The 243793-nt window shown below is 39.8% G+C and overlaps 1 protein-coding gene and 2 long non-coding RNA genes across 16 annotated transcripts; 2 read left to right on the forward strand and 1 right to left on the reverse strand.

The window, feature by feature from the left end:
* The first annotated feature begins 8407 nt into the window (after positions 1-8407).
* Positions 8408-17908, forward strand: LOC147648507 (uncharacterized). Its single transcript, XR_015280126.1, has 2 exons — positions 8408-12656; positions 15796-17908. It is a non-coding gene; the product is annotated as an uncharacterized LOC147648507 (long non-coding RNA).
* A 69674-nt stretch (positions 17909-87582) lies between these two features.
* On the reverse strand, positions 87583-218771 carry ZSWIM6 (zinc finger SWIM-type containing 6). 10 transcript variants are annotated; one of them, XR_015280130.1, is made up of 18 exons: positions 217901-218687; positions 158172-158528; positions 148265-148413; positions 147601-147751; positions 132141-132320; positions 130418-130594; positions 129978-130124; positions 127037-127183; positions 124594-124854; positions 120612-120747; positions 115861-116018; positions 115179-115342; positions 113357-113438; positions 110908-111504; positions 108140-108248; positions 97530-97740; positions 89995-90059; positions 87583-89156 (listed from the first exon to the last, which is right to left on the reverse strand). XR_015280130.1 is itself a non-coding variant. In XM_086867106.1 (14 exons), exons 1-14 carry the CDS (start codon positions 218769-218771, stop codon positions 110642-110644), a joined length of 3843 nt encoding a protein of 1280 aa, XP_086723232.1. In that variant the 3' UTR covers positions 108901-110641. The 10 variants fall into 10 exon arrangements, 4 of the variants coding, with proteins under 4 accessions (XP_086723232.1, XP_086723233.1, XP_086723235.1 ...); XR_015280128.1 differs by having other exon boundaries at positions 108107-108248; XR_015280129.1 differs by lacking the exons at positions 87583-89156; positions 89995-90059 and having other exon boundaries at positions 97427-97740.
* Positions 218772-218850: 79 nt separating this feature from the next.
* Positions 218851-233538, forward strand: LOC111941509 (uncharacterized). 5 transcript variants are annotated; one of them, XR_015280135.1, is made up of 7 exons: positions 219124-219249; positions 227948-228051; positions 229497-229564; positions 230325-230396; positions 231180-231278; positions 231730-231787; positions 231941-233538. It is a non-coding gene; the product is annotated as an uncharacterized LOC111941509 (long non-coding RNA). The 5 variants fall into 5 exon arrangements; XR_015280136.1 differs by lacking the exons at positions 219124-219249; positions 231180-231278 and adding an exon at positions 218851-218990 and having other exon boundaries at positions 233379-233538; XR_015280134.1 differs by lacking the exon at positions 231180-231278.
* Positions 233539-243793: the final 10255 nt, after the last annotated feature.

The following is a 243793-nucleotide window of genomic DNA, read 5'->3' on the forward strand; positions in this document are numbered from 1 at the left end:
TTTATCAGGTGAGGGCACATCCTTCCTCTGCAGCAACACTGCCCAGGCAACCCACCACTGACTCCTGTGTGGCTTGGACAGGGCAGCTCTGCAGTAAAAGACCTCACTGGAGGGTTTATGGCATGCAAGTGCTTGGATGCCAGGGTTTAGGATAATGGGTGATATCACCCCACCTCTGCAGCCCCATGGCATGTAGCACCTGTCCTGCATCACAAGCATGTGGTCACTTCCTGTGAGGCACTGAGCAGAAACGCAGCAGCAATTGTGCATTACACCCTGCAGTAAAACACAGTCAGCAATAAAACTACACATAGGTGGGAGAGGCTTTAACTGGATGGTGAAAGACAGAAAGTGTGTAGCTGTTATGCTACACTTTGGACATTAAAATTAAGTCAGCTTCTGACTATGAGAGCTGTTTCATGTCATGACTGATAAAAGAAATCATATTAGTAATAAACAGAAAGAGAGAAATGGGCCCACGAGAAAGAAATTAGAAGACTCAAAAGTCTGTCTTTCATACATTTCATCAGTATAGACAAACATGCAATTTTCATGCCCTGCCCTATAGGGGGAAAATTGTTTTGAGAGATAAGTCATTACTGTTACTGAGGGCCTGCCTAGTATGTATGATGCTTCACCTGAGGGACATGTAAAAACTTCTGAGATAAATACAGCGAGATCTTTAAAAATTTCTAATAAAACTTTAAAAGCCATTTAAATATTAAGTTAAAGGATACCATTTTCCTTTCAGTTGTGAAGGTTTGCATCAATGGCATCTCATAGACGTGGAGAGAAATCATCTGAGCAGGGTGTAGTTATAATGGTATGGAAGCAAAATTAGTTAAATCACAAAATCATAGGAAAGCAAGCTGCATTGTAAATAAGTAGGTCAGTTCTAAATTAAAGCTAATGATAGTTTTTTACATCTATCCAGCAGGTGTCTTGCCTAAATGATTGCTGTCCTTTACCACATCAGAAAAACTCCTGACTTATATCTGCTCTGATTCTTAATCTCATATATATGCTTTAATTGCTGGCTTAATAATTCATAAATAATTGCTATTATGTACCTATTTGATCCAACACTTAAAAATGTTCCAACGTGTACAAATTTTGTACAAATCAATTCACTCACTGCACAGAGAAAATAGAAGCTCAGTGACTATAATACCCCAAGGGAATCTGTGGCCATAAGAAGTTCCTAAATTTGTTCTTGGATGGTGTAATCCAAAACAACTAAATTGTGAGGGTACATTATTGCATTGACTGTGAAATGACAATTAGAAATTTCCATTACTTGTAAATAAAATTTTGAAATGGTTTTCTAAAAGCTATTTACATGGCCAAAGAAATACAGCCCCAAATTTCTCCAGTCTGGTATCTGTAATTTAGCAGTAAAATCACAGAAATTTCCTTCTTGTAATAATGTCTTGAGAGTATAGAAAATAAGCATATTTTCACAGAGTGAATGCAGTAATTTGAAAAATAATAGTAAGTTACTTGAACTACAGGAAAAAAATACATTTTCTTAACAAATATTTAATTTCAGATAAAAAGCTGATTTATCATTTATGTTTAATAATATTTTTCCTCTATGTTTAAAATGTGTGAGAATTCTAATTTTTGTTCTTTGAATTTTCTATCTATGTCTAGTAAAAAAAAAAAAAAGAACATTTCAATAAACATACCTGAAGTAGTATTATTTACAAATAAATATAATGTAAATGTCATTGTAGTATGTAAATATAAATGATTAATCATACAGTATATGCATACCCATACTGTCTGACTCCAAGCGGACCAGAAACAAGGGTTACCATCACACTATTAATGAAATACAGCAGTGATGTGGCTCCAAGAAACATGGAAGAAGCGCAGAAGAAATTAGGGCAAAATCATGTTGTGCTCACCTTTTTGCCTGCTGGGATTTCTGTGGTGCAGATAAGTTGTGAGAGCCTAGAGTGACAAGTACAGAATGGAATTTGTAACAACACAGTTGGCTAAGGGACACATTTGGAATAACTTATGTACAAAATGCTTCTTACTCAGGTGTGCAGAGCCACATTAGAGCAGGAAACACTGAGGAGCTGTATGGGGTGCATGAGAACATCTAGGACCTGCAGTAAACTGGGCCAGAGCTCCTTTTTTCTCTTTCCTCTCATCTTCATGTCAGTTGTATAGGACTTGCTTCAGTAGTTCTGGATCTTTTTTGAAGCAAAAGCCAAGAAAGTTCCAGGAAGGATCCCACTGAAATTAACTTCTAAATCATACACACTTTGGTATGAGTCAAGGTAGACCTAAATGCAAAGAAGCAGGAAAACACATAGCAATGATTTCTCCTGTTGCTACAAAGCTTGGGGAACTCAGGGCTGAGCTGAGCACTCTCAATTCCCACTCCCACTTTGGAGCTGGTAGGAATCTCTCCTGAGCTGGTCTTCTCTCCCTGGACAATTACAGCCTGGTCAAAACTTCAGTGTAAGGCCTGTGAAAAGGTGTTCAGGGTCTGTATAAAAAGAAGTATGTTTTACTCTTCCTGTGTAGAAATGTGAAATGAAAATTACATTAGTTTGGGTAAAAGCAGCCACTGCACTGAAAATGTGTTGTAGGTTCCTATAAAAGACACAAAGCTAATGGAGAAAGCCCAGACCCATTACAGGAGATGACATTTTCCACAAAGGAAATGTCTTACACCACTATTATGGAAGTGATACTTGTTCACTTTTAGGAATTTTCTTTCATTCTTGGAACTGTTTCCAAGAATCTTTTGTATTCATGCACCAAATATTGCTAAAAAACAAGTATGGTCGTCTACTTAGTGTGTAAGAAGAATTTTAAGGAATATTTATTGTTTTATACAATTGACCTGTGTGAATATAAGAACATGGCTCTGGCTATGGCCTTTTTCATAAATAAGTGTCAATGTTTTTGAAAAAGTTCAATATGTTTTTGAAAAAGATTTACTCTTGCTAAACTTTATGCTAGTTAAGAGAAATACTACTCAAGAATAAAAACCTTCCATATAGCATAACTGATCTTTAAAGGGCTGTTGCTGACCATAAATTAGAATATTTAACAGTGGTGTTGTATCTCAGTATTCTGAGCAAAATTCTGGGATTCTTTATCTTCTGTAGCAAGAATCTTTTCATGGTTCTTGATTATAGTTACCCCAAAAATCCTTAGGCCCTTCAGTACAGCTGTGCTGCATCTGTTTAAAATGGGCCACATTTTACCCTGGGTAGCACATTTAGAGGAAAACGTGTATTTTATTTTTGTAAGTGGCCCTCCACTTAGTCAGCAGACGGGTCTGACATGCATGTCAACAATCTGATTTCAAAATCTGGTGCAAGAGAGGCAGTAGAAATACATGTGAGAGTCAGAGAAGGCAACAGGGACCACCTCCTTCTCTTATTGTGTGCTTTTAGAACACCAGAACACTTTAAAGGTATTCTAATCTCCTGCTTCTAGGCTTGCCACATTTGTTGGGAGGAGTAAATAATAATAAGTAAGGAGTAATAAAAATAGCTTTATTCAGCTGTGCAAAAGTCATGCTTACTCAAATTCATGTAAAATTAAAACAAAATATTTTAGTTCCGATTTCTAAAACAGTGAGCATGAGTTAAAAAAAGGCAATGCTGGGGAAATGAAATAAAACTACCCCTGGTTTGCATACTGCCGAGGTCAAAGTTCAGAGATCTCCCTATCTCCCTTGATCTGACTATATGGGATACAGTGGATGATCCTCTTGTTGACAGTTCTTAGTGAGCCTTGGAAGACTAGAAAAATGTGATTTACCCTCTGCATGTTACTATTGGCTATCCTTATCCTTTAATTCAGTATCTGTTTGTAGGTTAGCAGCATGACACAAACTCAATTGAGTGAGCTCCTCCCACTCATTATTGGTTTTGTATTGAAGCTGGCTATGATGCTAGTCCATGGTTTAGTACATTAAAAAGTTGGGGGTGATTGAGTTACAGCAGAAGAGAAATGTCAGATCTGGGGCAGCTCTGGGTCTGTCAGACTCTGTGGATAACAAGACATGACTCTTTTAACAAGGCAGACTTGTTCTCTTCAGGTCATCTGCACACTGATGTGGGCAAGGTGAAGTGAAGGGCTGGTGAAGTTTGGGAAGCTGACTCAGATGTCCTGTATGCCTAGACACCAGTTTGTGCTAATCCGTCCCTCTAGGTGACAGCAACTAAGTAGTGATGCTGCTAAAAGTCTCTGCGTGAGGCCTGCAAAAGCCCAGCCCCTGGAGCCATATCCTCCCAGCATCATCATTGGCACCATCTCTGTTTCCAGGGGCTCTCACTTCACCCCTCCGTAGAAAGGTAAGAGCTGATGCTCAGTAACAACATCTGACCAGAAATATGGAACACCTGAACTTCACTGAAGCTGTTTTATAGAAACCAATGAGGCAGGTAAACAGTCTGTCACCCCAAAACCTCCTCATGGTCTGTGTGTGAGATTTACTGCTCCATAACTAATACCACACCATGAAGCAAGTTGTATTTAATGATATTAATTCTGTAAGGAGGTCCCAAATCCAGGAAATGACAATCTCATCTCAGTGAGATGGTGGGCTGTTTTTGTTTTTTTTTGCATTTTATTTAGTACAGTGCAAGTCCTTAATTCATGGGGAGTTATATGTCACAGCTCTTCCTGTGCCTGTTGCAGATCAGGAAAATGTGAGAAGAAAATTTCCCTGTTTAAGGTACCCTGTAACCAGAGGAAAGAAGTATTGGGCCAAAAGCCAGAATTTCTAAGAGTACCTCTTCCAAAGAGTGTTGCTAATATTTCCACAAGGCACCATGGTCATTACTAAGCTAGGCTTTTCATTCTCCTGCCAGGGAAGAGAACTCCAGTCTCCAAAGTGACATATCTAAGTCAGTTCCCTCTGCATGCCAAATTGAAATTCCCGATTACACAATCTGCAACTCTAAATCTAATCACCAGACTGAGAATAACCAAGGTATCCTGACACCCAGCACTATTCTTGGCTCCCCTACAGCTGATTACCTCCAGTATGCAGCATATGTTCTCTGTGTCTCTCAGGACTGCTCTGTGCGCAGCATAAACACCTAGGTGCTCCTCCATGTGGTATCTAGGGTGCTCCTGGAAGCTCTGAGACCATTACTCTCATTGGATGGGCTTTGGAAATTAAACTATTGCTATTTTTCTCCAGAGGAGCAGTCCCTAACTTGAAGTAAAACCTGATCATGTCTGCGTTTTAGACTAAGAACTTCATTCAGCTGGGCTGTTACACCAGCATTTTGCACTCAAACCTCTGCATCCTGTCACATCTGCGCAGTCTGTCAGCACTCACTGGATGCTCACCAACTTCCTCTACAGCTTCTGAGGGTAAGAGATACCAAGCCAGGAGCAGTGCCAAGCCCGTCTGCTGACACTGGGGTCACAGAAGTTCACATCTCACTGTCCTTTATCGGACACCAACGTGTCCTTAAAGATAAAATTTACAGCAGCTGTAACTGTGGTACAAAGTTTTACGAATACATGAGTAAGCTTTTCGAGTCATTGCATCAGACACAACAATATGGAGCTGCAGAGAGATTAGCAGACCTCTCTTCAGATCAGGAAACGTAGCAGGCAGCTGCTTGTTTGAGCGTGAGCACCACTAATGCACTAACAGAAGGTACTGAAATTACCTGTCTCCAAACTCTCAGTGGCAGAGCAGTCCAGTTTAAGTAGAGAGTTGAGATGCTCAGATTTGACAAGAAATTTCTTCACTTTCATGGGCCTAAAATAAACACAACTTTACAAAGTAGACCTAAATCTAACTTTAATGAAGCTTTTGTGCATTAATTCCCTTCATATACAGTCCTTGTCATTAGTATCTTCCATTGGCTAACAAAGAATGTATTAGAAGAGAACTTTTCCAGCTGAAGAAAGTATTTGGCTTGTCTTGGCATTGCCAAGCAGTTTCATTTGTAATTTTCAAGGACACTTGAACAAAAAAGGAGCAGATCTTTGCAAGTTAAATTTAGTTTTATAGTCAGTGTCCCTGCTTGCAGTCTAATACTGCACTCAATCTGTGCTGGTAACTTCAGTATCTGTGATAAAAAATTGCAGGGAATATGCACAGAATATTCCTAGCTTTCATTGATGAGTTCTGAACACTGATCAGTTAAGGGTTCACAGAATTGGCTGTCCCTGTGCTTTGTTTTGCCTAATATCAGACTTCGTCTGAAAACCCTTTTTTAGCTTAGCACATACAGCTATAACAGCTTAACAGCTATACTGGCAAGGAAAAGATATATAGGTAGCATTTCACAGTCCTGTGTCTCTACCCTGAGAGTTCAGTGTTGCTTCAGGGTCAATCTTCTTGTGTCCAGCAGAAACAGCAGAGCTCAGAGGAGGCATGTGAATGAGACAGACTTGAGTGTTCAGAGCTGGGTACAAAGAGGCTGAAGGTGGGTGGTGGAGGAGGTGAACAGACAAAGAGGCAGACATTGCCAACAGAGGCTCTTCAACACACATTGACCAATAATCAGGCATGTGCTGGGGTATGCCACATTTGTCTCTTGGTTTGAACGATTTCTGTTACTCTTGGACAAACAACTTCTGTAACTGTGAGATGTCCCAGATGGATGGGGTGGCAGGTGTGATTCAGGTTCAGCTGTGGCAGCCGGGCTTTAACTGCTCCTGGAACAAGGTGCAAGAGCAGGGGCATGGGCCACATTAAACTCTTCTCTCCTTGGGTAACTCAACCATCATGCTCCTAGGAAAGGGCCCTGCTATGGTAGATTGCATCCCTATTCTAAGGTTTAAGCAGGTGAGTGAAAAAGTGGTAAAAGAAGCCTCCAACTGCCTGACTCATGAAGTATTGCATATGGTGCCACACTGATGAACTGACTGAGCACCTCTGACAAACAGCAAACAAAGAAACCAAAGGTGACTGGACACTGGACCTGGGAGAAAGGAGCTTGGTTTGCATGTTTAATCAATTATCTCCCTATGTCATTCCACTGGCAGTAAGCTATGTGAGAGAAATCCTGTCAGGGTCCTCAGATTGACTGCTGAGGCAAAGGGCCCATGTGTGAAAAGCTTCAGCAGCTGAGGGAGATGTTAATCTCCATGCTCACAGGCAAACTGCTCAGAGCATAGGAAACTTTTCCAGTCCTGACACAAAGCACATGCTGCCGCACTGGGGGTTCTGCCTGTGGCTGTAGGCCCAGGGTATGCACACACCCACATGCATACACAGACCAAACACAGTTAATGGAAAATAACAGCAAAGATTAATGAGCTTTCTGCATCTTCTCTTGAAAGCACCTGCATTTTTTAAAAGAAATTCCCATTTCTTTATGGAAAAATTTCTGAAGGTTTCTTGTGTTAAGCTCTAGGTTTCCATGTAAGTTAATGATATTTGCCAGCTGTAGTTGCAGTATCTACAGAGGAACATTGAAGATCTGTGTTAGTTTGGGACTCACAAGAAGTAATTCATTATGCATAATGGTGATGTTGGCAGTGCATGCCAAATGGTTAAATCTAATGTAGCATACAGTTTCATTAAGACACAACAAAATTAATCTATCCCTTCCCATCAGGAGGTTTAAACAAAAGCAATGGGGAAGGAGATACATGGAAAAAACACCAATTCATTAATGAAATGAAGACATGTAAAATAATTAGGCTTATAACAATAGATTAGAGGACTAAATTAACCCTTTTATTTTCTGTCCAATATGCACAAGTCAGAACCCTAGCACTGCATGTTATGTAAATGAAACTTTAAGTGTCTTCCAGTTTTCTTCCAGGGAGAAGATGAACAAGAAGATCAAAACAAAGCCACTAGTTCCTTTGAATAACTTTATTCTGGTTTGCAAAAACTGCCCATGGTGACAATTTGCATTCAAAGTCACACTTTGGATCTCCAGTGGGAAATTTCAAATGAATTAGTTAACTCAAAGAATAAAAGAGAAACAGTTGCCACTAAACTGGTGTACAATAATTTGTGCAATTAATAATATTGAAACTAAGGGACCAACCTAAATTAATGGAGGTATAGAGCTTTCTCTTGCTTTCTCAGATATGCTAGATGGAAGGCACAATTTTCTTTCCTATATGTCCTGTTTCCCCAGTAACACAGGTGTATATTTTACACCTGTGCCTTAACAGATGCTGCTTACTTTAAGGTGTAAATGAAAGACAAATGTCTGAAAATACACTACATTCATTCAGGACAAGAAAAAACCCAGATGCACAGATCTTTGAATAAAACAAGTAATCAATAAATTTCCTGGCCTTCTGTACTTAAATTATTTTTTTTTTAAATTTAGCTGAACACAACAGGAACTCTATTTTCTGCTTACAGATCTCAGCTCTGTTCTGGAGGAAAGAAACTCTAAGCACCCAGCAGTGCTTAGGGGATGAGGTGAATTTAAGGCACAGGAGAGTTCTGGGAGAAGCTCCCTGCAACCCTGAGGAGCACAGGACTCCCATCCCTAGGCCTCACTCCAACTCCACCTCTGTGGACCAGGAGTGCAGCCTGCCTACAGCATTGCCTGGATGTGAGCAATGAGCCGTGGATGTCACCTGCTAGCCTTTTGTTCCACTGAGCACCCAAAGCTGGAGCACTGGAATGTTGTGAAACTCGTGTGAGAATCTGTGGCAGCCCGGCCTGCTCCTCTGACAGACCGGCCTGCTGCCACCTCAGGACTGCGTCAGTCGAGAGTGACGTGGTGATGGAACAAAAAATGACAGGCTCAATGGAGTAACCCGAAACAAAAACACCTCTAATAAGGGTAAAACAACAAACAAGGTAATACAAACAGAGGTATGGGGATACTCCTAAAAGCCAGGGCCAGGGTGAATACAAAGTGTATGAAGGGTAGGCTGGGGGTGGAATCTGATGGTGAGGGTCCAATGAGGAACAAGGGTTAAGAATATTTAAATCACTGAAGCAATTCTTAACCAATAATAAGAAGGGGAACAGAGAACTTTCCAGCACCAATCCTTATAAAGAGAAAACTATTTACATACTGATTCCCAGGTGGCAACACTGGTGGAGTTATGCTCACCCTAACTTAAGTGAAGGTTTACAGAGTGGGCTCCCATGGTTTTAAGTTGATGCCTGTGGTCTGATTGACTCCAAGAATCCACAGTGCTATCAAGCATATAATACAACATCAAAAGTCTCAATGCATATGGCGAGAACCTGACAGTTCCCTTTCCAAAATGACTCTACCAGCATCTAAAATGGGAGACAAAGTTGGCAGACAGCAGGAACATCACAAGAGATCGTCTTGCAAACACCACGAATCTATGACCCCAAGGGAAACGTTATCATACCAAACTTGGCAGCAAGTCCGTATCCCAAACTGGAATCAGGATTTCTAAGGCCTAAGGCAAGTAGCTGCAACAGCAGAACACTCAGCATCCCACCACAGCAGAACAAATGCAGTAGTGCATGGCATAACAGAATTCAGGTGGACAGAGCTGGTAAGTACTTAAAATGAAGCATCACCAATTTCTTTTTTTAAATATTACTGCTAGTGATAGCTGAAGAAGGAGGCTGCGGGGAGCTGTTTCAGCAGCTTTGGTCTGAGCTAGCTGAAGCTCATTATCTTGTTCAGGAGATCCTCATGCTCTGTTCTGATCATGCCTGTTTACTAAGTTCAACGTGTTGCTTCAAAGACATTCTGCACAGGGAAATGGCACAAAGACAGGGAAAGGCAATGGTCTTGGTCCAGACTGAAATCTTGTCTTTGAATTGCTTGTTTCACTCTAGGATTTCCCTTCTGTTTTCTACAACCACAAACACTTTATGGCACTAAATTCTCACTGATTCTCCTCAATCTAGAGTCCATGTACCTTCATTGACTTCAAAGGAAACAAAACTTTACATGCCTAGACTCTGATGTCTGAGGTAGGATGCAAGGTCATACTGATTTTGTTATGGCAATGTTATCTTGGAAGGCAGTGACACACCTCCTCTGCGTGCAGTACAACAGGTATTGTAATTATTGAATGCATCTCACTTAGTCAAAGTGAAGCACCTCTCTCCCTGTCCTGTCCATCCTCTTATCAAGCTGCCTAAGTGGGGAATACCCATACAGTTGATGAATTGGCTTTGGTGATATTGCTTCAGAGTTGGCTGACAAGAGTTAAAATGAATGGACTCCAACGTAATTCCTCAGGTACTCACTTTGTTCATTGTAATAGATTAAGCAGATATTTTAAAGATAAATGTGAAAACAATATTTTTATTTTATATAAATTGAGAGATGGTTGCAGTCACTAAACTGGATCTGTGCCCCCTGCATAACTAATTAATCTCATGGGCACTCCAAAGCCAGTGACTGGAAAATTCAAGAATCTAGAGGTAAATATTGCTGGATCATAGACAGCAGCCAGAAGTCCTCTTCATCTGGAAAACTATCTATTTGACCATTTCTCTTTTTAAGGTACAGCTCATCTTAACCTCTTAATTGCAAAGATTTGCCAAGATGTATGTGATGTATCATAGATAACAGTGACACTTCTGTAAAGGTACCCTATTTTAGAAGAAAATAATAGTCTTACGGAGATGACCCAAGGGCTCCTGAGGTAATAGAAACCTACAGAGGAACACTGGTGGAAAATGTGAGGAAAATTAAAGAGCATTCCTCTAAAAAGGCTACATAGTTAACAGCTCAGCTGAATTGCCTCTACACCAATGGATGCAATTCTGGGTAACACACAGGAGGAGCTGGAAGCCACTGCGCTGTTGGAAGGATATGAACTAGTTGTCGTCTCTGAAAGCTGGTGGGATGAGTCCCATGATGGGTGTGGCTAGAGATGGCTACAGGCTGTTCAGAAGGGACAGGCAGAGCCCTCTGTGGGTTGCCCCCCACATCAAGAAATTAATGGAATATGAAGGGCTCTCTCTGAAGAACAGCTGCAAACAGGTTTGCAGAGAATTTTTGGGTGAGAATCAGAAAATAATGTAACAGAAGGAACTTTTTGGATTGTGCCTATACAGGCCCTTGATCACAGAGAGTGTATTGACTATAAAATCTTGCTCCAGCCATGGGAGGAATCATGCTCACAGGCCCTTGTTCTGCTGGGACACTTCAAGCCCCAGCATCTGCTGGAGAAGAAGCAGAGTGAGCTGTAGGCAATCCAGGGGACTGCTGGAATGCATGGAGAATAACTTCCTAAGCCAGGTAATGGACAGCCCTGACAGAGTGGATCTGTTGGTCACTGGTGCAAGTGAGCTCATGGGTGACATCAAGGATGGAGGCATCCAGGGCTGCAGTGAACATCACTGGTGGAATGCCTGCATGAGTGAGCTATGGATGATGTTTATCTGCATTTTTGTAATGTCTTTGACATGGTCCCCCCCAACATCCTTAACTCCAAACTGGATGGATACAGATTACGTGGGTGGATTTTTTGGTGTGTAAGGAATTGGATTGATGGACAGCACCAGAGAGTTGTGAAAAATAGGCACTCAAATGAAGATTAGTGACAAGTAGTATCCCTCAGGAATCTATGCTGGGACCGGGATTAATATTTTCATCAGTGACACAGTGGCACAGTGAGTGCCACTCACTGTGGAGTGAACAGTGAGAAACACTTGCAGAACACTTGCAGATGACTGCAAGCTGAGTTGTGCTGTTGGCAGACCTGAAGGATGGGATGCCAGTCAGAGGGACCTGGACAAGCTCGAGAAGTGGCCCATGGGAATCTCATAAGTTTTAACAGGGCCAAGAACAAGGTCCTGCACCTAGACAGGAGCAACCCCAGAATCAATATAGCTGGGGGTTGAAGGGATTAAGAGCAGCCCTGACAAGAAGGACTTGGGGGTGCTGTTGGATGAAAAGCTGGACATGACCTGGAACATATGCTCACAGCCAAGAGAGCCAGCTACATCCTGGGCCGAATCCAAAGACTGAGTAGGTTGAGGGAGAGGATTCTGCCCCTCCACTCTGCTCTGGTGAGATCCCACCAGGAGTGTTGCATCCCGCTCTGTGCTCCAGCAGCACAGAAAGGACATCAGCTTGCTGGAGCAAGTCCAAAGGAGGCCATAAAAATGGACCACCTCTCCTATGCAGAAGGACTGAGAGAGTTGGGGCTGTTTAACCTGAAGAGAAAACATTCCAGGGAGAGCTTAATTCCCCAGTACTTAAAGAGACTTTGTAAGAAAGATGGTTACATAATTTTAGTTGGATCAATTGCAACAGGAAAATAAGTAATGGTTTTAAACCAGGGTAGATTCAGATTAGATATAAAGAATAAATTTCTTACAGTGAGTGTGGTGAAACATTGGAACAGGCTGACCAGAGAGGTGGTAGATGCCCCATTCCTGGGGCTCTTTCAAAGCCATATTGGAAGGGACTCTGAACCACCTTAACTATCTGAAGATATCCCATAATAGAAGATGTCCATTTTGGGGCAACTGGACTAGACAACCTTTAAAGATACCTTCCAAACTAAAGTGTTCTATGATTCTATGATTTTAAGGTTTCACATAACTTTGTGTGTCCACTTTCTCCTCTACAGTCATGACCCTGTCCTTCTCTGCTGCATTTGCTGCTTCATGTCCCATGTCCTGGCATTGGTGTCTGTTAACCTCAGCTCCCCATCACAGCTGTTCCGTTCTCCTCTCAGTGCTGGTCCTAGCATGGCAGTGGTTTGATTATTGAGTTCATCAGGTGTCGCTCCGATTGGGAACGGCTTGAAGGAACGACCATGGACTCTCAAGGGAGTCACGACAGGAGAATTCCTTAGTTTATTGCTTCAGCTCTGTCTTATAGACAGATACGTGGAAAAGTACAGAAAGGAAACTCTTATTGGTTAACAAAGTACTACATTACCATCATTGGTCAGGGGCACTCTGCCCCCCTTGACTGTCTCTTGCAAGGAGAAACAACAGGTTGCAAAACAACACCTGCAAGGCTGTTTAGTATCTCTGAGAATTGTTTTAATTCCTTCTCATGAATTTCCCAGGCTAGGCTTCAGTCAGGCCTGAGAGCTATGTGGCCTGCAATAACTACAGGCACTCTGGTTCAGATTTAGCATCCACAATTCACCTTTTTCGCTTAGGAAAAAAAAAATAAAAATGTACTGTGTTTGTAATTTTCTGTTGGGCCCTTCAGAAAAGGAACAAACACAGCACAAGAGGTTTCTTTTACTAGAAATTGGAATGGATGCTGATTTAGAATTAATTTAGAATTTTGGTTTATGTTTTGGTATTTAGGATTTGTTCTCCTTGCAAGGATTTGATGGTTGAGTCTAATATTTCTAATTCAGTGAATTAATACACACACTATACAAAACTATATACAACATTGTTAGTCTGTTTGAATTGACAGTCTAACATGTCAATAGAGTAGTTTGAAAGAACACTAAAGTGATAAAAACAATGCACAATGCAATTTCTATGCAATTTGATCCCCTCTTCTTATCCCGCTTTTTTTTTTTTTTTTTTTTTTTTTTTTTTTTTTTAAATACAATTGAGGGATTTTTGAGGGATTTATAAAGTTTTCATGGTTGCTGTTATTGTTCATCGGGTTTGAACAGTAGTTCATGAATTTCAGGAAGGTTTAGGGAATTTGAAGTTACTATCTCTTCACGGCTGTTTGTCAGCTCTGTAAACACAAAATTTAAAAAATACAAATGAGTTAGTTTTGGGTCCCGCAGGGACTGCAGGACTTTGGCACGGCTCAGGCTGCTGGAGTTGACAGACTTCGTCGAGGTATTTCTTTGGGTTGGTGTAGCAGGTCCTGGTGGAGGGCCTGCCGCTGTCTTTCTCTCCCCCCGCCACCTTTATGGGTGCGGGGGGGCTGCTGCTAGAGCTCAGATCGGGAGCTGAGCACGGCAAGCGCTCTCTTTCCCTCCCGCGCCTCCCTGCTGGAGTGCGGGGGGACCGTGAGGGCGAGCCGTCCCGCGCACGCGCGGGGAGAGCGAGGTCGCCGCCCCCCCCCGCCTGCGCTTTCTCGCCGGTGTTTCGGACGCGCGGGGGGGGCGATCCTTGCCACGGGCCTGGCCCCGGCCCCAGATTTGGGTTTGAGTTCGGGTTTTTCGGGGTTTTCGCGGCCGGCGGCGGCGGGCAGGCACAGGGGGAAAGCAAAGCTGCTGCTTTTCTTCTCCCCGCCGCTCCTCCGCCCGCGGTCGGCCGGCGGCCGGCCGGACTCCGGCTGGTGGCGGCGGGCAGGCGCAGGGGGAACGCGGTTGCTGTTTCCCTTCCCCCCGCCGCTCCTCTGCCGGGGGGAGCCGCGTGCCCCGCCGCGTTGGTACACGGGGGGTTTGCGTGGGCGGGCCCGTCCCCTCCCTCGGTGGTGGCGGCCCGCTGTGTTTCGGAGCTGCGCTCGGACTCCTCGGTGGCGGTGGCCCGCGCGCTGGGCGCGGGGGAGCCGAGCGCCGACTCTCTCCCCCTCCCCCGCCGCGCCGACGGGCTGCAGCGGGGATGTCTGCGCTTTTGTTCGCGGCACAGAAGGAAGAAGCTCGGAGAGCACGGAGGCGCTGGAGAAAGCAGGTTCTGCGGCGGCCGGCGGTAGCGCTTTTGGCGCCGGCGGAGGCTCTGCGGGTGGCACGGGCGGAGGCGGGCAGTCTCCCGTTGGCAAAGCCCGCGCGCCCAGCTCCGCGGATGGCGGCCGCTCAAACCTCTCTGGAGAGGGAGATCTCTGGGCTGCGGGTTGCTCTCGCTCGCCGCTAAAGTCCTCCGAGGGTCTGGGCAGAGCTAAAAGAGCACTATGCAGCTCATCCACGGTTTCACCTCCCGGTCCCTTATCTTGTACAAAGGAGGCACTCCCGGCATCTAAGTTTTTCCTCCCGGTTTCACTGTCCTCAGACTGGCTCCGTTTCAGCGCTTTAAAAAGCACTCCCCAGGTGGCTGCTAGGCTACACACGCTGATATCTCCGTTCATGAATTTTGACCGTAAATGGTGCTCTATCGACAGCCAAAGTTCGAGATTAAAGGCATTGTCCATAGTTATATCAAAACCTTGCTCTTTCACTCACTGAAATAAAGCACGCATGGCATCTTCAGAAACACTGAGTCTCATGCGGGGCAGGGCATCCTGCCATGCAAGGTAGGCAAGCTGTTCATCAGCTGAAGTACAGTCCTTCATTATGAGGACTTTATCTTGGCGGCTCCGCGAATGCAATTATGCACACGCTATCGGCTCAGACCCGGGAATTTTGAGCTCTGCTTCACCAAGATATGCCGTTCCAAACCCGCTCACTGGCAGGGCTCCACTATCCCGTTGGTTTCTAGAACCAGCTTCCTCTTGGAAAGCCCGGGAGAATTCCACTTACCCCTCTAGGAGGAAGGGCTGGCTTTTCCCCGCTCGCTGCTTACCCTCAGGGGATTAGCAGATCACGTCGGTTGCTCTCTGACCTCGGGGGTCGGCTGCAGTTTATCTTGGGTTACCGGACCTCAGGGGTCGGTTCCACATCACGTCGGGGTCACCAGATGTCGCTCCGATTGGGAACGGCTTGAAGGAACGACCATGGACTCTCAAGGGAGTCACGACAGGAGAATTCCTTAGTTTATTGCTTCAGCTCTGTCTTATAGACAGATACGTGGAAAAGTACAGAAAGGAAACTCTTATTGGTTAACAAAGTACTACATTACCATCATTGGTCAGGGGCACTCTGCCCCCCTTGACTGTCTCTTGCAAGGAGAAACAACAGGTTGCAAAACAACACCTGCAAGGCTGTTTAGTATCTCTGAGAATTGTTTTAATTCCTTCTCATGAATTTCCCAGGCTAGGCTTCAGTCAGGCCTGAGAGCTATGTGGCCTGCAATAACTACAGGCACTCTGGTTCAGATTTAGCATCCACAATCAGGAGTAGGACTGCATGCATTACCAACCACAGCTCTGTCCTCCCTTGTTCATGCATCAACAAAGTCCTGGTCCTTGGTGCTGGTGACTTCGAGAGTACAGCCAACTTCTCACTAAACTCCAATGTTTGGCTATGTCTCTAAATAAAGAAGAAAAGTGAAGTATGGAAAGCAGCATTTCTGTGAAAACTTCTGAATTTTCACTTTCACATATCATTAGCAAAGAAAAGAAAAAAACCAACCCAGACTGGCAGTCAAATTCACTTGAGTTTTCAAGGTCAGGACTTAGGGAAGACAGTTTTATTTGTACATTGAGCGAATCATATCTAGAACCCAATGGGATGAGACAAATTTGGCAGCCAGCAATGTTGTTCTCAGAGTGCCACTTTGGAAGAAATCCTTGTGAGATGGTGTCCCCAGCTAAATAAAGGTGTTATTCTGGCAGCTGAACAGACACCAACAAACTGGGAAGAGCTTGTTGACCTCCTTCCCCAGGACTGGCCTTTCCTGGAGCCAAAACAGTGTGATGTCGTTTACAGCATATTATGGACTTTCCTGAAAGACATTTTGTCATGCTAATCCCAAGCTGGAGTATCAGCCTGAGAAATCTGGTGTGCCCTTTTCATTGCAAGGCTAGGAAACAAGTGGAAAATTGGTGGAGAACCAGTTTTGGAGAATTTAGAGAAAGAGGATTGGAGAATCCAACCTGATATGTCTGAGAGTCTTTGGAGGCTGCTGTAGACTCTCTGCTTGCTCTGCGAAGTGAAGAAGCCAGAGGCTGAGACTGTGGTCCTAAACCTACTTAAAATTATCACCAGTTGGCAGATGATTACAGTGTACAGCCTTTCTTCTATCAAACTAATGGAACTTTTGAAATTAATTAATAGAACCCTGAAAAATTCCCAATTTTTAATCTAACACAATTTTCAATGAGATGGTGGATATAGGCCTAAGTATTGCCATCAGTTATGCACATAAATTCCTACTGCGCAAAAATGATTGCATTGCTAAATGATGCCTGATATACAAAGATCTGCATGTTCTCTTTTTGCAAGACCGAAAAAAATGGACATTTTTTTATCTCTTCATATAAAAGATTAGTGTGAGTCATTTGATTCCATTTCAAACTTTTCTATATTTATTGTTTTATATAGTTATTCTAGGCATTTGCACCCTCAACAGCTACTTAAAAGCTGCACTTGCCAAAACCTGTCAATTATTGCTTCAGTCACAACTTGCACAGTCAGAGACAGAAGCAGAGAAAGAAATTTTAAACTCATTTGGATGTCAGAATTTCACAGTAGAAACCTCTCTCTGTGGATATCAGTGTCATCTTTTCAAGGAATACTGTGTGAGCTGGTTTGAAAGAAGCTGCTCCTGAGTGAGCAGCTCATTGGACAAGAGAGAGCAGTGATAGGTAGGTTTCAGTGTAGTGGCAGGGAGGGGACATTGCAGAAAAATAGGACTGGCACTAAGGAAAATGAGATAGGAAAATACATCTCAAGTGAGTGTCTTGGTATGTGGGTGGCTAGATCAGTAAACTCCCAAAAGAGTCTCGTGCTACTTTACTTTCAGCCTATGGTGTGAAGATACTTATGCTGTTGGCCAACACCAAGAAAACCACACAAGAAGTGAAGTTCCTGGTCTTTAAACACTTTGAGAAGTGGTGGATCAGGGAAAACCATTGTTCCAGAAAGCAACACACAGCCAGAAATGGGGGGTGAAGGCTGATCTGCATGCAAAAGGTACATGGGACCCTCTCTGGTCCAGTTATAAAATGCTGGGCCAGGAGCAGACCACTGCCACTCCATCAGCTGCTCAGCACATGAGTGGAAGGGTAAATTCTCCTGGAAATGGTACAAATCTCACAAAGCTGATGCCAGAGATGAGATGCCAATGGTGTAAACAAGGCCATAAAGGGATCTATAGGTGATGAGTTCTTTCTACATAGATATTTTTAGTGTGTTTAAGTAACCTGTAGTCCCAAAATTATAGGAAATCTCTTTCACATCATCATGATTAGTTTATCTCTGCACTCTCCTGTCATTTCAACTTCATGGTCTTTTTGGACTGCAGTATCAATTCAGAAAGTAAACACTAACACAAAAGAAAAAAAAATTATGATTATACCCATGTTGCTTAAAATGATTAATTCTTCAAAGTAAAACACAGGGATAGGCTGCCTCAGCTTAGATCTAGAGCTAATGGGAAATTGAGAGTGGTGTGGGCACAGCAAGGAGGTCCCATGACTCCAGAACTGGAGGCAGAGCATCTCTCCAGCAGGCTGCAAGGTCTCCCAGTCAGTAGAGCCCTGCTTGGGTTGCCTGTTGGACATACTTCCCCTCTTTACTCCCATCCTGGAAACACCATACAGACCAGAACCCCCGCCCCTCTCTATTTTGCTTTGTTTTCTAGCAGAAGTGTGCGTCTGAAAGCTATCACTAATAGTATTTTGGTATAGGTAAGGGGCCATGCTGGGCCAGAACAGCTAAGTGAAAGGAATCTATGAACGACCTTAGGTGATAATCATAGATCACATTGTATAGATATACATCTCTATGCTTACTAAGATGCTTATATATTTAAAAGTGGAAACAATACTCAAAGTTTTAAAACAACTATTTTAGAAAGAAGAAAAGATTTTCTAGAAACACCTCCAGCTAGCAACAAGGACCCAAACAATACACACAAAGAAAATAGGAGCCAGGCACTATTTGGGTAACAGCATGAAGTAATAGAACTTAACCAGGTAAAATGTTTCTTTGTCCTCAAGGACACAGTGCTGTGGAAGTGGACCAGGGGAGTGGTCTATTTACCACTACAAATAAACAAAATTTACAAACCTAACGGTTGTAAAGCTATGCTTCCTTTTACTTATTTTAGCACATCTGTTATTGCTTTCCAATTTTTACTCGCTGAAATGCTCCCACAAAGAGAAGAAAATGCTGGTTGGAGAAAGAAAAGTAGTGTTCATACTTTTCTCCAGTGTAAAATAAAAATGTCCATCTCCTCAATACAATTTCCTACATGGTCAACATCTGCTTATTTTTTAAATTTGAAAAGAAGCCAGAAGCATGCACGCAGTGCAAATCACCATCTAGCTCTGTGGCTGGTGCTGTAAGGAAGGTTTGGCTTTTATGTCAGTAGATAGTGCTTTAATGATTGTAGCCTGATAGAGGAGGATGGGATCATCCCATCTAAAAAGGGCAGGAGATTCTTTGGCAGCAGGCTAGTCAGTTTGGTGAGACAGGTTTTAAAATGAAGGACTTAGAGGTCCAAAGTGGCAATGCTTGTGCCATTGCTTCCTCAGGGGCAGTAGGTCATTTCAACCAGTCCAGTCACTGATGTTCCTCTGACTGCTTCTCAAGATGAGAATCATAGGGCTAACCACATCAAGGGTGTGTATGGTTAGGATGAGTCTTAAACCCTTTTCTGGGGAAGCTGGATGCTTGATTACCTCTCTGAAGTGCCTGTACATAAAAATGCATGGGGAATAAATAGCAGGAACTAGAAATCTCTGTGTGTGGTATGATGATCAGTGCCCTGATCTCATTGCAATTGCGAGACATGGTGGGATAGCTCATATGATTAGAATGTTTTCATGAGTGGCTTTTTAGAAAGGACAGGTCAGTGAGGTGTGGTTCTGGAATTAATCTTGGTGTGAGAAAGCAACTGGAATGTATCAAGCTCTACTCAAGCATAGATGAATGAGTTTATGGGTAAGAATTAAGGGACAGGATAATACAGGTACACTATAGTGCTTACTACAGGCCACCTGATCAGGATAAAGCTGATGGGGCTTTCTGTAAAAAGCTAGAAATAACCTCCCAATCACAGGCCCTGGTTCTCTTGGAGAACTTCAACAGCCCTGATATTTATTAGAGACAGCACCACGCAGCACACACAGTCCAAGCTTCTGCACATCACTGAGGATAACTTCCTGATCCAAGTGTTGGAAGAGCCAACAAGGAAAGGTGTGTTGCTGGACCTTGAACTAACAAACCAGGAGGGACTGGCTGAAGATATGAACTGGGGACAGCCTTGGCTGCAGTGACCATGAGATGGTGGAACTTGGGACCCCGTGTGGAGGAAGCAAAGCAGTAAGTAGGACTGAACCCTGAACTCCCAGAGAACTTCAAACTCCTCAAAGGCCTGCTTAGAGGAATTCCATCACTTAGGACTCTAGAAGATTAGGAAGTCCAAGAGAGCTGGTCAATATTCAAGCATCACTTCCTCCAAGGTCAAGACCAGTGTATTCTCATGAACCAGAAATGGTTCATGGGCAAGAGACCTATACGGATGAGAAGGGAGTTTCTAGTTAATCCTGTATGGAAGAAAGAAATTTATGGGATATGGAAAAAGGAGCAGGTTGCATGGGAGGGCTATAGAAACATCACTGATGTGAAGGGATGTGAAAAGGAAGGACCAGGCTTGCTTGGAATTGAGTCTGACAAGGGCTGTCAAGGACAAGAAGGGCTTCTAAAAGTACATCAGCAGCAAAAGATGGATGGAAAACATGGTGCCACTGCTGAATCAGATGGGTGTTGTGGTGAGGGGAGACACGGAGAAAGCAGAATTGCTGAATGCCTTCTTTGCCCCAGTCTTTACTGCAGAGATCAGTCCTCAGGAAACCTAGATCTTGGAGATAAGAGAGAGGGACTTGAGAAAGGAAGATTTCTTCTTCATTGTAAAGGGTTGGGTGAAGTACCAGCTGAGCAGACTTAACACCCATAAATCCATGGGCACTAATAGGATACACCTACAGGTACACAGGGGACTGGCAGATGTTGTTGTTAAGCCACTCTCCATCACCTTTGAAAAATCATAGGGAACTGAAGAGGTGCCAGTGATTGGAGGAAAGCTACCATTCAGCAGGACCTTGATAGGCTGAAAAGCTGAGAAGAAAAAATCCTACTGAGGTTCAACAAGGGCAAATGCAGGGTCCTTCCTACATCTGGGGAGGAATAACCCCAAGTACCAGCACAGGCTGGGGCTGCCCCACTAAAGAGCAGCTCTGCGGAGAAGGACCTGGGAGTCTTGGTGGATCACCAGGTGACAATGAGCCAGCAGTGTGCCCTTGTGGCCAGAGGACCCAGTGGGATCCTGGGCTGCTTTGGGAAGAGCGTGGCCAGCAGGTCAAGGGAGCTGACCTCCCCCTCTACTGGGCCCCAGTGAGGCCACACCTGGAGTGCTGTGTGCAGCTGTGGGCTCCTCAGTACCAGAGAGACAAGGAGCTCCTGGAGCAGCTCCAGCAAAGGGTCACAAAGATCATGAGGGGCTTGGAGCATCTCTCTTACAAGGAGAGACTGAGAGAGCTGGGCCTGTTTAGTCTAGAGAAGAGAAAACTGAGAGGGGATCTCCTCAATGCATACAAATATCTCCAAAGTGACTGTCAAGAAGATGGTGCTGGACTGTTTTCAGTGGTGCCAAACACTGGATGAGGAGCAGTGGTCATAAATTAAACACAAGAAATTCCACCTCAGCTTGAGGAAGAACTTTATGTTAAGGGTAGCAGAGCACTGGATCAAGCTGCCCTGAGAAGTCATGGAGTCTCCCTCTCTGGAGACACTCAAAACCCAACTGGACATGTTCCTTTGTAACCTGCTCTGGGCGATGCTCCCTTAGTAGTGGGGTTGAACAAGATGATCTCCAGGCATCCTTTCCGACCCTAATTATTCTGATCCCTGATTCTGGGATTCAGGGATTCAGGATTAAGGCTCAAGTCTTATGACCAGCACTCGAATAGTACAAGTGTTCAATTAGATATGAGGCATCTTGTAACAGAGGTCAGCATTGCAGATTTTTGAGGAAAAAATTAAGAAAGAGGACACCTGCATAAGAAAAGACGATTTCCCTCTCCCGCTACTTCTGACAGACTGGCAAGCAGCAAGTAGTAAATGGGTAATAGGCAAGCCTTACCTCCCTCCAAGGAATTTAGAACCCTTAAATATTATTTACAATGATACTGTACCTTTATTTTACAAATATGGCACTTCAGAAATTAACTCAATTTAAACTCCCTGTTTGGAGTTTGGTTGCTGCATAATTATAGTGTGAGGTTATGGTTACTGTTGCTGCAAGGTATGTAAATAAATGCAGACTTGCTCAAAAACTTTGCTGCTAGCAGAAATGGGCAGGCCCTACTCAGGAGAGAGTTCCCACTCCTGCACTATCATTACTCTACAGGGTAAGAATCTTGTAAGAAAAAGGAAATTACGCAGGTTTTTTGACACCACTGACAGTGGTGGCAGCAAGAGAAGATGGACTGACACAGTCATCTTGTTAAAGCATCTTTCCTTTGATTTGGTGGCAGATAATTCCCCATGATTTCAGTGGATATAGTTCTTTGCTAGAACTCATTTGAGTGAAGAGTGTTTTTTTAAAATCGTTTCAAAGACTGCTGTTTCATTTAGCTAGCCCACTTCAATAACTCTTATAGCTACTGTTGAAATTACTGCAATTTTCTGATAAATTCAATAAGGAATCCTGGGACTAAGAGCTGCAAATGACAAAGGAGTGCTCCTGGGGTCATCATGACTTGTAGCCAAACACAGAGCTTCACTTATGAACCTATCTATTGGCGCACCACCCGACAGGGCTCTCTGCCCCACTCTTCCTCCTGGAGCTTGCTGACCATTCATGGTGGGAGACCTTCAGGACACCAAATAGAATGAGCTGGTAGGCAGAGGATTTTTCTTATCACAGCCTCAAGCATGCTGACCACAAAATTCTGGATGAGTAAAAGCAGCTACACAAAGTAACATCAGTCATAACTCCCTTTCATCAAATCTTTCACTGAAGCCTAGGGGAGGACAGAGAGGGTGTAGACCCATCAACACCCTGAGCAGAGGGTTATCCCATGGTAGCATGGCTTTCTCAGGCTTCCCAGCAGAAGAAGAAGGTTCTGCACAGAGAGCAGAACCATGGTTCAGGGCAAGGTTGGGGTTGCTCTTGCAATACAACTGCAAGTCTGTATAGACATGCTCTGCAAACTGGGGCCCTCTTCATCACAGTTTTCTCCACAATTATTGAGGAACAAGACAAAATTAATTCATTTGTGTCATTAAAATTGACCATGTTGTTGGATGGATGCTGTTACAAGGATAGTGTCCAACAGCAATAAAAAAAAGGACACTACCACCCCATATTCTTTTCTTTTCTGAAGGGCAGTGCTACTAGCTGCTGCACAGAGATTTACTCTGGGTAGCACCTTAGTGTCTTCACTGCTGAAACATTTCTAAGCCCATGGGAATTCCTGTTTGTTGCTAGAAGACATTGCAGCAACAGTCAAGCAGTAGACAGACTGAAAAAGAACTGAGTCAGTCACGAATGATTGAAAATCTGTGCTTTTTTTCCATATAACAATCACCACAGCCAACTAAGAACAAAGATAAGAATAGAATCAGCTGGGAATTGAATCATAGCAATTTACTAGAGTCTACTCTGTGAGGAGCATGAAGGACCAAGACATCAGAGAAATGGGTTTATCTAAAGTTAATACAAAGTGGCAGCTCCCCACACATTTTAAAATTAAGCTGGAAAGGGTTCATTGCTTTTTTCCCTTGTTCTATCATCACTACCTTTTTTCGCCTGCTTTTTTTTTTTTCATTTGGACACCCTTTCTCTAGGCTCTACAAAGAAATCCAGAAGTGATCCCTACTGCTTTCCTTGCACTACATCCTAATCAGATCTGCTACCTGGAAATTCAGACCTGAGACCATCCCTACAGGATGTTAATGTCATTCTCAGGATCACACTTTTTTCAGTTAGGAAGGGCACCCTGGAACAGCACCTGCTTCATTCCCACATCCTGTCTAAGAAGCACCCACAGCAGCACTTCCACCACCATTCTCCTGCTCTCCTGAGCTCAATTTTGGTACACACTGCCCACACCAAGCCAAGTTGCTCTCAAATTCACTGATGGCCTTTCAAAGTGAGAAGGGAAAATGTGAAATTCTCTGTGAAAATCAGGGAAAGTCTCAGCTGTGTGTAGCTTATATGAAATCCGTTGCGCTTACAATTTTGGTTCAGTTTGTAGATTTCCACTTTTATAAATCTGCAATGTGAAATGAAGCTCAGCCCTCTGAGAACATACCACACAGGCTCCAATGAAGAGATAGTTCATACAAAACTTGGCTGCACTAGAAAAATACATGTTCCTTGCCAATAGTGTGGAATTGAAAGGGCTTTACAGAGGAGAGATCTGAATCTTCTCTTCCCAAAATCACTGAGGTGTGAGATCCAAAGGCTTGTTTCTTTAGAAGAATTAAACCCACATACAAATTAGGTATTTAGCCTTAGATTACCTCTCAGCTCTGGTGGGCTACTGATTTAGCAGGCTTTTTCACTCCTAACATATATCATCATGAACTGTCTTCTGTTTCTACCTAGGTGTTTACTGTATTACATTTAAGCTGTAAGAGCATAATTACTATCAGCATTGCCTTATATACATACACAGAAATATGTAGTTCAAACCACATCTAAGAGGCAGAAAAGAAGAAGAATTGTGTCGTTCATCCAAACAAAAGCTGGTTGCAGTGACCTACTCAATTTCTAGAAATCTGAACCTAATAAATGAAAAATTACAATAGAAAACTGAAAAAGCAGGTAAAGGATTTTGACATGTATAGAGCCAAATGCAGAGGTTGGTGTTTAAATTTGACAATGCATCTGACATTTACAGACAGATGCTCTCCACAAGATGTATATCTATGAAGCTGTAAGGGGAGCTTTTAATCAGGATTTTTAATATTTCAGGTGTGTGTATAGTCATTGGTGCCAGCCTCAGCTCTGGCCTTAACAGCAACAGGACACTTCAAACATGCCAGAAAGGAAGCAAAGAAAACCAAACTTCATTTCAAATGCTTTGGGCACAAAATATTGCTTCACCACTGGCAAACTGGCATACCTTGTTCCCAAACTTGTGTTTGACATCTTGGCTTGATAAAGAAGCAAAAAATTGTTAAGTGATACCTGCAGGGCACAATTTTGAAAACCTCTTTCCTCTAATTTTATTATGTTTTAAATTACATTCTCAAGCTCTCCTGTCTTGCTTGAAGAAGGAAAGAGTGTATTTTTTGACTGCCATTATACAAAACACTCTGAGTTCATTTCTACGGAGACTATATCTTAAAATCATTTAATCACAAATTACTTATATGAGTGCAGCATTTGTCTGCCATGTTTACAAGCAGAATATCTGAAAGCTAGAAACATATGTTTAAAACTATGTCTGTTTTTCACTCTCAAATGGTAGATGTGTGCTCTGTCACCGTCATGGACAAGCAGTTGATTGACAACCAAAATGGAGGAAAATGAGTATCTGCTGTAAGCACTCATGTCTCTGAGCTCTCAGCTTGGATGTCTAACTCCTAGAAAATTAGGTGGTGCCTGTCTGGTTTTTGAGAAAGTCTCTCTTGTGCAAATATGGAATATTGATTAGAAAAAGAGGCTTTATGGAAGTATTTCCAAATGACGCAGACTATACTTCCAGAAGTAGCTGTATTCCTCTGGTTTTTACAAGGATTTGCTGTAATGTCTAGCTAATCTCTTGTGAAGATTCAGAAGATTTGTGAGGTGCCATTGTTGGTTTGTCTGTGCTCACCAAAGGCCACGGCCTCTAAAGCTCACTTGTCTAACACTTTGGCACTGTGCATTTCTGAAATCCTGTTTGTTAAGAATACTGTAGCATAACAGAAACTGAAATAACACCAGGAGACATTGCTCTTGCCTAACCTCAGAGAACCACATGCTCTAATTCTGCTAAAGGAAAACTAATCATGTTCAGCATATGAGAGAAAGAGCTGCGTGCAGTTGGAAATAACATGATCATTTGCATCCAAGATAAAAAATGAAGGGCCATTAATTTTATAGCATTAAATGAAGAGAAATATTAGACCTGTATAATTAACTTCAATGAATACATTTCAATGACATTTTCACAAATGTATGTTGGAAGTGCATATCTATATCTATATATCTATATATCTATATATCTATATATCTATATATCTATATATCTATATATCTATATATCTATATATCTATATATCTATATATCTATATATCTATATATCTATATATCTATATATCTATCTATCTATCTATCTATCTATCTATCTATATATCTATCTATCTATCTATCTATCTATCTATCTATATATCTATATATCTATATATATATATATATATACTGTTGAGAAAAAATAGTTATATTCAATCTAAACTTACAGACTCTATCTGCAAATATAAATATATATACATACTTTGACAGACTTCTTCTTCTTTGAAATTTTTGATTGCTCTGGCCCACTAATGGATGTCATTTCAAAATGGCAATATAAAGATTCCATGCAATTATTGATCTGTAGTCATCTCTGGTCCCCTGAATATAAGTAGTGATTTAATACTGATGTGAATTTTACTGTATTGGTCGTACTGTCCAGCTTTATAACATCTTATCAGCTATTTTAAATGTACTTAACAATTTTATTTTAACATTATAGGCTTGGTTTTAATTTTCAGAGTTTGAGGGGTGAGAGGGAAAGGATATTATTATTTTGTATTTCTTTTATACTGGGAAAAATTTACTTTGATTGTGAATAGGCACTACCAGCAACTAGTTGGTGGAGAGCTGCTCCAGAGAAAGCAAGTGAGGTAGGCAAATACAAAAAAAAACCCTAAACTAAAAATAATAGAAAAATAATGTGATGCTTCAACCAGCTCTAACATTGGGAGGGTATGACAAATCCTTGGTGTGGATGTCAGAGATGCCACTGAGGTTTCTTCTGGCATGTGTTGTACACTCAAGGTGGTACCTTGCAGAGGCACTTGGTGTGCATCCTCTGCCTGATCTTCCTCCACCATAGCAAACCTTCCTCTCCCCATCTCCTCTACAAAGACAGTGACCTTGACCCTGTCTCTGCTGCAGTCATCCCTCTTTATTTTAAAGCAAACATCCAGTTATTTATTGTCATTTTGTCCCTGGTGCTGGTGGAAGAAACTCCCCTTAAATATCCATTTTTCTCCTTGGAGTCTTGCCTCCCTCCACTCCTTTGCCCTGACTTATACTTGAAGGTCACACTGAGAAGGTCTGTGTAGACACGTCAGCTGGTCAGTTGTGAAGGTACAGGTGAGGGTATGGAGCTGAAACTTTCCTTGTGCTGCTGACCTTGGTTCTGTGCATACCCAGTGCCTGTGAGACAGCTCAGGCTACTGTGTTCCCTGCTCTCTCTAGTGTGGATCTGGGCTTGGCCTGCCCTCAGTTGTGGTTCCTATTTCCTATTTCCTTACCTGCCCATTGTGCACCATCAGTGCCTGGTTTTATGCTGGGCTGCCAGAGCCACAAATGCCCCTCAGTGCACTGGCACATGGTGGCCTCATGTGAGGGAAAGGATGAACCTATCATTTTTCTTATTCTTTTATTTTGAGGAAAACAATATCCAGAAATATCTGAGTCTGTAACTAAATGACCAGAAATACTAAACAAAAATAATGCCGATCAAATGTGTACTACCAAATGCATCTACCAGCCACAAGATGAAAAGTGGCACACGATTAGGAATGTACAATATTACAGAGTTTTTATACAAAATATTTACATGCCAGAACTGTATTAAAACAAAAGGAAAAAAAAAAGGGAATGCTATTTAAAAAAAAAATAAAAATAGGGAGCTCAGCAACATGAAAGGACAGATTTGGGCACAGTTAACTAGTTTAAAATTGGTCATGACTATTTCCATATCTGGATGTAAAACAAGGGGCTCCAAAGAGCCTGACCTCATAAGAACAAGATGCAGAAAAAGGACAGAAGAAGAATTCTTTTGACATGGTCTCAACAACTCAGCATAACATAGTCACACCTGATCTGAATAAAGCCCCCTTTTGCAGCCCTGTCTCCCTCTGACTGTGCTGTGCCTCACTGCTTCCATGAGGGTCAATTACTAAAGGCTTTATTTTGCTCCAGTGTGTTTCTATTGAGCACCTAAAAAAAAAAAACAAAACAAAACCAATTTTGTCAGCTTTTCCATTATATTCCATATCACATATATTCCTCAGTTCTACACAGGTCTTTTTGTTGTGCACTCAGAAGAAACTAAGTACATTTTTTTTCCTCTTCACAAAATTTCACATAGATTGCTGGCTAGAGGGAGGTGAGGATTTTGAGAGAGCAGTAGATGTCTAGTAGTATAGAGTTTCCAAGGCTCAGAGATCCTTTGCTTTCATGGAGACATTTTATCAGAAATATCTTATTGGTTGGGTGACATTTAGGTTTTTTTTCACAGCAGAGGTGTCAGCTATGTCTATGAGGAAATGCTGTATATCACTTGACCTTTTTTTAAAAAAATATGCTAGATTTGTGTCCAGACCATATGGCTCTTTCTATGTTAAGCCAAAACACATGGCAAGGGACTTCTCTAGTGCTAACAGCGATGTTGCAAGGTTGTTGGCATGCGCAGTACCATACTAAAGCCCAATCAACAGTCTCCACCAATACAAATGAAACTGACTTTCCAAATACTTAATTGACTTCCTAACTCTAAGCATTAACTCAGATGGCTTTTGAATCAAAATGAATAAATCCTCCCACATGATTTATTTATTGTATCTTTCCCTATTACATCTCAGAGATGCTGCAAAGCATTTATTTCTAGCCAGGCTTCCCAGGAAGGAATGTTTCTCAAGTCCTCCTCAAATGCCAGTGCACTGAGACTGCACAAGGAGCTGCTGTTTGCTGTCAAAGTGCTGATGCATCCCTTTGCATTTTTAGGTTCTGCTCTAAATAGGTAACTGTGAAGAGAATACATCTCAGAAGATGGGGAGGTAGAGGCAGGCAGAACAAAGAGTTCTTTGGTTTGACCTATAAGTCTGATTCACCATGAAAGCTGGGCAAGGTAGCAATGCTTAGGGGGACTGATGGAGCAAGTCAGTGATGTGTCTTCTGGAGCAGGTGTTCACTTCAGCTTGGTGTGTTTAGGAGGTGCTGCAGTGCAAGACACAGGTCTTGGCTGGGCTGCCTTTTGTACTTTGTGATAAAATGAACTGTCAGGGTGCCTGCTCTTAACTGCTTGCTCCATACACTCAGAAAGCCAAAGCTCCAGCTATGAAATAAGTCCAGGAGCGTAAAGGTGTGGACAGAGGGTTTGTTAAGACACTTTCCCCAGTGAGTGGGATGATCTGTCAGTGTATGAACACAGATATTTATGTCTCATCTAGGGAGAGGACTGCACATTGGTGCCTGGCAGCAATATTGATTCATATTCAGCATATGAGAGCATTCAGCCACATCAGGGAAGCAGTGGCTCCCCAGGTGTTCGCCTGCAGTCCCTGATGGGACCACTGGTGCACCCCTACTCCTCATGCACTTCCAGCTTTCAAATGGGGCCCTGTTTCTCTGGCTGATGAGTGTCAGGAGTGTCTTTGGACAGTTGATTAATGTTTTAAAAATGTTTGTAAATATTTTAAATTAATTATCAAGTTGTTGGGATGAATGAGCTTTTCACAGGCGAACATTTAGTGTGTATTTGTGTGTGTGTGTTCTTGTCTGGAGACTCCTTGAAGTAAATTGTGTTGATGTAGCCTTGGAGGTAGTTTTAAAGTATGTTTCAAGTTTTCTCACTATGTTCCCTGTATGAGAGAATATTTTTCAAGTGTGGGATTCATCTGCATGCAGAAACCTAGGTGCAAAATCTGGATCAAAGTCTAGACATAGTATATTTTTTAGTGTTTCTTGAGAATTTTCTGCCCAATGGCTTCTGATTTCTTTGGTAAATGACTGATTCCATGCATATGAAAAAATGCATGTCTAAAAGAGCAATGATTGGAATAATAAAAACTGAAATACATTGATACATATGTTCATTGTTACAACACCCCACATACATACAAATTACTGAGGTAGAAATACAAAAGGAACCCCACCCCTGCAATCCCACCTAAAGACACCTCCCTCATTATAGTCATCTTTTTCTATCAAGTCTTTTCTTACCATTTCTTGGAATTAGTAACTTGCAATATTTTACAGCATTTAGTAATAATTATAAATTCTACTATAGCTCATGCATATTTTCCTTAGATTGGGAAATTCTTATATTTTACCCCTCCAAAAGCAAGCCAACACTCTGCTTTTTGCTGATGAAATCTTTCTTTTAATGATTGTATTCTATGAGACATATGTTTAATCAAGTAATTTTTGTTTGTTTTTCCAATTATTTAATTTTCACATTCCCAGGGCTGCAATTTCTGAGTGTGAAGAAACAGGTCATTACAAAAACATAATCTCTTTGGTTAATTGTGAGACCAGAAGTTGTGCATGCTTTTGGACAGATGTGGACTTAGTATTACCAGGGTGTTCTGAGTACCCTAGCTGACTCTGGTCCTTGGTGCTGATTTTAACCTCCAGAGGGATATTAGCCATTTATACCTTTGTTGGAAGTACCAGATCTGCCAGGAAACTCAGGTTTTTTCACTGCAATATTTAGATATTCACTAATTGCTCAGCATCAAGAGCCTGACCAAGCCTATCCACTGCCAATCTAAGCCCTAGCACATCAAGTCTGTGCAACACAAATATCTCTGTCCCCTCTCTCAACCAGGTGCTGTTGGAGCCTTTCAAGATTCAAGTCTTATTTACCCCTTCCAATGAAAGATGTAATCATTAATAGCCAACAATTATTCTGATGCAATGTTTCAAATGCTTATAACCCATGTATTAACTAAAAAAACTAACTTCTGCATAGTAATAACTCTCTGCTCATGTCCAAACCCTTCTGTTTTCAGTTGCTTCATGTAAGAATGATTGAAGCTTGTGTAATACCTTTCCTTGACAAATCACTTTATTCTGTACCCCATCACTATGTGATGTCTGGGATAGGGACAATAGATCACCTACTGTTGATCGCTTGTGTCCATTTTAGGAGATGGCCTCACACAATAAGAACTCTGTATTCTATTTTTCAGGGGTTGTTTTGGGGTGTTTTTTCAGATTTTTGTTTGTTAAAATGGCAATGAGGGACAGCTTTTCCTTTCTGCATGACACTCTATAATAGAAGCAGTGAATAGTCATGGTAAACAAAACTAAGTTTACTATTTTGGTGCCATTTTCCACCAAACCACATGAAATATAGCAGGACTATATTGTCTAAACATGGTTTCCTTTCTTGAAAGTCTTGCTCAACAAACATATGTTTTTTCAGACAACAAAATGCCAAGGTTCCTCCATCTGGTAATAGCTGCAATATGCATGATCACATTTTTGGTTTTGCCTTTTGTGTTGGAAACAATCATCTGTGACATGACTACATTACTTGGCTTTATCCAAGAGTATAAACACATCTACAGTGATTCCACTTTCCATGTCACACCAGGAGCCTGATCTCATTTCACAGAATCATAGACTGATTTGGGTTGGAAGGGATCTCCAAAATCATCCTGTTCCAGCCCCCCTGCCATGGGCAGGGTCACCTTCCACTAGAACAAATAGCTCAGAGCCCCATCCAAGCTAGCCTTGAACACTGTCAGGGATGTGGCATCCACAACTTTCTGGGCAGCCTGTTCCAGTGCATCACCACCCACACAGTAAAGAATTTCTTCCTAATACCTAATCCAGATGTGCCCTCTTTTAATTTAATTTCTTTTTTATTTCCAGCTATGTCAATGACATGGCAATCAGAATCTGTTTTTCATTTGAGATATTTTCTGAGCCCATTGATAAATATATTAAATCTTCTCCTGGATTTCATTTTACTGCTATTGTTGTGTGCTCTACCAAATGCTTTTGCAACGGCCAGATCCTTCCCACTATTACATTCAAGAAGTAAATTATAAACCTTAACAGAAAATTAAATCCCTTTAGTCTTGAATAACATTCACCTTAGTCATCATGATGAATGTTATATATTCATACATCATTTACTCTGCACTGACACTGACCTCTCAGAAATAAAGTTCTGAAAGCTTTTACATGCAAAGACTAAGCATCCTGGCCTATGTAAGAGTACCAATTTCCAGTTTTTACTGATACCTATGGCATATACATTGAAACTCTCCAAAAAAGACCTGTCAGTTGTATGAGCGCAGCAACAGTATGATCTTTGGGACACCTGTGAGTAAGACATATTTTTCTCAGAGTGAGACCCCAATAGTTATTTCAGTATTTAATGTTTGCCTTCATGTGTCTTTGATATCCTTGATCAAAAATTCTTTTTTTCAAGAACCGATTACCCTAAATTAAAGTTTTCCGTTTCATTAGTCACCTCTTCTACATCTTCCCTTGCCATGCTCACATCAGTTTCTAGCATTGGGTGCATATTCCTGTCTTGTTACTGAATGGCCATTGGAGAGCAGCTTCTCATGGTGGGCAGCATAGTCCTGAGGTGGGTTACTGAGAGTCACTTGTGAATCCTCAGCCTTGCATGTTTTCCAGACTGGAAAGGAAAAAGCCGTGTCAGACTGATGTGGTGCTGGTCACAGTGCTGCTTTGAGCAGAAGGCTAGACTTGTTGTCACCTCCCAACCTGTATTCTCTTATGTCCAGCATAAGTTAATTGTCCATTCACCCTGTGCCATAATTCTTGTGGATGCTTTGCAAAGGGTTTCCTTTGAGCTAATGATGGTGCTGTCATCCTGTCTAAGTTGAGCACCATGCAAATCCTTGGAAGTTTTTTGAAACTATGTTACCCTTTGTAATTAATCCTTTTTTAAATGCTTAACAATGTCTGGACTTGTATATTTTGCCGTAGTATATTCTTATCAGTGCTAGTTTTTATCAGTTCTAGCTTTGATCCTTGTGACTCTTCTTGGCACTTGACTATTTTTGTGCTGTTTCAGATCCCTCAGTGCACAAACTATACAGTATTCTCTGCTTCCCCTCAGCTTCAGGCAGAAGTAGCCTACTACATTTACCTGGCAAATTCTGACTGTTGTGTCAAAAGTTATTTCTGGGTCTTCTGTTTGTTCCCCAGATTGTCTGGCACAAGGGCCTCATGCCCAGTCAAGGATGTAGTTAACCACCCCAGCCTGACAGCAAGATTGATCCCTTTGGAGTTCAATCATTCAGAGGACTCCTGTTTTCCCCCTTTCTTCATCTTGTCTTTATCTAAAAACATATAAACTATATGCTGAAAAGTCTTATGAAAGCAAATACACTTTCACAGGGTTCAGGATTTCTCAAATTTATGTATGACATCTTCATAGTTTGCCCTCTCTGCATGAATTAAGTGAAACCTGCTAACATCAACTGTATGAGAACCACTTACTGCCATAAATAAAGCTTCTTTCTGTTAATTTACCTCCTTGTTGGTAATTAGAGCTTGCAGAGGCAGGGGAAAGTCCTGGTTAAACCAACTCCAGTTGTTCTTGCCACATTTTGCAATTTCATGATGCAGTTTTTAACTGATCCCTTTTGACACTCAGGAATTTTTCTGAGTTTTGCATTATAGGTAGTGGCAGGTATTGTTCAGGAGCTGGCTAGAATCAAGGTTTCTACAAGCTTCTGCTTCATTTGGCCCGGTGAATGATGCAGGAGATGGTCCCACTGCTGCATTTCAGAGTCCCCCAGAGGTACTTCTTACCACTGAAAATACCCTTGCCAGTCAGATGGTAGCTGACCTTGCCCTTTTGCCAACACTGTAATGCCTGTTTGTAAGTTAAAGAGTGATTAATAAGCTGGGAACTGGAAAGGTCCCCTGACAGCCAAGTTTCTGCTTCAGGGATGAGACTTGTGTATCCAGCCTCTATGTTTCAGAAGGTTCCCTTATGAAACTTGGTTTCAACTACCTTTGCTTTGCCCTTATGCTTAGTTACCCATCTGAATACTGAGTATCAATGGCTTACAGTGAGCCCTTACAATGGCTGCAGAAATACTGTGTAAGGTCATGTTTTATGATTGGGGTAATTTAAACCTTTTTTTTTTATTATTCCCTGAAGGTATTGATATTTTTTTCCTTTTTTTCTTTCATTTAGATGTTGAGTTATGTTGTGAAATTTGGGCTGAAAATAATCTCATGACCTTGTTTGACTTCTCTGATAGAACAATTTCTTCATAATAAAGTTTTGCTTACTTCATGCATCCTTAGTTGAATCAAGTATTTTTTTAAATACTTCTGGCCACTGAATTTACTTTTCAGGTCTGGTCTGGATGCATCTCAATTCCTAGATTTTACCTTACTCAAATCACCCTCATTGGTTTTTCCTGGCCAAAGAACTGCAAGATATTTCTTCTGATGGGTTACTCCTCAGCTGAATGCCAGGAGTGTCCCTGTAAGTGGCTTAGAGTGCATGTTAATAAGAGAGTGTACACTAATGGCAGCATTAGTGTATGCTGTCCTGAGGCCTCTGATGGCAGCTGGGCTTCATAAAAACTGCATTACTGCTCAGTAAAATGTGTCACCAAGAAAAGGAAATGGGCTTACAACCAGTGAGACTGCAAAGGCTGTAGTTCCTCTCCTCTTTTTTGTTTACATAGCACAAGGATTCATTTTGCCTAGTGCTACACTTAGATCCAGGCCAGCCTGCTACATTGTTGAACAAGCACACTTTTATTATTTAGTCATCCATTTCTCTTTCAAAGACATTTTTAAAGAATTTAAGGAATAAAGTATCAAACTGTTGGGATTCTCTCAAACTATAAAACACATGGGTGTGATTCATGACTGGTGTCACTTAAATGATCTCTATGGAATTACATCAGAGATCATCTCAGGTCCTTATGTCGTTATGGTGATTACATACTAGTTTTACCAGAACCAAAATAAACTTGGAAGCTTAAATTATGATTTTATAAAACATAACTGATTTACATGTTTTTTATTATATGTGTCCTCTAGCTTGCAGTATACTACAGGTGAACAACATCTTCCACCTAAACCTGGGTGTGTGCTATGTTAACATTCTTTTACAAGATTTAGTTAGCTATTTTTCTTAATAATGATCAACATGTTTTCTGCTGTACCTAAGGTTCTTCATTATAATAGGAAAAGGTGCTCTATAAATCAGTCAATGAAATAACTATTTCAGGCTTTCTTTTCTTCCATTTTTTAAGGCATACTTTAACTAGCAATGTGCTAGCAAACACATATGGAAAAGCATATTAGGACAGTACTTTACCCAGATTATTTTAAGGAGTATCAGTACTCAAAGAGCCAAAATGGAATATATGTATTATTATACATACACCACAGTGTCTTTTTATGCGTTTATAACTAAAACTACTTATTTAAAGAAATTGCAGAAATCAATTTATTATACCAATGGTAATTTTACTTGATGGTAGTTTAAAACAGAATAATGCCCCTAAGGAATTCAATTTTAAAAATAAAACACCTAATCATTGAAAAAAAATATTCCCAAATAATTTTATTTTTCAGTTTTTAAGGATTAAATAACAAAGTCTGTATTCTTTATTGCTGATTTCTACCATTAAACCAGCTACATGCAAGCAGTGCTGATTGCAATATAAAGAATTATACTCCTGGGTCCCACTTGTATTCATTCTCCTTCTACACTTTAAAAACCCATCCATCAATGGCTCTGCACTGGCACCAGAGCCTAGCATGCACACGCTATTTTTTGCTCGTATTGCAGTGCAGCCTTCTGGAGGCGAGGGGAGACGCTGCGAGTGTGCAGAGCGTGTGTGACTCCCTGCCCCGCACACACAGATCTGTGCGCACATTCACAGCGCGCCCGACGTAATCGCAGAGAAGCCCTTTGCAGGGTGTGGATATGACACCCTTCAGTCTCTGCTCCCCAGCACCTCTTGTAATGCTTGGAGCCTTAAACCCGTCTTGTAAACAGCTACGTGAGTGTCAGCACCAGGAGCTTTTTGATATGCAGCATAAGCAAAATGCTGCACAATATAAAATGATGGCACTGTTAATCCTATAGCACTGGTGATTCCCAGCCCCCTCTGCTACTGATACCAAACACCATTGTCTCTGGCTTTAAACTTCATCAGTATGCAAACCGAGTGTCACTATGATGGGTGGTAACTTGGTTGGATGCACTTTCTACATTTCTGGCAAATGAGTATAATTATTTTCAGAGCTGCGGGCAACTCATGCATGTTTTATCCTCCATCTGGACCTGCGTGGTACACAATAGTGATAAAAGATGATTTCTCCCCTTGGATGTTCATAGGCCATCATCGACACCATCCTGATGAAATGGTCATGTATCCCCTAGCACTTCTATATCTGCCACAGCTTGACAACAAAATTATTTCCCTATAGTACTAAAACACTTCCAATATTCTAGCCCTCTATGCATATATTTGTGTTTCGAAGCATTCAGTGTTAACGTAATGTGGTAATTTATAAACTGACGAATTAACTATGCAGAAATCTGAGCAAGGCCTTATGAGAGCTGGAAAGAAATAGAAAAGAAAGCAAAAGCTTTTTTCTCTCTCTAATGATAATAACAACAGCAACAATAATAATAATCTTACCAAGTATCAGAGGTAGGTTTTACTCTCTCATTATCAATGCTTTTCAATCCTCAACTTAGTTACTGCACACTGAAGCTGGGATGCTTTGAATCGAGCTATTGTCACAACTGCAGGTCATGACAAACTGTACCATTGTTGCTCAAGCAAAAACTGGAAATATGATCTTCTGTCACTGACCATTTAAAAGGGAAAAAGATGAAGGCAAAAATGCTAGAATAGAATTTACTAAAAATAAATATTCATCTCCATTACAGAACATAAATGTAGTCCATCCGAGGAAGAAGAACCAATATCTGCAAAGCTGAGATTGCTCACAAGAGAAGGAGAATGAAAGAGAGATCAGCTTTATTTGTTTCTTTGTTATAAAATCATTTTAATGATTAAAATCCATCACTATGATTGCCCTTTTTAGCAAGCTCAGGCTGTCCTTACAGGCTCACCTCCAAGAGCCAGACACCAGGATTCACATCACCTGTACCAAACGAAGGACACCCCTCTCACCTGTACCAAAGGAGTTTGATTTCCCCCAGAATAAAGTAAGGGCTAGTTTTGGCAAGGGGGAACTTGGCATCTTCTGATGCTCTTCCCTGTCCAAGGGGCAGCCTGGAAGGATGCAGGCAAGGTGGGTGCACAGGCACTGTACCCCTCATGGTGTGACCATGCCAGACTGAGCTGCCTGTGTCACCACCCTGAGCAGGGCCAACAGCATCAGCACTCCTCATCATGGCTTTGCCAGGGTCACCATAGCAACAGTGTAATAGACTTGCCCTTTTTCAATCCCAGAGGCCACATTGAAGTACAATGAAAAATTTGCTGGAGTCTGAATTCCTTTCAAGTCATGGCTCATGTGTCAGGAAACAAGTCAATGTGCAGTGGTAAACACAGGGACAGGAAGAAACCTTTACTCCCCTGTGCCATGCACTTCTGATGACATTCAAATGTCAAGACCCTTCCATTCCCCATTTCTTTCTCATTTTCTGGTTATTAATTCACTTTTTGGATGGAGACAGCAGTGGGGCCAGAGAACAGTGGTGGGCAGAGAACCGCTTGGCAGCGCTGAGGTGACCACACTCCTGCGAAACCACTGTGTTCCTGAGGGAAGAAACCCCATCCTGGGACATAGAGCACACCTGGAGGGGCCAGGGCTGCATCAGCAGTGCCATAGAGCAATGGGAAGAGCAGCTTGTAAGTGAAGTCATCTTCTTGTCTCAGTTGTTAGCCAAAGCAAAACTGGCTGGCTGACAGATTGCTTGACTGTGGTAACAAGAATGAAACATCTCACAATCCTGACATCTGCAAACCCTGGCCAGGCAAGGGGCTTGTCTGTATCACTAGTACAGCTGTTCTTTTATTTCAAAGTTATGCTAATGCACTTGGTCTTCCTTTAAGAAAATTAACTCTGTCCCAGATGAAAAAAGTACATGCTTCTACAGCTTTGGTCATTATTTTTTTTACCCCCACAGTTGCTCCAGAGCTGGGGAAGCCTCCATATGTTGGAAGAGGCCAGCCAATCCTGCCTTGGAGCAGCAGAGAGAAAGGCATCCTGGGAAAAGTGTGGACACTGTTACATTTTAGTCCCAAATAAGCAAGAATCTTTCCAGGCCTCGTCCAGAGGGCACATTTCCTTCCATACAGGGACCCAAGGCACCTCATGCACCCACCCCTCACTCATGTTCTGCACCCCAACAGAGACCTGCCCAGAAGGAAGGCTGAAGGCTAACATGGTAGCAGAGCATCCCGTGTTAGAACACCATGCTGTGTCCTCTGTAAACCAACAAGTACCCCAAACACAGACTCACAGCTCTTCTTAGCTGACTTCCATGGAGACTGGACTGCTTGAAGCAGGCAAACTGTAACCCAGGCTCTCTGCACTGACATAGCAGAACTGCCAGGGAAAACCAGCACCTTCCTTGTACTTCTTCCCTGACTAGCTGCAGGTTTTTTCTCATTTTTCTGAGCTCCTGGTATGCATGGCTATTCTGGGACCACCACTACTTGCAGGGTAGTGCATCCTTCTCTCTGGAGAAGGATAGCAGTGTCAGGCTCATGGGCTGTGGCTGTTCTGCAGGCTGCCATGCATTTGCTGCCACAGCCCACCCTGACCCTCCTCACTCCACTCTGCCATGACCAGTGTCCCTAGTGCAGCAGACTGCTCCTTACTGATGCTTCCCAGCAGGGCTGGCATGGAGCACAGAGAGACAGCAAGGGTTTCTGCAATGTTATTAATTTTAAAAGTGTTTTTGTTTCTTTGACTGGTAGGATGGTTCCTCTTCTGTTTTATTTTTTGCTTGTCTTCCCTAGCTTGTATGCTGAAATTGGCACTTCATTTTCATTTCAATCCCGGTCTAATATTAATGCAAGTGCTTATGCAAGAATGTGAAAAAATCAAATTCTTATGCTCCATGAATCCACTGGTGATGGATTAAATTTTTCCTTATATATCACGGAAATAATTCTTGCAAGTCTAAAGACACATAATGTTATCTAAAGCACCCTATTCAGACATGCAAGCTAAGTTGCCTCTGCTGCACTCTGAGCAAACAGGATTGGGCTAATGGTGTTTTGTGTAAATGAGGCACAAGTTAGATAGAGTGCATTCAGATTCTGCTTACCTAGTTACAATTTTTCTTTGCAAGAACCTTTCAGTCTCCAGTTTCCTTGTAAAATTGTCCCTTGCAGGAGGTATCTGGGTGATGGGGAAAGATCTGAGGAAGTTCAAGATTTTACAGCCGAATAGAATAGTGAGGAAAATACCAAGGTCAAGCTAAGAGAAAAGAAATTGATTCCAAGGGCAGCAGCACAACTGAAGAGGCCTAGTCTCCAGCAAAACATTTTCATTATCATTGTTCTGCTGAATCAGTTGTAACAGAAGGTAAGAACAGAGAGAAAATGTTATGGAAACTGAACATAGCAAATTTTACTGGTGATTTTTACATATGTATTATAATTGCTCCAATCCCACTGTTCAGCTTCTCTGCACAAAACTGTGTTGTGGCAGACCCTGGTGATGGATTCCTTCCAGCAGACCCCTGCCAATTCAGGTCATTGATCCAGACATATATGCTGGTTCAGAAGCAAGAGGCTGCACCTACATCCTGCCACAAACATTTTCAAGAGTAAGCTATTTCACACTTTAGTGTTACTATCATTTTGAATATGGGTATAATGCAGTACTGTATATCAAACAAACACCTACATAATACTGCAGGTGTGACCCATTCTAGCAGGGAGGAATGGGAGAATAGCAGCACAGAGTTAACAGGTTTTTTGTTGTGGCTTCCCACTAATGATGACAGTATTTTCAGGACACTATCACAGAATGCTACAGGGAATGTATATATATTAAGATATATTTCATATTGAATTAAAAATAATCAGCTTCACTTAAATCACACAGATTTCTACCATGTGCTAAAAAAGGTTCTGCATGTAGCAATGCAGAAAAAATCACTTTTCTTCTGTTCACACAGAAAGGCTGTGAAGTTTTTCTAATTCATTAGAAAAAACCTGAAATATTGAAACAGTGGTTTTAGACATCTATGGGCCAGAAAAGAGCCTAAATTTGCACAAGACATACAGAGTAACTTCCAAAATAACTGATTTTACCTAAACAAGCATGGGAACACTTTCTATTAGATATAAGGATACTCATATAGCGGGTTTTTTTGAAAGAGATAGAGCTGTGCAGACATTAAGTCAAAGATTAATCTAAAATCAATGTTACCAAATAGGACAAGGAGCCTTCTCAGTTCTGTGAGCCTTATTTTGCCATAGCTCCTTTACACATGACTTTGAACTGGTCAGTTTAGTTGCATAAAATCACTGTGGTTTTGGTGGTTGTTTCAAGTCACACAGGAGATTTTTTTTTAAAAAAAACAAGATAATGTGGTTATCAGGGGTGGAAAAGCTCATCCCAAAAAGCCAGAGAATGAGGTTTCAGGGATACAAACCTGAGCAAACAGGAGGGAGAAGCCTTGCCTCCTGCCAGGCATGGGCTGGACTTGGGCATGGCCTCTTCTCCTCCCCAGAGTCACCCAGAGATTCACGCCTCCAGGGCTGCTGCTTGGGCACTGTTCCCTCACATTTCTGCAGGGAAAATGCAAAACCCCAAGGCCTCAGGAGCCCTTCCTGACAGGGTGTGAGAGATCTACACTCGTGATGAGGACCTCACCTACAGGAACTGTGAATGGATAAAGCCCTGCCCATGTTTAAAACAGCTAAATTAATTTAGCTGATTTCAGAGAGCATCTATTGATCTTTATTCTTACCCATTCAGAAAACACTGGGTTCAAATGACAAAAAAATGTAACTTTGTTATACCATTTAAAATCTGTTTGCAGAACCCTTTTGAAGTTATCATTCTGTCAAGGGCAATCACTAAGTTAATTTAACAGTGAGATATTTGTATAAGCTAGATGTTTTCCACCATCTCCAGAATTACCCAAAGTCCAAAGACTTTCAGTATTACATAAAAAACCAAAAAATCTGTCGTAAAGACTCCTAACTGACATTATTTTTGTTTTTGAACTCCATTACAGAAAGGCTATACCTGAATGCAAGACCATTTGTGATTGAAGAGCACTGCTTAAAATTGTTTACCACTGAATTTTCCTGCGCTTTACTCTGGCTCTTAATTTTGTTCTAAGTTCTGCTGAACCTGTCTAAAGACATGTACATTCTTTGCACAGGCCCAAGCTTACACACACCAATGCTCACTCAGGGAACAGAACTTAGCACCTTATCGACCTTTGGGTGCTCCTTTCAGAGCAAAACACAGAGCTAAACAGAACAGGAGTGCTGCTGGTCTTTTCCACACTTCATGGCATGAGAGCTTTTCCAGCCCTCTAAGCCCTTCTTGTGTTTGAAGGTGTCCCTGAGTTTTTAACATTTCTGTCACACCTGTGGGATGGAGAGGTGAAAACTGAATACAGCCCTCCAGGTGAGAACATACTCTTATTGATATAATTGAATTGTGGTCTCTTGGAGCTGTTTGTGATGGATCCTTACACCCTGGCAGGGCTGCTGACACTCACCGCTGCTGCTGAGCTAAGGTTTGTTTGTCCACAGTGGTGGCTCCCACAGACTTCTAATTATTAATTCTAATTCTAATTCTAATTCTAATTCTAATTCTAGACACTGATGTGAGACTTATTGCTAGTCAACTTCTTCCTTGATTTCTACAAGTCCATTGAGGAATACTGGTTCTAGAGAGTGACTTGGTCCATGTTTTTTTATTATTAAATGAAAAAAACAATATCCTAAATAAAATGTTAATGGTTTGAACACTTGAGATTTTTTGTTTGTTTCTTGTTCTTGTCCAGTACCAAAATTTCAATTTCATGCAGAACAAAAAGTTGGGGGAAAAAATGGTTTTAGGATGATTTGGATTTCATCTGAAGTTATCATGAGTTTGTCCAAATATCCTCCCTTTAGAAACTTTACTTTTATAGTAAATTGAAAATGTGATAGAATAGCAACCTTAAATGTTCATGTCATGGAATTAAATTGCAGTTATAAAGAAATGTTGCTGCATAATTAAAACTGCAATGTGATGATTACTCAATTTGACCCTTTTCATAGCAAATTTCATTGAAATTAACAAGTTCATATGAAAAAATGTGATTTAAATAATTTTACCTTATTGTCTCTAAAGCAGAAACCTGTTGTGTGAAAAACAATACTTTTAAGAGTTTCTGCTTTGTTATGTCAGCAGTTTACCTCCTCTTCTTCTGTAGTTTCCTTTAGCCAGTGTCCCTTCCAAAACTGAAGAGTTTTTCATGTGTGTATTTGGCCTCTTTGTTTCTTTTGCAGCTTATCCTGGTAGGACTTTATTAAAAGTTATCAACAGTCCACATAATTTTTTATCTCATAGGAATTTATTAGGACATTCTAGAAAATTAGAGAGCCACCACTTCCTTTTGAACAAAAGTGCTAATTTGAGTCCATTTTGTTTCTTAATGGTCTTTTTTTTTGTTTTAGTTTGGGTTTGTTTGTTTGTTTGTTTGTTTGTTTTAATTATAATTATAAAATTCAGAAGCTATTATGCCAGATTTTCTAAGCTGTTCACATTTAGAGGTAAATATAGCATAATTCAGTGCCTGCACTGTGGAAATCAGAAAACTTCTCACAAAATTTAGGGCTCCCTACACACACTGACTCCTGAATCACCAGAGTCTCTGAAATAAGGCTCCAAGACCTAGATTTTGCAGAGATGTATGAGCCAGCCACCACTCCTATCAGCAGCAACTGAGTTAAAGAGAATTTGCATTAATCAAACATCTGCTTTCAAACATGGCACACAAAGCTGTGATTTGAAGGGAGGGAAAGACTTGAAACCTGAAAGCAGATGTAGCAAAGACTGTGTAGGTAAGCAGGAAAAGGCATCACTGATATGTCTAATAGTCATATTGCTAGAACACTCATAAGGGCTTCAGAGATAAGATGAAACCCCAGTAAAGAGCTCAGTGCAGATGGAAACCAATTACAAAGTATACTGAGTTTTGGCAATATCCTACCAATGAACTTTGCCTCTGGCTGATGAGGAGTTGAAATTTGAAGAGCAGTCCTGTCTTCTATGAGAATAGAAAAATAACATCTTCTGTCACTCTGACTTATTTATCTTCCCACCTCCTAGAAAAGCCTTTTTACCCTCATTCTGTTCCCCGTCCATGTTGCTTGCTGCAGATCACAAATAATACTGAAAGTAATTGAGAGATATTCTTGGGTCTCACTCATTTTTGTGATAGGTCTTTCTGCCTTTCTGTGAGGTAGATTTTTTTTGACACTTGCTACATCACAGGGTAATTGTGTTGGTGGAAGAATAGATGTGTATCAAGGAGCCTGGCAGGAATTGTGATCTGCATGCTTTCACCTTGAGGATTTGTTTTGTCCACCCGCCAGATCCATAGACTGAGAGGACAGTGAGAGGAGAGGAGTGACTGTAGAGTTGCATCCCTTGAATGATGACAATTACTTCATACATATATAGACTTACCAGGCTTATCAGGAAAGGCTGTAAATGGCAACACCTGAGAATATTGAAAAAATGTGTACATAGTATATATATATATATATATATATATATAGATAGATAGATAGATAAATAAATAAATAAATAAATATATATATATATATATATAAAAAAAAAAATATATATATATATATAAAAAAATATATATATATATATATATATCTCTGAGATATCTGAGGTTTCACCTGCCTGTCATCCAGACCAAATCCTCTGGCTCTACTGGCTCTAATGCAGTCACTGATGAAGCCATTCCTTCTCAGTAAAATCATCACCCACCTTGGCAGGGCATTTGACGTGCCATGATCGGGCAGCTGACCACAAGACAAGCTGTTTGACCACACCAAGTCCACATATGATGAGAAAGGATCCAGCAGAAAACAAAGAAATTAAAAGCCAGTTCTCTGACAAAATGCTCATTATTGGAATCAGGTCTACTGCCTCTGTAGCCATAGGATATTATTTGATTTTATTTCAGTGTAACAAGATTACTGGAATTACTTATTATTCCATTACTCAAATTATTCTTGAAAATAATCATAATAGAATAATTTACTAGTAGCAACAGCTATTATAATACATAATTAATAAATGTTATTATATGTATTATTTTATAGTATGTGATGGGTATTATTAACAATATATAATATACAACAATAAAATATTAATGTTTATTAAAATAATAAAATATTACATACTGAGTGTTTATCATTCTGTTATTCTATTATAATTATCCTACATAACTTGAAATTATTCTGATTTTTGATTAGTGTTAGAGAAAACATAAAATGTAAACAATTAGGAGATATGCATTCAATCCAAACATGGACAGTTTTCACCTATATAGTTTTAATTTATGTGAGAGATCACAAGGACAGTTTCCAGTCTTTTTTCCATGTTAGTGGTGAGCCATCCCTTTAGAAGTAACTGAGCAGCTGCCCAGTGACATACATTTATATGCTTTTACACATGTATCTTCAGTCAATATCTACCATTTCAATGGTGTTCTAAAACATATATATATATGAAAAAATAGATTTTGAGAATGTTATTTTTCCATCAAATTTCAATGTTAGGATGATTTTTTCTTCTAAATTAATTTTCTTCACGTTCTTACATGGTGGTGTCAGTCATAGTTTACAATATAAGGTAAAAGAAAAAAATCTCAAGCTCAGAAATTTGAAAGTGGGAAAAGAAAAAGTAAGGAAGAAGAGAAACTTTTTTCACTTTCAGCAATACATTTGACTAATAACCCCCAAGACAATTAGGATCTGATGTTCTGGGGTGTTTTTGTTGGGCCTACTGAAGCTGCCAGAAAGAGTTCTATTCCCTCAGCTCCCTCGCTGCTGCTTATGGGAACGGGGAGGCACCAGCCAGAGAAGCTGCCCTCATCCTCTGTTCCCATCTTTCCTGTTCTTTGCCAATTGATGCAGACAGCTGGGAGAAAACTTGTTGTCTTTTATTACCCTGGGGAAACACAGAAGACAGTTGTCCCTCTGTACTTTAGGATGAATATGGGCACAAGCATCTTTTCACAGTGCAGTAAGAGAAACTCTCCTCCTTCTCTTCCATTTTCCCCACTCCACCATTCTGTCCTCCTAACAGTGCAACAGACAAAAGAGCAAGCTCCCAAACTCCCAGAAAAAAGAGTGCAACTCCCTCTTTGTTCCTTCCTCAACCACTTGCTACTGCAACTGTCTAATAAGCGGATTTGTGTGGCGTTCTTTAGGTGTGCTGCACTGCTCTGCCACAAAAGAGAGATTTTATTATATGGAGGGAAATATTAATTTTCATGCTTTGTGTGTTTAATGGTGACAAGGATTATGATCTTATATTTTCAAGGTGTTTCTCTATCCAAAGCTATAGACCAACACTTCAACTCTATGCAGGGCTGGGCTTCTTTCCTGTTCAAGTGTGGTCACTTTGGAGTGAGTCCAGCAATGATGCAAAGCATTGCAGAGCATTGCACTAGGACAGAAAGCATAGCCTGCCTAATTCAACTGGAAACAGCAGCTGGGAAGCAGGAGATGGGGAAGGTGGCCATGAAGAAGAGCATTTTTTGCTGTCAAAAGGAGCCAGGTTTGCTTTCACATGAAGGAGTATAACTTTGCAATAATAAATAATAAATAAATTCTGTGTGAGTCATCTCTAGAAAGGGACAGGGCATTTGCCTCCCTCCACAGCTTAAGGACTTGCTTCTGGGCCTCCCACCATGGGGAGTATGTTTAAGGTACATTACTAGAAACTGCTGGATTCACTCTGAGCTTCAGTAGGGGAGGGAGCAACAATGATCAAATAAACTGTTCACCTACAAATATTTGCACTCCTTTGATTAGGAAAGAAGAGCAGTGGTTTAGTGTGAGTTGACACCCAAAACTGAAGAATTTTCGCCTCAATTTTCAGGGAAGAAGTGAGCTTTTCCTGATGGAAAATTGCAGATTTCTAGATGCCTGATGGAGCTAATACCAGGCCAGCTGTCACTGCCTTGTCTGAACATCAGCTGAGGGAGCACAAGGAGAAAAAGCTGATAACTGAATTTGGCAGAACCCCCACTCCCAGATGGAGCACCTTTTTGGGAGGGGGTTGTAGTCTTGGGGATCCTTCAATAAACATGTAAACCCTTGGACCCTGTGGGAAAATAAGGTGGTTAAGGGCTAGAAGGAAATGACCATAGTAGTAAACTAATTTTAGTTAATTTTAGTTAATTTTTTTGTTAATTTTCTTTGGTTGTGCCTCTATATTTTTAAAGATAAGTATGCCTATGCTGTAGCTACACCAGGGGCTGAGCCTGTTGTGTTGGTCAGGCACATCCAAGCTGGCTGCTGGGGAAGCTGAGATGGGACAACAAGAAGTTCAGAATACCAAGCTGGTCTGGGCAGCAGGTCAAATATCTGGACAGTTAGCAGGCACTGCGCTTTGTGATGATGAGACTTGGCTTCTGTCAGGCACACAGCTGGGGCACAACAGTGTGGCATTGTAGTATAGGTGACACATAACAGTAGGAAGGTGCACAGTCGTACAGGGAACCGGAATGTGATAAAAGGGCAAGAGGGACTTGGAAATGGGATGTAACACCCAGGGAAGTGTGATTCTGGTGTTGAAGATAACACTATATACCCCTTCAAATAGCCTTTCATCATTTTCCTCCCTAGAGAGCTTCGCAGCTGGGCTGGTGAGGATTGGTGCAGCCACACAAAGTGACAAAAAAAGGCTAAATGTACAATGTATTGCAACATCCTGGAGGCTGCACACCACACAGTTCCTATGTCCTGCACCGTATTTAACACCACTGTCCTTCTACACTCACAGGATGGAACCTTGCATCCTCTGTGGAGCAGCCCAGCTGCACTGCATAAGCTATAAGAAGCAAGATAACAAACAGTGAGATCATTCAAACCCCACCCGCAGCTGCTGAGCTGACTGTGGATATGTGGCTATGTCCTCTCCCACACACAGGGAGTGCAGAATGTGGCTGTGCAACACAGAGTCCTAGGTCCCTGGGGTCTGTGCCACCACCCACTCTCTGCCTCTCCAGGAACCAGATCCCAGCTGGGGAGCAGGGGGAGATGCCCCAGGCATTGCATTTAAAGCATAGTTGCTGTGGAAAACAAAATACTGATCTGATTCTGTAGTGCTTGAAGTGAGGTAAGCCTCCCTCTCTCTTGGTGGAAAGAATGAGGTGACCCCACAGAGGAGGGGAAAAATCACTTCTGGCATGTTGGAAGTGGTCCTCTGAAGGGCTCATGCAGTTGTATGTTGTGCCATACAACATACATGGATTCCCCAACTGCAATCTAGGGGTCAAGATTAATGAAAAGGTCTGCCTAGAAAAAGACAACATCTTTATAAATATTGCCCTTCACCTGCTGAAACCTGAGCACAATAAGGCATCCTAAATGTCTTCACCTATGAGAGGCTGAAAAGTGGTACCTTGGCTAGGAAGTGTTAATCCACCTCAGCTGTGTTTCAGCTCTCAGGGTGATATTAGACTTAGGCACAGCTGTAAACATTTCCTGGTTCACTTTTTTCCTCAGTAAGCTCTGAAATCTGGCTGTTATTTGCAAGATCCAGAGCTGAAAGGTTAGGCAGAAACTTGCTTCATTGATAGATTTATGTTTGGAGTTTCAGCTTCTTCACTCAGATAAAACAAGTAGTGTACATGACAGCAGGTCCTGTCATGAAGTGAAGGAATCTAAAGCCCAGGACAAAAAAGGCACACAGTCCCTATGTTATTTTTTCCCCCTTCAAAGTTCTATATTGATTTTATCAAGCTTTGCCAAGACAGAAAGTTGTGACAAGGACAGAGGTGCACTCAGATACACATGTATTTTAGAGGAACATCAACACCTGACTTTTTTTCTATTTTTATGGGTTTTTTCCCACTTGCTCTCTCTCCCCCTGTGTTGTCTGACATTTTACAGGTTTCAATGTTGCTGTTTTGTTTGGCAATGGGGAGTAGAAATTGGGGGTGTGCTTGATGAGATAAGTCACTCCAAAACTGACACAGGTGATTGAACTGTGTAACTGGGTTGGCAGGGAAACCGCTCTTACCTAACACAAACTGAGTAGACATTCATATTAAACTGAGTAGACATTCATATTTTAAAATTAGTTGAGCAGTGATATAAGAAAAAAAAAATTATTACATGAGATTTCCACAGGTTTTACAAAGGACTAGGAAACTCAACAGCTGGCTATCTTGCATCTTAAATTTAAAATTATTTACATTTAAAATTAAAAATACAGTATCAAAATATGCCCTGACATTAGTGACCACTGTTTGCTCAGCAGTTTATCATTTGAAATGCAATAAAAGAGGATCAGATATAAACAGGCATAAATTCTGCCACAACTGATAATGTAAAACATCCCTTGTATCATTTGCCTTTCCTCTTGGCAGTATACAAAAGACACAGAAATGAACAATACGTGCCTAAACAAAGAGAATCTTGAAAGCAGTGCATGTCATATGTTTACTCTAGGTCATTATTAGGGGCTGAATGGGTTTGCTGATAAACACAAGTTACTTTGTGGGTAGGGAAATATGAGAGAGAAAACGTTTTCAGGAATCAGACATCTCTTTTAAAGGCACAATGTTGCTTTTTCTGGCATGCACAGTAAGTTTCAGATAATGCTTTTTTATGGGATATTAAATGCTCTCTCCTGAGCACTGAAAATCATAATGTGCTGTGGAAACAATGCTTTTTCCCTTCACTTTGTTCAAATACCTTTTTTTCATTACACAATGAATCTGGGCTTCCCTGAGATCAGAAGAGTACCTGTAGAGTTTGGATATGCAAATGTCTGATGTGCTGAAGAAAGATCTACTTGAGACAATTGGAAGGTGTTCCTTCAGCAGCTTCCACTTCAATCTAAGTTTGAAACGTGGAATCTTTCAAGAAGATTATGGTACGTCAAGAATTTTGTCTTACCTATTTTAACCATTATTATTCATTGCTGAGTTTACACCCAGTCCACCAAGAGACGACAGAAGAAAAAGCACCTAAACAAACAGAAAGAGCCTCAGGGATTCAGGAATGGGTACAGAACATGAAGGCTGTAGTCATTCTTTTGATTTGTGCTCAGATATGTTTTCTATTGCCTGTCAAAGAATGCATGCTTTCTCTTTGAGTTGCAAATAATTTGGATAAAATCATTACAAAATGCCCTTCAAAACACTGAGCCTGGATTTGAAATGAACGTGCAATGGACAAGTTCAAGATGAGGATTAAAAACTTAATCTGGCAGAGGAGCCAGATCATAGTAGACATCCTGTTGTGGATCTTCTTTGCTCCCTTTCCTGGCTTCTCAGCCCTGCTTTTCCAGTGAGTCACCACCACCTACAAGCACGAAGAATCAGTACCTACCTAACCGAACAAAGCCAACATAATCCCTCCAGAGAGGAAACCTGCTTCCTGGAAGTGCCTGCTGTCTGCTCTCAGGGGTCACAGCACACTGTCCTTCCTACACTGCAGCACTTCACAGCTACTCCCAAGAGGTTTTTCTGTTCTCCCTGTGGCTCCTGCCACATTTTGCATAAATGCTAAGTGAGGCACGTCATGCAATAATGTAAGTATACAAGAATACTGAAATGAGCTGATTAAAATGGTGGCTCCACAAATATTCATTACTCCTTGACAGGTATTCTCAGTTACTGATCTTAGAGTGAATGTAATCATTCCAGTTAAAGGTACAGAATGTTAAAAACAGGAGCAGCATAGGTGGGTTCAACACCCCTGAGTGTTGCATCTTGTCTCCCTCTCCAGATTGCATGGGCAAACCTTCAACAGCAGCTTCTGAGGAGGAATTTGAAGTGTCACATAACAAGCACTAAACAACAAACCATTCTTTTGCTTGTCAAATATATGCATTATGTCTATAAACCAACATCACAACACTGCTTGCTCTGATCACACCTGAGGGGAGGGAGGGACTAAGCATCATGCTTGGAACAGTCACCTCAGCATTAAGGTGCTGCAGGACACCCTTCCTCTTTTCAGCTTTCCAGTGCAATCAGCAGCACCCAAGCCATGCTAGCCATCAAGGGGGACCATGGACTGCTCTAGCAGCGAGTGGCACAGTTACCTCCTGGGCGTGGCATAATTGCCTTCATCCTAAGAGCACCCCAGCCTCTAAAGCTGGCTGCAAAGGATCATCTCAAGCATCCCCTTTGCAAATGCTGTTGGCACAAAGTCCCGGGCTGAGGAGGGCTGGAAGTGTTACTGAGCACATGGGAGGGAAGCAAAAGGTCAATGACACAGCCCAACTGAGAAATAAAAATGAATGTGCAATACACTGCACATAGGGTTTAATTCGTAGAGCTCCCTACCAGCTGCATGGAAAAAGTACAAGTTTTGAGTCTGCATCAAGCTCTGAGATTTTTATCTCAAAGACTCCTAAGGAAACCAATTAATACAATTTAAAGGGTTAGAAAACATCTTGTCCTGGCAAAACTGATCACATGTTTAAAATGTATGATTTATTTGCAGGCCTGTTTCTATTGGTTTTGTGATTAGGTAGTTATTTAGTTTGGAATAGCAGCTTTCTTCCTGTGTTCATACTCCAGTAAAGTCACTGTCTTGTATCTACAATACTCAGTCTACTAAATAGTCATGTCCCAAATTCAGCTTTACTCTTTTGCAACAGGATGTGAACAACAGAGGAAATGTTTTCTTTAAAATGTTTTCTGTCAAACCTTCTCATACCTTTTGATTTTCATGCCTGATGATAATGTCTCCAGCCTTCCCTGGCCTGGGACTTCTTGACTCCTCTCCTTGACTTCTGCAAAAGGCTGTACAGTTTCTTCCTCTATTTATCTCTTGCTGTCCCTCAAGAGCTCACCCTTCAGATATTTATTTCTGTGTTTGTAGTCATTCCTATCTTACCAATAGATGTGCTTGTCTTTGGATCAGGTTATACCTATGTCGGTCATAATTCTTGATCAAAGACCTAAATGTATCTGCTGGATGTTCTATTTCTTCCAGGTCCATTCTCACTCACAGTGACTTCCATTGTCCATCCTGTGGAAATCTCATTTGTGCCTTCCAAATGCAATCATCGCCTTCCTCAAAATAAATCTATCACTGCAGCAGAAATACACATAAAATTGTCTTGGTTTGGCTCAGACACAGGTCTCTGAAGCAATCAGGCAGAGGTCAGTGGGAGTGGCAGTGTCCTGAGGGAACAGACAGCACAGGACATGGTTCTGGCAGAGCTGTGCCACAGTGGGGACTCATGGTGTGCCAGATAAAATCTTCAGGCTTTGGTGTCTCATCCAGTTCTCATTAACATGTACTGGGAGTCCTGTCACTAGCTCAGAGAGAAACTGGGCCAAGTCTTACACCCTTTCAAAGTTATTTAAAATCTTGTTGCCATCAGCATCCATTTGCCATGCTTCTAAATGTCAGGATTTAAAGTTGTTTTCATCAGATGTTAGTCACTAGCTTTCTATGATACATTCCATTTTATACCAATTCTAATTGTGTTGTTCTATAAGGACATATGTTCTACAGGATCCATTGTCATATCCCCTTCTAATGGAATTGAGCACAAAATTCAACAAGATTTTAAAATTCTTTCTGCTAAAAATACAAATTAAATTCCTCCCACGTACTCCCACTCTAATGTTTCTCTAAAATCTATTTATCTTAGTCACGACCTTACAAGCATGAACAGAATGTGGCAAATATTTCACAGTGTAAGAATGTGTCTAAACTTTGGAAAAAAGTTGATATATCTGAAAAGGTATAATTTCCACAGAGCATTCTGGTTTTATACAGTGATAAAATAATAAAGATGCCAGAAAAGGTATTACTTTGTATTTTACATTTTACTTGAAATGATTTCTCTCTGCTAATTTTGACTAAGTACTGCAACTTACTAAAGTCCCTCAGCCCCTCAGTGGAAGCTGAACATCATCAGTTCTTGCTTGTCAACATTCAATAATTTACATAACTAAACCCTTTAAAAAATAAATAATTTCCAATTGACAAAACCATCCACTTAGGGTAATTTTCAACTCATATTCAAGCCAAGTTTTTCAGTATCTTCAAGCATAATGGGACAGTGTATTCAGGAAATGGTAATAAACTGGGAACACAGAAAAGGAGTGTTCCTAACTGTGTTTCACCATTTTATGAAAAATCTGAGTCATAATAAATAGAAAAGACAAAGAAGTATCCAAAACAAATACGGTGGTTTAACATCGTCTGACTCTAATAGAATTGATTGGAGTTTTCTAGAACATTCTTTACTTTTTCCTCAGAGATGAACAGTAAACAATAAACACTCTTAGATGATGATTAAGTTTGCATTCAAAACAAAAGTTGAATTACCCAAGGAAAATAAAAAGACTGTCAACATTGGACCTTCCCTGTGTATGTTTTGGGATAGATCCAAGAACAGTATGTTCTGGAAAAAACGATGATGTGCCAGAGAAGTTCAGTCCTAGTCACACATTCTCTAAACTCTAGAAATGTGTAATCCGAGATATCAAAAATATGTCATAGGCATCTTCATGATTTATTGATGCCATTTAGGAAGGATGAGGTCAGAGGCAATAAACTTGCTACATAATGTTGTTCCATGTTACTGCATATGGCAAAAAGAACTGACTTTTTTCTACACTAAATGGCTGTGTTTATTACACCATATACCAGTGCTGAACCAAGTAATGATGCCTATTTTGTTTACATTTCTGGTATTAGTCTAGAAGGTGAGCCAGGTTACCATGCTTCAGAACAAGAAACTTATTTTTAAATGCACTCCTTTTTCATTTATAATTGTCTCATTGAAGGGCTTTCTCTACAGGCAGCCGTACAGAAAGTAACGTAATTCACACTCCATTCAGGGGAACGATAGACCATCAGCACATTAATACCTTTTTTGTTGACATGAGTCAGAGAAAAATGCAAGCCACACACCTCTCATTCACCCAAAGTCTGTAGTGGCATGATTCTGCTGAGTTCATTCTAAAACATCTGTCTCGATAAAGAGTGTTTGTTATACATGAGCTGTGAAAGAGTATCTTGAGAGAGTTTAGAAAGACCCCTTCCAGAACGTGGATATCCCTCTAGACTGAAAAAACTTCCACTCTGAAATTTGTTTCTGCAAGAGTATTCTCTCCTGAACATCTCAAAGTTTAGTTTTATTTCAGCCATCCTTCATGCAGTAACTGTCATCCTTATATCAATGTTTTTCTCAGAAAAAAAACAACAAACAAAAAACAACTACAACAACAACAACAACATAACTCACCAACAAATTAAAAACCAAAACAACTTCTACAATCAAATAAATTTTGGTCCCAGATATTAAGTCACAGCTCAAGAAGTCCAGAATGTTTAATCCAGTAAAAGCTTTAGCTTTTCTCTAGGTACGTCTTTCAATAAAATCTACTTTTTTAAGGAAAATTCAGTTCAGGATATTGTGTCTGATTTTTCACAGATTATGTAGATAGGCTAGACCTGACTTTAGAAAAAAATCAAGGCTGACAGTAAAGTAAATCAGTAAGGCTAGAGTAAGAATTCTGTGGTTTTTGGGGTTTTTTTTTTTGGTTTTTTTTTAATGAAGCAGCTGCTGGCACTATTTGACATCCTCCTCTCTCAAAGTACACAACTCCACCAGCCAGAAGCCCATGGAAACATGTGCAGGATGCACAGGTATGCATCCTCTTCTGGGTCAACCTTCCTTATAACTCAGTCTTTCTGAGTCTCTTTTCATGAAGATATTGAAGAGCACAGAGCCCTGAGGAACCCCCCTAGCGACAGGTCCCCACTCTGATGTCACCCCATTCACTGTAACCCCTTGTGGCTCACCCACTGATGATCTCCCATCAAATGATGTGTTTATCCAGCTGAGTGCTGGACACTCTGTTCAGAAGGAGTTGGTGAAGCCTTCCAAAGAATAGTACCTTGCATTTTACATTGACATTCCACTTTTTCAAAGCATCTTCCCCAGCTGCCAGAATAACACTCAATTTTAGCTCCATTTTCCAAGTTATCTGTTGAAGTGTTTTCAGAAAATCAATTACACTTTCATTTTCCCCCCTGTAGTTTGGTATTGAAAATATTGAAGAGAACTGGACCAAGGACTGATTGCTGCAGAGCCTTATCACCTAATATTTGTTTTAGTAGTACCTCCTGGCTCTTTCTTGTCACCCAGATAGTATTGTCCCCATTTTAAGGACTGCATAACCTTCCTCATTCTTTCTTAGTCATTCTAGAAAAGAGTCATACAAACTGTCATGAAAATCTCCTTAACATAAAAATATTGAATTATTCCTGTTTCTCTGAAAACACTTCACCAAGTAGTCTAAGACTAACAGACACTGTTTACTCTTGACAAATCTACGCTTCCTCCTATGCACCAATACTTTAAAACCTGTGTTAATTTTTTCAGCAGTTTCCAAGAACTAACAACAACCTGGGAGCTCCATCGTTCTGAACTCTTTATTTTACCCCAGTTCATAGAGATAGATACCTTGCTCTTGCCTGGTCTCTGACTTTGCTTTTTCCTGCTCACTCACATTTTCCAGGGCAGGCTGTTTAACAATTCTACCAATACCACAGAGATTACAGCCAATCGCTCTTTTATTTCTCTCTGAGTGAAGGTCACTGAGCCCAGAAAGTGTGAAAACATCTGATTTGCCTGAAAAAACCCAATCTTGTTTACCTTCAAATTCATTGTTCATAAGCATTGCCTCCTGTCAATTCTTTATGGGGTGAAACCTGTTAGAATTATTTTGGCTGAGGAAAATAATGTCCAGTGACAGTCAGTATCAGCTTGCTTTGGTGATTGACAATTTGTGTTACACAGGAGCTCTCTAATACTAATGCTATCTGTAGTTTGATTATAATCAATAGATATCGTGATCTGCCTGTGAAAAACGCTGTTTGATTACTTTTACATGAAGGCAGTACAAAAATATCTCTTAATGTAAAGTATCAAAATGTGAACCAAGAAGCTGGCAGAAAAATAATTAGAATTGAGTCTTTGTACTGATAAACTTTTGAACTCTCATTGAACTTGTATATTAAGAACAGGCAGTTTTTCCAAGAAGAGAACTCACTAGACAACCTACAATTTTTCTCTCATATATTTAAGAAAGGTGTTCAATCTGGTAAGAAAATAATAGTAATTTATGCCTTTGATAAGGATTGTAGTTCTGTAGTCACAGAGAAGCAGCCATCATCATCAGCTGCTCTCTGAGTCACAGTCCTATTAAAAAGGTAGATACCATCTTAGCTGGATGAAACCCCAATATTTTGGGTTAGGTGACCAAGAAGTTTCCACCTCCCTGTGAAAAGAAAACATTACTATCAGCCCCTTGCTAAATCATTCCTGCCTGAAGACTTGGCACAAAACTATCAAATCCTCCTTCCCCTTCCTTTTCCTCCTCATATGTCTTAAAATGAGAGTCATATCCCCTCATGCATGAGTAAACATGCTCTAGGTACAGCTGTCCTAATAGTTGCAAACCCACCTTCCGCAGGCTGGGAAAATTTGAGATCCAGCATCCTGCTCTAAATAATAACCTGATATAAACTAACAATTTGTATATAATTCATGATGCAGATGATTTTTACTACTAACCCTGCTGTGAAGGAAGACTGAACCCATTAAAAAGTATCATCTGTCAGTGCACAGGACACAAACTGAAAGATTTCCTGATGCTCCTTGTTACATCCCACTTAAAGCACAACACAAGGAAATGAATCAAGGAGGAGGCCATATGTGAAGAAATGATGTGCAGAAAAGCTATCTCATCTGGCCATTTGGGGTATGAAGTCATGTCTTTTTAACTCTCATGGAGCAAGTCCATCCCTTAAAATCCTGTAAGCCATGAGATCTACAGTTGGGCAGCAATGCTCAGGTGAAGGTGTCACACGTAGAGGGTATGAGCATAGACTATGGTTCATTCTGTGAAAACCAGCTGATTCTGGAACAACAGGCTACCAGGAGTTCTGTCTTCCCCACCTCCTCTCCGTCCAGCTCACTACCACAATTCAATGAGGTTAGAGGGAATTTGGGGGAATATGAAAAGGACTGACTGCTAATCACAGCCCTTTGTCAGTCTCGTTGTCCCTTTTAGGAAAAGGAGGTGATGAATGATTCCAGGCTGGGTACAGCAAAACTTTCCTATCTCCACTGAAGCACCATAACTGAGCTCTGTTTCTGCAGCTACTCCACTCCATTCCCTCTGTTGCTTCTCATGCTTTGAACATGAGAATCCTATTCTGAATGCTCTGGTGCTTTGAAGCAGACTTCCATTGCATCTCTCTCTTCAGGAATATATCCTTTTCCATCCTCATATTTCTTTCATTACAGTTATTCGGTAATTCCACCTGTGACCTCAAACTGAACTTTTTCAAAATTAAAATCTCCCACGAGCTTAAACAACCCTTGATTCAGTTCTATGTTAAGAACTTTTAAGGTGCTGAAGGTTGCCCCACTTAAAGAAGTCTTCTGCAACTGAAAAAAGTGCTCTGCAACAAGCTCTGCACAGACTGCTTTCTTCTGTAATTAGAAATGAAATCTCATAATGATTTTCATTCCTCTTTTTTTTTTTAGCTTTTAGAAAGCAGTGTTGCATAAATTTCTGCGAGGTCAGAGGTGTGAGATGGTATCAATCTGGCAAAACAGCATTCCATGTGGGTGGATTAGCCACTCTAAGAACGCTTAGCACAGAAAGAGAAAGCAATGCTGCCAACACGGGAGCATGTGTGTTCTGAAACAAATGTGTGGCTGATGAACTTAAAACTTTTGAGATGAAACATGCTTCTGATGAAGGGACTTCCAGGGTGATGGTCTTCCAAAGACCCTTATCCTCTTCTCCCACAATGATTTCTCTTTGCTCTGATCTGTCTCTTACCTGCCTTATCTGTGCACTGCAGAAGGAGTTCACAGCTCTGCTGCTTTTGTGAGTTCCTTGAAAGGGCTCCTGTCAGGGATGAGCCCTGGCAAGGAGGCCAAGGGGCTCACCACAGCTCACATCTGAGCAAACACTGGACCACCAAAAGTGGGTGGATGCCTGCAAATCACCTGCAGGTCATGGTCCCTCAAAAGCCCTGAACACCACCTGCCCTGCGCGGGGCCCGTAGCCAGAACTCTGCTGTGCACAGGGTCCCTTCCCAGCACCTAGAAACACTCTCAGGCACAGCTGGTTTTACCCTCCAGTAATGTTTTCCCTCTTTCTCACAGCTTTATGCTCAATTACTGACTACTGCTCCACTCTGGATCTCCCCAAAAGTGACATCTTTAATATCTTACTGTTAAACCTGATCACTGCTGGTCAAAAAAAAAAAATTACAAACTGTACAGAACATTCCCAAAAAAATCATTTCCCCAGTGTTAGCTCCGTGGGTAGGAGACAGGCTGACAATACCTTTTATGTTGTTTTTCTTGCCAACCATGTTGCTCTAACAGTCTCGTGGCAAGGTTAAAGGCTAAAGACACTCACACAAACTGAAGTTCTCCTGCTATGGTTAGAAACTGGCACAGAGAGCATCTTCCTTCTTCATTCAATCATGAGCTTAAACTTTACTGTCTAGCACCATTTGTCCAAAATGTTCCTGTAGGACAGTTTTTCACTGGAAAATAAGAAGCAGTTGGAATCCAAGCCTTCAGCAAGGCTGTGAGTGGGTGTGCCATGTGAAAGACAATGCAAGGGAAAAGTCAAACTCAGAGGGAAATCTCCCTTCTCAAAAATGAAGGAATTTTTGCCTTATCTAAGTAAAATTATACAGAATGAAGTTGAAATAAAATGTTCTTTCAATTTTTTCTTAAATTTTACTTTTGAAGCCAAGTCAAACAAAAATATTAGACATGGCATCTTTTTTTTTTCCTGGCTGCAGTTCTGTTACAGAGCTCCTTCCACTTGCACAGTGGAGAATGAAAATTTGACAACTCCTTGCATGGCAGCTGATGTGCAGAGATGCTCAGGAACAGCAGCCTGAAAGTATCCTGGGCACAAGTGTGAAGCATTTTTTACCATTTTATCTGTATAGAGTTTGAAGTGAAGCAAGTCTATTAGGCTTTATTTTCCAGAAGGAAACATGTTAGTATAAAAAAGTTACTCACATATGACATCTGCCTCATGGAACATCTCTACCAAAGACAGACTTTGGCCGTCCTCTCCTATTCCACTCATTTTACTAGGAAGTCCTTTTCTCCATTCTCCTTCTTTCAACACTTTTCCCTGAGGAAGTCAGGATTCAGACATTTCTTTCCGTCTTTCTCAAAGTATCCCCAAACTCCAAATCCAAAAGTCTTTTCCCTTTAACAATATTGAGTACTCTAATTGCAATATGTACTATACATGCAAATCTTAGTGATTAGGTTGAAATTAGTTTCTCCTTGAAAGTAAGCAGCAGTGTCCCTTGAAGCAAAAACCAATTTCTTTGAAGCAGATCAATAGCAAATGGGAAAGCATTGTTAAATTGAGTACTTACTTTATTGTGTATGTTGGCAAACTTAAATACAGAAGCGTCTAGACAAAGGTATACTGGAGAGTGATAATAATGTGGTAAAACCTTCATCTGAGACTGTTGACAGCAACTTGTTTTAATCAGATTGTGTGGAAAATCAGTTTAAATACTAAAAAAAATAGAGCTCAAAGCATTTGGTTCTCACTCAAACTGTGTAGTCATCAGCAGGTTTAGCTCATAGCAGAGACTATCTCTAGCTTTTAGAAGTCAGCAAAAGAGAAGTGAGAGTAAAGAAGATACTAAAAGAAAAAAAAAAAATCATTGCCTTTTTTTTTCCCTCGGAAGATCGTTCTAGTTTGCTTTTGCAAATCCATATGCTGAGGCCAAAAACACAGGAATTTCTGTGCTACCCCAAATGAGATCAGTGCAGCCTGGAGCCACAGAATGCTAACTAAGGCACCAACAGCTCACTTGGCTTCCTTACATAACACCAGACCAAAGTGGGTGAATCAGACACCAAGTCAGGAGGCTCTTTTCTATTCTCAGCTCTTTTCATAACCATCCTCATGGCTTTTGGCAGATTCTTCATCTGAACTGAAGAGTGGCTAGGACCAATGTTTTTAAGCAGAGGGGCTAACAGTTATACATGTAATTCTGAATTTTGAATATCTTTGTGGCACCAAAGATACAGTGTATCTCTGAACATTATTTGTTTACTTGGAAGTTTAAATATGGGTTTATACATCAAGCTTACACTCCCAACCGTGGAAGTGTGTACCTCTGCCTTCTTATCCACAAATCAGGGGGAATGTATGAAATAGCCACAGCCATGTAGCACACACTGTGGGAGCAAATATCACACCTAATCCTCCTACAGGACTACAAACAAGTTTACAGTATCATTGCATGGAATAACTGGAATTGCTGGCCTGGGAGTCTTTCCCAGACTGACATTCTTCATCCAGTCTGAACAGTCTAATGATGCTCACTAGAAAAATCACTCCTGCATCCTCTGGTTTGGGCAAGTCCTCATCCTCTCAGGGTGCAATGAAACAAGATGAGCACACACATCGAACCCAGACAAACATGTCCTATTTCACATGTTCCACTGTAGCATGAAGTACTACAACCCACAAGATGTAGGAAAAATTCTCCAAAATCTCAGGAAGAAAAATATCTTGAGACTGAATCATCCTGAAGTTGAGAAACCCAATGACAGCAAGGATTTCTGAAAAATTTCCCTTGCTTGCCATATGATTTACTATTACAGACATATGCAGACATACATTTAGCTTAACTTTTGTAATATTATCCTGTCCAATGCCCGTTATCTGTTCTGTGTTAATGCAACATGGTTTTCCCCTCTTTCAGGCAGAATGACAGTGAAAGAGGTATGGTGCTGTCCAGAAGCCTCTCTGTAGAAAGAGAAGTACATAGTATGCAAAATAGATCAGGAATGTTCAACAAAAATTATTTTCATCAGAATCTAGGAAAGACACAATGACCTGCTGATTTACACAGTCTCTAGCTGTTTGCCAAGTTCCTGCCTTGTTCAAAGACCTGTCCTGGTAAACATTTTTCTTATTTATAGGAGTGGAACAGATGTAGCATGAGAAACTAAGAGAACAGTATTTGTGATACAGCTTCAGAGATCTGGGAAAACTTTACAAAAATTGTAGTTTTTAGCAGGTACATAGCACAGATGATATTAGCATGAAAAAGGAGAAAAATATTTGCCTTGGATAAGCTTAGAGAATTTGAGGAAAGTTAAATAACTTTACATGTCATGATGAAGTCCAGCTTAAGATACTCAGGGGACAGGCTGAGTTATTATCACTATTTCTGCAGACTCCCCAGCTATGGTGAGGAACCAGAAGTTCCAAAAGGACTTTTGAGGAAGGAGGAAGGGTAAGGAGAGACAGGTCTGCTTGGTTTCAGCACCTGTGCAAAACACTGTAACGCAACATTTTTAGAGGAGGCATGAGTGTGATTTGAGCTGAGTTTACCTTGAATCATCAAAGATTTTTTAAATTTCCATAAAGAACCAGAACAGAGTCTGACAGAGCACTACATGTGTCCTCAGCTTGTACAACAAGGAAGGCTTTAATAATTCTGCTGTGACATGGTCATGTTTCCATCCCCTCTGTGTATATTGAGTGCATTCAGGACAGCTGCTGAACTCTGCAGATGGCAAGCTGGAAGGAAATCCTCCAGGAAGCTCCCTGAGCCCATTGCCATCAGCATTCTTTCTGCAGACCTCTGTGCTGGGTGTGGGGTCATGCACGGGCATGACAGAGCTGCGCCACATGGCATATGTGTTCAATCAAAACAACTCACATTTTTGAGTACTAAATATTTAAAACAAGTAACATAAGAACAAGTTGTACCTCGTGAATTATTCACAGTAGTTTGGTGTTTCTAAAAGAGAATATTTGATAAAATGGGTCTTGTTTACGGACAATTTGTAATCAGAACGAGAAGAAAATCATCAGTACTATTCATTTCAAATTATTTTTTCACTTCTAATATCAGGTTATCTGAGCTGCTTCCTCACACTTAGCACTTCTCCCCAGAGATCTCCCCAGTGCAGTTCCAGAGAGTCCTGTGCACCCAGGGAAGCCCAGGCCCCCTCTCTCAGGCAAGGTCCCTGGCTCAGAGGCACGGAGCCATTCCCCACTGTGTGGGCAGTGCTGTGGCACTGGCTGCTCCCTCTGCAGACAGGGTGTCCCCAGGGGGATGGAGGTTGGGAGCTGGGGAAGCCAGGCACAACAGCATGGCACAACTCCAGAAGGAGGGAACACGAGAGCAACTCGCTTTCCCACCCTTCCCTGCTCCTCCACTGTCAGAAAGCAGCCCCAGCCCACTTCCAGGCTAGAAGGCAGTTCCAGGCAGCTCTCAGGGTCAGGCTCCCCTGCACCCTGGGGTTTGACCAGTGGTAATACATGATGGGCTGGAGAGTCTTAGCCCTGCTCTTAGCAGGAGAGGAGGGAATCAGATCAGCAGGGCAGTGAAGGGGTCTGTTCCTTCCCCCACTTGGTTATTATCTATGATTTTTACATGCAGAACCTGCTGATTTGGGTTTTTTTTAAATAACTTTTGATTGGAAATAGATCTTTTTTTCTTCATCCATTTTCAGTGGCAAAATGAAAAAGGATAGAACTGTGAAGGAAGAGAGATATTGGAAGAAATAAAATCTGACATCCAAGTTCACCTTTCTACCTCTACCCCAATTTTTACAAAGATAGACTTTCACCAAATACTGTAATTATTAAAAACAAACAAACAAACTACAAAAAAACAACCAAACAAAAGGACCCTTCAGCATATCAGTGGAAATCAACTCAGTAGTTTTCTGTAAAAATATCCGAGAACACTTTGATCAATCAACATTTTATCTCTGCCAAGGGAGGGCTCAAAATCATTCTTACTGTATGTAGAAGAAAACCCAAAAAGTCATGTTGCAATACCAGTCATAGTATCATCATCTTTCCACTTCTTTCATGTGGGAAATGACTCTATCTTTATTCATCTCTATCTCTGACAATTTCCAAACTATGGCAGAACATTGTCTTTTCGTGTGCAAGGATTTAGACTTCCTAATATGCTCTTGCAATGGGTGGTAGCAAGCTTTTCTGGAAAGCCAAAAGCATTCTATTTACTAGTTGTGTATCTGACCTCATCCCTCTACAAAGTTGTTCTGTTGTGACTAAAGATAAAGGTATCATTTTATGTTGCATAGAGATGAAATAGGTTAACATAGCTGGTATATATATATACCATTCATCTTTCATGAACCTGAGGACACTGAATCAGTAGAAAACTTACTCATCCTCATCCATCTTGCACTGCTGAATTTACAGGTACAAGTTAAATTCATGTAACACATTTGAGGACTTCCTCAACAAAATAAACATACAGAGGTTTTATCAGTTCCATCAAAAACATATTCTGTATGGTGCTGCATCCAAGCCTTCAGGGATGGGTAGTATTGTTTCTCCTTACAAAAGCTGTAAGGACTACTGATCTTGCAGAGGGAAATAGTAATTATAAAACATTTTAAAATTCCAACTCCCCAAACCGTAGCTGTTCTTAATGTTTTGTCTCAGGAAGTATTTTATGGATATTCTTCTTTCTAATCTCATTAGAGCAAGCAGAGACTGAGAGAAGAGGCTGAGAAGGTGATACCCATCAGACCTAGAAAAAGTTGGCTGCTAGCAAAACCTCTCTGGAAATCTGGAAGAGGATCCCAGCCCTTGGTCTTTTATATAAACCATTGTAGGGACAGTCAGCTCTGTATCTTTTTTCCTTCAACCTGCTGGTCTGTATGTCCTGGTGCCATGTCTTACCTGCTGTGTGACAAGTAGTGGCTTGCAGGAACTTCATCAGTTAAGGGTCCCAAACACATAATTTAAAGCTTAAGTTAGGTTCAATTAAAACTCTTTAAATTAAGTGTGTTGATTTCTGGAGTTCTTGGAGGCTCAATGCCCGTATAAGGCATTACTTATGTACTTCTTTCTATAAGACATTACTTATGTGTACTTCTCCACATGCACACCTCCGTCTTGTGTGTCTGTGGAAGAAGAAACTTCACTGCAGCACGAGGAGGTAACACCAAATTAGGATGGGAGCCAGGTCATCAGCATGGCTATGAAAAGAGTAAAGAGAGGTTTTACTGCAGACTGCCTAGTAAACTTTCCTCCCTCATCTGCTGAGCCCCTCCAAGGGGAATGCAACAGGGGTTCATTCAGGGTCTCTGAGCTGCAGGCATGGAGGAGCAGTCAATCAGCCACCCACAGGCTGTCTCCCACCTCCCAGGCTGACCACAGCATGACCACCAGATTACCTCTGCCTTTGTTTACATTTGGGAAGTGCTTACATTTCTCTTTATGAATAAAAGGATGGAGATGCCTAACCTACACAACACAACATTACAACGTACACCAACATTACAAATGAAATAATTTGTTCCTGGCTCAAGCTGCAACCATGACATAATATTTCATCCTCCATTCATGGAGGTATGCAAGGTGGGAAAGCAGCCCTCTTGCCTCCTCTCAGGCTATGTTTCCAGCTCACCCAGCTTTGCCTTTTGGAGGCTCTCATGGACTCCACATATCCTGCACACTCTCAGTTCCAAGGACATTCTTGGAGATTCCCTGGGCCATGGATTTATTTTAAAACAACAGGCATTACATATAAAGATGCTTTTAGCAGCAATCTAGAATAGTTAAGCAGGGTATGTAATACCTGTGACATAATGATAAACTGGTAGCTGCCAGAAGATTAATTAAAATAGCCTAATAAATGCTGAGAAGTTTATAAGCCCTTCCCATGTTGAGAAGTTTATGAGTGCTTCAGTTCCTGAGATGGATAGGAGAGAAAAGTATCCACTCAGAAATAAAATCTCAGTAGCTGTTCCCCTTCTGAATTAATATTCTCTGTCAGAAGCTATGCAGAGGCTGTTCCACTGCTCTTTGGTACCCACAAATGTGCCAAGAGAATGTGGTTGGTGATAAATAGTATTTATTCCTGATAAAGGATAGATAGAGAAAGGGAGGTGAGACAGGATATATTCAGGGGATGATGACTGTGAAATTTTAGGACTGAATGTTAGAAAATGTTTTTTTATGGGCAAAAAAAGGCAGCCATCTTAGATTTGGCAGGTATGTAGGCATTTCTTTCCATAATATTTTCTAGAACAATAGGAGGATATATTTAAGAGTCGTCTCTGTCTCTCCCAGGCCTCTGTGGTTTCTATTTCTATCTCTTAGGTTGTACAGACCAAAGAATAGCTTTGTCTGCTCAGCCCTCTGTTGTTATCAAACAAATTGTATGAGTACAGTACCAAAAATACTTGGAAAGACTTTTCATCTTAATGGGATCAGACATGAAATTAAACTGCTCACAATAAAATACCACCTGTCTTTGAAATAAAAAAAAATAAAATAAAATAAAAATCTACAGGTTTGCATATTGCATATGTTTCCAGACTTCCACATTTCGAGTCCTTGCCTAGCACCTATGAGTGTTGGGGTTTTTGTATGGGCACTCAGCTGACAACTGCAGCACCTAATGATGTTACGAGTTCATCAGCTCATTATCATTCTTTTGCCACTTTGATGACAGTATTTTTTAATGTGGTGTGTTATTATGGTAACTACTTGTTTTATATAACCTGTTTTGTAGCCCAGAAAAGCTGTCTTTTCTGGAGTAGACTAGAGCCAGCATTTTGCATAAGCATCTTAGACAGAAATAATATAATCTGCCTAATGTTGTCTAATTATAACCACTTTTGACATCTTTTTTTTGTATTATTATAGTATTGTATTATTATAGTATTTATATATGTATATATATATATATATTTGTATTATTACACTATTGTGATTGTATGACGTTTAAGCAAGGAAAAAGACTGTAAGAATAAAATGAGTCTTACTTTACTGAGCACACAGTGACTTCTATGATGTGGTATCAGGAGCAATTACTGTGCTATCTGTTTATTTCTTTATTTATACAGCATCTCCCTGAAGAGTCTATTGGATGTTCTGTCAGGTAACTCATCATGCCTGCTTTAAAAGGCTTAGAATGAAGAAGAGTCAGGAGAAAAACAATCTCATGTTTGGGTCCTGATAAACAAGTATTAGAAAATCAAGTTCAAAAAAAGGTGGCAATAGGCCAAAACCCCTCAATGTGTGGGTAGTCTGGAGAAAGGAAGTACACAAGTACATGGGTCAGAGAGGCTTTATTGTCTGGAACAGGACTGAATTTGTCTGAACCATTGGATGAGGACATTGAGAACTGAGCAGCTTGTGATAATTTGATTTAAATTGAAGAATCAGGTTCCACACTTCTGGATCAGTATTTTTGTCAGCTATCAGGTGGGATGTCATAAATGGATGAATATCTACACATTTTCTAGAGAGATAAGCTCCACCAAGGATGTATCACTTTTGAGTAATTGACATCCCAAATGTAGATTAAGAAGTAAATGAAACAACTAATGGCACATCTTAGTTACTCTAGTATATGATGGATGATAGATATCTTGCCAAATAAACACCAGACCTGCTAGAGATAACACTGTGTCAGATGTGCATTTGATAGGTACTCAGGAAATTATAGTACTGTTGGTCATGTAAGATAAACTTGGATCAACTGAAAAGGAGAAGATGTAGTTTAAATAAAATTGAGAGTTATATAAAAATATGTCTAGAACATTGTCAATTTAAAAAGGAAATCAGCAAAATAAACTTAACAAGTTCTTGATAAAGTGTGCAATAGTGAAGAAATTAAACATGAGAAATCCAGAAATATTCTTGAGTAAAAAATACAAAAGGTATTGAAAATGAGAAAAGAGAATATTCTGGAAAGACTTTTGAAATGGACAGAGAAGTTGTCATTTTCAAAAATCTATTAGAAGTCAGCAAAGAGGGAAAAAAAATGAAGGAAAAAACTAATAGGCACATTTTGGGCCACAAAATTCAGGTTTAGCTATACTTTACAGTAAAAATTAGGAATAAACTATGAAAAGTGAAGTAATCATATAAATAATAAGGAAAAAGGAGTAGTTGGTTTGCTTTGTAGTTACATAAGGCAGAGACCAGAGAAATTAGGCTTCAAATTTAGATAGTTTGCTCTGATTTTAATAGATAGAAAAGCTTGAGCAATGAGGTAAGAATGGGATGGAATGTAAATGAAGATTTGGGAACAGAGCTCATCACAGCTGGGATTAAACTAAAATTTTTATCACATAATGCATCCAAAACAAGGAGAAGAGTTGTCTCTCAACAAGTGGGGCATGGTTGATCACCACCATTGAAGCAAAAGACCTGTCATGTGAAACTGCAGGTCCAGAAACAAGGACTTTTCATGAATCTTTCCAGTAAAAGTAGTGCTACATGACTGCAGAACAGCATCTTTGATCTGACATCAAGGACCAAAGAAAAGGGGCTTGAACAACAGGACTCTTAGAATCATTTCAATATTAAAAAAAGCTTTGAACAGAAGACCATGCAACAGATACTTTGGGAAAGTGAATCATGATAGAACAACTTATTATCCTGTTTAAATGAAATAGTATATTTGTTTAAATAAACTTGATTAAATCTTTAGTAAAACAGTAAAATGTGATAATTACATATTATTTAATAATGCACCACATGGGAAGCCATTAGAATGGTGAAAATAGAACTGAGTAAAATTTCAAAACATGCTTTAAATCAGCCAGGAGGGATACAAAACAATGGATCTCTAAAAAGAAAGCTACAGACACATAGATTTGCCAGTACAGCCTCTCATCAGTACATTTCAGAGGAGATTTTAATTCATTCTCTTACCACAGCACAGAAGACAGGACTGTGGAATGAATGTCAATCAGAGCATCAAAGAGGAAAAATTCTGAAAATAAGTGAGATTGATACTACAAAAGACAATTAAAATTAACCATCCCAATGTGAGATCAGGAACCTGGAAATGGTGCAAATTTCTACTGAAAACAGAGACCTTATCAGTTGGAAATAGTGTAAGAGGAGAAGAATTTAGATACCCTGATCTTTCTGAGGATGCCAACGTGCTGTTACTGCTGCTGTGTGGGTCCTTGGAAGAGAACAGTAAATGTAAACCAAGGTTGTGTAAGGAGTGGTGACAAGGCCCTGGGGAGCCACACACAGTTGCTGTTTTGCAAGGAATTAAAAAGCAGAAACAGGGTGTGAGGAAGACAACTGGAAGCACTGTACTATTTGGGGAGTGGAAACAACTATGTTCTTAGTGGAGGTACAGAGCATAATACCAGGGCTGACTGTCAGTAATGTGAAGTTTTTATGATTTCTACCTTCTCACGGCTCCTGATCATCCTCTGTGCCTGTGTTTACACACCTGTGCATGCTGACACACAAATCTACAGTTTTCCTCACTGGAAAAATAAAACTCATTCAATGAAATTAGAGTTTGGTGTGAATGTAAAGGCTAAAGCAATAGATAGTGGTCTCTCGATGTTCCCCGTTTTCAAGCCCAGGACATCCTGACATGACCCCCACCTCTAATGTATTCCCTTTCTCAGCACGGCTCTGCTGTGATTGCACTGCAGCTCTGCTGTACAGCCCTGGCATGAGCTTGTGTGTTTCTTCCAGCCCAAGATGGGCAAGGTGATGGCTCATAAAATGGGTAATGTCTCTTTCACAGCTGAAGCACAGCTGGAGCTGGGTGTGATGCCTGCACATGGTGATGACCAACACAGCAGTCCACCTGCATTGATGAAAATGATCAGCTATCTCACCTTTGGTGACACATTAGCTGAGCTGGAAGGTTAAGTGCATCTGGAGATTGAACAACCGAAAGTGTCCCAGTGCAGCTGGAGCTGCACTTGCAGAGGTCACCTTGTACATCCTCTGATGCAAAGAGAGGTATCTACGTCTATATATTCAGCTTCTTTCCTCAATTCACTGAAATAATTAAACGCTGTGTTAGTGCACACAGCCTGCATCCAGAACAATTCCACCACCCCCTTTCCACATGCACAGAACTTTCATTCCTCACCTGACAGGGAAGTAAGTCTCTTGTCATTGGATTTGATGTTAAATTGACATATATTGTTCTATCTTACATGGTAGCTGACATTCAATTGGAATGTACTAAAGAGAAAATGGCTAGCAATGTTGTTTCCTCAATTTGCACAATGACTTATTTTAAAACAGAATAAATATTAACTGTTTCTGAAAACCTGCAACTTTCAATTGCCTGAGCATTTCTATACTTTAATTCTTCACAGAATAATTGTCACTTGTGTGTTTCTGAGAAGAGGAAAAATACAGTTTCAATTTTCATATGTTGTAGCATTGTAGAGAATGATCTCATTTCGTGTAATGTTGTATCCTGTCCCCAAACCAATAAATATTTTAAGCATTTAATGCATTTATCAACTCTCCTGTAAAAAAGCACAGAAGAACCTATGCACTTGTGTCAAAGATATCTCACACATTGAGGGAGTCTGAGCAACATCTTGGGTGATTCTCCACCTTGAAATTTAACTTTACATCTTATCCAACAACAAAGCAAGAAGTGAATCAATTCCCTGCTCTCCCAAGAAACCATATGCTGGTTTTGCTTGTAGAAATGCAATTCTTCTAGCAGATAGATGCTGCACGTTTTTGCACCATGTGAAATTTCACAGGTTACTCTTATCAAGAAAAGATGAGAAGATTATTAAGAATGCAATATGTGATTTAATGGCATAAAAATGACAAAATGACAGAAACACACCTTTAGTTAAATTGGTCCAGAGAAATTGGTCCAGGCAGATTTATTTCTTTCCTTATAAGTAATGGCTTGCACTAGTAAATATAAAATAAATTGCTCCACTCCTTTTCTTTAAGATATTTAAGGGAGAGTAAGGAGGTCAGATACCTCAGTATGAAATATCATAGGACTAAGCTATTTGATTTATGTACCCCACTGAAAAATGCCATCCACTCTGGATTCTTACACTTGTATTTAAAATTAAAAATTCTTGTATTTAAAATTAAAAATAATAAAAAAAAAAAGTTCTTGCAATGTTTACAGACAGTCAGGCATTCACACTTCCTCACAGGCATGCAGGCACACAGACAGACATGATGCAAATCTCTAGTATTGTGTTAATCAAATTCAGCAATACCAGTTGGATTTCAGGCATCATCAATACAGATAAGGATCACAAGACCATTTTAGTAGCACCTTATGGTGTTGGGGATAACTGCAATAAAATTAGCATTGAATGTATGGTCAGAATGAAGATCAGCTGCTGAGACATCACAGACAGGAACTTTGGCCAGAACACATAATATTACATTGAACTGGAACAACCAGATCACCAGCAAATAAAAAGGAATTTGGTATCAGAAAAGCAGGCGTTGAATCTGAACCATCAGCAAGGTCCACATCTCTGTGAAATGTGGCAGAAAGGAGCTCAATGCCTTTAGCAGAGAAAATGAAGACTGAAGGAGATATTTTATCAACAGGGGGATAAAGAAATGCTATTTAAGGTAAGGGACAATGCAGGGGCAGGAACTAATGTATGTAAGATTGACAGGCATAAATATAAGATAGTAATATAATGGAATCTTCCCCAGGGGAGCAAGGTAGCTAAACAGCCCTTTCATATGAGTTCTGAGGACAAGAAATTAAATATTTCTATATGGAAAGATCAAGACTCTAAAATTCAGCAAAAAAATTGTGCATCCTTGACAACTGATATTCCAGAGAGAACTGAAACAAGTATAATAAAGTAATTGTACATGAGAAAAGAAGCTGTAAAGATCTGTGAGTAAATAATAAAACTGATTGTTGTTTTAACCTGAGGAAGGTTACTTAGAGGTTTATTCTTAATTTGAAAAATATTGTTGGAACTTACTTGTTAGTATTCCCTCTTCTACTGAGCATCATGTGTAATGTCTACCGGTGTCTTTTAGGGGCTGATTTATTAATAACAGTATTTTATTTTTCTGCCTTCCAGTCAGATTTCTGTACAGAATGAACAGGAGCTCTAGAAAATGGAAATCAGAATCTGATTCTTTATTATTTTTAGTTATTAAGATCAACTATTAAAGAGCTTTTGTATGAGCTATGTATCAGATTTTTTAAAATAGATATCATTAAATCTAGTTCTCCATTTCTCCTAGTAGCATATATAATGGCATTTCCAGTATTAGGACCTAATTCCATGGTTCTTTATGACCTAATTGACTCAGATCTCTTTTGTCATTTTTCTTCTGGATATTTTTTTCCTTTTGAAGCTAGCATAAGTTCTTTGTTACTTACAGCAATCAATCCCTTGCATCAGGCTGTCTAATTCAAAAAGGTGTTCAAAATCCTTGAACTCTTCCATATCCAAGTTTTTGGCACTGAAGTTCAAGGTTTTGAAAGGGACTACAGATTGTTGGAGGTTCTTTGAGCTACCCTTGCTGCCATAGCAACCCACAAACTTCATGGAGGGACCAAGTGTGATGTGAAAGGTCTCTGCAGAGCTCCCATGAGCTGGGTGGAGAGAATGGAAATCTCCCACTCTGGTATGCAGAAGGTGAAGCTGACTGCCGTGTCTGATTTGCATAGCCACCACCGAGGTGCCCTCTCCGTAGCTGGGGGGTATGGCAAGCATTCATTACAGTATGACAGTGCTGTAAAGGACTCCTGGCTTTTTCTGTGCTTTTTTCTTCTCTGAAGAATAAGGTGCTTTTGTTTATTTAACAGCAGAAATCAAGACATTTATTTAATCTAGGTTTAACCTGGCTCTACACTCATTACTAAACTCTTAAATGAAGCCAGGAAAGGCCTATGGGTGCTGTGTCCTGTCCAGTTTGACCTCTACCTGCACAGCAGTCTGTCATCACCCATTTTCAGCTTTCACAAAATAAAAACTCAGTAGGAGATAGTGGAAAGAGGCAAGAGAAAAATGAGAAGGCTCTAAATGAGCATATGGCAAATGTGACTTACTTCATAAGAACTAAGAATGCAATAGTGATACAGACTGTTGAACAGTTTCTAAAAAGACAGCTGTCATCAGCTTTTAATTGAAACCTGTCACATTCTTATACTTTTTATGTCCTAAACCTCTGTATCTGCAAAGTGGCATATTGCTGCAAGTATTTATCAGATGTTGGTGCAATAACCGCAGTAATAATTAGCTTTACTGGATCATGTTACACAGTAAAACATAGGTCACTGGGGACAAAAAGCCCTGGAAGGTAACCTTTATTTATCTAAATAGGGATTAATCTAGGTGGTAGTGATTATTATCTGTTTAGGTGTGCAACTGCTCTTTTGATACAGTCACTGGGGACTTGCTATAACATACTTCAGTTTATCAGGCCATAGTGGGACATTTTCCCACAAAGTATCACTTGATTTATTTCTTAGACACTGAACAATGAACACTGAGCCTCTTCTCTACATCCCCTGTGCTCAGAAGTATATCTTCCCTTTTGTGCCCCTATTCTCATTGCCACCTGAGGCTGCTCCCTCACATCCGTGTTGGAGAGTGTATGAGAACAGAGGGAAGCTGAGTGCTAAGGAGGGGTGCCTCTGCTTCCCCAATCATATAAATGCATTCCTGTTATTTTTATATGGTCTATATATGTTGTTCAAGGTACATGTAAGTAGAATGATGGGAAGTTCCTTGTAAGAGGAAATTGGAATGAATAATAAGTACATCTTCATGGATATGGCCCAGGGGAAGATGGGAGCTCTAGGAAGAAATGCAGTGAACTGCTGCCTGCCAGCCAGTTTCAACCCTTCCTGCCCCTGAAAATCAAGTAGCAGTAGGGCTGCAGCTCAGAAATTCCCAGGTCCTCTGGGAGCCCTCCAGACTGGGTGTTGCCAGTCTCCCACATCCCTCGCAGCCTGACAGCAGCACCAGCACAGCTACGTTACAAATATCCTCATTACCCACAAACCTGGCCTTTCCCTCCTCCATGGCACGGGTGTTTCCTTGTGGGATGAGAGCTCTCATCTCTGCTTCCCTCTCAGCAGGGATGGGAGGCGAGAGAATGGGATTTGTGATCCCTGGGGAGAGACCAGCCCTGCTGGTACAGGGGAATCAGTTTTGTGGTGCTGCACCCCTCACCACTGGGCAGAGCACCACAGCCCCCCAGAATTGTACCAGACAGCTCCAGAATTGTCAAACTACTTCAGGCAAAGTCATCATAATCCCCAGGTAAACTCTGATTTCCTCTTCATCAGGTTTAGCTGGAAAACAAAACAAATAACTAAAAAAGTAAAACGCAAGACTTAACATTATCTATGCCCTTAATTATCTCATTCTAGTGAGTGTTTTATTTCCTGTCCGGTCAGAACATGAATTATTTTCATAAACAGAGCAAAAGTTAAATCCTAAGCACCCATGACTACAGAAACAGTACAGTGATCAAGCTTAAATGAACATATAAATTTTATTAATGGATGCTTTATACAACTCCATATAATACAAATCAAACAAAAAACTTTTTTCCATATTTTAAGGCTGCAATGAAAAAGCTTTAACTTTATTGAGGATAATTTTTGTTAAGTTTAAAACTTCTTTTTGAAGTAATGAGACTGCTATGGGAATAATATCATCTAGTTTGTCATGAAGCACCTCACCTTGTTAAATAAGTTAATAAATGACTATGCATTAATCACGGTGACAAACTTATGAAGAGCTGAGGATGTGAGACAATTCTGGTGATAATATTAATTAGTATTTAATTAGAAACTTAGAGCCATAAATAAAAAAGCATGGAAGAGACATTTATGCAAATTGCTTTGAGTTGTATTTGCTTTACAAAAAAACCCTTCTTTTCTTTCACCATTCTCTCCTTTCTCCTTTTAAACTCCTTCCACACTGTACACAACAGAGTTTCAGGGACATCATGCAGATATAAATAAGCCCATGTTTGGTTTAATTTTTCCCAGTTAGGGAGATCTACATTGGAATTGTGTTTTTTCCTCCCTTGTTTGAATGGCAGATAACGTTTTTCAAATTCTAATTTTTAGACAAGTAGAAAGAACACAAAAACCCCCTGATAACTGCAAAGGGATGGGATTTCTATTTCTGCTATTTTACTCAAGGTATGTGTCACCCTTCTTACAGAGCAGATTTCATTATTTGTTACACTTACACAAGGACATTATCTCCAGTAAATTTACTTTTTCTATTCACCAGTCTGTTTCTGTCATGGTTCATTTATGTGTGAACATGACTGACTGAAGCCAGTGTTATCCACAACTGACAAGTGCCAGACCTAGAGTTCAGTCAGCCCCTTCTTTGAGATAATATCAAGGGTTTGAAGTAATGGGACAATAAAATGGAAAGAGAGACAATCAGGGTCAAATTGATCCAATTGTTTGCATATAAAAGGGATTCTGCCTAATAACACCCAGCTTTTTTTTTGCTCTTCACACACAACACAGCCTAAACAGGTCTAAACCTGGCCATCAAGGAAATGTGTGACTGACCTGAAAATGCTGAAGTTTTAATTGGTTTCTTCAAGCATTTCCTTCCAAAGTGTTTCATTGCACTGTAGTGCAAACCCAAGATAAAAAGCACCTGGTACCCAGGTTTTTTTGGTTGTTTTTAGTGAGATGTTTGGACTGAAGCATCCAGTGATGACACAAAATTCATTCTTCTTTTAATTTTATTTTATATTTGTTTAACAAATAATTTACATCTGTTAATAACATTAAACCTGATAAATGAATGAGGCAAATCCTATCAGTGAGGCTCCCAATTCCCATTTCCAATATAGCAAACTGAGTTCCTGAATGTATTTCTTTATATTAAGTCTCCACAGAACACTGCAGTTAACACAACTATTCCTTCAAAATTACCAGTTTTTTGTCTTCAGGAATACATATCAGTTCTGGAATTTAATAACATATTTTACTGAACTTATAGAAGATAAAGAGCTGAGCAGGAGTCACTAAAGACTCAAAAGAAATTGTGGTATCTTTAAACATTAAGACAACAAACCTTACCATTATGTATTTCCTCCATGTCCTAGTTATTAAGCCCCAGGGTTGCATGTAAACACCTATATATCCCTATTTTTTGTTGGGCTTTTTGTGGGTTTTTTTGGTTTGTCTTTGTTTTTGTGGATTGAGACAGATCTACATATTTCAGTACTCAGAAAAGTTTTGGGTTTTTTACCTCTGTCTCATATTTCCCAGCCACTATTTACTTTACATATGGAATGACTAAAAAAACAGATTTATCACCTTCCTTCTCTCAAACCTCCCTACAAACTCAAAAGCAGGAGGCCAAACTTTCTCTGCGGACCATGAGTTGCATGTTGGCTGGTTCTGTGGTAATTTTAGTATTTTCTAACGTTTCTGTGAACCCAGTAAAAAGGATAACATGTTCAGTAGTGTATTTTGTGCTTGCAGGCTCTCGTCTGCTTGGGGGTCTGGCAGCCCTAGCTGCAGCATAGCCACAGAGCTCAAAGATCTGAAAGTCCCACCACAATTCTTATCTGCACCTTTTCCCATGAATGAATATAGGGTCCAGAGTGCTCTGCAGAAGGAAAAAGCAATAGGGAAGATGAAAAGTACTGGAGTACATAGCTGTCCTTTGAGGTCAGCCTTGGCACCCTTCCACATACTCCTGGTAAAATCCTGGTTTGTCTGCAATGTGGTCATACACAGGTAAATGCACTATAGGCATCGGAAATGGATGAAAAGAGGATTTGGATACTGAGCCCCTATCATCCCCAGGGGTGTTGGGCTGCAACAGACAAGATTAGGTATGCTTCAGTGGTAGGGATTCTTTGTATACACAATATTTTGGAAATTTCCCTCCTCTTTTATGGCCTCTCCTGTAAGCTTGCATGATCAGTGAGAATTCTTACTCTAAAAACTGGTGCTTCTGTGTGGCTCTCCTTAGACAAGGATTTAACCTCTGTCATATTCTTGCTCTGTTCAGGACAGGTGTCTGTGACATGAGTATGCAAAAGGCGGGATGCTGAGCTTGGTCCTGAAGCTCTGTAAGTAGCAAATTTTCTGTCTCCTGGGCTCATGAAGTCTTTCCATCAAACCAAAAAACCAGTGCATGCAGCCCTCCAGAAGGAAGCATGTTGGTCATGATCAGTATGCTCATGTGTTGTGGATGTCTTCTGCCTGGATGTCTGCAAACCTTTCATACTGACTCCCACGGGACTCGCCTGGAAAAGCTGGCAGCCTGGCTTGGACAGGTGCATTCTTCATTGGGTAAAAACTGCTGGGTGGCCAGGCCCAGGAAGTGGTGGTGAATGGAGTTACATTCTGCTGGTAAACAAGAGTGATATTTCCCAGGGTTCAGTACTGGGGCCAGCTCTATTTAATGTCTTTACTGATAATCTGCATGAGGAGATAAAATACACTGTCAGTTTGTAAATGACACCAAGCTGTGTGGGTTATTGATCTGCTGGAGGGCAGGAAGGCTCTGCAGAGGGATCTGGACAGGCTGGATCATGGGCTGAGGCCAATGGTGTGAGGTTCAGCAAGGCCCAGAGCTGGGTCCTGCCCTTGGGTCACAACAACCCCAGGCAGCTCCACAGGCTGGGGCAGAGTGGCTGGAAAGGAGCTGGGGGTGCTGGTAACGGCAGCTGAACATGAGCCAGGCTGTGCCCAGGTGGCCAAGAAGGCCAATGGCATCCTGGCCTGGCTCAGCAATAGTGTGGCCAGCAGGAGCAGGGCAGGGATTGTCCCCCTGTCCTGGGCACTGGTGAGGCCACACCTGGAGTGCTGTGTCCAGTTCTGGGCCCTGACTGCAGGAAAGACACTGAGGGGCTGGAGTGAGTCCAGAGAAGGGCAGGGGAGCTGGGGCAGGCTCTGGAGCACAAGTCTGTGAGGAGCAGCTGAGGGAGCCGGGGTTGTTCAGCCCAAGAGGGGAGACTCAGGGGAGATCTTATTGCTCCCTATAAGCACCTGAAAGGAGGCTGTTGTCAGGTGAAGGCTGGTGTCTTCTCCCAGGCAACCAGTTACAGGATGAGATGACAGGGCCTCAAGCTGTCCCAAGGCCAGTTCAGGTTGTACATCAGGAATTTCTTCATGGAAAGGATCATTAAGTATTGAAACAAGCTGCCCAAGGACGTGATGAAATCTCCATCCCTGAAGGGTTTCGAGAAATGACTGGACATGACACTTAGCACTATGGCCTAGTTAACAGCTTGGTGATCAGTCAAAGTTTGCACCTGATGGTCATGGAGATCTTTTCCAACATAAATGATTCTGTAATTCTATGACTTGTTCTTTTAGTTATCTTCATAGTGTTCTCAGTAGAGAGACTCCATCAATTAGGATGTCTTCATAAGTAGGACACACTTAGGGAGTTTATATATCTGAGTATGAGAACCTCAGACTGCTCTTGTCTTAGGAAGAACAATGATTGCCTAGGTGACATTTGATGGAGTCATTAGTAGGTCTTGAAACTGTCTGCACAAAATAGATACTTAACAAACCTAATGCTACTTCATTTTTTGGTGAGGCCACATCTGGCAGTGTCTTTCCAACAGAACAGGGAGAAGAAAGGTGAAATCAGAGAAATAATCTATCTTTAGTGTGGTACTCAGTTGCAGTTGCCTTCAAACATGGAGAACTGAATGTAACTGCACAGCAAGTACCTCCCAATCCCATGTGCTTGTATTAGCAGGACACCTCTAATTTCTACTCTACAAGAGTAGACAATTTTATACAGATAAATAAATTATACCTTTCCTGATTTTATGTATCCACTCTGATGGCTAGTCAGAAATTTGTAATTCCCTTTCACCTTCCAGAAAACATTTCAGTAAACACTGGAATTTAGCAAGCTTCCATGGTTTAAAACCTTACTGGGGATATAACACCTCATGTACAACACATGCAATTGCATGTGAAAGTGCAGGCCTTTTCATTTGTTAGTGCCTGGATTTTTGTGCTTGAATTTTGTGGGCATCGGAGCATGAAAGCAAAATCTGGAATGCTTCAATAAAGGAAATAAACAAGGCAATCTCTCAAGTTCTTCACTTCTGTTCAGGCAAATGATAGAAGTGGTCTGGATACAATGCCAAGCAAAACCTGCTTTTCTGCAGCTGCTCTAAAGTTCAAGTAGCCAAGGCTCATTTACCTCACCAGGCAGAAGATTTGATACAGTGATCACACCACGGCTGGCACATGGTCTGTTTACGTCAGGAACTGCAGGAGCATTTCAACACAGACATCCCTCTGCACTGTGGTGCTGAGGAAGTTGAAATACTGAAAATGGACCATTTCAGTTCCTCTATATAGTGTTTTCACATTTTCCAGGTTTAACCAGTGAACTCTCATAGCACTTCCTAGAAGCAGGCAGAAGCAAAGTTCACACACATGGCTCCATGGGAGGGGAAGATGTAGACAGGACTTTTCCCTCATCTGAAGGCTCTTTGTGCCCAGCTGTATGCCTTCCTTACTCCACTGCTCATTCACATATGTGTACATGTCACAGTTCAGAAAAGCCAGTCTTTATCTCTCTCCTACCAATTCCAATTAGTCAAGGTCTAAAGTGGCATCACACCACAGTAAAGTGGTTTCTACACTGGGATGTTTTGTGTGCTTACTGGTTTTGCTTGGTCTGATTTTTACTTGTGCTGTGAACATAGTGAACAGTGTTCAAAGGGCAAGAGCACAGACAGAAGTAGCAGTCACAGTATCATCTTGCTTTGATAGTTTGCTGATATTAAATATCTTCCCACTATCACGTTAGAAGGTATGCTGAGCACTTTTTATATACACTTTTCCTTGCATTTTTTCAGGTTTAGTTTTACATAATCCTTTTCTATACATGCTCTTGAATTCACTTCCCAATCCCTAAGTATGCACAGAGATGGGAGAGTTTGTAAAAGCACATAAAGAGGAACTTCAGGCTCTTGATTCCTTCCTAATCACTGTATCCTACAAGGTGCAGCCTGATGAAAGGCTAGATAAGACAAAATATAACAGAAAATACGAAAAGTGTGAAACAAAAGTTCTGAAAGGTGAGAATGCCTGCTTTGGAATAGAAAAACTTACAGGGCCGGGGCGGGGGGGCGATGTGGGGGTGTGGAACCCAGTGGAAAAGTTTGAGGAGGCATGTTCCATAAATTACCCCCAATGGCCTTTTTTGGGGGCAGGTGAGCTGCTCAAGAGGTCATTAGCAATCTGGAGAGAAACAAGTATGTTCCAAGGACTGGAAACAGTGGATACAGTAAGCCTGTACTTACTGGAAACGGTAAGCCTGCCTGCAGTGGCTGGCTGGTGGTGCAGGGAGGTGTGGGCAGGCAGCAAAGGTCTCTGCCCCAGGTGCCAGTGCCCGCCCAGCCATGCAAGGGTGGTGAAGAGGCAGCACCACACGCCAAGGGTGAGCTGAAGGTTCTGCCTGACTCCAGTCCTGACCCATGGGGTTTGATACTGCATACATTTAAAATCACTGCAATGATGTGCAGTCAAACACTGCTTTAGGGTATGTCTGTGGTGGAGTGGTGGAGTCACCAAAAAGTATTTTACAGTTCTGAAAAAAGCATTCATGAGAAAGTAAAGAGCAAGTTATTAGCCCTTTAAAGACAAATAAGGCTTTTCTAAACCACATCAAATAGATATGGGCTTGAATAACACTATTTGCACTTTTTAATTTTATCTGAACTTCCAAGATATCTTGCTCTAGGCTCCTCTATACTAACTGGTGGTCTGAGACCCAGAAACTCCTTCATTTTGAAAAATAATCTCTTAAAGAAGACCTAAGAGTGTTTTCCTTTTCTAAATATTATTCTGAACTCCATTTCTTAAGTTTCTTCATCTAGAAAATGGGAGGATTATTTTCTTCACAAACTTTTAGGGTTTATTAATGGATGACTGTGCATGTATATAGCTATACAGTGCAAGGAAATATTATACTAAACTTACTCATGACCCATTTTTAGCTGTGAAAAGTGCCCCTTTTTTTCCACCACAGTTGCCCAAAGGTGAACAAAACAAGTGAACAAAGGTGAACAAACAGAGCTCATCCTCACAGTAAGTTGAGACCTTTGTGCTAAATTCAGCAGGGTTATGGCAGACATCAGCCTTTGAAAGGTCTAATACCTGCCTTTGTTCAGAAAAGTTGTAAGTAATAGGGCTGAGATCTGTAAGAATTGGAAGAAATAATTCAAAACCACAGTAGCTTTCATAAGGAATAATCTCCTTTCTCTGTATTTTAAGAGACCTATGAAAGCCCAGAGAAGCCTTGGAGGTCTTTCCTCAATAAATTGAACTGTTCTAGAGCAATTCTGAAGCTTTTGAGTTTTGACTCAACCCTAACCCTTATTTGCCAGCACTGCAGGACATGGAGCTTGCCCCAGTGCTTACAATCAGAAAGATTTATTTTTCCTGTGCAATGGGAACCATCGCACAATAGCTACTACCTTTCTCCTCCAGAAGAATGACTGCAATAAGGAAAAGCTTGTAATCATTTACAAGCAGCCCAAGGGCAAAACATTTCTATATTTTCAGGAGGAATCACTGCATCTTGCAGGACTGCTGGCTGTTATTTTGTTTAAATACCAGAGATGTCCACTGAGAAGGTGGCCACGAAAGTACTACGGTAAAACATTCTTTATCAAAATATTTTAAAATGTTTCATGCTGGTGAGAGACTCTACAGGTCTTTCAGCATATTGATCCCTTTTCCAAGACCATCACCAAGGCTTTGAATGCACTGGCAGAATTTAATTGATGCAGTCAAGATAAGTAGGTTGAAATACCAGCCTATTTGTCTCACAAGCATTAGGAGGGCTGATATTGCCATCCTAAGGGTTGGAGCTGGATTTTGACCCTGGAAAGAGAAACTACACAAAGTGAAAACTCCTGTGGTTTGGAAAGCATTCCCTGGAGGACCGTCCCAGCTACTGAGTCTAGCTGAGTTGCAGTTGGGCTTTTCATAGAGGATTCCCAAATTATTCCTCTGCATTCTGATTCGTGGCTGTGTTCATGAACGTGTTTTACCTAACCACAAAGTGTAGCACTCTCTCCTCTGCAGGCTCAGAACTGACCCCCACATGAACCCTCTCTCAGTGTCTTGAAGGAGTGATTCACCATGACAAAGGCTGTCACATTCAAACCAGTAACTGCCACCTCTCTAGGTTATGGCTCAGATGAAATATCTTACCATGCAGTTACAGGTGGGTACACTGCCAGCTGCAGCAGAGTCTGCCACTGCCAGAGAAAAGCTGAGCGTCAACTCAGAGTTGCACAACACTGAGAGATTTAAAGGCTTTCTAGATACAAATGTTGATAAATATATACCTTTTCCACTTTGATAAAATAGTTTGTGACAGAGACTCCTAGCAAATATTATTGATTATTTCAGTCTGGCATTGAGTAAGGGACTGACTTTTATGGTATGAGATGAATACATATTCACTGTTTGTAGGAACAGTTCTTAAGGTTCTGGCTTACACATATAAGAAGCTGACTCCATTGGAGATCTGCTCTCAGCATTATTGAAACTGAAGTCTCCAATGAACACAGCTTTCATGGAAGACAAGGCTTGAAGGGACATGGAGATCAGACCCTGCTGCTTCAGTCAAATGCATCACAATGTATTGTTTCATAAACAGATTAAGCAAAACATAAAAAAATATTTATGTCCTCCACAGAATGAACGGATGTTAAAACACCTCGCTACAATGGCAACAAAAAATACTCTGCTAATTCCTTGCTCAATTTATTTTTCCAGGGATGGTTATTAGACATTTGTTTTGAAGTCAGTATTTTCTCTTAGCTGTGACTGTTTTCCATCTTGGCAGTAAAGCAGTCTGTTCCCAAGGTATTTACAGAGAATGGCCATGTCCCTTTCTCCACTGGCAAAGACAAGAAGCTGGGAGTCTGGCCCTTAGGATGGGCTACCACTGCCCTGGCAGTCCTAGGAGCCTCCCTCTGCCCAGCTCCCATACCATCTCCTTCCTAAAGAGAGGAGACCAGACTTATGGACTCATTTAGAGATGGGATCACTGCAGTGTTACACACTGACATGCAAAAGATATTTCATTCTAATGACACCACTAGGCTAGGGTTGCATGTTTTTTTCCACAGGCCTGTTATATTTGTAGCTATTTTATACTCAGCAGAGGGTCTTAGGATTTTCTTTTTTGTCACAGCCAACAACCTTATTAGCAGAAACCTTTTGTTTCCTGTGAATGAGATGCAACAGCAAATCATACACCAACTGTGGTTCCAAACACATTTCATCTGAGATCCTACTATCCCCTTCAGTGCCAGAAATGCTTCCTACACCTCCAGCAGCCCCCAACCAGCCCACTGTAATCGCTCATTCCTAATTTGGACAAAGAATGTCTTCACAAAAATAGCAAGAGGAAGCCTAGATTACTGAATGCATTTTTACGCTCCTTTCATTCTCATTTGCAAACTTTTCACCACACACACCTCCCCTACCTCCTCCTTCACTACATTAACATGCATTCCATTCCTCCCACATCTCCCAGCCAAGCAGACTTTTGTCACCAAATTGATGGCTATTACCATGACTTGGAATTTGTATTTTTATTGTATAATAAAAGTTCATAAGCAATCTCACAAAAAACATCCAGCACATGCCAGATTTAGGGACTTTTATCTTATGCAACAGAAATTAAAAAAACAAAACAAAACAACAAACAACAAAATTGTACACCTTTGCCTCCTCAGATTTATATTTCATACATATATTTTAAAACCCAAAAAACCAAAACAAAACAAAACCACCACACAAAACCCCCAACAATAACAGAAGAATGTCTGCCACTGAAGATGTTTAGCCACACTCAGCTGAAAAGTTAAAGTTTCCAAAAATTTATGAGCCCCCTAGGAATGAACTAGCCCCTGGAAAGGGTGAGGTTAGGATCTCACTTAACAGAGGTGGCTTTTCTCTTCTGCCCAGTGTCAGTGGACAATCCTGCTGGCTCAGAGCAGAAAGAGAAGAGGGACGGAGCTCCTCAAAAGGGCAAAGAAAAGGTAAAGGCAAGGAAAAGTGACATCTGGAAATTTTTACAGATATTATGAAAATGAGTTCAGGATCAGTCTGCTTAGGGCCACCTTCTGCATACTATCATTTTCTTGATGGTTGTCTTGTATCCTCCAAACAGCAATCTGTGAGAGATGAGGCAGAGCCCTGCAGCACTGGGATGACAGGCACTGTCAGCAACGAAACATAGGAAAGTCCCACCTACACCACCTTGTACCAGCCCTATGTGCAGCATTGGGGCTCTCCCCACCTGCCAGCAAACCCCAGCCATGTTTCCTGCTCCATGGGCCCTTGGGTGGGAGCCACGTTGGGATTTGCAATCAGCTGCATCTCTGGTGGTGGCTGTACTCATGGCAGAGTACCTGAGCTGCTGGCATCTACCCTGGAAGGTCTCATGTCAGTGTCACACTACAACACCTGCCACAGGGGCTTTGGACAATGTGGGCACATGGGAACAAAACCACTGCAGAGACTTATATGTATTGGTCTATGACACTTCTGCAGACATGGACTGATGTTCAGCTGGAGTGCCCCAGAGGCACCGACATTCCCTGACGCCTGTTGAGACCTGCTTCTTCAGTGATATTTCTTCACCCAAAAAAGCCAGGCACCCATATCTCACGGCACCTGTATACACTCAGAGCCACACACATACAAGTTGTACTGCAGCCTGGAGGGCCAGGGCATCCCTTTAGGATCAGGATCTCCCTTCCAGATGATGGTGGTGGGCGTGTCCTGTCTGCCTCTTTGCTCAATGAGCCAGCAGGGTGGGCTCCAAGCAAGAAGCCCATCTCCCTGGGGATTCATCTGCTGCATGCAGGTCAGAGGTAGTTAGCACCCAGGTCAGGGGCTTGTGTGACAAGCGTGGTGCATTAAATAGGTGCACAGCTGTATGCAGCAGCAAGCCTCCTGCCCTGTTGCCTTGAGGTGCCAAGTGAGGCCCTCATTAGTTTACAAGGGATTGCTGCTGCAAAATGTTCCCAGCACAGCTTCATTTCTTCTTCCTTGCTTTGATTTGTTGAGAAACCTAACATGAAAAAAAATCAAAGAGCAAATTGTCACAGTCTGTAAAAGCAGGAAGGCTTCTGGCCTGTCTAGTCTGTTCTGAATATCACAGACAGTTACGTTTCCTCTAGACATTGTTTCAAGTCTGGAATCTGGACATGTGATGCACCCAAGTGCACAGTGCCTGGAGCACAGGGTGCAGAGGCTGCCTAATGCCCACTGGCCCAACAGCTGAGCAAATCCTCATGGGAGGGCCACGCTCTCTGGCTATGAGTGCTGGTCAAGTCACTCCTCTGCACCCGAATCCCACGTCTTTTGGCAGGCAAGAACCTCAGAGTGAGGTTCAGACCAGGCTTCCCAGACACTGGATAAGCTCTTCTGAGTCCCACAGCAGCATTTCCCAAGCCATACATCTGTCATCTTGGAGCAAGTCTTTGTATAAGTGGCAAATGGTCATGATGCTGTAATTTCCTTTCTGGGCCTTTGTAGTTATTGTTGTGCATGTCCTGTTTTTCATAATTATGTGATAGCCAGGTCAGTGTGAACTCCAGCAATGAAGAGCAGAGAGTAATACAGCAGACCTGGCACAAAATGAATCCTGTAATGAGATTTATGCATTCAAGGTTTACTTGTTTAGAACTTGTTTTCTCTGCTCATACCATGTTCTCCTGTTATACAACTGTTATCTTAATAGAATAGATTGGATTTTAGTCAGACAAAAAATACTTAACCTGTAATTAGCCACTGAAATGCATATTATCATCCTACCCACACGTACACAGAACACAAAAACAGCATGAAGTGCTCTGTGCTTTCCATTCCTTTCCACAGGAAAATGTATTCCCCTGATACGGTATATAGAAGATAATCGCATGGAAAGGAAAAATTAACAAACACTACCTGCTGAAATACGCTAAAATTCAAAATGTAAGGGGCTAATCCTGGTCAAAAGAAAATTATGAATGCAAAAACATACAGAAAAACTAAGACAAAAGCTGCATGCACTTCATTTATTTGTTTTCAGCATGAAAAACTGAAAAAACATTGCACAAAAAAAAAGTTGCTGTGTCACAAGGCTAACTAGAGCCCCTGCTGCTGTAATAATTGCAGAATCGTTCTATACATACTAGAATAGAACATCCCTGTATCCCATATAACTCAATATTCAAAATATCTGCCTGTGCATTATTAAACTGTTTGTAATTATATAAACTATGTTAAAAAAATTGCAGAAAAGATTTTTTTTTTTCCCCTCTGGATATTTTCTTTATTCCAAGTGGCTTATTTGAATGATTTGAGTGGTTTGTAACAGAGGATTTTGTGTCTGGAATAATGAATGCTCTCCTAACATGCTCACTTTTAGCCTCCATTGATAAGTGTATCACACTGTAGGGATGTGCTGTAACAGCAGAGAATTTCATATTTATCATATCATGTGATGCCAAAGGCCTTGCTGGCATTGTCTGAGATGTTGCTGTAGAGCCAGATTTTGCATTGGTAGTGTTGATAACTTTAACTGAAAGTGAATGTAAATACTATAAACAAATTCCAAATTAAAATATGCCAGGAAATCCTCTCTCCTTCTGAGAAAGAAAGCTGATATTTAATTCTTAAACAAGCTGTTCTCTTAATATCTTCACACACCCAGTTCACAAACAGCTTATCACAGGCTAAGCTGTGATGAGAACAAACAGGATGCTGTCAGCTGCTCTGGGTAGCCACCCATGGGGATGCTCTTACTCCAGGGCAAATGTACACACGAGTCTCTCTCCCTGCTCAGGGAAGGAGTTGCTCCATGTAATCCATAGGCAAGAGCCTGCTCACAGCTTGTAATCAAGAAACAGCTGACGTGGTCTATCTGCATGCCCAAAATTGCTCCAGAAGAGCTTTGTACTGGACCGTATTCCAGGCAGAGATTTACTCTGGCGCCAGGGGGGATTTAATTGCTCTTTTTGTTCCTTGTCTGCTGCCTCTTTCCCCTGTCCTGCACAGTATGAAACTGTATCCAATTCCTCAGCTTCAAACATCCATGAAGGTGAGCACAGCCCTGGTAACACAGGAGGCCCAGCACAGTCACAGGGGAGAAGGAATGGAAAGGGAAAGCTGCTCATGCCTCTTTTTCACTGAAGATGTGTACCACCAGCCTTTTCCCACCACATGAGCCACCACGCAGGGGTATAGATCAGCACTCAAAACAAGGTGTGCTTGCATCAGCCCTCACACCTTCACAATCTAATCACATACAGAAATTGTATAAACAGAATACAGACTTTAAAAAACACAAACTAAACTAAATCACTGAGAGCAGTTACATCCTTCTCTATGCTATGGGGTGACTATGCAGGGCTGTTCCTTACCATTTGGAGCTGAAAAACACCAAATTACGGGCTTCATACACATTCTTCGCTTGTTATTCTTCTTTCAGACGCAGGAAATATGTTTCTTACCTTCATCTAAATTTGCTCAAGATGCTGTTCCCACACTGCTGATAACAAATCTTTTGAAACTAGTACTCTGCAATAAGAGCTTTGCAGAGTTCTGTCTTCAAACTGCAAGCCTGGATTGTGATGAGGGGAAGATCTTGCCTTAGAAGTGTGCCAGCACTGCAGGGGCATTACTGAGGCAATCAGTGCTGAGGCCAGCTGCTCCTGCAGCCACACACGGGCACAGCAGTGGGACAGCAGCTGGGGAATAGTCAGCAGGATGCCGCAGCAACGTGAAACTCCACATGAAAGCCACATGACAGCAGCGAGGTTCACAGCTAACCTGCTTATACAGCTCTCAGGTTTTTCAATCACTCTGCTTGCTTTATCTGATCTTACTGAAATTAGTCAAAGTCATCACAGGTACCATCAAAGCTAGAGATGCACTGAAGGGAATACCAGTAGGAAGGAGGCTAGCCTGTTCCAAATTTGGAAATGATAACTTCCTGGTGAGGAAAAGGATGTTGCTAAGAAAAAATAGAGAAAAGAAGTGTTGATTGCTTCCACTTAAAAACCCTGCAATGAAATACTGCATTGTTTTGAAGTTTACTCTTGTCTTCCCTGCTTCCCAAAATATCATAGTTATGTTGAACTAGAAGATAGAAGAATTACAAAAGAGAGAGATTTTCTTCACAACTTTTGCCTTTTAGAAAACAGACATTTCTGTGGTCTTTTTACACCTTCCTTTGATGTCTGGTTAAAAAACATGCTTTTGAAAATGAAAGTAGACTTTTTGAGGGTTGATATTAGGGATTCCATACCTAATCTCAGGTTTCCATTGTTGTTAACCCTGACAGAATGATTTTCATAGTTTCAATAATGGCTGTCCTTCGACAAGGTAAAATGCAAGTAAAATTCTGCTAACCCTTGAATTCTGCCAGCCTCTCTCCATGTTGAAAGTAAAAAGAAAGGATAGATCATGCCTTTGTAATTTCCCCTAAATAAACTGGAATAACTTTCAATTTTATTTTTCTCCTCAACTTAAAATTATTCATCTCCCACCGTGGATAGAGTTTGCAAATCAACTGCTTTAGTTAGGAAACAAACTTTATGTTTGGTATGGGATATTTCTTTGCATTTTTCTAGAAGACTCATGGGACCTTTCTGTGTTTCTGTGGCTTCCTCAGAGTTTACTGTTTTATTTCTGTTCAGTCCCAGGCTGAGTTTCCCCAAGCAAGGACAACTGCCAGAGCTGCTCAGGATACCACATTTTCTAAGAGTTATCCATGCTGTCCACACTTTTAGTGACAGAGCAGCTGAGAATTTTCCAGAACTGGCTGTGGGAGCTCTGGCCCGGACGCCTGGGACAACAATAGTCTTAAAGTCGTACAGTTACTGCTAAAGGCAGTAGCATAGGTTTTTCCAAAAATGTTTTTCCTGTTTTCCCCTCAGACACCTTTCTACCCCCAAAAAAATCCAAACTCCCCTCTTTCAGCTATAGCTTCTCAAATAAGGCATTACTGGCCAGAACAAGTTCATTACCAAACCTCAAGTGAAGGTCACACCTACTCTATAGTGCAAATCAAATTACAATTTACAGACACAGCTTCTTCATCAAACCACTTGGAACACAATTCTTCATTTTGACATGCCTTTAACAGGCAAGTGTGTGAAAGACCCCGTGGTGACTGCATGGCATTACAGCCTGTGACAATGCACATTCAGATAACAAACACACTTTCTCGTGGCAGGAAAAAGCTGGAGGTTGGAGGGAGGGGAAACAAAATCATCCAGCTTTTCCCATCCAACTCTGGGGTTCTAGTACAAACACAACCTGATCCAAAGTTCTGAAGTGTTTTGAATAGAGTCTAACAGCTATGCAGCCACAGTTTTTTGAGCTCTGTAACAACCAAAGTTAAATAATAAGTCATGCTACAGCATCCCAAAAGTTCAAGGCCTTTCATAAAAATAATCTGGATACTTCAAAACACCTATGATTTCAGATCACCAGAACCTGAGAACAGAAAAAGCACACTGACCTGCCTCTTGCATTCTTCTAGTAAAAATAAAAGCCTGTATTGATGCTGAAAGCCAGCAGATTGTGCAGGCTGAATATCTGAAAGGAAAACCTTTATTACAGACTTGCAGTTCAGAGCTTTTTGGAAGCAGCAACTCAGGAGGATAGTCAATAAGACTTGTAAATCCATTTACTGCATGTTTTAGATCAATTTCACTCTGAGTTCTTGTACAATATTTCAAACCTGCTGAACCCCCAAGACTTTCTTTTCCTATGGTGCCTTTAGAATAAATCTCTCAATCATCAGAAAACATTGATTGTTTTTGTTCAGAGCCATGACTTGTGACTGGTATTTTAAGCACTATTAATGCTTAAATGAATGTTGAAAATAAAGCAGTAAGTAGACCTTTCACAAGTTACTTCCTTTCTCTCCTTACTGTTGCTTTTGTCTTATTTTCAACAAATGACTGATTTAATTTCTTGTTATTGTTCTTTTTTATACTGCTAGGTCTTAATTGCAAGCCAGCAAACACTGCCTGTGTGGACAAAATTAACAATGCATCAAAAAATCAATAGAATTATGTGCAGCTTTTTACTTCAATTCACTGACCTGTGTTTAGCTTTATGATAAGCTATGGCTTGGCTAACATCTTACCAGGGTCTCGTTTTTCTTGTTTGTACCTAAATTTGCTGTTATTGCCCACTGACCTTAACTTGCCTGAATCCAGGCATCCATACATTTTGAAAACAACAGGGAAATTTGCTACAAGAGCTGTGAGCTTTAACTCCTCTTCTCTAGATTATAATATGGCAAATAAAATTCCAAGAAGGTATTGGTCAAGAGTTATTTTTGCCCCAGTGTTTCAAGGGTTTTTATTTATATGATTACTTTGGGGGGTGCCTTGAGGGATGAAGGAGTTATTGCTCTGCAGTATTTGAATATGTGCTACAGCTCAGAGTAAAACCACCAAATGCACGCAAAGCTGTAACATCCCCAGATGATACATGTAAACACCTATAACTGTCTGTAAGGATTGATTTAGATTATAAACTGCACGTTGCTGTTAACTCAAGGCTGGTTTCAACAAAGGTAGTGTGAAAGGGGGCACTGGAGGCTGAGTGCCCACAGCCCACAGCCGCCGGCAGGGTCACCGCGAGCTGCAGACACCAGGCGGGTGCCATGCCAACAGGTTCCCAGCCGACCACAGCCAGCTCCCAAGGAGCTGACCTGGAAGATGGAAATCACTCAGAAGGTGACTCCACAGTGAAGGTAGCCTGTGGGTGTGTATTCTGGAAGCTGCTTCATCACTGTGAATGATACCTACCACACACTAGTGATTGCTGGACTTGGATTACTGTTTCTATCAAACGATAAATTCATGTTACGTAGACCCACAGGTCTCTGAACAGCTGGTGCTGGTTTCCACTAGAGCTGGGTCAGCTTCTTCTATTAAACAACACATTTAATTTGGTCCCCCATACTACATCTGCACACAGATTTCAGTGTTTTCATTATTTAGAATTATTCACTGAATAATGCATGGGAACATCTTGCAGACTGTGTACTTACTTGTGAATGCTGTGCCACAACTACTGCTTGCTCAATAGTTGGACTGTGTGATTGGTGACCAAAGTCAAACAGAATTTTTTATCCCCAGATCAAGAAGTGTTTTCAAGTTGCATGTTTTAAAAATGAGAATAATCAGTCACATGCACTTTTTACCAGTACCTATACCATTTCCAATTCCTTTGCACATTCTTAAGAGAATAAATTTTATATGTTTACATGTGCCATCAATAAAATGTGAAACTGCAATTGTAGGTAAATAAATAAAGTCAGCTCTTAGCCTAGTGGCAGAATGCTGACCTAGGAAATGGGAAATCTGTGTTCAGCTTCCTTTTCAGCCTGAAGGCAATGAAGTCACATCGTCAAAGCTCCTGCAGGTCCATTCCTCCCCAGATGAGTCTTCCAAGCAGGGACATCTTTTACCTGACACTTTGAAAGCCTTCCTCTTCTGAGTCAAAATTATGAGTTTCCTGAAGCTGGGAGCTAACATAAAAAAAATAACAAAACGAACAAAAAACCAAACCAAACAAAAAATCCAACAAAAACAAAAAACAACCCAACAAAAAAAAATCCCAGCAAAAACCACACCAAAGATGTGAAAAAACCCTAACCAAACAAAAACCAGCCAACAAATCAAACCCAAATCCAGCCAATCAACCAACCAAACAAAAAGTCAAACTACCAAAACCACTAAAAATCAAGAAAGTCTGATTTTGTAACCTTATAACCTCTCTGGTGGGAGACCTAGACACAGGGCCCTTTTCTGGAGAAACCCTCTGAGCTGCAGGACGGAGACAGTGGCAGAGGGTAGCACTGACATGGTGAAAAGCACCTTCCAAGCAGCAAGACCTGTTCAGCCCAGCACAAAGGAGGTCACTACACTCTGTGTCCAGAGGGGATGTAGTACAGCTCTGATTCAGGCACTGGGGAGGAACAGGTAGAGAGGACAACATCTCCTATTTGCTGTTATTGCCCACTGACCTTAACTTGCCTGAATCCAGGCATCCATATATTCTCCTAATATATCAGGAGAACAGCCTCCTGATTGCTGCTTAGCCAGTAGTGGAAATTTGGAGCTGTGTTACCTTTCCCACTGATTGACCAAACAGGTCCTGTTTTGACTCTGAAACAGTCTGCCTATGATGAACACCTAGATTTTTAGGTAGTGCATGGCCTATACAAAAGTCCCAAGCTCTGTATCTGGCCCCTTGGTCCTATTTTCAATTACTTCCCTCTTCTGGAAATAATTTTCATGTGACCCTCCCTGACAGCAGAGGGTAAGTGCAGAACATTGTGTGGCCTCAGAAGACCTGATACGAACCTTGCTTCCCTCCAGCTCTGTGTGTGCTGTGGCCCTGAGGGCATTGAAGGGAACAGGGAAGGACTCTAAGGACAGAAACAAGGAAAGGTATGAGATCATCTTTCACATTTCCAATGAAAAAGTAAGGTTAACTTTTTAATAATAATATTATATTATATATTATAATAACAGATACCTTCCTGAAAGGAGGGGGAACATCTTCCAGAGCTGCTGTAGAAACAGGAAACACAAAGGTGAGGAAAAGCCAGGGAGAAGCTGTGAAGGTAAAAGTTTTATAGAGAGGGAGAAGTATAAGCAATATTTGATGGGTAGATTTTTATTATAAAAAAGCAAAAAAACATAGGAATGTGACAAAACCCAAACCCAGTGCAAGATGCATGTTTTTTACAAAAGTTATTGGTTTTGTAAGTATCAGTAGTTTAGCCTCAAATAATTATGGTGGTTTCTGGACTATTATCCTGTGGTTTGTTACCCAAAACATCCAACTATAAGAGTCAGTGACAGAGGGATATTGAAAAATGTGTCTGCATTTTTTTCTCCAAGTGTGCTAGACTCATTTGAACTACAAGGTACAATATGGTGTGAGTTTTTCTGTCTTGAGTAACTGAACTTGCACATATTTTCCATTGTCTACCTTCACCCGTGGTATCTACTGAACAAGAAATACTGAACATGAGGACAACACTGTCCAGCAGAAGGTGCTGCCAGAGGAGCAGAGCTACTCAGTGATTTGCCCTTGCAGCAAATCCGTATCCACAGAGATTTCCTAACCTGGCTCCCTCTGTCATTGGGTGGGTTTCTTTTCACAGTCACACTTTTGCTTTATGGCAGTTAGTCCTTTTTTCTGTCTCTTTGTTTTCTTCCATCTTTTTTTTCCTGCTCCATCTTGGCTTACATCTTCCCTTCTGCACCTTGGATTTCTCTTTGCTTATTGTCCTTCAGAGGAACAGGAAGTCTCTTGTAGAGAAAAGTTTAACTTGACTCATTTTTTCCTCAAAGGTGACGGTATGAGTCACTCCCTCTCCATGTTGCCCTCCTTTATCTCCCAAAAAACAGGAGAATAAGTTGGATAACCTCAGTTGAATATGTGCTTAACAAAATCATTCAAATTTTACAAGAATTAACTGCCTTTTGTGCAGACCCTGTAATATAAGCATGGTAGTAGCTGATCCCCTTCCTGCAGGGGAGGCAGTGGCCACCCAGAGCTGCTGTTGTGGCCAAGGACCTCTTTCAGATGAGTGTCCCAGTAAAAATGGGCAAAGGAATCATCCCAAAATACTCCTCATTCTGCCTCAGAGACAGTGGAAGAAATGCCTTCTCCAGGGGCTGGGAACAATAGGATAATTACAACTTACATAACTTCTGCTGGTGAAGCTAGTGACATTACAAGGCATGTCAAACTTGTTGGCAACACAGAGCCCAGATCTCCCTTTAGCTGGAGGAATCCCACCCAACCACTTGCCACCCTCCTAGGATGTTCAAATGCATTTCCCCAAGCACATCCTCCTCCTTTTTTGCTGGCATTGAGATGTATTGTGTGTTAACATTGAAATGCAAATATGCATCCAGGCCTGGATGCTCTCCTGCTTAGCTGGGGACATCAGCACTGAGGAGCTGCTTGAGCAGTGCAGGTTCCAGCCACTTTGTTTCCCTTCACTGAGGAAAGTCCTGGAACACAACCCTGTGCATAGAGACACAGATACTTTTAAACTGCCACCTGCACTTGGTTTCAAAACACAAGTGCAAAGGAATGCTCCCAAGTTCAGGCCCCTCAAGGCTTTCATTTGAAGACAGCTCCCTGCATGTCCCCATCTCCCACCAGTAGCGCAAAACCCACCAGCTGCTGAGAAGTACAACCAACAATATGCACTGAAATTAATAAAATTTGAAAGTGAAGCAACAGGCTTCAGCCCAGAACACAGGGCTCTGTCAACTGGCAGGCCTGGTTCAGATGAGCTACCTTGGGCCATTTGCTCACAGAATCAGTGGGGCTGGGAGCTGAGGTAGGGATCATCACTTCTGGGAAAGAACACCACACTCACAGCTCACCTGCCCTTGGGCACAGAAATTAGAGGCTGCTGTGGCAGAGCTTAAGATCTGGATGTGAACAGGCACTGCCAACCACACCTGTGCCCCCGGCATGGCTGACTGGGCACTTGACAATATCACCGAGCTGTAGCTGACTCAAATGTCCTCTCTCTCCAAGGATCACTGAAGTCAAATGCAGCATAAAGTCAATTATCCACTCCTGGACTCAAGGCAGGCCTTTCCCTCGTGCTGTGTGAGTTATCCATTCAGTGAGTTCACTGGTGACACTGAAAAGATGTTTTTTGTTACTTTTGTTTACCTAAAACAGTTATGCTGTTTTTTTGGTAAGGGAGTATTCACAGTACATTAAAATGTTTAATTCAACCTCAAAATAAGATTTATTGGGAAGGAGTGGAGGAAGAAGAATTGTGTCTTTTTCCCAAAATTAGGCAAAAAAGGTAGATGGGTAGCTGAAAAAACTTGCAGTGGCTGCCTTAACATGAAACAAATAAAGTTGCTTTACCAGTCATTTTCCTTCCCAACTTTAATGCAGCTCCCTATTCAGTAAGAGAAGAAAATTACTCTTTCTATGATTCATTCTCATATGAAATTCAAAGGGTTTAAAAATGTGCCTGATTTTGGAAAGTTTCCTTTGTTTGTACAAAATTTTATAGCTCAGGCTAGTGTTCAGTTAGAAAGCTGAGCTCCAGCAAATACTGCTGACTACAGGCAAGGACAGACATCCCAGGTATAGTGTGGCCTAACAGTGGGACCAGTGTGCAGCAGGGAGTGCAACCTCAGAATAGCTCGTGCAATGCTGGATGAGGCTGAGGAGGTGGAAGAAGGAAGAAAGGGAATCAGGAAGTTTAAAGAAACACAGGATGTGCAAGAGGCACCAGCAGAGTGATTCAGTCTGATTTTCTGGTAATGATGAAGTTGCAGGAAGGGTCAAGGGGCAACACCCACCCACAAACTTCCATCTCCTGAAACATTCAGAGTGAAGAGGGGTGATGGGGCTTGGGTCACAGATTGAGGTTAAAGTTCTTATCTCTAAGTAGCGTGGCCATTTGAAGAATGCAGGTCATTGTGATACAGGTCTGTAGTCTAAGTGAAGAACAGATGCAGAATATTTAATGTTGCAGCAGAAGTATAAATTTTAGGCAGTAAAAAATATTTCTTTATCCTATATATGGATAGTATTTCAGTAGAGTAAATAAGAAAATATTCTGGAAAGTAAAGACTAGAATAAAACATGCCAAAAGCAGGGTCTCAAAAAATTGTTGCTCAATTCTCTACTTCAGAGCAGTAATGGGGAAACTACACCATCTCTCTGCCATTGCATACAGAGTCCATGTACAGGATCAGTGAATAGGCAAGCGCAGCCAACCTTCTTGCAATTGCCTGTAGGTAAAGAATTTGGAAGTTGGTGGAAAAATTGAGATTGCATCTGAAGATTCACTCACATCTGGACTTTAATGTAACAGCCTAAAGGAAGCATTGCTCTAAATTTTAAATCACAGTGAACTTGATGAAGCACTTGAGATGATCTATAGGAAAAGGTCAGAAAAGCTGTAAATGCTTATTTCCATGAGCTTAAACAAGTGTTTTCAATCCTGCTTTTATACTTTCATCTATGTTTTCACTCAGAGTCTCTGCAAAACCCTTCTAGGGCTTTTCTGTCCTAGGAAATCTTTAACATGCATGCACTGAAAGGCAATGTATGTGGCATATAGCCCATAAGGGACCAGGGCAGTGAAATCTGCAAGCAACTGCATCGCAATTGCTAACTCCAGCACGACAGCAGAAAAACCAGCTGGGCAAGAAAGGGGAAGCTTGGAGCCATCCAGAAACATTAACTCTTTTGGCAGGAAGGCTACAGGCTATCCTGCTTTCAGCAACATACAATGAAAAACACCTCAACTGTTGAGAAATTATGAATACAATGAACAACACAGCCTCACGTGAATCATGTTAAAGACTGTGCACAGGGGATGTGCACCTGGGAAGTCAGCATACTGCATTGCAAGCATTATTTGGGAAGGGAAAAAATTAGAGAAAAAAATGATAATAGACAAGTCAGGCCACTATACTCTTCTCACAGAAAAGAGATGTTAGTAGGTTCTGAGTCACTCGGGAAAGGTGGCAGAGACTTCAGTGGCAATGGATAAAAGGGAACATTTTATCTGTCATTTTGGCTAGCTGGCTGCACACATTGCAAAACACAGATGTGCCTGCCCTGCAGCATGCAAAGGAATAACTCACTAGGTGTGCCTGAGCTTCAGCTGTGCTCACGCTAGGCTATAAGCAGCATTGCTAAGCTGTGTTTGAACTCTGCTTAAATGGTTGGTGAATTGTACGGCCAAACTGCCAGAGTGGGAACCCAGCACCATGAACTGTACAGGGATTTGGAACTGCTGTGTCTAAAGCCAGGTGAAGTGTACACCCTCATTCTTGAAGCTAGCTGCTAAAATCATCTGGCATAGGGAGAAAAATAATAATGCGTGCCATGGCAAGGTCTAATATTAATAAGGACATGGGCTTGTACATCTGAGAAAGAGACATTTAGAAGATAAAGGAACTTTGTGTTTAAACTGCAGGAGGTTAAAAAAAACAAACAACCCATCGCAAAACCTGAGTTTAACCCTGGTCACACTGACATGTGGTTCTTGTTCTCCTCACAGCATTATTCCATATTACTTGCTGTGTGCAGTTTCTTGACTGAACTGAATTTTGGAGTAGTTACATAACATACAGCCCCAAAATACCTCTCCAGTGACTTCAACTTTTGTCTGAGCTCAGCTATTCTCAGTGGCTTGAATGCTATTTAAAAAGCCATAGCAAGCATACTTGGAGAGCATGTGCTTTCTGGGGTTTAGACCCATGACAGGTGAATTCTTGGTTTAGTTTTCTCTAAACCCTCATCCTCTTTTTTCCATCCATGCTCTATTACATGGAATTCCTGGTCTACAAAGCAAAACAAGCAACCTGAAATGCCTCAGAAGAAAGAAAACAGTGAGTGTTCATGCCATGAATGTCAGGTTGAACAGGATCAAGTCCAGGCATGAATGGCTGCATACTTATAATTTGTTAAAGTGATGCTGCCTCTCAGGAGTATTTACCATTCCCAGTTCAGGAAGGCACATGTTTGCTTATTTAGGCTTGCACACAGAAATGCAGTTAATAGGTAATATTTGGAAAGCAACTACTCAAATTGGCTCACTACATTTCCACAATGACTACTGAATATAGGTAACAACTATTTTTTAAGTCATAGAGTACTTTGTTCCATCTGGCCAGTTGCTATGGAATGCTTCTCTTTGTAGTGCCTACTGAAAATGAATGATGGCAGTATTCTCCCAGTCCAAAAGCAAGCCTCACAATGCCTACTGTCAATTAAAGAGGCTCTTGTGCTGAAACAACAGGTCCACAAAGTCAAGGTCCTGTGGCTAACACTACTCATCATCTGGGGCATCTCCAATAAAAAGAGGATGGGTGTAGGACAAAAGAGAGTTGGTATGATTTTCAAATAAGGGTAGAAGTTTTTAGTATTATGGTGCTAACATCTCTTGACTTCAAAGAAAGAAGAGTTTGATATCTCAAGCATTTAATGCCAAATATTTGCCAGAATTTTTATCTTACTACAACTATTTATAGTAGCTCTAATACTATGCAAAAAGACTGTAGCAACACATCCCCAGGGGTTTATATTACTATTTGGCTTTATAGTTCTTTCACTACTTCAAATAAATCATGAACTTCTTCAGGTATGTCAGAGGCATTCCATTTCCTCAACTGCAAATCACAAATGATGAATAATACACATTGTTTACTATTTTCCCCCCCACTTCAAATTCCTGTGTAGCTCTCCAGTGACTGCACCATTTGGCCTGGTTTCCTGCATGTGTACTGCACAATGACCATGAATCTCTCAGATTTCATGTATGAAGACCATTCTGTTTCAGTCAGCCACAAATACTACATTCTGCTCACTTAATCTAACTGTGAATGTAGTGGTTTTTCTTTCCCATTTGAACGTACAGAAATATTTGAAAATAAAGGAAACATTATATGGAAATAATTATTGTTTAGTTGAATTTAGGTGCTGGAGATCGGACAGCTACAGAAGCTGAACTGGGTAGCACCACAGACCTTGTGGCCCTGGTAAAGTGAAAGCCAAGGGAGAGATAAACTCAAGGCAAGAACAGAAGTGAAGACATCATGTCTGGTCACTGTGACCGTTCTGACGAAGAAGGATGCAACAAGGACTTTGCTGGTGAAAGAGATAACAAAGGACATTACTAGCTTAAGAATAATAATCAGAAGATTGTGGTTGTGAAGGGGACTGGGACAAAGGGGTAAGAGTGGAAAATTTTGTGCGAACATAGTGACTTATAAATATTGGCAAACCGTGTAATAAACTGGCTTTGCTTTGCTGGCATAAGCAGAGTCTGTGTCAGTCAATCCTCGCACTTAAGCACCAAAGTAATCCTGTGAGTAGCAAGCATGGTGCAAGACCACTTTGTTGGTAGTTTGTGCTGAAGACTATGATTTCATTCTTGTTTCCCAAGCTAAATAAAGCCTGTGCAAATACCCAGTGGTCCAAAAAAGTTGCAAGCTATGTTTGTGGCAATTATAAACGAAATATTTTTACTCATGATGCGTATTAAAAGAACATCAGTGGAGGAGCTCTTTGCGTTTTGGGTAGGACTGGCTGCAATAACTGGAGACATACATCAATACAGTCAGAGAGGAGCTGTTCTTCTCTTGCACTCAATGGAAGCTATCATGCAAAAATGAATTACTAAGCCAGTAAGACTGCCTCAGTCCTAATACAAGTTTCAGCAGCCTGTGTTGACTCTGGTCTTTCCGAGCACGGTTCACATCACTCGTGAATAAGTGTAACAAAGCAAAACTACACATTCACCCAGAGCACAGCCTAGGGGTCTTTGGACATGGCCCTTTTGCTGACTTCCTGCTGTGGGAGGAATCTCTTGGGTGCAATCAGCCCTCTTTCTCTGTAAGATCTTGGCTGTTGGGTCATGTATGGGTGAGCATAACACCCACAAGTGACACAAACACTCCTTTGTCTCATCCCAGAAACTCTTATGAGCTGATGGCTCTGTGTCTTAGAAAGGTCACACTGATGGTTCTCTATCTTAAAAAAAGATACTGCCAAAGGATCACCTAGGAACTGATTATTTAGGGCATTAAATAACCTAGAGCATCCTCTGCTCTGCCACAACCTGGCTCAGAAGTCACCACTGTGGGCAGACTCTGCTTCCTCAGGAGAGACTTGTAATGCTCTTTGGGAAAAACAGAGGCTCCTGTGTGGGTAACTGTTGAGAATAGATTCTTTTGCACATGATGTTAACTGGAAAACTTTTGAATCAGGAATGGCAATACATTTTTCAGGTCAATAGACTTCAAAACATCTTTAATGAACAAGTAAGACTCCTCAGTTTTCACAGGTTTCTGGTATCCAACGCCATATTTAGTAGTGAGTATACCTGTAAGAAATTTGCCAAGATAGTGCAAGTATTTCCATTCCAGCCAACCTCTTTAGAAGACATGTCAAGGTGTTTTTCTCGTGTCTCAATATTGCCGTCACCTGGAAGACTCCTGTCAGAATTCAAGCCAAGCAAATTCCCAAAGCTTAAACCTGAAGACTGCCATGACTGGTTGCCCTCTGCTGTGTCCTGTAGATTACAGAGGGCTACCCTGAAAAAACAAAACAAAACACTTGATTAAATTATGTAAATTAAGAAGTCTCTACAAAGCAAATGATGGCGCTTTTTTGCCTTTTCAGAATATGCTGCTTAATAGCAGTTAATTCCCACAGTCAGTTCTGCTATGAGCTGAGAGCAGCATACAAATTGCCATAGTTTAGGAACAAAAGATTAAACTTGTTTTTTCTGGAAAGGCACACAGGAGAAGAAAGAAGTGGTCAATATCAGCGGAAGAAATTATCTCAGCTAGGCCATATTTGAGGCAATTGATTGTAATGTCATCCTAGCAGAAAATGGTTTAAAGACCAGATAGTCACTGAGTACAGCTTCATCAGAAGCATCACTTAGTTTTACTGATCCCAGACTATGTTTAAATTGAATTCCCAATCTGCATTTTTAATAACAGACCTCAGAGGGCTACAGTGTGGGAATGTGGTCAAGGCAGAGGTTGTTCCTATCAATATCACCTGAGTCATGTTGCAAACACAACAGGATAACAATGTTTTGTAAGTATATCCGTCATTAGACCAGTTTCTACAGAGAACATAAGATCAAAACAAAAGCTCACTGACCCTCTTGCATTTCAAGATTCCATTATCTTTATTACAGAAATCCCTGAATGCAGCTTACTTCCCATTACATATTTAAGTCTGTGTTGTCTCTGGCACTCTCTAATTCTCTCATGATCTGAAAGCATTTTTTCTCTATTAATTTTACATGGTACTTTAAGACAAGCTAATAATAGGATCCTGCTCATCCATTGTCCCACTGCTGAGGAACCAAAATGCACGGATAGCAAATCTAGTGCTGACAGCAATGCTATTCAGATAAAGTTGATTTTCTCCAGCTGTGTCAGAAAGCTAACTAATCGGCTGCTCCTGATCCCTCCAATTTAGTTCTGCTCTGTGGAAGATAGTAATCAAAGTAACAACTATTACAAACATATAATCTAATCTTCCTTCCAAATGCTACATAAATTGTTACTGCAATTTACATCTGAGGTTCATATGCTACCACATTGATACCATCTGTGCAATGGAGACTGATTAGCCTGACTATACTGTCCAGCATAAGCCATTCTCCTTCCTTGAAAAGGTAATAGGCTCAGGAAGGAAAGGAGCCACCAAGAAAGTGCCATATATTTTTAAACGGGAGAATTCTTTTTCTTTCTCTGCCTATTCCAATACCTACTCTGAAGGCATAAGTGATTCAAGGAAACATGGGCTATACTGTGGTCTTTGGACACCAGTATAATAAAAGCATTTACTTGGCAACTTCAATCCAGGTATTATTAATTATCACAGGAAGCCACAAAGCAGCTTGCAATGAGTATTTGGGTAACACATCACTGCTGTATTTGCAATTAGTCTGAAACAAAACAGTGTATTTCTCATCATTATTTTCTGAAGTTCTGAAGTTTACTGAAGTAAACTCCCAACATTCACAAAAGTACAGCCATGTGTAAAGACTGGATACATTGCACAGATTTTGCTTTTTGTTTCCACCCGAGTTACATGCTGTGAGTCCCCTTTGGGCTACCATTATAGTGAAGAATAGGGCCCTAACCTGAGAAAGTCATCTCTCACTGGGACTGATGTAGAAGGAAGGCAGGTTAAATGGAAACCTAAAAAAAACCTGAGTCTTTGCACCAAAAGCTAATAAATAAGACAATGGAGTTCGGGATTTTGAGTTAATTGTTCTGGTGTCCTTTTGGAGAAGGAAGAGTGTAAGATTCCCATGCATGAACTGCAGACTTTTAGGAAGATGGTGACTTTGCAGAGACTGTCTATGTTATGCTCCAGACTCCTGTTCTCTCTTGGTACAACTGTTGCACCAAGGCATTCCTCATGCAAACAGATGCAAAATCTTACTAGAAGTACTGCAGCTGAGCCCCTGCCTGGCTTCTTGAAAGGACAGACCTGCCATGATCATGAACTGAGGGCACCCAAGTTCATCTCGCCCTGTGCTGTGCTGTTTCAGCTTGCAGCTTGTGTCCTTTGTCTGAGATTCTGAAGGTGGCTTTGTTCTCCAATCTGCCCAGCAGCTGACTTGACACCCACCCCCCCTGAGCTTCTTGGGGCCCACTGAAAATTAGGAAGTTTCTAGAGGGTTGGCAGGAGAGATTTGCTAAAGATATGAAAGGAATTGTGTGATACTGGACCTCCATCAGAGGGGAAAGCAGTCCATCTTCTATCGGACTGTTTTCTACTGCCCCAGTTGTAAAAACCACTGATCGCACCACAGCTCAGAAGTTACAGACAAGTCACCTTATTTTCTTTATCACTGGGATTTTCTTTTTTAATTATTGTTTTAAAATGGTTTGATTTGGAAGGTGACCTTGAAGATCATATAGTTTCAAGCCCCCTGTGGTAGGCAAGGGCACCTTCAAATAAAGCAGGTCTTGAACATTTCCAGGGACAGAGTATCCACAACTTCCCTGGGCAGCCTGTTCCAGTGCCTCACCACCCTCACAATTTTTTCCCAATATCTAATCTAAACCTACTTTTTTTTCATTTCGAAAGCATTTCTTCAGTATCTTCCTTCCCATCAGCAGCTAGCTGAGCATCTCACCCCAAAGCAACACGGTCCCCTTTTATCTTCCCTGTGAAAGCATGGCCCCAGATTCTGACCATGAATACTCTGTGCCTTGTCTTTGAGCCTATTCTGGCATACTTTTCATCCTACAGTCAAGAGTTTCATCCCACATGGTTCACTTGGGCCACCAGGCTGCAATGGGCTGCTGGCACACACCAGGAGACTCTGTGACAAAGAACATCATGTTCCATGGGGAACAACAAGGAAACACAAAAACCAACAGTCGTTGTTTCAAAACATACGTTGTTTCTACATATGCAAAAGAATGGAAAGACTGTTGTCTTGACTGTTGTAGTGACCCCAGGAAAGACTCAGCCATGTCCAACAGAATAGCACCACTCCTGTGTTTAACACTGCTGTTTGCTGCTTGTGCTGCTTTGCAGAGTATGTTATCCCCTAGGATCACAGCTCAAGCCAAACTGCAACACTTCACCAAGGCTACAGATCTGCTTTGTCATCTCTAGTGTGACAGATGAGCTTCACCCCTCTGAGCAGCTGCAAAATGCTGCGCAGCTTCCGTGCTCCAGTCACAATCTGGCTGCAGCTTGCTAGCAAAACAGAAGGAGCCACTCCAGAAATGCTCACAACAGCTTGGGTTGTGAAAGGTTTTAGCTACAGCCAGTGTTAAATGTCTGTTATTGCCTATAAGAAAGTCAAAAGCCCACTAAAATCTGTAAGAAAATGTGCAAGACACATTAATGACAAGAAGCTAAGTTTATCATGGGTGGAATTTTTACAAAAGCAGGTGTAGTGATTGCACCTGGAACATAACGAACTAGAAGAGTTGCTACATATTTGGATTTACTTCAGGACATAAAAGGCAGGTAAGAAGCTGGAAAAAATATGCACTGTATCACACACACATAGGAAAAATTACATATTTTGAAAAGGGTTGTCATTTCCATATTGAAACTGTAAAAACTTTTAGGTATCAAACCCATTACTTTGCTACATACTGGCACTCACTGAAGTGTCAGGCAACACTCAGGGTTTCTTAGATGCTATTGAAGTTTCAATTGGTTTGAAGAACAGAAATGACAAGCTTCACTTCAGGCAGAAGCCAGTATATCCTCTTCCAGAAAAGAGATGTCTATTTTAAACCCTTTATGGTGATGCCTGTTAGCATCAACGTGCTTAAGGACGTGTTTCTATTTTCATTATAAACCCCTACTTTGAAGTGTTTTATAACTCAGCTATAAACATATGGTACAGAGACAGACACAACTCTTCTGTTTCTGTATCAGGACTTTAAAGAAGTGTGCATGTACACACACATACCGAAAACGATGGTGGCATCTCATCTTTAATGCAGTTCTGTAGCACAAAATTATCTAAATGAAAAGAATTGTCTTCAGCCTCTGACATCATAGCTCTTTACTTTCACTGCTCTTGTGCTGTTGTAATTTGTTTTACAAACTTTAAAAGCAGCTGCTGCTAGATAATATCCACTTCTTCTGAGGGTTCTAATAATACTGCTGTGGCAGCTTCACCTACAGAGGCAACCTCCCTTTTCTTCCCCATGCACACTTCTCCAGTAGGCCTGTAATGAGATATTTGGTAAGCAAGCAAGCAGTAATCTGAAAACCTGTTTTAGCAGGCACTTAAAACAGCTACCTTTAAATAGGAGAGTTTTTTAAGCACTTGGCTGAAAAGAGCTTTGATACATTTGCAGAACATTAGTTAGTGAAATAGGGCTGCCAAGAAGCAATTTATTGAAGTTTTATTTTTCACTCCTATTCTGCTTTCTATCTTGAGCTGTTATAATGAAAACAAAGGAAATTAAATGAAAAGTTTCTCCATTTAAGAAAGTCTGGAGATTCCCTCTCCAGCTTCCCTGGCATACTCCCTCCAGCTCATTTCTGAGATGTGCTGTGTCTCACACTAGCATGGGTCTCTCCAGGCAGAGCCAGACAGGCTCCTCCCAGGGTCCATCAGTGGAGCTTTGTAGAAAGGGGTGGAAATCGGGATCACCCCAGCAGCTCTGGGCAGATGTCCCCTAGGGTGACACACTTTGCATGGGCTGCCACCAGCTACTGAAGGAACAGGCTGTGCACTCCACTGGGCTTCTAAACCCTCTTGACAGTGAAGTACTTTATGGAAGCTAACTCCTTCCTCACAGTCACTATTCCTCAACTGTAAGATCCCATATCTTACTATATGGGATCTTACTAACTGGAGCTAAATACAAAGACAATTCCACACTTACATCTCATCTTCATGTTAGAGATCCCTGCCATAGGACTTCTACTTGTCCAGTATATAGGGCAACAATTTGTGGAAAAAATAAAAAAAAAAAGATTTATTTAGTCTTCTTGAATTACAGCTTCCAGAGATCTATGTCTTGTGTGTGCTTTCTGTAATATGAAGAGGGCTCTGCAGTTATGCTGTTGAACATTAAACAAATGTAGCAAGCTGAAAACCACCACTGTTTGGAATAGCCAGACATCAACGATGCACTGCACTAGGCAAGGAATATTCTTTACAGCAGAATTCCAAAACTCTGTAATTTCTGAATTTAACTACAAATCCACAGTGTTGCAATTCAGTTAGCATTTTAATTATTCTCAATTTCTACATACAGAAAATTGCCAGAACTGCTGGCAAGTTGCAACATCTGCAGAAAGCCAAAAGCTGCACAGAAGAGCATTCACTCCAGACAAAGGCAGCAGTCAGTCAGGCTCATGGACGGGGCAGGAGGACCCAACACAGGAAGGCTGTAAGGAAGATCTGTGATCCCTCTCAGTCACATGCCATGCACAGAGCTCAACCTGCCGCCTGAGTCCTTACCACCATTTGTACAGTTGAGAAGCAATTAATACTAGCGAAAAGAAGGAAGAAGCAGTTTCTCCTGGGCTACCTATGCCTACAGCTTATCAAGACACGGACTTAAGGACAGAAATAAACATGCTGACTGATTGTTTTGTTCCCCTTGCTGCCCTCTGGCTAGGCATGTACTTGCAGGATGTTCATGGATATGGGTATCAGCTAGCCAACTCAGATGGTCCAAACATTGTTCCACAAATGCTTCACTCAACTGCAACATCTGAAGAAAAGCTTTGGCCCATGGAGAATAGCTGTGTTTGGGCTTGGACACCCACAGACACACACACATTGTCCCCACACCATGAGGTGAGTCTGCATTTGTCTCTACTGCATACACTCACCTCTAAGTGCACGAGTGGCAGGAAAAACAAAACCACTGTGAAATTAGTGACAAATTCAGGTCCTGAACTCAGCAGATATCAAAGCTCAGGCTTCTCCTCAGAGCTCTCAATGCAGCTGTACTTCTCAAGCACCTGTCCAAATGCTAGAAATGTCTTTAATTTTATTTCCTATCACCAGAAAACAGAGACTTGCGGTTGCTGCTGGTAATAGATAACCTAGATGTATTTCAAGTAATGCAGGGTGAGCAATGAGCCCAGTGTGATTGCCAATGTGGCAAGTGTGCCAGAAACACATTCTTCTCCACTTTAGCAGCACAAACAGGTGCACAAACCAGTGCTTCCATACTGGGCTCAACAGAGTCAGTGCCATTTTAGTTCATCCAGCTAGGTCTCCCAAACACACTCACGAACGGTATACAGACCATTCGGGTGCTAAACAACTGGCAACTAAAAGAAAAAATCATCCTGCCTGGTTTGCCTGAAATTTTCTATGAGTAGAGAATTTGGGCCTTGGCAGTGTGTACACTTAGTGATGGATGCACTTCCAACTCTTGCCAGTAATTACTGTTTTCTTGACTTTATTCTTCTGATGAAAGACCAAACGTTGTAAATTATTGCCTTAAAAAAAAAAAAGCTTTTTAGCTTCTGGCTTTTACTGCCTGCATTTGCTGTGCAAGGAGGTCCTAATGCTCACAAAATGAATGACTAAAACTTTGATTAGTGCCATACTGCTTGCTCATGAGCGGTGGCCACTTCTGCCACAAGTAAGGATAGCACATACAGCCCCTAATTACCTCTGAGGTGCAGTAATTTACCACTGTTAGGCTCAAGGCTCCCATACAAAGTCAAATCTGGACAAGCTCTACTTGCTACACTAAGGTAATGTCATCCAGCAGCTACAAGAAGAACATGGTATAACATTATATACACCATGTGACTGGTGAGATTTAAAAAAGGGAATTGCTGAGATGAGGAAAATGTCCTGGATCATTTCAGATGGAGAATACAGTGATAGCTGGGAAAATGCAGGCTGTGAAACCAAAGCTACCATGCAATAGTTAAGCCTCTCTCACATGGACTTCCCTTCACATAAAATACTGAGAGGTTCAGAGCAGATGAAAACTCTTGAGTACAGTCTGCCTCTACAACCACATACTCCATAAGGCAATGCTTAAGTTTCTTGCTCAGTATTTTGGTATCATCTCACATTAAAATTTCCAAACATGCCTATTTGGCTTCTCAGTTTCTCATTATATGATTTAAACAAAGAATATGAAAGACCTGCTAAATTACTATGTAGCAGCCAAGCCTAAGGCCCCGTAGCACATGGTGTTCTTAAATTAAGACTCCAGATTTTCAAGAATGATTGTAGAGCCCCATTTTTCAAAATTAAAGTCCCCAGAATCTGCAGCATGACAGAAGTGGAGACAACCTCCTAAAAGACATAAATATTGCAGGATGCTGGAGAAAAAAGTATGCACTGGGTCAGACATTTGTATTGATGCAGAGGATTGGTAGAGCAAACACATCCTGAGTAACCAGGACATCTTCCCATGCTGCATCGATACCTTACCTGGAATCAGTCATCAGGTTACTAGAAAGAAAAAAGTTTTAAAAATAAGAAAAGAAAACACCACCCAAAAATACCTTCCTACCTCTCTCCCACCAAAACCAGCTGGAGAGGGTTGATGGCTGTCACAACAGTGTTAATGAGAGCTGCCTTTCACACCTTCATGTTCATAGTGCAACAAGCAGACTATGAGTGTGACAAAATTCCTCTCCAAGTATATTTCATATATATATGAAATATATATATGAAATATATTCAGTATAGTTCATTTCAGGAAAAAGTTAATGTGTTTTCTACTTTGGTGTTTATTTGGGATATATTTAATTAATCTACTGATCTACTAAACACGTTTGACACATCCATTAGAGGCACAAAAGACATCATGTTTTCTTCAGAACCCACAATTTCCATTCATTTAAGTGACCAACTGCTGTTAAGAGTTTTACAAGTGGGGTCTTGCTTGGAAAGCATTTTATGTCATTTTCCCTGTTGCAGCCTTGGCCTCCTGAATTGGTTTGGTTGTGCTGCTCAGGGTTCCTCAACATATTGGCAAGTGGCCCAAGCAAGGCCAGCCTTTGTCCCACACCCTGCCTTCTCAGAGGCAACAGAAGGCTTCCGGGACACCATTTGATAAGAGATGAGTTGCAATTGGCCTGACTCTTGCCTGGGCATTGGAAAAGCCAAGCAATATAGTGTTACAAGCAGACATTATGCTGCTTAATGCAATATAGATGGAAATGTAGGCCACAAACCCCAAATGATTTTTCCTGCCCACTGACCAGGCAGAATTTGGCACTTCTCTTGCTACTTTTTTTCCTATAACTAACAGGCTTCCCAAAAGTGTGTGCCAACATTAGCCTTGATGTAATTCCAGCAGCTTTACCAGAGGAATATTTAGTTCTGTCCTTAATCACCCTCATCAGTTTTTTGACTTTCCAGAATCCTTCTGTGAACAGTGATGTGCCTTTGATGCCTGAGACTCCAAACCAAGAATTCCCTGTGGTCAAACAAACAGTTCCAAGGTCAGAGAGGTGAAAAGGCAGACAGTGCTGGTTTTGCACGTCAGCTGTGGCTGCTCCCTTAGGCCTCACTGAGCTCACCAGTCTCTGCACCAGCTCGCCCTTCCCATTCACTGCTCCTCAGATTCTTCCAACACCATGGATCACGGTTACCAAGCAATAGCTCTGCTGCGCATTTTACATCATCAAACCACAAGTGTATCACCTTTCATGTTAACATATTTCCAAATACAAAGCTCTTTAAATTACATATGCAAAAGGACAAAGGCTAAAGAGGAAGAAAAAATCCCAACAATGAAATGCATCTGTCACAAAACTCAGCAGAAGATGATTCATTGGGAGGCTTCATGATTGTGGTACTTCCTAGTCATTATTGCTCTCTACCTTAAAGAGCTATAGAAGTTAGTCAAGGTTGGCTTTAGCACACTACTTGTGCTTTGTAGTCAATATGTCAATAAAAATCTTAGATCCTATGACCTTGGAGTAGTCTGCAAATACAGCAGCTGATGTAATTTTTTTTTTAAGACAGATCCTTTTTCTCAGAGCATACAATTCTCTATTTTTGGTAAAAGCAGGGATACAGATAGCACCATAAAGATGATTTGCAAACATTTGAGCTGACAGGTAGATGCTACTCGATACCGACTGCCTAGGGAATTAGAGGAGGCAAGATTTATCATACCACGTGCAGTATAGAGAGTACACTTCTCCAGAGGAGGCAGATCCCAGCAACCTCTTCTCACAAGTAAAGCTGTACCTGATACTTTGCTGTCTCTCCAATTAAGATGCTTACAATGCTTTTCATTTCACATTCAGTATAGCCTTGCTTGATGCAATGCAAGGGTCTGGCAAAACACTTTGTGATTTATGTACCTTGTTTCCCCACTTACCCTTGCACAAAGTACATACTTTAAACAGGGCAAGCATTTAAAATAGTGGGAAAATATCTGTCTCTGAATATTTTATCTCTAGCCAAAACTGCAGAGCAAGAGGATACTTGAGATTATCATATTTCTGAATTCAGGGCAAAGTGTCAGCTATATTGTTACTTTACCAAATCATATCCTCCACTGAAATTAGATGAACTCCTAGAACTTTTGTTTTTCAAGCAGAAATGTTTGTATGATTTTTCAGTAAAAAAATCCTAGTTTTTACGAAATTGAAGGCATCTCAGTGAAAAAAATTACTGCAAATTCACTTTAACTACACATCAAAAGACAAGCCTCCCATGTAAGCAGCACCCCAGTTCTACTGCACTTGTAACTTATACCCACTTACATGAAAAGCTGAATTGCTAAAACCAAAAGCTAAACCAAAGCTAAAAAGAAGAGCTCAAACTAATTTGACAGAACACTGAAGAAATATTAAAGAATGGTGTTCAGACTTTTGAAAGCATCTAGCAAGAGCCCTCAGGCTTTTCTTTTTTTGGTGAATTCCCCCTACCTTCAAAATCCAAAGGCAGGACACACTGACACATTATTTACTAGAGAGTTTGGCCAAGCCTCTGTTAGTCCTTGTGGACTTGTGAATTGTACTGCACAGCACCAGTGCAGGCACAAAAGAGATTTTTACTCAGTCCTTAAAATAAGCCAAATAGAATTCCATCAGTTCTGCAAGAAACAGCCATGTGCTTGTCCAAAGCAGGTGACAATTACCACAACTGCATTTAATTCTAATGCCGTCTTCAAAGAGGCTTCAGTTTTACAACCTACATAATCCAGAATTACCCTTCCTGTAGCATTATTTGTAAAATTAGGAAAAAATCCCAACTAAAACAACCACAAAAATAAAGCAACCCTGCAAACCCTATTACAGAATGGAGTGATACTTCCTCTTTTCCTTCCTGTGGTATTGCCCATGACAGATAATTCATCTAGGACAAAGTAATGATTGAAAAATGTAATGAGAATTCAACACATGGAAGGAATTGTACTCACAAAATGTCACAGAATGTTAGCACTATTAGGTCAGGACATCTCAGCTGTTAGCAAGACTTGGTAAAAGACTCACATTTTACACGACAAATTGTACGAAGATTCAGACCTTTTCCTTAATCTTCAGTGATGCAAGCCTCACTGTCAGAATTCATGGTTACACTGGTATCTCTGTTGGTTGCTTGCTGCATACTAATTCACTTTTTCAGTTGAAGATACTAAAAAAAACAGGAATTGAAGGTCAGCAGATCAAATAAGACATCAAGTAACATTCCTAAAATGATTAACTGGTGGTAAAGCAGAAAGTTCCTCCTCAATCTGCAACCATGTCATATTCCATTATTCTCTGAGGGCTAGAAAATTCACACAATTCCTATGGAGTAAGGGCACCAAAAAATAGAAGTATCAGCTATCAGCTGATGAGCAAGAATTTCACACTGTGTGGAAAGAGCTGTATAACGCAAAATACACAAAACACTTTAGAACTAAAACCAATAGATGAACAGGAAGAATTGTCCTTGAATACATCTGCAGCACATCTCAATGCTCATAGTCACCCAAATAATCCAGAATGGAAACACACCCACACATACTACAGAATCCTACCAGGATGATACGTCAAGGCTTACTGTTTGATGTACAGAACACTTCTTCAGACACAGGCCCCTTCTCTGAAGTATGAGGTCTTCTTCCACCAGCAGCTGTGAACACTACTAATCCTCAGCAGATTTTTGAGGAACATAACATTTATTTCCTGGACTTGGTGGTTGTACTGCCTACCACCACAGTGCAGTGAAATCATTAGATGGGCATTCATGATCTATGAACACAATTCAATTCCAGTAACAGACACCATTAAAGGAGGCAGAATCAACTTTCAAAAAACTAATTTTAATCAAAACAAAAAAATTGTTGATCATTAACAAGTTTATAAAACAGTGATTTAGTTACATAAATAAATTGATATCAGTGTATCAAATCTTAATTACTTTCAACTTCATGAGCATGTTTACATGGGTGATGAAGTACAACCTTTTTACCTATTATAATAAATAAAATGGAGAGCATGAAATAGTTTTTCTAAACAAAAATACCTACAAACATACTTCTAGCATGTTCTCTAATGAAGGGAACAAGAGACACTGGACAACTTTTGCACCAAAACATAAAAACTGCTTTAAAAAGCACAAGGATACAGAACCATCAGCTAAAGTAAAGACACTATACTGTAACCAAAGTTGGTACTTAATAATATAATGAACAGTTTGGTAGTTAGATCTCCAGTTTGGTTATTTTAAAGCATTAAGACAAGGCAAGATAGAAGGCTGCTTTTGTTTGAGTAATTCTAGAGAAAATAAAATATATTAAAAAAACAAACTGAAAAGTAGAACAGTCATACCTACACAACTTTCTGTCCTGCACAAAGTCAAAATACCTATGCAGAATATATATATATAATATATATATATGTTATTTGTGCACAAAGGTTAGCTTATTATTAGCTCACTGCAAAGGCGTAACGTATCATGTCAATAATTTTGGAAAACATTTTGCGTTTTGTGTCAAAAAGGATATTCTTTAAGTCTTCTAGGCTAGGAGGCACAAACCCCAATTCTGGCATACTGTATTCTTAATGCTAAGGCTTGCTGCTCTGGCTGTGTATTTTTTTGTTGTCCCTCTTTACTATAGTGCCTGTTACAAGCATGTGTGTATGTGTGTATACATATATATGTATACACAGGTTGTATAAATATATATATATAAAATTTTCCCCAATAGGTATCAGTCCAACCATGCAATCCAAAAGGTGGCTCTGCATAGATGCCCAGCATATAGTTCACCACCTGAGCCAACCCTGAAGCAAGGCGCACTTTAGTCCTTCTGATAGGTTTTTTTTTTTGTTTAAAACCAAGCTACTGCAGCTTCAAGTATTTTGCATTACATAGATTTTTTTATAAATTAGTTAATGTTATATTTTTCAATATTCAGACATATACTATAATATATATACAGTACAATAAATGCTCTCATTCTTTTTTTAATTTTTTTTGATAAATCCCTGAGAATGTATGTTGACAGTTGCTAAGTTTCCACATGCACAAGCATTGTGTGCCATGCTTCTGGATGAACAGCACTGCAAAGCCACGTGGTCAGCCTTTTAACTACTAGTATTTCATTTGTTGGTTTGTTTAAATATGCTGAAATGTAAGGATGAGTTACAAAGGAGTAAAGCTGAATCCATTCGAGGTACTTATCACAGGATGGAGGTGTTTTGTTTGGTTTTTAAAGCCATTGCAATATATGTTTGTTTTTGAGGCTGTGAACGTATACAGAAAGAACAGGAGAGCGATGTGGGCTTTTGCCACTTGACAACATATACTCAGTGTAAACCAAACCTTTTTTAACCTCTCTCTCATACAAAACAGAAAAAAGAAAAGAAAATTAAACACACAAACTTTCACAACATGACAATTTAGTTTGCAAACTCAATATAACTATACACATATAATACCGGTGTGGCTCTGTTTCTTTAAGTTAAAAAGGATACAAAGGCAGGCTCAAGTAAAAACAAACCACCCCTCCCCCCCAGTCCCCCATTCACGCATTTTCATCAACCAAATCGTTCACGAACCAGCATCATCAGTTTCTTTTTGCCTTTGTAGATTTGTTTTAGGTTGTCAATAAACTGTGTAAACTGGATGTGACCATCATGAGCCATTAGGAAGGTCTCTCGTGCCTTGCTGAGGAACTCTATAAACTCACTATAATGTCGTGGGCTGATGTGAGTGAGACGTGAATGAGTTGTATTAATGTAGGCTCCGATCGTGGCATCCAAGAGTTGCCGTAAAGGGGCTTTGTCCAGTGACATGAGCTTACCAGAGTTCCTCCTTCCATGAAGTCCCACCATGCCAGGAGTGGTCAAAGTACACCTGCGCAAAATGTCTGACAGTACTGTTGCACACTTGACACTTTTGACCACAAGAGGTATTATAGCTGCTAGCTCATTTTTCCCAAGGGAGTGGCTGAGCGCACATGCCCACAGAACGTCATTAATGGCAGGGTGTGTGTCCTGATTGTAACTCAGGTTGAGATGGGTCATGGCCAAAGTGGCCAGCTTGTAGGCCCGCATGGGGTAGCCACGGTGCTCCATGTATCGTGCTATGGTAAAAAGCTGTGAGTAGCTCATGCCAGCCGTAGCAGCATCTAGAACAATTTGGTAAGCAGTCTCAAAAGCTATGTGATCCTTTTCACACAGTGTCAGTGCAGAAAGGGCACAGTTTTGAGGATCCTTCATGGCACACTGTAGGGCAAGCGTCCTAGCACTGCCGGCCAGCTTCTCCTGCTGATGGCAGTCCAGATGCAGACGGACAATGGTGCTGTTGGACATCACTGTTGTAGCAACAATACTAGTGGCTTCTGTTGGAGTGAAAAGTGTAAACCAGTTTTGCATGATACTATCCAGTGCATAAACACCTGGGGAGAGAAAGAAAGGGTTAGCCACAACTTATAAAACCCAGCAGATAGAGATGTTCAGTAGGAGATTATACTTCCCACAAAGGGGTTACCAGTACATCCCAGAAAGAAGAGCTCACAGACAGCATGGCTAGGTAAGAACATAAAAACCAAGACTACTGTGCAAACTGTGCAGCAACACATATGACATAAACACCAAAAATAACAAAAATAGCCCGCAAGATAAGCTTTGATCTCCTATTAATTTTAATCTCTCCTGAGCTGTTTTACTTAAGACAATTTGGGTAAAACATTCTGGCTCATTTCATCTCATCATCTCTCTCAAAAGCAGCTCTCACCTTGCACACCAGTACAATTACAACCTCTTTTCTCACTGCTCATCTCAAGGCACAGCACATATGGCAAGTAGGCACAATGACTTCCTTAAGAGAACATCATGTCATACCTTAGCAGAATTTACTAAGCACATCTTAAAGCAATCAAGTTCTTAAGTACATGATCATTAAGATCCTTTTTAGAGAAATACAACGAGCAATATGAATTACTGGATATTGTATTTCTCAGTGCCACTGTATTCCCAGTGTGTTTGGCAGGTGGAGGAAACACTGACTGATGGGCTCCATAAACTGAACCTAGAGTTAATCAGAGTGCCTTATTGCTAGTCACACTTAACACACATTTGTGAGCCCACCTAAACTACACACAGAGGTCTTCTTTTCCTGCAAGACTCTGATGCTTCCCATGCACCCCTTCACTCATTTGCAGCAAACCAGCATAGCCAGAGAATACAGTATCTTAATTTAAATAAACAGATTCCTAGCATTACCATATTGATGTTTTATTGTGTTGATTAAGTCTCAAGAGTATGTTGCACAATATTATAGGTTCTTTATGGGACACTTCGACTAGAATATGTGAACCAATTTAAAGCAATTTCAAACCCAGTATTTTATTTGCTGAGATGCAACTGCACAAAATAATACTCAGGCACTAATATCTGTAAGATAACCTCAGCAAAAATTATTTTAGCAAAGATATAAAAGCAATAAAACAAGAGCACTGCATAAAAATTTGCAAACACAAACCATTTGCTGGCTGAGGGCATACAAAGGCAAATTCTAGTTTGCCATGCTATTGACAACAATATATGACCAGCTAAGCATAAAGCAAAGAATAAATTAATCTAGAGAATAAGCAATCCTCCAAAGTTCTGAAACTCAAGAAGCATCTGTGCAATACAATCCAACTCAGATATATGAAGAAGGGAGAAATACAACAGAAAAATATGATCTCCAGAAATACCTTTACTAACAATTAAAATGGCTCCATTATCGTAAGTACTTAGATTGTTCCCATTAGCATTGCTGCTGATTTTTGATTTTTTTTAACAGCTATACAGCTTTTAATGCACTCATCTTCATTTTCAGACCTTGTATCCTCATTTTGAGGATGGTAAACCATACATAACACAGAAGGCTTATGGGATGCCTCATGAAGACATGGAGGAAATCTATGGCAAAGCCCAAAAATCATCTGAACATGCTGCTTGAGAGAGCAGTGTTCTCCCGCTTCTGTATAAAGTATTTTGGGTACTGAGTATTTGCATAAGGCTATTTCCCATATGTTATGCACACCTCTACCCTATGGGGGAAAGAAGTCACACTGCATTACTTAACTATTGTCTCATTTGCTTTGTGCCTAAAATCACCCACTAATCACTGCCATAATGTGTTCTCACCAAATGAATTTTAGAGATGAACATGAAGTGGGAGGCATTTGCAGAACTTGGGTGTTGACAAGGAAGATCAATCCCTGTAAGAGTAGCTGACAAGAGAAATACTTCAGAACATACCTACTTCTGTTGCACACGTTACCAACCACCTCACCATTTCTCGCCGTCGCCAATTCAGTGTTGACAGTGTCATCCGCATCACCTGTTAAAAGAACACAAACAAAGCAAAAATTAAATTGCAAACCAAGGCCATAGATAAACAGATAGAAATTTTAAGGTACTCAAACACACTGGCATTAGAAATGGCAGCCTCTTGCCCTCTCCACTTCATTTCCTCTTTTTCAGCTGACACGTCAAACAATTTGAAAAACACCGTTCAGATATTTTTGAGCAGCATGCAGAGAGTAATTCCAACTGAAGATCCTTCAAGGACAGAGAACAGAGACTGTTTTATCTGGGGGTAAGGAAAAACCCTATCCCAAAAAAAAAAGCCTTCAGTTACCAATTATTGAAGTTAAATTACATAACATCTCCTACCTCTATGCACAAGTATATTGGTAATCATTGTGTGATATCACAAGGCATATAATTGTTGTAAGTATTCAGGTATTAGATACTGAATACGGACAACCTAATTACAATTAAGTTGAAGAGAAAAGAAGGGAGAATCATCTGTAGGCCACTAGAAACAGTGCTGGCAGTTTCTTGCAGGAAAATCATTACTGTAAGAAACTACACAGCTGGGAATTACTAGCAAAAAACTGCTATGCATCTTCCTTCTGGAAAACAAATTTTGAGATTCTTAAAACACCTCTGGTAAGCTTGGAACAGAACAGTGAGCAAATTCTACAACAGTTCTAGTTTGTTGTATTTGTGACAGACTTTGCTGAAGATATTCTGATGACACTGTCAACCACAAAAGAATGTCCATGAATACACTATAATCCAAAGTGTGCTGTTTCCACAGAATAATACTTGGTGAAAGCTTGAGGTGATACATAGGTCAATTGTAAAGATTTTTCTCTCTCTTACATAAATATTTAAGAGAAATGAAACAAACAGATTTCCACAGTGACCATGGAAATATGAATGCCTAACAAAGCATACAGAAGCCTCAGCTTTTTGATTAGACTTTCATACCTTTCTTCAGCATGAAAAGCAATTGGGAAAACATCCTTTCCCCAGAAGTCTTCGGAGCTTTATTTACTGAAAGTAATAAATGGTTTTCAGATCTTTGCATGTTTTTTTTAAGAATTCCCTGAACAGAGATGGAGATATTTAGTTATGTTGAAATGAACTGTGTAAATTCTTAAGATTTGAAAGTGACAGGTAATATTACTACTTGGCTGTCTCCTTTTAGCTTGTCAAGTCTCTCCTCAGAGCCTGAAAGCTGCTCTGCAGTACTTGTACACCTCAAGCACACCCAGATGTATCTGACTATACCACAGCTGGTGGAGTATAGGATTTTGATAGAAGTGAGAGGGCTGTTGTCAACATGCTCTGCCTTAGCAACCAGTCATTATAGTGGACCTTGGCTTTCAACAAGCATGTACCAGTTCTCATTTAGGGGAAAGAAGAGAAAGAAAAGGAAGAAACCCCTGAAGACCATGCACTGCATTGCATGCATGCAAGCAGAATAATTTTACTTTCTAGCCAGTCCTACATATAATCCTGAATCCACCCCATTGGTCCTCTCTCACCTTTAAACAGAAGAGTGCAGTCAGCAAATGCCAGCTCTGCCGTCCACCTGAATGCTACAAAGGGGCTGTGCAGATTCTTGGTCTATGTTTACCAGTACCTTAAGCCTTGTATTAGAAAACAGAACTTGAAACCAAGTCCTGACAGGGCCCAAAGACAGTATCCTTTCCCGTGCTTAAAAGCTGCACCAACAATGCATCAAATTTCTTTCTACTATTATAATAACAGCAAATGATGAAAATACCTGAAGGCCCAGTTCCAGAGAAACTTTCAGAAGAGTTATGTCTGGCAAGCTGTCCATGAGTGTTGCTATTTTAAATGCATCCTGGGCAAGTTTGAAGATGTGTGATGAGGAGTGGATATTTTTCTGGATGGATTCTAACACTGTTTCCAGTCTCCGAACATCACCTGCAAGGTGTAAGAAGAATAATCAATATGGAATAAGCTCCCTAAACACCCAGAGATCCATTATAACTGAGCCTGACATTGCTATGCAGTAGTATGATACAATTATTCACACTATTTTTAGAAACCTTCTATAATTAAATTGCATATGAATGAAAGATGTAAGAGACCACAAACTCCTCTGTCTGAAGGTGACAGTACAGTGCACGGCCAAAACTCACTCTGATTTGTGAATTTTAGAACTGACTTGTCCACCTCTATGTCTCATAGTCAATGTCATGTGTCAGGAAAACAAAAAAGCTGTCTCATCAGCCTCATACCGAGCTCATCTAGTTACCAGCTAACTAAATTAACCTCTTTGCTAGAAAATTACATGACAGATTTAAGCTCAGTTTGTTGTACGCATTTCAAATTACTGTCACGCTGTGATCCGAACTCCTGAACACAAGTTTTATGATCTGTTTACCCATGCAATATTAAAAGCACACATTTAGTTGAGTACATAACTGACTGCAATGTACCTTTGGCTGCTGTTAGCATGGTTGACGCCAGCTCACACTGCTGGGATTCGATATGACTTAGGGTGAACCAGCGGGGATACCGGTTTGGAACAACGGATGCAATGTGGTGAGGGCGGGACAGGTCCCCTGAAGGAGCTGTGGATTCCAGTACCAGCAACCTGAATTGAGAAAGAAATCCTCTTTCATTAAGCCACTATTACATTTGGTTGCTCATGAGCTAAACTAAAGCTGCAAGAATACTCGGTATTGTCTATGAAATATGCTTTTTCAGTTTCAGAAAAAAAAAAAAATATTGGAAAACCACTTCTCTTCTTGGGTAATCTCAAAAGTCCATTTGCCTAACTTTCCAACATCAATAGGCATTTTTAACCTACTGATATTTTATAATGTACCATAATCTGATGTTAGGGTCCCAAACAGCAGTGACAGAGAAGTTTCCTTTAAAATTATTTTTAGACTTCATTTTCTCATCAAATATTCATCCATCAGCAACAGTCTTATCCAACAAGGAGTATTCATACTTTAAAAATTCAAATTAATGTGTTGTTGACTACTACAATCCAAATGACAGCCCACAGCAAAGATTTAACCTTACTGTCCTTGGATTACACTAGATTCAGACAGTACACCAGCTACTCTATAAATGTCAGTACAAAAAGTAGGAGTCAACAAAAATAGGCTTTTATCTCAATACACTTCAGCACAGTTTCAGTATATGAATGGTTAATGAAGCAGTAATAAGGCAATGTCCAGAAAAAAAGTTTTTCCAGTGCTTAGCTTTTTGATGTCTCTTAGTATATGAAGTCTGTTTCTACCAGCTTCCATCTGCATATGATTTCCTAGAAGGAAGTGATCTGAGGATCAAGGAAGTTGCATATCTTTTGTCAGCAAAACTACAACTATCGAAAATTGAAAATTCAAAGCATTGTGTTTTTCACTGATAGATGATTTCTTATAGAATAAGCCCATTTAAATGCAAGCTACAATTTCTTATACTTAAATAAATACCTAAGTTCTCTAAGCAGCTGTGGAATATGTCTTTTTTTCTTTCTTTTTTTTTTTTTTCTTTTTGCATTAAGATGGATTTAAGTTCAGCTTTCCTGACTGCCTCAGTGAACACGGCATCAATTTTATAGATTCCTGAAGCATATGATATATTAGTATAATAATAATATAGCAAAATAATATATTTAAGAATTCACTGAGAAAGGTAATTTTGAATATATGGGAAGGCATCTAGTAGGCACATAAAAATAAAACATACCACCAGCATAACTATCACACACACCTAAGTGCATAAAAATATGAAGAAAAACCCCTTCTATCAAGTCAAATCTATTCTCTAGCAGCACTAAGACACCTCTTTATAAACACATTGTAAAGCTGATTTTTCCAAGCATAGACTGAGGTTGCATATAGCTTCAATGATCAGAAAAAATCCTAATTATTAAATGAAGAAAGGGATTAGTAGGTTATGAGTAATAATAGATAAAAAGCTTGAAAGAAAGTCTGTTTTGGAGAAATCTTTTGTCACTTCAAATTTCACTGCCAGTTTCTGTGCTCTTTTGCTGTGAAAAGAAAGTCTGTTGTGAATTGGTGGCTTTCACACAAATTTGGCAAGGTTGGGGAACACCAGAAAAGCACAAGTAGATTTAGCATTCTTAACTTTTTTTTTTCCCCCTTTGAAACATCAATTATTTAGTTAGGTTTCATCAAAGCTACCTTGTGATTAAACATCACCGTTGAAGGCTCCCCAATCCTGGCTGAAATTCAGGCTTAACAAGGGATTGAGCCAAACTAAGCCAGATATTCAAGTTCAGATTCCAAGTGAGCAGTCAACTAGGTCACTGCAGATTCATGTTCTCCAAGACTATGCTCCAGATGTTTCAGTGCTGCAAGCAGAAAACTGTAGATAGAAGTGACCATCAAGGACTGCACAATCCTGTCCTTGCAGACCTGAGGTGCATACATGAAAGGCTTTGTGGTCTCAGTTTCCATTTATTTCATATTAAGTGTTACATGCACTAAAAAAAGACTCAAAAAATTACACAACAACAGGTGTTTTTTAGTACAGAAGGGTTAAATACTTCTGAGCTGCCAGCATGGGTAATTGACCCATGTAGACTTGTATGCAGACTGACACTAAACACTTCTATCTGAAAAGGAACCAGCTGGGATCTTGGGAAATTAACTTCTTTAATAAATGTTGATGTGAGAAAAGAAATATGCTTCACTTCTAAAAGCATGAGCAGCTGTAGAGATTTCCATGCAGCACCTTTACGAACTTCCACATGGGATTTCTGTCCTTGCCACAGCCACTTCCTCCCTCCCATGGAAGACAAGATGCTCAAGTTTTCATCTTCTGACCATTCAACCTCTCAGCCATGAGACAGACATTCAATCTTCATGTTGTGTTTATTCTTGTCCCCTCAAGGCAGTATTACATTACTTTTTCATTTAGTTTGTATTGGGAGTCCTTTCTTATCAAACTAACATTTTGGTATGAATGGGAAGAATAAGCATCCTTCTTCAGGAGAATATAAGAATTGCAGAAGAATGCAGACAGACATGGAATAGAAAGTGTCTAAATCTGCCATCACCATAGTTCAAGATAGCAGTTCACATGTCTGAAGAGTGCCAAATATCTAACTACACAAAGAATGATTACTGGCTAGGACTGAACTTTCTGTCTTATACAGTGATGAAAAAATGGCTATGGAGAGAAAACAGCCCTGATTGCACTGACGTCTCCTGTGATTTTACCAGATGGAAACAGACACTTCTTTCTTATACTGGTCTATTTAAGAAGCAATTTCCTTGGTTGAGATGACAGCTTTATAGCAAATGAGGGCTGGAGCTACCGAAGACTAACTTGACATTTCATCATTTGGATCTTTCAATGTCTTGTTTTTCTAGTTGAGAAAGGAAACTTCCAAAAGAGCTTTCATTTATGACTGGTTTCTGGGCAAATCCTTGCTCAAATGAAACTGCATATTGACGCCATGTTCACTGAGGCAGTCAGGAAAGCTGCGGATGGATGACTACTCCAGACTTGGATGATCATTTTGATAGTTTAGCTTAAGGAGGAAAAATTCATACAAACTACCTCTTGAGAAATCCTTTAAGGTAGTAACTGAAAGTAAATTCAAGACATGAGTAGGTTCTATAAAATAACTAACTTTTTTCCTTAAAAAAAACCCCAAAACTAAACACAACCAAACCAACCAAAGAAACAACAAAAATCAAAACAAAACAAAACCAAATAAAAAACCTCCATGTACCAAATTTTGAACTATCTTCCTGTTCTGAGATAATTAGCTATTGACATACTTACCTTGAGATAAAAAAAGACTAGCAAACTTAAGTGGTCCAGGTAGCTTTCTGATCATTCATTTGAATGTTCTCAATAGTTCATCAGTAATGTACTTTCAAATTCTCAGTCTATTTCCTAAAATGCTAATTGTAACCAGCAAATACGTAAGGTCACTCTTCACATTTTTTAGACTCTTCCAATAGCATCCATTACTAGACACTCTTGGAGGCAGGAAAATATCCAACAGGCTAAGCAGATCTTTGTCTTAAACTGACAGCTGTATGTTGTTCTTATGCAGTACCTCCCATTTAGTCCTTCAAGAACAGGAATTGTTTTCTCCCTATTTAGCTTTTTGGAGAGAGCTGCTCAAAACATCTCAAAACCATACAAACACAACCTGCCTGATGAAGCTAAATATTCTTCATGTGCATAGGATGCTCTTTAATCACTGTGCAATCATGCTTGGTGCTAATGACCAGGAAAATTCAAAATTTTTTTTTTCATAATCAACGACTTGACTGCTCCTCGTATTCAGCTGTGGCTATTCTTTGTCAGCCATTAACTACTACGTTCTTGATAGTGAGCTGACAATTCAGATGGGACCACTGTCTTCCCTGCATTCTATGTGGACAATAGTTTTATCACCGATCATTTAGGTCCTTGAAAACTCATTCAGAAGTCTTTTCTTAGGTATCATTACCAGTCTGACTGGCTCTGAGAGAGAGACAGCACACACTGAACACTGCCTGAGAAACATATTTTTTCTGATCACTGAAGACAAATAGGATGCAAACCAGACATCTCGTTATCATTGGATGTACTCCATTTAGATGCCAACATTCACCCAGAAGAGGCTAAGATGTTATGAAGCACTAAAAAATGTACAGGCTCTGACCACACCACTCAAATCTATTGTTGAGAGTCAATTCATAAAGAAGGCAAGTGAAACAAATTGTCCTGCTGAATAGACTAAGCAGCAAACAATCCTGAGATTTATGGTGAAATACCTCTTTCCTTATTTCATTACCAATACCATCATACACACACAACCACATGGGTGGAAGAATGCATATACTGAAGTGGCTTTATAACACAAAATCTTGTGCTCCAGGTGTGGGATTCTGTACATATTTGAAACAGAAAATTCTGTTTCACAAGTCTAAATAAACGCTAATTTAGTGTTAATAATTTATAAATTATTATAACATTTATTTAATTATTTATAATTATTAGTGTTCATAATTTATAAATTATTATAATATAGTTACTATAGACACCATTTTCTTTTATAGATGACAGAACCAAAATAGTACCTCCCTGACTCCTTGAATGGAAGAATGCCTATTTCAGAAAAAGAGACTAGGTCTGATTACCAAACCTTTTCCCCCTTTCCACAACCACTACTCGTGTTCTTTTTAGACAACTCATGAATACATACCGCATGGCTCTCAGTGCAGTTTTGTATGCCAATTCAGCATCATGAGGTAGGAGAGAGGTGAAGAGATACTTGGCAAATGTGTGCATTGGAACACTCTCCCGATGGATGACTTCACCTAAGCCACTATATGGTCCACCTGCAGGAAAGAGAAACAGAATGTCAGTCTCTACAAACTGCTAAACCCCAGCTTTTGAACCTTCAAAAGCATTCAGAACACCTTCAGCTAGAAGTGGTATTCAAAGACAGAGCCTGCCTTCAAAGGTGAAGTTACATTGCTATTTCAATGAAATAGATAACACATCACATATACATGATGTGTTACAGTTATATTAAATACCATGTATTATTTAGGAAAACAAGACAGACTGCAAATTTCGTAATACTAAGCACACTCCCAGTGCTTATACAAATGACAGAATGGTTACAGTATTTCATGAGGCTCATTCATCAAGCCTGTTATGCAAAAGTAAAAAGTCATAATCCTAGCTCTGCCTCCACACAGTTGTATTATGCACATCAATACCCATGCACCCTGTTGGTGTGCCACTGCTCTATCACAAATTCACCAGGAAAAAGAGAATGACAACCATAGAAAAGTGTTATCTTTAATTGAAATTACATGAGCAACCACCACAGAAGCACCTGATCCTTCCAACGTCTCACCTGACATTGGCATTTAAATAAGCTTTTGGTCTGGATGTGGTCATGACTCAAGCCCCAGGTCCTACCCTTGCGTCACAGCAACCCCATGCAGCTCCACAGGCTGGAGACAGAGTAACTGGGAAGCTGCTCAGTGGAAAAGGACCTCAGGGTGCTAGTGACATGAGTCAGGGTGTGCCCAGGTAGCCAAGAAGGCCAATGGCATCCTGGCCTGGATCAGCAGGACTATGGGCAGGGATTGTCCTCTTGTACTGGGCACTGGTGAGGCCACACCTTGAGTGCTGTGTCCAGCTCTGGTCCATCAATCCACGAAAGATAATCAGGTGCTGGAGCAAGTCCCGAGAAGCACCATGGAGCTGTGGAAGGGTCTGGAGCACAAGTCCTGTGAGAAGCAGCTGAGGGAGCTGGGGGTATTGATCCCGGAGAAAAGGATGCTCAGGGGAGGCCTTATGATTCTTGACACCTGCCTGAAAAGCCCCAAGCAACCAGAGACAGAATGAAAGGAGATGGCTTCAGATTGTGCCAGGCAAGGTTTAGACTGGATATTAGGAAAACTGTCTTAACTGAAAGGACATAGGAATATATGTGGAATAGACTGCACAGGGAAGTAGTGGAATCACTATTGAAAGTGCTCAAATTAAGTGTGGATGTGTCATTTAGGGGCATGGTTTAGTGGTGAAAACAGTGGTGGCTGGCTTAAAGGCTGGACTCAACAATATTATTAGTCTTTTCCAACCTGAAGAATTCTGTAACGATGAACACAAGGTTTGATTGTGCATCAAAGCTGGTTGTTAATCCAGTATATCCACATGATTTTAAAAATACTATTTTATTTATTACTGGGGCAACAGATTTTTCTCTCTCATTAAGGTGTAGATTTCAACTTGATAACAGCAGCATCACAGTAGACAACAACAACTTGTTACGCTTGTTTACTTGTTAAGCTTCAAATGTTCACAGTGCATATGAATCCTATTTTTTTTACATTTTCCCTGCACACCTAAGACTGTTATTCCTGTACATAGGAAAACTGTGTCTAACAGTTTTCTGACTTTAGTGACAAGAGGTTCAGGCATCAAATACTGCAAGATACAGAATAGGAATCTTGTATTAAATATTACTGGACAATTATTGCACAGATGGTATCCAGCAGTCCCAGAAGCTACTACTACTTCTAAGACTCCAACCCATCACACACGGATGGATGGATGGATGGATGGATGGATGGATGGATGGATGGATGGATGGATGATGACTGTGTGAGTTCATTTTTGTTTCAACAAAGTTTTTGACTGCTGCCTTAGCATAATACGCAAGGATAGAAATCTGTAGGCATGAAAAAATTCTGAGCTCCATAGTTGGGCACTTCTAAAGACCAGGGCTGATTGCAAAGGAAACGTCAATTAAGATTTAGTAGGTGAGAGCGTGTCTCATAATCATTTCAAATGAAGTTGAAAGCCATCCAAATCTAGCTGGCATTGCTTGAATGAAAGAAGCCATTTCATGTATGTTGTCCAGTTGGTGGTCCACCAACTGTTTCTGAGTCAGAAACTCAGTCAGAAACTCAGTCAGGACACAAAGAATACATGACAAAGCATTTATATGAAAATATATTCTGCCATTAACTTAGCAGTCAAGCAAAAAAATCAGAACAGTTCTTGCAAAACAGTCTAATATTCTGCTTTCCCACAAACTCAAATGGTAGCTACACACAGTAAGCATTATTCTGCATTAACAGCGTAGAAATCAGCTAAATATTGGATTAGGTTTTCTTTATTGTATCCAGAGAATTTCAACTAAAAACTCACAATTGGTATGATTAGCACCTTAAATCATTGCACAGCTTTTCCTCCATATAAACTGGCAGTTTCTGCCTAGGAGTAAACTGAAACTACTGCCAGAAAACTAGATGTCTCATCACACACTGAAGTAAGACAACTGCTGCACATTGCTCACAATGGCAATTTTTTTGACAGTTTTATTAGCAGACTTCCTGCTATGATCAATTCTTTACTACTCTAAGAAAACACTAACAGAATTTCAGTGATCAAAATAGTAAACTAAATTATCAGAGCATCAGAGAGTATATCAAAGAAATCCTGCCTTTTTCTCATAAAGCATCCTTACCAGTATACAGAAGCATCAAACTGATTTTATAATGCAGAGGAATCCTGCATGTTAATAGCTAGATCTAGACAGTATCTTTTCTTGTCCAAAGGCCATAAAGCAGCAGTACAGACACATCATGATGGAAACCTTCCCTGTGTTGTAGCTTCTCTGCAGTTTCAAATCTAGGCAAAAACAGTGACTTAAAGCTGGGAACCCTAAGCAACATATTGTACCGCTTCCACAGAAGACAAAGTTTTAGCAAAACCTGACTGTTGTGTAACATTTTCACAACTGTTGTGTAACAACTTACCTAGTACTACACTCCCCTTCAAGCCATGTGCACTCATAACCTGGACTATGCCTTTGAATAATTTGTCCCCCAGGAGTTTTTTCTTCCATTAAAGAAGAACAAAAGCCAGAAATACAATCTTGGAACTCGTGACATTACTCTCTGAACATAATGCTTAAGTGCTACATGTTAAGCCTTTTTAAAAGCTACGGCAAAAGTATGCACTTCCATGCACAGATTTTATTTCAACACTGCCTAATTCGAAAACATAAACTGTATGTCATGGTCATAATTTATGCACAAGACCAGACCTGAAGCCACAATGTCATGGTCATAATTTATGCACAAGACCAGACCTGAAGCCACAATATTTGACCAAATATTTTAATTTCCGCCTATGACATAAACTTCAAAGGCAAGTAGCATTCTCTGTTTTCACAAATAAAAAGTTGCATTTCCACCTCAGCAATCATACTTGAATTTTCTGAGCTCTTCACCTGGGCACAGTGGTCAAAATCTTCATACATTTGAAAAGCTGCCAGTATAGTTCCTTTTGCAGAATACAAGGAATACTTAGAATTTTGGTATCTGGGAACTGTTGATAACTGATGTCCATATTACATAATAATTAGCCTGAAGTGTATAATCAGGTTATTGAGATAATGACATGTAACAAATGTAAAGAACAAAGTGTATTTAAAATTAAAACAAAAGGTTTATAGGTCAGTATATGCCTTATCTCTACAGTCATATGATATCTAAAGTATGTCAATTTTCATAAGAGACTTAATAAAAACTTTCATGGAGCTCTAAGCAGAAGAACCATCTTAAGTATGTAAGGCAGTTTCTACAGGAACACTAGTTCTGTGTGCTTGTGTAAGTGGAGACAGTTTAGAGAAGCAGTTAGCATCTATATTCAGCTACCTTCTAATAGGAAGACTGCTTGTTTTCGAAAAATCTTCACCAGAGTATCATCCAATTCAATTTCCTGTAGCTTAGAAATGAGCTGCTCCTCATTTCGACAAACCTTCTCTTGTGCATACAAGCCATCTGGCATTATTCGCTGCTGTCCCAGCCCTATCAATGCTACTTCCACAGCCAGTGTTAAGTACGATTCCCCTTCTTCTAAGAACTTGTGTGCAGGTAGGTGCTGGTACTCCAGGGATTTGCATTGCCCCAGGTTCTCTGTAATGGGTGACACAGAAAGAAAAACACGTCAGCAAACCATTTAACCCATAACCTGCCTACAATGCCACATACACAAAACCTTCTACTGTTAGTATTATTTTTTTTTTTTTAAAGAATTTAAATTATTAGCCAGTCTTAAAATACAACACTCCAATCTAAAATACGTCATCTGATTTCACATAGCAGAAATACACAAAAATAATTTGGTTTTAAATAACCCAGTAAAGAAAAAATTAAAGTTTTAATTTTTAAACTGCACATTTTTTGAAAAGCAGTTCCTCCAGCTTTGTGTTAATGAGGCCAGAATTTCAAGATCCCTTCCAATTTCTTTCCCTACCCATTTCTGTATTTTCTTAAAGCTCTGATGTGCAAGAAGTAGGGTAAAGTGCTTCTACACCTACGTAGATGTCAGTTGAAGATATTAGAACTGTGCAAATACAGTAGGCCTAGGAACTCCACTCTTTTAATATATGCTCTGTTTGCTAGCACTCTTTTCAGGCTTTTAATTTGTTACACTCATGTTTATGATAATAATGCATAATGTTAACATTAGAAGTCCTACTTTTAGTAACAATTGTAAGCAAATTCCACACAGGCCAAGCCATAAACTGATTTAAAGAATGCTACCAATTCATTTGTCACTTCACAGACACGACATATGACAAAATGCTATTCCGGCTTGTAGCATTTTACAGTCTAACTTGGGAACAAAAAGTTATAATTGTCAGATGTAAGGAGATGGGCAACTGCAACAAATGGAAAGGCTGAATGCACTTGGAAGATCACGTATGTGTGTGCAAAAGGAAGTTACTTTTCAGCACACAATGTTTTTTGTTTCATCAAGTTGGTTTTTTTTCAGTAACAGCAGAGAATCTGATTTCCAAATTTTTTAATTGAAAGTTTTTCTAGAACTGGGGGGTAAGAGAGTAGAAATTTATTGAAGAAAATCTAATTGTATAAAAGGAGTTTTGAGGCAAAGCCCCAAGAAGATTGTGTACATAAAAGAGCTCGAGGTTAAGTAATGAATCCAGTTTCTGTCCACAGTAGTGGTGTTAAGAAGCTACCCCAAAGGTGGAAAGAGACTGACAAAAAGGAACTAATCAGTTAAAATCCTGGGGAGCAAATACAGAACCTGAAATAGCTGTACATGACCTATCTTTATCCTAAATCATGTATTAATATAGCAACTCTACTTTCCAACTCCTACCATTTATAGACTATGTATGTTACCAATTTTAAGTGTTCTGTCATTGTTTTGGAGTATTATGTACACTGTAACTAAGAAACCTAGAAACATCCAGGGCTGTATTTAGGAGTGCTGCCAGCAGGTTGAGGGAGGTGATTGTGCCCATCTGCTCAGCACTAGTGAGCCCACATCTGGAGTGCTGTGTCCAGCTGTGGGCTCCCCAGCACATGGGCATGCTGTAGGAGATCCAGTGTGAGAACACAAAGATGATTAAGGGACTGCAGCATCTCTCATATAATGAGAGCAAGGTGGGATTATTTAGCCTGGAAAAGAGAGGGCTCAGGAGGATCTTACCAAAATGTATAAATATCTGATGGGAGAATGTAAAGAAGACAGTGCCAGACTCTTCTCAGTTGTATCCTGTGACAGGACAAGAGGCAATGGGCACAAACTGAAATACAGGAAATTCCATCTGAACATAAGATAACACTTTTTAACTATGAGGGTGGTTGAACACTGCAGGAGGTTGCCCTGGAAGGTTGTATAGTCTTCACTCTTGAAGTTATTCAAAACCCAAATGGATACAGACCTGAGCAATGTGTTGCTCTAGGTGATGCTGCTACAAGCAGACTAGGTGGAATAGATGGTCCCCAGAGGTGCCTTCCAAACTTAGCAATCTTGCAATTTCCTGCAATTTTTCAGAAAGATGACAGTGCAAGGTACATGGAAAAGACTGCTGCTATGAAGTCCTATTGGGTTTTATTTCAAATGTGAAATATGAAATTTTCTTCAGGAATGAGTAACTGGTAACTTTTAGTTTAGTGCTTTCTCAGTTTAGATGTTCTCTCCCCCTTGTGTTTTCCTAAGATAAGCAAATGTGAGTCCTTATACTATAGAAACAGTGACTTTGAAACTGATTCAAAAAGGCAAGACAGAAAAATACCTCCAGTAAATGAAGAAAGGTACCAGACTATTGCATTTGCTTGGTCTTACCCGTGAAATCAGAGAACCCATGGAAGCAGTCATCATCCACCCTGCAGGCTTCCATCAAGCTACCAAAAAGGGTACCAATGGGGTCCAAAGGGTGACCCACCCAGCCTTCAAGATTCGTTATTGAGGTTACTCCCCTGTGGAGAAGTTCTGTGGCAAAAAACACACACAGAGGAGGGAGGGAAAGAGAGCTCATGTTAGCCCATTGAAACAATTACACTAGTAAAACTGTTTAAAATGCCCTCAGTACAGAATTCAAAGTATTTCCAGTAGCTTCTGCATAGAAGGAGAAAATAGTATCTTTTAGGGTGAATTCGCTGCCCTTGGTGAATATGTAAATGAGGAATAAGAAAAGAGAAAGAATGGAAGGCAAACTTTTTCAGCACTAGGAAAGTGTATTATGGGTCAAAAATTTCAATGGTAATGTCTTTTGAAATCCCTTCGTTGACTACTTGAATTCTTCTGAAAACATCTGCTTGAAGAATTACAACAAAGATTTTTCTGGTAAAATATTTATAACAATTTCCTCGCTTTTTACATTTTTAAACACCTCTCTCTCTTCCCCCCCCACCCCCTCTCTCTCTGCACTAAACTCAGGATGACAGTTACTTAAAAAAAAAACAAAACCGAAAAGAATCAAATGTTTAAATGAGGTATACAAGAAAAAAAAATGTATTTTAATAGGATCAAGTGTATTTTTGGTCATTTTAAGATTTTAGTCCACAAATACCTTCAATATTTTTCAGTAGCCCTTACCCATCATTTGGTTAGAACACAGAAAAAAGGTTAAGTGCAATGAATTGGAGCAAGTGTGATTGCGGTAACAGGTATTAGCAATTCCCCAAATCCACATCATATGGCAACAACTCCCCTTTGACACTCCAAGGTTTTTTCCTCCTAGACCTACAGACACAAGTAAACTATGAGAGATCAAATGCATTACTGCATCTAAAACATTAAAAACTGTATACAAGCCATTATGGCTGCTCTGCTTCTCTGCCTGTCACACATTAACTTGTACCTCTCTTCACTCTCTCTTGTTCACAAAGCATCATGTATCTGAGTATCTATATGCATTAAACTTTTAAGTCGTGCTTCCTCCTACTTAAATGTGTGGGGCTAGAAAATGAAACACAGACACACTGTCAGAACGGTATAGAGGTTTTCTTAAAGAATCCATTGTTAAGTAATATGTATCAAGTAAATCACTGAATTTCTAACAAATAGCACATACTAAAGACAACAGGCAGAAGTAAAGAATATTACCAAGAAGGAAAATCAGGGTGACTTCTTACTGATTCACTTTGAACTATTTATTCTGTGTGCCTACCTATGAACTTCTCTTGTGTCATGCCAACCAAAGGCTTCAATCATCTCATCAGAGACGTTTAACGTAAAATCACACAAGTGGCTCCATGGACATCAGATCAGTCACATGAATAAAAGTTGAGCAGAAGCATGTGGTGTTTGCTGAATAAAAGCTTAAAGCTGGGCTGTAGCTGCAGCTTGCCTCTGGTTATAGAGACCAGCATACTTTATGGTATGAAAAGAGTCCTTTAAAAATTCCCCATGAGATTAAAAAATAAAAAAAAAAAGCAGTGAGTGACAATACAGAAACAACAAACTACTTTGTTTCAGGGCAGGAGGGATCACATTTCATGCACTTTTTAAAAACTATAATAGAATATTAGGTGATAGCTACAGAAACTGCTCACAAGGAAAGGAATTTAACAGAGGTACAGAAAGTCTACATGCTGCACTAGCAACTGGGAATGAAAAGGAGCACTACTACAAGCAGCATACTTGCAACAGACTCCTCACACCTGCCAGTGACATGAAGGCACACACTGATACAGGCACCTCCTTTCTTAACAACAGTGTTCCAAAAAATGCTTATCCTTGCTTCTGTGGGAAAAAAATACACAGGCACATAGGAACTGCAGCTAAATTTTTTTCAGCTAGGTGCATATCTTGTCTTCTAAATGCTCATTTCTGGGAAAACATCTGAACACACACTTGAAAAATTTACATGTATGATTTCACACTGGTATTTTTGACTAGAATGCATGAGGATATACTGTTCAGAGTAACAGAGAAAATCTGAAATAAAATATGAATGAAAGGATTAGTGTAGCAGCTGAGAAAGTAATTCCAGTTTTTCCACGTGCGCTCTTCTACCACAAAGCCATTCCCTTCTTCCACTGCCTCTTTTAACTACAAAGATTCAGAGCAGAATTATTTTGGGTTGCAAGGATCATGTGCTATAGAAACTGTATCTGAAGGAGAACACCCCTTCAAAAAAAAACCAAAAAACCTAGTAGTGCTCAGTGGAATACCGCAAAATATTTTACAAAAAACAGTGTTAAGAAACCCAAACAAAAAACAAACAAACAAACAAAACCAGACAATTAAACAATAAAAAAAAAAAAAAAAGACACAAATCTCAAGCCCCCTCTATTCAGAGAAACTAAAATTTTAAGCATTATAAGAGATTTTCCTGGAACACTGCCCAATTTGGTGAATTTTTGTAGTTCAGATTTTGCCTTGCTGTTACTCTCCACTTCAGGCCAACACCTCAGTATACAAAGCTCAGCAAAATTATAGGTCACAGAAAAAAAATTCAACACCTGACATGCCAAATGTGAAGTTCTGTTCAAAAACCTGTAAACAGGGTGACTATTTTCACTGCGTAACCAAAACCAGTGATTGAAATAAAGGCCCTATTATGCAATATTTATTGGAGAAGGTTGATAGGAGTCCTGCACAGCTCACAACATAGTTTACTGAAAACCTTTGACATCAGAATGTGACATTACCACTACCCAGACTGAAGACTTAAAAGACATCCCTTTCACTTTAGTTTCAAAATAATTTTCCTTCATGCAAACATCCTGGTGTTACGGTCAACTTGCACACCCTTTGACCTCCTCTTCCCCACATTTACCTTTCTTCTGTGCCCGGAACATTTCCAGCTGTTTCTGCTGCTGCCTCCTTAGTGTATTAACAATAGCTATTGCTAGCCTCAGTGCTTCTCGTGGGTATCCATGAGATCGTAATGCATCCACCCTCGCGCAGGCTGTAGGAACATGTTCTAAAACAGAAAAAATAATTGAAGAATAGCAATGCCTCCATAAATGAAATGGGCTGTTTTGCTAGGTTATTCAAAAGGGCTTTTTTGTTTCAATTTTTTCTGTTTTGTTTAGTTTTTAAAACTATGCAAGGGAGACTTAAAGAACTACTTCTGAGCCAACATTTCAAGGGAGCCTCTGTTCTTTTTGCCAGGCTTTTCATCCATCTCCCCACCACCTCCCCCCTCAAAATAATTCCACAGAAAATGAACAAAGCACCAAGTCATAGAAACATCTTTCCGGTTTAGCCACTTACCATGCCAGAGGGGCCACCCCTGAGAGTCAAAGAGCAAGTTTTCAGTGTCGTCATGGTAACAGTAGTTGGTGTACAGGTCACTGCTGATAATGTGCTGTAAGTGGCTGTCCTGCCAGTGCAGATCGCACGCCTCAATGGCTCGAGTGAACACTGTCCGATGCGGCCTGTTCGATGAATCTGTCATTTTCACAGGTTTAGAAAGCTGCATCAGCTTTTGCTCATTCATACACGAATCAGTCATTCACAGTACTCCTGTCTTGTGCCTATCCACCAACCTTCAATTGCTGGCAGTCTGCCTTGCCCCCAATCCACCAAGCAGCCTGGAGATGACATTTCACATCCTATTATTGCCCAAGAACTCAGACAAAGTGTGTGCCACTCATCTTGCATTCAGAGAGAGATCTAGAAGCCAGAATGGCTGATGGCAGACAGGACTTTGCACACAGAACTGCTAGAGCTGAAGGACATTCAATAGCATGTACAAACTATAAAGTACATGGCACTCAAATATCTTCAGTATCTCTCCTTAGATCCACAGTTGTCAGAATGAAGGAGGGATAAACTGCATAAAAGGTATGTAATTTCTCTTTTTGAGAAGTGACACTAACCTTGAGCACTTGTGTAACTTTGCTGGCCATGAACATATACAAATACTATGAATAAAGTGAGGTCCTGAAGCCATGGGGGTGACATAATCCTCACTAGACATCATCCTATGGCAAAATTTTTCTAGTGACATGGCACTACATCTATCAATGTTCAGAAGCCACACCAGAGTTTGTGTATATATATATAAAATAGCCTGCCCAGGTTGGTCTGAACATACAAAGAAGCAAAAAAAAAGGAAGGGATCATGTGATGAAAGAACTTATCTTCCTGATTAGCTGTGAAATTTAATAATGAACCAAGTTTTTCCTTCACAGGTGATCTTCCAAGAAAAAGAAACAATAAAAAACCCAACTAAGTGCAGATCGGACACCTACCAAGAAATTTAACTTTACCGTGATTGTATGCAGTATGTATCATTACTGATGGTTTGAGGATTATGAGCAGATTTCCCTCCAAAAACACCTTGCACTTCGCCTAGTTATTAGCAGTCATCTTTGTTTGAAGAGGTTTGATAATCACATTTTAGATTGATAATCCCATTTTAGATTAGAAAATATGATACCAAGCACAAAAAGACACCTCTTCCAAGACGGCAGCACTACAGTTACTTTATGCAGGTGTGCATTACTCCACACATCTACTAACACAGACGGCACATACAGAGCACATCCCACAGACAGATGCTTTAGCTTCTCACATACAAGTTTAATGTAGTTTAAACAGATCCCTCTTTAAACAGTTATCAAGGCTTTATAAATGCAAACAAAATAAAAACCCCAGTACCAGAAAGAATACTAGATTACAGTCAAGCAAAGAAACAATGGGCTTTTACACAACATACTTCAAGGACATCCGATTTTCATGCAACAATATTTAGAAGCACCAAGTGAAGAGTTAGACCTAACAAAATACCTGCTCTGAAAATGTTATAGCCCCAGCATAATAAAAAACCACCTATTTATTCTTCAGCAAAGATAGTATTAGCATAACTGAGCTGATGGTCAGTTCTCAACAAGAAAATTACTTGTCCCAGGAAAGAATACTGAATTCTGAAAGACTAGAGTGTATAGGATAGAAGTTATATGTTGCAGTCAGTGCATATGTTTAGGCTCACCTTGGTTAGCATTTGCACCCTGAGGCAAAGCATTGGTTAAATTGGGCAGCTCGTTTCCATGGTTTCCATCTTCCCAGGGACAAACATCCACACTGTTCCATTTTTTCAGCTGTTTTAGCCAACTGGACTTCTGCTCCAACTTGCAGTGGGGATTTAAGACTATACACATCCACAGAGCACCTGATTTTAAAAAAATTGCTAAATTATGTTTTCTATTAAAAATGCAGCAGCCAATGACTAATTGCAAACTTCTACAGCATACACTTTTTCTCCACTCCAAGGCTACACTGCTTGCTTCCCAGCTATGCTTAACACCACACGGACTGAATTCCTGACACAGGTGCTTGGGGCTGGTGTGGCCGATCTGAAGCAGCTGAAAGATGGTACAAAGCCAGCCTTCTCAATTAAAAGGCATTAGTAGGTCTTTTGTATTAGAAATCCAGAGCTCCCAGTGTATGGCTCATCAGACAGGAACATCAGTCAAAGTCAAAAAAGAATTCACATAAAGTTACAGAAGTTACATAAACCAAGTTTTTCATCAAATTCTTGTATCACAAATGAACATTGCTTGTATTAATGAGAACTATGTATCTTTCAGCTTCATGTTACAGGGGCCAAAGAAGTACATTAGTAAGACATGCATTAAGTAAACATATACTGTCACACTCAGAACCCATCAGAAGTACTTATGCAACTCATTCCTAAATACTTCTCGGTCTCAGATAATCAGTAAACACTAATTTTGTGCAGTGTGATAGGAATAAGACATTTTTATGGCAATTGCTTCAGTAATTTGGTTACTCTAGAAAATTTGTTTCACATTTTCTGTTCAGGGAGTTCTAACAGTAGGCAAATTTGTGCTGACATATCACACATACCACCACTTTGGAAACTGCTCCCTGACACTACATAGCACAGCAGGCATAAATGCATCTGGGTGTCTAGCAGCAATTTTCAAATGGAAAGGTTTTTCTCTAAATCAGCTGTCCCTTCACCAGCTTGAACTCTGACAGGAGCATGAAGACATCTGAAAATAGTGTTTAGCAACAGTTCATTTGCTCATTAGGAATGTGCATTATATACTGAAAGAGACTGCAAGAATATGCTTAGACTACACAATATTCATGACAGGCTGGAAAAAAAAAACAAAGAATAAAAATGCAGCTGGCTCTTCTAGGATAAAAGTCTCACATTCTGGGATTCTTTTGATAACTAAAAATGCAAAATTGATACCCAGGTCACAGGGCATCACATCACATTCATTCCTAAAGTAAGTCAGGTAGGCCACAGCACAGGAGCCAACAGAAACAGCATGATTCTTAAGGTTAAGTTTCCTGCTATTCAGGACTAACATGTTAAGGGAGGCAATATAAAAAAAATCTGAAAAGCAAAACAAAATATGGTCTGTTACTATTCAGAACACCTGAGAGACACAAAACTACTGCACTTTATTACTGCACAGTAGATAGAGTACAGCAACTGTTCCAGATTCAGGGAAGTGTTTGAAATTCGCCATGGGGGTGAATAAGACCAATACCATTTTTAAATCTTCTCTTAAATCCAAATCATATCATTTTCTTTAGACACATTTTCCAGCACACTTCACTCTCCAAAAGGAATAAAATTACAACTGTTTCTTATTATTAAGCATCAGTGATTCAGTACTGCTCGAGACAGAATGACTACATTTCTTGCAATCTGCAAAACAAAACACAAATGCAGCACACATGGGACAGCCTTGGAGAACAGTTCTGGGCTTGCTTATTTATTTTCAGAATAAAGTATCATTTGAAGGCATTACACTGTACCTCTCAGCATCTAAAAAAAAAAAACCAACCCCCCCCCCCAAAAAATAAAAAACAAGTAACCAACCAATAAAAAAAAAACCAAAAATAAACCCCAAAAAACCAAAAACCCCAACAACCCACCAATGTAATACTTTGTAACTAGATTCCCAGTGTTCTCAGACTGAAGCAAAAGCAAAGTGGAGTATCTAAAACCCATTTGGTCAGTATTTCAATTGTCCATCAGGGCACGCTACTGTGTTGCACCATGCAACACAGAATAAGTCTACAGAGTAAATGGGCTTTTTTTTTCCTCTACATCACTGAAGGCAAGAGAATTCACCAGCCTCCTAAGGAAGCTCCACTACACATGTTGTACATCTAAGAGACAGGAGAGGGTAAAGATAACCTGAAGTATCAATATTCTTTAAAAAATCTGTGGTTTAATCTGAGAAGCTATGTCAAAGCTAACTCAGCAGACATTGTCTCTGAAACTCACGCCATTTTCATGTAAAGAACGAGTGTATTTCCAATAATCCCCTCACAAACCATTTAGAATTTCAATATACAATTCACCCTGCTACCTATGACTTCAGAGAAAGCTGCATATATATCTGAGATGTCAAACAGATCTGATAGCTGTTAATTCCCTGCAGGAAGAGAAGTGTGAGACAAAACTCTTCCATTCAAAGATGAAAAGGGAACAGAAAGAGCTGCTGTAGTACTATAGAGCCTACCATCTGGAAAAAGAAAGGATAATGCCTATGACCCCACACTCTTCTATCTATTTGGATTTCTATGTATTTTTGGTTAGTTTGCATTTTAGTAGTGGACTTTTTGTTTTTAGTGTGTGATTTTCTTCCTTCACCCCTCTCTTCCACCCTATCCCATGTAAGTGCACTTACCTCTACTCAAATTTCTTCCTGCTCCCTACACCTTCCTCCTCCCCTGAGATCTGCTCCATTCTGGCTATTTCAATTCACTGATTCCTGCCCTGCTCCTCGTGCTGATAAGTCTGAGGAAAATGTTCACTTTATCACATGCCAAGTGGCAGGAGCCTGGGGGATATTTTTATTCCACTCTGATGCTGCTCAGTGGAAGCCCCCTTGAGTCAGCCCTTAAATGTCACCACCAACTTGAAGGACTACCCTATTGTCAAAGAAGAGAGTGTATTTCTGCCTAACGGATCCCATCTGGGGAACCTGCTGATCACGTCATCTTTACTACAGGGAAGTCCTATGGAAAAAATCAAGGACAGGTATTCGTAATTTGCAGGAAAGGTATCGGACTCAATTTCCAGTGACTTCAGCCTAGAAACTGCAGTTTGCAACAGTTTATGGTCCAAAGAAATTTGAACACATTCCAAAATACATTCCTAGCATTCATAAGTTTACATGTTTGATTACATTTAATGATGTCTCCAATGCAAACTACAATATGAACAAAAGTCTCAGTAAAAAATAATTTTTTAAAAAGAGACACCAAAACCTCAGAGAAATACATACTGCTTTTCTCTCTAACACAGCTCTCTCTCATTCCTATTTCCTTTTCATCAGGTTTTTTTCCATACTGGTTCTCACCAGGCTGATACATCTTTCCCCCACCCCAAACTACATGCTACTGAAACACAACTGAAGTTCTTGTTTAAATCCCTGGGCTCTGACCTATGTCTTTTCAATACAAAACTTCTCACAGTGCAGTGGTAAAACAATCACAATTCAATATAGAAGTAGTTTTCCCCAGAAAATAATTGGAAAATATTACATGGTACAACTGCAATTTGGTACTAATTTCAAAAGGGAAAGGATATTAGAGCTGTTACACTACAGTAAGGAATTGTCTATTTTGATTCAACACCAATCTCTTGACCTCAAAAAAGGCAGCTTTGCCAAAACAGACCTTTGGTTCAGACAGACCTCCTTTAGAAAATGTATGGTTATCGTTCATCTTTAGTGTTAACCTCACCACCAGAAAAATAAGGAAAAATTTACGTGCAGGCCTTCCTTGTACATACATGGGAATACCAGTACTTTGAGACATCCATTCTTTTCAATTTATGGGGTAGAGAGGGACAGCATGCACTGACATTGATCAGGATTTACATACGCAAACTGAAAAACATTAAGAGCATTAACTCACTGTAAAAGTAGATGCAATATAGAACTACACATAACTACACATCCTGTATACACACATATCCATGCAGCTAAATGAAGTGCAAGGGATGTGCACAGACTCTCCAAAGAGATAAGGTATTGCTCACCTTCCATAAACCACATTATATTTTACTCTTGCTCCAGTAAATAGAAAGGTGGTGATGGAAACAATTTAGGGGGTCCTAGAACACTGATCATTACCTGAGCACCCAGCATACAGTTCTGTTCATCTGTTTGATTACACTCTGCTTTTCCTGAAAACATGATGCTATCTTGTCAGGGCTGCTGTACAGCTAAGCTTGGATGAGCATTTCCCCATTTACAACACCTAAGTAATCAATGGCTCAGACTTGGCCTTTGCTTTGAAATTTTATACTTCATGTATTTTAGATCAAACAGCGTATTTCCAAAACTAAAATATTCAAGAAACAGCTGCCGTAACATTTCTCCACCCTTTCCATTATTGCAACAACTTTACCTTAAAAAGTAAGTTACAGGAGTAGCATTTGATAATTTCAAAGAAAATGGAGACAGGTAATCAAGATCATTCCCTTTGCCCAACAGACAAAACAGCTTCAGCAGCTGCTGCACACTTGCCACTGTGCCCCACTTGAGATTAATCCATTCTATTACAAAAACATAATCTTCAAGCATTGAAAGTGCCAGAAGAAAAACAATACTAGCAGACAGAATCTATTAACACTTTGAAGTACTGGTGTCAGCAAAGGATTTGAAAGTGGTTTACATCTGTATTTTAAACACAGACCCTCTTACACTGGGACAGCCACTTGGAAACCTCAAAGAAGGTACTGTGTGGTGTTTATTATTTCTGAATGAGAAAGACAAGTGCCTTCAGAATAACTGGCAAAGCCCCTGCCCTTCTCCAGGCATGGAGAGATCTCCACCAGAACAAAACATAATCACAAGTCCCACTGGAGACTGCTCCAATTAAACAGTTGCTTTTATAAAACAGTAAAGATAGGCCAAGTGCTTCAGGACTGTTCCCACTTCAATTAGAGCATCAAGGAAAACTACTGATAGCACACAGTTGCACCCAAGTTGCAATTTTATTCACAAAAATTCCTTAATGCATTCTGGTTTCAATGTTTAGCCTTCAGAAAGAAGAAAGGTTTTCTTTCTATGGGTGCGGTGTTTCTTGGAGAACAGAGTGTTTCATTTTGCTCTAATTCATTCTGTTACTGAATCAAACTTTGATGTATTGGTCTTGAAAAGTGCTTCACACCGATTGTATTGTGTATGATAGTATAATCACTCCCTATGCATTTCACACTAGCTGGCTGATTAATGCAATGGGTTACCTGGAGCACTGATGGCATGAGGGAATCACTGCCCTTTTGAAGGCTAACCTCCAAGCACCCATTTCAGAGAGGGAAAGTGTCAGAGACAAAACACCTAATTCCTTAAGTTTCCCCTTCTTGCTGCCTGATGTTCCTATAAGGGTTAAAGGCAATGTGCATTTGACTGAAACGGGTATTTACATACAGAGATTCTATGCTGAGCTAGAAATCAGACCATGTGGTTGCTGATACGTCAAGTAAGTACAAACCTCTGCTTTCTCTTTCTATGTTTCCAGCTTTAGCACAATGGCACAAGGAACTAACCACACACTTCTGACATTTTGCATGAGCCTGGGTTATGGCCTTTCAAGTATCTTTTTAAAATTCCTGCATCTTTGCTGACACTTTGCCATTCAACCAAAGGGTTTCAAAAGTTTTCAAAGAACAGGAATTTGCTTGAAAGGTGCAGTTTACAGTGTGTCTGTCAATTATGAGCTCCCCAACATTAAGAATCAGTCACATGATCATTAGAAACCCTTCTATGCATCTATAGTACTCTATATCCTAACCACTGCAGCAAGACAGGGGCTATTAGTATACAAAGCTAAAGGAAAGTATAAAGAACCTGCAAATGAATCTCACTGATTAACTTTCCTCATAGTTAGAAAATTATTTAATCATCTGTTTACAGTCAACCAGCTGAAGGCAAAAGCACTGCTTAATACTAACATATATAATACAAAAACAGTCCTTAATCTTAATATAATTCTTCACAATTTTAACTAGTTGCCAATATTTACAGCTAGGTGGTGAACACAAAGTATGTTTCTGACAAAAATATGCATCAGATATTTTACCAATTACTTTATCTAGCAATATACTCCCAGTAGTCACAGTCTACCTTCAGAGACCTCACAAATCTTCAGAAGAAAAGCTGATGTGACTATAACTATAAACGTACTAAGCTACTTCCATATAAATTTATCCTTGAGATGAATTAATTCCTCCCACAGTTAGTTCTTTTTAGGAAGACCAAAACTGGAGATCTCTGTCCAACAAAACAAGCTATTAATAAAATAGGGAGATGATAATACCTTTCCTTTATAGAGGGTTGAAAATACCTCTCCTTTACAAAAAAAAAACAAAACCAAAAACAAAACAACAACAACAAAAAACAACCCACCACAACAACACCACCGCAAAAAACCAGAGCAAGTGCAAACATTATTTTGCACACTGGAAATTACAATTGCCACAACTATTCTCACAGAACATAAATAATACACTGTAACTGACCAAAGGAGTATATTCTGATTGTTTAGCTCAAATTCTTTCCTACACTTTTGTTTCTCAAGTTATTTTTTTCTTCCACTCCAAACATGATTGCTGAGTTTTCACAAAAACAGAATACTTCAATTATAACTTATAATACAAAAATCTAGCATAGCACCAGGCTACACAGTCAGTTTACTGACTACCTGCCACAATTCAAAATTCAAAGGTTTTTTTCTAGTTTCTTAGTTAAATTTCTCCAGTTCCAATTACAATTTTCAGCTACCTTTTGTGTGCTTAGAACTGTCTTCCCTACAAAAATTGTAGTCTATGTAATGGATAAATTATAAAGGACTTCCTTTGTCTTGATTTCACACATACAAGTAGATTAATATTCTTGCACTTCTCACCGACAATTTTCAAGATTTTTTCCAGTATTCATTTAAGACAAAAAAAGGCCATGAGGCAAGATGGCTGAACCATAGCTAAAGCTCATAAATTAATGAAAACTCAGTAATTCCTCCCCATGAATCTATCACTTCTCTAGCTCTCGTATTTAGTAGATGTGGCACTGGAAAATTGAATGGCAGTCTAATGCTACTGAAGTATGAAAAATAAAGAGTGAGAGGACAGAAAAAACCCACAAAGTATCAGCTTAGCTTATAGTAAAACTCTGTCCTTCATCTTTGCAGACATGATTCCAGAGTTAGGGCTGCAATGAATTGTGCACCAGTTTCAATACAAAATATTTTTAGGACATTTATAAGTAAATCAATTCAACATCACAGGAATAAAAACGACAACTGCTTTAATGTGGATACTTTAAAAATATGAAGTAAATAAAAAAATCTGAAGTACTTTCCATCCAACTGAACAGAAAGGAAATGCAACTTTCTGTATGGCATTAAAAATAACCCCTCAAGCTATGCTTACACACTAAAGGTAACTACCATGACCACTATTTCTGAAATCTGATAAATGCCATAGGATTAGCTCCACTGGTTAGAGCATGGTGCTAATAACACAAGGTTGTGGGTTTGATCCTCATAGTAGCCATTCACTTATGAGCTGGATTCAGTGATCCTTCTGGGTCCCTTCCAACTCAGAATATTCTATGAAATTACCTAAAAATTATATTTTTACCATCATCTCTAGCCTTACACGCACCCTCCTCATTTCAAATACTACTACGGCAATGTCAGTGATGGAGGAAGAAGGAAATGATCCCCAGAGAAGGTGGACAAAATCCATCTTTGCAGAACAGTAGCCTGGTTTCATTCACTGATGAAATCAAGGTGACAGCATCAACCAAGACACTGTAGGGCCATGACAGCAGTTTAAGTTGTCATCCATAACTCAGGTCTTAGAATAACAAAACCGCCTTGCGATGCTAATTCTGACCTACTGTTAATTTAGCACCTCCAACAACAGAAATCATTCAAAGACACTGACATAAATTAACAGCTTGTTCTGTGAAAAAGCAAGTGTAACCTTAAGTGCATGACCTGAGGGTACATGTGTTTCATAGGACATGACAGCTGAGACAAATACTAATGTAACCACTACTTAGTGAAGACAGCCTACTGGATATGATACAGTTTAAGACTCAAATATGTGTAAGATACCACTCTACCTTAGAAGTCCCACAATGAAAGACCAAAGGAAATGGTGCATCCAACCTCCTTTCAAACACAGGACTGCCTATCACTTTCATTTCAAGGCCAGAAATGCCCTATGTGCAACTGACTAATATATATCTAGAAACTTGAAGTTAACTTTATTTTCTACAAATGCAGGGCATGGGTACTTTCTTTACTTGTAAGTCAATACATGATGCAATTATAAGTGGGGATATTCAGCAATATAAAGACAATGTACATATAAACTTGGCAACCAGATTTCAAACTTAAAGAGTCTTACTGTACTGTTTTGTAAGTCATAAAATATGGGGGAAAGTGAATGTCTCTACTATATGGTTGACCCTAAAAAGGGATTGCATGAAGCATGAAGGTCCAGAAAAATGGTACTAGAGCACCAAAACAGTAATAAATGCTAGACTTTATCCATTCTTTTTCATGGCAGCCCTGGAGTATTTATCCAATCTGCCACGAGGAAGGAATTTCTTTCAAGGCATACTGGCAACAACCATAGCTGCTTTTGTCCTTTTTCCCCCTCCACTTAAGCACTAGCACAGATAATCTGCTCAGAACAGCTGGCACATCCCATTCATACAAGTTTGTCTCTAACTGCAAAGGGAAGGAATGCCTGAGACAGAAATATAGATAGAAGACAGTTAAGTTAATGATAGACATTCAGTTAAGGTTAAAAGAAACTAACTTGCTGTTTTCTAGAGATGACTATAAATTTTTATCAGGAAAAATTCAGAGTGGTTTCCAAATTTAAAAAACAATCAAACAAATAGACATTACTTAACACTTGATCATTAGTTTGCTCATGGCAGAATGGTAATTAAATCTCTCCTAATTAATCTATAATAACTCCTTTCATAACCTCAACATTAGAATCAAGCTTTACATGAGGACCAAAGTGTTACTAGTAAAAGTCCAGGCATGATCTATCAGGAAATATACTGTACTATTTGTGTAAAATACCTTGTAAAATGGTATTTTATCTCAACTTTTAACACAAAACTGTATCATTGTAATCCAGAAAATGGTCAAAATACCAATTAAGTGAGAAATCAATACAGACTATCAGCTTGACCTAACATTAAAAAGTGGTACCCAACAGAGCAAAATACTAGTGGAAAACGTACCAAGATATTTAAAACTACTGCAACAAAGTCATGTTATCCACTCAATAAATTCCTTTATAGCAACAGTCCATTTAATATGCTAGAATATTTTTAGAATATTACAGAAAGGATTATAAGAATGTCACTGGGAAGAGCTTTATCACATGAATGAGGCTCATTTCAATACCATAAGAGGTTCCTATACTTGAAAACTTTAGATTCCAATAGGGTTGAGGTAGAGAGGAGATGATGCATTAAAATGTGGAAGGCACCCAGCTGAATGCAGAGAGTGCCATTTAAGTTCTCCTCAACACCATAAAAGACAGCCAAGAGAGACCCAGATCAGCATGAACCAAAACCCAAACACATTCACCAATTCTATTCATTGCCCTGCCTTGCCAAGGACCTCTCTGGACACAACCTCTTCCTCAAGACAATGCCATCTTCTACTTCACAAGAAATTAATCCTTGACTTAAAAAAAAAAAAAACCAAAAACCAACTTCCCATTTAGGAGTTCTTAAATATCAAAATGGAGGAGTTTGTTTTGTAACATGCAAACTATACAAAGTTTCTTCACCATGAAGACAAGCAATAGGATATGACAATACTGAAAATGGTAGTTCACAAGAAAAAAATCTGATTCTGTAATCTACATGTTGACAAGGTGTTGGGCTCCATCAGTCCACCAAGCAGTAGATAAGTGTCTAAGATTCTTCTACTTGACTGCTTTCATCAGATTAAGCATCTGGGATTTAATTTAAGAGTTTCAGCTTTATTAAGCTGTCACAAGAGCAGCCCCACTTTGATAACAGTAGCTGCTCCAATTATGGCCTGGCTTAGGGTTGACAAGTATAATGATTCATTCATGGCACATCATAAGCAATAAAAAGTTGTTTTGCATCACAGCCTTAAAAATGTGGGCACTTTTTTCATTTAATTTGTCACTTAGCCTTTGCTAAGAGGACTGTTAAATTGCAGTAAGAGGCAAATGGGGCTTTTAGTTTAAATGAAATCCCCATATTTAAATGATCTGTAATGGCACAGTGTTCAAGTGGGAAGACTATTGTTTCACAGTGGGCCCTGGTGGTGACATGTGACATTTGTATTCAGGTCCGGTATTATCCATGTGGCTAAACGGCTTCCAATTTCATTTCACAGCCAGAAGCCTGCAGAAAACACCAATTAACTTGCAGATCCCATTTGCCGACAAAACAGTCTCTTCTCAGTGTCTGGCATCTGGCAGTGCTCAACATTTAATTCCAAAACAGAGCCTCACAGCCATCATGATCCCTGGGCTGGGGTACAAAGTCAGTTTTTCTCATTTTTTCTGGGAAATCCTTTCATTTTTTATGAGAACAAGCAACTTTTATTTTTCATGTGTGAGTGTTCATGACTTACCTACTAAGATTACACAGTCCACTTCCTTTCTTTCTTCTAGACTACAAAAAAAGCTAACAGACCTTTCCTTCAAATCAGAGATCTTGGCTCAATAGGCATCAGCAGGTATTTACTGTACATTTCCATACCCCATTTTACCAAGGCAATTTAATTAAAAGGCAAACCAAGGGGCTTCAGCTAATTAATCGTTATGAAATCCCAAACACCTCAACCATGGTCGCCGTGAGTCAAACACCTGAAGATCAACATGTGAAACTTATGTACTGGGATACCATTTAAAGAGCAACATGAAGAATTCCAACTCTGCTTTAAACTCTGCAGAGTGGAATTCACGTATTACTGGGGTGAGCTGGAAGTGATCACCAGTGCATCACTGAAATGGCATCTAAATTCTCCTAGTTTGAGAAGTATCTGAGCAAGCCTTAGAGCTCTGACCTGTAAGCTTTCCAATAGTGTGCCCCTGATATTCCATAAGTAGCACAGAGCTTATTCTACTCTCTGGGAATTTGCTAGGCAGTTATTATAGTCTTACTCCCTATCTAGAGGTTTTAAAAAACTGCCTAATTATGTGGAAGGCCCTTTTTGTAAACATGAGGCTTTTGAATCATGAATTGCTTAAAAAACTAGGACTTTGTACCAAAATTTACCATATTCATACTTAGACCTAAAGTGTTTTATTTGGGGGTCTTGAGTGGAGGTTTTGGTGGTTTTATTTTTAGGGGGTTTTTAATTTTTAGGTTGAGTGTGTGGAGTTTTGCTGTTGTTTTTAAATCAGCACCCTCAAACCCAATCTGACTTCTACTGAAATCAGCAATTTACCACAAACTTGAACAGAACAGTGACCACAGCTCAGCGTATCCTTCCAGTACCCTTGCCAATACCCAATGCCAGGCAGGAAGCATCACTTAAATTCTAATGAAAGACTCAAATGACTCAGTCAAGGAGGAAAGCTGAAGTTACTTAAGTATGCTTAAAAGTCTATGCCAAGATGGAACTGACAAAGTGGCCATATGCCTAGCAGTTGGCAGACAGCATACCAAGGCAAGCAAGAGCAGAGTCTGCTCTTTATTAAGCAGAGTTTATATTTACTTTTTTTTCATGCCCTAAAATCCTCCCTAACAAAACAAATTGTTACCGACTTGTGACATAAATGGAAGTATAGCTAAATGATTTTTTTAAAAGACATACATATATACCTCTCCCAGATTACTTTGAACAGGTAATAAAAAACATTAAAAATGCAGAGGCCTGTCTCTCACTCCCTCCACTGATATTCTGGTTCTCTGACATCCTAAAAGATAACAAGCCAACATTACTTTATAACATAACAATAGCATGCTTTCTTTAAACTCAGTGTCTGATTTACTTCCACTAGAACAGATCATATGTTGCTGGGGCCACCCTGCTTTTCCCACTGCAGTCTGCTATTGTAACTCTGGTCTCCCTTAAACTCTACTTTAACTTTTTTCACATTCACTTTTTTTTTTTTTCTTTTTTTTTTTTTTTTTGAGATTCAAGTTTCACATGGAAAAAGCAATGCTTAATGTGAAAACAGGGAAACTCAAGCAAAGTAAGATCCTAGCAAAAGTACTGCAAAAGCTTGTAGCCTTTACATCAGGTAGAAGTTAATCTGAAGAGACTCACACAAGTAACAGCATTTTGGAGGAAACTTGCTATGCACCAGTAGAAGGAAATAAGAAATTCTATCAGTAAGGAGAAGAAATAGTTTAAGAAACATAAATACTATCTGAAGATGGAAGAAGCAAGTTAAGTTCTACCCTTTGCCCACTGCCCACCTAGTGCGACTGAAATGTATTTGCAACAGAAACCATGGTAGAAGATCAACACATTTTGATACTCTTAAGAGTTGTCACAGCAGTTCAGGACTGAAACAATGTGGTCTCAGGTAGTGGTAAGACTGCTTTTTGAGTGACATCTAGAATTCTGATTAAATAGAGGTCAACTAAATTCACTTAATCCAAAAGCATTTGTTATCTGATACTGCAGGCAGATAGATTCCACCTCCTCTACCTTCAGACAGGTGCTGTCAATAAAATGATGTTAATACAAGACTGATAAAACAAGAGGAGCCAGTACAAAAACTTTTAAAAAAATTTTTTGTTTATTGACAGCATGTGGCAAGACTGCTACAGGCAACAGCTGGAGAACACATTTCTACCTCTTCCACCACCTACCAACTCAACCCACATAAGCAACAAAGCATGAGATCCTCCAGTTCTCAGTATGGTGGGATACAATTTTGTTCCACGTATGTCCAGCTAGGCATGTGCCTTGCTTGGCAAAAACTGTTATTTTTCGCAAAAACATGACAAGGGATCATAAAAATGGTTGTTAAACTTGCAGCTGTTTCTAGACTCCAACAGAGCTTTGCCTAATGTAGTATTAAGGATTTTGATCATGGAAGTCTGTAATCTCAACGATATAATTTGCAGTTTATTAGCCTAGTGCTTCGATTAGTTTAGAATGAACATAGTTTTTGCTATACAGGTTACATCCAATCTTATCCCACCAGTTAGTATGTGATTCAATCATGGTCATTTTTGACCTGTAAGAGTGCAAAAGTTAAGTTTTGCATTTGACACTTCTTTTCTAAATGAAGCACATTCCTCTTACATGGATTTGATTTCATTTAGCTTGATTTTGGATCTTTAAATTACACTAAGAGCATTATGATATCTGCTCTCTTATTTGCATTACTTACATAATATTGTATAGGACATTGTCTGTAAATTTTTGCTTGTTATTAAATGTTTGTATGTTTTCTGCCATGTAAGTTAAGCACAGCCATATTGACCAGAGCACATCAAAACAGACTTCTCTAAGTCTAGGCTTGAAATGTCTTTCCAGATGAGAACACAGGTTTCTACTCCAAGTTCCATGAATCACAAGACAATTTCATTAAGGCCATGTATGTCTTCAGCTTGCTTTAGGAAAGCCTCCAAAACACCTGTAGTAATGTTTGGAATGCTAAAACAGACATGTTAATCCCTTCACTCACACACTCAGTGAATTACCTTTCAGAGGAATGAATTAGATTTACCACTATATTTTAAATAATTCAGGTTGTCTTTAATCTTCAACACACTTGCAAGTCTACTAGTTAGTAGTTTGTTACAGTACTTTATATCCAGGAAAGCAATGCTTGTGGTTACTTTACCTCTTTCATCTCACCTCACCATTTTAAATACTGTTGACATTCACATTCAAGTTATTTTAATTTTCCCTTCAGATAACACCCTGTATCAATACAGGTTGAGGCTGGGAGGGATTTAAAGCAGCCCTGCGGTGAAGTACTTGGTGGTACTAGTGGGTTAGAGGCTGGACCTGACCCAGCCATGGGTACCCACAAGTCAGAGAGCCAAATGTGTCCTGGACTGCATCCAGAGCAGCGTGGAAACACAGGAAGGACAAGGACCCATTGGAGGAGATCCAGAGAATGGCCACAGAGATGACCCAGAGGGATGGAGCACTGGCCAAGAAAAGGCTGAGATAGTTCAGTTTACTCAGCTTGAAGAAGAGAAGGCTCTGGGGAGACCTTAGAGTATCCTCCAGTAACTAAAGGGGACCTACAAGAAGGCTGAAGAGGGACTTTCTACAAGGCATGTAGTGATCAGACAAAAGGAAATGGCTTTACACTGAAAGCTGAAAGATTTAGATTAGGTATTAGTGAAAAAAGTTCTTTACTGTGAGGATGGTGAGGCACCGGAACTGTCTGCCCAGAGCAGCTGTGGATACCCCATCCGCTGAAGCGTTTCAAAGCCAGATTGTTTGAAGCTCTGAGCATACTGGTCTAGTGAAAATTGTACCTGCCCATGGCAGGGGAGTTTTAACTAGATGATCTCTAATGTCCTTTCCAGCCCAAACCATTTTATGATTCTGTGATGAAATTCTTCAGAGATTCTGAAAACTTCTGAAGTAGTAGTTCAAAAAACTGTATAAGTGAGTTCCTGAACACTTTACAGGCAAGTGTCTTCAGAACTCATCAGTTCAAATATTCCTTTCATATTTCAGCATGTGTTATTCTCTTAATTGTACAACAAAGTCATGTATCAGGTAACCTTTCCTGTAAAGCAATGTTAATAGTTAGTCCTCTGTATTTCATCTCCTTTCTTGCTCAGTAATTGACTTCTGTAATTGTGAATCAGTTTCTTCCTCAACCTTTCCAACTGAGCACTAGAGGCTTATATATTTCACCTCAAATGCACTCAAATGTAGCTACATTTCCACTTTTTGCTTTATTCCTTCCAGATCCTCTAGTCCTTAAAAAGTCTTGAAATTGTGTCACTAAAGGACACAAAATGACTCACATGAATGTCTCCCAGTGTTAGAACAGGAAAAAGGTCACTTTATTCTCTGACTCCAGCATTTATAGATTCTTGACAATGACCAGGAATTGGATAATTAAGTTACCGCCTTCCCAAGCACACTGGTCATGTGAAACGTACACCAAAAGACGTTTCTTAGAAGGAATGTGATAAACAACTTATGTTTATAGAACTTTCATGGGAAAGTAACAAACTACGAAAACATTATCAGAAGACTTTAAGTTTCAGGGCAACAGAATTGTACTTCTTTTACACCATGTTCCTCTCCTTCAACTGCAACTGTCTCATGCTGTAGATCAGAAATTCGATTTCACCCAAGCTTAACTGAATAAACTGCAGAAAACTCTAATCTGCTTAGCCTAGAACCACAATAGAAGTTTTTCTTGACTCCAGATATGTAATTGGTTTTTTATTATACATATGAACACCTAAATGAGTCTGTGAATTTACCCAGTTCATCCCAGAGCTGCCTATACTTGTCAGTCATTGTAGTTCCTTGTTGTCTCCAAAGCGACAGACGAGGGTCAGCCATGAACTGTTCTGTTATCAACGTCAACATGCGAGCTCCATTTGAATCTCTCATTTTTAGCATCTCTCGCACCTAGGAAACGAGTCTTTTAATACAATCTTGAAAAAAAGCAAAGAAATCGCAGTACAGACAATATGCTGCAGTGTTAAATATTCCCCTTCTGTCAAGTTAAAAATGTAATTTATATGTGTGATGGGAAATTCTTAAGTAGAAAAAACAGTCTGCCTTCCCAACTTTTAGCAAAATTTTGGGTTCAGTATCCAATTGCAATTCTTCAGAGAATTTTTCCACAAGCAATCCACAGGTGTATTATATGAACTGCTGTAAGATTTTCCAACATTTTGGGGGTGGGAAGGAAGAAGAGAAGAGCAAAGCTGTAGATGATTGAAGTGTTACTTCATATCCTTACACTGATCAAGACACATCAGATTGTAGTCTACTGCTGTACAGCTCATTATCAAGTTGCCATTGTATTCCCAAGACTTTGTGTTATTTTAGAATCTAGAACTATGAGTAAGATGCAAGCAAGTACAGACTGGCTTGGAGAACAGGGGAGAGAAAAAGGGTTCAGAGTACTCAACACACCTTTGCAAAAAGCAAATTGAGCTGCTTCCCTGATCCATGGTATCCACCCTGGGAAAGGAAGAGTTTAACCTGTTCTTGGACTTGTTCCTCATCCAAATGCCAGCAATTTTCATCATCTATGCTAGCACCTGCTGTTGGGTCAGGAGCACCTGCAAACAGCAAGAAAAGAAATCATTATGTTCTATATGAAGAAGAGAGGTTCTTGAGTCCAGGGAAAGAAGACTCCTGCAGAGTTTTTTGGATTTGTCTCTTCTTGTGTTTTGGATGTCTTGATTTTAATCTAAACAGTCTTTAAAATAGACTTAAATTTCTCCTCAGTAGTCTTAAGCACTTAGAAATTCTACCTATGAAAAGGCATTTAAATACATAATATTGTCTTCTCTAACAAAACATTAGAATCAAGGTAAGGGTTTTTCTTCCCATCTCAGCAGCTACACTAGAATGATTTTACAAGGAAAATTAAGACTTTGAATTATATTTCTACCACTGTGATGTTAAAACCACTCTCCCCAAAACACCTGTGTAATTCCTGTACCTTCAGCAATCTTGCTCAGGTTTAAGTGACTGCTAGTGAGCGCTGCTATTGATGAACATGAGGAGAATCATCACCTTGGTGCCTCCTCTGAGCTGTGATGGCTCTGCAAAGCTAAACAAAGAGTAAAAAAAATCCCCAAACAAATACATAATCTTAAAGCACTAAATGCATTTCCATCATAATTAAGAGCTACAGATACTTAAAGACCATGCTGCTTTCAAAGGAAGTATTTTTACATAGGCAATGTCATCTGCACAGAGTCAATTTAAAGCAACTCTACTTGAATTAGCCCAGTGTCAACTGAAATGACTAGATTCATATCTGGCTGTGCTTTGCCCACAGATTGCCATAATGCAGCTTTTGCAGATCATATCAGTGACCTTCCCTCTCTTAAAGAATGACAAAATTAACTAAACCAAGTTCTTGCACCTAGTAAACTGTGTTTTTATGAAGAACTCTGCACCTCCACTGGACATCTTTTAAAACGTCTTCAAACTGAACAGGCTGAAAAGTACTTATCTTTAGTGTTGGACTCATGTCTGGTATGGTGATGCCCCATCTTGACCTAAGTTATTTTAAGTACGGCTGAGATCCAAATTGACTTAACATTTTTATTTTATACTTATCACAACTGCATAATCTCTATCTCTATTATGTTTTGCAAAGATTTTATAGAAATTGAATCACATTACACAATATCTCTCTTTGAGATCTGTGTCCATGTTAACTCTGCAGAAAAAAGGAAAATACTGCCAGTGATGCCTTAAGTTTTAGCCTTCATATTTTCCAGATTCTATACTGCATTAGTATATAACTCTGAACTTCATATAAAGTGTGTTAGCAAGCTCTCCTCACTGTTTAGTTAGACAAAACAATCCTTTTCCAGCCCAAGAACAAAGAACACCATTGCAGCTTCAGGCCCAAAAAGTATAAACAGCAGTGAATTGAAGAGAGCAAACAAGTAGGATGGGACTTCATAACCTGAAGCTGTAATTGGACAATTAACCCCAATATGTAAATGGACAAAAACTTATTAAAGTGAGAAAATTCTTGTCATCTATCTTTGATGTAGCTATGCCCGGGTTCTTGTACTGCCCAAGATGGATCCTTTGAAGGCCTTTTTAATAAATACCTACTTTATTCCTTCAACATTGTCTAGTCTCTATTCTGGGTAGCCTCTCAAGGCATTACTAGGGAAAGAAAATAAAATAGCTAAAACTCTATGGTGTGTAGGAAAACAGCCCCATTGATTCTATCGATTCAAGCCTTTGTTTTGCAAGTGCAGCTCTGCCATGAAGGTGAAGCTTTTAAGTGGTCACAGGAAATGCTGAACTTTCATTCAATGAAAATACAAACAGAAGATTTAGAGGGTCAGAGGAATGTCTTATCTACAAATTGCTGAGACAGTAAACAAAAAGATGTTCCAGCTAAGCAACTTCCTAAACTGCCTCCAATTTCAAGCCTGAAGCTGGGAACACTGCGCTACTGTATATAAATATACACATATGTATGTTTAATTAATAATAAATTGTGTCTTTGCAGGTGTGAATATACTCTGCTGCATTCCACAGGAACCAACAGTGTATCAGAAGACAGGGATCAATCTCAAGATAGCATAAAAATCAAGGAATGAAAAACTTGCTCCTCTGCAAATGCTTCAATCTTTAATGTACTACTTTTAAAGGGCTTTCAGTTCTGTCAGCTACATGAAACACATACTGATAAATCTTTGGTTGCAAAGAGCAAGATAAAAAGGAAAATTGAGCCACACAAAAATAAGCAGTACAGCTGTTGCACAGACCCAGGTTTGCAGTATCACCTTGCAAACAGTTTAAATATTTAATTGCTCTAAAACACAAAGAGGGTGAAGAGGAATTATATAAAAGCAACAGTGTACAAAATACACTTATATTTGTTCTTTACTTCAACAGAGATTTATCTTTAAATAATCATAGTACAGTTATTTTCAAACTGAATTGAAAATAGCCCAGTATTCCTCAGCTAAGCTTCCTTATTTAGGGGTGAAAAAAAATCCTTCTGCAACTGCTTGCACTTCATCAAAAGCTCACCTGTCATTTTGTGTTACAAGGTTAGAAAAGCAATACAGCTATCACCGATTCTTCAACAGCAGGTTTTCTTTACAAAAGCAAGCGTGCCTGTTATCCAGGGCCACCAGCATTACCTGCACCAAGGCTACTCCTGCCAGTACGATCTCAAATATATTTTAACCAGGAGCACAGTATCACTATACTCACACCACTGTTACTTGCAAGCCATTAGGTCAGATGACTGCAAAAGCTGAAGATGCCAAGCCAAGGGTCTGAGCTCTACAGTGCTCCTCAGCACACTATAGATCTACAGCAACTCAGAATTATTTTTTTTCTTACAAGATCTTATACAGATCTTCATATTCATTACATTCAGTATGGTAATTCTTCATATTCATGTTGAACATTCAGTATGGTCAAAATTTTTAATTTTAAAGAAATTTCAGTGTAAATATAACCAGCACCAGCTACAGCTGCAATTCATTCATCTTTCAACCCTGCTGGCAGTCTTCAGCAATAGCAAGTGGCATGGGGACACTGTCTGATCAGGCACAAGTCCTGCCACCTTCCCATCAAGGCAGCAGCCAGGCATTCTACTGATGCTGCTGGAGAAGCCTCAGCTTCTGCTGCCCATCATTCTTGTCTAGGAATGTCAAGACATGATCATCTTCCATGTCTCTCTATTAGGCACTTTCCAAGTTCACTAGGTTTACCTACAGTCAGGTGACTGATCTAGCCTGTTTCCTCTTCCACTCAAAGAGATCATGGATGAGATTTCTACACTGGCACTTCTCTTCAGAAAACACAGGACTGGGAGAATAGGTAAGGAACTATCTGAATGAGCAGGAGAAGGAAGGACTTAGGGACTATGAGAAGCCCTAGTAGTTGCTCTCAGGACGGCTCAGGCTCAACATTGAATAGGCAGAGCTGAAGGTTCAACCCATTGGCAGCAGCTTTGCTCAGGGCATGGCACAGCCCTGAATGTGTACCAGCAACACATTGGCAGGAGGATAGCTTGGCTGCAGAGAGGAAAGAGGAACATAGGCAGCCCTCAATTTAAACTCTGCAGGGCAGTTTGGTCCCAAAGTTAAATCCTGTTTCCTGCTTGTAACCTGGGGTTAAGTGTTACTCACATGCTTTAGAGAGATGCCATGAGGATAAGTGAGTTCACATGTTAACTATGAAAGTGAAAAGTACTGTATAATTATATTCATATTAAAACCTGCAATTAAACTGTGTCAGTTTATAGACACTAAACTAACATAACAACCTCCTTCTCACCAGCCTCTGGCTTGTTAAACTTCTGCCATGACTAGTCTTTGAAATATACTTCGCATCATGTACATACAGTTAAATACAATAAATAAAGTATTTTTAACCAGTATATACACACAGACATATATACTTACTCATGGTCTTCTACTGTAATTACTAAATTGCAATCTGAGCAGTCAAAGCAGGAATATTATACACAACTGTTTGTGACACTGAACACCTAATAGTACTTGAAAACAGGGTAGCAACCTTTTCTATTTAGGGTCATAGCAGGTTGCATGTTAACTATAATCAACTTTTGTTTGAAGAAGCAGAAGCATGTAAAAAATAAACACTTTGTTAATTTACATAGCAATTTAAAAGCAACTGCTCTCAAAATGAGCAACTAACATTCAAGAATTGGTGCTGTACATGGAAAATTTAACCTCACAAAATAGAACCAAGCAGGGAGCAATGACTACAAATGGACTAAGAAGTTCTTATATTGCCCAACTACTCAGGTGCAGATTAACAGGTCGATTTGGATAAAACAAGGCAAACTGCTTCCCTGATCCCTATTTCTGAAGTATCACAAGAGCTGACTTCAAATAAAATCACGCCAAATTATTCACTTGTAGCCATCCACATTGATATTTTCTTGAACTTTCTAATAAAAATGTCATTAATTTAAGTATACAAATGAACTATAGACCAGTTATATTTTATAAAATGTCATTTCATTGCAGCATTAAGGAGAAGATATGGAAAAATAATTACAAATTAAAAGCATAACTTACTGAGTACTATGTGAAGATGAAGATAGAATGAAAAGAAACCCAGCTAGAAACCAATGCTGCTGCATGCTGATTCACAACAGAATAGTGATTGATTTTATAAACTTAGTATGCTCAAATTATTCTAAACAATAATTACATAAAGCAAAACATCATTAAAATAATGATTCAAAAGCATTATTATGCCTTTGATTCCACATATGATTCCAAATTTAGACATAAGTCACGCAACTTCAGGACTTTCGGATGTGCTATTTAACACCTGTTCAGCAGCTCACAGCACCAAAGGAAAACAGCAAATGCTATGAAGCTGCAAGTGATGACAATACAAAATCTGAAGACAGGACAGGCTATGCTAATTTGCTAAGGAAAGTTAATAAAATCTCAACAAGTTTTTTATCAAAAAATTCTGTGTTCCCTCTGTACATACTGCCAAACATGCTGTATTATCTACTAACAAAATCTAATCTCTCCTGCTAAAATCCACATCATCATATAAGCAGTACATTTCAAAACTTGTTTGTGCATGGAAGATAGAAGAACTTTATCAGTACACATAAGCATACTTAAATTATTTATCTTCTATGTCTTTTCGCATTTTAACAAAATCTCACTATTTTCTTAAGCACCAAGTTTTATATTGATGTTTAGTGTATTTGAAAAAAATCTTTCCTAAAAGTATTAGTTTCAAAAATTACTTTTTCATGTTACTTGGCAGCTACCAGTCTTTTTTCTTTTTTTTTTTCCCCACATTCTACTACTTTTATTTGTGTTTCTTAAATTTCTCTAGTTTTGGCTACTCTTACTTTTACTTCCTTCCCAGAACTGGGTCACCAAACAATTCTCATACTAAGCACTGAAGCACTTCAGTTTCATTCTTTTTTAAAGGAAATTCATCTGCCATTTCCTACATTCTTCTTTTTCAATTTGACTCTCAATAAATTTTGCACTTCAGGCAGGGCCATGTGAAAGATTCCATAACTTAAGAAACAATTTATCTTCTTTGACATTACACATTCTTTTTACTAGCAGTAAAAATTGCATTGAGGTGTACAGCCCTACCTTACCCTGCAATTTTCCACTAAAACCCCCATCATTCCAGTTAACTACATTAAGTACATCTAAACACATATTAACCAGTACCTCCAGACTGTCCCTTTGAACTTCATAATTACAGGAACAATATTAGATATTCTGAAATTTTCTTTTGAAAGTTTTTTTTTTGGAGATGTTTTCCTCTTGAATGCCTCCTCCAGCACTGCTAATATACATTACAAATTAATGTTTGCTGAAGATGTACCTACACTTGCCTGGAAAAACGCAGAAAAAACAAGAGAGAGAGAAACAAGGTGCCTGTCCATCTCAGATGATGAATGAACTTCAGCTGCTTCCTCCCAGATCCCTCCTCTTAAATTTGAGTTCATCTGTATGTGGGTCTGTACGGGCAAATTACTTTTACTGTGAGTTGGAGAATCAGAGAATGGCACAAAGTCTAGAGAAATCCATATAGTTCATCCCAGAGCAGAGATTCCAACTGCAGCAGTAAACACTCAGGAAAAGAAATAGTACAGCTTAAAAGGTAAAAGTTAAGCAGATTTGCCAGGCTGTCCTTAATTCTTTCCAAAACCAGCAGAGCCTTTTTCACTATGCACATAATAAAAACCCAAGAGACTAACATGATAACAGACCTTCCCTCTCTCCCTCCACCCAGCCCGCAGTTACTTTGCTATTTCTACACAATTTCTCATGAACACAGTTTGGCCTTCCAACCAATTTACTGAAGTTTCATACCTATGAAAAGGCAGATCTAAGATGACAAATCCAGCTGCTAATCTGTTGTCATCCTGACTGCTTTCCTCCTAGACTACACTTCCTCTGTTACAATGGTACAGAAATTACCAGGGAGGAAAAAAGTGATAGCTAAGCAGGACCCAAAGCTATACCCAGCTTCCTGTGAGAGCGCACCCAAATTAAAATCCAATAGGAAGCTAGCAGCTCTGTACAAACAGCAGGGAGGATATCAGTATTAATACATGAAGTTGTCTTCAGTATTCATTACACACCACAAAACTCCACTTTTGAGACCATCAGGAACATGAACAGCTGTAGCAGAGTCATATGAGAAAACCAGAACACACTACCTTCTTAAAAATAAGAGATGCTTTTGTGCTCTAAAAATATGCAGAGCACTCTTGCAATCACCACCAAGTGAAAATAGCATGACAAATACAGAAAAATATTCCCAATAAATCACTTGTCTCTTCTGAAGAAGTCAGCAACTAGCCAACATATTCCTGTGATTTTAACAGCATCCTCTTTATTTCTTCCTGCAGTGAGGCTCAGTCATGAAGCAAGAAAGGATATTGCATCATCAAGAAACTCAGAGGAGTTGGTTATTAAAAACCTGTGTCTATATAAGTCACTTCATTAATTCCCCCAATTACCTCCTGAAAGGGGCCAAAGACAGTCATTGAATGCTGCATAACACAGAGTTTTGATGAACCATTATCCAATTAGCTTTCTGTTTAAAGGAGAGTACTGATGTTGTTCCATCTAATCATTTCTCTCATGAGCCAGCTCATAAGGAAGGCAACAAGACAGCTGTGGGCAAAGCTCTTCCACATCCAGACCATTCAAACATACAAATAAATACTATTCAGGAGTTGACTCTTGTTGCGTATCATTGAAAATATATGAAAATTAGAACTAATACGGTGAACACAGAGAGAAAAAAAAAATAAAAAAAAAATGGAAGCCTTATATAGAGCAACACTGAAATTAAACTACCTCTAGGCAACACTGAAAAGAACTTCCTCATCCAGCTCCAGATTCAGAATTTCTCTCCATGAAAGCTGTTTCACCTGTTTCTGTGCTAGGTCTCCTCTATTCTCAATAAGCAAGTTTTTCCAAGTTTTTCTTCTCACTTACCTATACCTTCAAGTAGAATTTAATATAATTTCTTTTCAGCCACCAGCCCAGTGGGGTAAAACTGTTCAAAGCAAGACAGGTCTACAAGACAGTCTTGCACTACAAACTCAGTATCTGCAGCACTGGAGATATGAGAGAGTAAATGGTAATCTTACATTCATCACCCTATGATATCAGAATGAGAAACATTTCTTTTGCTTATTTCTCGTAGGGTTTTTTTATTGTTAACTTTATTATTTTTAATCTAAGGAATTTGATTCAAGATCAAAAGAACAGAATTATGGTATGAATCCCAGAAGAACACTTCTCTTAAGAAGAACTCACTTTTTCCTTAAAAGAATTATGCAATTTTTTAGTATTGTGAACATGATAGGAAATTCAGACCATGGTTTTATGTGAGTCTGAGAGGAAAAGCAGGAAACTATATAAAGTCTTTTATAACCAGTCTCCATTGGTAATAGCAGCTCATTTTCTTATGCTGCCCAGATTTTCTACTTTGGCTTTTGGTATTTTAGTAGAAAACAGTGACAGTCAATAAAGACATGCTGCAATCTCACTTACTAGGAAGACAGAAACATGTGTAAGAAACATTTCAGTTCTGTGGATAATTTTAAACTAACCCACTCAAATTCACTGTGAAATGTCATAACTGATTATCAACTTAGAGCAGGAAATAAACTTTTTACTATTTTCCGTGATACAAATATCAATTCTCTGGAACTACTTAATATAATAATGAGCAATGAGATATTCTGACAGTAAGAAAACAGCTGACAAAAACTAACATGCCTATGATTAGTCTAATTTACAGCCTTCACATTTATCAAGTCTGTAACAGCTTTCCAGTTCTCTTACATTAGCGATAGTATAGCAAATATAGACATTTATAACAACTGTCCTTTGTGTCCCACCCCTGCTTTCCTCTTTTCTAATGGCCCTAGATTGAATCTCTCTCTCATCCTAATTCTTCTTTACCCATTAGCTCACTAATGTTCAGGTTGTTAACATCTCCCATATGATACATGCTTTCATCTTATAACATCTGAGCATGTTCCTCTATTGCTTAATGTCCTACTTCTCTTTTAGTTTCGCTTCCTTTCCATTGTCACCATTACACTCAACAACTACAGTGACTGCCTTGCCTCTGGCCGCATACCCATAGCCCCCAATGCAAAAAAAGACCAGTGCTCCCAAAATTCACTTTCTTGCAGCATCACCCGTCTGGGCCTGTTAGGGTCACAGAAGCACAAGGAGGAGCACAAGCTGCAGATGAACCCCGTTATCAAAAAGATCTGGGTTTTTCTGCCTACACTGAAACTAACATACGCATGGTTTTCTTTATCTCAATATTAAGCATCTTGATCCTTTTTGTACTGCAAGTTCTTTGACTAATGGTCATGACTTCAACATTTAATACAAGACCTGTTCCTGTCAATGAAAACAAAAACAAACCAAAAAAAAGCTCTTTTTAGATATTAGGTAACTTATTCTTCCCCCCCAGGTTGCCCTTATACTTACAGCTCTGGCCACCTGACAGGACATTTCTACCAGGTGACCTTACATGAACTAAGGACTCTAATAAGCTAGCTGGGTCACCTCAAACCCACAACTATGTGCTCTCAGTTCAGCAGGATCCATAAAAAAGCCATGTCAGAAGCTTCAAGTCAAATCCAGCATCCTTTAACAAACACAAGTTGTTCACAGCAAAAAACAGCCATTAAAGTCATGTGCAGCTGAGAGCAGGAAAGATCAGGACCTTTTCTATGCTGTAACTGCTGCTGAGCCAACAGGAAAAAAACATGTTTTTATGTTTCTTCTGACATCATATATAAACCAAATCCCAAAGCTTAATAGTACTATATTTAAGTAATGAAAAACCTGAATTTTTTCAAGCAGTTACCTACTTGCTTTTACACCTTGCCATTAAAACAAAATTCCGCAATCAAAATGTCAAAAAACTAGTACAAAGAACAAAATAACAAGACACCACTGGTAAGTTGACAAAAGAGTTCCTCTAAGCAATATGGCTATACAAAGATCACCACTACTCAGTTTTTACCAGGTTTGTGGAAAACACAACCAGGAAGCAGAGCAGGTCACTTATTAATTGAACTGCTGAAGACATCAAGCTCACTGCTTAGGAGTTCTTTCCTCTATTCCAAAGAAAACCATTTTCTAAATGTCTTAACATGAAGGTTCAACAGAAGAATTCTCTTTAGTAAACATCATTGAATCACAGAATGATTCAGCATGGAAGACAATTAGGCAGGTCACACTCCTGACATACAAAAAAAAGCTCAAAACCTATGAGGAAATGAAGTAAAAGGAAGGACAAGTATCAAACTCACCATGGACTTGATTGATTTCTGAATTCTGAGAAAGAATTTCATCTGCTAATTTTTGAGCAGTTGGCAAAACTTCTGTGTGGTGTACTGTGATCAAATACTGCACAAATTTTTGTAGTTGGTCTCTGTTCATTTGAAAGAGTGTCTCTGAAATGGGAAGATGCAGTTTGACCTGATCTGGCTTGCGGATCCGGTATAAAGAGAGTGCCACAACGTGGGCACAGTAAAATATGTCCTTGTTTCCACAGCTACAGGTCACTGAGGTAATCTTGCAACGATCAAAGCTGATAGCTACATTGCAAACAGTTTCTGGCTCCGATTGCATTGCAGGCTCTGTTACTGTGCCACTCAAGTGGAAACCTGTGCAGGGGAAAAAGAGAAGTTAATGATATATGTAAAATATTGTATCTCATTATCAATAAAGTTTTGGTAATGAAAAATTATACATCTCAAAGAAATTACTTTAATTACAAATACGATTAATCCTTTCTTCCATACATACCTCTTTCATCTCCAGCAAAGTCCAAAGAGGAATAAAAAGTTAGTTTACAAGCCCTCTGCTATTCCACCACAACATTCATTATAGTTTGACAGCAAGAGAACTATATATTTGGACAGCTGCAGAAGCAGAGCAGCATCCCATCAAGACCAACATGAAACTACTCAGTAAACTGGCAGCAATTTTTGAAACCCCCCACCAGGGAGCCTGCAGCACTTAACAGCAAATTTAAGCATTCTCTCAGTAAGTGAGAAGGAAGTAGTGCACTCTAGTGGCATGAACTCAAGTCCTAGTCTCAAATGACTCAACTGACAAGTCTCATATCCTCTTTGCTTCCACCTCCCCCACCAGTGAGTTCATCCTGAAGTTCACTGTCACCTAAGTGATTCAGCAGAACAGCCATGTTTGTGCAGCATTTTGGACATGGAAACTGCAGCAGTTACCAATATACAGTATGTCAGACTTTTAACACCGGATGAGACACATGCACTGTTCCAGGCACATATGCAGTGTGCATTATGGTCTGTTTTTCAATCAGCATAATAAAGCACGAGTCAAAAGAACTAGGTCTGCATGAACTGCCTTCTTACCTTCTGTAAGAAGACATGGTATATACCCTAAGCAAGATGTTTCCTTCAGCAAATATACCATGAATCAGGACAGCATGAGATCTATAAAATGCCGAAAATTCAACCTAAACCCACCTGTCTGTCCAACAGGTGGCCCAGGTTTGGCTCTCAATGCTTTATCACTGAACAGCAGAATAAGAAGGTTTCTTCTTGATTTTACTTAAGCATGATATTGATTTCAGCTCAAGCATTAAATCAGAGGTAAAGATACAAGACAATGAAACTGAATTTCATATGCCGTTCCAGCATTAGATTTGGAGACAAAATCTGAGACAGATACAAGTAAGGTGCTATACAACAGATACAATGGAAACAATTTAAACCCACACTCCCCCCAGTGCTAGAAATTGATCTAATATTCTTGAAATACTGAAGAAGTGTACTGCAGGAATCATTTTCACATGAAGATTAGACATGGAGGGAGAGGGCAAAGCAATACATACATGACTCTAATCAAAAATGCTGTTTGACAAATAATTTTTAAAAAGCTCTTCATCTTACAGGAAACAAAAAGGAACATCCCTTATTTTTTCCATTTGCTTATGGTGCATGTTTCAGAGCAGGTAATGCAGTCAGCATAACTGTAGTACTCTCATACTCTACCCTGAAAAAAAGTCATGTACACACCAACATTGACTCTGCAGTGGGATATTTCCCAGGCAGTTAGGAGTCAAGGCTGAAGAGGCAGTCAGTGTAAAGTGCTCAGAGAGGAAAGACAGTGGATGAACAAGACCAGGCTCAAGAACTACTCTTGCTCCCTACTCACCCCCTGTTGAAAGAGAGGGAGTGGAAGTGCCCTACACATCATGAGCTCCTTCCTCTGTCTTTCCTTTTGGTTTTTAGTAGTCACAGCATGTTTCTTTAAGTGCCTTCTCTCAAAAAGAAAGGCTTTGTTAAAGTTTAACCAGTTCTATTTATTTCTGGTTCATTCCCAGTAAGTGGAAGTTGGATTGGTGGTCCCAAAGAAACTGCAAGCGAGATTATTTTAATTCCACTTATCTGTGAAGCATGCATTGAAAAAAAACCAAACCTGTCTGTAATCCATGAACTGAGGAAAAATCTAACACTTGAACATAGAAAGAGCCTGAACCTACTCCATCCTACTCTTTGTAAATGAGGTAAAAACCTGAACTCATACTAATTACAGCAGAAAAACACCCAATGAAAGCTTTTCTATTAAACTGATGCAAAGTAATAATAAAAAAGACAAACCAGCTATTCTAACAACATTACCACTTTTCAATTTGTTAGTACATTGTTCAAGCATTCAAAAAAGTTGAAACCCTCCTGGAAACATGAAGGTCTCCAGAAACACTCATAAGAGCAGGCCTGCCCTTAAATCCCGGCACTGCTCAGATACAAACACAGCCTTTCCACTGAGGGCTTTTTAGTAAGATTTCATGTTACAAGCACCAAAATTTAGACACATTTAGAAACACAGATATTGGGCTAAACAATGACAGCACTAATACAGACACCTTGCTTAACCTACCCTTCTTAACTTACTAGGAGTTTAAACAAAAACACCTGCTGCTCTTGCAAGCTAAAGATGTAGAAGCTTTGTATTAACTATCACACCAGGATACGCATTCTAATTATGAAACACTGTTTTCCTCCTCTTCATCTCTTTGTGTTTTAAAGAAAGAAATTGCTGTTAGTAAATATGACCTTTAAAATGTTTTAACCATATCAGAAAAAACAATTCAGGAAATTGCAGCTCAGAAGCACTGGTAAGGCTGTTGTAATTTAATCCACAAGAAATCAAATGACACCTTCATCACCACTGACTCTCAACAATGCCAAGTACTGAATGAACATTTGGCTGTAATTTTTTTTTAACCTAGTCATCTAATATTCTCCTATTAAAGTATGGAAAGTTTGTAGTAGGTAAAAAGTTGAAGCACAACGCTTTCCTAGAAAGTGTTCACCAGAAGTAACTTAAAGGCTGTCAAGAAGCACAATGTTACATACTCCTGGAAAAAGACAAAAGGAATCATTTCTATGGGGACTTGAAGAAAATGACATTTCACTAACATGTCCAAAGGAGTAGAAAAGGTCTCTTCAGACAAAACCTGCAAGCCTTCACCCTAAACAAGTACTTCCCTTCAGAGGGAAAACTTCTCTTCTACCCAAAGTTACAGAACCTTTGCTAGAAATATTTATCCATTCCAAACAACTCTAAGAACAATAATATTTCAAGTTTTAGTTAAAGAGCTCATTCATTATTATCTAAAGACAACAAAAGAGTTGCAGGTGGAAAAGTGTGTTTGCTACAGAAGCTGTTTATAAAACAGACAAGTTTCACCTTTTCCTTTAGCGGTGGCAATTTGAAATGTTTTACTGTTCTCAAACCAGCATGTGATCAGTAACTCAAGCTCAGCTGACAGGCTGAATGCAGAAAGGCTTTGCATTCTGCAAAAATGTGTTTAGAAAAGCAGTTGAAGCATTAAGACAATGTATAAAATAAAGCTCTTTTACAAAATTAATTTGCTTCTGTTGGATACTCACTTTAAACACACCTCAAATGTTATTTAATAGCCAATAAAATAGTGTTCTCAGCTGTCATACGTTTGGAAGGGAACTGTGCCAAAGTGCCATCAGGAAGAAAGGATTTACAAGTCTGTGATTTTTACAAAGCAACTTTTGCCAAAATCTGCCAGACAACATTCAGTCCGTTGACTAAAAATATTCTGGGACTTTAAAGCCACCTGATAATTGAGAATTCACACTACTAAAATGTAGTATTCTCCAGCACAAGGATATATGCCCGTCACAACAAAAAAATAAAAAAATAAAAAATTAACACTTTGGAGTAAAACAAAAGCAAGTTCAAACTGTAACACACTAAGAAGCAGAAAAAAATAGTAGCATGTGGAGAAATGCAGCAGCAGGTAGACTTTTAGTTACTCAAGTCTAAAGCAAATTTTGACACGGTTTCACTACATAATAGGATAAGCAGCACAGGTACTGCACCCAATGAGCATCATTAATGACATCTCATGAGCTTAATTCATCTCTAACGGCAGTCCATCCACAATATGCCCAAGTCAATCAAGGCATTTTGAAAACATACAGACCAAAATGAACAAGAACTATCAGAAGCAGCGATGTAAAATGCTGGCAGTGGTGTGATCTGTCTGTGTGTGTGTGTGTTCAGTCAGTAATTCCAGTGGCTAAAAAGAAAAAAAAACAAAACCAAAAAACACCAAAACATTATTTTAAGTTTGCACTCGCAGTTGAGGGATTTGATTGAAACGTATCCATAGATCACCACTGGTATTGTTCATCTTTAACAGAAAATATAAAAATTCAGAACTGGATTACAGTAATGTCCCAAAGCTTAAAATATGGTGCTCTTGATTAGCTTTCTGTCATGTGCCTTTTGAGAACATTGTCCATGCCTCATCCACTATGTACACATTCTTCTAAAATCAGGAAGTATACTACCAGCTGTATTTGGAGGCGAATGCTCTCCTTACCATTGATCCACTGACTCTTTTCCCACGTATACATACTGGTTTTTAGTCAGGAACACACAAGAGCTGTTTTGCTTTCACAGAAGGGGCCAGCAGATTAAGTTACTGAGAAAAAAATGGAAGAGCTTTTTCTGGGAGCTGGGCAACTCAGTGTGCAAGATCTATACAGGTACCTAGCCCACATATAACTTTACACTGATTATCAGAATTGTACTGTCTTTAACAATCTTTAAAATAATTTTCAGGCCTACCAGCTAGCATTTATTCAGACTACTATACAACTTGGCAAACCTATAATCACTGCGCAAAGTGTAAACACCTCTATTTCATCTTGCTTACCTAACAGCAATAGACAGAAATGCTTCTGGAAAGTAGTTTCCAACCATGCCCATTAACTATTTTCTCATACTTACATCAGTGGTTACAATTTTTTCCCCCAAGACAAGCAAAAGTCTAAACCACATATAGCTCATTCACAGTTTGTCTTTTTAGAAGTGGTTTTCCTTTGTGATGGTAAAGTGGCATCCTACATTCAAACTGTCTGAACTTTGGAATGCTCTAAGAACAGATCATAATAAATTCAATGTGTTGTTGAAGTCAAAACTTTGTATGCCACCTTAGCTTGAAGCTAATTTTAACAACCTCTTCATAAAACAGAGAAAACACTGATTTAAAATGAAAAATATTCATCCATCCTATCTTAAACATGCCAATACAAAGATATTAAGGAGCTGGAAAATAAATTAAGAGCAGTACATAAGGTATTTACTGTTTCTGATCAATGCCTACGGTATAGACAAGCTTATGTTTTGACATCACTGCCACTTATAATAAAATTAGCGTTACCTCTGCACCCAAACACTAACAGAGTATCTGTCTCAACTAATCATCTAGATTCCATAACTCCCTTTCATAAGGATAATAATCAGGATTTGGTATTTCAGTAATTTTGCAAGCAGGACAGTGGGAATAGCATTAAGTCCATGCACACAGAACACTGACAACTTGAAGGTTCACTAGCACTGGCATGCTTTCAAGTACATGCACACTGCAACACACTAATCTTCCAGGTCTTTCAGCCCAAACCTCCAAGACTGACAACTGGTCAACTAATTATGCCTGTTACACAAAGGCCTCCACAAACCCTCCGAGCCAAGTTTGATCATATCTCTGCTGCTCAAAAGCAGCCAAATGCTACTGCAGCCCAAGCAGGAGTCATGGACGACTGTAGATAAATCCATCCAGATTACTCCTCCCTAAAAAGAAGGAAGGCTGTGCAAACAGCAAATAACATAGGAAAATGCCTTCCACTGCCCAACAGCTATATCAGATCTGGACTGGTTAAAGACAGATGCAAACCGCAGCAATTCACACTGTCTGGAACAAAACACACACCAAATGAACACGGCCTGAAGGGTCTCACTGCTATCCCTGTGGTTAAACAACTTGCCACACATCCCACAGGAACACCATACAAACTACAGAATGGCATTCTCATCAGCACTGCTCACCACCTCAGATTACATCCCAGCAAAACCTGAAAGTTATCAGCACTTCAACTCATTTAATACAGATATAGTCAAGCCCATTTTAGGTGTTTGTAGATAAAGAGAAAGCAGCAAAATCTTGGTATATAAAAAGAGATGTATTTAGAATGGTTCTTTTCAGACGGCAGTAACAGAGCTTTCCTCTAGCACAGTGATGCTCAAACTGTGATCTAGGATGGTGAGGTAAATGATGCTTAGGGCTCAAAAAGCAGAAGCAGAGATGACGCAAACAAGTCTCTCCTGCTAAAGGCTAAACACAGTGCCAAGAATCACTAAAACTGTGAATACTGATAGCCTTGTTAAGTCACGAGACTAGTAATCCATGGCTGAAGGTCAACCACTCTCAGGTATACAAATCAAGCCTTTTTATTGGTTCGTTGCTTGTTTTTTATCTTTTTTATCTTTTTTTTATTTTCCTGAGCATAGCAGCAAACAAAACAAAAAATCTCAGTGTGATCCTGGAAACCCCAAAGCTGATGAATAGCTAAGTACAGTTTATTGTGAGAAATCAGCATATAGGAGATTTATTTATATACATGACATTTTTTCCAATAATATAACCTACATCTCAGGAAAGAATATACTACACTACACTATACTACACTACACCATACTATACTATATAACCCCAGATCATGTGACAACATTTTACAAAAACAAGATTGTGAAGAAATCAATCTTTGTAGAATGTGAGCAAATTAACACTTTGTGATTTACATGCATGGAATATTGAAATCCTTTAACTTCTGAGAGAGACTTAATAGCCCAGCTATTGAGACCTAAGTGAGCTTAGCTGAGCTAAGTGAGAGGAACTGCCTGGATCTACCATACAGCACCTTGCCACAGCAAAACTGTAAAATCAGTGTCATCAAAACTACTCTGATGCTGAATAAAAACTATAAATAAATTTAAAATTAAGGCAAGAGGAACAAAAGGGTAACTAACGCCCAAAAAAGCTGCAAGAAGTATGCACCATGATGTCCAGATCATCTAGCTAATATACATTTAAATGTATAAATTTTCATAGAATATAAATGTAGGCCAGCATCACACTCAAGTTTCTATTTCTCTGTAACAGAGGCTAGAAACAAGAGGTTAGGAGACATTACTAATCCACATTTAATTTTTGATAAACAAACCTTCACTCTGCTGACAAACTTCACAGGCCTGTGTTTATTTCAAAGGGAAACACTTGAGAGAGGAGGACGTGCCAACAGTCTAAAGGGAGCCGCACCTTGAGAATACACTCAGAACGCCTAAGACTGATTACAGTCAGTCTTCACAGGATCAGCGCAAAGATATTTTTTACTAGCTTTCAAGGAGAAATTCACTCCTGTTGTGATGGGGAGAAGCTGACATCTTTCCTGCAACCACCAAGCAGCAGAGATTCGTCCGATAGCCCAAGGTATCCATCTCCCAGGGTGAAATTATTTCAGCTTTTACCACATTTCTGGATTTTAATCACATTTGCAGGGTGGAACGACTACTACTCGCAAGACCACAACTAGAATATCGCTCATGAGAAAGTGACTGCAAATGAGTAAGAACAACAAAGCTAAGCAGACTAAAGTTCCCATTAAAATGTCCATACAAGAAATAAGCTGCTCCTGAATTCAGAAAGGTAAATATCCAGACATTTATTGGGGTTTTTTTAACAACTCAGAAGATGCCTTGCCTGTCAAATAGATAGAATGTGATTATTTTTAAAAGTTACTATTTACTGTTTTATTGCTAAGAGCAGAAGTTTTTGTTATTGTATATCAACAGTTAAAGTTTATCTTCAGCTATGAATTGCCTGTCTCCACCAAAAGAAAATAACAGAAATTAAATTACCTGAGGCTGAAGAAAACCTCCAGCAAGAGCTAATCATTTTAAAGGGGGAGAAAGAGGACAAACCCAGTCTACAGAACAACTTCTTCCCTTTTTTTTTTTTTTTAATTCCCCTCCACCAGTTCAACCACATCTCCGCCCTATCCACATTCTTTATTGCTGCTAGTGCATGTTCTTTGCTTACTCTACACAGGCTCCATCAGCTTCACTTCGTCTGAAGTTAGGGTTCATCCTTATTAGTAAACCATTAGCAGTAGCTGTCTACATGGCTTTTCAAGGACAAACTGAATTAGACTAACATAGGCCAAAGAACAGCACAAACCTCAACAGAATATGTGAGAAAGCAAGATGGAAAAACTGAAAATTACATCCTGTTTGACTCGTTGCGTTATCATCAGGAAAAACCACCTTTTTTCTTACCCGCTTGGTAAGGAAATCAAACTTATGTTTTTTAATTGGAAGTAGATAAAATCCCAAAAAGAAAGATGTCAGCAATCACTGATGTAAACTTGGAAAGAAATTTTTGAAATATTAGAAAATTATTCCTTCCTGGAAAGAGTGTGTCTGGATTTCCACAGCCATATTATAGTTTGGAAAACCCAGCCCAGGATATCTGAAACACAGGCATCCTGCACTAAAAGGTACTTAGGTCATTCCAACAGCATTTAACTGTTGAGAAAACATTGAACTGATTTAAGTAATTTAAGTAATTAAGTAAATTAAGTAACTTAAGTAATTAAGTAATTTAAGACTACGCTCAAACAGTTCAAATCTAGGCTATGCAAAAGCACAAGCCAATGGAATTTTGAATCTAAACTGACCTTCCATCAGGAAATGTTATACTTTGCCTAAAAGAGGAAACTACCACTCCCATTTCCATTACTAACTGTGGAATAAATAATTTTCTTTTGTTTAAAGAGGGGAGGGAAAAAAAGAGCTCAATACAGCACTTGTACTGAATGAAAAATGGCCCTAAAAGTCATAGAATGTAAGGGAAACCCTTTCTTTATGGCGATGATTCTCTTCTTGCAATTGTACACTAAATATTCACAATGACAAACATTCACAATGGTTTATTGCTTTATTTTTTTAACAAATGCTTAAGATTACTGCAGGTGTCAGGTTGTTCACAGAACTGCTATTTTATCCATAATCCAACCAGAGGTGAAAACAGAAAATCAGGCTTTTGAGTGTGAAAACAAGAGTCACTACATAGGACTTTTGGAAGGGTTCAGTTCATTTAACAAGAGAAATGTTTTCAGCAACTTCTTCTGGTCACCAGAGCATTACAAAGGATTCCAGAAAAAAAAACAAAAAAACCGAACACAAAAATCTTAAGTGAAACATAGTATTTCCTGACAAAGCAAGAGAAAAAGCCATGAAAACCATAGTGTTGAAAAAGTTCCAGAACCAAAGGCTAAAAATCCACCAGTATCACCCTTCCATGGCTGAAGACAACACTGAGGGAAGCATTTTTATTTCAGCTCTCGAGGGCCAACAGCAGTAGAGCAATAGAGGACTGGAATCCCAAAACTACTACAGTAACAACAATAAAAGTGTTTTAAGGAAATGGTCAGAAAAGGTCACTGGTATTACAAACCAGAACATCCTTGATAACACTGGCACACAGCCTAAACCCACACAAGCCAACATTCTGTATGAGATCAAGTTCTTGTGGTTCACAGTTTTTCCATACTGTTGCTAAGTTAGATCCTAATCCATTTCTCTTTTCATTCTCTCATTTCAATTATTATTCAATAAAATCAAATCAATTTACAGTAGCCATGGCAAGTACGCCCCATTGCCAAAGCTGGCTGGTAAGGCTTACCATAGCAGTATTCCTCCATCCTGACATGCACCACCTTTCTCCAGACACTGGACAAAGAATGAATAGGTTACATGTAAGAAATACAGATTTCAAAAGTAACAATTTTGAGTACAAGTTGCTCACATATCTGATCAGAATGGAAATGTGTGCTAGCTTAAAGGAAAAAAAAAAAAAAAAATGTTCCCAGACCATAATTCCTTAGCCTTTCTGATTTCTGGGAGCTGTGTGCACAGCAAGGACTTGGAACAAGCAGGGGTACATGTGTGCGGGTGGGGAAGCCCTACAAACATTCTAAGCGCATGTGGGCACATGGCTCCTCCTCAAACAACACAAGACAGACCAGCATGCACTTTTCTTAAAGAGAAAATTGAGAAGCCTACCCTTTCCTCTAAACCCACACAGTACTTCTCCTTGAATTAGCAAGGCATACCATTCTTCTTTTCAAAAGCCGTGAAGTTTTTAGTAGCATTTAACACTAACCTGTGGCACTCAGAAGTTTAAAAAGTTACACTTATTCTGACTGTTAATCAAAGGTTCTAGATAGTACAACAGCACATAGCACACATGCTATTCAAGCCACATTTAACATGTACAGGACTGAACAATGAAATGCAACATGAGACTTTTTTTCCCTAACTCATGCCCCACACCCAAAAAACCATAAAATTTTCTAGGCACCAAACACATGATAGTGAAAAGTTTGGAAAATAAGGGGGATGAAGAACAAAAACAGAACTGAACAAAGAAGAAAGCAAAACTTCCATGATAAAGAAAGCAATCTAAGAAAGGACAAATTTATACAGAAAAATACAATTTATTTTGTTATTTATTAAACAAGTTCTGGAATTCTGTATATTGTATTTCAGCCTAAAATCCAGGCTTTAATTGAACATAAACTATCAGAGTGACACAAACAGAAAAGCATGTCTGATAACATGTAACATTTCTAACTTTCACTGACAAGCCAAGGAACACCTTAGAACTACCTTTCAACAGAGAAAACCAAAAAAATTACACCACCACTACAATTTATTTCACTTTTACACTGAAATTCAGGGAGACATAAAAACAAAGTGACAGACAAGATGGCAAGTGGCTCTACCAGTAAGCCAAGTAACAAGCTGCTTTCATGAGACCTCTACATTTTCCTGGTGTTAATTTCTTCCTGGGCCTCAGCTTCTGATATCCTATCTGGACTACAAGTATTTGCATTTGTGATAAGCTGCCAGGTGGTGTACTTGTGGAGGTGTGGTTAATGCCTCATCTTGTTAGCTTTGGTTGCCTGCTGAAGTAGTGAAGAGCTGGACTTGCTGATGAACCAAAACCCAAACCACAAGACTAAGAACACTGCTGAATAATTTTGTGACTCAATGTTGTGTGTTGATTTTACTTATCTCAAACCAGACTCTGCTCTTGTAGGGGTACTAAATATCCTTTTAGATGGAAGCATCATGCCTACAAGGCCACCTTTTGCAATAATGAAAGGCTCCCTGTCTATGCTCTTAACTTTTATCATAAACTACCTAAATGTAATTGGGATGAGAAAAAAAGGAAGAACACTCCAAGTTCTCTAAGAAAATTACTATTTTCACATCTGTGAAACAGATGCAAGTAGACAGTGTCAGAAAAGCTGAACAGAAACCGGGCCTCTAATATCAATTGTTTGTATTATTACTAAATTAAAGACTGTTTTCTAGCTTAGACTAAAGTAAGACTAAATTCAGTGAAGTATTGGATTATTATACAACACCACTGTCACCTAAGGTTGAATTGTCACAATGCATTTATATAGCAAGACACTGACAAGATTACTTATAAATTAGTTTCCAGTGTTGCTCAATATACTTGGATTGAGAGATTTACTACTATTTGAAGTGATTCTGCATCTTAATAAGAAGGACAAAACCAGAATATTTAAATTCAGTATATGGTCTCTCTTACAGTGACAACCAACCTGAAAACTTGGCTTAATAGTGTCAGTATCCCAGTCTTACCAAAATAAACTCAAATACTTCGAAAGTCAGGCCCCTTTACATAAAAGCAGATAGATTTATTTTCTTCATACTTGAAATCATTCAAAAGAAATTTAAAGTATCTAGAAAGAATGCTCTTACCTTGTCCCTTGCAACAATATCCCCATCCCTTTCTGCACATGTCCCTGGCTTTCTCTGAGCAGAGTAATTTGAAGGAAGGCAACAAAGGATACTGTCAGAATTGTACAGATTTTAAAATTATAATAATGCCCAAAACAAGTCCATCCATATCCTCTTCAGACAAATGGGAAAGAAAAGAACTGTTTAACTTGCACTATGCTTCCAGAAAGTCAGCTGTGATTTGGTTATTTTATTTGTTTGGAAATGACTAAAATAAATCATTCACTATACCACGACAGACTATGTAGTAGGGATTACCATTCACTACATCTGGCTTCTCCTGTTTACTTAGTCAAACAGGAGGCTTCCTCCTCTGATAAGGAGTGAGACTGGAATCAGGAGCTACAAGCATTATCAGCAGCTTCCTTAGAAATCTGTCTTTTCTCTCTGTGGTCTGAATCTCTGGACGAGAGTGTGCCATATGCCCTATATGGTATCTCCTCCCTTCCTACTTCTTCAAGCAAGTTTTAAAAGATAAACTTAAGATGCACAGATCTAGCTTGGTCCTAACGAGCAATGTGGATATTTTGAGGTCAAATGGGGTCAGTGTCCTACCTAAATACTTAAACATTAGACCTACTGCTTTTAAAATACTTTGAACATGACATGTAACAATGTCAACAATGAACCTGGAATACCCAGCTTGTTGGCCTCTGCAACTCAGCAAGAAAATTCTGTTTCTCAGAAAGAAAACTCCTAGTTTCTCACCTCTCACAAGACAAAGCTCATGAGCTGTGCAAGTACTAGCTGAATCTTTCCATCTGTGACCTACACTAATCCGATTAAAAAGCATTCTCACATTCTCTGAAAGAGGGAGGAGGGAATTCATTGCTCACCTTTTCAGTGTCAATTCTCCTGTATGTGTTTGCTTGATTTTAGTTGACCTGCTGGTTGCAGATCAAAAGAAACAGAAGACAAAAAGACATCTACTATCCCTGATGAGGCACCTAAACCAATCACCATTTCATCCCTGCAGTAGGTACTTCACACGCCCACTTGTCCCTCTGCCACAACAGTTCCTCAATCTGAATACAAAGAGCTAAGCAACTGTGCTGGTTTAGGCACAGTTAACTTTCCTAAGAGAATTGGGCTAGCATGGGCTATTATTTTGGATTTGCACTGGAAACCATTTTGATAACACAGTGATGTTCTAGCTGTTGGTGAACAGTGGTCACACAGGGTCAAGGCCTCTTCTGCTCCTTACCCCACCAGCAAGGATGCTAAGGGGCACAGGAGCTGTGAAGGGACACAGCCAGGATAGCTGACCCCTACTGAGTATAAGGATATCCAATCCCATATGACATGATGCTCAGCATATAAAGAGATGGGAAGAAGGAAGGAGAAGCCATTCTGAGTGATGATATTTGTCTGCCCAAGCCACTGTTACATGTGATTTAGCCCTGCTTTCCTGGAGATAGCTGAACATGTGCCTACCCACGGGAAGTGCTGAATGAATTCCTTGTTTTGCTTTGCTTGTGTGTTTGGCTTTTGCTTTACCTAAACTGTCTGTGCCTCAATTCACAAGTTTTCTCACTTCCACTCTTCTGATTCTCTCCCCTGTCCCACGGGGAACAAGTGAGCTGGTATCTGTGGCTGTGTGGGGCTTAGTTGCCATCTAAGGCTAAACCATGACAGCATCCCTCTTTATAATTTACCCCCCAAGAGCTCAGAAATGTTACTCCATTAAAAGCACATCTCAGTACATCCCGATGGTAAGGGCTGCTGGAGCACTCTACCCCTCCCCAATCCCCTCTGGTCTCTCACGGGCTATCGAGCTGAAATTAGCTATTCATTACATGTGAAGGAGACTCACACAGAGCAGCACCCTGCTGCTAAAGACTGCTATTTTACATGGCAATTCTGCAACTATAGCATCTGCTACCTTACTAATATGTATATTTAATGCCACTGCATAATGAGCAGAATTATATGCTGTTCACTACTTGTTTGTTCAGATGTTACATGCTCAAAAGTATCACTATTCCATTCGAAAAACATTGTACTTCTTATTAGGTCTTCTCCCTGGTGTTCTTTGTAATAGAGCCCCAAACAAGCAGTTTGAAGACTACTCTAGACATAAAACCCCATGACTTGGGGTGAGACAAGCTGCTGGCCTACACTACTAATATAATTTAGTTTATTTCCTGGGTCTCACTCCTCAGGTTATAGTCTTACATTGTTCTAATATGAAGGTAACTGGAAAGGGAATCATATCTTGACAACTGGTCAGATACGTATTCCACACTACTCTTGCCACTGGGAATATGAATACTCAGAGCAGTGGCGTTTGTAACAGATTTTGTTCTTTCTACTGTAAGACACTCAAAGAAGCAACATTAAGTTCTATCACATGCAGTTATTAATCATTTTGTTCACAGAGCACACTACCTCACAGGGAAAAGAAAATATTAAAAAAATCAAAGTTTTAAACTCGAGGGTTTAGAAGTCAAGTGTGGGACCAATGTGTCAGGTGTGTCATGCCCTACACAAAAAACTTCCATTTGCTCCAAGGCCAAAGGTCATCTTAAGCCAATCTCATCAATCCTCCCCTACACCTAACTCAGGGTGAAGTGATTACGAACAGTTATTCCAGGTAGCGAAATGATTGTCCATATAGTACAGAAGGCAATAGTACTAGCATCTACAGTTGCCAGCTCAGATTTCAACTTGAATTACATACCTCCAAAGCAACCAAAGTACAGGAAATTAATCTACCCTACATAACTGAAGTGATGCCCTCTGAGAAACACTATGTTAAATCTGATTTTGAGGAAGCGATAATGTGATCTCTGTTGGAAGGCGAACATAAATTCGAAGCAAAGGAGATTCCATTATCCTGAGTTAAAGCAAGCCAAATCAGACATATAAGGCTATGCAGAAGTAGACATTTACTCTAGAATTTGTCTTCAGACAATTTTGATGTTAGAAAGATCTGGGAGCTGTAACAACACTCAAGTGTACCCAAAGGATACCTCTAGGAACCAAATTCTAACCTGTTCATTCTCCTCATTCCAAGCTACAAATAAATCTATAGATGAGTAAGGAGTGACAGAGACAGTACTTATTGGCCAGGCAGAGCCTCAGCCTAGTTATATCTTTTCTGCTATAAGCATTCAATAGTCAAACTGCCTATTGTTTCAGTATGAAAGGACACCCAAGGCTTTCCTAACTCTCCTTTATTTACAAAGTAGACAAGCTCCATTCCAAAGGACAAAAAGTACTCCAGTGGACTGGGCCTTTCTATTCACCCAATCACCTTCACAAAAAAAGGCTGCTCTGCTGTGCAACTCAAACCCTGCCCTGAGAATATTGCAGAACTAAGCATCACCCCTTGGAGATCATCTCTTGAGAGCGTAAAGGTATCAGGAGGCTGACATAGGTGATGCATTGCTGATGAGAATAAGGACAGCAGAGAAGACAGTACCTGGAAGGAACAGCAGAGGAGAGACCAACATCTGCTCCTTACATACATGTGCACACATACAGGGTTTGTATGCAACCAGAACAACAGGAAAATTCTCAGTTGATCTTCTACATTTTGGGTCTACTTCAGACACTATACAAAGTAATAAGAATATTTTCATTTTGTGTGTGTATCCTGCTACTGGAATATACAAAGTTTTTCTTTTCAAAGCAGGAAGCTATTCAAACAACCCATTAGTATCTCACAATGAGGTGGTGATTCTCCTGTCAGTGAGGAAGGACCATTACAGCTTCATATATATAAAGCATATCAGGGTGACCAGAGTATTTTCGTAAATCATGGCAGATTCAGAACAAAGAAAAAATACAAAATCTATTTTTTCCATCACAGGCACATATAACAAAGACAATCCCCATGTAGTCCACATGAAGAGAAACAATTTGAATAACAAAATAATGAAGCAGAACCAAGACACTTCTAAAAAGGACCACTATATATTTTTTTAAAAATTAAACTACACAAAATTCATAAAGCAGAAAATGGGACCTGTTATATTTTAGCACAGGAAATTTATTATGATTTTAAAACATCCCTGCCAGTGATAAAACTGGTTGGAAAATAATTCATTTTATTTTTAAAAGTAACCATGTGGCTGTCTGAACATTTTGTTTTGACAGGTCACATTTACATGAGAGGCCAATGCAAATTATAAGCCCTATAGACCATAAAAAAGAAGACACCTAAAGAAACCACCTTTTAAATTTCTGTAAATATGCTGAACAAAAAAAATAACTTGTCCAGCTGTTCAAGATATTAAGAGAAGCAACCTTTGTATTTTCCCTTCAGTCTGTCTTCCAAATAAATGAACAGTAGACAAGCGTTATTTCTGTTTTCAGTTAAGCTTAAGGGATTTTGTTTATCATCTAGCTGTCTCTGCAACCTAATTGCTTATCACATTTAGAAAAGGAATTCTTATATGACTTCATTTTCACAGTCATACAAAATATTTCTGAGGGCATTCATAGGATCTATTGCTGTACCAAAATGGTGGTTAATTAAGTAAAGAAATGAATACTTTTAAAATGTTCTACAATCTGACCAAATACTACTATACTAAACCATGCCACTTGTATAGCGGTACAGTACAGCAGTATTTCAGAGATAATATTGACATCAGCAGTACCTGAAAACAAACTACTTCACCAATTTCTTCCCCTAGTGTAATTACTTTAAGCAACTAAAATAGCCTAAATAAAGAGAGAACATTAGTTTGAATTCAGAGCTTCTGACTGGAGTTCTCCCGCAAGTAAACATCTTTCTTGAAATATCTTTCCTTCTTACTGTATTTTAAGGATAAAGAAGAAACACAAAATTACTGCAATATCACTAAGTACCTGTGCCTTCAATGACATTGTAAAGTTTGTTTTGCTCTCTTTTCCTCAGAACTTGAAAGGAAGCCTCTCATTCCAACATTTGGATGCTGCACGCCACTAGTCACTACAACTTCAAAGGGCAGTGAAAAAGCTTCTAACATACTAGAGGCAGTTTGCTAATGTTTGTAGCAACAATGTATTATTTCTACCCATAATCATCCGGAGAGGTGGGGCAGGCAGAGGGATGTATTTCTTCCTCTATCATGGACTGCACAGCGTGCCGTTGCGAAATGACGCTGAGAAGGCTGGACAGCAGAGTGGGCTAAGCCACAGCCAGGCTGGCAGCTATACTGAAGGAATGCCTGTGCCCCTAGGCCTGGACAGGCATCGGGCTGCAGCTGCCAAAAGACTCCTTCCTATTTGGTGTACTCTGACGAGCAGAAGTCTGTATGGAAATAGTTTGCAGGGCAGACTGACCCATCTCAGATGAAGGATGTCTAGCACAGCAGAAGGTGAACTAGCACACAAAAAGAGGAAAAGAGCCCATGCTGCCACTCATGGTGGAGAAAGCAGCACAACCTGTGAGCAGTGTCTGCCCCAAAGAAAAGCATGAGGAACAGGCAATCTAGACAGGATGGGGGGCAGGGTGTGTGCGGCTTGTTTGCTTCAACTGTTCCACAATGCAGACTTTTCCCACATCAAAAGGAGGGGAAGGGAAGGGAAAGAGACAGGCCTTGCAGGAAGACCTATCCCACTTTTAAAAAAGACAGAAGTCTGCCACCATTTATTCAAGACATTTACTTAATGTCTTAGAAAAGCTGATTTGCTACTTAATAATTCAAGGATTGCATTTTTCCATACGTGGGAACTGAATCCTATGTATTATCTCCCAGTAAGTCTGACCATGTCTAAGCTGAGGCCCAGAACCTTCCAGTCTATAGTTTACTTTTAGAAACTAGACAAAACCACTAGGCTGACTGCTTTAATGCATCATGATAAACAATTATCCAACAGATTAAAAATACAAAAAGAACAGCAAGCTACCCTAATCATCTATACCCTGCATATCATCTTGTCTCAAGAGCAGCTCTCCAGTCGTACAGCAGCTAGCCAAATGTACCAAGTTCCAACCTTTCAAGCAGCAAAATGGAACTGAGTAAGGGAGGAAAGGACACATTAAAAAATTTAAGTCTTCACAAACCCAGAAATTATTTGAAACACAGTATTTAACAGTTTTTTAAAATAAGTGTAACTAGGTTTGGATAAGTCATACTCATTTAGAGCACAAGCCCATTTGTTTAAGTAAATACAGTCTGACAGCAGTTTGGATCACCTATCAGAATGAATCAACTGCAAGTTTAATAAGCATTATTTGTATTCTACATAATAGTCTATGTGTTCTTTCAAGCCACTGCATCAATAACACGTTTAAAGTCTTTCACTGTGTACTAAATCTAAGGTACCTAGCAAAACACAGCATATTCCAGTTGGATGCTTCCCAAACCCTATCACTCAACTTTTTAAATATTACTGCCATCTGGCTTCTAGGCTTTGTTTACCAAAACAGTAGCTGTGCACACATTTCTACAGCAGCTGTAGTAAAAAAAAAATTAAGTAATACCATTTGGTAATTCACATGAAAAAATGGAAAACTGTAAAACTATTTTATCAAGCCAGTTACTATTGTACCCAGAAAAATTAAATATAGGTAGCTTTGTGTTTTGCTCTATTTTCCATTTCAGTGCATTAATGTTCTTCACCAACTCATTGGTGAAGTCCCCCTGAACTCTCACAGCCCAGAAGTAATAGTGACTGAAGAGCATCTGAAGAGCAAGCAAGCAGTATATCTTGCATTATCTGTAATTCAATCGTGGATAAGTACCAGTGCTACAGAAATACAACATGGAAATGATGTCATAGTAGTAGCTCTGCTTGTTCTTAGGGTACACAGCAAATCATAGAGCCTTCTAAAAGAGATCCCAAAACTATGCTGAAGGCTCTGATTTATTCCAGAGTCTCTTCCTAGTGTCCAGGCCATAGTAAACAAAACAGATATTTAAATTATGACTAATCTTAAACAATGCACAATGAAAGCTGGGGAAGTCCTGGGAGCAGTGGGAATATTTAAATTGGGAAAGAGCCTGTGGGGTTTTTTTTAATTACAGTACATTATATTAATCAGGCCTGGAAGCCACAAACCCAAGGCTCTTTATGACTGAGTTGTCAAGGCAGCACAGAGCACGCTCAAGACCGAACAGATGAAGAAGCATTTGCAGCAGTTTACTTTGTGGATATCTTACAGGTAGGTGTATGGCAGAATTCAATCTATAAATAAAGGCTGTGGCCTCAAAGAGTAGATTATAGATTTTATCTACAAATAAAGGCTGGGCAGAAGCCAATGCTAGTGTAATTACAGCAAGGTCTTTTTCCAAGTTCTGTGCCATGCTTAAAACATCACCTAAAGCTCCATACACATACTTATTCACTTCAGTATCCAAATAACCAAATATAAGATAATCTAGCAGTTGCTTAAAGTATGCATAACTAGAACTGAAATAGCTGCACCAATTGAAAGCAAAAACACATGAGTTTGTGTGCAAGAAAATATTTTTAGACAGTAATCTGGATCAACTGAAAACTTACTAAGCTATAAGATAATTAAGAAAAGTTGTTCATATGTATGTCAATAAGTTGAGTTACATGTGGTTTTATCCCAAATGTTCCACCAGGAACTCTGTACAGTTTGGTACATGCATACACATTCCTTGTGGCAGTAACAGCTTGTTCCTAAATCTGAATGAACACAGCAGATTGATCAAGCACTTTACAGCGCAGAACAGCTCTGCAAGCTGATCTTGCAGAGAGTGTAGTAGAAGAGCCTCTTTGTTCTCTTCCAGAGAGCAGTATATCTTGACCTATAAATTGTTTACATGTTAATGTTTTAGAAAAAAATGTGTATTTTTGGATGCAATAGCTAGACTTTTACTTTTTTTCTCCTCTCTCAAATCATATAGGTTATATGAGAAGTAACATGGTACAATATGACTGAAACCAGTTCAGCATTTGGACAAGTTTTAGCCTGATCTGACTGTAGTACTTTATAAAAGATTTCAGGCCATAAGTACAGACTCTTCTTGCTAGAGATCAAACCAGAAAGCTATGAACCACAAGCAACCAAAGAACCCAGTATCACACAATTTTATGGTGAGATAACACAATATGCATGGAAATCTGTGACACTACTAAGTATCACTGATTAAGTGACAAAGTTAATTATCTTTGCAAATGGATCCGGAAGTGTCAGAAGGTTATCATTAGGGATTATTCTTGAACCAACTACTAGGCCAAAGAGAGAAAGCGACAATGCAGATATTTTCTTCTCATCCAAAACAGCCTTCAGAAGGTCTTAAAAATTGAAGGAACAACATTAACTTCCCTCAAATACTTTCATCCCTAAGATAAAATAACACCTAACATAAAAGATCCAAGCAATCAAATATTAGTGAGCAGTACCAGTGTGATTGAAAATGACAAGTGCTGCATTCTCACATCTGTCTGTGACTCTTATAGAAGGCTTGTACTCTAAATAAGGCCAATACAGCTTATACAGCAGAGCATGCCAAGTAAATCTCTGAACAGTAAGTAATGGGAAAAATAGTGAACGATTAAAGGACATTTTTCAATTTCTAAAGTCAGAACAAATTCAATAATTAGATATATGTATATATTTATACAGATCACTGTTAGGAAAGGCAAAAAATATGGATAAGCAAAAAGAGACAAGATATAAGAACTGCAACACCAGACTACTATTCTAACTCTACTTATGTCCTAGAGAAAAAGCTTTTTGTAAAAAAAAAAAAAAAACGAGAAAAGTGTAGCACCTGCTTCAGAAACATGTCACTCTTCCAAGAGATTACTTTCATTTGTTACAAACACAGCAGACAAAGGGCTGTTAATCAAGTACCAAATTTTATTTATCTTCTTTTTGGAGAGAAGTAGGAAAGAGAAAACATTATCTTGTATAAAGATGTCTATTTTTTTATGTAACATCTTTCACTTTGACCTTTCCTGTATTTTTTTAATCTGGTAAACTGATAATGACAAAGAATTGTCACTGATGCACCAAGTGTTCTTCCTGTTTGTACAGTATACACTTAATCACAGTTCCAGTCTCAATGAAATCCCTAGAAGTTAAGAAATCTTCATATTAGTTTTTAAATCTGACCTCCAATGTGTATATAGCAATCTAAACACTTAAATAAAATGTTTCAAGAAATGGTGGTCGTTTTATTTCTCTTCTGCCCTCACTTTCTTCCTCTCTCCTTAGTTCTGAAACAAGAAGAAATCCCTTTTTAATCCTTCCCTCAACTTCTGACACACCCCTAATTGCTTCTGCAGTGCTAAGTAATACCAGGTGGGGTAGCTGTGGATGAAAGCATTATTCATTTGCCCTGGGTTTCACGAGGTGAAATCCTTAGGCAAATTTGCACAGATTGTCTAGATTCCCTCACTATCTCTACAACAATGCATACACGTCTAAATTCAAATTTAGCAAAGGACAAGTTTTAATTTAAATGTAGCTGAGAAGAGGAAGGCAGAAGTGTTTCAAAATTCTCTCTGAGAAGCAGCTTATTGTATTAGAACAAAGCAGCTTACTTCTATTGTTTCTTTGTTTGGGCAGGTTAAAAAGGTCATTTATGCCTCAAAGCATCAAATTAACATTTGAGGACATGAATTTTAAAAATGGCAATTTGCTTCTCCTCTCTAAATTGCTAATGATTTTTTCTCTAACATGGGGGAAAAGTACAAGGGAAAGGGGAAAGGGGAAATACACAGCCAGACCTCCAAACCAAAAAAAGAGCCTTCTCCTCAGGCAAATTAGGCATTGACTTTACATCCATATCAGTACAAGATGGCTGTATCTTAAGTAAACCTCAGAAATTAAGCATATAGTTCAAATGGTGTCTAATAAAACTAATTTTTAATTACTGAATAATTTTTGGCATATCATACACAGCTTTCTCCCTCCTGTCCATAGAGACAAGCTCCAATACTCACAATGTGAAATGACCACCACCAGAAACAGCTTTCAAGTGTACTTTGCACTGACACAATACTGCTCATCTTGCTAGTCCTGATTTTAATAAACTGCATCATAACTTGTAACACAAATACAATTAATTATATAAGTTTTTATTTTGTAGTTTTAAAAATTTTGAAAGAAATAAATCCTATGTGCTTTTGAACTAGGTAACTGTAAGTATTTGGGACTAGGTTCTCTAACACTATGCTTTCCACCTCTGAAAGCACCTGTGATTTTCATCAACTCTCCACAACTAGCATCAACTAAACTATGAACTGCACTTCCATGAAAACCTTATAAACTAAAAAGCCATTCATAAAGCCGCAAGTATTGTTCAGAAAAAAATCATGCTGAACTCAAATTATGCCCATCAGATACAGTTTGAGCAAAAGCTCATACCTCATAATTTGCTTTCTTCAGCTGTCCAAAATGTATCTGGCTCTTTTGAATTCATGTCCCCTTCCCAGCAGACAGAAGCAGGACTACAACCTGCAGATAATGTGCCCTGCCACATGGAGGTTTTGCTGGCTAAAGAGACTCTAATTTTAGACAGCCATTCCCAAACAATTAGCAGCACTAGTTCAACTCCAGAGGCTTGAACAGTAGTGCCTGATGAAGACAGTAGCAACACAGTAGTTGTACCAAAGAGGTGGGGAAACAGAAGAAGCTCATCGTAGTGTACACGGTGCTTTTATATTGGCAATCTCTCTGGGATACTTCCCTGCTTGCCAAAAAATATCACCCAGAATTCACCGGAAATTGGGTTTTAATGCTTCCTTCAATAGGTAATTTTTATTTACGGAGAACAAGCCAACCTTCACCATTCAGAATTGTCCAAACCTTACAGCCAAAAAAGAACCACCTGTTTAACTTTTTCAGGAATAGCTCAAATATCCATTATCAAATGTAACAATTCACTTCCAAACAGGGTAAGACTCAGAGAAGCTTAGATATTCTACAGTATCTTTAACAATGCTGCTTCACATAACAGCCAGATGGTAAACACTCTGTGACAGAGTAACCTGTAGGAGCAAAAGCTGAATGCAGCTAGGCAGTGTTTACGTTAAAAAGTGTAAATTGGTAATACAAAACATAGTTATTGTTTTGAAGGCAACAAAAAATTTCAGACAATTGATCCTGACAAAGGCAGATGAAGGCAGAATTTCCTTCATGTTCCCATCTGTCAGCATGAAGAGTATCCACCACTGCTGTTGGCCAAAACAGGAAAAAGAGCAGCAAGCAAAGAAAAAAACTCAGCCTGCATAAAGCTGCTTTTAAAATGCTTTGTCACTTTTCCTCTCTGATTGTTATTTGTTGAAACATCATTGCAAGTAAAAGAGAGTATTATCACACAGTTACCCACAGCAGTTGTTTCTGAATAGAGGGGAATTATTCTGTTTGTGCCATTATCAGCATATAATACTGTACTTCTACATTACTCAATTTGCAGCTAATAGATTTTAACAGAGTCTTATTAAAAACACCATGTAATTCCAGACACGCAGGACAACTATATCAAAACCTGTGAATATTTTTTCATATTATTTTTAATTTCAGTTAGCTTTACAACATGTCAGTTTTAAGGATCTGTGCAGCTGTGCAGGAACTGTCACTTCAAAGAGCATAATTTCAACTAGCTCAAGAGAAAGTTTCCAAAATGTCATGAACCCAGTTGAAACCATGTCTGTACCCTTTCAGTCTGTTCCTAGTGATACAACAAATCTCAAAGCACTGGAGAAATGCAGACACTGCTGTATTTTTCTGTACTATTATAGTATCTTTGTGACACAAGTACCACACAACATTACAAGAATTTGCCAGCTACCACCAAACAGCTCTGTGATACGTTTCAAGGCTAGAACAAAGTTATATTTCATGGTATAATCAAATTCTTTCTAACTGAACAGGATCCACATTTTTCTGCCTCGGGCCTCCTCCTAGCACAGGCCAGCCACATCCAAACCACGCCAAATTGTGTCTTGCTTTGGTAGGCACATGAAGGATACACCCAGCACAATGACCTGTGACATTTACATACTAAAGGCAATAAAATACAGTTTATATTGTACAGAGTAAGGTAAAAGAGTGAAATATAGTCAAATCAAAATTCAAACTAAAAAGATACAAGATTCACAACAAGGTTTGAATCAAAAAGATAAAAGACTTTGAAGTTGATAAATTTTCTGTGGGCAATGAAAATGCTCAAAAAAAAGTTTGAGAAAATGCTCCTTTTACACTCTTAGCCACAGGTCCCTAGGGATACTTATTTTACTGTTACTCAAATAATGTGAGAAAAATTTATATAATTTATGATAGTGAAACCAGTTACTTGCATCGTCTACACTGTGCAACAGAGTTCTCTGAGCCACATATTGTATTTTGTTTAGTGTTTCCAGAGACATTAACATTCAGTTTCTCCTTGTTGCTGCTCAGTTGAGACTCCTTCAGTCCCCCAGAATGTCCTGGCAAAGGGTACCAATAATTCTGTCACACACAATGGCTCACATCCTGGTATAGGGACAGTATGGGATGCTAAGACAGACCTGAAGAGAAAGCTGCCAACCATGTGGGGAAGGAGAAATGGAAGAGGAAATGATACACAGCAAACAGGATGAGAAAGGGAAGTTGCTTATTTGTTACCATTACCATATCCAAATTCCATCAATGCAATCATCAAGAGATATTTTCATTCTCCTGAGTCACCAAACCAGAAAAGGGGGGGGGGGGGGGGGGGGGGGGGAGAAACAAATACCGCCAACCAACCAACCAAAACATTCTGACATTTTAAAGCTAGAGGGACAATTTCATCCATACTCCATGCAAACTAAAAAACAGCTGCAGAACAAAAGCCAGTTTTGTACTATAGTACATGAAAAAAAGGGGGAGGGACAATGGGTAGGAGACACTTGGAAAACTTTTACACTCACCTTCTGCAAAGGATTCCTTTCAGAACCATTAGAAATGCCTTTGCTGCACCTAAGAACAATCACTTCTGGCTATTCATAGTACTCAGGAAACTGTTCCTGTTGGGTGTTATTTTCTTACCTAATCAAATAGCTCCCTAATTAATTATTCCTATTTTATCTGCCAGCTGTGATAGTATTCTACTGTCAGCTCTCTGGGTTCAGGAGTTCACCAGATGGGATGTCCCCAAAAACTGATAAAGTGGAGGAAAAGCAGAGGAATAAGAGGTGTTGTCTTAATCACAGCTCTTGCAGAAGTAGGTTCTGTAGAAGCTGTATGTGAAGTTACATTTTGGTTAATGCCTCTAGAAAAGAAGTGAGGCAAGAAAATGCTAAGTTTCAAATTTCTTTAGGTATTAAAACTTAAGAATGCAAATTCACCCCAAGCATTCCTTTGCAAAAATAATTGATACAGGGAAAAAAATCCAACATGCCATTTAATACACTGTCAGAGAAATAAGGATCCTGGGAAATCAGTTAGTACGCACATGGCACTTACCTGACATTTCATCTATTTTGATTATTACTCCTCTGCCCATTATCAGTGATGCAATGCCTGTAATTGCAAAGGGGTTGCTACTATATGATTTTAGATTTTTTAGAAGCCTTTTGCCATTTTCTTCCTGCACACTTACACTGACACTGTACTGAACTGGTAGTATTGCTTCTGGTATGGACAGAAAAAAAACCAGGACAGGACCATCAGCCAGTAGAGCAGAAAGGCAAAAGTGTGTCGCTTGGGCACCAGTGCTACAGCACTACTCTATAGTTCTGGGGTTTAGTTGGTTGGTTTTATTGGTTTATTTGTGGGATTGCAGTTTTTTGGTTTGGTGTTTGTGGGGGTTTTGTTTATTTTCTGTTTGTGTGGGTGATATTTGTTTTTGTTTTAGTTTTTTTTTTTTTTTTCAAAATTATAGTGAATGCACAGGATTTCTCAGTGGATACAGCACTGGGTTCACTTCCCTTCTTTACAGGAAAAGGGCCTCTCTCTCAGAGCTGCTTCAAAGTTTCTTTCATTATGAGTCATGATGACAAGACACTTCGGGGAACATGAGTGCAGAACATAAAAACAGCCTCTGAAGAGAAGTGAAACACCAAATATGAGGAACTTATATACAACAACACCATTGAAAACCAACTACACAACAATACTGCCTCTGCCATGTTAATTCATAGATTTAATTTTTTTAAAAAACTTACATAGGCATTTAAGCAAAATTCATCTCCACATATCAAATTAAACTTCTGACAGTGAATTTCAGAAGTAATGTATTAAGCTTTATCTGGTGCCTATTTTTTTCAGAAATCCAAAACCACAATGAATCTCTCAGGGCTCAAACCCAGTGTAGGCAATTCCTATTAAATAGCTTGCAATATTTAGAAAGCTTGAAAGATCCAAACTCCTGTTTTATATGGTTTATGCTGCATTTAACTAGACTTAGTCATTTTATAGCTCAAGAGGAAATCCCAGATTGTGCTCACTGGAATGAGAAATACAAACTAGTGTGATTCACAGAGGCAACCCAGAGGCTTCCTCATAGTAGCACTGTGTCACTACTGCCCTGATGCTCCAGACAGAACTTGAGGCATCACTGTGGTATGCACTGTCCAGCAGCAGTCATAAAATTTAATAATAATCTACAACTGACAAGACATTGGAGAAAGCAGCACACACAAATCAGACTGACTCACGCAGAGTCATGTAGCACCACAATAGTACAGATGAAATTTACTACTTCTGATTCCTAAAACAACAACCACTAGATGATGTACCAAATTTCAAAAAGCTGTTTTCCATACTAGTACTTCTGCTGTTTTTTGGCTTTGGTTAAGACTTGGCCCCAGTACTACTTGACAGTGAATTTCATGAACTAGACCTGCCTTGCAAAAACAAGCTGCTGTATCAGGAACAGGTCTATACCAATGCCACCAATATCTGCAATATCATTAACAGGACAAGAAGAATAAGAGAAGAAAGAGAAACGGGCTTCTCTTTAAGTTTTTTTCCAACTTACCTCTCCTTCACAGAACTATTAGGTTAAAAGTGCCAACATCTACTTAAACTCTGAAGAGAGTCCTGCCACCAATATCTCTAATTTATATAAAAGCATCATACCACTGTGATAAATGCACTGTCCAGAGACCTGTGATGAGAAGCACTGCCCCTGAAGCTTTGCAGATTTAACAGTGAAAACCACAAGCAGCAAAACTGATCATAGGAGAGAGAGACAGACCCCAAAAAACTGAATTAAAAAAAAAAAAAAAAAAAAAAAAAGAGAGCAGCTTCAAAAAAGCTGCCTGGACCTGCTAAGCAAGTATATAGGCAGCCCAGAAGTTTCTGCAGTGAGCAAGTCTCCCAAAATCCTTTTACTAAGAGAAACATTTAAGTAATATTCCACTTACCTATACTGCCAGTCAGGCTGACAGTGAAACATGCTATCACTCTTGCACAAGCCTGGATACTGTCCAGGTATGATAGGGGTTTTTTTTTTCCCCACCTTTGTTTCACAATAATAATACGAAAGCAAGGAACCACCCCGAAATCTGATTATGGAGCTGAAGAGAGTATCACCCACAAGACGCATCACAAAACCTGGGTGATTTTATTTTTAACTGAAAAGTTTAACATCTTGTCCTCCTTCAAATACCTTTCTACATAAGCTCTCCCCTAATTTACAAAATGAGGGGCTGTGATGGCACCACTGTGCTTTACTGCTGTAGTACTTCTCTCACCCGGCGGACATCAGAGGCAGGGCAGCAGAGCCAACAGCGCCTCCCAAATCCCCTAACCCTGGAACGCCGAGAGCTCCGAGCTCCTCAGGGGCTCGCCTGCAGCACTGAACAAGGAACACAAAAGGGCCGGAGGGGGCTGTTTTTCCCCGTCAAACAGCAGTCGGCGTTCCCGCCCGGGGCGGGTGTGACGGGGCGCGGCGGGGCCCGCCCGCCCGTCCCCCGGCTGAACCGCCGGCCCGCGCTGACGTCAGCCGGCGGCGGCATTCCTCAACAGCGCCGCGGGCCCGCGCCGCCGGCGAGCGCACACCGAGCGCTCAGCTGTGCCGAGGCAGGCGAGGCCTTGGCGGGGAGCCAGGCTACTGAGCTCAGCATTTTGAAATGCACTTCCTTTTTACTTCACGGCTTTGCATAATGCCGCGGCCCCGCCGCCCTTAACCCGCGCGGCACTGGTGTGGCGGCTGCGCGGGCACACCAGGACAACGGGGAGGCTGTCCCGACCGCGGCAGCGCCGTGCCGCTCGCCCACGGCTGCGGAATGCAAAGTGAGCAGCCGGCCCCAGCACCGCCCAGCACATGCAATCTGGGAAGGAACACTCGCTCACAGCCCTGATTTCCTCCGGTTTTACCCAAGTCCGCATGCTGACAGCCACGCACGACACTGTATTTATAGCAGCTGTGGTTTTAATCACGTTCTCATATAAGGTATATACGAAGCCTGAAGGTGCCGCCGGTCGCGCAGGTTGATTCACACGAGCATAGAACGGGCAGAGCACCACTGGCTCTATCTGCACTGGAGCTGGGCACAGGGTGAACGTGGGAAAATGCACTCAGGTCACACGGAGGTGTGCTGACAAAAGGCTCAGAATAAGCACGACTAAAACATGAGGGTGAAAGGAGACTAAGAACAGCTGTGGCTATTACAGACTGCTGTATTTGCTGTGCACACGTTTTCCAATTACCTATACAATTCTGAAGAAAATTAAGGAAGCTTTCTGAGGGTCATGACACTGTCGTTTTCTCATTCCATTCACATAGCCCTGCTACTTTGAGAAGGCTCCTCTCTAGAGCTGTAAAGGCAGTAGAGTAAATTCCTTCCCGCCATTCCACCCACACTGTTTTGGGACTCACTGAAGATAACAACCCATTTTTAGACTTCTGGTCCCAGACTGTAGCTCCATTACATTCATGAACTATTGCTGCCCAAACTCATCCCCTACAAACACACACCGGTTGTTTTGCAAGTAAAACCAAGAATAATGACAACCATAAAAGAAAATTTCACTATCCCTGAACCTCTTTTTTCAAAAGACCTTTTAAGAGTGAAGTTAAACACAAGGGCTCAAGCTAGTTTAACACTGACAAGCGCAAGTATCACCAAGAGCATGCAATAATTCTCTAATAAAGAACTCACAATGTACTATCCCATCACGTTCTCCTATTCAGGTTCATATTCCACCTGATCAAGTTAAGCTCTGCTTTTCAGAGAGCATGCCATGGAAAAATACTAGAACATAGAAACTTTCTGTTTGAAGTGAACATCTATCAGTACTCTGCCTTACCCAATAAGGTATCCTTTTACAGTAGTCATCACCCTAAAAAGTATCATATACAAGTCTTTCCTCTGTCAGCATGACTTCAGTACCATAGCATTACAGATACTGCACACCTAAATCAACTAAACTCTAGTTTTTATTTCAGTCAGCAAATAGATCGCTAACAATGTACAACTATCACAAAAATTGTTTACAAAACCAGGAAATCTTTTCACAGATGTTTTCATCAGCTATTTCTAGCTCTCCAGAGTAATTTACAACCTAAGTAATCATATTCCTATAACCATGTCAGATGTCCCTAAGAAAAAAAAAAACTATGTACTTCCTGATGAAGGGCAAGTACAGCACTGGCTAGGATTCCTAAGCTTAGGAAAAAAGTTTTTTTTTTTTTTTAAATTACAAACCAGATTTCCTAAAATGGACGTTCATGTTCTTAATCAGAAAAAGAAGTTCTGATTTTTGAAGTTCCACACTTTAAGAAAACAGAACAGGGAGACAGCCATCTCATCTAGCATTCCTCAGATCTAGATTGCTCAGGGACAGTTTAAAGCAGAACAAAAAGGCTTTGACTTCTATACCATAGAGCTTTCAGGCTACATTTTAATTTGAGGGATTACAGTATAAACTTGAGCTTCTATATTGAATGAGCAGATAGGATGGGTAAAAGAAAAGATATCTCCTCTTTACACTCCCTCCATGTCATGTATGAAGTCTAAAGTATGATTTCAAGAAAAGTCCCTTTCACAGACTTCTGTAACCACCACTTTTAGGAAGTGTAGAAGCTCCAACCATCAAAAGAGAGCATAAACTTTACAGTCTTACTAGTCTGTAATACAAGTGACATATATACACAATTTTAAATACTAACAAATAGCTATCTCTTCTGCAATTCCCGTTACATTAAGTTTTATAAATCTTGCCCAGATTGCATGTGGTAGTAAGCTGGACAAATTGAGGAGCTAACTATAAGTAGAATTTTATCTGAATGCAAAACTGACACCCGTGTCTAAATGAATGGAATAAATCAGTTCCATGCCTTCAAGGCACCAGGGCACTTATTTGAATAAAAAGTTGCCCATAGCTACTATAACTACCTCACCATACATATTCTAAGGAAAGATTTTATCAATATATACAACAACACAAAAATTCGGCACACTAGGGAAATGACTTAATAGTTGCTGTTGGGACCATGATGTTTAGGTTTTTGGAGGGTTACAAATTTGGTCTCTGTTTAAACATGGGCTCTATACTACTTTTACATTTAACACGTAACTGAGTTGGACAGGTTCTGTTGCTGTAGCTGATCTATTCCATCACTGCAGTATACAATTCACAGACCTATTGAGTCATTATTCTTCCTGAAATCATCCTAACAACGCCAACTCCAAAAACTGACAAATATACTCCACTGGGTAACTGACAGCAGCATTGAAAGGATTTCTATCACCAAGCTTCTGTCTTCCTAGTTTAAAGTTCTCATTTGCGACACCTGCATGAACAAGACCTCCTCATGAATCTCCCGTTTCTTCTGTTACAGTAATGCCCTTAAACCATCTTTGCTGATAAAATACAACCTGAGACACTACAGAGTGTTACAAAATTGAACCAACTATTACTTTTGGATGTAGCAGGAGACAGATGTCATCCACTCAGGCTTAACTTTTCACCATGTTCATAACATTTCTTCCTCGTGGCTATTCCACGTAGTGCTGTCATTGAAAACTATGTACTTTGGGTAGTTTTTGCTGTATCACCATTTTAATTATCTCAGCTGCCCTCAAAAAAGGTCATAAGCAGAGAAGCCAACCACATCATGCGCTGTTTCTGGCTGCTGTCTAGGATTTGAAAGCAGGAAAATGACTGACTCTAGCAGCATTTAGTATCATCAGGTTTTTGTTTGACTACTAAGCTTACCATCTGAAAAAGCTGAACATCTTGATATTAACACAGGCAGCTGCACCTATCTTTAGAAGTCTTCTTAAAATAATCACCTCCCCTAAATATATCATGGTTTTCTACTTTCCTTTAAAACAGACTTTACTTCTGTCTGCTTCTTACCTCTTGGATTGTTTTAAGCTTCTATTTTTAGCTGTAGAGGACAGTTTGAGAACTGCAAACTCCTAAAGTATTACAAGAAGTAAGTAAATTTCAAAATTATCTTCTAAAGCTTTTTCCAATTACTCTTTAAGTCTTTTGATTTCAGAAGATATTAATCATTATTTTTGAACACTTTAGTTGCCAATTACACAGTACTATAATTATATACCTCTTTAGACTCTGAAAGAAATAATGTGTTTACATCTTTGTTCTCATTCACTTTTTTTTTTTTTTTCTGCACCTTTTTGCATCCTAATTTAAGAATGAACTTTTCAGAACTAGGACTGATTGAGTTTACACAGGATCTTGCACAAAGTGGACAAAATAATAAATACTATAGACTGCAGTACAGATGAGTAATGGCAGAGATGAATGGGAAATACTGGCGTGACAGTGTACTCAAGCACTGAAAAAACCCTTTAGTCATCTACTGACATGTCCTCTACTATCAGCCAAAGATGATGACTTAAGTCTAAATAAATTATTCTTTTAAGACGGATGATTATAAAAAGCTTCTAATGGAAAAGGAAATCCAGAGATAAAAAACGCAACACATGAAAAAGGAAGTGAAGGGAAGCGAAAGGACAATTTAGCTTGAAGATCAAATAGTTACAATCACTAAAACTATCAATTTAGGAGCTTTATTCTCATCTCCAAAGAGAAATACTAAAGCAGTTCTTATAATCAAGAAATAGCTTCTATTTTTATTGCCATTAAATATAAATCACTATATTCATATATATATATATATATAAAATACATATTTATAAATATAAATCATTATATATATCACTATATTATATATATTGCTAATATTTTTAAAGTCCAAACTCCAGTACTAAACTGCACCATTTTTAAAGCTGGCAACTCTGAGTTCTATTTAATGACGAAGTGAAGTCTTGCATTTCTTTTTTGCAGACTAAGACATGTTTTCTCCTGTGAACTCTGCACTTTCAAAAGATCTCCTTCTTGATCATATCTACAAAACCAATTTTCATTCATAAGTGATCTAAAAAAGGGAATTTGAAAAAAATCCTAATTTCTCTCTTTCCTACCTTTACAGGTATCCTGCAACGGATAGTCAAGTACACAAACAATCAAGTGCTACCAGCTTGCATTGTGGAGTATCAAAGCTTTAAGCATCAGGCTATTTCATGAACTCTGACACAGAGTGATGGACACTGCAGAGGGAACATTTTCCAGCCAACTTGAATATATTTCACAAAGCAAAGCAGCATACATTTTTTTTTTTTTTTCCTATCAGCAAAAGATGAGAATAGGAAGAAGCTTGTCCACTAAGGCTTTTACGTGGTCTTTTTTACATGTAGAACTACATCAGCTAAATCAAATCTTTGAGGGAATCACCTGAAGGAAAGGGACACTTATCAGGTATTTCTATTCTTCCTCTTAGTTTTGGATGGCAGGAGATGGTTAGTTTTTCCTCCTTCCGTCTTGTCTTTCAGAAAAGCTTCACCAGCCAGGCCTAATGTAATTTAAGAGCCAGCTAGGAGAAACTGGGTAAGCCAGACACAAAGAGGGGACACCCCACTTCTCCTTAGAAAAACATTTAGCATAAGCACAGGTTAGAAGAAATAAGGTAATAAAATGATTTCTTAATGGTTTAGGATTAGGATTGGGAAATCCATAGCACCTCAGGCTAACATACCTGCAGACGTGACCTTGCGCATTACTTTCAGAAGATGGTACCAGCCACTGACGCTTACTTTTGTTCCTCTTCTGTCTCATCAAGTTTTACCAAAACTCTTCTCCATGGTTTTTACATGGTCATTTATCTGACCAATGAATGGACCCAGCCAGGAGGGGAAAAAAAAAAGATAAAAACCTCACCATGTTTCACTAGTTATATTCCCTGATCCACATCACCATGCCAGGACATACATTAAGAAAACCCAAACCAAACCACTTCTGCATAAGTAAAGGAATAGCCAAAGACAAAAGAAAGCAGCTGAGAGCAACCCCAGCTTCTACTGACATTGAAAAAACTGAAGTGAAACCAGTCAGAACCACAGAACATATAGAGAGCTCCACAGCCCATGGTAAAATGTGCTTGCAAACATTTACCATATCTTGGCCACTTTAACAGGTTTACACTAGTATAAAATGTACATTTCAAAATAAAATTGGCTAAACTAAAAATGCAATAGCTTCTGTTCAAGCCAGTGAAAACACACATCCCACTAACATTCGTTCTCTCCCTACTGCATTTCAAAGTAAAAGGCTCAGAACCTACATGTCAGTTAAATTACCCACCTGACACAAGAACACCTTTCCCAGAACAGTTTTTACTCCTATGACTACCCTCAGCTAGAAGACACCACCATGTACTGATCAGGAACACTTCCACAGCCTACTGATGTTCTGAACGCACAACTCTACTCCCTACAATTTCAAGTGAAAAACACCAAGTTTCAGCTTCTGCATTTCATTAGGACATGGTTCAGGGTACATGTTGCTAGTTACTCTCTTGCAGAACAGTTCTGTAAATATCCAACAAGAGTTAAATGTGTCTTCTTCAAATGTCAAGCACCCGCAAGAGATACAAAACCCACTTATGCAACCTGCTGGAGTTTACTGCGCTACCTTCTGTCCCTTAAAAAAAGCTGTCCTAGTTCAAACTCAAAACTTCGTTGTACTTTCTGCCTATAATATAGTGTTCATGATAAAGACCGATATCCTATATGGAAGCATCTTTAGCTACTTAGAATGGTAACTCTTGCAACTGAAAGAGTGTCATCATCACGGGGTTAAAAAAAATGCAAAAATACAAAGACAGTATATTATGCTCCAGCAGCACAATCCTAAAGCTGTGTATTGAGTAACAGAAATCGCTATACAGAAAAAAATAATTTCAAATACTTAAAACAAACACAGTTCATAAGCTGCTAGACCACTACCTGTTCAAAAAGACACTTCTGAACAATTAACCCTTCTTAATAACATTTCAATGGTCCAAAGAAAGCTTGAAACATTCTTGCCTTGCACCAACATAGAAAAGCCAATTTTGGAAACAATGGTATTACTGAGACAAAACATAAAATAAAATAAATAAACAGTGATTCAAGTGCATTGAAACACTGAAGGGTAACTTTCATATGACAAAATTAGGAGGCATTAACTCAAATCCCATCCAACAAATGTCAAAAACATGGATAACACATTTACTATCCAAGAAAAGCTGCCATTATAGAAAAGAAAGAGACACTAGTAAAATCCAAAACTTGCAGAATGTCATCACAGCAACACCACCACCTACAGTCATAATGTTCAGTTAACAACCAAGCATTGAATTCCATTTACAGAATGCTGTGGGGAGAAGAAGGGTCATTAGTATTGTGGCACACCAAAGGATTTTATCCCAAATTAAGGATAGGATGTTAAAAACAGAAAGGACCATCAAAGCTAATGGCAACAGTACTGATGTCTCAGGGAGTTTGATCCAGACTGCTTCTGTTAAGGGGCAGTTCTGCTGGGAAAATGACGTTCAGAGCACACTAGCAGTCACCCAACCTCAAAACAGCAACTCTTGGGAAGCCTCTTGAAGCTTCCCAACAGACAAAACATCAGAAACTGGACATGCAAAATTGAGATGTAGAAACCGACCCACCCTTGTGTAAGTCACCTTCTCCAAAGTTCTTTAGGGAAAAAAATAGTTCGCAAACAGTGTCTGTTTTCTCAGAAGACCCATCTTCCTTGGAGAAAAGTATCCTACATTTTAATACAAAGGATTTAGCAATAATGAAATATGAAACATTTACAAAGAGTTTGCTTCTTGCTGTTCCTAAACTACCATATTTCTCAAGGATTATGTTATAATCAAAATTCTCTACTTCAAACCTTCACTGCTGTTACTTCAGAGAATGCAACTTTTCAGAAGTATTTTTCAAAAAGCAGCCTTTCCAGTCTTATTACGAGGTGGTAGCAACCTCAAATTTATCTAGTATCGTACTTAAGTCAGTATGTAAGGGCATAAATTTTAACAACTTAGCCAAAGCTATGCCAAAATTCCTACTGAGAATCCACTCCATGTCTCATGTGCCAAGCATTTTGATTGAAGGGACAAGTTCACTAAGTACTGTAGAAAGTGAAGACATAAATGGCTTACTGGTGAAACCAAAACATTTAACTAACTCTTGTGACAGATTTGGCTGCAGTGACAATGACATATTTGGCTGCAGTAATATCTTCTTCTAAGATCTTTCCACTTCTAAGGTGGAAAATACTTCTCTTATTTTATCTTCTCTCCTCAGGAGAATGTTGAATAGAACAAGAGTGTCACCTCCCTGTCATATGAAATCGTCCAGGTAGAATCTACTGTTGTACACAAACCAGTTTCTCCTGCTGTTTCACTGCCTGGCACAGAAAGAGAGAATTGGGAAAGGTAAGTCTTCATCCTAGCTGCCTCATGAGACATGGATGAAATAACAACTTCTTAACCTAAAGGCACTGAAGTAAAGACAGGGACTCTCTTCCAGCTGAACAGAAACAAAACTGCTCAACAAAGCCTGAACCTCACCGAACTATATGCTGTCTTCCAAAAATTTTAGGAAAAAGCAAGAAGTTAGCCCATCCTGCCACTCTTACTTAAGAGAAAATTACCTGAAGCATGTACAGCCAGAGCAACAGACTGATTTGCCTTCTTACATCTTTTGATGATGATACCCTTCTGTCACCTTGACAAAACAGATCTTTATACACAGAACTGTATAAAGTGTACAGAACTTCTAAAGACAACCTGTAAGTAAGTAAGTAAGAAACACTCCAATATTGCCTCACTTATACTATTCTCTAGTGACAAAGATAGTGTCCTGTAGAGGCACAGGACTAGAACAGAAGCAGGCAAGATTGATTTATTAGTTGGTAATTCCGTCATTAGTGGGGAAAAAAGAACAAACCAAAACAAAACAAAAACACTACAGACACAGTTGCACAAATAGCCCTGTCAAACCAAGTTCCTTAGACCTATATAACTTCGCCTTTTGGACTGAAAATATCCATTTATCTCATTTGGCTGGGTATTTAAATTCAAACCCATTAAGATGCTCTCCAATCCTTGAAATCCATTACTATTTAATTTCAGCGTGGAGTTGTAGAACTCCGATCTCTCTTTTATCTATTATTACTTGAAAGAATCTAATTTGCTCTAGCTGCCTTGTACTCAGATATTTTCTAACAATTTTGAAGACTGGATTAAAGTAATTTTAAGGAAGATGCAGGGCAAAAATTTGTATCAACAGATTTGTGAAATAAATACTTTGTTGAACATGTTGACAGTGTGAAGGGAACATGAACGAACAAAGCTTACTTGTCACTAATGTAATAATTATGAGTCTTCTGCTGTACTTGAGATACTTTCCTGTGTGGCATCATACTAAGCATTTAACATTTTTATCTCACATCTTCAATAATTCATTACACAATATATGAACTTATCTTTAAATACCATGAATTCTTCGTATTACACTGAAGCTCAACACAGCATCTATTTCTATTAGTATTTCTGCAGTGTATTCTAAAGCACTTAGAGTCAGCCATGCCACCTCTAGCATGATCTTTTCCTTAAAGTTTATCTCTATTTGTTCAATATACCTTCTAGAGTACGCATGAAAGCTACACTTTAGGGATTCCAAGTCAGTTCAGGTGATTTAACAAATACTGCCAACAAGTAGCAAGTATTTGACAATTAGGTTGTGGCTACAACTTCATCCTTACACATCCAGAGGTAATGGACATGATTGAGGCTTTCCACTGAACATTCAAAGATGTAAGAAGATCTTCACTGCTGGTGCAGGGAGCAGAAAATAAAGCCTAAGTTCCCCTAAATATTTGCACATATTAGAATTCTGAGACAGCTGCAGCCACATAAACTGGATTTATAAGTTCACTGCTTCCTTATTTCCAGAAGAAGTTGTAGCTTCCTTCTTTTTGTTTTATTTAGGAGGAATTACCTCCAAACATCTGTGATGCTCTATCATTACTGTACTTCATATTTTCTTCTGAGAGCATGGACTAAAACTTTGACTGCAAGGTGGTATCTGTATCTGTTTTATCCTTACTTTCTGGACTCCCAACCATGCACTTCTGAAACACAATCTGAATTTCTCAAGCATAATCAAAAAACTGGAACAAAATTTTATTATAAGAACAACTGAAACAACAGCACACCCTAAACCCAAACTTTAGGGAAAAAAAAAATAATTTTTTTTTTAAACTCTATTGAACTATTTATCTTCTGTAAACAAAAGTGACTTCTCAAACAGTAGGAAGAAGAGCAGAAGGAAGCACAGATCAGCTATCTGCTGCTCCATTTGGAAACAAGTTTCTAGACTGAACTGCAAACAGAAAACCCAACTTTTCATTATGAAAGCAGAAAAAGTCGTCAGTGCAGACTTGGCATTTAGTTATCCCTTCACCTGTACGAAATTGCTTAAGCTGCAAGTCTTGCTGTACATGGAAGTCATATAGACTGAAAACAGAGCACCTCTGGACCACTTTCAAGAAAAGATTTGCAGTTAAGAAAGGAAACTTTAAATCATTTCACTTTTAAAATGTAATTTTGCAACTATTTTTCTTGCTTGACATTTTCTCTAACTGTAATAAACTGTAAAAAATAAAACTTATTAAGGGTAAATAATCACAGACTTGCAAACTACTTACACAGCATTCTCCGTTCTACACTGAAACATTTTTCAGCATTTGGCTAGAAAGTAGCCATTCATGTATTTTGCAGCTATCATTTTTGAGTTTAGTTAACTCGTAGTTGTAGGAGATTCTTCGTAGCATTTATTTACATTCTGGAATAGTCAGAGCTATCCTGGTATTTGTTGATGAAAGGGAGATCAGGAAAGGAAAGAAAAGGCAAGATCCTGACAGATAGCTTTCTCCATCACTGTTTCCATTTCAGCTGAGGCCAGTAATGAAACCAGAAGGTAAACCACTATAGAGCTTTCTTCTTGTTCTATTAAAAGCACATAATAAAAAGCAAAGCAGTTTTTTTTATTGCATAGAGAAGAAAAAAAAAATAGCCAAAATTTCCCCAAGAAATAGCCTCAATTCGTCCTTACCCACACTTCGGTCTGCTCAAGAATCTGAGGGAACCAGAGAAGTGTGAAAAAGAGGCAATCCAGGTAAAGCTTACATGAGTACTCTCATGCCTCAAGATTCTTATCTGTGGGAACTAAAGCAACCAAGTTCCAGTAAGCAGAAATCCAAGCAAATCATAGAAACAACTATAACTGGTGGATAGAAAACATTATGCTAACAGAGAATATGCAATTCATTCATTAACTCTGTAGCTCATCAAATTAAAGCAGCATCAAGTCTGACCTCTATCCACTAAGAGAATGGTGTTAGTGCTGGTGTTAAAACTTCAAGCTTGAAAACTAACTCCTGTTAAGAAGGAAACTCTTCCAGTTACACTGGCAGGTAAATGCAGAGTTATGATTGATTTTTAAGGGCTTTCATTTCACTTTTGTTTGGGTTTAAGGGCCTGAAACAAGAACCAGTTAAAATGCTCTCTTCTGATTGTTATTTGAAGCAAAGGCAGCTAGTGGTACCCTGGGCTGCAAGAGGTGGAGTGTCACCAGCTGGTCAAGGAATGTGATCCTCCCCCTCTGCTTAGCACCACTGAGGCCACACCTGAAGTGCTGTGTCCCTGAAGGGCTGGGTTCCCTATTACAAGACACACATGGACCTACTCAAGTGAGTCCAGCACAGGGCCACAAAGGTGATTTTACTTTATGAAGCACCTCATCAAGTAAAAGAAAGGCTGTGACTGCTTGGTCTGGTCAGCCTGGTGACAAGAAGGCTCAGGGAGGTCTCATCAATTTGTACAAGTACCTAAATGAAGAGCATAAAGAAAACTGAGTTACATTCTTGTCTGTGATGCCCAGTGACCAGATTAAGGAAAACATGGGAAGTTCCTTCTAAGCAGAATAAATCGTGTCTTAGTGACTCTCAAAGTCTTCCTTACCAGTATGCCACGTCTTTAAACTAGACAGAAATCTTGGGAAGGAGTCAGATAAAATTACTGATTTCTCTAAGACCCTACATTTATTGCCCCAACAGTTTCATAAGCAGGCTAGTTCTGGAATGCTACAGTCAATATTCTTCAGCCTTGACTGAGAGTTCAAAATCCCAGAAACAGAACTATTTTTCTTCCTAGATTAACTCTGCCAAAAAAAAAAATTAAAAATAGACTAAAGAGTTTCAATTCACACCTAATCACTTAAAAAAGAGAGAAAAAAGACAAAAATAAATGAAAAAAATCCACACTACAATACAACCCAAGGAGACAATAGCATTAAGCTCTATTGATAATTGTTAAAAAATTCTAGAATGTAAATTCAAGTGCCAGCAAACACCATGACAAGTGCTTAATGACAAAATATTTAAAAGCTCAAAAGAAAAGGGATAGTGTTTTTGTTTTAAGAATCTTATTCTTCATGGAACAGTAATTTCTTGAAAGAAATCAGTGATGACCTGTGTTGTGTTTTTTAAAAGACATTTTAGTGCCAACAAATACAAACACGCAAAGTTATTAGCTGCATAACTGCCGCTGAGCTATACACTTGTGTAGAAACTTAGGTACAAAATACTCTACAAACCTGACTTTACCATTTTGAAAATTAGATTTAAATTCTGCAAGCACTTCATCTTTCATTATGTTCCATATTAGTAGCATATGCATTACAGCACACGGAACTCTTGAAAACTCAGTTTAAGACTCAACACTGCAAGGTTTCATGTTCTTCAACTGCAGATGCAGCCAAAGCTATGTTAGTGCAGCAGTGTCCAGTAACATACTACACGGACACAGCGCAGGACAACCAAGCCCCAATCTTTCTGCAGTGACCAATCAAATTGCAAAAGCAAACTGCAGCTTTTAGTAAGCATTACTGCATACAGATCTTCACTGAATGAACCATATTTCAAGACTAATAGATTCCCCCCCTTTACAAAGTTTCAAAACCAATCCATAAAAAATGCAGTAAGAAAAAAGAACAGATCTAAGCATCAAACTCAAAAAGAACACAATGAAGATTTCAAATTACACAAGTTATGAAAAACTCTAACAGTGAAGGTCACGGAAAAGAAACTTCATCCCAATATTTATTTGCAGCAGATGACGAACACAGTACAAACCAGTAATCTGGAGAGAGGGCCAGAAAAGCAGGAAGGGGAACATCATGATACCAATAAATAGCCAAAGAGAATCCCAAATGATCATTGACTTCCAGAAATTCTGTTCTACATAACCCAAAAAGTGCCTTAAGAAGCTGACATTTTTTGCCACAAGCAAGATTAAAGAAAGGGAAACAAAATAGTGTTAGGTCTACAATTAGAGATGGGTCATTTTGACTTAGTGGGATAATCAGTGATGGCCATCCATTATCTTCCTGTGTCAAAAGTCAGCTTGGCTTTCTCACTAACATAGAACATTTTGAACAGTGGAAATCATTGTATCATTTAGTGTTGAGCCTGCTTTGCTTTGATAACCCTGTACATGTCAGTGAACTGTTCTAAACAGTTTTCAAAAATGCATTACTATGCCCTTTAAGAATCCTAAATTCTTACTAGCTTTCACTCCTTACAGGCAATGTAGTTGAATAATTGCAAAATGAAGTGATTTTATAACAGTGTAAGAAGCTTTGAAAATGATGGCTGTAACCAGTTTTAAATTGTTTTCTATTTTCAATGAACACACTTGTCTTCTGTAAAAAAGCAACCTAAACACTCAAGTCTGCTGTAACTAAGCTCAGTGTCTTCTATATGCAAGACAGAACTGAGAACCATAACATTTTTAAGACTTCATAACTGGGGCAAAATGGAACAAGATAAAAAATGTAGTTCAATTAATACAGTATAATAGTTTATTCTAATTAGTGAATCTGATTTTGAAAAATTTTGGTTTTAATATTAAGTATCACTTATTTTATTTGAGATCATAACTCAGCTAAGTTTAAACTAAACTATTATTTTTTTTTTTCAAGGAAGACTTCCAAAGCATTCATTAGCACCTATTTTAAAAGTGGCAGCATGGCATGTTAGAAATGCCTTTCAAATTAAAGAAGAAACTAGTTTCTATTATTTTTCAGACTGGCAAATTCATAACAGTTTATAAACTGAAGTATAAAAACAACTGTTTGCCAGTTACAAAGGCAGTGATAAAAACTTTGTTTTGTTCTTCAAGAAATTTTGAAGGTTGTGGTAAAGACTTTTTGGTTTTGTTCTCCAAGGAAAAGCAATTTACTTTTAGCAAACAAGCAAGCTGAAAGTACAACACTACCTTGGTCTATCTGTGGAAAATACCACTTTCTATATGCCATTTATCCTGCACAGTGCAGTTGGGCAGCCTTCTTGTTATTATGCTGTTGCATTCAAATTCCTTTTCTTTGTGCATAAAGAACCTGACTTGATTTTGTGGCAGCTACCCTTCAAAGCAGAAGCATTTCTCCCTAATAAAGTTCTCTCCAAACCCTGTTGCTGAGCCAGAGAGTGAAAAGGCAGAATAAACAAAACACTGGAGCTAAAGTAGTCACACACAGCTAGATCAAGACTTTGTGGTAATGGTTTAGGCACTCAGAATAATTGAGGGGGCAAGTAGCATTCCTTTAAGGTTATCTAAGTAATAACACATATGCAAAATAAGCGGTATCATGTCTATGGAAGGAGATTACAAAAGCAAGCACATCAGATACCAGTTTACAAACATCAGGGGTTGCTTATTTTGAATGAGTATTTCGATAACACTCCCACATAATGCTGAATTTAGGGAAACCCAAGGGCTGTAGGACCTACAGGATTTATTTATTTAATCTAGTTTAACCCCAATGACTCCCCCATTCCTCACCACAAGACAAATCACGCCACATGTGCAAGCATGTCCATTCCTCCTTTTTAACAATTATTCTCTGTGCATTAAAGCTTTTTATATAATCTAAAAAGCAGCATACAAAGGCATACAGTTTTATTTGCTAAATATTAAAATCCTTAAGGACAGTAAAACAAAAATAAATCCTTGCACTTCAGTAACACCACAGCTGGGGGAATTAAGTTTCCAGATATGTTTCCGACCTGCACTCGTGCTGCCAGCTGCCTTTACATCTGTGTTCTGGGAGTGGGGAGGGCAGGTCTTTCCTACTCTGACAAAGGTCTTTGTTCTACCCAGAAGCCAGCTCACCTTACCTCTAAAAGCATGAGTTTTTGTCAGCTGTTCAAACAATAAACAGCTGTTGATGTATGAAAAATCTATTACTACTGGCAAAAAACAAAAGCTGGCAAGTAGTTTCTGTATTTATAATGCACAAAAGTTTCCAAAACATAACCATTTCAATATATTCTGGAAGATTTTTTTTCCCCTTCCTCCCACACCTAATCTTATAAGCCTTCAAAATTAGCCTGTGCAGACAGCACAGTAAATGTAATTAACTTCAGAATGCCAAATTATAGCGAGTCTCCTGCTAACTGCTAATATGAAATGAGAAGCACAGTCATCATCAACACACAGGGCTAATGAAGATTTTCCTAGCGGTCTTGCTCCTCCTTTAAGTGGACTAGGTGAACTGACATAAATCTAACAAGAATCTAACAATAAATCAACTCTGAACACTGTCAAGAGAATAAATACGTTATTCTACTTCTCAGGCATGCTCAAGAACTTAGTAAATTTCAGTGAACTTTTTAAAAATCACAGATTTCATTTGCCTGCCATGTTTTTTCTCTCTTGAATAACCTCACAATTATAGTAGTTTCCAGTGTGATGTATCATTTCAGGTATAACTTCAAATGATGACCAAGATCCAGCACACATACTTTATCCACTTTTCTGAGGAAATACATTTTTTGCCGAGTGACCAGGCTGAATGAAACCACTCCAGTCTTCAGGAGAGATTCCCCCTTTGCATTCAGTTCATCCTCTCTGTATGAATCAAATTAAAATAGGCTTAATAAAGATGTGTCAAACTGTACCCATAATAATCAGAATGTAACAAGATAAAAAAGCCTGAAGTAATCAGGAATACATTTCAAGATTTTAGCAATTAAGAATTGAAAGATTTCAAAATATTCACAACCACTGCATCTCTGGAGATCAGTGTCACTTACAAATAGGTGGCTTAAACTGCAGCTGTCTTTTCATAGTAAACTGCTTTCAGTCTGGGTTTATCTTTGTTTTTCCATCTCTTCATTACATGGGAGGGGGAAGAAAAACACAGAAATGAACTGAAACTATCATGAAGCTCAGTAAGAAACACAGTGTGAACCTGTATATTCATCATAATTCATCATTCAATACGTATTTTTCCTTAACTGAGGGATGCTAGTATTTCTAAAACTGACACTCTGCTTTTAACACCTCAATTTACTAAGTGTTCACAATGGTCTAAGTCAAGAACAGACACTCCTATCTAAAAGTAAGTTTCATACATGTGATTTAAATGACCTTTATATTCTGAGGCCTCCCAACAGTAAAGGTTTCAATGATTATGCACAAAACATCTTCTATTTTCTTTATTACCCGGTGCTGCATTGTACTTGGGAAGATAATATTAAAGGACATTTCCCAGACTAATTAATTTTGTGCCTGTTGTTTCTGCCCAAGTACATGAGTTAGAACAGATCCAGTATTTGCATCCTGACCCTGTGACATATTAATTTTGATGGAAGCTTATCAAATCACTGTGCACACTAAGCTTTTCTGGGATGCCATTTCACAGAAATTGCACACTAAAAGTAATTTCATGAATCTCAGTTCCTAGTTTGCACACAAGTTTGTCTTTAAAAATGAATACATTTAGGGAAACTACTACTACACCTACTATCTGCACAGCATAACCACAGAAACTTTAGCCTGAATTCAAACATCACCTAACGTGACAAAATTACACTAACAATTTTAGAAATGGTGGTAGTCTGAAACCAGTAGGAGCCCCTCCTCATATGTGCAAATTTTAAATCCAAGAGTTGTCTTGAACTTCTTTACTAGGTCAAACAATCTTGCATAACTTCACACCTACTGCGGCAACAGAAGAAACTATGCACAAGCACAGCTGATGGCACATTCACCGTTCCATGGAAATTGCCCTGTGGATAGCCACCCAACAGAACTTTAGTCCTTGGCAGGAAGTGGTCAGGTGTCTTTCAGAAAGGTGAAAGATAAAGGTCTGAAGAGAGGAACTTACAGTGAGCAGCTAGCTGAAACACAGCAGCTTCTGGCCATGCACCCACAGGCAGCATTCTCACCTACAGCTGGTGTGAGATTATTTACATAATGCTTCTGGAGGACTTTCGCAAGGATGGCAAGTGCAGAGTCAAGATTCCTGAACCAGTTCCACAAAATTCTGAACTTGCAAGCAAATCTGTACGCAAAGACCTAAATTCATGGGATTTAGTGGTAGACTCTTTTTCAATCAACCCAAGAGCTGTGATGAGAACATCTACTTGGACCTGTTCCATCAAGAAACCTCAATCCAAGTAAGTTTTACACTTAGTAGTATTATAGAGACTCACTCAACTGCAGCACATAAAAATTGCAGATTTATAATCCTGTTTTGCGTTTCCAGTAAAACAAATGCAAAAAAAAGTTTTCCCCAGATTAAAGATAAAATATACCAAATTATGAGTAAAATGAACAAAATACTTTTTCTAGAATTACATTAATTAAAATTACAAACTTGGATTTGTGCAAATATATGTGAAATTAAAGTACAGGAAGTAACTTCAGAATTTCATGAAGATAAAGGATGTCTACAAGCTCTGCTCCTCTCCTCTTCCTTCACCCAGGTCCCTTCTTTATTGGGATTGTGCTGAATATAACTTACCCAAGCTTCAAAATTGAACGCTTTTGTTGTATTTGTCTGTGTTTAAAAATCCTCCTGCATTACCCATGGGGACTGTTCTTTCTTCTATTTGTTAGTTTCACGTGAGCAACAGCACTGTGTATAGCTCAAAAACCTGTTCTGAACAGCCAATTTCCCCTGATTGTACTTGTCTTCAAAATAGCAAAGCAGAAGTAGGAAGAGAGATGGAGGAGTCAAAAACAAGACGACCTTGAAACCACAGCAATTGGTACAAAAACTAAAAGACTGATACACCTGGGTGCTTTCCATTCTCCTAAGCAGACAAGAGCTCAAACTGGTACTTTTTTAACAAACCTGGCTCGCAGAAGTCATAGTCAGCTTCCAAAGTATCACATTAAATATCTCTGAATGGCCTAAAATAAGACATGAAAGAAACTAGACATCCAATTTTATACCATTAGCAGTGGAGCTATAGAGCAGGAAAGACACCAGACTACATAACTTCCCTTTCCTCAAATAAGAAATGTTGTTGGGAGCCTAGACAAGCATGCACAATAAATACCACCTGCAGAGATTTGGAAGAATCTAGACACTTCAGTTAGGGCTGGAGGTTATGCAGGCTCCCTTCTTCCAGGAGACAGCCTAGAGAGGTGAAGAACCCTGCTTAAGCATTTCGTAACTTAAGGACCCTATGTCCTGCTCATAAATGCCTGTAACAGTCTCACAGCCAACAACTGTCTAGTCAGAACTGTAGGAAGCCTCTAGAAGTGAGCAACCCAGATGAATACTTCTTCACTAAGGCAGGCTACTGTTAAAAGTAAGCCAGTAATAAACTTTGATCTCCCACCATGCAGGCAGTTGAGAAAGCCAAAGCACTCTCTCCCAGACAGGCAAGTAACACAAAAATTCTCTTTTTATGGTAAAGGAAGCCATTTCTGCCCTAAAAATGTCCTCATCTGCACTGTGAAGTATGCAACAAGGCTTTCATGCACTTCTCTCCACCAGTTATGGGCAAATGAAGTTCTGCAGTAGTTAATTCCATCTGGAATAGATCACACATTGACTTTGAGTCCTGAAAACAGATCATTTCAGTAAACACACCTCACTTACCAAAGCAGCTCTCTGTCATTTAATTTCCACACTACAGAAGTTATACAAAAGCACCATTCTGCTCAATTACTGTTCTGCTTGGGCAAGCAGTAATGATACCGGAACACCACAAAGCTGTTTCAGACTCTCAGTAAATCCATATCAAAAATACTTATTTTACAAGCAGTAAGGCTTTTTCTCATCTACAAGCCTGGCCTACAAACTCAGCTTGAAATCTCCACACTGTATTTCATCAGTCCTTTCTCAAGCATTATTACCAGTAAAAAAAATAGACCATGTCAGACACCTGAAGTCTCTGCTACACTACTACAATCCCTCAACCTCCAGAGATTCTTGAGTGGCAATAGATCAAGAAGCAAAGAAGAGACTTCTCATTCTTAGTTATGTTGGCTCAGCAGGTCTAGACACACAAAAAGCTGTGAACACTTACTTTGGCAATAGATATGATAAAAATAAACAGGTCAACAGCTATGATGAAAATAAACACAAAACACATGATTTGGACACCAAAAAACAGCATAATAAGAAGAAAAAACACTTCAAAAATCTATGTTATAAGTATGCTGAAGTTCAGCACTGCCACAAAAGAAGAGGAAATGTATGAGCTTGGAAGGCAAAAAATACCTTTTGCAACAGCTATGCAAATATAGACAGATATGAATTTGCACAGTTGGACTAAATGGTTAGTTATTTCTTTCCCCTTTTCTTCTTAAAGTGATCATTTGTCTGGCTTTCTTTTAACCACTGATGAAGTGTGGGAGGGGTACTCACCATTTAGCCAAGGTTTTGTGCCACAAAAAAACCAACCAAACAAAAAAACAACACTGTGGATGAAGTGATATGGAAAATGGCTCACTCATATATGCCTAATTTCAAGCTCAGGAAAGGCCTGTCCTGGTGACTCTGAAACAAACATGCTGCCTTTTGCCATAGGTGAACTCCCAAGCATAGCCGATACCTCCTTTCCCCAGGCAGCACTTAGGGCTTCATGTCCACTTTAGGCCAGTCTAAGTGTGACAGACAGAAAGGAGCCCTGCCATTCTCAGTGCCCCCTCTTGCAATCTTCTCTCCCTTACTCAAGAGTAGCATTTTCTTGGCCAACAAACCAGGTAAAACCCACCAAGCAAGATCTGAATTTGTAAGCAGGCCAGTCATTTGGCTCACCATGCAGCTCCCTGGCACAAGCTGAAAGCCTGAGAACTGCAGTGTTCCTTTGACAGCAGCCTGCATTTAAGCCTGGCTAAAGCAATCACGTAACTTCAGGGTGAATAACATAGCAGTCATCACAATGAAGTTTGCAAATGGCAATCACAGAAAACCTTTCCAAAATACAAGTTTATAAGCACAGCAATGTGCATTTTCTGTTCAGAGTTACACAATGAGGCACAGAGAAGTAAATGAGCCATGGCTCAGCAAATGAGTCAGTTCTTTTATTTACCATACTCATGACAAGTATTTCACCATGGAAAAGAATTATTTTGATAGGCCTGTTTTGTAGTCTGTCCTTGGAGGAGTTCACTGAGTGACAAGAGATTGCAAGCCTGCTAGAACAGGCTCTTGGAGAATTCCCATGCTCACAGCCACACTGTGCTTCTGTGCTTCCGTATCAGCAGCTTTTCTTAGGGCAGCAAGTAACGCATCTCAGACCTAAGAAAAGGAGCAACTGGAAATGTAGTTACAACTTCTTGCAGAGTTTAAGGCCTTTGTCACTTAGAATCTTTGTCAGGCAACCTAAGGTTACCAGCCTTAAAAGAAGACAGATACCAGGCCTGAAGATGTGCCTGAAATCCATATTTACAAAGACAAGAAACTACGGGTCATAGGCTTTGTTCAGCACACCACACTTACACAGGTTTTGCAGGCTGGTACAAGACCCTCCAAACAGCTGACATGTATCTCTCAAGCCAGTGGGGACCCTGTGTTGCTGTACCAGATCAGGGCCTACATGCTGTCACCAGCACACTGTTCAACACCTACAGCACATACTGCACACAAACATTGCAAGAGCCCCCTGCTTGCATATATACCCGTTCCTGACAGAAAGCAGCTGACCAAAGCTGCTTTTACTAGTGCATGAGGAGCTGGTCAATGCAGAGAATATGGTGTGAGGGCAGTGCGCACTGCAGAGAATAAGCCCGTCAAAGGTCTCTCCAGCCTGCATTAAAAATGCTGCTGCTGACTCACATTATTTGTACCCAGTAACTGATGAAGATTAAATTGCAGTCTACTTCTGCAGCAGTCCCACCTCCAGCCCACAGTACAAACACAGCATCCCCACTCTGCTTCTGATACTTCAAACCAGCATCAACTGCAATACAAGTGGATCTTCTCTTGACTTTGTCATATATAAACATCACACACCCCAAACCCCAGGCTCACGAGACTTAGTGCCTTACCAAGGCTGCAGGACATGCTATACCTCCTGGGCTTCTGGAGCAAAGCATAGATATACAAAAGCTCCCATGCCTACCAATCAAGCTACATGTGCCAGGCTAATATACATACCCTCCTTGCACTCTAATGCTACTGATTCTCCCACCTCACTCACCCATTAACTATTGCCTGAGGTGCTTTCATTATATCACTCCACCATCTTGTCCCACATCACCCTCTCGCTCCCACAACAAAGTTATTGAGTACACCAAGGCCCTTGCCTGGAATGTGGCTCTGCCATTGGGCCCTTGCTGGTTCCAGTGCAGTGTATCACACTGGGATGGCTCTCACCATGGTCCCCAGTGGCGATGTCTTCTGGATTCAGGTTCATGTATCTTTCAGCACTTCCCAGAAAAGGTTGATTCCCCTACCAGAACTTTAGACTTCCATAGATTTTTGTGCTTCTCATTTTACTTCCTAAAATCACAGCTTAGTGTCTCATTGCTCAGTCATCTTCCTCTGCTTTCGCAGAGTTTTTTTTAAGTGTTTCTCAACACTTGATCTCTACTTCCTTTTGTTATTCAATGAGGGAGGGGAAGATAGATCTCATAACAGGCAGGATTAACTGAAGCACAAGCCCATGATTCACATGTATTTCCACTCATCCATTCTAACATTTCAGTAACTATCATTTCACACTTTGAGTATCAGAAAGGAGCAACTTTGATCTTACTGACATCTTGCTCTCTTAAGTGTACTCTACATACTAGGAATATTCAGCTTTCTGACAACAGTGGCACCCTTCCTTGTCCTGCTGGGCAGACACAAGTCCTTCCTTTTAAGTACAACAAGACTTTGTATCTCTTCAGTACTGAGATTACAATGCTCACATCTGTCCCACATTTTTGGTCTTTACCACTTATACCGCCTACAAGTGTTTAAGTTTGTCTTCCATATGGCCTCTTATCAGCAGGAAAAACTTCTCTAGTCCTTCTGATCACCACTGCAGCAATTCTGACAGTTGTCTTCCTCTTTCCCCTTCCTACTTTTTTCTGAAGAACTGTTCAATGAAGCTGTGTATCACTCTTCATCAGATTCTTGTCTGCACTCCCCATCCCAGGTCAGGACAATATATAGGTTCTGGGGGAAAAAAAAATCTGTTGTTCACAAGTCTGGATGCCATAAATATTCACTACTGGGGGGAAGGGACCAAAATAAGAAAACAAGCCCTTTTTAAAATATACAATGCTTTAAAACTAAGCCATGTAATATCTGTTCAGGAGAATTAAATTACAATTTATAAACAGCCTATAGTGAAAGAAATTCAGTTAGACTTTACTATTTTATCAATGAAAAATTAATGCTATGAAAAAATCTCTTTCAAACAGCTGTACAAGATGAAGTCACTGGTTTTGTTATACCATCAGTCAGGCTTTCATCCTATCTTAACAGAAATACCTTCTGCTAAAGTAAAATCTGACAAACACCCTTCAAATACACAGGTCACCATTATCTGAAAAACTGAAGCGTTACCTTTTGCATCAGATATCTCTTATTTATAAAACTGAAATTGGAACAAAAGGTTGAAAAAGTGAGAGGACACCCATTTCCTAACTTAAAATTATTTTACAGTATCAAAGGCTATAGAAGAGCTAAGTTACTGTTTGCTAACCTATTTCCCATCTTGAAAGCTGTGTTCCATTTTGTAGGAAAAAGTCTACCAGCTTCCATGCTTTTGATAATGCCCATTAAAAGTAAAGCGTATAGGGATAAGAGTTATTCAGACTACATCCTCCTTAAATATACCTCATCAGGCATCTACTGAGGTCTTCGACCTCTATCTTACCCTAGGAAATATCACTTCCCCACTTCTCTTCTTGGCATCTCATCTATAAAGCATTTTACTCAGCATTTTACCATCTTTCTTCTCATTAAGCATATATTATTCAGTAAGACAAACTCTTGTTTGCTCCTAAACTCCTCTTTGCTCCCTAATACCAAACAGCCACATTTATCATCTAGAAAATTACCTAGAAATCAAACCTGTAAACTACTGCCAGGATACATGACAGATTAAAAACTGATCACTCAAAACTGCCAGTAAAACTAAGTGGTATCCTGCTTCTAAAATTTATACTTATGACTAATAAATTTATTCTCAGCTTCCTTATCCCATCAGACTGTCACAGCATCTGTTACACCATGTCCCAGTCTTAGTCACTGCCTGCCATTCATGCATTAGCACATTGAGCTGAATTCACCTCTACTAATTCATGCATTCATATTTGACCAGGAAAGCTGCATGATTGTGCTCTCACATATCATGGCTTGCAATACAAAAAGATAAAAAACAGCTGTGCATTTTATGCCATCCTCCTGCTGTGGAGGAAGCAAAGTTGAAGTTTTGGCCTTCTGTATAATATAGCTACACTAAATCCAGAAACAGAATATAATATACTTGATACTTTATCCCCAAGACACTAACCATACACAGTTTGCAAGGTTTCAGTTTACGATCTAAATCAGTGGAAGAACTGAGACTCATTTTGCATGTACCACAGCAGCACAGCCAGTTGTCCCAGCTGTCAGTGGTAATAAAGGTATTTCAGAATAAAAGTGTTCCAGTTCTTTTTCTTCTAATATATTACACAATTCATTTAAGCTATTGATTTTTCCCTATTCTTGAACTTTTAAAATCAGCAGACTCTGCAGAATTGTCCTAAAGAAGAACAAATCATGTTTAATCCAGCAAGCATGGTCACTAAGACCAGCTTTGTAAATATGCAAATGAGTGTTTTACTAAGACTATTTTCCATCCTCCCAAAACACTGCATTGTATTCCACCAATAGGAAAGCAGAGTCTGATGGAACTGGTATGGAAGCAACCACCAGCTTACAGTACAGTTCTCCACTCAACTGATTTCCTCACATTTTCCAGAATATCCTAGAAGATTATCTGTAAGTGCATTCATTTGGTAAAGAATTCTTAACACAGATTTTATTTGCTATCCTTTCATAGTCACAGCTGCACATAAGTGATAGAAAGGACCAACAAGATCACACTACCTGTATTTATTTATTTATACTACTGACAAACATACTATCAATCCCATCATCAATCACTGAATATGGACCAGTGCTCCATGCACTTCAGCCTAGTCAAAATATCGAAGTTGAATGTAGAAATAAAAAACTAATAATAAAGCTCAGAAGCCACTTTTGACAAGGGTAAGCTAGAAGCAATGAGTTTAAAAAGTCTGTGTTGCCACTAGGGCTTGCACATATAAAGGAACATTGCTATGCAAAAAGAAGGCAGGTCACTAGCATAAAAGAAGAGTCAAACCCTAAGCATACAGAAACAAATCTGAGAGCCACTGCTGAAGCCTGTAACCCAAAGCTAAGCTTTTAACACAAGCTTAAAAACACTAAATAATTAGAATACATGCAGATTTGATCCTCTACTCTGTTACAGGCTGTATATTTGTCTTACATCCTATAAGTGTTTATCCAATTTTAAATGCCTTGATGGTCTAATGTTTTTTGTTCCATTAGTCAGTGTAAATTAAACATTGTAGACAGCTGCACAATTCCTGCATAGTTCCTGCACTGTCACTGCATTACTACCGGCTGTCAGTAGCCAGCTAGCAGTTAAACTTGGCACACATACAACAAAGTGTCTTATTTCTTCGAAGTCATACAGTTACGCAACAGTTGATTTTTCAGGCCTTTAAAATAATCCTTTGAATGCAATTAACTTTTGTGAAAAAATAAAGAAAAAAGACACAAAAATATGTATTAACATGTAGTTCTGTGAAACATCTTACTATGCCATTTCCCCTGTTATTTTTCCAATGATCCCAAAATGTATTAAAGGTCTGACACCAATTAACAATGAAAGATGACTTATGTAAACAGATGGTTTATTAAATAAATTATGAAAAAAGGTGAATCACCTGAATTTTTTGAACATTAATTCAGTAAATGAGCTTCCTATTCATCTGATCAGCTAGCTCTAGTACAAATTTAAACTTATTGACAGGTTTTACTGCATACTTCCAATTAGCGTCAAACTTTTTCAGCCATTGCCCTTGCATTTCCAAAGCAGAACTTCCAGGTATTTCAAGACTGTCAAATACATTCATTTGTAATGAGAAATGGAGGCTTAGAGTGAAAAAAATAATAAGTAAATAAATAAATAACCTTTAAAGCCACAAATTAAAAAATCACACTCTCCTATTCAAAGCATGTAATGGTATGCATCGCAATTTCTTTAAAATATACTTTAAACACTGCTGAAATCTGCCCTCTTTGACAATTTGGTTTTCACTTTTCAGAGGTGTTTAATAAAGTGTTGGTAAAAATCCTCCTAAACTTAGGAGACTCTTTAGTCTATACTGAATAGTGTCACATCAGAGAAGTCTTTTGTATGCCCACTCAGCTCTTACAGTAGGCCTTTTATCAGTTCTGACTTAACCACAAAAGAATTTTCTACACTGTAGTTACTATTAGAAGGCTCGACTCCTCCAGTCTGTTTGCACACTTGCACAGAATTCAGTCAGAAAACAACTATTTTAAGATAGTGATTTATATCTCAGCTTTTCCAGACTTTCCAGCCCTCCACAGCAGGGCCAAGGCAACAAAGACTGAATGCATGTTGCTGCTTCAGAGGACAGTACGGTAATGTGCCGCAAGGCCATCACATAAATCATGCTAATTGTCATGTAGCTGGAAGGAGAATGCAAACCAGTGTACAGCACCAGCCAACATCGCTAGTGATCCAGGTCACAGAAGGTTATGAAGCCACATCAAGGGTTGCATACATACCCAGCTGAGAACATTTTACATATGTCGTCTTGGACAGTAAACCAAGAGGAAAAACTGGAAGTTCAAGAAGACAGATCTCTCAGAACAAGTGCAGTTGTTGGACAGCACTCAAGTATTCACGTGCTGTCAGGCTGACTGCATTCCAGGCAATCAGAATTCACATTAAATCTGTATCCATGCTGCACATGAAAGCTTTTTAAGATTTCAAATGAGTTCATGTCACAGACAGCATATTCATAAAATAGGATAGCTTTTGTCAGTTAAAATAGTGTGGTCCTTTTTTGATTTGGCTTCTGGGTTTTTTTAAAGATACAGTAAATTCTCCTAGAATTTCTAACCCAGGCAGAAAATAAGCTAAACGGAAAACAAGTTAAGAAATGTCAGCTGCTTTCCTATACTACTGTAACTTTGCATTCATATTTACACTACTACAAAACTTTGCACTTTATCTTGACATCACTAATTACCTAGATAGCAGGTGAAACTTAAATTGAACCCATGAAGACTTATCTTAGAGTGGGCCATCTACTATAGTTCATCCTTCAACACTAAAAACTGCATGTGACAGTTTAGCATATTTTTTCACTTGAATTTTTTAAATTAGAACCTGACCAGAGGCTCAAGTAATGGTTTTATTTTAACAGGGTAATTTATAAAAGCAAATGATACAGCAAAATGCAGCAACTAGCTAATGATTCTTAGGGAAACCAGTTTGTCTGATGTTCTCCATCCCAACAGCCCCAGCCTACCGTCACACACAGATTTTGAGATTTAATCATAGTTCACCTCTGAAAGTTAGCATACAGGGAGAGAGAGCAAATGCAGGCATCAGCTGCTGGCATGACAAATGGCTCAAACTCAAACACTGGTACATACCAAAACATCAGATCATATACAAAGATAGAAAAACTTTCTAAAAGGAATGGAAGCTTTGAAAATGAAAATTGTTTTCTTGGAAGTGAGGAAAGTCTTGAAATTAAGGGGAAAATGGAACATAAGAAACATGAAAATTGACCTAAAACAAACAATGAAAAATTTTGTTACATGAACCAAATACAACACTCCTGTATAAAAGATTTCTTGTTTTCAAAATTGCGACAGTGACTAGCAATTATTTTCCTTAAAAAATTAATTAATTCTAAAGCAGTATTAACATTGTCCAATTACATTTATCCTATTATTCACAATTACATAAGAAGATAGTATACACAAGTTTTATTTTCATATCTTGAAATCACTCTTAAATACTTACATTCTCTTGAAATACAGATTAGCTATTTTTAGAAAGCCTGAATTAAAGGCACAAGATGATTTACAAAGCTTTCCCACCTGCAGTGGTCTTGAAAGATAGGTATTTTACTTCTTTAGCTCAATCTTTTTTTTCAGAGTTTCCAGAGAAATGATTCAAGGTCAAGGGTAGTGTATTAGAGCACACACACAGAAAATAGCTCACATATTCCCCAATTAACACATTGCACTCCAAATTGACCAAGGAAACTGGAATGCATTAGATGTATCCCTTTCAGGAAGAAATATTTAAAAATTAACCTACGAGCTTCTGTTCTGTAACTTGGAAATAGTAGTAATTACTTCTTAAATCAAACTGAAAGTGGAATAGATGAAGGCATTTTCACAAGGTTCTACTAGTCTTGGAACTAAGTCAAAAGAAGTCCAGCAAAAAGACAGACATCTTTTGTTTACACCCGTACCACAATATTGTATTAACATATTCTGGATTACTTGTTTACTCATACATTCCAAACCAAACCCCAACTTAACCTGACTGTGGAAGAACATGATTGTTCTTTCACCATGCCACCACACAAAATTCTCCTCTTCAAATAGGCAGAACTTAACACAACCTTTTCCCCTTGGAAAAAGGTCACTACACATACCAGAACAATTTGGTATCACAGGTCAAGAGAAGTTAATACTAAACACAGTGTCTGCACTGCCACTAATGACAGCCTTAGTTTTGTCATACAACTCAGTATTACTTTCATTAAGTAAATCCTTTTACTAAATACATCTGTCCCACAGGTTTCAAGAACTATTACATATATATTGCACACATCAGTGAGGATCACTGTATCTGCTCAAAGCTGCAGTTTGACTCATAGCACAGTATAACATTTGTGCCACCTTTGCTAATAAAGTACTTGATATGGTTTTATCAACAGGAAAAAAACAGTGTTTCATGTTATACCACTGACAAACAACTGAGTCCCAAAAGAAATTACTTTTGTTTTACTTGCTCTGCAATTTCAGAAACTTTTGGGTTTTTTATTCAGTAAAAATTGCTAGGAAGAATCAAAATTTCACTCAAATCATTGTTCACTAAAAGGATCTGAAATCTGCTGACTATTATATACCTTCCATGAGAATTACATGCAGCCATCAACACCGTCTTCTAAAGCCTTCTCTTGCTCCTGCTGAAAAAAATGGCATCTCCTGGTTTTGAAAGCAAAACAAATCCCCAGTCTTTAACTTAAGAACAAATGAAAGAAACATCAGTGACTTTTACCCACTATTTAACAAAGGAGAAATTTTACTTTGCTTTTATCTAAGAAGTATTTTGGTTACATCCCCCAACCGGGTATCCCTGAGGGGCTTCCAAAACAGGAGCCTGCAACTCCAAGCCAGTGATGCTCTCCAGCTGAACCTCCTTCCACAGACAAGGCATCTTTCTATCTTATAATATTAAAATCATATTCTAGAGCTGTGGCAAATGCCAGTCAATGAATTCTTTATGTTTTCTCTCCCCAAGAATCCCTTCCCTCCAACTTACTCCCTTGCCATTCATACCTAAAAGGCATGACTTCCCACAGTCACAGGGCCTTATGCTGCTATGGGAAGAGCTGTAACTCCTTTAAGAAAGGCCTAGGCCTGTATGAGCAAGCACGGTCTACGGAACAAAGGCAAACCTACCTCAAATTACCAACAGACAGGGATACTGTAGGAATACTTGTATGACATATCAAAAATTTTTCAAGTACTTCTAATGCGGCTGCAGCAGTGAAGCTGAGTTTTACAGCACTACAGCCAAGGCAACCTCTATCTTTCTCCAACCAAGAGTCATACCAGCAGAGGCACAGGGGTTTATTTCTTCTCCTAGAATAGCTGCATTAAGGGCTCTCGCCAGGTCAGCTGTGCTATTGAGGGATCACACCTCTTCCTAACCTTGACAGCCACAGCTGTGACGACAATACAGTACTGTGTGCTAATTCAGGACTAACCTCAGAAACCAAATATACACTTTGCCATCTAAAACTGTCTGCCCGCTCCTGGCATCTTCACAAATTTGGCCAAATGAAACACAGACAATTTCTAATCTTCCTGCCAGATTGTTGTATTTATTCACAAAGTGCTTTCTTGTTTGGACTGTAATTTTTACTAAAAATACTTGCCTTGAAATAAGTTAAATAGATGCATGGTAAAAAAGTTGTTCTGTGCAGTTGGGAGGGTCTGCATTGGGAGCCTGCATTCTCTGATTTTTTAAAAATAAACAAAAAAATATAAACTGTCATGTCCAATTGAAGCATATCAAAAAGATATAAATACATCAATAAATTAGATGCAAATTGAATTCTGAAGCCATCTTCTTTGGAGAAAAATCTTTCAAAATTAACTGATGCTAATTACTATGCTAGGACAGCAAAAATAAACTACAAAATAGGCTAGCAGACAACCTTAGAGCCTGATTACCAAGAACATTACTTGTGTATATCATTAATTCATCATCCTAAATTTATTTTGGATTTTCTTTACAACAAGACAACACACACAAGATTCTGTTGGTAGGCATGAAGCAGGGTCACATGAAGATTTCTAGCAAACCTTAGATACAAGGTTTGTAAAATCTTTCTGCCTAAAACAATTTAACATGATGAAATTGTCAGAATGTTTATTCAGGGCCAGACTGAAAAATTTAAAATGCAAAATTCAGAAGAAAATGGTGCCATTTAGCTACTGCTGAGCTGAAATTTATGCACCTCTCAAATCAAGTCCCACATTCCTGTTTACAGTAACACTTCAGGTTAAAAGTAAGGCTGTTAGAACTGATCTGTAATAAAATGAATTTTGTCCAATAACTGCACTTTTCCATAGTTCAACAGTAAATATTTACAGAGTTTCCATTACTCCTACTGCAAAGAACGTAAGTTCACATTTATATGGTCACTAAACATGCACTTATATAAACTTAATTCTACGTTTCCATCAATGCTACATATTCAGCTGTATTATATGGAACCAATTCCATTCTCTGCACAACATAACTCACTCTAGAGTTGAACTGCCTTTAAGAGTTGCACCTTTCTGCTTCACAAGGAATATCTTGTCAGCAAGACCTGGTCTTAATTAAGCTACCTACCCAAATTACACAAGAACTTTCCTACAGCAGGACCCAGCCTACCCAAGTCCTCCCCAACTCCCTTGTCAAAGGCCTCTGTCAAAACAACTGACATCTTTTATATCACCGGTTTCCACTGCTATTTTTGAACAGAATTTTATAGGAGGCTCACATAAAGGTTGGGGGGGGGGGGGGGGGAAGGGGGACTACCACAAAGCAAACGTGTTGTCACCAGTAGGTACAATATTTGTTTGAAATGGATTTAAGGGTTCCAGAAGAAGCAGTCAACACTTCAATCGTATTTATGCATATTTTCTTTCTTCATATTGACCCTTGCCAACATTACTCAACGCCCTCCCCTTTGAAGACACACAAGTTACTTTTTTTCTTTCACAACTCCTTACTGAGGCCTGTTCCACTGCTGAAAGCAAGCAAAGCAAAGTCCACGCTGGGTGTCTGCCTCCTAGAGAAGACTGCATTTTTTATTTATTGCCCCTTGGCTTTATTTTCACAGTGAATTCCTGGCTTAAATGCAATCAGCCAAGAAACCCTCCCTATGTGCACTCCTGTCATTCCTAATCGTTTGCAAACAGAATCAAGTGCAAGCAAAAAGGAAAAAATCTCAGCATTGCCAACCAAATTAAAAAAGCCCTACTGGTTTTGCCAGTCCTGAGGAACCTCAGACCCTTTGGAATGAGAAAGTGAAAAGATGAAATTTATAAGAAAGTTAATTAGATTTAAGGAACAAAAAAAAAAAAAGAGAGTGAGAAAGAAAGTAAGTCCCCCTAGGCAGAAAAGAAGGACACTGAGCCTAAGAGCAGGGACACATCGTCCCTTTGGGAAAAAAACTGATGGCACATTTGCAAGGTGCCCGGCAAGTCAAACCCGCAGCAGACAGCAACAAGAGGGGGAGCGTGAACGGGGGAATCCCGGCGCCCCACACACATACACACACCGAGCCGCAGCCGTCAACAAAAGGCAAGCAGCAGCGTCTTTTGTCTATCTTGGCTTTTCAGGGGAGGAGGAGGGGAAATGACAGAAAACTGAAAGAAAAAAAAATAGAGAAAAGAAAAACAAAAAAAGAAAAAGACGTAAATAAACATGAAAATGAGAACAAAGTGGCCGGGTCGCACAAAGAGCATCACCACCGGTAGAGGGGACTGTCTGCCGGGGGCGGCTCCTCTTTCATTCAGGGAATGGAAGGGGAGCCGCCCCCGGCAGGCAGCCCCCCAAAAGTGGGGGAATACCAACCTCTGCAGCCCTTTAAACAGTGGCAAGGAGGAGTTAACCAAGGGAGCCCGCAGAGGGTGAAGAACAGCGGCAGCCGGCTGGGCTGGGGGTGAGGAAGAGGAGGGGGGTATTGTTCCAATAGGAGGAAGAGCTTCGTTTTCCCCCCCTCGTCACGAAGCCGCTCATCCTAAAGCAATCCCTCCAGCCATACCACTCCCGGCGGGGCGAATCGCGCCCCCTCCTCCGGCTCGCCGCCGCTGCCCTAGAAATGCCTTTGTTCGCGGATCCCCCCGCACTCCCGCTGCCGGGGTCTCGCACCGCTTTAATGACTTTATTTTGGACGGCGGCGCATCCCGCCCCCACCTCCTTCCCCTGCCGGCCGCCCTTCTGCTGATTCATTTCCACCGGCGGTCCCCCTCGGGATGGGGGGGCGGCATCTCCTCGCTATTGTGGCTCGGGGAAAAGCGATGACCCGGATTACCGGGGGTGGACGCTGGTAGAGGGGCAGAGCCAAACGGGATTACACAGGCTGGATTACCGGGAGCGGGCACGGCGCGGTGCGGGGCTGCGAGTTAAAGGGACAAGCGGGAGTCGTGTCCGTGTCACGGAGGCAGGGAGCCACTGCGCGTCCCGGGCACGAGGGGGAGGAGACCGGCGGAGGAAGTTGCCCGGCCCATGGTACAGCCGGCGAGTGAAAGGCTCGCACGGGCCGGGCCGCCGGCAGGGAGCTGCAGAGGAGAGGGACGGCAAAGGGTGACACGCAGGGGGAGAGCCGCGGTCCCGAGCGGCGGCGGCGGCGGCCTGGCCCGGGAGCGGAACCGACCGGTGACTCACCGACTTGCAGGACGTTATCGACGCAGCCGCCGTCGAGCAGAGCGATGCCCCTGCGGAAGGGCAGCCGGTTCTCGTCGGCGGCAGCGGCGGCGGCGTCCATGGCCCCGCCAGGCGCGGCGGCGCCCCCGGGGCCGGCGGCGGGATCCTCGGCGCCGGTGTTGAACGAGGAGTACATACAGATCTCCCTCTCGCTGCGGGGGAAGGACCAGTAGACGATCCTGCGCTGCACCGGCTCCGGGATCCGTTCGAACCGCTCCTCCACCCGCTGGAAGGGCCACTTCTCCGCCACCTTGCGAGCCGCAATGTCCAGCAGGGACTCAGGGCTCTGGGTCTTGCCGAGCGGTAGCAGCCCCAGGGCGGCGGCGGCAGCTGCAGAGGAGGGTCCGGCGCAGAGCGCGCCGCCGCCAGGCCCGGAGCCGCCCGCCCGCTGCCCCGGCCTGCAGCCCGAGCCATAGCCGGGTCTGCAGCAGAGGCGCTTGGCGGGGTGGGGGAGCTGACCGCGCTCCGCCATGATCGCGCCGCTTCTAAGCCGACAGCGGAAGTGGCTGTACCCTATAAACGGCTCCAGGAAGGCAGCGATCGCCCGCGAGCCCCCGGGGACACGCCCCACTCTGCCCTTATGTGGCGAAGAGGGCGGGGCCGCGGGGCCTTGCCTGCTGCGGGGTGGGCGGGGCCCTATGCAAATCGGCGTCACAAACGTAAATAGAACGGCGGGGGGGGAGGGGGAATAGCGAAGGGGTGGCGCGCGCTCCCCACCTCCGCCTTCCCAGCCTCTTCTCCCGTTGATGTCACGCGCGAAGCCCGGGCGCGCCCCCGCGCGCGTGGTGGGAAAAGGGGGCGTGGCCGGCGGCGCCCCCCGCTCTGCCGCCATATAGGGAATGGAATGCGGGGGCGGAGCCGCTGCCGCGGCCTGAACCCGGTCACCTCTGCCGGGAAAGCCGGAGGGGCGGGGCGCGCCGTGCCGCGCCTCACGGACGGAGAGTGTGCTACCGGCTGCGGTCGCGCCGCAGTTAAAGGCCTGTGGTCCTGCTTCATAGGCGGGCCGCGACGGGCGGAGGTGGTTCCGTCCGCCTCTGGAACGGGAGCCGAGGTGCGTGCATATAACGAGCTCTTGAGCTTACACGAGTGAGGCGCGCCCCAAGAGGTGTTGGTGTTGAGTTTTGTGGGGAGTTTCATTTTCCTGATATTAGAGGTAGTACGGTAAAAGTCGTCATCCCGGTGCCAGCAACCTGGTTGGCTCTGCAGATGTCAGGGCTTGGAAGTGCTCCGGGAGAACCGAGACACGGGGCAGGGCCGCACGGACCCGCAGTGAGTCAGCTGCAGACGATGAAGGCACCGTGTTTGCCCAGGTGGGTCGTGAGGATGTCGTGACACAGCCGAGGGTCAGGGGTTTCGGTGATCTTTAAAAACCGTAGCGTTCGGGTCCGTGCCGGCGCTTCAAATTAAGTTTCCTCCCTATGGAAAAAAAAAAAAAAAGAATGTGTGTGTATGCTGAGGGTCCCGATACGCTGCGTGGCGCCGGGGCTGCCCGCAGCACGGAGCGCTGCTCCCGGAACGCCGCCCGCATGGAAGTGCCGCACGGCAGGGACGGAGCGAGGGCAGCCCACAGCGCCCTTCTGCGCACAGAGGCTGTGGGCTGCGTGTCATTGCAGAGCAACTGGCACTTCTGTCTCACTAGTTAAATATAAAAATTAATATTTTTGGTGTTTGGGAATTTTATCGCAGGAATGAGATTACGCTTTGACGCGTCATGGTAAAGCAGTCACCATTTTTTTTATTAACCAAATTTAAAACCAAATGGTTTTTTTTTTTAATTAATTAAATATTCCGGAACTATAGCTTGTAAGCGGCATTTCTTGGCGGCTTGCAGTTGAAAACAGCACTTACTTGCTCGGCGAGCAGCCCTTTGCTGTCGCGCTGTGTCCTGCAAAAGCCGTAATTGGAGCGGCTTCCCTCCGGCAGGCTGGTTTTCCCCGACAGACTACATTTTCCATCATGCAGCGCAAGCATGCGGTTCCGCCAGGGAATGCGGGAGGCGGTTCCGTCAGGGAATGCGGCGGGGGAATGTCAAGCGTGCCAAGCGTAAGAGCTGAGAGGTGCAAACAACATCGCCGTGGCTCGAAACTTTGCCGTCTCCTTTTTGTTTCCATCGGCTCCCCCCCGCCACCCCCCCACCCCCCCACACCCTCGAGTGGAACGGGAGCTTATTTTGTAGACAAGCGATTGAAAAGTTTTGCAGAAACTGCATTTTCCTTTAAAACTGAAGTCGGAAATTGAATGAAACTTACCAGACTCGCAGACCGATTTTTAAAGAAAGATTGGCAGAAACCTGAGATGGTTTAGAATTTGCACGTATTGGGGGTGAGGGGCAGTATATGCTTTTAAGCTTCTAAACAGTAGCACCATTAGGAAATTTCACGGGTAGAGAATTTTTTTCCATCTAGGTATAGAGGTGCGCTCTTGCGGGGGATGGTTCTTTGGGGGTTTTGGGGGTTGGATTTTTCCTTTTGTGTTTGTTTGTTTGTTTTTCTGGTTTAGTGTTTTGGTTTTTTTCTTTTTCTACTGCCAGTTATTCATACTAAGAAAATGATGGGTGCATTTTAACCAAGTAGCTTAAACTAAAGACATGGCCAAAATTATTTTCTGCACAGTCTGGGTGGTGGGGTTTTTTTTGTATATATTATAAATTTGTGGGGATTTCTTTTGGGATCATGAAACTTAGCTTCTGTGTAAGAAATGGGTTTAAATTGAGGCTTGTGTTTCTGGCTATGGACTTCACAAAAGTAGTTACTCTTGAAATGCCAGTTTCATAAATTCATAGATAGTGTGCTGGAATATTAACTGTCTTGTTTCTCATTTTAGGCATGTTTTGTAAATGTTCTGCTGGATTCATAAACTTAACTCCAACAGAATTTTGGAAGTGTTAGGGAGCCTGAATGCTGCAGACCAGAGAGGAACTTTTAGTACTTTCTTTTACTATTAATATGATTTTCATCTCAGCATTTCTGCAAGCAGAGATATTAAATATGCAGATGGTAGGGAAAAAAAAACAACTTCATGATTGCATGTGTATGAGAGGAGAGGAAAATTATTTTTCACTCTATCACTCTTGAATAATGATTGATTGCATGTCAAAGCAACTTTTCTTCTCTGTTCTACCACTATTTCTGCTTTAAATAAGCATCTAGCAAGCCAGTAAAAATACTCTTCCAAATTGGGCAGTGGCTGTTCTTTACCAGGTCTTAACTACCTGCTGCAGTAAAAATAACAATAATGCCACTGGAGGAATTCTTTGCGTCACAGTCAAGAAACTTCACAATAAAAACCAAGAAGAGTGAGAAGAATGACAGTGAACAACAAATCATCTGTAATAGCAGAATAGCCTAAGTTATCTCAACTTAGTCTTCTTTCTCTACAGAACTGGGCAGAAATTTTTAAATTCACTAAAAGAAATCCCAGAGAAAAGGAGATCATCTTCATTAGTCTACCACTCATCAGGCATAACTACTTCACACTGAGTCTGTGTATATTGATAGATACACAAGATGCTGGTGAATCTTTTTAATTTCTGCGCTAGGGAGCAGACAAGGGAGCAAAAAAAATGTGCTCCGCTTTAGGCTTCAGCTGCACTGGTGTAGCATTGGAACAACTTGCAGACAAATTCATCTGAGACTGAACTTCTTTTGTCTTGCCAGGCTTGCCCCTTGAGTTCCCTCCACTTTCTGAAACTACGTGGGAAGATGTGTTAACTCCAGAGAAGAAATTAGCGTGTGTTAAAGCCGTATCTAAACTGTATTTTAATTGCTAGTCAGTTTTTCTTTCAATGGATGTTCTCGAGGAAAGACCTTACCGAGCTGAGTATTTCTTTCCTCTATTTGTGTCTCACCGTTTTGGGAAGTTTCTATTCCAGAGCTGCACAGAGAGGAAGGAATGGCTGCAAAACAGCAAGCTTAACTTGGCTAACTTCCTGCATGTAATCAAAGGCTATTCTGTGAGCTGCTTGGAAAAACACCCTTGGCCACCACGCACTGAAATTCCTTCCTAATAATCTTTTCAGAGCATTAGGCCAGTTGCAGTCAGTTTTTCTCATTACAGTAAAGTGTACAAGGTTTGAGCATTCTACCAGTTTTGCTAATTTAAAAGGAAGGTCACATACTGCTGCACAGTTGTCTTTGTATGAAACACACAAAGGTCTAAATGTAGAAAAATTATGGCAGACAACATAATGCTGGCCAGCATAAGTCACCCCAGTGGTTAAATCTTATCGGGAAAGATGAGGCTTGGCATTCCTGCATTGAAGCTTAACAAGGGTCTGGATTCATGCACTGCATAAAATATTTCTAAATTCTCAGAGGGTAGGGGGTCAAAGAAAGAGAAGGAGACTTGGGAATGGAGGCTGGAGGGTTCTTGGCTCTAAAACTATGAGGAATAAAAGCAAGAAAAATTGAGGAGACAGGAGTATAAGAATCAAAACAAGAAAGAATGATAGGCCTACTGAAACAACTGGATTTACAATGTCAAACCAAATCTTTTTTAACGTGTTTCTGTGTGCCTTTTTGGAAGAAAGCTATAGGTTTGACAGATACCAAATGCATTCTAATATGTGAAAGCTTGAAAAACACTGGTGTATGTAAAGGTAGTGAATGTCACTGTACTCTGCAGTGTAGTGAAACACACGCAAATGCAGGAAAAGCAGACAGAAGTGATGAGTGTTGATGAAATTGCCGTTTTAAGATTGGTTGATGAAGAAAATAATGTTGTTCGTCACTGTCTTCAGTTTCACAATGTTTTCATAAAACAGTTTCTTTCATTATGTTCAGATGCTATTTTTCATTTAAGGCCTAAAAAATAACTTTTGCCTTTTACTAGTCTTTTCAATCAAACACTCTAGGACAAATATTGCCAGCTCTTTTGAGTTTCTCTGTTAAAGTGGAAATAAACTGGCAGCATCGAATGAGCCCTTTCAAAGTGCAGCTTTTAATTTTGATTAAATTCTGTGATGATTCTAAAACTGGAGTCAGAGACTAGAATCTAAAAGCATTTAGGAAAATTGACTTAAACTACTAAGCATACTTTACCAGTGTTCTAGAATAATTAAAATAAACAAACATCTAAAAGCTAAATCCTCTTGACATTCATTTCTGTGTCCTCTGCTCAATACTTGATGTATGAAGTCATTCTCAGACGGACTGAAGGGGAAGGCATTGTTTGTGCCATAATCCCAGAGCTGTGTGAATTAATGCTGCTCTGTATTTCCTCAAGGAATGATCACATTCAGTTTACATTTATTGAGAATAGACCCTGGGAATGAATTATTTCTTCCTTATAAGGAGCCTTATGTTGGGCTATCTGTTGGGACAGTTTATCTCACTACTAAGTTGCTAGGGATAAAAGCATCACTGTTACAAGTAAAATGATAATGTGTAAGCAACTTCTTAAGATTAAATGTGTTGCAGTCATTTAGGTGGTTCAGAATTTTGAAGTCATGGAAGACTAGAGCAATAAGATTGTCTCACCTTTCCTCAGACTTAGCATTTGCAAAAAGTCAAAAGGAGAAAGTCTTGTCTCTGAGAGAACTCTAGATTTAATGTCTCTCTGGATTTGTTGTGACCTTGTTTAGATCTGAGTTGCAAAATTTATGAATACTCAAAGTAAAAGCAGTGTTCTCCTCACAAGTCTTTGCAAATGTTGTTGTGAAAGTATTATATTTCCCTAATATTGAAATAAAAGAATTTGATGAAAGTACTGGGTATTAAAACATCTTTCTTTATTTATTCTCTCTTACATTACCCTTACATACACTTAATTGTGATAAAGTGGTTAAAAAAAAAAGATTCCTCAAAACTTTATCTTCTAGTCAGACATTCTCCACTAAAAGTGGGATAGGCTTCTAGGGATAGAATTTATCAGGGGCAAAATGCCACTGCTTGTTCTACCAGCTTGTGTAGGAATACACATACACAGAAGGTGAAATGGGCTGGTGGCTTAAAAGGACACATTAGGGCACTGCCTTCTTGTGGATAAGCACCCTACATGAACAACTTCCCCTTTTTATCTTCTTGGGCTTTCTCCCTTTGAACTGCACTTTAGACTTTCTTGCATTGGACCAAGTAACTACCTTGCAGTATCAGGCCCAATAATTCTTGGGCAGAAACTCTGCATGAAGGACATGAAAATATCAATCTGATATTGTCACAAAGTAAAAGACACTGCTTTTAGCTTTTTGCTTTTACCAGTGTTTTGCTTTTTGCTTTTTGCTTTTAGCCCACAGCAAAGAAAGAGAAAGTATATAAACTAAAATTTTCTGAAGAGCATTTCCACGTGCTGAGTACTGGTAGAATGATTTTTAAAATGGCTTAAAAGAAAAAAAACCCAAACAAGTCAAAACTTTTCCTTCTCCCATTTCATGAATCACAGAATCATTTAGTTTAGAAAAGACTTCCAAGGTCATCAAGTCCTGTCTTTTGAATGATCACCACCATAGCACTGTGTGCCTGGTCCAGTCATTTCTTGAACACTTCTGAGGATGTTGACTCCACCACTTTACTGAGCAGTCTATCCCAATGTTTGACAGCCCCTCAGTGATGAAATTCTTTCTAATGTCCAACCTAAGCCTCTCCTGGTGCAGCTTGAGACTCTGCTCTTGTCTTGTCACTGGTTGACTGGGAGAAGAGCCTGACTCCACCTGGCTGCAATCTCTTTTCTGGCAGTTGTAGAGAGTGGTAAGGCCATCCCTGAGCCTTCTTTTCTCCAGGATAAACATCCCCAGCTCCCTCAGCCATTCAGGACTTATGCTCCAGACCCTTCCTCAGTTCTGCTGCCCTTCTCTGGACCTGCTGCAGCACTGCAATGTCCTTCCTGGACTGAGGGGCCCAGAATAGGATTTGAGGTGCAGCCCCACCAGTGCCCAGGACAGGGGGACAATCCCTGCCCTGCTCCTGCTGGCCACACCATTGCTGAGCTAGGCCAGGATGCCACTGGCCTTCTTGGCCACCTGGGCACAGCCTGGCTCATGTTCAGCTGCTGCCACCAACACCCCCAGGTCCTTTCCAGCCACTCTGCCCCAGCCTGTGGAGCTGCCTGGGGTTGGTGTGACCCAAGGGCAGGACCCAGCTCTGGGCCTTGCTGAACCTCACACCATTGGCCTCAGCCCATGATCCAGCCTGTCCAGATCCCTCTGCAGAGCCTTCCTGCCCTCCAGCAGATCAATACTTATACACAACTTGTCATCCATGAATTTACTCAGAATACACTCAACCCTCACATCCAGATCATCAAAAAAGATGTTAAGTAGAACTGGCCCCATTACTAGCGCCATTCCCCACCACTCTCTGGGCCTGGCCAATCCAGCAAAGGGTGCACCTGTCCACTCCATGGGCTGCCAGCTGTTTCAGGAGAATACTGTGGGAGACAGAATCAAAGGCTTTGCTGAAGTTCAGGTAGGCTACATCCACAGCCTTTCCCTCATCCACTAGGCAGGTTACCTGGTCAGAAATAGAGATTAGTTTGGTCAGGCAGGACCTGCCTTTCCTAAACCTGTTCTGGGTGGGCCTGATCCATTGGTTATTCTGTGTGTACCATGTGATCATATTTAAGATGATCTGTTCCATAGTCTTGCTGGGTGCCGAGGCCAGGCTGACAGGCTGTAGTTGCCTGGATCTGACTTCCAGCCCTTTTTGTGGATGGACATCACACTGGCCAACCTCCAGTCATCTCTGACATCTCCAGACTTCCCTAATTAGCTAGGGCTGACTAAGAAGTCTGAGTCCAGACTAATGTGTGATGGCAATAGAGCTGAGCATAAAAGGGAACATCTTAATTACGCCAAAACGTGGAGCTCCTGCCTGTGTGCTATAGAGATGGGGTGCCTTTCAGTAGGATCCTTGCTGTGCTGTATCCTTGTCCCCAGCAGCACAGCCAAGGCAGGCAGTCTTAGGAAGAGAAAAGTATAGCTAAATATACAATGATTTCTTTGGGTGCCAATTTTCTGCAAACTTCTCAGCCTTCATTAATTATAACTGATGACCTGCAGAAAGTATGGAGAAGAAAGAAAGGGCTGAGATAGCTAAGCAGCACTATAATGGTTGTTCCTGCCTTAACAACTGTCATTCTTTTAAAAAGCTCAGGTACAATACATGCTTCCTCTTAATTGTTTCCCCAGTGACTGTATTTAGCAAGCTGGGAAAATGAACTGGACTATGGTTTTTTTTTTTTACTTATCTCTGTGCAAAATTTGGTTCCAACTGATACTTAAATTCTTAGTTTACAGGCATTTGAACAATATTGCAAATGTGTCTCTAGCTTTGCGGGGACTGGAACACCCAATCAAGATTTACAAACAACTATTTTGTTAGGTTGTATCAGAGATAAACTTAAAAGGTAGTTTTCTAAGTACAAGGGCTTCTGTATAGTTAAGACACCCTTTGAAATTAAGAGACACAGCTTTTTTTGGTCCCACAAAAGAATTACACTGTGCTGTCTTGTCATTCATTTGTCATACTGTACACTGAGGAATAGTTAATAAGGACCAAATCAAGGGATTTACATTCTGAAGGGTTTTTTCCCTTTTTTTTTTTTTCACAGCACAGATTTTATCTTCTATTTGTAAAACCTGGGCATTTGTCCTAAAACTTTAGAAAGTATTTGAAATTTTGTAGCCCAAGTACTAATTAGAGTGGAGTGTACTTGTTTTGCCAGTCTATCTCTGCAACACTGACTGAGCTGTGGAATATTTCATCTATTCAGAGCAGTCAGCTTGCAAGGCTAAACACAGCTTACTAACATATACTTTGGGTGACGTTAATATACTTTCTATTTTATTTTGTATCCCAGCTGAAAGTATTTTCATTGTCTGGTTGCCTGTTTCTATCCCTTCTTTTTCTTTCCCATCTTCCTTTGACTGTGTTTTGCTGTTGCCTGTCCATTGTACATTCTGTCTCTATTAAAAGACAAAATGGGTAAATTTTCCAACCACTTACCTTCCTTCTTCGTATGCTTCTTGACCTGCAGTCTTGGAAACTGTACCAGAGCTAATATGTCAAGCTAAGCCTTGTAATCAAATTTGGAAGATGGAGATATTCCATCTTAGAATAGATTAGGTTAGAGCCTGCAGTAAAATTTTGTCAGAGAAACCAGTACTTCCTTTTACTTCACTGCCTTCAAAGGCTTCACTAGAATACCTTTCTTAGAGCAGGGATTTAATTTTTTTCTACTGGTCTGTGACAAGACAACATCTAACTTTTGAAGTTGCTCTGAATAACAACATCTAATTTTTGAAGTTGCTTTGAATAGAAAGGGAGAACTTTTTTTTTTCTTTCTTCTTTTTCTTTTTCTTTTTTTTTTTCTTTCTTTTTTTTTTTTTCTGCTCCAGGGATTAAGATGAGCTGAGAGATACACCTGTGCTGCACTTGGACACTTGGAATAATAGTGGCACAATGTGGTCTTATATTTCCTGAAACTCAGTGCTTTGAACCTATTCCAGGGGAATTATTAGGAGTTCCAATGATTTGGCAGTTTACCACTGAAAAGGAAAGGACCCTTGGTAATTAATATGTCCCCATGCTTCTTTGCTTTAAATAATTATTCAGGATTAATGGGACAGCTGTCCTACTGCTAGACACTGTCCTCTGCTGGGCTGTATTCAGATCCTTCAGGGATATAGATGCAGATGCTGTGTATGGTGTGGTTCGAACACTGCAGGACATACTGAGTCAGTGACTGCAAGCTTAGATGTTATCCTACAGATGTTATGATCCATGAGCAGGAGGGGTGGAAATCTCTGCTGGTGTTTCATGTAAAATGTATTTTCTAGTGGTTCCAAAAGTGGAGCTTCTGGGCAAGGACGGTATACTAAGCCTCTGAATTCCTCCAGTTGTAGTAAAGGTCTGGTGTCACATTACTGTTCACCCAGCCTAAGAAGACAGAAGACTATCTCTAAGAAGAACATTCTCCTAACCCAGAATTGCTTCCCAGTCAGTAATTTTAATATATAATTCTGAGAGCTTTGTTACAGACAGCACAAAAATAATTTTGTTCTTGTGGTTTCAGTGGTTCTGAGAAGCAACAGCAACACATCCTGAGGATGGTTTTCACCACATTTGGGACAACGGCTCGGGCACCAGAGTTCACCATGGGCACACTTGGACGACCAGGTTTGCACCCTGCTCTGATTTTCAATTTATCTCTGCAAGCATAAAGTCTTTGATTTTTTAAAACAAAAATTTGCTTGCTGCAATTGAATGGCTGGTTTTGAAGCTCACTAGAAAAGCTAGAGGTCTTTTCTTTAAAAAGGAAACAAGAAATCACTAGGATATGAGGAGTGGAATAACTGAGGAAGGGAAGGGCAGAACTAAAGTGAATATGATTTGAGGGATAAATGTAAAAACACAGTTTCTTGCCAGCTCCACCCTCTAAATGGTATTTACCACCAGGAAAATTGGATCCACCCTGGATTGATTGTTGCATCAGGAAAATCCTCCATAAATAGCTCTGAGCCTTACAAAAGCTGCAGTTTTCTCTTCCAATAATTGATACTGTGGTGACAACTTCCACCTGCTACTCATGAGTCACAGTCACCACATCTGCTAAGGGGAAGAAGGCAACTTTTTCCCTTTCCTCAGAATGTGTTGTCTTGTCTGCAGTGGTGGTCCTAGGAGTGAAAAATTGCTACTAAGTTTGAGCACTTCTTAGAAGACATGGTGTCCCCTAGACGACTATTTGGAAACAAAACCTGCAATCTCTGCTTACTCAGAGTTTAAGAAATGTAAATGAAGAGGAACCACTTTAAGAGTACCTGGGGATTGTTGGTCTAAATTGCATTATTGCCAGTGAATGAGGGTTTATTCCATACTGTTTACTAAATGAAGAGTATAACCATGGCAACAACAAGGATGTAAGGATCTGCCAACGCAATTCTGAAATTAGCGTTCAGAAGGCAACTGTCTAAAAGTAGCTTGAGAACTGAAAAATAATATTTCAGACTACAGTCCGTATGGGAATACACAGTATCTGCAGCATGAAAATTATGCAAAATTTACCAGTTCAGCTTATGCTGATCTCTGAAAGAATATTTGTGGTGTCATTTATATAGTTCTTACTTTGATGAGTGAAAGCATAATGGTATAAATACTAATATCCAGTGGTAATTCAGACCACATAGTAGCTATAATTTTGTGTGAAGTATACCTAAAAAATGCAAATGCTACTAGCTTTTTATGATCAACAGTGTCCTGGGATGACTTTATGATACTGGTATCCCCAATTTGCATTTGCAGTAATGCAAAGATTGTCAAAATCTTTTTTCCAAGTTTACTGGGGGAAAAAAGTAAAGAATGGCAATTGTTAGACAAGATGAAGGTTCTACTTTCTGCATATAAAAAATAAATTTTTGGGGTGATTGGGAAATAAGGTGAGTAATATAAAAGGAAGTTCTAGATCTGAGTTAGTCCCCTGCTATCCCAGTTAAACTTAGTCTAATAAATACTTTTCATTGTCGCATGTTGTGATGTTCTTGCAGGCATCCTTTATGCAGGAAGTTGTGGTCTGGCAGAATGAAGGCTGATTGAATTATAGCTTGCTTCTTCATGTCTCTCTACAGGTCACTGCTTTCTGGAAAAAGCATAGTAAACATAACTACACCTTTGTCATTGAGTCATGCCAGCTTTTGTAAGTAATGCTTGCAATTGCAATGAACAAAAATAATTATCTGGTTACTCTGCATGCACTTTCATCAGTGGTTAGCATCACTATTTTTGTTTAAATTTATCTCTTCTTTTGTGCGCATCTGCCACTTAGCAGGACAGACATATTTATATAAATATATTCCACAAACTGTTTAGGAAATGTGTAGGAAAATGCAGAACTGCAGAGCTAACTTCTAAAAGTTGGCTAGACTTTAAGATGACTCTGCCCTCTCAACAGATGCTCAGAACAGTGACAGCTCTTTATTGCTACAACATACCATCTTGGGATAACACATCAGCTAGTCTGGAAATTTGAAATATTTTATGTTTTGTTACTTCATATAAGACTGAGGTGCTGATGACAGTTACATCTGCAAAGAACACAGTAAAAACAGCTGTCATTCATCATCATTCATGTCCATTGCTACTCTCATAGGTAAATGTTGTATATTTAGGAAATGTTAAGTTATGATGATGAAATGATGAAAATAATGCTAGTAAAAAACCTGACCTGATCTCTGGCTGCTCAGACAATCTCTCTATATTTTTCCCAGGGTACCTGGCCTTTATTTCACCCTCAGTAGGCTTCCTTTTGTGGTTTGGTTTGTTTAGGAGCAAGTTGTTCATCCATGCAGGTCTCCCAGTACTTTTATCCAACTTCTTTTTGTTGGGATGCATTGCTCCTTCCTTGGAGGACCTTGACCTTTGAAGATTAACCAGCTTTCTTCCCCTCTTCCCTCCAGGATTCTATGCCCTAGTACTCTGCCAAGCAGACCAAAGTCTGAAGAGGCCAGTCTGCTCTTCTGGAGACCAGGGTAGTGAGCTTCTTGTGTGTCCTCATTCAAATTCCACCATTTCATGATCACTACTTCCCAGGCTGTGCTTGAGCTTCACATTCCCCACCAGTCTCTTCTTGTCAGCAAGAACATAGTCCAGCATAGCACCACTGTCATTGGTTCCCCTGTCACTTGGAGAAGGAGGTTATGATCAGTGCATCCCAGGAGCCTCCTGGATTGCCTGTGCCTGGCTTTGTTGTTCGTCCAACCAATATTGTGGTGGTTGAAGTCACTCATAAAGACTAGAGCTTGTGAATGCCCTGGTGTGTTTGAAGCATCTGGGGAAATCCCAAAATTGTATCATTTCCCAAAATGAGAAAATACATTCTATTCTAGCAATAACTCAGTAGTGTGTTAACCATCAAAACTAATTTTAAAATAACACATTCAATTTTAAAATATTGAGTAACTATGAGCCAAAACCAGAGCAATAAATGGAGGATCCTAACTGAGCAAGTATATTCATATTGGAGTTATTTTAGGAATTATTTTTTGCTATGTGTTATTTAATTCTTGTTTTAAATTTCATCAACATTGCACAAAATTATTAATGATACTCACAGATGACCCAAAAGATTGGAGATATAATAAACAAAGATAGGTCATTGATACACACCAGATGGCTTTAATAAATTGGGGGCAAACAGACAAGTGTTTTGTTGGTAACTATTAAAGTAAAACATTTGTGAACAGAGAAATCAGCATGTCCTTTTTACTCTTATATTTATGACCTTTACATTTAGTGTGCCCATCTAATTCTAGATCTTCAGAACAGAGAAAACCAAATATGGAGCCATTGAAGGCCAGCTGAACAAGTTGTTCTAAAAGTGAATTTCTCTAATAAACAGCCTTTTATTTTAGGTGAATCTAAGCCTCTAATTTGTTGTCTTGCATTTCCTTGTATATTTTGGCTCTGATCATCTCTAGAGTGCTCTGTTATATTGCATGCTTATGGAATTTTATTTTGGCATCTCAGAGTTATGCTAAAATATCCCCATGGTATAAATTTACTCTACTTCTGAAATTGATTTTTGAAATTTGATAAAAAAGTATTTCTGAATATGCCTTACACCTTAGATTCATCACTACTTTGTTACCCTTTCTCTGCCTAGCATACAAATGTATTTGTACAGCTGTAACTAAAAAGGGAATAAAACCAAGTCTACTGACAATTCCCTTAGTCTAATCATCAGTCATGTTATTGCAAAGTTAATGCTGCTGTTGCCTTTCTCATCTTCAGAAATCTGTGTTTCGCTGGACCTAAGAAGAACTGAAAATAATGGTTTTCTTCTTTTTTTTTTCTGGTCACAAGTTATTATTTGGGGATTTGGAGGAGGAATGAAGAGATGCAGAAAGATTTGTCAAGACAGGTAACAATGAATGTACTCTTAAATACAGTGCTTTAGTCAAAATGCTTTGTGTAATTCTTTGCTATACTAAACAAAATCTTTAGGGGTTGCATAGACAATAGTAGTTATATGTTTGCACTGATTTTTTTTTTTTTTTTAATTTGCTTTTTGCAGTTCAGGATTCAAGAATACTTAAAAAGGAAAGGCTGAGAGAAAAGCTAGGAAAGTCATTGATTCACATGGCACGATACAAGGAAGTTTCTCCTCTTTATCAAGCAAAACCATGTATTGACTGCAGTCCAAAAGTATTTGCAATGAAATAGAAACTTGATACCTGGCTTCTCCATCTAGCTGACACACATAAGAGGATGTGATTGCTGAATTTTAGAAGCTGAACAAAATCAGACTGGAACTGACTGGTACTATTTTCCCTAAATACAGATCAGTTAACTACTGAAACAAAGTAAATTATAATGGGCTTTCCATCTCTAGTTTTAACCTCAAGAGATATCTGTCTTAAAATAGGTATTGTAGCTCAACTCAGCAATAGTTCAGGACAAAAATGTTTTGTCTTCTATGACAAAACAGATCAGCCCAGTGGATGGTCAAAGTGGTTGTTCTAGCCTTATCTTTAATGGGGAGAAAAGTTGTCTTGGTTCTTCCTTCAGCTCTTCTATGAGTTTACTTCGTGATCCATATTTTTGCCTCTGTGGAGGCTACTATTTGTAATGGAGCTTCAGGGCAGCTGCAGCTATTTAAGAAAGGACATAATCATTTCTAAATGGTGTAGTGTGGCAAGGGATCCAGGCTGCATAAGAATCTATTCTAAAGATGTCCATGGAAGAGAGCCAGCCACACATGGAATTTTAGCACTCCTTTGTTCTGTTTATTCCAGTTTCTCAGCAATAGTCTTCTGCATTAATATTTTATCCGGTGATTCTGCATCACTATATGTTTGTGGTCATATACAGAAGGTGGAATACCATTCTGGATTAACAGTTTAAGACCCTTTATTTACTTATCTTGTATGCCTGTATGATTTTAAATGCAGTGAAGGGTATGTACATCCTGACACTTGTTTTTTTAGGTTATCCAAAACTTCTGATGTGCAATTCGTCTTTTGTTTGTAAAGTGGTATTTTGTCCTTTGAATGAAAAGTGCAGAAGTAATTAGCAACATTACCTTATCATTATTTACAGCAAGTCAGTTCCCTCTTTGTGCACAGAAAACTAAAATTGCATCCTTCCTTGGCTGAAAACTTCCTTTCTGCAAGCAATAAAAGATGCAATATCCCTTACAGTGGCTAGTTCAGCTTTCTTGCAGCTTGGGGCAAAACCACATTGGCAGAAGGACAATGTCTTGTTTCTGATGTCTGTGAAGCTTCTCTGAACTGACCTGAATATGAACTTATACAAAAGGGACCTCTGTGTAGTGACAAGAACTTGAAAACAGGGTATAATTACATAAGAAATTTAAAATAAGTTGAGGAGCATGTTTCAATGAGATTGGCATTCCAAGTAGTCCCTAGCAAGAATTGAATATTTGTTTCTCTGTTGTCACTCATTTTTCTTTATGACTGATCATCTGAATTTTTGTGTTAAATTTTCTCCAGGCTGAAACCTTATGCATGATAGCAGTTCCTGTCAGCAGACCTTTGGTACAAAGTTGGCCTTGGTGTCCTATACAAGTCTCCTGACTTCTTTAACTACTTTGATACTGGTAAAAAAGGGATTTGTTTAAAAAAAAATAAATTTACAAAAAGACATCAAAAATGATGGGTTTTTTTGTCTCATGTTGAAGAAGCTAATAAAGTGCATAATCTGAAGAATTCAAGAGAAGGAAGAACCATAGTAGTGTCACTAGTAACACTTCCACATTGGTAAGACTGGTGACCTCCTCATTGCAGCTTTGACCAGGAGGGAGCTGAGCTCATTGTTGCCATTGATATCAGTAGCTTCAGAGCTTAGCCTCTATTCAGATGAAGCTAGTTTCTCACTGAGCCCCTAAACATAATTTTGCATTTGAAGAGATTATTTTTTTCTCTTTTAGAAGTAGTTTTTTCTAATCAGATTTCCTTGCACATCCTTTGTAGTTTCACCAGTTGACGCTCATTGAAAGGTATCTGTGATGTCTAACTCCTTCCTAATCATCTTCACATCAGAGTAGCTGTTTGATTGTACTTAAACTACTCTGGGAATCCATAGTAAGCATTGTGCTTTAACCCCAGCCAGCCACCAAGCCTTAGGCAGCTACTTACTCACTGCTCCACTAGCAGGATCAGGCAGAGAATCAGAAGGATAAAAGAGAGAGCTCATGGGTTGAGGTACAGACAGTTTAATAGGGAAAGCAAAACCTGCACATGCAGCAAAGCAAAACAAGGAATTCATTCACTGCTTCCCATGGCCAGGCAGGTGCTCAGCCATCTCCCGGAGAGCAAGGCCCAATACACCTAATGGTGACTTGGGAAGACAAATACCAGCGCTCCAAATGTCCCCCTTTCCTCCTTCTTCCCCCCACTTTGTATACTGAGCATGATGTCACATGGTCTGGAATATCCCTCTGCTCAGTTGGGGTCACCTGTCCAGGCTGTCGTCTCCTCCCAACCTCCCAGGCACTCCCAACTTCCCTGTCAGCATGGCAATATGAAAAGGAGAAAAGGCCTTGGCTCTGTGTAAGCTCTGCTGAGCAATAAGAAAGAAATCTCTGTTATGAACTCTATGTTCAGCACAATTCCAAAACACAGTCCCATACCAGCTACTGTGAAGAAAATTAACTCTACCCCAGACAAAACCAGCACGATAAGTGAAATCATCAGAATATTCCCAATGTCTTATGGTCTGAAACTCTGGGGTGAGTGTTCCTACGTTTCTATGCCTTGGGAACTCCATTGCTGTATTGAAATGCTTTTAAGATTGAGATGCTTCTAAGAATCATCTTTAATTTTACATCTATGTGTCTCCTCCCTGGCAAAAACTCTGCCAGACCACTCTCACTGACACAGGAGGTTCCAAAGTACAACATTATGAGTTGATAGCTTGGTATTTCACACCTCCAGGCTGAATTTTACCTTCTCCTACTAAAGTCTTGCATCTCAGATGCTATTCTTTGAGTTGCAATAAAGTCACAAGGAGAAACCTTGCAAAGCAGCAGGACATTTGCTGGTCTATTCACAACTGCACTTGACCATCATATACTCTTTTTTTATGAGCATCAGAAGAAAAACCATTTTATCTGTGGTTTTGGGGAAAGGAGGCAAAGCCTTTTCCATCCTCCTTTCTCCAGTTTTACTTTCTGCCTTTAGACTGAAGGAGGTTCCTCTTCTGAAAGAGCCTAAGTCTCTTTGACTTGAGATGAGGTTTTCCTGGGATACACACCAGAGTAGAAGCCTAACTGCTCTTCTAGACTGAAAGTATTCCTTGCTGAGGTGGTCTTGAAGTCTGTTTCTACTCCACAGATATAATCTTGTTCCTGCTACAAAATGGTGAGTCTAATTTACACTTTAAATTACAATTAAATCATATCCACAAGTTGTCAGGTATTCCCCAGACTATCACACCTTTCTTTTAACATATGGACTGACTGACACAATCACATCAAATGTTTTTCCAGACAGTTTGCTATCTCCATTAGGCAACATTTCTCATTTAATATTCCTTTATTAAGTCTGTATCTCCAATGGCAATTTAATTTTCATTATCATCTGATGTAAATTATCATAGTTTCAGTAGACTTCAATGGTTTGATGATCTATGCCATCTGAGATTCTGCATCTGAAAACTCTTTAACAAAAGCAGCTGCTACTTTTAACTAATTTGAGAAACGGTAAGTAACTGTCTGAATCTAGCTATCTTAATACATATTACTCAACTGCCAGCACACCCCACATACATGAGATTAAAAGTCCTTTGCCTTGCATCTGAGTAAATGGGATTATGTCCATCATTTTGACAAAAATTAAAGTTGAATAGAGTCTGCCATAGTCTTTTACAGCAACTTTTTCAGGAAGACCCAAAAGCCCACACTGTTATCAGCAAAGCATGTGAGTTTGGCTCTGCTAGAAGCTACAGTTACCTTTATACTGACCATGAACATTACATATATTACGTATATGCAATTTTTAGACAGCTGAGTTTTTCACTTTAATGTGTTTTAGTTTTGGTTTCTGTGCTCATCCTCAAGCCATATGAACATTACTCAAAGTTTAAGTTTGAATAAAATATCAGTTTGAACTTGTAAAGAATATGAGATTGTATGGATATAAACTATTTCCATCAAGACTATGATAACACTTTTTAGTGTTTCATAAAGACATGGTCTGGGACCTATTCAGAGGAATGGATCTCTTATTTCTTCAGAGCTGCATCCAGCTCTGGAGTCACTAGCACCAAATTCTTCTGGACAAAATATCCAGCCCACAGCTGGGCAAACACATCATTTGACAGGTGAGCAGCTGTCTCATGGCTGAGCATAGAGGGTTACAGTGACTGGGGTGACATCAGACTGGGAACCTGTCACTGGTAGGGTTCCACAGGGTTCCATCCTTGGCCCTGAGCTCTTCAACAGCTTCATACATTACTTAGATGCAGAATTGTAAGGGATGCTAACCAAGTTTGCAGGTGATACAAAACTGGGAAGAGCTGTTGACTCCCTCAAGGGCTGGATGGCTCTGCAGAGAGACCTTGAAAAATCAGAGGGCTGGGCAACCACCAGCCTATGAAGTTCAAGAGTAAGGGAAAGTGCCGGGTTATGCACCTGGGATGGGACAACCCTGGATTTACAGACAGACGGGAATGAGAGGCTGGAGAGCAGTGCCATGGAAAGAGTCCTGGGAGTCCTGGTCCATGGCAAGTTGAATGTGAGCCAGCAGTGCCCTGGCAGCCAGGAGGGCCACCTGTGTCCTGGGAGCATCAGGGACAGCATCGCCAGCCGGGCAAGGGAGGGGATTGTCCCGCTCTGCTCTGCTCTGGGGCAGCCTCACCTCGAGGGCTGGGGGCAGTTCTGGGTGCCAGTACAAGATACTAAATTATTAGAGAGAGTTCAAAGGAGAGTGACAAAGATGGTGAAAGGCTTTGAGGGAAAGCCATGAGGACCAACTGAGATCACTTGGTCTGTTCAGCCTGGAGGAGACTGAGGGGAAACCTCACTGCAGTTACAACTTCCTCTATAGGGTAAGAAGAGGGGCAAGCACTGATCTCTATAGTGAGCAGTGACAGGACAGAGGGAACAGCATGAAGTTATGTCAGGGGAGGTTTAGGCTGGGTATTAAGAAAATGTTCTTCATCCAGAGGGTGGTTGGGCACTGAACAGGCTACCCAGAGAAGTGGTCACAGCAGCAAGCCTGACGGAGCTCAAGAAAAGTTTGGACAACACTCTCAGGGACATGGTGCCACTCTTGGGTTGGTGCAATGCAGGGCCAGGAGTTGAACTCAATGATCTTTGTGAGTCCCTTCCAACTCGGTTTAGCCTGTCATTCTGTGACCTGTTGGACTGGGTTCAGAGGAGAGCCACAAAGATGATCTGAAGGATGGAGCACCTCTTCTATGAGGAAAGGCTGAGAAAGTTGATGTTGTTCAGCCTGGAGGAGGAAAGGCTTCAGAAATACCTTACAGCACCTTCTAGTGCCTAAAGGGGGCTACAGGAGTGCCAGAGAGATTGTTTTTACAAAGGTAAATAATGATAGGGCAAGGAAGAATGAGGTTTAAGCTACAATTCAAAAGGTTTTGTTGTGGTTTAACCCCAGCCGACAGCCATGCTGTTTTCTCACTGCCCCAGCAGTGAGATCAGGGAGAGAATCATGAGGGTAAAAGCTGAGAAACTTGTGGGTTGAGGTTCAGACTATTTAACAGGGAAAGTAAAAGCCACACATGGAAGCAAAGCAAAGCAAATCAAAACAAAACAAGTTATGAATTCACTGCTTCCCATAGGCAGGCAGGAGTTCAGCCATCTCCAGGAGAGCAGGACCCAATCACACACAACAGTGACTTGGGAAGACAAACTCCATCACTTCAAATGTCCCCCTCTTCCTCCTTCTTCTACCACTTTATACACTATGATGTCACATGGTCTGGAATATCCCTTTGGTCAGTTGGAATCACCTGTCCTGGCTGTGTCTGCTCCCAACATCCCAGGCACCCCCAGTCCTCTCACCAGTGTGGTAGTACAAGAATCAGAAAAGGCCTTAACTCTGTGTAAACCCTGCTCAGTAATAACAAAAACATCTCTATATTATGAACTCTGTGTTCAGCACAATTCCAAAACACAGCCTCATACCAACTACTGTGAAGAAAATTAACTCTACCCCAGACAGAACTGCACAGGTTTCTATTAAATGTTACAAAGACATTCTTCACAGTGAGGGTGGTGAGGCATTAAAACAAGTTGCAAGGTGGTGACCTGTTATGAATTCCTCTTTCCTGAAAGTGTTCAGGTCTGAATTGGATGGCACTTGGAGCAACCTGATGTAGTGGGCTGCATCCCTGTCCATTGGCAGGGGGGCTAAAACTTGATGACCTTTAATATCCCTTCCAAACCAATCTGTGGTTCTGTTCCATAATGAGACACTGTGAATAAAGTTTGAAGAAAATATGTCCTTTTGTTTACCATTTTTTTTTAGCTGTCCACACAGAACAAATTGCCATTTTTATATTCCCAGGGTATGTTATGCAGTGTTGCCTATAAAGAACTCTTTGTGCCATAAAGTATCAAATTTCCCCCCTTACTTTAAAATTTATATGCAGTTATTGTTTATATTGTTATTTCTTTTAGTGGCAATAAACACCATCTTTACTGTAAATCACATTTGGTTCTGGCTCAGGCATACTCCATGACTGATATCCCATGAGGTACTTTTACTGAACAACAGAAGTTTCTGTCCCTGCTCTAAACTCATTCGTAACAGGTCAGCAAGAAAAGAAAAAAAAAATATTCCAGCTTCTTTCTCAGAAATCACTTCTCTGATTCTCTTTTTGTCTTGCAAAGATTTTATATTCACCTAGACCTTAAAGCATCTTTTCCTGTTAAGCATTAGGTAGAAGCATTGATAAATGACAGAATGCTGGAATTAAGGCAATTCATTTTTTTCCCTGCTACCCTAAGGTCATCTTTTATGTCTATTGGGCTGGTTGTTTCATGTTTGCCCTGCATCATCCCCTTTGTTTAACACACTACCATGTACTTTATTTCTAGCCAGTACTAAAACCCAAACCTTCTAATAATAGCGGTGATGCTGGGTGGACGTCAGAAGAAACATTTTTGCTTTTTCCTCCATTCTCAAATTTTCCTAGAAATTCTTGTAAACAAGAATGAGTAGTTATGACCTACCAATCAAAGGAAACTAGGTGCTCAAAATCACAAATTGGGACAGATATTATGGCAATATGTGTGAAGTTCTGCTACAGTCATGGGACTTGTTAAGAAGGTCCCGGGTTGGTTGTTTTGGAGAAGAGCTGTAGCTGCATCACCCAGAAAAACCAAATGTGTTCTCTCTTCAGAAGGCTTTTGGAGGTACAAACAGAAGCATGATGGAAATTACCCAGCTGTCTCTATTTTGGTGGCAGAACTTCAGCAAGGACGTTCCCAGATTTCTCCTATCCTTTCCTTTCTTGCCCTCCCCGTATCTTTACTGTCACTGCTATTTGATCACTGTCCACATGTTTGGGTGACTCTGTCTTACTACAGAGGAACAAGGTTCTCTGCCCTTCCTGAATTGCAGCTGCTTTACAGCTCTGACATCATGTTCCCACGTGGTGGCCAAGTGCATAAAATAGTCACTGAGGGTGAGAGGAAGTGCAACAAAGAAAATAAATGTATTGAGATCATCCTTTCAGTGCCCCTGAGGGAAGCCTGAGGTGTGATTGAACTAGTCTGGTACTGTTCTGCCCTTTGGCACTGTTTTATCTGTACTCAGGGGAAGTAATCAGCACATTTAGGGTATATAGATAATTTGTGAGTATAATAAATATTTATAATAAATATTTTGTTTATGCAGCACATGTATTTGGATACACTTTTACCTGCTTATGAGAAGTGACTCTTTATTTCACATGTGCTTCAAAATATGTTGCTTTTTACAATGTTACTGGGTGCATTGCATGCATATAGATAAATAATGTATGTTGTGTATTGAACACAAATATGGCAATAGTTTGTTTATTTTACATGATGACAAATTGATTTGAATTTCTTTTCAACTCACCAAAGCACCATATCCAAAATCTTATATTGAGTATGGATTTTCAGTTTTGCATTTGCTAGAAAAAGTAGACTGCATCTTATGTCAGAGGTGAGTTTGGATGATAAAATATAGAGTGAGGTGCAGTACCTGAAATGCCTCCTCAAGTTTGGACAAAGAATACCCCAGCCATGGAGTAACCAGTTGACTCTAGAACCCACACACCAAGGATAAACACTGTAGTAACTGAGAGAAAGTACCTGAGCTCCAGGGGAATCTTCAGAGATGGAGATAGGAGTCAGCCTCTCCCAGAAAGCCAGTTTTTCACACTGTTGTCCTTTTTTTTATATAATTAATTGCTTCTTGTTTTTTATATAATCAATTTCTTCTTGTTTTGCTAGTGCCATCAACAGTCTTTTGAAAAGTTAACCAAAAACATTCCCCTAAGCTGAATTGATAGAATTTCCCTGTCAGCTGTGAGAGAGACCATTCTTACTCAAGGTCTCATTCAGGACAGTAACAGAAATGCAAAAACTCAGAAAATGTTCCAGGCCAAGACCAGGCTGCTAGTGAGGGTCTTTGGTTAACTGCAGTCTACATGGAAATCACAGATCCTATGCCCATTTTACTACCTTTTTCTTTTCAAATTACTTTCATGTCATGTGTTTCTTCATATCATCAGATTTATTAGATCTTGTTATTCTACCTAGAGAAATATTTTTCTGTATGAAAACAGTTTGCTCTTGGAAATTTTTTATGACTGTATAGCAGTAACACAGGGTGTACTGCCTTCTAGCTGCACAGTACATCTACCTGTCTAGAATCAAACTCAGCACAGGCAAGGGCTGACAGCCTCCTCTGCGTGAAATGCTCAGATGTACCAGCTGTGGTACACAGTGGAACTTCAGAGTTTTATACACAATGCAAACATCCATGGCTCCCTTTATGTATGAGTGTGAATGCATTCATCACTCTTAAAGTTTAACCTTTGTAGAAATCCTGCTAATGCAACAGAGATTTTTACTCCCATTCATCTTGTGGAAGTAAACCATCAGTGAACACCCTGCTTTTATTTCCCTTGATGAGTTTTCTCCTATCTCTTTGATATTCTCTCGATTTCACAATGAATCTTCTCCTTCTTGTATTCTGAAATAATAAATAAAATCCGTAAGTTTCTTCTTTATGTTTTCTGTACCATACACAAATTTATATCATCGTTCAGATCTGCCCCCCTCCAAATGTCAAATTGTTGTCTCTTTATACCCACGTAATTCTTTTTTTTTCTTTTTTTTTCTTTTTTTTTCTTTTTTCGGTAGCTATTGGATTGGTTTTTTTTTCTTTTTTAATCTTAAACGAGGGCATTCTTTGACATAAAAAAAGCATGAAAACCCTCCACATAATATGTGTACATACTGGTATCCCTTCTCTAGATGGCTTTTTTCTAAAGATACATCTGACTTCAAGCAGGCAGAATTAAATGCTACAGAAATTAATCTGAATTGACCTGTATACCTTTTTAAGATCAATTTTAAAGTAGTTGTAGTCTTCCTTGCTAACATTTAGAAATGCATATACATGCATCTGGATCAGTATAATAACTGATTTTGAAATAAAAATAATAACACATTTTGAAAACATAACAGTATTTCATTTGAATTTAAATGTCTTGTTTTAAATAAGCAGTTATGATATGGAGCCAAATCAGTTGGCTTAACAACAAAAGGCAGTATGCTGATGAATTATGTATGTTATTTTCATTTTCTGCCTGCTGATAATTGACAGGTATCATGGCACCTTCTACTTACTTCCCGTAATTATGTGCCATATATCAAACACTGACTTGTGTGTAATGGTCCTCCCCACGCACACATACACACAAAATGGTTTTATGTTTTATTTAAAGCTTAGAGCATTTTAAAATTTTCTGTTTCGCTCACTCTGTTTTGCAAGCTGCTTTGTCACTCAGCCCATGTCAACAATGTTAAATTAATAAGATTTCTTCAGTGTTAGTTTGGCAGAGTCACTCATTCAAGTGATGACTCCATCCTTTTGTTTGTTTTGTTTTCTATATAAATTGGTTAGGCTAAGCCAATACTGAAGAAAATCTACCTGCTGTTTGACCATGTGTAGTAAAACAGATTTCTCAGTCTTTTACATGAAGTTTGTGTCTTTACTAACAGATATCTTTTCATCATTATGTAGCAACTTTAATTAGTATTAGGTTAAAAAGACTAATGTCTTAACAGAGCTGATTAAATGGCTAGTTCCTTCTTGGTAGTTTGCATTTAATTCAGACTAACTCCACCATAACAAGGATACATTAATTGAGTAGCTCAACAACTGGCTCATTAGATGCAATGCTTACTGATTAAATTTAAGCACTACTGGGTATCTTAGCATATGATTCAGAATTGCTTTTCTTTTAGTTCACTGTTTGGTTGCTTGGAAGGAAATTAATTTTGCTGAGAATTATTTTAATAGCTCTGTGATAATAAAGTAAATCTTCAGTTAAAATGAAGTCTTAGTTAACTTGAAGGGCTTTTTACTTATATTGCCTTAAATGTCCCAATTCTTATTTTAATCTAAAAAAACCTACATGCAGTAAATTGTATGCCTGGTGTAAAAAAGCACCACTAGTATATATTGTGGAAGAGTTCCTTGCTATCATTGCATCCTTGACAGTATTCACTACAAGAGAAAGAGGGCCTCAAACAAATTCCCAGAAATTACAGAAAGTAATTGTGCAGTAAGAAAATTAATTATATCTCTTTTGTTCCTATTAATTTCAACTGATTTGTCTGCTTCTTTAGAAACCTAAGTTTATATTCTTTTCCTATATCGTTGATTAAGTTGGTTCAAGGCTCACACCTTAGTGAAATAAGTGATCTGATACACTGTTTCTCACTGAATTAGAACAAACTATTAAATATCTTTATAAAGCACTGTTCATCAAAAACCTCTTCCACTCTCAACGCAGAATGTGATAGCCTGTGAGCAGCTAGTGATGGAAAAGGAATAGAATGGACTAACACCAGCAAGTAACATCCCTGCTCTTTAGTGAGCCGAAAGAGAAAATTTTAACAAAGGAAAAAAAAATCCTCAACAAAATCTTTTCTCTAGGGCATGTTTTTGGCACAAGTATCTGGATATAGCACCTCTCTGGCTTAAGAGTGCTAAACACCTGACTGCAGATAAACAAGGTAAAAAGCAGACTGCAGGGCTTTTAGCAGTCATTGTGAAATGCTTGTGTGAACAATTGTTACTGCATATACATAAATCCAGTTTTCAAAGACTGAATATTCAACTGAAGTAAGTACAAAATTCATGGGACATGCTGAAGGCACTGTGCTGTTGGGCTGAGTGCTAACTTCTCTATTTCTCTCTATTTCTATCTCTGTGCTGAAGACCTATAGTTTACTGTATAATAAAAAAAAAAATGATTGAATTTTTTGAACATCCCTGTAGACAGAAAGTTATGAGGAGCTGCAACCATGATTTAAATAGAAGTCATCATGCTCCCCCTCTTATTTTTATGTCACATGGCCACCTAAGCTTCTGAAGTAGGTTTTGTTTTCTAGCTGTTGCTTATCCAGTATAGGCTGAAGGAGCACAGATGTCTCCAAAAGGCTGTCAGGTTTAGTGGTAGAAGTTTTCCAGATGACCTCAGATGTATCTGCACCACCAGGAGTGTCTCAGGAGAGTGAGCAGACTGCAGGGTTGTGCTCCAGAGGCAGTGTTCCAGGGATGTACAGTAGCCACTCTTCAGAAGGAAAATGGCTGATCAGATATTTTCATTAATTGGCTTATTCTGCCTGCTAAAATGAAAACGAGGAAAGGGTTGGATTACTTTTAACAGA

This window comes from Cyanistes caeruleus, chromosome Z, assembly GCF_971803275.1.
Source record: "Cyanistes caeruleus chromosome Z, bCyaCae1.hap1.1, whole genome shotgun sequence".
NCBI lineage: Eukaryota > Metazoa > Chordata > Aves > Passeriformes > Paridae > Cyanistes > Cyanistes caeruleus.

What these genes read in the sequence shown, in the direction of transcription:
- ZSWIM6 (XM_086867106.1), bottom strand. Translation starts at nt 218,771, where the DNA reads ATGGCGGCAGAGCGGGGGGCGCCGCCGGCCACGCCCCCTTTTCCCACC. An exon ending in GTTCCGGGCACAGAAGAAAG is followed by an intron (nt 127,184 to 129,977) that starts GTAAATGTGGGG and finishes TTTTTGCCACAG; the next exon opens with AACTTCTCCACAGGGGAGTA. An exon ending in AGCAGTCTTCCTATTAGAAG is followed by an intron (nt 120,748 to 124,593) that starts GTAGCTGAATAT and finishes TCTTTCCTGCAG; the next exon opens with GTGGACCATATAGTGGCTTA.